At 42.2% G+C, this 287296-nt stretch overlaps 9 protein-coding genes and 2 long non-coding RNA genes across 23 annotated transcripts; 6 read left to right on the plus strand and 5 right to left on the minus strand.

Moving 5' to 3' along the window:
* Positions 1-35143: 35143 nt before the first annotated feature.
* Positions 35144-110199, minus strand: kif26ab (kinesin family member 26Ab). Of its 5 annotated transcripts, none has more exons than XM_080870431.1 (16): positions 109803-110199; positions 107698-107916; positions 76295-76765; positions 67207-67406; positions 49553-49736; positions 46272-46484; positions 45163-45256; positions 44265-44527; positions 43214-43397; positions 42322-42481; positions 41839-42001; positions 37762-41014; positions 37009-37202; positions 36143-36166; positions 35762-35912; positions 35144-35675 (listed from the first exon to the last, which is right to left on the minus strand). In XM_080870431.1, the coding sequence occupies exons 1-16, from the start codon at positions 109935-109937 to the stop codon at positions 35494-35496; spliced, it is 6090 nt and encodes a 2029-aa protein (XP_080726557.1). In that variant the 5' UTR covers positions 109938-110199; the 3' UTR covers positions 35144-35493. The 5 variants fall into 5 exon arrangements, with proteins under 5 accessions (XP_080726557.1, XP_080726558.1, XP_080726559.1 ...); XM_080870432.1 differs by lacking the exon at positions 109803-110199 and adding an exon at positions 108158-108430; XM_080870433.1 differs by lacking the exons at positions 107698-107916; positions 109803-110199 and adding an exon at positions 82460-82604.
* Positions 110200-112897: 2698 nt separating this feature from the next.
* On the minus strand, positions 112898-113605 carry LOC308389237. Its single transcript, XR_013970241.1, has 2 exons — positions 113558-113605; positions 112898-113394 (listed from the first exon to the last, which is right to left on the minus strand). It is a non-coding gene; the product is annotated as an uncharacterized lncRNA (long non-coding RNA).
* A 1285-nt stretch (positions 113606-114890) lies between these two features.
* aspg (asparaginase homolog) lies at positions 114891-132344 on the minus strand. 3 transcript variants are annotated; one of them, XM_080870895.1, is made up of 17 exons: positions 131843-132344; positions 128109-128232; positions 125293-125404; positions 125045-125170; positions 124872-124955; positions 124543-124669; positions 124336-124448; positions 122668-122853; positions 122447-122560; positions 122231-122350; positions 121987-122082; positions 120310-120473; positions 118439-118525; positions 117818-117917; positions 117663-117728; positions 117513-117563; positions 114891-115522 (listed from the first exon to the last, which is right to left on the minus strand). In XM_080870895.1, exons 1-17 carry the CDS (start codon positions 132090-132092, stop codon positions 115481-115483), a joined length of 1962 nt encoding a protein of 653 aa, XP_080727021.1. In that variant the 5' UTR covers positions 132093-132344; the 3' UTR covers positions 114891-115480. The 3 variants fall into 3 exon arrangements, with proteins under 3 accessions (XP_080727021.1, XP_080727022.1, XP_080727023.1); XM_080870896.1 differs by lacking the exon at positions 117513-117563 and having other exon boundaries at positions 131843-132343; XM_080870897.1 differs by lacking the exons at positions 117513-117563; positions 117663-117728 and having other exon boundaries at positions 131843-132343.
* A 5924-nt stretch (positions 132345-138268) lies between these two features.
* Positions 138269-140903, plus strand: arf6b (ADP-ribosylation factor 6b). Its single transcript, XM_080870898.1, has 2 exons — positions 138269-138417; positions 138668-140903. Exon 2 carries the CDS (start codon positions 139318-139320, stop codon positions 139843-139845), a length of 528 nt encoding a protein of 175 aa, XP_080727024.1. The 5' UTR covers positions 138269-138417; positions 138668-139317; the 3' UTR covers positions 139846-140903.
* A 7424-nt stretch (positions 140904-148327) lies between these two features.
* On the minus strand, positions 148328-149560 carry vcpkmt (valosin containing protein lysine (K) methyltransferase). Its single transcript, XM_080871067.1, has 5 exons — positions 149280-149560; positions 149014-149127; positions 148833-148905; positions 148602-148721; positions 148328-148514 (listed from the first exon to the last, which is right to left on the minus strand). The coding sequence occupies exons 1-5, from the start codon at positions 149534-149536 to the stop codon at positions 148410-148412; spliced, it is 669 nt and encodes a 222-aa protein (XP_080727193.1). The 5' UTR covers positions 149537-149560; the 3' UTR covers positions 148328-148409.
* Positions 149561-150245: 685 nt separating this feature from the next.
* msh4 (mutS homolog 4) lies at positions 150246-157269 on the plus strand. The gene is made up of 20 exons (XM_080871063.1): positions 150246-150616; positions 150828-150965; positions 151060-151223; positions 151306-151416; positions 151550-151665; positions 151742-151915; positions 152006-152178; positions 152266-152333; positions 152422-152496; positions 152640-152704; positions 152803-152972; positions 153070-153206; positions 153359-153462; positions 154732-154856; positions 155452-155652; positions 155752-155870; positions 155967-156095; positions 156299-156473; positions 156556-156644; positions 156930-157269. Exons 1-20 carry the CDS (start codon positions 150424-150426, stop codon positions 157119-157121), a joined length of 2718 nt encoding a protein of 905 aa, XP_080727189.1. The 5' UTR covers positions 150246-150423; the 3' UTR covers positions 157122-157269.
* A 347-nt stretch (positions 157270-157616) lies between these two features.
* Positions 157617-176763, plus strand: ktn1 (kinectin 1). 6 transcript variants are annotated; one of them, XM_080871451.1, is made up of 36 exons: positions 157617-157776; positions 163046-163755; positions 164033-164191; positions 164303-164419; positions 164506-164636; positions 164777-164881; positions 165031-165171; positions 165364-165470; positions 165697-165841; positions 166390-166486; positions 166588-166772; positions 166913-166960; positions 167121-167158; positions 167282-167372; positions 167676-167744; positions 167875-167912; positions 167998-168088; positions 168595-168663; positions 168759-168796; positions 169092-169182; positions 169305-169417; positions 169503-169587; positions 169782-169822; positions 169947-170037; positions 170792-170878; positions 172306-172395; positions 172501-172587; positions 172667-172756; positions 172912-173004; positions 173112-173180; positions 173282-173365; positions 174103-174186; positions 175149-175232; positions 175328-175423; positions 175532-175642; positions 175756-176763. In XM_080871451.1, exons 2-36 carry the CDS (start codon positions 163047-163049, stop codon positions 175783-175785), a joined length of 3804 nt encoding a protein of 1267 aa, XP_080727577.1. In that variant the 5' UTR covers positions 157617-157776; position 163046; the 3' UTR covers positions 175786-176763. The 6 variants fall into 6 exon arrangements, with proteins under 6 accessions (XP_080727577.1, XP_080727579.1, XP_080727580.1 ...); XM_080871453.1 differs by having other exon boundaries at positions 165373-165470; XM_080871454.1 differs by having other exon boundaries at positions 164327-164419.
* A 3127-nt stretch (positions 176764-179890) lies between these two features.
* peli2 (pellino E3 ubiquitin protein ligase family member 2) lies at positions 179891-193558 on the plus strand. Its single transcript, XM_080871457.1, has 6 exons — positions 179891-180211; positions 185973-186102; positions 188274-188375; positions 189590-189787; positions 190026-190214; positions 190612-193558. The coding sequence occupies exons 1-6, from the start codon at positions 180135-180137 to the stop codon at positions 191188-191190; spliced, it is 1275 nt and encodes a 424-aa protein (XP_080727583.1). The 5' UTR covers positions 179891-180134; the 3' UTR covers positions 191191-193558.
* Positions 193559-200329: 6771 nt separating this feature from the next.
* On the plus strand, positions 200330-223522 carry tmem260 (transmembrane protein 260). Of its 2 annotated transcripts, none has more exons than XM_080871632.1 (16): positions 200330-200869; positions 204086-204117; positions 206131-206282; positions 214180-214357; positions 214453-214566; positions 214986-215165; positions 215244-215284; positions 216580-216666; positions 217724-217832; positions 218118-218290; positions 219563-219734; positions 220213-220352; positions 220927-221103; positions 222058-222111; positions 222382-222466; positions 222580-223522. In XM_080871632.1, exons 1-16 carry the CDS (start codon positions 200761-200763, stop codon positions 222838-222840), a joined length of 2064 nt encoding a protein of 687 aa, XP_080727758.1. In that variant the 5' UTR covers positions 200330-200760; the 3' UTR covers positions 222841-223522. The 2 variants fall into 2 exon arrangements, with proteins under 2 accessions (XP_080727758.1, XP_080727759.1); XM_080871633.1 differs by having other exon boundaries at positions 200330-200586.
* A 21640-nt stretch (positions 223523-245162) lies between these two features.
* otx2b (orthodenticle homeobox 2b) lies at positions 245163-250364 on the minus strand. Its single transcript, XM_080870489.1, has 4 exons — positions 250036-250364; positions 247766-247973; positions 247052-247203; positions 245163-246551 (listed from the first exon to the last, which is right to left on the minus strand). The coding sequence occupies exons 2-4, from the start codon at positions 247860-247862 to the stop codon at positions 245928-245930; spliced, it is 873 nt and encodes a 290-aa protein (XP_080726615.1). The 5' UTR covers positions 247863-247973; positions 250036-250364; the 3' UTR covers positions 245163-245927.
* A 120-nt stretch (positions 250365-250484) lies between these two features.
* LOC308389250 lies at positions 250485-255164 on the plus strand. The gene is made up of 3 exons (XR_013970242.1): positions 250485-251401; positions 252077-252192; positions 254518-255164. It is a non-coding gene; the product is annotated as an uncharacterized lncRNA (long non-coding RNA).
* The last annotated feature ends 32132 nt before the right edge of the window (positions 255165-287296 follow it).

A 287296-nucleotide genomic window follows, 5' to 3' on the forward strand; every position in this document is an offset into this window, starting at 1 on the left:
CAAGGCTAAAGAGAACCAGTATGGTTTTGAAAGGTTGAAATCTTCTGTTTAAAACTGACTGGGACTGTGTGTGGTCTGAGACTCGGGTGGATTGCAGGATTTATCCAAAGATCTGCTTACAAACTGCTCCACACTAAACCTGATGTCTGTTTGTAAATGCTGACATGTAAATTGTGTTAAAGAACACAAAACAGTATTTGCCATCAGATCCTGAGCGTTGCACATGTTAACGATAATACCGTTACAGTGCCGGGTGACGTAAATACGCACATATCTCTGGGGTTTTATGCAGGGTCTGTGAATTTGCAGGTACTCCTTAAAATCAATGCTACCTACTGTACTATTCACATTTTAAACTAATGTTACAGCTGCATAGCCCTCTCACACAAATAAATGAACACTTCTAGCAGCAACTATCACACAGGCACAAAATGAGACATGCTTTTCAGGGTTAAATTTATCAAACCTTGCAGCAAATTGCTTGCCACAAACTTTATTAACTCACATCAGTCTGATTCATTATATTGTATCATCACTTAGACTGAGACTCTGACTGATTATGGCTGGTTGGTAATCTGTCTGGGTTTATAAAATAAACAGCAATTTGACAATCTGTCTGGGAGCGATTGCAGTCAACCTGCACAGACTGCGGCTTGCTCAAATTCTTAGTGAGCAGTTGGTCACCACATCTACATGCAATTAGTTGCCAACAGCCAGTCACCCGACAGCCACTAGTTTTTCCTTGTTGCAAGTCTTGTTATTTCTATTCTTATGGCCCAATTAATAAGGAGTTGTCTGAGCCACGCTATTTCCAATAAAGAAGACTTGTTACATACAATCCAGACATTTAAATCCAGCTGTTAAGTTCCATTTATCAAATGAGTTCAGTATAAAAGAGCGGCTAGGCTTACTAGTTGTTCAAATCCTGATTCATATGCATGTCATTACCATTTATATTGTTTCAGGAAATTTTATCCATAGCACCAAACCAAACACCGCGAAGATCTTTGCATAAACTAGATATTGATGGAAAAGGCAAGAAAAAAAAGGGCTTTCTGTGCTTTAAAAAATGCAGAAAGACAAAGAGAGTAGCAACACTAAAAGTCTGTGTGTGATTACATGTCATGACACTCTCAGCTGAAAACAGTGGGTGTCCTGCCAGACTGTAAATCACTGCCTGCGCTCCCTCGGGTTCTCTTGATAGGTGACAGCTCCAGCCCTCACCTCACCTACTCCACACGTCTTTCTCTATACACTGAAAGGGGACGAAAAATAAACACTCATGCATAATAAACGCAGAGGCAGGATGACAGTTACTGTAATGTCATGTCTGTCCAGGCAGCCAATTAAAACTTCCTGCATGGAATCAAGTGACGGAAGGGAAGGTGCTTCAGGTGAAACTATTAACTATTTGTAATTTGGATCTGTAGGGATACATTTAAAGTTAGACGATGAACTATATTGGTATACAGAGACAACACAACAACAAGGCTCTAAAAAAGAAACTAAAGAAAGTCTGTCTACCTGTACCGATTGCTCCTAATAAATTATACCGCTGTTTAACAGATAATTATGAAGTTTTAGAAATAAAATATTTAGCTAAATGGATTCTAAATTGGGAGCACCCCTGATTTGATCCAAATATGCAGAGCACTTAGCAAGGAGAAATCAACTGGCAGCGAACCAAATCAAAGGCTGTGGTGAAGATTTGCTATTTTTACAGAAGTAAAAAACAGATGCAACGAAACCCACGAGACAACTCAGAGTTTCTACTTCACCACAAATGTAATAATCATTTACTGCTGCAAGTGACAGGTCGGCTTTGTCACGGAAATGTATGTGTCTGTTTATTCTCCATCTGTGGTGGCATCTGTTTCATATTGTTCTCGCTGTCTGTTTGCCAGCGTTTGGCACCAGCGCATTCAAATGTTATTTTTATCTGAATACACAGGAGCAAGCACATTGCTTGTATGAGGTTGACATGGTCGTATTCAAGATGACATTTTGTTTATATGCTTTTCTTTTCTGTTTTTTTTTTCTGTCGGTGTCGGGAGCATGTGCATATATGAAACACTCTGGCTAAAAGCCAGAGCCATCACAACCCTCATCTCTTCCTTATTCCATCTTCCACCAGGTCAGGACTCTGTCAAGTTCAGTGACACTGGTCAAGAGTCAAGATTACGGTCACTGGACACAGTTTGTTTTGAAAGAATCTCCATCTGTGAGCTGGCTGCGAGGGTCATGGACAAGACACTTTGAAATGTCTTTAATACAAGTAGTTGTATTACAACCACTTGCCTTGCATTGCAATGTGGTGTTTCATGCAGTCATAAATTTCAGACCGAGATATAAAACCGTCCAACCAAGACCACACAGTTACAATGTAGGGGACCCCCCTTTTAAATGCACCATAATTATATTTTCAGTGGAGATTTTGATGAAAGAAAAACTTGTTATTTTTATGATTTACATGGTTTTTTTGGGGGGGGTTTTGGCTAAACTTCTACAACACCTCATACGCTGGCACTCTGTACTCATAATGCTGGCAGCCACCATACATTTTGTCCTTTAGTATGGTCCAGACTGAAGAGTAATGGAGCCTATGAAATCTAAAGGGGTGCTAGCCACACTAAAAGAATCAGAAGTGGGATTCACCACACACCATTTCACACATGGCCTCAGAGCAGTCAGAATGAATGTCAAGGTATGTGCTGTTCAAGAAACCTATGCATTTATACGGGCTTAACCCTCACTCAATAAATAGCGGGATGGCGCACTGTGCCAACCATGAAATTAACTACCTCAGAGACATGTCAGCTCAACGAGTGCAGCTCAACACAACTGGAAGGCTACACATTCCAGCTGCGCTAAACCACAATGAAAACATACAGTACTTGGCAATAAAAAATCAATCAATAGATTTTATACCATAGCTGCAGCACACTCTAATTTAACTGTTTGTTTGTTTGTTTTTATCCATTTTTCACCCAGAAAAAAAAGGTCTTCTACCAATACAGGAGGGTTGTTTGAACATCCTTTTCTCCTTTAACAATTTAGGATGTGCAATATAATGTCTAGACTTATTTGAATTCTAGAAGTTAAAAATGTCGACTGTAGGTTGGAAGAAAGAAGCCTCTTACTCGTGTTTCCTTCCTTTAGTTTTCATAAACAGCCCTTGATGTCCCTCAAAGCATTTTAACTTATATAATAAGTCAAATTGTCAATTGTCCTTTGATTAAATCTATGCTCTGGGTCAAAGAAAGGCCACATTACTGCAAACTCAATAAAGAGTACAGAGTTAAAGAGCCACAGAACCAATTAACTAGAAAGTTTTCCTGTAAAACAGAGGATGTGATGGGAACGAGCCGTGCTTAGTCACTCCAGCCAGGCAGGGCTGTTCACTCTCTCGTCTGTTCTCATGTAGGTGCGTGTTAGCATTGTAGCATTTAGTGGCATTATGCTGCAGAGTAAAGAGATGTGAAAGGGGCAGTTTTACTATGCAAAGCTGTAAACCCACTTTATGGTTACTTTCATAAGGCTCCTTCTATTATGTCACTTTATCCTCTTAACAGACCACAGCTTGACCACGACCTCTGATCTCACTCATTTGCTGTTTGCGAGCTCTGTCTTTGAAATCGAGTCCAGCTGGAGTCCATGAAGTTGAAAGCTCAGCCTTTGAAGCAGAGTGTGATTCACACATAATAACACATTTCTACATTTCTTTTAACTAAACCTACCCAGTTCTTCAACAGCTTAACAACTGTTGTATGGTCATATTCACACTGGTGGAGCTGATTCCATTTGACAGCTTCTTCTTTTTTTTTTTTAAACTACTCATTTATGTAGTCGTGTCCCTATGAATTTATAAAACCCTGCTGCAGTGGTGTTAGTACTTTAGAAAGGTGACTAATGAGCATGAGGTGAGAAGTGAAACTTCTCATTAGAGTGAAGAATGTGAGGAACAAGCTGAGAGGGTCAAGCCATATGTGAAAGGAGCTGGGAGGGTGATTGAAACTGTGGGGTAAAACTTGAGCTATGGGGTTGTGATTATACTGAAAGGACAGACATTATGACCTTCCTATCATTTAACACCTTGATTGCATGTCTGTCACGTCTCTGTCAGGCTGACTGCTTCATCAGAAGGCCTTTGTCTGGTATGGGTACTCCATTAAGTCTGTGCCCAGATCACAAAAAGACAGAAAATTGACAAAGTAATTGTCCAAAACGTACAACATTTTTATGAAACCATGCAGATTTATTTAAAAAACACAGCTAAATTTACAAGAGTATATCATTGATAGATACTTTGATTATAGGGCTGTAATATATAAACCCATGCAGACATTCAAATAGATATTAAATTAAATTACCTCATCCCATTACAAGGATTTCATAAACACTTGAGCACAGGGGCAATAACATTTCTGTAATACCTTTAGATACAAAGGAGCACGGTTTTATGGATACCACTGTCAGTGTTTTGGGCTGGTGTTTGGTCTAGACTGAATTATATCATTTTATATCATGTTTAAGAAGGTTTTGCTATGTAAGACAGGAACAATTAAACTGATAAATTTCGTGATCCTCCAGCTCTTGCTGTGGTGTTACCATTAGGTCAAAATTTCATTTTGTCAGAGGCTTTCTTTTGCCTTCTAATCTTTGCCATTTCTATCATCCAGATGTATTTGTGCCATTTATCAAAGGCTGGCAAGCTAAATGATGGGGGAAGATTTTAAAGTATTATGTCTGCTAAACACCAGTCAGTCACTGTCATCACAAGAGTGTTAGTGCTTCACATTAAATGTTGATATTAGCTTTTTGTGGTTTTGGTTCTATTTACACTTGAAAAGTCATATTTTTAGTCCACTAACATTTAATATCGTAGTTTCACCAAGTATTTGCTAAATATCACTACAAGATTGTTTCACATGTTGTTCCTTCATGTGATAAAACATTATGTAATTTATATTTTAGTTTTAGTTTATGAAGTAGCATTGGAACGTAAGTGTAATGGACTGCTCGGTGTGATGAGTCTCTTCTATAGATTAGCACTTTTATGCAGCTTGAGTTTTCTCCAACAGGCTTACAATATTGATACGTTTGTTCTGTTTTCTGTCTAGTTTGCAGACTGGACAAAGTGTGACCACACAAATACATTTGCATGAAATCATTTGTTTTTATTCATCTCTGGCTCTTCCTGTTAAAAGGGAGTTCTTCCCTCTCACTGTCGCCAAATGCTTGCTCACAGCGGGGTTGCAGGGTCTTTACTTTAAAATAAAAAGCACCTTGAGGCAACTATTGTTGTGATTTGGCACTATATAAATAAAATTGGAATGTATTGAACACAACTAGCATCTTAATCACTGCCTACACCCGATATCACAACAAAGCGTGTAACAGACACGCCTGTCATGCAGAAGTTGCAGTAATCTGCACTAATAACAAGGGGTATTTTATTTTATATAAAAGTATTTTATTTCCAGCCAACATGAAAATAATCATGGGAAAGCATTTAAACCGACATTATTAACACATTTACATGGATATACATATTAGCCACCTAGCTTAATCGATTCTGACAAGGACCCTGGAATAGTCTGCGTGCCTTTAGATAGATCATCGCCCCCTGCTGGTAATGCAGTTTCTGCATGCAGTAATACAACTTCTGCATGGGTATCCATTTCGCGTTTTAGAGAGGCGAAGTGTGAAATGGACACTGTAATAGACACCAGCATGTCTATTAGAATTTTTGATACTGGATTGACTTACAGTACTACCAGCCTGCCGCCATGTTTGCCTGTGTTTTGATTTTTGCTGACTATGGCAACATAATTGTGTGTGAGTATTTGCATTGTTTCTTAACAAGCAGAAAGTTAAATTTGTTGTGAAAGTCCAGAGCATCAATTGGTGCAAGAATTAGGAATATAGAGAAAATGTAGGTTTGTAGGGCTCTTGTTGTACACACCCATTTTTAAAATATTGTTTTGCTGTTATTAAATGGTTTCCTAGCAGCCTTTTTAGATTTTTAACCACTCTAAGTTAATACCACCACACGTATCAACTTATCTTCAACAGGCAGGTGCAACTGTGGTTTTCTACCAGCATTATGTGCTAAAAGAGTGCTGAAGTGAACATATAAAACATTTTTTTGGTGAACTTTTTCTATAAAATACAGATTAAATGCCATTTAGAAATTAGCTGGGGGTCAAACTATGTCCAAATTGCATCTCCTCTTGGTTCTTGTAGTAATTGTTGCAAATTGTTAAGGGGCTCTAGGGCCAGAATACTTAGGATAAGGGCTACTTCACTGGTATGAAAAAAGAATCTGATTAGATAGTAGTCACAGGAGGAAATACTCAGTCTCCCCAAATAACAGCTTGCTTGAGCATAAAAAAGACAATTTATTCTGCACACTTAGTCGCCCTCTGTATTCTTGTTAAACTCAGTGTTGATAAAGCATAGACACCCTATTCTATTCCACACCCGGGAGGTCAGCACTCCCAGTGACCCCAGTGTACTCCATTGGACTAAACAATGATGCTCGGTCACCTCCTCGTGGCCCAAGACAGATGGCTGGCTCCTCTCTGTGGTAGCCACCATGGCCAAGGTCACCTCCCCTGTGCATGGTGCAGCTGCACCCCAACACTCCCATTATCACCATCTTTATTCCCGCTGCACCATCATACAGCACAGTGCAGACACATGTTAGCAGAGGAGAAAATAGCCATTTAGATTCTGCTGGTGTATGTCACACCACACAAAATAACAGTGCAAAAACAAAACTCCTGTAGATGATCAGCTTATAGATGCGTTTCTCCAGTCTTGGCTAAAAAGCTGCTCGAGTTTCAATAATGAAGTCATGATGCAAGCTAAGCAAAAGAAAAAAGAATGGAAATTGAATGAATAAACAGCAGATGCCTCCCCAGCAATACCCACAATCAATTGGCACCTGTGTCATTCTAAGAAATGCTTCACACCAGACCACTGAAGAGGAGAAGAAGTATTGACGATGGCCTGTGATCCATGAGACAGGCTACCTGTCACAGTCACAGGGGTACCTCCCTCACCCATTCAATACAGCAAACCATCAGATCAATGTCCACAGATGCAGTCTTCCCCCCCTGCAACACTAATTATCTGAGCATTTTATACTGCCAAGTCCTCCACGCTTTGTTTATGCAGGCTACAATTAGCGAAACAGTCAATAAAAAGGATGGGGGAGTTACCCTTGATGGAAGGGAATTGCCAGGAAGTGAGAGGTGGAGTCTTATGAAACTTGACTGCATAAGAAGTAAAAGCAAGCCGGAGGCACAATGGTGGGCCAGAATTTGTAACAGCCCGAGCAGCAAATTGGGAATTTTTCATGGCACGACGATTTGAGACGTGTTGTTCCTGTGAGTTTCTCAAGTCAAGTCTGTGCGAGGTGCCAAAGTACTTTGTTCTATGGCATCAATTTCCCAGAAGTGCAACAGTGGTGGGTCTTTATATCACTTCTGCACGCACAATTAAGTTGCTGTGAATATTTATGACAGGTTTAAAAGACATCTTTCTCTGTCCCCCAGGTGTCACAAAGTGGCTGTAATCAGGATTCAGGAGAGTCTCCTGTTTTCTGTCGATAGCCGGCTTTTCACCTGAGAGCTGTAAAACCCAGAGCTTCACTCTGCTTCTGCTTAAGCATCAGAAAGCTGCAGTTATAGCAGCAACTGAAAATTCCCTTCTGCTATTACCATCATTAATTCAGCATATACATGTAAGATGTGTCTTTCCGGCTATTAAACAGATGGCGAGGATATAAAAAATGTTGATACAAAGGTATCGTTGGAATTTTGATATTTCAATCAGCAAGGCTCTAAATTATACTGCTAAATAACAGACATCAGTGGGTGTGAAACAATCAATACAAACACTAACATGGGTCTTTGCTTTGTGTGTGCGCTTTTGCGAATGTGTGTTTAATGCATTTCTGCTTGAGTGCAGCACAGCAGGAGGGAGAGTGCAAAAAGATTGAATTTAGACTTTTTTTTCTCCACTGGGATATAAGGATTGTTTCTGTTCAGTGCAGGTCTAAGGCTTACCATCTGTCAATGGAGCTATTTTGAGTCAGAAGCAGATTTAACAAAGTGGATATAGTTCTGCATAAATCTCACTCCAAATCCTCTATGTCACTGAACACCGTAATGCTGGTGAATGGTGACGCTATAACTATGTGGCACAGTCCATAGCTCTCCATGTTAACAGTAGAGCAGTCAGTGTTTAATTTTCCTCTAGAGAGCTGCCAAGCCTGAGCCACCAGCTTGTAAAGTCCTAAAGACCTACACATTGCAATCTGTGTGCAGTCATAGCTTAATTAAATTAAAACCTTGATTTCCCTCAACTGAGAGTTTATTTCCTCCTGGTATAATTATGCTGGTCTAAAGTGTGCACTTGATGCGTTTGGTCACTGGACGACAATCTAGCCTGAAAGCAGTGATCCTTGACCGTCATAGCCCAGGATAATCATTACCTTGGTTTAGATCAGCACGAGGCATCTAAGACCCTGTAATGCATAGTCACTGTGAGCTTAATATCCTAATGATGAGAAGTTAATCTATGTCTATTATTCATTTTAGAGAGTTTACAATTTACACTTCTAGGCGTTAGATTTAGTACTTGACACTAAACCGAACTAATGGCTGGTTCCTGCTGGTCTCTGTGTGAAAATATTTAACCTGGACTTGGACAGGATGACATTTAATTGATCATACTGCAAATGATCTGGATTAAATTACTCATTCTTTGAAGAAACTTGGATTTGGCATTCCTTATTTAAACCTGACATTCTGTAATAGTTCATTGTAATACGCAATTGCCCCAACTCATGTTTCAGTGAACCTTGTTTTTCTCCTTTTAAAGTTGCTGGCAGTAATTGTTATTGTTACACTTTGGTTTGGTTTGATTAATTTAAAAAAACAAACATTTTAAATAATTTACCTGTAGATGAATTGTATTACAATAGATCAAGGCAGCAAACAATATATAAGTAATTAAAAAACTGCATAATTTAAGAGATATGCACATTAAAAAATAAATAATTACGACCGAGTGAAAAGTATCATTATATTTAATGACTTACAAGTATTTAAATTATAGCTTGATTATGTAACATGTGCACTGTTAAGTAGGATTAAAACTTTTACTTTTAAGAAAAAGCCTAAATACTTTTTTCCACTTTGCAAAGGAATTAACCAAAACAAGATTGTGATTAAATTCTTTTGCATTATCATTTTTCACATACAAATGATAATGCAAAAGAATTTAATTGCGAGTCCATATCCTGGTCCCCCTCTGTGCCCCTGGTTCATGGCTGTTCAGAACCCCCCATTACAAATCCAGGCATGACTCTGATTGGCAAGGTGAACGTAAATCTGGGAAGCTGAATTAATGCATACACCAAAATCATATAGACTTTAAGATAGACTTGAAAATTCTTCCCTCCTTTCCAAACATTAACTAAGACCTTTATAAAAGCTTCCCATCACTTGCAGTAGGCACAGTAGGCTGCATGCCAATCTTCAATGCTGAGATCTATTTAACAGATTTTTGCCTATTTTAATTGTTTTGTTTTTCATGCATAGTAAACAGTGCATGGCAAGCTGAGTAAGTTCCACTGCCCTACAGGTATGCAAACAATTAGAAAAGGCACTCTGTTTGGTATTATTCCCTGCAGTCATTCTGCTGAAGGCAGGAGAGTGGTGGTGCCTTTTAATCAGCATCAATGTAGGAGGTTCCCATGTGTGACCAAAACCCCTCGAGACAATCAAATGAGTGAAGAAAAAAAATGTAACTCCCTCGCTTTTTCCCATACTCCTGTGCAATCACGTTGCTTTCCTTCTCCTGTTTTCCTCCCATTACTCTGTAGCATTTGGTTGGTGACTCTTCCCTTAGTGTTATCTACAGACAGCAGCCTTGGCAGTGACAGCCAAAGTGTGGAAAACACAAGATCCCGTCTCAAATGCAGCCGAAGAGTGGAGCCTTATCAAATGCCAGGTAGTCTCTGATGTCTCAAACAGGTTCAGAAACATCAACATCTTGCCATACAAGTGCTTTAGAGATCTGTGGACAACTGCCTTTTTAATCCATCCTTTTATCATCCATTTACAGCTTATTCCAGTGGGGCTAGAGCCTTCACTAGCATAAACTGGGCAACAGGAAGGTAGACAAGCCACACAGTTGACTAGTTTATTGGAGAGAGCAAACACTAGAAAAAATAGCATTAATAGTCAAGGGGGGTTTTGTGTGTGTGTATGTAATTTGTTTCAGAATCAAAACAAAGGGTTTCCTAACTCACACAGTTTCCTGACATCTTTGGCATAACAGAGGGAGGCATACTCCTCCCCTTATCTTAGAGGAAGGCTGCCTTTGTTCATAACGCAGTGGTGAGATTCTTTGACAACATCAAAGAGTTGCAGAGCATCTCTCCAACTGCATTGCTAACGAGAGACGACATTTCTGTATAAGTGTGATTACAGCTGCTTCATTAAGGGGTGAACTGATATTGTACACCGAGCGCTGGAACTAACGCCTTTGGGAGCGTCTCTCCTACACAACTCAAAACTCACTGAAGATCAGGTCCGTCAGTGATGAGTGACTGGGTTACAACAGTTCTCTGAAACGCTTTTGATCTCCGAAAAACAGTAATGAGTACTTTTTATTGTAAAATCTTTAGAAAATATGGCAAGCGTGTTGAAAGAGGGTGACATGTAAAATCAGTATCCCTCTGAGGCTGACACATTTTTTTTCTTTCCTCGGGGTGAAAGCATCCACTATTTTCAGCTTACTCCTGTTGTCGTTATTGCCTCGAGCACTTGAAGAAGGGAAAACAAGAAGGAAGAACTTCACATGACGTGTCACAAAAGAGGCTAGCAAAGCCAACAAATCAGCTGCAATCAAGTGAAAGAAGAGATGATGAAATGAGAACTTGACCCCGAGAAACTGAATTTAATCCCTTCACTAAGAGACACCAGTAAGAGATTATTTCCACCACAGTCTTTAGCAGCCATGCATCACAACATCTAGTCTCTGTATTTACAGCCTGGCTCCCTTGCAGTGGTATTAATATGGATTATTCTGTAAAACTGGTCTTTGTAATTTACTATGGTTTACGGTTAGATTAATTCCTTGACCTTTTTGGCCACGTGAGAGGTTCTGTGTGTGTGTAGAAGATGAAAAACTCAGTGTACCAATTTTTCAAATTGCACAGTTTCATCACAAAAGACAATAAATTTTTTAATTAAATAAATTCGAGATAATCATCACATGGCTGATCGCTCGCCAACTTATTTCACCTGCTAAGCATCTAAACATCATTTCAGCAGAATCAATTCGTCACAACAGACCTGACCCTAACATTTTATATATAAACCATCTCCTCCCCTCTTCATCCTCTAAATCAGGGTGAATGATTCAAGATATCCCCCTTCTTCTCTCTCCTCTCTTCCTATAATTATTTGAGTTGCATTAGGTCTCTAATTAAAATTAGCAATGTTATATGGTAATTCTTTTTTAGAAAAAAAAACCCTGTTGCTGAGGGAGATAATTATCTCAATTATACAGGATCTCATACCCAAGATGCAAAGGACACGGCCTCCAGTTTGCTCAGGGCCGTTCCTGCCCACAAGTGGAAATAATTGAAATGTGGCGGCGAAATGTTTAATTACTGCCATTTTAAACACTGCAGAACGTAATGTAGAGTATATCATTCAAACATTAACAAACAAGATAATCACACATTTCATTCAGGCTAAGAGTAATTGTTTCCTTAGCAATTTCCATGTTGAACTAGTGAAATGTTTCTCAAGATCGTGCTTCGGCGCACTGAGAGAACCCCTAAATTAATTCTTGCTTTGGGGTAAATGTAGTTCCTGCTCTCCCCTTCTTAAAGGCAAATTCAGGAGTGAGCAGCAACAAAAAGTATAGAAAACGTGTTAAAAAAATACACACCATCATACATGATGATGTATGTTATGTGCAATACCAAGGCAGCATGATGTATCAGTGGTCAGTTTCAAAAAGGACTTTCCAGAAGGACATCAAAGTAAACGTGCCGCCTGATATGATCTGGAATTCTCTTAATAATGAGTGCAGGCACAAGGGCACTGGTCTCAAAGGACATCATCTATTATTCATCTGAAGATCTCATGAATTAGAAATAAGGTAATAGAAACATATATGTTTTACATTAAAACTGGGAAAAACACGATTATCACCATTATTGTCCTATTTCCTCACAAGAAGATTATTCTGAATGGAAAAGGACACCGCGTGCATAATATCTGACTGAAATGAAAATAAGTAGGGGGGTTAAGCCAAATCATTTAAGACTCGTTAAACCTTTCTTCTAAAATCAAAGTTATTTGTATGAGTTGTTAAAATTGAAAGATGGAAGCCTTCCAAATTCCTGTGAGGCGCAGCCATCACCATGTTTTAATCCGATACCATAAAACTATTCCTCTGAGGCAGATTAGGCTCACGGTAACCAACAAGAATCACTTAATCCTGGAAAGCCAGAACCATCAAATAACTACCAGAAAATTCACATTTTTGACCCTTATGACAATTTCAAGCATGACAAGAAAAGAAGATATCAAATAGCATTTTTGCAAAATCTGGAATTTTTGTGCAATTTATTGCTTAAAGGTTTATTGTGCATTTATGTTGAACTGTGCATATAATACTTTCATACTTTGGTCACAACTAAAATATTCTCATCTTCATATTCATTAGCATTAAAGGACCCCATGAAGGTGTCCATCTGTCTTTGTGCGTGTGAGGGCAGATGTCTCTCACCTCATGGTCCACCTCTTACACCCTGAGCCTCCCTCCTCTGAAGCAGGTCATTTAATTAAAACATTGTACTCGTACTGTATCTTTGTGCGTAACGCTTCCCTTTCAATTAAAGAGGCAGGTTGAGCCCAGCATCAACCTGCAAGTATCCTAAGTGCCTGCCGCGAGAGAGATTTGATAAGAGTGGACATGATACAAGCAGTTCGCTGCAGGGGAAGTGAGGACATGGAGATAAGACTCGTTGTCCAGCTGTCTCAGCAAAAACAACTCGGCACAGAAAAACAAACAAGAAATTTGCAGGAGCAGAGCGATTAAAATTAAAATCATGGGATTTATTTTGAAAATATAAGTCAGCTTTATTTTTTTAACAAAGTTTTGCAGACTTTGGATCTAATCACCTGCTATCCTATGGTCGGACAAAGGAAACAACTAATCATGCTTTATGTACATTTGATACGGACTGACGACTACATGTGGAGTCGCAGCATGCCCTGCGGCTCTCTGCTCCTCCTGTAGATAGCAACATGCTTTGATCATGTATATGCTTGTTGTTATAAAGGTCATATATAGATATAAATACAATATGTCAGGGATGGTCAACATGCTGTCCCGGGGTGTCTGCCATCAGTATAACACAGTGGAGGCTCAGCCGGTGGTGTTGGGCATCAACGCAGAAAAGTACTGTCAGAGTTTGATTCACCATGCAGTATCAACTGGACAGCACATCACAATCAGACGTGACAATGACCCCAAACACACTGCCAATGCAATAAAAGCCTACCTGGATAGAAGAACACACAATGAAACTATCAGTCATGGATTGGCCTCCCCAGAGTGTGGAACTCAACGTTACTGAAGCAGTGTGGGATCATCTTGACAGGATGGAACAAAAGGCTGCCAACATCCAAAGAAGAGCTTTGAATTTCTTTAAAGAAAGAGAACTACTCCTGAAGACTTCTTCAAGAAATTACAAGACAGCTTGCATAAGAAAGTTCAAGCAGTCTATGTATAGAAACAACATGGGAACCTCCTGAAATCAAACTGCTATTTCTGTGGTCGGTGGGAAAGTCTATTAAGGGCAGAAATCACGTTCAGTCAACACAACCTCCATAATATCTGAGCAAAGTATTTTAAAGATTTAATTTTGTTCCTTAGAATTAAACTAACCTTAAGAGGTGAGAAAGATTAACAGACATTTGCATGAATTTGCTCAAATGCAAATAACTTGCACATATTTGTAGGTGTTACACTGCAAATACCTATGGGACAAGATGTGCGTGCAGGTTTTTCTCTGGGAAATGCAATTACGCACCAATTTACACCCCCTCATGTTCCGATGCTGCATTTATCTCTAGCAAAGTGCACTTGGGTTGAAATGAGGCATGGTGATGGTCCCCGTTTATGAACACTATCAAAACACGGCTGAATTGTCTGCCATATGCTCCATCATGCTCAGGTTTCCCATCAAAATGGCTTCAAATTAGAGAGAATTCATCCCTCGTGTTCCTATTTGATTTGGGCTTTCACTCCAAGCTCACTTAGTCTCAACATATTACTGCTAATTGGTGTTTTTTTTCTTTCCAGGACAGTTGCCACAAAGCTTGAGCATCTATGATGTTGCCTTGTTTGTCGTCTTGCAGGCGTTAACTGCACACACACTATGGTTAGCCTGAACAGCTCTAACAGCCATAACCTGCACTTAAACACTGCAGTTTATACAATTGCTTTCTGCTAATGCTTCTTTGGAAGAATGACTAAAGAGCAAGGGTAAATCTCCTGAAGTGGTAATAAGTCTACAAACGACATTTAACAATTCCTGATGAATATTCAGAGCTCTCTTGCCCAGACGGGGAATCCCTATTAGCCATTTTACAAAGTATGGCACCTAATTATGCCACCTCTAAAATGGAGTTCCAACACCCAGTCATGTCTGATGCCCCCCAGCTTTTAATTAACAAAATTACTGCATACTTCTCCCTCCATTGTAAAGTTCGCAGATGACACTACTGTGGTGGGGCTCATATCTGGGGGAGATGAGTCTGCCTACAGAGATGAGGTGGAGCGGCTGTCTTCATGGTGCAAGGATAACAACCTTCTCCTAAACACGAAAAAGACCAAAGAACTCATAATTGACTACAGAAGACACAAGACAGAAATCCAACCACTAATCATCAGCGACGACTGTGTGGAGAGGGTGGCAGACTTCCGCTTCTTGGGAGTCAGCATAGAGGGAAACCTATCCTGGAGTGTGAATACCTCTGAGCTACTGAAAAAGACACAACAGAGACTGTACTTTCTGAGAGTGCTTAGGAAGAACAACATCACACAGAGACTGCTGGTGTCTTTCTACAGAGCCTCCATCGAAAGCATACTAACGTACTGCATAGGCATATGGTACGCTAGCTGCACAGTGGCTCAGAGGAAAGCACTCCAGGGAGTAATCAACGCTGCCCAAAGGACAATCGGCTGCCCTCTCCTCAAACTGAAAGACCTACACAGTTCCCGCTGCCTCAAAAGAGCCCATAACATCATAAAGGACACCTCACACCCTGGACACTCCATGTTCGAACTGCTGCCTTCAGGTAAACGGTATAGAACAACATACACAAGGACTAACAGACTCAAACACAGTTTCTACCCAATTGCAATATCATGTCTCAATGCTACTAAAAGCAGATGACTTTCATTGCCCCTGTTGTCATTTGTGCCCTTGATGTTGGAATGCTTTCAGACATGTTTTGTTGGATGCGCTAACAAATTGACTGAGTGATTGATTGTTTGAGTGATATATCAACTAGGTCGTATGTTGAGTGTCTGTATGGGGCCTTAGGCCTGGATTGCTTGGGTGTATCTACGGTATGAGTATACTGTATTTTATATTTATTTCTATCTTTTATATCCTATCATTATAGTTTTTAAGTATTTAATTATAGTTTTTAAGTATTTATCTTTTGTGATGTTGCACTGACCAGAGACATCTTTCAATTTCATTGTACCTGTGACAATGACAATAAAGAATATTCATTCATTCATATTCATTCATTGATTACTGCTATGGGGATTGATTATTTACACACACACAGGCACGCGCCGCTGTTGGTGTAAAATTAGCTCTATGACAAATTTTTAAAATAGTAGGAAAGCAAAATCTTTACTATGACAAAGTGAAAGCAAAATACAGGCATTATGTTGTGTGTGAGTCTAATCAAAACGACTGACCTTATTTGACACACTCTCCTAGTGGGGGTATAAATGTGCGCGCTGAGACAGGAAACAGTTCTCTGGCTATCGCTACAGTTTTAGCCCCAGATCACAGCAGGTGAAAGCAAACTGCAGCACAACTACAGCGACAGAATATCTGTTTATAACTGCATTTACTCCACCTATGCAACTCTTTCTTGCCTCATATATGAGGAGACAAGTTGGAGTGGGTAAAACTGCATACCCAGCCCTGTGTAAAGATGAGCTTTTCAAACTAGAAACTGCAAAGTTAAAGTGGAAATGCGCAGGCATGCTCTGCCTCTCGGTGCTGAGGTAATGCGTTTTGTATGTTTGATTCAGCAGCACTTCCTGAATGTGGAATTACTGAGAAAAAAGAGAAAACTTTCTGGTTTCAGCCTCACCTTAAGGTTTTATGCAGTCTGAACCGGCAGTATTAAGAGCTGAATGACGCCCCACCCTAACGGAAAGGCAATTTTATTTAATAGCAGTTAATCAGATATTGAAACTCTGCTTCCTGTTTCAGACTCAGACATAGAGAAGAAACAAACAAATACCACCCCAAGGGAAACTGTTCTTCCAGGACAGTGCATAGGTACAAAAAGTATCTGCTGTGGATTATTGTTGCAAGCAGGGATTTACTGTACTTCCATTTACTGCATGGTTTACAAGCACTCATATCCTTATACAATATGAGACTGTGCCTCGGGGTTCCTTTGAGCACGCTGTGGGGCTTGTGCTCTCTGAATTATTGTAAGCATATAAGCACAGGGAACATGCGTGTTTGAAAGACCTGCAAATAAGTACAAACCTATAGGCTCATTTTAATACATACTGACGTGTAGGTACATAAACAGTGTTGCCCTGTAAAACTCACACTCAAAGCTATTGGCTTTGCTTTCCTCTGACATCAGAGAAGTAAACACCTGGTGACAAGCATGTGTAGAAGCTTGCCGGCCATTATTTTTATCCAAGTGAGCAAATGTTGCAGCTGTATGCATATGGCACACTTCGTGACTTCAGAATAAAAAGGAGATTCCAGTCTCCTCAACCAAATTGACATTCAACAACATTGGTTTCACTGATGATAGAATCCCCCTCTGCCCCACTACTACAGGCTTTGGCTGCAACAACCTTGCTGCCAGACAGCTAGACAGCATCTCTGTCTCTCACTCTCTCTCCCTCCCTCTCTCTTTCTCTACCCATGGGGTAGCGCTGACAACACATGATCCTCAGAGCCAAAGAGCCAGCTTGAGTGCTTCAAGAGAGCCTTCAGCTAGTGCTGACATATTCCAGAGCCCATTTCAACAGATGGAGTTTTACAGGTAGCGTTTGGAGTAAAATACTTCGCTTGAGGGTACAGCATCTGGTCCACCACAAATTGGATAGTGTATTCTACCTCCTTCCCCCCGCCTCAAATCTTCAACCCCTATCACCTCACTCTTTCTTGCCTTTCTCCTCCATTATGTAGTAGATAGATGCTGTCCATCAGAAAACACACACAACATCCTTGTGAATTAAAAAGAAAAAAACAGAGAAAAGCCCAGTGGTAGGAAAGAGAGCGCTGGTGAAGCATCACTGTGTCGATTAATTTCAGATAAAGTTTCAGTCCATTTCAACAGTATAATGCACTAAACATCTCCAGCATTACACCAACAAATAAAATTCACTTCCACTCTGATTTTTCCCCTCCTCTGCTTAGCTAAGGTCTATGAGATGACACAGTGTTAAATCTCATTTCCGCAGCAACTTGAGCCTTGTGAACCACTCCAAGCCTCCATCACTCACGCAGCGCCCAATAACCTTGGACTCATATTTCTCTGGCAGTGATTTAACGACTTGCAAAATTACACTGCGGTTGGTTGAGCCTGTGTTGATGTTGATATCTCTACTCTTAACTGTCCGGTCGCCTGTCAGCCATCTCGCGTTATTTATCACGACTTACGCCATGACGCACGAGCAACACCCGATCGGCCATTCATCTCCCTGTTAAATAATACGTGCCAGTCTGGGTACAGATCACAGGAGCAAGGTGAGCTATGAGGATTTGAAAACTGCAGCAGATGAGTTACTGCCATCATGGAGTTCTTCTAAAGTTGTGCCAGTGTCTGCGTTTGGCTCTGGGCTGTCAAAAGGAAATTTACATTAAAAGGCATTCACTGTGATTAGATTAGAGAACCACTAAATCTCTTTCTTCCATTTAATTTTTTTATGTTACAGCGATTGCTACAAAATTACAGTTTTATGTACACATTTGAATCCAGAAAGAAACCGGAGGAAATCTAGAGAGCAAACAGACTTACAGCCTGACTCCTTTGTTTCGCATGTCACAGGAAAGGCTAAATCACAGGTTCTCTGCATAAAAACACTATTGGAGTGAGAGAGAAAATCAATATTTGAAGAGACCCAGTCTGTGCATCTTAAGCAGTCTGCGAGAGAATAGGCATGCATATTCCACTAAGTCTGAATTATTAACAATTCTATGGTTTGTCTCACTATTGGAGCATAATGTCAGGACTATGAGAGGACAAAGGCAACACTGGCTGCTGGCAGTAATGTGAATTTAAATTCTCAACAAGAGGTATTTGGAGCTATTCAAATATATTTGGTTTGAAAATATAAATACATTTTAGAAACAACTTGTTTATGGACAACAATTTTATATCAGCTTATATACTAAAAAAAAACCCCATAAAATATTCAATATTCTTGCTGATCTCAGGCCAACACCCATTATACTGTAAATGTCAGCTACTGGAGGAGCATTCCTTCCAGCTGACACAATCGGTGACTATTTATTTACACACACTCTTTCAGCATAGTAATGCACACTGGTGGCAATTAATTCACTGAAAAGTGTGGTGCAGCAGCTAGAACACATGAACATATCTCTTACATATATACTGAAGATGTAAAGTGATACAAATATATATATATATATATATATACAAATATATATACAATATATATATATATATATATATATATATATATATATATATATATATATATATATATATATCTCCGATATATATATATATCGGAGATCTCTGTCCAGAAGAGCGCAGTCCTGGGAACAGCTAAGATACTGCGCAGGACCCTCAAGCTCCCAGGCCTCTGGTAGAGGACCCGAGCTTGAAGGATAAACCGCCCGCAGGGGCGTGCTGGGTGTTTTTTTTTTTTTTTTATATATATATATATATATATATATATATATATTTGTATATATATATATATATTTGTATATATATATATATATATATATATATATATATATATATATATATATATATATATATATATATATATATATATATATATATATATATATATATATATATACAAATATATATATATATATATATACACACACACTGCAGCATGCGTACTGCCGAGCCCACCTTGTTGCAGAGCTGCAAGACCTCTTCAGCAGTGAGGCGAGTATAGTGTAAAGCAGCACATTTGCCTATCATTATGACGAAGGCTTTACAAGGACATGCACCTGCGTCTTGATGCCACCATTGTTACAGAAGTCTAACTTTACAGCTAATGCATTTTGAATAATAATAATAATAATAATACATTTTGTTTAAAATAGCGCCTTTCAAAGCACCCAAGGACACTGTACAACAAATAAAAACACAAAAACTGGAAATATACACAATAATAAGAATAACAGATAAAAGTTAAGAGCATACAGAGGAATAAGATCCTGCAGAAAAATAAAAACCGAACTTGTCTCTAGTGAGCATTGCTTTTAATTAATAACTCATATGGTCTGAGTAACCCTCATCACCCAGGCCACTCACACAGACTCTACTCAGACCAACAAAGGGCTATTCTATTCTATAAATATGATATTTTGAGGTTTGTGGGTGTCCTTTTTTTCTTATTTCTGCTCAACGAAAAGTCAGATGTTTACAGTAGACAGATATAAGTTTCTCAAGTAATTTGTTCAAGTAATGAAGATACCGAGGAACTTAACTAAGTTTAACAGTAATATGTGGCATCCATATGACTAAGAAAAACCCAATGTGTTCATCTCTGCTTTGTCAAATCTCACGAAGCTACAATAGACCACACCCACTACAAGATTAACAATGATATGACAGAAAGACAATCATGGCAGACAAATGGCCACTAATTCAATCAGTGGTGCAGGACATGTCATGTCAGTCAGTCTATTGACTCTGACAGGCTGCACTGGATGCTGGGAGACTTCTATTGACCCGGCACAGACAAAGTGCTGATGCATCATTGTGTAAATGAGGATGAGTCTGGTCTCCTTCACCTTTGACCAGCATCTCATGAGAAACTAGGCAAAAAAAATTCAGAGGAACAGAGCATTCTGATTCTTAATTGCAATATTATTATATCAAAAACACCTCACCACTGACACCCAACAGCTTACATTTGTCACTGGTACAAGGGAAAAAATGGCATACATTAACAACAATTCAGCATTTAACCACTGTTGGCTGTGAAATTTATCCAAAACCTTCTAATACAACTAATATCACAGATAACAAAGCTGATATAGCCTTGTTAGAGAGGAAGTCATATTACTTAGAAATACTAAGGAGAGGGAGGAACTAAAAAAGACTATACCAGTTTATCTTTCTTTCCCGTTTGAGCGCAGATGCATACACTGCCACACCAGGCCCAGATGCCATTCATTAAATAATTAATGTCTGGCTGAGATGAACTTTGATTTAATTGGTATGGGCAAGCCTGGTGGAGAAAAATTGATGGACCATGATGCTTGCATTTGCTTTAAACTGAGAGAGAGTCACTGTATCTGAAGGATTTATTTGAGACATAACAACACAAAGCAGAATCAGGGATCTCTTACCAGCATGCCTAAAGCCACTATAAACAGTACAACAATAGCTCGTGTTTAAGTAATTACTGTTTACACTGAGAACGCATTATGTTCATCTGCCATGTGGACAAGACATGCAGATTTTCTTTACTGTATAAACGTCCTCTTGATAACTAAAAGATGTGTTGTCCACTTTTCATCTTTCTTGAGGTACTGATATGCACAGGCATCCAAAAGGGATGATCATTTGACACCAGAGTGAGGCTGAGCAAAATGGTGGGAAGGTGGGAGGGTGGAGCTCAATCATGGACGACTCTTAATCTGTTTTCTTTGTTCAGAGGCACATTCAAGAACATAATGGAAACCTACGCTATGTGTGTACCAGAGACAGACTGCACAATAACTGGGGGCACACTAGTGAAGGTGGCAATACCTTAGCTGGTATGAAGCAGGTGTTGCCAGCCCCAGGGCTTGGACCGTCTTTCATGTTACTGTACATGACATTATTCCACCACTGCATGCACAGCAACAACTGTGCACACACAAACACTGTAAACAAGTGTATACACAAAGAAGGGGGTGGGGAGAGGTGTTTGGAGGTAGAGACACAGGCAAGGCTACTGAAAGACGGCGCAGCACAAGAAAAGCTGCTGCTAGTGTAAATTGGCTGATGCTGGCTCCTCTTTGTCAGATTAGCTCCACGGGGCAAGGAAAAGAAGGAGGGAGGAAAGGAGTGCAAGTGGGGGGCTGGGTTCTGTCCTTTCATCAAACGGCCTTTCTTTCCTGCTTTTTCTCTCTCAGTGTGTGAGGGAGTGCCAACCCCAGAGTGGGCAATCCATTCTGCGACTGCATGTCAGGCAGCAAAAGCTAAATCATCTGCACAGGAAATAACACCTGACGCAAATAATGTCCTTTGCAAAAATTCTTGCTAAACATTAGGTATCAGTCACACACTTGCACAATTTATCTTAAATTTTGTGCACACAAATTCAAGCTCAGGAATTTGTATGCAAGTCAGTCCTTTGGATAAGCTTGAAGGCAGAGCACCGAGATAACAATGGGTTGTATGCACTGCACTCATGTCCCATTATTCAAATTTCAGGTCCTGCGCTGTGCGTTTGTTTGTGCCGTTTCCAGGCCCTAGGGCCAGGATATTTTAATCACTTGTGTGTGGCCTAAGGCCACGACGCCGACCCTCACCCTGGAAGACAAGTCTGCTGACACTCCTTTGCTCTCTATTGTGAGGCTGTCACATCACTCTCCCAAATCCGCAGCCCACTTCTGTCTCCTCCTCTCCCCTGAGTAGGTGTAATTACATTAAGGAGTCAATCCGTGCTCAACCTTGCTCCATGTACATCTTCACCCCACTGCATATCTTGTTGTTAGCTTTTCTATAATCCTGACCTAAGGCAATAATAATGACCTGTGTCCAAGGAGCTAGCCCACCCCATCCCTACCCCTTAACACAGAAAACAAGTCTAGTCACCTCTTCTCGTAGGTAGGGGAAGTAAATTGCAAATATTAAACAGTTCATTTGATTTCCCTGCTATGCCTTTTTCCTATATTTGGCTCTTCTTAGCAATGAGTCAAATATTTCCAAAATCTGCTCCATGCAGCTGTGTTGGAACTATCTGAAAAATCAAAATAACTTATTAGATTAATTGCAACTTAGGAGTAAGATTACATTTAAAGAAAAAAAAAGTATCAGTCGTCCTATGAAAGACAAGCCAAAGACAAATGGAGGTGCAGCACTGCTCTTTATAGATAAATTATGTCTTATTCAGTCTGAAGGGGGTTGAAGTTCACCATCGTAATCGGATCTGGGAATATTCACTCAGCTTGATAATTGCGTTAGCACCCAACCTGTAGTTGTAATTACATCACTTGGTTAAAATCAGCATTCGCCTACTGTTAATTCAATTTGCTGTGAAGTAGGTGGGCACTGCTCTAAAGTTGTCTTAATTCACTTACGGGGTATCATTTTCAGCAAATTTGTTGGGATTTCCACATCTCTAAAAGGATGATTCGCTTGTGTGGATCATCCCTGAGGAAATCACAGCTTAATCAGACATAAAACATAAGTGACAAAAGAACCAATGCATCAAAATAAAGCATTAATCACTGTTGTTTTACACCTGCTTTACTGTACAACACAATGAGCAATGCATACTTTATTAAAGTGAAGAAAGTTTGAAGGATCAATTCTATTTACTATGTCGAGTAAGCCTGCGCAACACAAGGAAAATCCACAGTGTGCGATTTTTCATCTTTGCACTAAACTATGTCCTATTATGTCCTAATAAAAAGTGATTTAAAGATTTCCTATTTCTGTTTTAAAAAGATGACATAAATCTCAAATGTGAAAATGCCTGCACCCACAGAATAAATATGCTTCAGCACAAAGTTAGGGCATCACTCCTTCTCTTCTTCTTATACATATGCTTCAAAAATATTTATCCACCGTTTGTCTTTGGAGGGTGAAAACAATGAATTTTGCATGGCTTCTCTCCAAAGACAAAAGTGCCAGGTTTCTGAAGAAGGCTGGCACTGGCACCTCCCTTCCCCCACCATCCAGTCCAGACCCCCCGCAAGGAACCTCCTCTGAAGTTTCACAGAGAAGAGAGAAGATGCCTGCCTGCCTCATCCAGGCCATGCTACTTCATATTCATGTGTGTATTTCAAATAGGGAAGGCTGAGTGAAAGAGAGCAAAAAGTTAAAGTCCAAGCACTCCTTTTTGGAAATGGGGGCTTATCAGATGTTTGCAGGGGGGGTGGGTGGCACTGTCATGGAAGAAAAGGAAAAGAACATACGAGGCATTTCCCCGTGTTCTCTTTTGTGCTGCAGAGAATCGGTCCATATAGCTGAAACTGAAATATAAACCAGAAAAGGTTTCATTCAAAAGCTGAAAGAAAAGCTCCAGAGAAGGACTTTAAAATCCAACAGTTGTGAAATAAACAAGTCAAGTGGATTTTTCCCCCTCCACTTATAACCTCAACCCATAAATGGATGATATTACACTGCAGTGTGGCAAAAGTGTGTGGCAGCCGCTTTTGATGGAAACACCTTCAGTTATTTATTTAGTTATTTTAAATCATCCCCTTGTCATTTTGAAAGTAAGCAGCTTTGTACAGAAAATGTCTGTAAAATACATATAAATCTTTTTAAGTGAAACACACACATAGACCAAAGTCAAAATGATCCCATTCAAGAACACTACAGAATCAGGTTAGTAGGTCTTAACAAGCGACTATATACACCTATACTTGAATAGCTATTAACCTCTCTCTCTTCTAGTGGTGGGCGTGGTCTTCTAGGAATCCCAGGCAGGCACACGTCGTCTACTTGCAATCAACACGGCATTTAAACTCTTCACCACTACTCCTCACCAGGTTGTTAACCTGCTCATATGATAGCTTTCCCAGACCTTTAGTTTCTGATCGGTTTGCTCGAGTTAAATCTCACCTGTGTTCTCCTCTGCTCGAGACCTTTTGAAAAGTCTGCCTGAGACTCACCTGCTTACTTAAACTGCCCTCTCTCATTCCACTTGCTGGAAATATAACCTGTTTCATCGAGCCAAGTACGGCATTTCCACTGAGAGAAAGAGAGATAATGTGAATTTTTTAAATCCTCTCATAAAGAGTCAAATTTCATTAGTATTATAGGACTCCCATAGAGTCCCATAGTAATAATCACATATTACTGCAAAATCTGACCATCATATGAAAAAAAAAAGTAGTACAGGATTGTCACAGAAGTGGTACTGAGAGCTGAAGATGTGCGCTCATTTTTCAAAGTGAAATGGAGAGCTTCAAATCAGCTGCAGCAGTGCAGGAGTGCCCCTCAACACTTCAGCCATGATATACTGTCTGTGTGTTACTGCATTCATCCATGTCACATGATATCTGAGGCCGTGCACACTACTTCACAACTGTAAAGTAATGTTGAGACAACACAAAACAAGGATGAGAAATAAAAGCAGACTGGGGGTTTTTCTCTTCGAGAATTATTTGTCTTCTTGTTACCTTCTCTAACAGAGCATTTGGAGGTTTTACGGTGATGTGATTTATATGGGCTTGTGGCACATTAATGATGCCAGGGAGCCTTGCTTGCATCCATATTCATGAACAACTGTGTTTGAGGAGCTGCGGCGATGGAAGGAGGGACCACCATACGAGCGCCAAAAGTCTCCCAAGCAAAAAGTCTGGATGGTGGAGCTTCAGAGGCTCGTATGCCAGAAGGCATAGACACACCTGTCCAAGCAGGCAAGTCACATTCCCATAGAGAAGATCAATGATTACAAATGAGCAAAAAAGCAAGATGTAGAAAATTGGAGACGTTCAGTGTCCAAATGATCTGAAATAGTACTACTTAGACAACCATCAATAAGGACGGCTAGATAAAAGGCTGAAAAACAGTTCTTAAAAAACAGTACAGCACTGTAATCCTATTTTAAGGCAGCCAAAAGCCTAGAATAAACTTTTCAAATCCTCAGATGGACTCATATAAACAAAGAATAACATCTATAAATGGTGCTCTAACTTGTCTGTGGCAGGATGTTCAGCCAATGTCTGTTTAATATTTAACGTACTGTCGATCGGGCAGTCAGTGGCACGTGCCTCCAGCTCCAGCAGCTCCACCTAATCAAAGCTGAATATGAAAACTCATGTTAACAGAGAAATGGCTCAGAGTGTTTCTTATGTCAGTTTAAATTAAGGTTAAATTATTTATTTTGCAGCTTTTTATATCTATTTATAATTAATTCAGGCTAAAAAAAACTATGGCAGGTAGACTCACAGCTTTGGTTGATTTTATTAATCTAGATATGATGTGCATACAGCAGATAATCAGGGGTAATAATTCAGACATTGTGATGAAGAATGAGCTACCTATGTGGTCATATAACACATTTTGCTATTTCTTTGCTATTGCTTTATTCTCTACGCTTATGTGTGGGGGTCGTGTTGATTTAAAACCTCCATTCATTGTCTTCTATATCAATAGAGAAGATTTCACCTTCTATTAGCGATCATGATGTAATCAATGCACTGTGCCTTAAAACAGCTGACAGCTAATCATGAGGGCAGATTTTGCCATTCAAGTAACCAGAGGTAATTAAAGAGAAGGAAGAAATATCTTCTGAAGGTTGCTCATACCACAACAGAGGCAAAGCAGAGTGAACTGCATGGTTACTCCCACATGAGGCCTAATTTGCTCCCGAGAAAAATCAATATAACCATTTCATCTCGGTTGCTATGGAACAACATATAGTAAAACACAATGAACACTACCTTGTGGAAATTGGCACCAAAAATAATCTCGCGACTGCAGTTTTGAACAATGTTCTTCGTCTGGAAGAGAAAGAGGCTGAGCACTTTCAAGGACATTATGTTTTGTTTTATCCTCAGCGGATTTTCATCCAGTTTATTTCTTTTTTCTTAGAGAACTAAAGTTAAATTACTTTCTTGTACCACATTTCGAAATAAAACTTGTTGTAAAAACAATTCGTACTATATCACTGCTAACCAAACAGAATTAGTATGTATGATAGCAACAAAACAATCGTAAAACTGCTTTCTACTCTGATTTTAATTCCTCTGGGGATCTGCGTAACTGTACTATCTTCTATCTGGGGCTCTATATAGCAACACAATCATATAAAAAATAATTAGCAAGTCTTCCTGAAGAATAAAGGGCGTCAATAGATCTTCTGATTTTGAGAGATCATTATAAGCTATTCATCACTTCATAACAATTTATTTCGCTATAACAGTCACCCACGTATATCCTTCTACAATTTCACAAATGTATGTTTTCTCCAGGGTTTCTCACAAACTATCACTGTCATTCAAAGCCTGTACCCTGTGTCTGAACACTTCTGTTTACTGCTGCAATAGTGACGGTGTACTGATAGTGTGACAAGAGTGGGCTGCATGTGTGAAACTGATAGGTCAAGGAGGTTATTTAAAAGGAAACTATATCAATATATGTATCAGTTCAGGCAGCAGTGACAGTGTTGCTGGCGTGTATTTTCCATATTTGAAGCTTTGGATAAGAGTCGATGTCAGCATATACGGAGGACTCAGCTTAAAGATGGTCTGTAGAAAGCAGAAGAAAACTAGGAAACGTAGCACTGTGAACCTTTTATAAGCTATGTGCTTAGTATTTTATAGAGTTGTATTGGATTTAAATCAGCTGCTTCTGCCAACTCGAAAAGGTCTCAGCCACAAGCAAAGCACACCAAATTTTCTGTCACTTTTCTGAAGGGTCAGCCTAAGTATTCTTGCACGCAACACCCAATGAATTGCCTTTTTTTATTGCCATACTACAATAGGAAATTACAGTTAGCACTGACAGCATGCTAACAGAGCCACATTCAAAATGTAATGTGGGGAGACAATCGACAACTGTGGAAAGTTTCAGATAGATGTGAAACCAACAAGTAAGAATAGTACACTGGAAAAATAAGCATCATACTGGAAGTTTTTGGAAATAATAATGTACTTGCATGAAAACAATTCATGTGCATGTGAATTGTTTTAGTAGACCTTTACATGAGTATATATATGTATATATATATATATATATACACACACTGAGGTGCTGTAACTGAAATCTGTCAACTCCTTTAATCTTTATTAAACATTGGACAAAATTATTTCTATTTTTACACAAACCAGACACTAGAAGGAATGATTCAGTGTGTCAGTAATTCAGAGAACACATTATTTGCCCGCCTTCTTTTGGCTGTGAATGAATATGAGCTAAAGAAAAGAGAGACCGCACCGGTCTGCCAAACAACTCCAACAGGCAAACAGCAGGACATACGCACCCTGCCAGACAAGCCGCCATCAGAGCAACTGTTGCCGCGGCGCAGAGCTGCCAGTCTATGTTTGATTAGTGTGCGCCTGGGATGTGATTGGCTACAGTATGAACGGTGTGGCAAAGAAAGGTCTTGCATTTTGTTTAATTAACCCTTTACTTGCACGTATTCCACTTTAGACACTGCAATGACTGACAGCCTCCTGTCATCAACTTGCACAATTCACACTCTAATGTGGGAGACAGAGAGGGAACACAAAGACATGTTTGGGTTGTCACCAGTATGGTGCCTCTGGAACCGTCTGACAAGACAATGCGCTCCATCTCCATGATTACAATGAATGGGCCCTCACTGCAATGGAAACACCTGAAGAAAAAAAGCCTCAGAGATATAATCATCATCTACATGTGTAAATGAAAACAGCCCACGTTAAAGGAGTGAGTGACTGCCAGGTGAAAGCATGATAAATAGAACATGGCTATGAGTGATTGAAATGAACCTGAATACTGGACCATGTCTTTTGATTACATTCTTTTAGTCAAGGCAGAATTGCAAAATGTGAATGTGATACAAAAAACTATCACACAGAGGAACACTAAAGCAAATGCCAAAAAATGACAAAGGGAGTGGGAGTACATTATACCAACATTTCTTCCTCTGAAACAAATAAAGTCCTCAGTATTTTTGTTTTTAAACTATGTTTTACTCGACATCATAAGGGTGTCGATACTGGATCCATTGCTTTTAACCTCCAAATGTCATGAAATTAGATTGTTTTTGATCTTATGAACACAACTGAGGTTACATTTGTACCTTTTGACCTCAAAAGTGCACTGTTTTTAAGGCTGGCACACAAAACCATAACTTGGTATTTGCACTTACAGCTAAGTGCACAAATCAAAGAGTATACACTGATAAGATTTTTAATTTACAATTGAAGGTTTGTAGCCAGAGAGCTTGAGTCAATGCAAGAAGAAGGCAGAAGGCATTCAGAGCTTTAAAAACAGAGGTCTTATTAAACAGCATATATAATAACTTGTGCCAGGCAGGGGCAGGAAATCCAATTTATCTTATCAGTACACTTCACAAATGCCTGAAGTATGTTTGCTTTTGCATTTTGTGAGTTACAGTTAATCTAGAACTGGATGGAGCATTTAATACACTTACAACTGAAATGTGTTGAGCTACGTAGCAAAAAGAAACAGTTCATACTGAACAAAATGTTTTGGGGTTTTTTGCAGAATGATGATGAGTATTACCTTCTGAATGTGTCTTGCTATTTCAGAACAATTTAGATGAGGAGAATTATAAATGTAAGCCCATTTATCTGTCTATTTCGTGCTAATCTTTGATTTATTAGCATGAAATAGATAAATAGATACTTAACACAGAACACAAAGATTACATTATGCCTGATCCATCTCTACAGGACTACATATCTTGGTGCGTAGATTGATGGCTTGACCCCTGATCATCACACAGAGCAGCGAGGTACTGGATTAAACTGACTAAACCTTACAGGATGAGCTTTTGCTTGCGTCCTTGGGTGATGTGGTGGCTCAGTGGAGTGAGGATCCACCCTGTAGCCCCGGTTCTGCTGTACACCAGATGGTTGCTACTGGGAGCCAGCTAAGAGCCTTCCTGGTGGCCACTCAGACTTAACACAGAGGGGGCTGTCTGTTATGAAGAAATGTCTTCAGACAGACTAATTAAAAAAGGTCTTTTTCGTCACGCCTTCCCATCTGTTAAGAGCACAACCTGATGGAATGGCTGTTTCTCTATGCAATTAACAACAATATCTCAGTGAGCTTTTTTTTTTTTAATCAAATACTTTCACCTCTTCTGTAGGAATAATGAAATGTTTTATGATCACTAATCTCCTGAGTGCAATTTGCAGGCTTATATGAGTCCTGAAACCTTAAAAAGAAAAACAGCAAACGCTTTGATAGGCATGTAAGTGATTAACCTCGCTGTAGCGTGCTGCAACATGTCCAAAAAACATTGTAATCAATGATTTTATAGTTTATTTTTTCTGCTTAACTGTGTATAACCTATTTCCCCCCAAATAATGAATATTCATTACACACTGACTCCTCACATCAGTATTCTGAAAGCATTTTAAAACAGTGTTTCCAAACAAAGCCTTTATGTAAATCACTGGTTATCTACAAGCAATCTGGACCATGAGACTACAAGACCACAGATAAAACAAGGTGAGTGCACGTGGTGGGGAGGAGTAGTTCTCCTTATCATGCTTTGACAAGGTCAGTGCATCATGTACTGCATGTACTGACCAACCATGATACGGGATAGACTGCTGAATGAATAACAAGCATGTAAAAAAGATATAATAAAAATATCTTATGCACCGTAGTCACATTTATTCACTCACTGCGCAAAGACAGAGAAAATTACCTGAGCAGGAACACATGTTTTTGCCAAAAAATATGAATTTTCCCACCCTGCTATCCCTACTTATTCCTCTCTACTTACTTTTTCAGACCGCATAATGAATAGGAAAAAAGCTGCCAGCTCACAGTCAGACCGCATCAGGTTATGTAGGTGTGACTGAGTATGCATCATCGCCGAAACACTCATTACCATTTCAGCTCACAGCCTGTTTGAACTCATTATTATCCAAACCAGGCAATTCGAATGCAGACTCAGGAAGTCCAGTGATAGTGACACAAGGTACCTTATTCACATTTCAATTTGTACCAATATGTTAAATTATTAGCCACACACTACACAACTTATAATGATGATGGCCTTTCGAGCCAGCCTAGCCCCGATGTTTGGCAAAATCACAGAGCAAATGTGTTTAACTCTGACTATAAAGTGAGAATTCATTTTCACACAACTGATTGCTTTTGTTAGATTTTCTCCCTTTAGCATCAACTAAGCTCAGTGCCAAATTACTGGATTTGTCTGGCCACCCATCCTGAAAAAATCTAGAGCATGGGGCGAAGCTTTCAGGATTCTTAAGGTTTCTGTCTCGGTGCAAAACTGCTCACACATGCAATCCATTTTAGGGATGGAGATGTCAATAGTTACGACTTCCCTGAAGCATGACCAGCGACTGTGTGTGAGGCTTACATCTTGCGCAGGCTCTGGTAATTTAAGGACGCCAGCTTGTTTTAATTACTGTGAATAAGTGGCAGCATGTGGTCAGGTTTATGGGTCTTCTTCAAAGAGCAGGCTTGGTTTAGGCAGACCAATCTGTGGAACTGCAGGGCTGTAAATCCAAAACTGAGCAACTACCCACACTAACAATGCCCTGGGCACATTCAGACAGCCTAACAGGGTTGCAGGGGGAGTGAGGGTTCAATAAGCCTGCTTTAGTAATAATCCACATTATTTCAGCAAACGTGAGGCCACCTAAAATGAAAAATACAGTTAGATTAAAATTAGAGTTTTTCCTTAATCTAAATGGAAGTGTCTTTTAAGGATTTAGGCTGACATTTAGGGGATTTAAACTTCTAAGTGTTGAAATAGCGAGAAAAAAAACCCCAATTACAAAATAGCTTCTGAAACAGTTTGACAGCAGAAACCGCTCTGAGTACTGAAGTCAAGATAACAGACCAAAGAAGACAGAAAGGAATATAAAATGGACTCAAATTTGAGTAGACTGGAATTGTGCTTGATGAAAAAATATCAAATAAAAATGTCAGTATATATTCTTCACAGGGTCAGTGCCAGGTTGGGGTGAAGGAGAGGGGGACTCTTGACTTCTCAGTGAACTCATTTTTATTCTCACACAACACCCAGCTCCCCTACTTATGATCAGAGCCCCGAGGCAAGTAGGCTGGGATATACGGGGCTGACTGTGCTCAGGGGCCATCAGACGTCTGCAGCAGCCTTGGCCAAATGTTTCCACTCAGACACACGCTTCCCAAGAGCAACAAGGTACAGAGCTGACAGGCTTTTGAGTGATTTGTCAGAAGGCTTTTACTTTCTGCCAAATCACTGCTGGCTAAAGAATAACTTGAGAATTTTTTAAAGGATACAGTTTCCTACATTTTATATGCCTCCATTGTGTGTGGCGCATTTGATGTGGTTCTTCCATACAGTGACCTTTACAAGATGTGGAAATGTGTCAAAACCTCACACATGGGTCATTCGCAGAATTTGATTATAAACACGGTGACCAGCTGCTCTTTGCCAGTCAGCTAAACCAACTCCTCGTGTGTTTGATCAAAACAGAATTAACAAGGGGGAGACAAGATGTTACTGCACAGCAGGGTCCAGTTTGGCTCTCCATCCACACAGCAACAGCATATTACTCAACAGGACTTCACACTGAGCCAAGGGTTCTCCTGATAGTAATTAATCGCTGTAGTCCTCCACGTTCTCTTTTTACCCCGCTCCATAATATTCAACATTTTGACAGTTGTATCGTGTAGCTGCTATTAATGTAGCTGCATTGAATCAGCAAGTCCATTTATGTCAATGTCTCTCATTTCACTCTTAGTTTTTCTTTTGCTCCAAACACATAAGCAAAGTGCAAACATGGAGATAAACGAGAGGAAAACTGAGCCAAATTACAAATTCATAATTTGTTTGGGAGGTAACAATAATGTCCTTGTAGAAAAAAAGAACACTGAGTTGGCTGCTGTGAGAACACACTTTGATCTGACATTAAGCATCTTGCTTCCTATTTAATTGAACCGGTTTTATGATCTGCTCAGGTACTCTCATCTCCAGGCTAATTAGACCTTTGCTGAAAATGATTTCAGTGCAGAGTCGGCTAAGTTACCTGTCAACAAAAGGGGGGAAATAATAGCGGACTGTAATCTTCAGGGAACAGTATAATGGACTTTTCCTTAATTTATAAGGATTTCATGAGAAAGAAGATGTTGAATATTATCAGGATTGCTACTTATAAATAGATGTTTCTATAAAGTCAATCTAGATTCACTGGAGCCACTTTATTGGTTACACCCCCTTCTGTCTTCAGATCTGCCTTCTGATCCTTTGTGCTACAAATTCTGTGCTTTGGTGATGTTACAATAATATCAATGCTTTCATTAGACGAGGACAATACAGTCTGTTGTGTGATTTTTTATTTTGTGGAAAAAAATCATTAGCAATGTGAATGTAAAAGTATATGGATCTATACTAGTAAATGGACTGGTTCTTATATAGTGCTTTTATACTCTGAATACGTCTGAGTAATATGAAAGCCCATTTCCGCCACTAAAATTAAAATATTTTTTTAAAAATCCGTAACTCAAAATTGAACGAGGTTATCAACCCGAAATTTTGAGAAAAGTAACTCGAAATTTCGAGTTGGCTCTGCCAATCATTAATCTATGTGACTGGCATTGTTTTCTTGTTATCCGGAAGGATATGGCTCAGAGGAATGTGCAACAAATTAGCGCTTTCGAGAGTACGTTTGCTGATAGTAACGCCATGTGATTCAGCTAATAACACAAGTCATTTGTGAAGCCAAGCTGAAAATACTCAGCAATTTGTGCCCTAATGACTGGCTGTAATACCGGTAGTTTAGCTGTAGCATTTGTACCTGAGGGCTTCAGCTTCCGGGTAACAAGGAAATGACGTCATTCACATAGATTACTGCTCGGCAGCGCTGATTTGAAATTTCGAGTTACTTTTCTCAAAATTTCGAGTTACGGATACTTTTTTTTTTGTGGCGGAAACGGGCTTCCATAGAGTAACAACTTGCTCATTCACTAAAGCACTTTTTTCTACACGCATTCATTTTAAAAGAGAAGATGCTGAATAAACAAACATAAAACAAAAGGGCAAGTGTGCCATGTCTAGTTTTGTAATCCTGTGGCAAAGGTTTCTCCTGGTTAGTTGCTGTTTTAAGCTACCACTGTAGTAAAGGTATTTATTTGGAATTTTGTGAAAATAATTGTAGAATAAATAGTATTAAACACATGAAAGGGTGAAAAAAGTCAACTCCGAATCATCGGTAGGAAGGAACATTTTATTCACAAGTACTGTAAAAGTAAAACACAAGCTGCCATATTGTACATTTATACACAGGGTCTGAAAATCCTATACAAAAAGAAAGGTATTAGAAAATATGGGTTTTGATATGAAATATGACCTTACATATAATAATTTCTTGGAAAAAAGGTCTTGGTTTGGTAATAGTTCTTTAATTCATGAGCATAACCCCACATTAGTGAACACACAGAAATTATTGTAAAAAATTAGAATGGTAAAAAATGGAGTAGAAATCATTCTTAAAAGTGATTAAAAATCTCATGCAGCATCTTCAGAGAGGGCCTGAGATAGTCCATCTTTGTAAAACAAAGAAAACAAAGTCGTATTTGTCATAGATATAGAAGTCAAACACAGCAAGATACGTCAAAGCCAGTCTGTTTTTCTCAACAATCATTTTCACCAATCATCTTTTTTGTCTCCGTGTCAGCTGTTTGATTCATAAGCACATTCTGGCAGCCATGAAGAGCTGATGCCATGATTGATTTTGCTAAATAATGCCGCAATCTTTTGCTTTTCACTGTATCGTTTCATGGAGAAATTCTGGAGTCTTCGTTTGAGACATTAGATCAACGTCAATAATTAGTAGATTAGTAGAGTAGGGACAAAAGAGAACAAACTAGGTGGTTGCCCTTACTCGGTAATGAGGTTCTTATTGTAGTTGCAGTAAATGTATTGGAATGCATAGAGCTGAGGCTTGGTAGCACTTAAAAAAGAAGTAGTGTCTAACAGACTGGCTGACTTGTGCTCATCAGTGCTCCTTTTTATTTTACAGTATATAAAAAGCCCCCAGTCAAAGCCCATTTAGAGAAATAGTGGGCTCACTGATGGGCACCGGTAGAAGTGTAACCAGTCATCATATGATCATTGTAGGTGAGTGGAGGGAAGGTTACGTTGCATGACCACATACTGAGGCACCAGAAAGAATGGCTGAATCAAGAACAATCACTTATCGTCCATCACAGTGCCCCTCTGATTGATATGTTTTGGCTTAAACTTTTATTTTAGTGAGATAAACACGGGCAAGCACAGTTTGAATAAACTCTCCTTCCCACAACAAAACTGCTGCTCTACCTAAGTGCATCCACTGAGACCCATTTTGAACAAGGCAACTGGAGGAGAAAAAGAAACATTCACTCTACCCTGCAAGCAGCTTTCACAGGACAGCTGGCAGGAGATGAGTGATGACAGCAAATACAGTCCTTGATGAAATAACATAGTCCAGTTTGAAAATTTAGAAAACTACAGAACCAGAGAGTTAACATAAGGCGCAGGAGGCTGAATGATCATGGATAAAATGCTGACTGAGGTTTGAAACGAGAGAAAAGGCAGTCTGGGAGAGCAATAACATTAGCTTATTGCTTTTTTCTTTTTACTTTATTTTTCCCCATAAAAAGGACATTTGTACACATCACATATTCATTTAATACACTATACAATGGAATATAAAATATTTTTCTTAAAAGCAATATGTTCAGGGAGTAGGTACGCTTAAGATACCTGCGCCATAGGAAAAATAACGACTCGAAACAAAACAATAAAAAAGGCACTTCCAGGTGTTGTTCATTGACTCTTGAGTAGGTGATGGCCACTGCTTTGCCATAGAGGCAACAGCGTTTGTGCTCATGTGTCATTCCTCTGCCGTGTCCTGGTAATGAGGCACTGTAGCTAGGTGGTCAAGATTTCCTCTGTTTACATGTTAAGATCCACTCTCATCTCACTTCCGTCTTTTGCTCTTCTTCCCAGGGACTTCTACACACTGACTGCTACATTTCATCGTTCTTTTTCTTCTCACTTCCATTTCCTTTCCTTTCCCGCTCCTACTTACTTTTGTCCTCAGACTTCGACTTCACGTAGCCCCTCCTGAGTGCCAGGTGTTGACATGCTGATGTCAAAGCACGTCACCATCATGACACGGGCCTTGCACAGGTTGACGCAGAACTCCAGCTCCTCTGTGGCCTGTGTCAAGGCCTCCAGATACTCTGGAGATTCTTTATCCAAATTCTGGTCCACCTCAACTGTTGGAATGAGGAAAGCAGGATTTAGTTACATTGTCTGCTACCAAAGTTTATTTGTCATCTTACTCTCAAAGGAAGTGACTTACACTCTCCTATCCACTTGCTGGGGTCCATCATCAGTCGGGCCTTCGTGTCTTCCAGCTCCTCCAATAACACTTGATGCTTTGCCCTCACTTCCTTCACTTGCTGTTGCCTTCTCTCAAGCATCTTCAGCTTACTGTTAAAATACAGCAGGCCCTGAGGGGAAAAAGACAGATTATACTGATTTAAGTAACTATCAAAAATGCAGTTAAAAAGTTCAAACGGTTGCATTACATAAAAAAGAGAAGCTATCAGTAAACTTCATTGATAAACGTGAAATAAAGTCAAACAGATAATATACTGCTTGTATGTCACATTTGGCTCGCTGGTAATACAGTCTGTGCTGCTTTTAATTAAACATCAGTTTCTCTGAAAAACGAGCTCACCTTGTCAACGTCTTGGAATGGTTGCTGAACACGGGATTGGAAAAAAACCAATAAAACAAGTTAGTGTGTTGGACAAGACAGAGTGTTATATATTAAAACATATTCTGTTTGCAATGGATTTTAACTGGAATTTTGTAATAGGTGCAAAAAACAGTAAAAGAACTAAACTGACATTGATGATGAGGAGAAAAGTAAATCAGACTACCTCCTGTCATTGATTTCATATGTATAAGTTTAAAAATATCCCCCTCCAGCTGCACTTCATGGAAACAGTTAATGACCCAGGAGGAGTCAGCAATGCAGACAGTGATGACTGCTGTCATTGAGCTGATTTGGGTCGGTGTCAGGTGTCCTCGCAATCATCGCACATTCTCTGACCAATCTTTTCACCGCAGTCTTCTTTTTCATTTTTACACCCCACCGTATCACCATCACATTCAGCAGTGAGGCGAGTAATCAGTCATACTCAGACCAATTAACCCTCATTGGTAATTGCCTACTGAACTCTTGACATTCCCAAGGAGTGCTGCCAAAATACCAAGCACTGGGAATCTGGAGACGCAGACATTTTAACTCCAGGATTTGCCACAGAGCTGGCTGAAGGTCAGACGTCTGGGACATATTATTCCTGTCCTGTTCTTTAAAAAGAAGCTGGGGAGAAGGGAGCTAAGAAATTCCCACACTGCAAGTCAGTGTGATTGTATCTTAATGTATGGCATTGATGTTGCAGATGCAAAATGCTGCTAAGGCTTAGCAAGTGGGATTTACACGGCATCAACCCAGACTTCACTTTACCCAAAACAGGGTTCAGAAAGATGAACCACTAAACCAGCAAAACAAGCCAGCTGTGACCTGTGTCTGCTCACCTCTGCGGTTTCCTCCTGACGGCGCCTTTGGAGCCGTTCCACATCGTCGATCTCATACACCTTGATCTCAAAGGGTTCCTTCAGTGGTCCAGACATAGGAGGCAAGTCCACCCACTGACCTGCTGTGCTCACCTTCTTCCCCAGAGATGCTGTGTCTGGCAGGGGTGCTGGGATTAGCCGTCTTCTTTGGAAGCCTAAAGCACCAGGCAGACAGGCACCAATTAGATTGCTAACATACAACAGCAGCATTTGCCAGGATCTATAGAAAAAAATATATAAATCCCACTCTGAGATATAAAGTGATGCAAGGCTTTACAGTGGTTGGTTGAGCTGTGGCGACTGCATACTTATAAGAGTTTCATGAGATATGTGGATTCAAAAGGTTGGTTTATCCTACATGAATTGAAACAGTTATACACGAGACAATGGCCTACATAAAAATCCCCATGTTCAACTCTTATTTGATCAATACACACATCAAAGATGCCTTGTCTGAAACATTCATTAACGTTTTTCGCATTTACTCTACGTATGAATTATGCATGCTGCTGATTCAGAAGGAAACAAAATCCGATGAAATGCCCATTTGTGGTTGTAATAACAATGGATCCACAAATTTATGGTTGATTTCCTCTGAGACAGCACATATTTATTACTCGGGTGTGTGCCACGAAATGTATATCACAATATTTGTGAATATTACCCATTTCTAGATTACTTGTAAAACCCCGAAATCCCAAATTAGTTTCTCACCGTTTGCTCTCTTCTTGGGATACTTGGAGCTCTTTGCTCTCCCTGAAGATGAGAAGCCGCTCTCGCTCATAGAGTCGTGGGCAGAGGAAGCGCTGCCTGTGGCTTCACTGTCACGGATCATGCTTTCATATCCGCTGCTGCCACCGCTGTGGTAGAACAGAGCTGTGCGTCCCATCGCCGGAGGTAGCTCCCCGCTCAACACGCTGCTGTTGTCACTGCCGTGGCCACTGCTGTAGCGCTGAGGCCGCCTGGGTGCTGTGATTTTACTGTATGGAGAAGGCAGCATGGCTACTGGGGATTTGTCATCACTCACATTCACCCCGCTGTCATTCCCACTGTCTGAGTCTGCTGAAGCTTTCACGTGTTTTCCTGATATGTTGCCTGTTGCCAGTTCACTCACACGGCTATTTGCAGCTCTAATGGCCTGCTTTGTGCCCATGATAGTGCCTCTTCCAGGCTTGCTGGTGACTGCAGCGGTGGTCCGAGGAGCCGATGTCCGTCCAGAAGGAGGGAGGTTGGCATTAGTGTTTCTGGTAGATGGGGCGGCCAAAGACTTTGTGGAGGAGCTTAAGCCCTTGGAGCTGTTGGCTGATAGTGAACGTGCCTTAGAACCATTAACAGCTCCCAATGACCTAGGATTTACAGAAGCTTTTACCTGTCCAGGTTTGCTGACATTTCCTCCACTTGGGGAGGATGGACAGGAAGCAATAGGAGCGCTGGATGAATTGGGAATACCAAATCGCGAAATGGACTTGCTTGATTTGCTACTACTGCTGCCAAGACTTGCCCCGCTGTTCTCTCTACTAAGCGCAGCTCTGGAACCTGATAAGGACAGACTTTCACACCTTTCCAGTGATATCTGACTGCCATAGTGCTGCCCAGCCTCTCCTCTAGGCCCTTTGGCCTTCAAACTGGAGGTAACTTTGGCCGTGTTGAGGCTGGAGGTTTTGAAACTGTCTACTCTGTGGCATACCTCAAGCTCATCTTCTGATACAGCCGCCCTCGCTCCATAGGTCCTTCCTGCCTCCCCATATGCTGTCTTTAAGGCACTTTGGGGCAGCAGTGTCTTCGTTTTATGGTCAAGACTGGATTTTCTCACTGGAGGAGGAGGAGGCATGGTGCAGTCGGGTTTAGCGGAATTGCTCGCTTTCTGTGAGTTGGCCTTGTTTTTCCCCAGAGAGGAAAATTTAAGGCTTGTGGCAGATGCAACAATATCTTGGCTTCCCTTGTAGTCCGTGGTGGAATGAATGACGGGCACTGTTCCCAGGGTGGTGGCACCTCGTCTCAGCTGAGGCATTTTGCTGGGTGGATTCCTGCTGGCTGATTTCTCACAGCCATCAACCACCCTTTGGGCTGAGGTAGACCCCTGCACATTGGGAGAGCGAGGTACACTGTTGGTGTTGCTGGACGTTTTGCTGGAAGGGATGCCACTGGGGGGATTTCTGAGAAATTTGCTGGTATTGCTGGAGTCAGAAAATTGAGGTTCAGAGTGGTTGTCAATGCACTTCCAAGGATCTTCCTGTTTAACCTCTTGCCTTAGTGGCTCTCTACTGCTGCTGCTGCTACTGCTGCTGCTATGAGAGATAGATGAGGTAGGTTTAATCTTCCTGGGAAGACTGGAGTGGACTATAGTTGGGCCCTGTGGGGAGGAGCTAAGCGAGTGAGCTTTAGTTATTTTAGATGTAAATTTTAGGGAGCCTTTTGCTGATTCTGGTGATGGGGGGCACTTTGTCAGTGACAGCTTGCTTGAGGCGGCGCTATCACTGTCTAGTTCAGAAAAACTAAATCCGCTGTCATTTAGGGAGTTCTTGGCATTTCTAGGCGAGGAGACACAATTAAACATATCCAGGGAGTCAAAGTAAACGGTGGCCTCTGGGCCCATGTGTTTGGCCTGTGGAAGGAAGACGTCTGTGGAATGAGCCCCTTCGCTTTCCAAGGTGCAGACACTAACCTCACTCAGCCAAGAACTGATAGATGAACCTCTGCTGTCTATACACGCCATTCCTCCCTCCTGAGGGGCTGTGACCACTGAAATGTTCACCTCTGACCCTCCAGCGGCTGATGTGTAGGCATCGAATTCATCATTGATGCTACTGATGATGCTGACAGGTCGAGAACCAGAGGCCAGGGCCTGAAGAGAGCAGTCACTGTTAAAGCTAATAATGCTCGATGGCCGGCCTTGATCTACTATACTGCCTATAGATAGCTCCTCCACCACAGTGAACACCAGCTCATCCTCTCCGTTCAGCTCCACAGGCTGCTGCAGGGTGACGGTCGCTCTAAGGATGTCCCGGTCCAGACATCTTTCCCTCAACGTCGAGCGTACCTGGCACACCTCCACCGGAGCTCTAAGTAAAGGCGAAGTGCACGGATCCCTTCTTTTCGCAGCTTGGTGGCTCATTCCAACAGGTGGCATTCTGGTGCTTGATCTTTCCTCATTGTCAGTATTTTCTCTCTGCTGTGAAGGAGGCGGGGCTGGCTTTGGCAAGGATTTCTTGCTGGAGTAAATCTTCTCTCTCACCACAGGTTCAGTAGGTGGGGCAGCGGCAGGTGCCAGTTTGTTTGCACTAACCTTGTTTTCTGAAACCAAGGCCTTCTCACCATCAGCCCTGGTCCTGCAAACATTTTGAACACTCTCTGATGGTACCCTTTCCACAGGCATGCATTGCCTCTTGGCACTGTCAACTTTAGATTTGGCACTGGGACTGCAAGATGGCTGCGGGGGGACCGATTTAGGAGATTGTTTGGGTGAGATACCCTCTTGGTTGTAAGAAATATTTGCTACAGTCTTTGGTGAAACAGAGCTTTGGCTCTCTTTAGATTTGTCCATCTTGGGGCTAGCCTGGGATCGTTTTCCCTCTCCAACGAAAGCAGTAGGTTCTTCACTGCCGTCTATGCACTCAAGCCTCTCTTGCAGTTCAGCAAATGTGTTGCATTTAAAGAAATGGTCTCTGTCCAGAGGGCCCTCTTTTGCAGACTTCTTCTTGTTCAGAGAAGGGATAATTGGAACAAAGGCAGGTGGGCCTTCATTGTCACTAAGCTCCCTGTCTGAGATTGCAGTTCCCCCAGGGCCCACATAAATAACAGTATCACAAGACTGCTCACTACTAGAGGAGTATTCTGGGTCACTGAGCAAACAGGGCAGGTCTGGGTCCAGGGCTACTGTCCGAGGGTGAAAAGGCCTGAGGTGGGGGGGCCTCCGGATCCTCCCTTCCTCACACGAGCTTTCACCTCCAGATGAACTAGATGCATACTGCAAAACCAAGTTAGAACAGAGTAGAGATCTGTAAATGATCTCACAAAATGATAAAAGGAAAATTAACATAATAGACTTTGCAATTTACAAAATCACTTTAATTCTTATAATTTAGAGCAGATTCATATCTTACTAGTTTGCAGCAAAATCCATTTCAGAGCATATTTTAATTCCTATAATATTACCGGTCAATATTTATCTAGAGGTTAAAAGTGCACATCAATAGCCCCACAGAAACTAATGTCAATAATGCAAATTGTTGTCTGCGGCCTGCATCATAATTATAATGGGGACTAAATAAATACATGCTGTCATTTCACCTAATTATCTGGAGCATATATTTCCCTAATCTAAGGGAATACATCACACACTTCCTTAGGTGGTGGTATTGATTACATGATTATGTGCTGAGGAGCTGAGAGAAACTAGCTCTGACTTACTGCACTAATAATATTTCATTTGTGGGAGCATTAACACATTCATTTGCGAAATAGCTCCAAAATTACACGAGGAAGACAAATTTAAGGACTTTAATAATGCTGTGATTTATGATGAAGGTAATTAAAGTTACGCATGCACATTAGGAATGTAATTGCTACAATAGCAACACTTAATGATGAAATAATGTTTAATAATAACGATTACTCTTCATTTATCATTTATAAACAATGAGCAACATTAAATGGAGCTTTATTAAGATTTATAAGGATTATAATAAGTTCTTAAATTATACAAATGCATCGTTAGTGGTGTCACTGGAATTTCATATTGCTTGTTCATCGGTTTATCAGTGTGTTACTGCACATGTTTACATGCCGTACCTTAGATTTCTTCTTTCTCATTCGGTGGATCCGGGATGCCAGCTGGATAGTGGTGAGCGAGTCAGCATAGTTGGCTGGGGAATCTGAGATGTGGGCAATCATAGTTGTTCTGCAGTTGATGTTGCCAAGGGACTCCCTCAGCAGCATTGTCAGTTTGCTGTCTCTACAGGGAGCATTTACATTGTTATTAGCAAACAGCCCAGTAATATTTTACTGGGGCAGGCACGTTAAATCCTCCGAGCTGAAAAACACTCCCAAATGACAAGTCATTAATCTTTTCATACTTGAGTAACTACAATATAATCTTGTGCAACCCCAGTGAAAGCTGTTGTGCAGCTAACTAAACAAACTGAACAGTCGCACAGAAAAACCTGCAAGGTTGACAACACATGCGGTGACTTGCCTGAAACAATTAACATATAGATACAGTTTCTTGGAAGCTAAAACGCAGCCGACTCTAAAACCTCATGTTGGTGTTCTCACCTGTAGGGTACATGCTTCGCTCCATTTGTTAAAGCCATTATGACGTTTCCCAGTGCATTCAGGGAAAGACACAAGCCTCCTCCTCCATCTCTGCTTTTACTCAGGACCTTTTCGCAGCTCCCCAAGTCAATAAGGTGCAGCCTGCTTCGTCCACCCGACACTGCCAACGGCAGAAGAAGAACCAGGTGAGCAAAACAGACACTCCCTATGTGGAGTAAGTTGCCTGTACAAAGTGCCCTGATGACAGGAGTGGCATAGCTGTGTTTGAGCTGTCTGGATTATTTATGAGTAAGACTGCAGCCAGACTGCTAAACCTCCACCAGATGTGTAACTCATGGCAACAAGGAGTCTCCTTTGGTGAGACACGTAAAACGAGAGAATCTACTGACAATTAGAAACACAGTCCCCCATCGAATAATTTAAAAATGCAGACAGGGCGAATGCCAGCGTCTGTCCTTGTAAATCACAGAGCTACACATTATCCTGTTGGTGATTGATGTTGTTCATAAACCAGCAGGCTTTACTTACTCTTAACCACAATGTATTACAAGCATGCAAATACATTTCTGTTTTGCAGAGACCAGAATGAATTCATCAAACGCAAAAAAGAGCCTGCGATTTTCCATTAAAAGCTAAAGTGCGATCAAATCCACTTAGCCATCTAAAGAGCTTATGTTTTTTAAAAAAACCCAACAACAATTAGTGATAACTAAATGGAGGCGCCTTTTAATCTAGATTATCTTGTATTTTAGTACTTTTTAGAGCAAGTGTGGACTTCATTCACTAATCTGGCTGCTTGCGCATGGTTCACTCTATAATTTTCTACTATAAATTTGAAGGGACAACTTTCTGGTCCTATGCTGCAGGGCAGTAGTAATGCAATAATACTAACTTCCCCCTTTTCCAGTCTTCTCCATGCGGTACTGGTAAATGTGCAGTGTGAACAGCATGTGGGAGTTCCGTCGCTCGTCCTCATCAACATTCGGTCTGCTGGTGCTCCGGGCAGCAATGGCTGCATCCAAGAAGAAGGCGGCTTTCTCAGCAGTTGGGGCACGAAGCTCACTCTGGTTTTGAAGCTGAAGGGCGGGAAAGGAAAACCAGAGAATAAGGTCAGGGTATCCGAAAAAGGACTGATGTTTAAAAGAAAGAGAGACAGAGAGAAACGAGAAAGAGAAGGTAACCAGTTAATTGGACTCTGCCACACATTTCTTGCCCATTAGATTGGGTCTCAGGGGCTATTAAAACAGCAGATATGCACACAGTGGGGGGAGGATTAGGAGAGGTAATAGTGGAGCAGGAGGCAGGGGCTCTTCACCTCAACATGATGTGATGATGGCAGTGGTGGGATACAGAAGGAAAGGAAGGAGGAGGCAGAAGAGAGAAGGCACACATAGCTGCTGAAGGAAAGCGCAAGAGGGAGATTCATAGTACTGCACACCCTTTGAAGTTAGAGTCCATGCATATCCCCCAAAAACAACATCTGACAGCAACACCTGTGAGAGCCTTCAAACATACAGTCACAACCCCCCTCTGCTATTCCCACTCCCACCACACACACACACACACACACACCCAGTAATACTTCTATGGCATTATAGAGGGCTGACACTAATACATCAGTAATAGATTCTGACGGATGCTGACAGAAGAGTCAATACAAAGGTAAGAAGAAAGCCATCAATACCACAGAAGGGTTGGGTAGAAAATATAAAGCAAGGGTTTTAAGAGCAGGTAGGGTAGGAAGTCACGGGAGATAAAAACACACACACATATATATACACACATTGCACTCGAAGAACTTTAAACATCTTTGAGGGGAAAAAAAGAGCTAGAGCCTAGACAGTAAAAGATCAATACTCAGTCAGACTAATATTTTATAACCCACAGAGAGAATGAAAGGATCAGTGAACAAAGAAAAAGTGGAGAGATGGAACACTTCTCACCTGAGTGCCACAGATGGGATCCTCTCTCAGGTGGATTCCCGGGGATTGGCCTTCCTGCAGGCTGCCGGACGACACCTCAGACAGCAAGTCCTTTAGCTCCTCATCTTTTCCAAAGATTTCCACTGCAGACACGCGGACTGAGAAGCGCGTGCCCGTCTTCTCCTTGCGCTCGTTGATGAGCTTGAAGAGCCAAGAAATGGCACAGGGCACAATGCCTAGGCTTTGAGTGGAGCTGTCTTTGCCAATCATGGTGTATGTCTTGCCTGAGGATGTAAGAAAGGAGGGGGGGGGGGATAAAAATATTGCCTTGTGTGTGGAAGCCGGCTGCACTCACTATATGTTCAAAATAAAATTGCTTCTTTTATCAACCTGTCTGAAATAGGCCTGAAGTTCACAAAGAAATAGGCACTGGCATTGGATATTTTCTGAAGGGTTATTCTGCTAAACAAATGGTGCTGAAAAAAAATTAATAATGGCAGATGTGAAGGATTTGAGGTAATATTTGGAAAGGCAAAAATAAAATAATAATAACTTTTTTCTTTTAAATCAAATGCTAATCCAGGGACCTGTTCCAGACACAGTCATTCTGCACAGAATTACAGAAACTGGAAACAGCTGCATGAGAAAAGCAGGCCCTTCAGCCTAAGAACACTGGCCAGGCCAATTACTAAGATTTTAATTACAGACTGAGCCCTGAAGCCTGAATGCAGCACTTTACCCCTCACCCCCACACCAGACTCACTATCCATTCCTTTTCCTTCAATCACCCATTCCTTGACTCACCCCAGTGCACCGCTAAGCCAATTGTGGACATCAAGTGTAGCTAACAAAGAGCAATGAGAGTTTTCTTTGGCTAACAAAGGCACTTCTCTAATCTGTTGCCAGTGGAGAAGCTTACCGAGCTTTACTTGGCCAAAGCAGAAGATGCAGCCGTCTGCACCATTCACCACAGATTGGATGACCTCAGCTACTGTCCCTGAGCACACCTCAGCCTGTGGAAAAACACAAAGAGACAGGCCCTTCACAGTCAGTTTGCAATTCGAGGAACACTGTAAAACAGGCACAGTGAGCATTTGGCATTGCTTACACCAATTCATGTTATTAGTTCCAGTATTTTTCATCACTCAAGTGCGTGTGTGTTTGTTTGTTAATGTCTGTTTCCGTGTCTTGCATGTCGAGGCAATCTGTTTCAGCAGAGGTCCTCTGGGGCAAGGCTTCAGCAGCAAAGGCCCCTTCCCATACATCACACAGCAAACAAGACCTCTAACAGCAGAACAGCTTGTTGTTACTGTTAGCCACCAGCAGTGCTGCCCCAGCAGCACAATCTAGCAGCTTGGCCTCAACTATGTAGCAGAAACATTTAGTCTTTAGCCATCAGCAGCTTACTTAATTTTAAAAAATTGCTCAAAGTAGGCAAAAAATCTGAGGTTTTTCTGGATATCCTACACAGGTGATGACATCCTACACTCTGTTGTCATAGTTATTTAGAGTTCGCTGCACCATGGCGACATGCAAACAATACTTCAGATTACCGTACCTTGGATTTTCTGTTAATTTTGTCTTTGAGCAAAAACAGATTGAGTCATTCTCTTAAAAGATTTTGGTGTTTGTCTTAATATGAGAAGAGAGCAAATCTGATCCGCTCCTAAGTCACATGTACTAAACATACTGTATATCTGACCTTTGACTTTGATCTCAGCACTTATGCCTGCTGTGTCTTCCAAATGGCTGAGGTTAGATATAGCTGTCCTATGAAAGGAGTGGTTAGATATAAGTGGAGTGGATTCAAATCATTCCGTAGAGGGCTTAAAAGCCCAGCTGTTAGGCCCATGTTGCTAAGAATGCCCCTTGACCCAAGAAAGGCATTTTTTTCTCTAAGCCTCTGGTCACACCCTGCAAGTATAAAGACGTCCCTTTGCCCTTGAGAGGCTGAATTCCCTGATAACAAATAGAAAAATAGCTCTCTTGCTCTAATACACACACACATACACAAAGACTGGCCCTTACTTGTGAAGCATCCTGGGTAAAAACAGCATCAAAGGCAAATATCTTTGGGACGGCCACAGTGGCGGATCTCCTGTGCCCTGAACTAGAGTGTGGGCTGGACGCAGGATCGTAGAGGGTCAGCTGCTTCTTCCTACTGTCTACTTTCAAGAAAGACTGAGACTCTGAGGAGTCTGCAGCCTCCAGAGACGGACAGATACGCATCATCACTTTCACCTAAAGCAACATCAAATAAGCAAAAAGAGAGAACAGCGGTGTGTTAGAAATTGAGATGGCACAAAAACACGACAAAAAGACAGACATTTTGATTATAGTGCACTAAGCGAAGAGACGGGAAAAACATATGGCAGGCATTCAATATAAAAGTTGCAAACTGAAGGTCCTTCAGCGTTTGTGCATTAAGATCACGTTCACTTTGTCAGAGCTGATGGACACTGAAAGTTACCATGGAAACTCTCCCTGGGTCAACACATTGGCTAATGGTGTTAGTAAAAGGCAGCAAGGTGAGTATTGAAAGTCACAGCTGAAAATGTTAGAAATTGGTGTGTGTGCAGCTCCCTGCTGGGGGATTATCCCACTAGAGATTGTTTTTTCTGGACCAGGAACAGCTCACCAGCGTGGGAGTGCAGGAGCATATGCCCTCCCTGCCTGTTGTTCCACCTCCTAACTCTCCTTTTTCTCTCCTTTCCCTCTATTGCCTGCAAAACGACTGGCCGTCAAGTGACCCACCCTGCTATATTCTGAGACATATTATATTTATAAAATGAGCGTAGATTCTTAACACCTTCCCCAGGTCAACATATAGTTCTTGATGCCAACATGGTATGCTAAACATGATCGCATCTTGCATCTAAAGATGTTGATTCACTAACATGCCCATTCATGCCTTGTGGTAGGACCTCTTTTACAGACAACCTATGTCTCTAATGCATAGATGCACAGTTTGTGGTTTGTGTGGGTGTGCTTATGTGTGTCAGGCTATATGACACCTCTTTAGAAATTCTGACATCTCTATATTCCTTTACAATCTGATGGTCAGATAGCGCCACTTCTATTTCTCCAAAGGCTCTCTGGAAATATATCTGTGAATGACAGGGAACAGAAATGGCTCTTTGGATATGTTTAGCAGTCTTTAGAGTCCCTGTCAACTCCCAGAGTATTTAGTGCTGCGCCTAACATTACATCAGCTGAATTGCTTCTGTCCTACAGTATACATGACAGGGAACTCAATCCAGAGTCATTTTAAAGCTTGTTAAAAAAGTACCTATAAGATAAGATAAGATAAGATAAGATAAGATAAGATAAGATAAGATAAGATAAGATAGAACTTTATTAATCCCTCGGGTGGGTTCCTCTGGGAAATTCGACTTCCAAAAAGCACAGCAACGACCGAAGTTACAGTTACAGAATTGTTATATATATATATATATATACACACACACACACACACACACACACACACACACACACACACACACACACATATAAATACAGAGACAAATATAAATAAAATATACAAAGGGGATAAATAGAATAAATAGGAATAAAAAATAAAAATGCAAGTGAATTGCACATTTCAAGTATTGAGTCTATTGCACTGTTGACTATTTACAAAAAGTATTGCACAAGGTATTGTACAGTGAGGTGAAGAGGCACTACAGCTTAGTTGTTCCCCCCTCCTCTGTCCTCCTGTTTCCCCTCCCTCTCCCCTCCAGAGAGGAGTTAAACAGTTTGATGGCGTGTGGGACAAAGGAGTGGTGCCTCTCAGGCACTGAAATAAAACCCTTAAAATACAACCAACTCTCTTCCCTTTTTGACATAGGGCTGCTTTGCTCAGCTCAGGACTCTCCACCATCTTCACGCCTACACAAAAGGACCATTCTTCCCTGACTCGTATATTAATATTGCACTCACAAACAATGTGGCTGGAAAACCCTTTCTTTCATTGAGTGAATTCATCTTGGATACCACAGGCCAAGTGCAAGCACTCTTTATACTCCACAGGGGACTCTTGTTGTGACTGACAAGTGCATATGTTGAGTGAATTAGATTTGCTATGTCATTTAAACAGGGCTTCCATATATGACAACCACATGTCTGTCCACCAGACAGAGGCTACCAAGTGAGCTAATGTCCCTGTTTTATTTACGTTGGCAGAGATCAGATAGTGGAGGCCACAGAGGATTGGCTGTAGTATTTCACACCGTGCTAATGGCCCCTGGTTCCCTGTCCCTTGATTCCCCACAAAATCCATTAGTGAGGCTTGGCATGACTCCGTCCACTCAGCTCCTTACACCTGAAAGAACTGTGTCTAGGTCAAAAGTGGAGAAGTGGAAGTGACCCACCTACACCTGATTGGAAACATTGATTGAATTCGAATGAAACAGATCCGGAGAAGCCGTGAAAGCGACTGAAAATGTTATTTCACGTGCGATTCCACAGGTGAAAGAGAGGCAGACAAACCAGGAAAGCACACAGATCTGTTTACTTTACTATAAGAAAACCTGAAAATCTGTGCAAGCAGACTTGGAACAATATCATAAAATGTCATAAATCCTGATCTCCCGTTGAAAACCAGCTGCTTAAACGGCACAGATGGATCATATACATCAGGTGTGAGCTTGAGTAGGCTTGTTAATAGCACAGGTTTTTTATGAAGTCCCCGTGTCAATGGGAGATTTACAATATGTGGCAAAATTTCAACCGTCTGGATACCTGGCAACAGAAGCGAGCACTTCCTGTCCAGGTGGGATCTAATCTTGTTAGGGGACTTCTTCTGCTTTATAAATACAGGACGCCAGCTCAGACAAACAATACCCAATAAACCACAAAGGAAGAGAGATGTGTTTATACAGCTTTGTTTAATGACTGCTCTATCGCTGGCAGCCTGACTTTCAACACTGCACACTGCACCTAAAATGGAATTAGGAGTCTTGACGCTAACGTGACCACAGATTGGTGAATTATAGTTTTTACTGTCTTTTCTGTGTTCACAGAGAGGAATGCTGGTCACACAAACTGAGTGAATTCATGACATTCCAGCAGGCTTATCTGGCTGCATCTGCATGGACTGGACCAGACAGCACGCTGCCTGCAGACCAGTCTGTCGCCACTCTGCATTCAACCCTCCAAATAGGGGTTTGTGTGTATCCATAAATGTTGGCGCACGCAGTTCTGCAGGGCAAGGGAGGAAGGGAATGGTGGCTTATGAGAGCACGTGTTGTATAGCTGTTGTGCATTAAAAGCATTCTGTCTCTGGTGCCTCTGTGTGTGTCTTTTCTCACCTTTCCCATCCCTGGATTTTCCTTCACTTTGGAAACAGCACGGAGCAGACATGGTGGGGCAGGGGGTGGCGAGACCTGCAGGATACCGCTGAAGTTGGTCGGGTAGATGGAGGGTTCTTGCGGGTTAAGCAGGGAAGGCAGGTTTTTCTTCCGCTTGGAGGAAAGATTCAGCTTCTGAGCTGCCCTGGAGGTGGGAAGGGGAAAAAAAAGCCTTGAAAGTAAAGCTATACTTAGAAAACTACCAAGCTGTAAAGTTAAGCAAATCCTTTTTCTTTCTCTCTCAGGTAATGTTTTCTTGAGGAGGTACCCTACCAAGAGGTTATTGATTTTAAATGTCTACCTTGACAAAAACCACACGCTAACACTTTAACATAAAGGTCAACAATCTGCTCTTAGTCTGCCAAAGTAAACAAAGTCAGGAGGTGAGTTACACTATGCCACCACTCCCAACCCTTCTCCACTCTAAAAATGCTTTTCCCTCAACTCCCAACTCATACTCCCATAACAAGAAGGATAATGTTTCAGCTCTCGACTTAAACTAAAAGTGGAATTCTCTTACACCTTTATGTTTTTATGCAGAACAGCTCTCTAAGACAAATGGTCACCAGGTTCTCTGCTCAAAGGGACCAGACGCAGACTGTAAAGCCACAGGAAATACATGCACGTATTTTGATCAAACACAGCAAAAAAACTGTCGTGGATGTGACAGCTGAGGACTGTTGAAACACTTCCCTCTACCGCATACTTGTGTCCTTCTCTGCTAATCATTGCAGCTAAGCAATGATGACAGCATCATTTGGGTGGCTGTGACTCAGAAGATGGAGCAGATGATCTACTAATAAGAAGTTGTGGTTCAATTGCTGGCTGCATCCCAAAGTATCCTTGGGCAAGATACTGAGCACTGAGGTTCTCCTGATGTGTAATTGTTAGCTAGAAAAGCATTAGAAAAGACCCATATTGTTTTAGTATTTAGTATTATTACCTTATTGTTAGGGTTGTTTTTGTTGTGCATCTGCACTTTATTGTTGTCAATGTCTGCGCATGGGACAGTGTGAAACGTAATTTCAATTCCTTTGTATGGCAAGAACATTTGAAGAAATTGACAAATAAAGTTTTCTATTCTATTCTATTCTATTGAGACAAACCTACAACATGCATGTATTTTGGAAGTTGTAAACAACCTCGATAATCAGATGTTAGTTTAGTGATATCTAGATAGTCACATGACAGTTCTGCTGATACCAAACAGAACCCAGTTCTGTAAGTGAATTGACCTTTTTCACAGTTTAAATTCCGCTGTCATTCTGGTCTCTTTTCAAAGTCAAGAAGATCTCCATAGAACAATCAGAAGGAGTCATTCTTTTTTGTGCAAACTTCTTCAACTTTATAGGCAACACCAATATCTCTGCCTGGCCTGCAGGGACCCCGGTCCAGGTGGTTCGAGTTTTTGCTTTGCCCTAGATCAGTTAACACACACCTCAGGCAGTAATTCAAGGTCAGTAAGGAAAGTAATACCCAAAGGTAATTCAAATGCACTCAAATGGGTTTCATTTAAGCAGTCAGATTTCAGAGAAGTACGGGGAAGACAAAGGGGCGGTTGTCAACATGAAGGGAAGTGTGGCGCGGAGAATTAAGACCTGAAGTTGAGAATAGAATGTGAAAAATCTGCAGAGCAAGGTTTTTGAGGAGAGGTAGAATACATAGAGAACATGAAAAGGAGAAAAGAGGAAATCTGGAGTACAAAAAGGAACAGATCCATGTCCTGGTGAGTAGCATTTTTCTAAAAGGCCAGCCTGAGCTCATTAGCTGTGTTCTGGGCTCCTCTGGACAGGACTAGGTGGGCTGCTGCCAAAAACAGAACCCACCTCTCGTCCCTATCTCCTTGTATCCTGGAGTGACAACCCACCCCGCTTCCTCTTCTCCACCCCCTCCCCTCTCCACTGTACACCCCCTGCAGTGACAGCCCAAGAGCACAATCAGCGAACACACTGCTTGCTGATGGAATAATTATTGCATCCAAGAAGACTACAGGAGAAGCCGCTCCCCGGGGAGCTGCCTATGTGTGATAGCATGCGAGACGGATCGTGTGACACGGAGTGAGATGGAATAGATGAATGCGAGATGGAGAGAAAGAAAGGGGAAACTATAGCAGAGTACACGTGGCGGCGAGAGTCTGCGAGTGTGTACGCGCATTTATGAGAGGCATCCGCAGCACATTCATTCAAGATAAATCTACCCTGTCCCTCTGTCTCTCTCTGCCTCTCTCCCTCTCTCACCCCTCACCTCATTCTCTCTTCTCTTTGAGTTTAGATAGAAATCAAGCAGCACCCACAGAGTAGCATAGAAAAAAAGCCACTCCACTTCATTTATAATTGTTTTGACCAGCGAGTAGCGTTCACAGCCCAAAGCTGCGATTGTAACCTTGAGCTTTAATTCATGCAACACAATGACAATCAGTGCACATGTTCATGAATGGAAGGTGAGGGATGATTATGCTAGGGCTTTGTTTTTTTCAACACAGTCACACGTACACAGGTAAACTGCTTGTCTCTCCCCACCTCTCCCTCCCACGTCCTCTCATTTCTCTCTCCTCTCCTTACACAACTATATGATCAGTCATTGGAAAAAAAGAGAGAGAGGCAGTGAAGAGAGGCTCAGATTTCTTTGCCCACAACAGCTTGTCCACCTGTTCACTCAATCTCAATGCTAATGAAGCTGTTTTCCTTCACAACTTTCTCTAAAATGCTCAAAGGAGACTCTATATGTATGAGGAAGTGAAGCCCGAAAACACTTGAACATACACTCATGCTTTATGAATTCTGTTGAATGTTAGAAAAGTGAGCCAAAGCTTCCCCCCCCCCCGACATGCACACATTGTGAGATACTTACAGCTCTTTCCAATCCATTATCTAGTTTATGCTCATAGTCAAAAAACAGGCAACTGATAGAGTTCGACTTTGCTGTCCTTGTCCGTGTTGTCACTTTTCTCCATTATTTGCACATTTGCTACGCCGGCACACTCAGCAATTACACAGCGAGGTGGGGTTGCTTGCTACTCAAGGCACAGAGGTCCTTTTCGCTACGATCATCAACGTTCCACTTAATTTCACAGAGGCTTGTGAGAAGCTCGGGGGGCAGAGGGAGAGCGACGAGTGGGAGGCGTGGGCGTCATAGTAACTGAATGGAACAAGCGGCAGGTGGGGCTGGGTGGAGGTGGGCAGGCAGGATGAGTGCCCTTCAGGAAAACCAGTAGGTGCGCAGTGAAGGTGTAATCCAGAGAGTTTCTTAAGAGAAGGTGAGGACGAGGTTAGGATGAGGATGTGCACCTCCTGTGTTCATGCACTACGAAAGCATCTCTAACTCCTTGCGTGTCTCCTTCACCTGCAAAAGTTCAGGCGCAGTTCAGAAACCGCAGAAACTTGGCTTGTCCTCCGACTCAGTTTTACTTTTTCTTCGCATCCAATTCTTCAGTCATCCCATAGGCTGCTTTTTTCCCCTCATCCAGTTAATCCACCGTACTTGTCTGCTGTGAGTGGTTACAGATCCTTATGCCTCGGTCCTTCCCAGACGCTCTACTGCTTACAGGCAGAAGGCAGGGAAAATAATCAGCGCTCCTGGCTGGGCTGCAAGATTTCCTTGAGTAGCTGAGAATGAGAAGAATTCCTGCTCCTGTTCCACCTCTTAGTCCTTCTCCTGCAATCGGAGAAATTCTGGCAGCTGTCCTGCCGTGTCTCTCTCTATTTCTCTTTCCCTGGCTCTCTCTCTCACACACACACATCCACACACACACATACATACATTCCCTCCTCTCTCCCTGCCTCCCACCTCTCCCTCTCTCTCTCCCTTTCTTTCCTCAGCCCAGCCCCTTTTCCCTCCGACTGCCAGACGAGGTGTCAGCGCTCGATTGCTGGCTGCTTGCGGCGCAATTTGCGAGTGCTCTCTTTCTCTCTCTCTCTTTCTCTACCCACACGCACACACACACTCACTGTCTCATTCAGCCTTCTGCACAAACACACATGCATGCACCCCACCACACGTCACATGAATAGTTAATGCATGCAGGAGCCCTCTCTTCTTTTAGGGTCCCACACTTCAAACAGATTTGGTTAGTATGCCTACAGTGTATGCATCCATGAGCCCGAGAGTACATGTGTGTTCCTGTGTTTTTGGGGTAGCATGTGTACACTACATATTTGTATTATTTTATTTATTTTTTGTCGTTGCTAACAGATGTAATTAGCCGGAAGAATGAGAGCGGTATTAATCATAAGGAGCGAGACAGGATAAGGAAGGATGTACTTAAGAGGAGAAAAATGGATTTCTTCAATGAATGATGCTCTGACTAAACTGGAAAGCTGAGGGAGATTAAAAAAAAAACAAAACAAAAAAAGAGGACAGACAATGAACAAATGACTTCTTAGAAAGGCAGATTTATGCTGGCCACTAAGAGAGAATGCAGTCAGTCAATGGTCAAGGGTAAAAAGGGGAATGAAAGCATGTGAGTGGGTGAGCGCTGGGGTGAGAGTACCCTGTATTCCCTGGGCTGCCAATTTACCAGTAAGCCCTCTCAGCCCCCCCAACCAGCCAGTCTTGTTTGAAAGGCTGCTACTTTGGCTGCAGAGTGCCTACTACAACATATCGGCAAACAGAGTGGGTGTGAGACTTGCCAGATGAAAGTACATGCAGCACAAAGCTCTATCGGCTCCTCTCCTTCTGACACAGTGCCCCTTATATGAACTCTGCTGGATTAAATTTGAAGGCAAACAATAAAACCAACACCACCTACATTTTTCGTACAGTAATAAAGCTGTTTGATATATCACATAACCTTTTCCTTCTTCCCTTTCTGCCCTTCCATAGCATGGTTACCTTTGCTTTTCTGCAGTGTTTGCTTTTCTGAGGTGGGCTTATTTTAAAGTGCTAGGACTGTCTCCTAACAGAGTTCTACATGCTTCACCACCATCGAATCCCTTTGAGCAATGATTGGCAACAGATGATGAGTAAAAGACAATACTAATGTCGGCATTGGTCACTCTGACAGTGCAACCGGTAATTATTCTCATCCCTACTGCTGCTACCACCAGTGTGCTTTTCACTGTTATACATCAAACTGACATAAAAATAGGGGACAGCCACAGTTGGAACTATCCTGATAGTCTTTCAGCTCCATCACTGTCTTCTTATGAACAGACCTTAGGGACAGATAATCAGAGTAATATATATAAATGAGCTGAAGCAAGACAGATGTAAAATCAAGAACCCTTTAAATGAAAAGGTCTCCCGGTGCCTTTGTTCGAGAAAGGACATGTAGATTTCATCCTTTACCTAAGGAGGGAGTGAGAGCGAGGGAGGAGCGGAGGTGGTCAATGGTGGCACGACAGAGAAAGAATGGTTAGGCTGTATTTTCTGACTAGATTCAAAGCTTCACTGTAGCCTGTCAATAATGTTCCCAGCCTTTTTTCTTTGCTTTGTCAAATTAACAAGAGAAATTCCTCTGACCCAGAGAGACATTAGTTGGTGCGCCTATTAGCTTGTTTGTACAAATTTGTCTCTGTTCTCCACGCCAGCTATACAGCTCTTTAGGTACCTCTTTTCTGTGGTTAATTACCATGTTGGCCGCATTTACTATCCTTGACACTTCCTTTCTGTGAATCTCCTTTTTTCCCCCCTCTGCAGACAAGATAAGGCTGCTCTGGCCATTCATGCGCGGATCAGATCACTCAGTCTGATATGAGACTGCTTTACCCGCGCCACCCCACCCACAGCGAGTCTCCCACTGCTGCTGATTAGCAGGCTGGCATAGCTCTTCACGAATGGGAGATGGGAGTACTGGGGCTACAGCCAGCTTCAACACCATGCAGTGATAATGACTACGGCACAATGAGTTCACTCGCTCACTGGTTGCTAGAGACACTGAGAATTTACCCCATACCAGTGACGGCATTTGTGAGACTTTCTCTTTAGTTGAAGCCGGTATAGCCATGTTGCTGTTGTATATACTGAGTATTTTGCCCTCACCATAAATGCCAAATCAGCAGATGGTCATGACTGACTGGGCTGGATGTCTGTTGATCTATATCAGAGCAGGTACTCTGTTTTTGAGTCAAAAGATAATCATTAGGAAACCTCCCCAGAGCTAAAACCAGTACAGGCTGTCTTATTGATGGGCTGCCCTTGACATGATCAAACAGCTCTCTGCCCCAAAGGTGTGGGGGTATAACATAAATCTACTGTCTGTAGGAGAAATACAGACTTAGTTCTGTTAAAGCAAGAGCACCAGACCGAAGTTTTGTGTGCAGGCAGACATCGCTGTGTGGTTTTCTCTTTGCCAAATTTTAGGTAGGATTAACGCAAATCTGCATCCCTGCACTGGCCTCGCGGTCCCAGGTCACCCACAGCCTGACCCAGCCTTCGTTAAACTTTGGCAGTGATTAAGTGACCATGACATCAGCCTGTGAACACACACACATGCATACACACACATTCATACGGTGTGCAGACGAGAGGAGGTGATGTCATCCTCTGCCAACCAGCGCTGGCAGCGAGAATGCCCACCCAGACAAGATTTACTAACAAGGTCAGGATGCCGATCATTAAATGAGACAAATGCTTCCATGCCATAAAAGCTTCCTGAGAGTTCATCTGTTGTAGCTGTATTTCAGAGGATTAGAAAAGACCCTTTGACTGCCCTGTGAAGCTGTAAGTGTCACCATCTTTCAGATGTGGAGTATAAACATACGCATTAACCTAACACTAAAAGCTCGGGTGGTCATATAAGGTAGGTTCTTAAACTAACCAGAGAAATGGTCAATGGACTTTATTTATATACCTCTAGCCTTGCTGAATACTTAAAGCATTACAAGCATCATTCATACATATAGCACTTGTGCTTTACATAAATATGTAACTAAGGGACCATTTTGGGGAATCAGTATCTTGTGCAAAGACACACCAAAGGTCGCGGGCGGAAAAGCCAATAAATGAAGCACAAGCCTCTGTTTAGTGGATAACCTGCTCCACTCCCTGAGTCACAGCTGCCCCACAGAGACATAGTTGGGTTACCTGAGACGCAGCACTGAACATATGGGGAGAACGCTTTAGAGCTGGCTGTTGAATAGATGACAGAGCCTCCTGTGTGGCACAGACGTTTAGTCTGATAATGAGCCCGTTTTCTTTCTAAAGTCTCCCTGCAATTAAAAGACCTCTGGTATAAACATTCATTTAGTTTTTCTCACTTCCTCCCTCTTATCCTAAATCACTCAAAACAACTGCCTGAGGCTACAGCAGCATGGACACTGAAATTAATGCCGAATATGGTTTTAAAAAAATGTAACTGTAGTACAAAAATATGCTATTTTATTTTACAGACGCTGCTAAAAAAAGGAAAAAAAGCTCCCACCTGGAGCTACAGGAACAGACATTCTCCTCTGTTCAGCATGGTTATCTTATCGTTCAGATTCAGATTCAGATGAGCATCTTTCCAAACCAAGATCTTTCCAGTAGTTTTGAAAAATGTGTTTCCTCACTCCTTTGGCAGCCCCAGGTACATTAAAATGGAAGAGAGAACTATCAGGCTTATCGGGCTGTCAGTTAAATCTTATCAATCCAAAGCTCTGAAGCTTTCAACTGACTGCGAGGCTGCTTTCTCCTGCTTGGCTGTTTTAATAGTATACTGAAGGTAGAGCTCCTCTGTGCTGTATTGGCTTACACAGCAGCAGTTTGCTGGAAGTGGCCAAACACCTCCAGGCTAAGATTTATAGACTTTCTATAAATCCTCAGAAATAGATAAACGAATCCCAGCAAAACCAGACAGCAATGAATGCAATGTCCAGTTAGCTGAGTGATACCCTGCACGGCACACTCCAAACCTATCGGACCAACGCTTTTCAGGAAAGCTCTTTGTTCCAACAAGGTGTTCAACAAGCCTTTTGTTCCTGCTTAGCGTCTGGCCTTGGACACAGAATATCAGATGGATCATTATTTGTGCGCTGACTGCTGACGGCCCAAGGCTGAGCATCTTCACTGCACCAATCTGCAGCCAATTAAGTAAGGCCAAAAGCATTCATGTAACATCTGTGGATACAATGCGTCATCACAGAAAAGAAAGGATTCCGCACAAAAACTGATGTCGCCTTTTTGCAATTGACTTGTCGCATTTGTATCATAATGTGGATTCAGGGAGGTTTCCTGTCAGAAGAAGAAAAAGAAGTGCAGCTTTCCGTAAATAAAATCCCAAATTCTTCCCGGAGGTTGTAAACCTGTTTTGTTGCAATCTCCTTAGAACTCTTTTCAACCGGTCTGTGGACTGAGCTGGAAAACAAGGGATTAGGGTATCCTCTGGAGAATTGCTTGAATAACAGGGGATCATTTGGAACACGGGGGAAGAAAGGGATTCTGAGTGGTAAATGGAGGGAAAAGCACTGTAGAGGTGAGGAAGGCGTTAAAAAATGAATTGGGGGGATAGTAAGTAAGAGAAAGCTGCAGAGGAAGCGTAAGGAAGGAAGGAAGAAAGACGGAGAGCGAGGGAGGGAGCAGCAGGCTGTAGAGCCAAGTCCTCTCTTCGATCAGTGGGCCTGGCTCTGTGCCAGTGAAGCGCTGTCCATGAGGAGGTAAATCATTTTCTGCCTGAGAAAGAAACAGGGGAAAAAATGATTGGTGGGGTATGCCACAGCCATCTTGGAATTACTTTATTCCCAAAGATGGGAATTCCCAGTCGGCCAAAAATAAATGGAACAGTTGGCCCAGAAAGTGAAAAAACTCATCAATATTCAAGAAAACCTGGTTTGGTGATTCAGTACATGAGGGTAAACAACACAAATTTAAGAAGTGGCTTGTATCAGCGCAGACGTAAAAAGAACTTCTTTTTACTCTGATTTTGTTGAGAAAAAGAAGAAACTATGATTTGTCTGATTTGGCTCCTGTGCTTTTGGATGTCAGATCAAGAAGAACTGGCTCATGCCAGTAGACCCTCACTATCCCACTGCGGTACAGAGAAGGCGCTCTGTGCCATTGCCAATAAGGTTAAAGAGAGGTGGGAATATTTTTGGCAGACAAACACACAGGGTTTTTGTGTTTAACACGCTGAATATTAAGTATTGTGTCTCCAGACACCCTGCACAGTCACACACCCACTAATTCACCTCAACCCCGGAGTGAAAGGCCGCAAAACTCTGTTGCCAAGCTAGGGTCTTAAGGAAGGCTTAAGATGAGCAAAGGAAGGAAAATGGTAGGGTATTGTTGCATTTACTTTCACTTTATTGTTCCTTGTAACATTGAGGATCAAGTCTTGCAAATATGGCCTTAACTAGCTTGAACACTGGGCCATGACGAGGTGAAGAAAGCACAGGCTTTAGCTCTGCAGGACATGTTTGTTAGTCATTTGGATAAATGAGCCAATTAAACTCCTTTGTGGAAATAACTGGAAATAACTGCATTGAAATTCAAAGGTCATCCAACAAAAATCTCTAACAATTGACTCTAAATTATTTACAAGAGGTTTCCAAAAATGCAGCGTCAGTAAAATGCTCCGCTAATGTGTCAAAACTGGTTCATGCAGCAAAAGTAAAAGTCTTTGGAAGAACATTCACTTTTCAGCTGATGGGTGACAGATGATAATGAAGACATGTTCATCCCTGCTCCACCGACTGCAGTCTCCCCACCTCTGGCACTGCTGACAAAGATTAACAGCTGCTTTCATCTCTTCCAGAGCATTTTCTCTCTGCTCCTCAGACAGCGCTCCAGGTATTTTGCTATGCTCCTCTCCCAGGCTGCAGAGAATCTGGAATAACTCCACATTTTCACATGTTGAACTGCGATTCACCCGTCATCCCACCCACGTCTTGCCTTCAAAACATCAGGTAGGCTGTTGCACTCAGGGCACACAAACACAACTTTTGGAACACACATGAAGTTATCACTGACTGAGTGACGTTTCCTGTCTCGGAAATCGCTTCGGTGCTTTTTTAGAAGCAGGATATTTGATAGACAAGCAACAAATGAGGCCTGTTATCAGACAATTACGAGACAATTCCTCAATCAAATATTATGCCCCTGTAGCTTAATGCTGTCAGAGGGGAAACTAACGTGAGAGCGTGATAACTTTGGGAGGGACGGGCAACGGGGGAAAAAGTACTTCTGGATCACTTCTCCACTTCATTAATCATTTGCTGCCAGAGTAAGACACCTAGCTATTATTTATTTGCACTTTCCCACACAGAGGCTATCACAACAAACAGGCCCACAGGCTGATGAGAACATTTGGGAGTGATTAATCAGTGGGCGGCCTGGCGAGACAGAAAGCAGGGGGAGGGGAGGTCTTACATGTGTTTCCTAATCTTTCATCTATATTCTGGTCAACTGGTAACCCAACTAAAACCAGAAAAGGTCCAAATCAGGTGAAATGGGCAGTACTGTCATGAAAGACCATGTAAATCAAATGAAAAGTGGAGACCAATCTGAAAATAAAAGCAGGGAAAGCAAAGAAACCGCGTGGCTGAGAAAAGCCACCAAAATGCCAGCGACTGCAGCCACATTATTCAAATTAAGCAGTTTATCCTGTATCACATACTGATAAACTGAGTCACCGAAACACACACAGCTACACTTGCTGGTTCTCATAGAGCGTATGGGGAAAAGGGGATTTTAGCACACCACAGCTGGCTCTCATGCGCTGGGTCGTGAACCGATTATAGGCTATAATCCTCTCCATTCAAGACGACGTGCATGTAGAAAACAGTGACAGAAACACAGGGGAGATCAACCGTCCTCGCAGCTTTTAATTTGATACGGTGGTTTTGCACGTCCAAGCCGCTCGCTTGTCTCATACATAAGTGGACATGAAAAGGTGGGGCACAATATCCTTTACAATTACTCTTAATCTTCATAATTCTCCACTAAGAAGTAGACTGTGGAGCAAATAAAACATAGGCGATGTACTAGAAGGACCATTAGGCATCCATCCTGTTTTAATGTAGCTCATTTTGCATTAACTGCTGCAGACTATAGTGAAGCCAGAAGTTAATACTGAAAATGTCCTGATAATAAACTGTCAGCAATATTTTTCATGTTTAATTTTTCTTACAAGCCCCGTTGTTACTTGTTTTAAATTCCCCACAGCTACCATCAACCCATGTGAACCCTTTCAACCTCCTGGAGCCAAGCTACATATAGATGGAGATTAAAATAAAAAAGACAGTGTTATCGGAATGAAATGATTCAGCTACTAGGGCTGTGGGTAATGAGGGAAACCTGTCCTAACAATGCCCTTATCCTCAGTGGTAATCCGAGCTACATCCAGGGAAAGCTAGCGCCTCACAATTGACTTATCGAAGGACGGCGGGTGCAAGGTGGTGCTGTGCATATAATATTTATGTGTTTCACAACAAAATAAAGCTCTAGCACATGGGGAAGTCAACCTACAACCAGTGTTTAGGCAGATATTAGTTATTCATGTTGAATAGAAGTCTGTGGCGTGGCTGAGCATTGTGATGCCTGAGAAACCCCACTAGGAGCCTTCCTTGTTTCCTTGGATTCTGAGGCAAAAAAAGGCACTTGTGGGAGCTCATGAGGCCACGGGCGTCACTCTACAACTGCACACAATAGGTCATAAAATTCCTCAACATATATTCCCTGCCACCAGCTATTGCAGTTTACTCTTTCTCATTCCTCCATACTCTCACTCAGTGTCTCACACCCACAATGTTAAAGAGAAAGTGGTTGTAATGACAGAGATAATAGACTCCATTTGCATGACACTTTTCACTGAGGTGCACTAAAGAGGTTTAGATGGCATCCCTCAGCCCCTACAGGCACGATGCATAATATCCATTCAACAGGCTGAGGGTGAAAGAATTTAGTCTAACGCGATAACTAAACGCTAATGCGCTGATCACGGAGCCCAGTGGGCAGTTATCAGAAACATGCCGTTAAATGGGGAATGCTGGACGTGGGCAGGCAAACAGAGACGGAAATGGATTGATGCTGGGAGCGTGACCTCACCCTGCCCACGTGAAGCAATCGCACACAATTAAACCTTATTTATTGTCTCTGTCATCATCCTGAGTGACAAAAGAAGCCCAGTGTTAAGTGAGAAGCCTGCAGGACAGAGGTCTATGCTCCACATTTATTCATGTATGTTATCAATCTGTCAGGCGAGGATGGCAGCGCTTTCCCCTCTCCCCCAGGGCTTAGGACACGTGGACCCAGGGTGAGCACACAGACTTGAGTCAGCACTTCAGCTCTTTGTTTGTCACCCCCCTCCCACTTTAACTGCCCCCCTGCAGGCTATGTGAGTGGGCCAGACAGACTTCCTGACTCAGGGATTTATTTGGCATATTGGGGAGGGAAAAGGCATCAGGCTACCACGAAGGCAGGGACAAACCCTTTGCTTTTCTTTCAGTGGAGCTGTTTGCCATTTATAATGACAGGCACAAGTGACTCTGTGTTGCCCACCACACCACAGCACATCAGTCTGCTGCTGCAGGGGGCACAGCACTATCACACCATGTTATCATATCCCAGGGAAGACACAGATGCCCAGAGAGTGAGAGGGAATCTGCAAATGCAAATCAGTACTTCTATTCATTTCTAATATCCACCGAGGCTGAACACGGTTTTCTCTATGTCAGTCTTTATATCAAAAGACAAATTTTCTGTTACCTGAGAACGATGGAGGATTATGAGTCAGAGTGGAGCGGCATTTTGCTTTTTGCGGGTGGATGAGAAGGTGGATGTGGGTAGTGAGATGTATCTACTCGACACAGATGCCCGAGGCTCCGAGGCCAGGCAGGATCTCCATCAACACCTCAGCCTTGACGGTGCCCGACAGGCCTTGGTTCACAGGTTCACACCTGGGTTTATCTACTGAGCCCCAGCCCTTTTGTGGCCTCAGCTGCCACTGGGTCCGCCGCTGCACAGAGGCAGCCATTAGTCCCATCAGCCAGATTATGGCAGGAAAATACCAGCTGGTGTTTTATCCAACAGTAAACAAAGACAAATACCAGAGAGCAGCTCAACCATCCCAGCTACCACCCACTCAATACTTCTGATGAGCCATTCGCTGCCCTGGGCATGTGTTGCTCAGATTCAACAGATTGATATGAATCAATTCTCATTTGTCAGACTCCGGAGACAGAGGTAGTATTAACATTTCAGCTCCACTGTGGCTACTTTCTCAAAATGGAGCCAAGGTTTCTACAGTATGTTACACATGCTATACATTCCACTCACACTCCTGCTCTCGTGGTGGAATCCATCTCGCTCTGGCTTGACAACAAAACCATTAGCCTCTCACCTCCAGGGATCAGACAGTCCAACTCCAACTGCACAAAACTGCACATTCCACAGAGCGGAAAAGAGCGTGTGCCACACAAAGAAAGATAAATTGAGAGGGGGAGAGTGAGAAAGAGAGAGAAAGGGGTGAGAGGGGAGGGGAAGAGAGAAAGAAAACAGGGCACCTCTTGCACACAAACACACACGAATATCAAATATCCAAGTGCGCTCAATGATGTCTGTGCACAAAATAGCTTACTTCACTCTCATGGTAGTGAATCCAATATTCTTCTCCACAGGTACAGGTCTCCTGCTCTTAGTGCTGTCAGAAAGGAGCATCAGCCCGAGCACACCGTCTGAATGACAACACTTATAAGGAGCTGCTACTGCCCCACTCTTTATCCTCCCTGCCATGTGGGCCAGATCAGCTGTGCTTGGTGCACCCCTCTGGTTCACATAATCTATCCTGCCTATTTGTCATTCACTGAGATCCCTGCTGTCGATCACAGCACAGCCAACCAAAGCCAGCAGTGAGCTGCTTTGTCTGCTCTGAGCCTCTCTATACAACTGCATCACTGTCTCTTTTACAAGCAAAACGAATAGGCCGGCTCAGTTTCTCGCACAAACTCCAGAATAAACATAACTGGACACTGGCCTTCAGCAAGTCATCTGTTATTCAGAGCAAGAACAGCTACTTGTCATCCGGCTGCGCTTCCACTGTGCAGCATGTAGGACTCATTATTGAAGAGATGCTCTTCTTCTGACTAAATTATAGTCCAGTGGAGTAGAGAGGGCTGTTTCAACTTCCTGATTTCCAATCTTCACTTTTGAAAGAAAAATCAGTTACATTTTATTCCCACAAGCTAATGACTTGTTTCTATGGTTACTCAGAGCAGCCAGGGGATGAAGGGCAGAGTGAGCGTTCCTGACACAAAGGCACAGTCTTGTGTGTGTGTGCAGGAGAGCCGAGGCTAAATGGCCCTGCTGCCACAATTACAGGAGGATCCCTTCTGCACAATCACAGTCATTAGTGCACAAACACTCACCTGGGCAGCAGCTATAGGCACCGGTGGATGACCATGAAACCACTTCCTCCTTCACATTCCAGCAAACAGCTGTCCGCCCAGCCCCTGCAAATCCCAACCTTTCAGCCTGCGTGCCACTTCTAAAGTCTGCATCCACCGACTGTCGTGTCTCTGAGGTCCTCTATACTGCTCTAGTCATTATCTCCTTGCATCTTAAGAGTGACTTCATTGTCCATCTCTGGGGTATGATAAGAGACGGTAGATGGACAAACTTAAACAGGGGCCCAACAACGTAAGATAACACTATCTCATACTGCTACACACAAAATTTGCCAGCTGATCAAAGTTGGCTGCAAACTGAGCAAGCATCCCCTCTCATCTCATGGGCCTGGTGTGTAATAAACACACTGCCACAATCAGCAGATGTTAATGGAAGAGAAAGATGGGGAGAAGGTTGTGCGAGGCAGCAGTTAGCCGCACCGTCTAGCCCCTGCTGTGAGCGTCGCCTGGTTTCATTACACAGCGGTGTGTCAATACACTAATCATATGCTCTGTCACAAGACAATCAGTGGTTAACGTGGTAGTCAGCTGAACACATGGCTCTAAATTCATTACCCCAAGTAACACACTGACGTAGCCAAACACACATAATGATATGCACACACACACACACCATCCAGTCAGAGTTTGACCCCTGACTCTTCCTGTCTCTCTGCAACTGTAAAGTCAGTCTAATTGCAAACTGGTCGTTACTGGCCCTGGGGTCATCTTTTGGTTTCAAGCTATTTCCTAAGATTACGAGAAACAGGAAGTGGGACAAAAGAACTGTTTTTGAGCTGGAATTTCACATAAGCCTGAAAGAAGCATTCATTAGATGATCAAAGACTTTTACTATTTTCTGCAAGTGGAAGAAAAAGAAGCATCAAGATAATATAAATGGCTGATGGACTTGGAATGGGAAGATTCAGAGAATAAAAGCTACACTTGGATTTTTTTTTTTGACTTGCATTTGTCTACATAACCTGGAAGGCATCTCTGTAATGCTGTTAATCAAATAAATTCATGTGAACAAATGAGTCATTTGGTCTCTTAAATTAATAGTAGTAGCTTCTTTTCCATAATCATCTGGTCTATCAAATAAATGATCTGTCCATAAATTACATTAAATACTTAAATAAGTCTTAGGGATGTGGCGAGAAGAGACTGAATTTAACATTTAAAATCCCAAAATATACTAGAAATCTGAGGCAAAGCTGCTCTTAGAACAATCTAACCATAAAAATATCAAAGTTTACTTGTTGTAAAGTTGATACTATTAGAATAAATTAAAATAATAAAACATTGAAGGCACAATTAGTCAATTCACAGGCACAAATAATTCATCTAAGGAGATGCAAATGCTGTGTTGTTATCAAACCAGTGTTTTTACCAGACATATTTAAACTAAATGCTTCTTTAACTAGTTGAATGGTTGACTTATTTTTCCGCTGCAAAATTAAACATTGTTAATCGCTTTTCTTTTCCTCTCACCAACAGCCTAGCGAGAACACCTAGACTCCGGCTAATTGCATTCTAATTAAAATTTCATCTGTGAATGGAATAGTGTTAGTGAATGTCAGACAAGTGTCCAAGGAGCTGTTTCCACACCACTGGGGTAAGAAAAAACTGCTGTTTGGTTATTCTGGTCTTACACCCTGGGCTCAAAGGATTTGCACGTGCATCTCACTAATTGTATCTACGGAGAACAAAAAAAGAATACTAATCAGATCTGAGTTTTCAATCATGTCTAAAACATGAGGGATGCTAATTTCATCTGCTTTTTTTTGCAGCTCCACTATCAGAGCAAATGGAAAATATTGTTGAATGACTCAATTTGTTTTGACTGTTTTACGTTTCAGACAACAATGATGTTTTTAAAAAATGAGCAACAACGATTTCACGATGATGTTGATGATGATCCCTGTTGCAGGGATAACAGCTGCAGAAGGTCAGGAAGTGGGTGTGCTTCAAATGGAGAACAGTGGATCTCCTCCACCCTCTTTTTTTCTATCTGCAGAACCCAATGCTGTTTGAGGTTGGCCTATCATTATCGTATTTCTGCGAGCCAAGTCAAACAAAACATTCTTGGCAGCAAATTATCTTTTGGATAAAATAAAAGGTGGTGGTGGAGCGCACTCTCTACACCCCGTGTGCTCCACCAGGCCCTGTTGCAGGGAAAAGAACAAGTCCACCTTCCTCTTTTTTCCTGTCCACACTGAATGGCTAGATGCAGCTCTTTATGCTTATCTTTTTCTTTTAGCTCAAGTCCAAAGAAAACATGAGCGTTAATAAATCAATGTCAGGAATTTAACCTGTCTAGCAGAAGGTCATGCCTCACTGTTGTTTAAACCTCGTGCTCCTGCGACAGGAAGCAAGATACACAGGAAGTTACATATTAGGTGGAGGATTTGGAACATCCCCTTAGTCAAAGGAAAGACCTCATGGTCCCACTGATATACTTGGACCCTGTAAAAGCTGGCAACACAAACTCCATTTGGGATGCTTGAAGAAAAGCTAAGCCACATACTGATCCCCCATGGGCTTCCTGTCACACTCCACAAGCCCCTTCACCAGTTTTCTCTGTCTCCTGTGGTGCAGAGCGTCAATGGTCCTATGCATCATTCTTAGCCAGCTTCCCTTTCAGAAACGCTCATTACAACACAGCACTTTTTGGAGAGATGAGGCAGGGAATGTATGCACTGGCCTGCCAGGGAATCTGTCATTGACAATATTTCCCCAACCATGCACCCGCACAGAGAGGGTGAAGTCTTCTCCAGGGCAACGACAATACCAAAGCCAAGCAATGCTTTAAAAACAGGCTTCTTCAGCCTTGGATACACAGGGACCAAAATGCTTTTACAAAAAATGCATCCTGCGCTACACCTGTGGGAGCATCCAGTAAGTCTATGGCTGGAAAATTGCAAGATCCGTTTAAATTGGCGAGGCAAAACAAAGAAAAAAATAACTAAACATAAAATACCTCAGGACAATAGCTAGCTTTAACCTAAACCCCTTTCGTGAGACACTCCTTCCTCATATCGAATTATGCAATTCTGTTTTCTATTCATGGGCACTGGTGCCTGCAACTAAAAGGTTCATTTAGTTCCATGATGTGTATCCCAAGGCATGCTATAATTCAAGCATGGCAAGAACAACATCTCCAGTGAATAAGTGCCCCACATGGAGGTTAAAACCATGAGACCACGCGAGTCTGTGCATATCTCCTCTTCAACTCACTGAAGACTGAATGCATGCGGGTGTGTATGCAAACACATTTCAATTAACCATGCAGTGACTTGACAGCATGGGGGAGGTGCTTACCTAATGAAGAAGGAGGCTGCTGCAGATGAGGAAGGAGACGCGGTGGTTGATGTACTGGTAACGGGCGCTGGGAGTCCCGCTTGACTGGAGCTCCTCAGTCTGCAGGGCGTCAGGGTGCTGCCGCTGGTGCTGGTCATGGTGGTGACAGGGGCCTCCAAGGCTGTGACATCCCTGTCTGAATTTCCCATCAACCCATGGGCCTGTGTACACACAGATACAGAGATAAGACCACAACCGCCACTTAATGGTTTTACCACTCCAGCTCACCTTCCTTCCACTTTATTTGCTCCCCCTCTGCCACAGATGGATGGGCAGCTGCTGCAGCCAGTACCAGTTAGTGGGAGTCAGCAATATCCAAAGATAGCTCCCCACAGAACAGCAAGGATGCGGGACCATTCATTGATTCTGGCAACACTTACAAGGTTCCTCTGGCTGCAGCCTACTGTAATTAAGTGGTAACCCACATTTAATTAGTAATTAAATCACTAGCGATTTACCTCACTTTGCTCCTGATTATATCTATACCTGCAAGTTTAGCACTTTACTCCTCAGGAATGAAGAACGTTTCATCCTGCAGACTCAGTAAAGCTATCTCAGAGAGTTTCACAGGGAGTAACAACAGGTGGTGTACAGGTGGCATTTGTTCCATAGCTTAAATGTTTATGAGGCATGTGAGCTGTGCTTAAATGGCACACCTTACCCTGGAAACGAAAAGGACAAAACTGAGACATGCCGCATCTCTTTCAACCCTTCGGCTTTGACAACTCATGCCAAATCTATGAATGAACTCCTTTAAGGATAGACCTGTGTGTCTTCATATTTTTTTTAATTATTTTCTGCAGCAAGACATTCTGCATTAGAACCAGTTCCACAAGTTTAAGTTGTGTCTGCAGCGTAATAAATTAACAATAGATTGAAGAAGTTTTGACGAGATTTTTGTGAAAACTGTTGCAACATAAAGCTGTGAAAAATAACATTAACTATATCTAATGGCACTGCCATTGGTTTATTGTGTATGAAAAAGGCTTCACGCAGAGTTTGAGATGCATCATGTAACAAAAATTAAATACATGCAGTATTACCTTTTAGCTCTCAGAACTCAGGTTTTAAGTTCATTTTTAAAGTTGAGGGGAATACTGCAGGATTTTTGGAAAGCTGGACCACAGAAAGGGTGAGCAAGAGCTCCATCTTCAGTGATCCACTTCTTTTGGTTACACCAAGCCATGGCGTGCAGAGAGCTAATTATGCAAGTCAAAAGCTGACTCTGAGACGACACTGGAGCTGGAGTCACCATGCAGACAAAAGGTTAATCCCCACTGAAGCCTCACGTTTATCCTAGCTGACGAGAACCCATTCTCTGAGGTTTTAGCATCAGAAATTAAAGAAAGGCTGAAGCTATTCAAAAAAACATTTATAAAACTGACACACGACACTTTGTAATCAGCACTGACCTTGAATTCAGCCCAACACAGGGCAGCAGCCTCAGTGCCATTTGACAGGAAGTGTATTATAAACACAGTTCAGGCCCTCTGCATATTTACCACATTGGGGTTTGCCCTAGACTCATGTTTGGCAACAAAAATAACACCCCTTACAATCTTTTTTATAAAGTGTGTGGCCTTCCACCATTTGCCATTTGTCTACACACACTGACAGCTGCACTATTTATATGCCAAGCCTGACATGAGAATGCCATACATCAGGATGTGAGGACATAGTTACATTCATATATGACAGGCTTGGTTCTTGCTTGGACTCCTGCTACTGTTAGCTTTACACGCAGCTTTACAGCACATTGTACACGCAGTACAATGTGCTGCTATATTAAAGCAGGGCTGCATTATCTTTTCCTGGAAACGCTCCACTGACCATTTGTCAAACAGTAGCCTTGTGGTGTTTGGTCTTCATGAATTCCCACTTTCCCTTTTCTTCCTTTTGAGCTTGTTATCAGATCTTAGAGTCATAGCCTTGCTTTAAAGGTCTACTTTTGCTCTCTTGGGGCTTCATCATAGAAGCTAAGTCAGATATCAAGCTGTGCATTCCAAAGTTTTGACTTAAAAAGCATGAAAAACCAGGCAGCACACTGAAAGCAAACCACAGTAGTAGGCCGCGCACTATGCTGGTGTTAGCTTGGTGCATACCAGCGAAGCAGACCTGCTGCACTTTGTCATGTATGACTAGGGCACTTCACGCACAGCCATACAGGAAGCAGATGTGTACAGCCTATCAAATCTGTCACTGACTGAGTAGGTGCAGTGCCGGTTTAAAAATCAAGTAGCAGACAGTTTCAGGAGCACACAAGACAGCTGGTCACAGGTGGGGTTTCAGCGTGTCCTTGAAATGGACATGTACATTCATACACACACACTCAAGCTTAGCACAGTGCCTTTCAAATAGTATTCCCCTCAGTATTAAAACTGAGGACTTAAGCGCCACAGCCAAGCTGCTCTCTGTAGCCTTGGACCTGCACTTTCCCTGATTCTGGCTGAAAAGTACAATCTATCCCCTGGTCAAGTAATTAGGCTGTGTCACTGGAGCCATGTGTGTTCAGCCGTTTGCACCCAAAGTCAGTAATGAGCTGGCCTTACACCCTTTAACCCCTAGCCCTCCCTGATCCTTTTGCCTTGGAAAGAAAAGGAAGAAAAAGGAGGGGGGGAAACGAGACAAAGCAAGTAACCATAATGGAAAAAAGTGAATCACATAAGTGAAAAGGGTTTGGGAGAATGCTTCCTATGAAATGTGAAGTGAGCAGAGTAGGACAGCTCTTTTTCCACCCTAGACTACCAGGACTCCTCTGTGACCTTTGATCCCAGGAGTCAACAGACGATTACTGCTGAGGCGAAATAGGCCTTGCGTTAATCTGGCTTTCGTGCCTGGCTGGCTTCTGTAACCACCAGAAACCAACTGAGGCGAAAGCTGAGTTCCTACCATGTAGGACTAACATACCTTCTCATTTAGTGCCGGTATAATTAAAAGTTCTCTAGTGTCTTTCAGAAAATATAGTGTAACAGCACAGCATTCAAATTCTTTCCTAATCTGTGAAGAGTGGGGATTTCCTTCCCCTTCATTTCTGCATCATTTTCTTCTCTTGTCATTCTCTCATTCTGTGGCGCATTGCCATCAGAGCCCAGCTGCACCGAAGCAGCCGAAGCCAAGATCATCTGCTGGGCTTCAAATTGGTGGCAACGGAGCACACCGTGGCAGCAGGCAACCACCGGGCCAACAACGGAAACCCTCATGAGTCAAGAACACTTGGTTTTTGCAGATTAGTGTACATGTGGTTGTGGATTTAAATGAGCAAAGGGAAGAAATGCAGATTTGGATCAATCAATTTTTGCTGTTAGCAGCAGCAGCATCACACTCCTAGTAATGTGATTTCACGGATTACCTTAACTACTTAAAGATCTTTATTCAAACTGCCAATAACAGCAGGGATTACATGAGCAACTGTGAAGCTGGAGCATGTCAACTTTGGTTTTTGCATCCGACTCTTAGACTTGCAATAGACTGTTTCAGAAAATGCACATGTTTCTCATTCGCCCAATTCGAGGCAGCTACATTCAGTGGAACCGCTGCCAGCCAATTATAAAGATGGAGCCACATAGTTTTCAATTCAATAGACAACCACAAACATAGCTTCAGATGTTAACCAGAGCCTTTTCCCAAATGGGAGTGTCAAGGTGCTCTATAATGGTCTGTGTGTGGGAGTGCCTCAGGCTTGACACTTTCTGAAGAATTTCTGTCTAACACACACAGTCCATCTCTGCTTCTTGCACGCTTTCCTCACAAAGAAACTAAGAAGAAATCATGAATTAAAGCTTGTGCCTTTCGGCACTGTGTAACCTCCAATCCTCGAGAGTGTGTGTGGGTTTTTGTCATTCTAAAGGATCTGGTTTTAATGAAAGAACCCACCATTTCTTCTGTGTTTGTAACTTAATGTCCTGAAGGGACATTTCTCTCTGTCCAGGGAAGGCTTCAGCCACAGCTACAGAAACCGAGCAACTCATCCTGGCTCCAAGGGCCGCTAATTGCTTTTAGACACATAGATGGAGAACACAAGTCTGCCTCTCCCTTCAGTGCCAGGCTGTTTGATTTGCCCTAGATTGCGTACATGCAGTTAAAAGCTTTTGATGGCCTCCCATAAACCATCTCTACAGGCACTTGTTGACATTAAGGGGAGGATTGAAAATCTGTCTTTAATTTTTCAAGCAGGAAGAAGGAATAACACTGCCAAGACCTGCAGTAGACTGCAGTTATCAGCGCAGCTAAAACAGAAATGGCACGATTTACAGCTTATGAAGCAGATGGAAAATATTAAAGTACAAGGACGAGATCAACCCTGGGCACGCATGCCACAGTTGGCACGAAGGGTTAACTGATGGCATGACCATAGCTGGACTGGCCACCGATGATTTTTTTATTTTTATTTTTAGTAATGGTATAAACAATGAAAGTTGGTGGATTGGCCAGATGCTGGCAGATGTGTAAAAATAACTGTTTGGTGGTGGCTGCCACAAGAGGCCAGGTGGATGAGGGAAAGGTGAGGCAGGAGGAGCAGAGACCTGAGGCGGCCGCTGGTCCGAGTGTCAGGTGAACTGAACTTCAGGTAAGAAGTTCAGGGGTGGCTGTAGCTTAGGTGGCAGAGCAGGTCAGCCACAAATCAGAAGGTCGGTGGTTCGATCCCAGGCTGCCTCCTGGCTGCATGTCAAATATCCTTGGGCAAGATACTAACCCCATGTTTGCCTACTGGTGGTGGTCAGAGGGCCCGGTGGCGCCTGTGTCCGGCAGCCTCGCCTCTGTCAGTGGGCCCCAGGGCAGCTGTGGCTACAATGTAGCTGCCATCACCAGTGTGTGAATGCGTGTGTGAATGGGTGAATGACTGAATGTAGTGTGAAGCGCTTTGGGGTCCTTAGGGACTAGAAAAGCGCTATACAAATGCAGGCCATTTACCAAGTTATGACCTGCAGTCTCTCTGGGTCAGATATGAACCAAGTTTAGGTGGAGTTTATTTTCGTTGTGCTGACTTTTTACAGTCAGTTACAATAACTCTGCGTACTAGCTAGCATGACGGAGTTTCTATACAGCTGGGTGGGTGCTTTGATGTTACTGATAGTGAACTTTATTTTATTCATAAGGTTCGTTAGTCGAGTTGCCAACCGTGCCGTAAAAAACAGAATCATCCCGCATTCAGAGAAAACATCACGTGTTTGGTATTGAGCTGAAAAGGAACACAGTTTGTCCTGGACTTCAGCTACAATGAAAAAGACACAAAGCTGGAGTTATTCTGCATCTTTACGCTGTCAGCTGCCTCTTCTTCTCTCATTCAATCATGAAACTGATCAATGATCAGCTGATCGGTATTTCTGAGCAAGTCCCGTCTCTCCTTTGTTTATCGCCCACTTTGCGCCAGAAAGAGGAAACCAGCGGATGTCGCGCTAAACAACAGCAGCGCGTTTAAGCTTGATCATTAGAATTTATTTAATATTAATTTCTAGTATCAGCTGATGTTTGCTGGAGCCACAGCTGTAAAAGCTGCTGGTCATGATATCGGTTTGTATCAAGGGCATAGATTTGGCATGGACGGAAGGGACATGTCCCCACCAATATCCAGCGATTATTGAATTGTCCCCACCAATAATTTGATCTCTTTGAGTAAAGAAAAACAAACCCGACAGAAAGAAAAAAACGATCTGTCAACGTCTCATTCGCCTAGCTGTGAAGAAAGAGTTAAATTACGTTCCATACTGGAGTCCTACATCATGTGACAAATATGGCCAATGTGATTGGTTGTGCCTTTCAAGGAGCTCTGTTTAGTTTTAGCAGCGGCCGGCAAGCCTGCGCCGCTAGGACCTGCAAGGAGGAGAGGAGGATGACAGCAAAAAGGAAGAACCTGGATATAAGAAAGTATTTTTCAAAGAAACCTGTAAGTCACTTAAAGTCAAGCTCACTCATAAAATGTGTCCGTCACAATAACGTTACAGGCTATGCTAGGCTTTGGCCCACATCAGTCTAAAACTGTATGTAACCACGAATAACGTGTTTTGGAAACTAACTGCACAACATGCAGCACTATTAGTTCTCTCAGTCTCAGAGCAGCATTTCTAATTTTGATTGAAAGTGTCAGAGAAAACAGCAGCCTCAAGTAAGCCAGGATATTAGTTTACAGAGGCTGTTAAAATTATATGTCTAAAGTTAAAATGTTGGTGACACAATAATTTCATCCTAATGGTCCTGACATATTCATAGGGTTAATTTTTTAGACAAAATATCATGAGATAGTCAGGATTTTGCAAATATTCCACCCTGTAGTGCAGTTTGCACAAATTGTTTTAAAAACTCACTCACCCTACAAACATTACTGATGAGTCAAGATCTGCACAAAGTGACAGAAACACTGAAGCAGCTCCACATTTTATTCTTATTGTCATGTATGTCCTATTTGTCAGGTGATAGAAAGTAATGGTGACACAAGATCACAGGTGAAATTGGATGATGACTTGTTGGTTCATTAGTGTATTTGAAGCACATGTGTGACTGCATGTATGTGGAATGTCTCACTGTTATTGATCAGGTGACAGAGGCAGCTCTGCCATGTTGTAGCTCAGAGGTGAAGAGGCGAGGTCACAGGTGACTGACTGATGAGTTGGTGCTATAGATTAACTAGTATTTATTATCATGACAACTGTTAGGCTGCTGATGTAAATTGATTCATTAGTGTATATTTGACAAAGAATCTGAATTGACATGTCTCACTTTTTATATGGCACGAATCAATTTTATCAGGTGGCAATATGTCCTAGTGCAGTCAGAGGGGAAGAGCCAGGGCCAAAGGTGAGGCACATCACGCACTTAATAATAATTTTAATCTGAGGATAAAACGCAGGTACTGAGGCTGAAAGAAGCTTCAGTGCTCTCAGAAGACTAAAAACATGGCTACGGTCAACAGTGACTCAAATGAGATTAAACAATGCTGCTGTGTGTCCACCAGGAGACACTGGACAGTATAGATGTAAAACAAATATGCCAGCAGTTTATCTCAGTTAACGAGAGGAGCAGGCCTGTGTTTGGCTCCTTCACATAGTCCACATTGAGTTGTTGTGTGGGACATGTCTGTTGTTCGTGTCTGTTGCTGTAACAGTAGTTCATGTTTAGAATAAAACATCCCAGCTCACTGATTTGATCGGGGCAATAGTGCCTAAAATGTTGCATAATTTTGCTGAGAGATCTTGTACTTTGTGGTAATCTTAGATGAGTAGTTTTATGGACAAAAACCAGCAGGTCATTCAGTGTTCCCTTAGTGCTAATGTATCAGAGATGTTGGTGCACTATAACTGAACTAATGTTGTTAAGTCCTTAAAGTCATATTCTTTTATTGTCATGACTGTATTTGAAGCTATTTTTATGTTTGTATGATACCTGATTTATATGAAATATGCCTGAAGTGAACTAAACTCTAAAATACTTAGTCAGTCATTTGTTTAATAGTAATTTAACATTATATAATTCACATATAAAACTATGAATTGTGATTTTAAATGGTTTAAAAGCATGCAGAATAGGATATGTAGGCAAGTATATTTCTCCTTTTTTATCAAGAAGCAAAGACAAAAAGGAAACAAAAAAGAAACAGGGCAGGGTTCGATGGTTGAATCATCTGTCCCCACCAATGCCAAAACCAAATCTACGCCCTTGGTTTGGATATGTGGTGAGAGGGAAACATGAAGATGAAACCAGGAGATGTCCTTACTGAATCATCAGAGTTGTGATGGAGAAACAGGTTTACCTTTTAGGTGACATGAATGAGTTGAAGGGAAGTTATGATCTGTTTCTGAGAGACAAATAACACCAGGATCCTTTTCTATGTAGCTGACAGCTGGTAACTGTGCAGGGGCGGATCTAGCAAAGTTTTGCCAGGGGGCCAGGTAGGGCATTAACAGGGAGAGGGGGGCACAAAGAAATACTTTCTTATTCTCATTTAAAATAATAATCTGAATCTTACAACCAAAGTTTTTACCTGATGTAAAACGTATAGAAATCGTATATATACCAACAAGACTGTACATCACTGTCACAACAGCGTTTGTTTTCATTCAAAGGCTTTATGGATTTTCCTGTAATACCTGGTGGGCCGGTCTCTAATCAAAATGCCCGGGCCGATTTTTTGTCCCAGTCCAGCCCTGTGCACGACACGCAGTAAATTAATCTGAGAAGGTGCATTAAAAAATAAATGGCCGGGCCAGCGGTGCGCATCGCAAATTAGCTCGCATAGACACATTAGTTGTACTGGTTCTTAATGACGGTATCTTAGCTAACAACCCCAACTACCAGATTCAACTTGTAATTGGCTAAAAATCACTTAGCCTACTGGTGAGAGGGACGTTGCTAGCTCTCAGTTTTTTCAAGCGATGTTGAAATTTCCACATTCCGACACTTCAAATGCTTCAGGAGCTCTCCGCTCAGCGCAGTAACTGTTAATATAGAGCATTATTAAATTTATTGCTAATGCAATTATATGGCACATTGACTTCTGAGGAAATTTTAGATAGCACTTGTCATCAAAAAGGTTGCCTACCCCTGGACTAGATGATGTTAGCACATGCTGTATGCTTTGTACACTGAACCCGCCTGGTGTAGAATGTCACAGAGGTTTGTCACTTAGGTTGTCATCACAGAAAGATGCCCTCGTATTGCTTACCACAAAATACCTGGCAACGTGCACATAGAAACCTCAGCATTTACCTTTTAAGGTAAAGCTCCTGAAACTGTTTTGTTTGCTGCATGTCTTCCATGCATAAACAAAACAGATTAAAGCGCTGATTAGCTAAAACGAGAGAGGAGCTATGGTGACGCTGTGTTGTGATAATTTAAAATGCCCTTGAGGAAGAGGTCAGGAGTTTAGTGTTCAGATGACCTCTGACATTAGATCGCTCAGGCTCTGTGACTTCTGAGAAATAAGAGGTCAGCGCTCCAGTTCTACGACACAAATTTCCCACAGGGCTTCATCTCTTCTAACGGTATGTACTATTTCTAAAGTTGCTTTTAAATGCTAGTTGCATGAGGAAGAAAAAAGGTCAAAGTGAACACATACCAACTTGGGTTGAGGGAGAAAGTTGTTGACCCTGGATATGCTCCACATGCCCTCGAGGTACTGCTGGGCTTGGATTGTGACGGTGCTCAGAGATCCAGGGAGCTGCCCTCCTGCCACTGTCACCTGGACACTGGTCTTTGGCCCTGAAGTGCTAGCTGCGTTCTGGGACCAGCTTGGTACCCCATGGCGCTCCCCTACTGGCAGGACAGAGTGGGGAGAGGGCTGACTTTTCGAGACTTGTTTTGTTTGGATGCTGGAGGACGACACAGTGAATCTAGAAGGCTGTGGTATAAAAGATGTTTTGGGCAAGGCAGCCATGTTGGAGCTGAAGGCCAAGACAGGAGCATGGAGTGTCTGCAAGGCCTCCTGCCTCAGTTGGTGGAGAGGTGTAGAGCAAACTTGGCAGCATCCAGGTTCATGATTCCCAGGAGTTTGGAGCTGCTCGAACAGGAAGGTTGCATACCCGGGGTCCTGCAGAGAAAAACAAGAAATGCACTTTAGCTCAAAGCACAGCATTCGGAACAGAAACACTTTGAAGGAAACATGTTTTTTCCAAAGCATAACCACATTACAATTTTTTGTATATATGTATTTACTGTGGTGTCAGTGGTCTGCTAGCAATGTGGTCCCTGACTGCCCTCTGAGACCCTTACTGAGCTTTTGCCGACTCCCTCTCTTGGATGATTGTTTGTTCTGAGTGGCCTCAGTGCAGAGGGCTACGGTAGAGGTGTGTTTTCAGTACCATTTGTTTGTTTCTCTGTCAGCGAGATTAGGGCTACACAAATACTACCAGGCTGAATTTCCTGAGACTTGATGAACAGACACAGCATGGGGAAAGGAAGAACCCATTAAATTGTGCTGCTTATCCAAATCACATTTAAAACTGCAAGATAAGGCATCAACCTTTGGTGGAGGATTACACCCTCTGCAAGTTCCCTTCTAGTTTAGATGCGCAGCCTGCATGCAACTTAAAACTGCTGATCCCCCCCCCCCAAAATAAATCAGACATAAAGTAGAGTTTGCAGAAATTAGTGCTAAACTGAGAAATTAGTTAACATTTTCTACTTGTTAAAGACTTGTTAGATGCATGAAATAATGCATCAGCTCTACGCACTTTCACATTCTTGATTCTCAACATGAATTCAAAGTCAAATATTTGAATTCTGAAGTTTATACTTGTCCCAGAGAAAGTATTTGTTAACACGTTGGCCTGAAAAATAAAGACATTATCCCTGCAGCACTCTACAATGCTCAGAGGGATTAGCCGAGCATCCCACAGAGACATTCCTCGCATTAAAAAAGCACAAGTGAAATGTGGCTGCTATTTACTTTTTGCAGTTTTAAAAGAGAACACCACACAGACTTCAGCTTATTACTGCTTTTAGCGATGGTGTCCAGTAGAGCTTTGTCCTCTCACTTCCTCTCTAAGAAGGCTTCCTAGGGTTTCCATCGCTGTTTGCAAGAACTAACAAAAGTATAAAACAGCCTTGGGGACTCTGCGCCTAAAGCTATAAAATTTACATATAATAAGTGTCCCATTGTGAAAACATATGACAACCTACTCTCTGGGAAGCTGGAAGCATACAGACCTATCATAAGTAAAGGCATAGGAGGGGAAAGAATATAACTTTCTGTCTGTTTTAGTGAAACTAACCTTCACAGAAATATACACACACACCTACACACACAGAACTAGAGAGAGTCTCTTAAGAGGCATAAAGAGGCACTATAGGATTCTGCCCAGAGGAGTAGTGGCCTAAGACAGAAGCTCACAGCCCCTACATAAATGTTTATGAGACCTTTGCTCCTTAGAACCTCCGAGGTGATCAGGAGGAGTGAAGCTGCGGGGAAACAACAATCCGCTGCTCTAATGCAGTGCCACTTAATACAGCTAACCCAAGATGGGCCCAGAGACCAAAGAGGCAGGCAGAGGGACTCTAAATCTCCTCCCTATGAAAGCCACTCAATACACAGACTTTTAGATTACCTTTCCCTGCAAACAGCATTAATAGTATGATCACGCAACGTTCCAAGGCAACCTTCTGCAGCCTTACAAATAAAAACAGACTCTTTTCTGCCATATATTTCCTCTCATCTCATAAAGACACAAAAAGCAATATAGTTTAAGTCATGCTCAATCTATTCTTTGCTTTATTCTTTACCTAAAGCACAATCATGCAAGAGAACCATTCTGGTTAATGATCTGCTATATTGGCTGCTTACTTTGCACATGGACAAATGTGGGCAGGACACAAGCACAACTAAGAAATGCAGTCAGAATGTAGAAAATCCCATAAATCCGACTCTAAATGAGAACTCTGGGGTGACAACTGTCTATGGTTGATCAGCTGTCTATCAAATGGCTGTTGTACATCCCAATGAGAAAAGGATTTAAATGTGAGAAGCTTAAGATATATGAAATAGGATAGAGCTTTAAAAATGGTATCTAATGCTCTTTGATCCTGACACGTGAACAATCCCGGCTGTTATGCTCAGACAGGATATTTATGCACAAGACAGGACAGTTCTGCTGAAATAAGATCAAACGGTCTACGACAAATTGGAGTGAAATATGAAAGCACCGCTGGCTGCCGTTTCCACAGTCTAGTCTGGGTTCATGTATACGCTTCTTAGACAGGAAATTGAACCAAAGTCATAACAAACCAACTCCACCCCTTAACCCTTTTACCTTTCGACCACTCCTTACCCACCTCAGGGTGCTGGTACATCGAAGAAATCAACACCACCCCCTACCCATCTCTCTCTCTCTCTCTCAGCGTGCATTGTTAGGTGTTGATTTAGGGGAGCTAATAAAAGGACACACAAAGCTGAGCACATCTGCTATTCAGTTAGGATTCTGGAGGTTAGAGAGCAGGCTTCTCCTGTAAAGCTGTCTGTAAGCTTTACGTATGCTCGTTGGAGTGAATAAAGGGTCAGGGCCAGAAGGCTTATGAGGTTGATGATGATGGGTATATGGAAGAGAATGATGTGGGTAGGTGGAAACACAAGGACAAATCCATATTTATGTGGTACATATTTCACACACAGATCAGAATTCAGGTTTGGATGTAAAAATATCTCAAGTCAGCTGAAAAGTGGCCATAGTTAGGCATCGAAATATTTCACCTACAGGTTTGTACCTTCACATTTAAGCAGTGTGAGAGCTTGTGGATAAGGATATCAGAGAAAACATGAAATGTATGATACATGAGCGCACCCACCCCCAAAGCCATATTGTTTCTTTTATTATCCATTTGATCTATTACTGACGGGTGCAACTGGCAGCGAGGAGTAGCGCTGCTGCAGAGAAGTCTGCAACGCTCTGCATCAACACAACTCAAACGCTCAAATCATTCTGGTTGGAGAAGAGGCATGGAAGCTACTTTGGGGCTGTTACCTCTTGGCCATTGTTACTGTGGGAGACGGTTTTGGTTTTTCAACCCAAGGCCTGTCCACTGAAAAATTAAGCAGCACAAGCAAGGATAAAAAGACAGTGAGGAGTGGGAGGAGGTAGGCCAGGGTTGCGGCCCTTGCCCGGAGGCTTGTGGGTGGCTGTGTTGGTTTACTGCCTGACAGCATGGATCTTTATTAAACTCTGGGGACAGATGCTGCAGCCTTATTATGGAAAGGAGCTGTGGTGAGCACACTAGAGAGAAGCCCTGCTTGTGGATTCAACCTTTCACAGCCCTTAGAGACATAAGTTTGTCTTTGTCCCTCACACTAACTGTGATGAAAAGCAGGGTAGCAGCAGCAGGAGCGATGAGCCACCCGGCTGACTAGCTCTCTGGGTTGATGGAGAGTGTCATCACAGACATCCCATGCCCAGAGGCTGATGGAAACAAGCTCAGCCGTAACCACTTATGGATGAGGCGACAGGGAGAAAGATGTGCATGATTTCACTCCTGTGTGTCCTCAGGGTAGAAGCAGAACTGGTCAAAGTCACACATAGGTTTTTCCTCAAATCACACCTCATTTACCTTGCCTTGTCAGAGCGCCTTCACTCTAACCAGACAAAGGAAAACTGCCATCTAACAGTTTCCGCATTCGGTCTCTGATGTGCTTCTCATGTGGAGCGCTGAGGCCAGATATTGCAGGCTGACTCAAATCAAGGGAAGGTCACAGTGATTTGAAATGCATGAGGCCCCTCGCTAGCCGAGACACTTTTAGGCACGCTCCATTGAAAGTAAAATACTCTGGGAAACTATATTTTCTATTCCAGTTGAGCTCAACAGATATTTCCCAGACATAAAAGCGCCCCGTGACCCTCTGCAGCTCCAGCAGAATAAAAACAAAGCAAAATTGTACCAACATGTATCGATGACGGAAAAAATAAAGTGGAAAGTTCTGACATTCGACAGCCAGCTGCCGGTCAGCTCATATCTGAACAGTTTTAGAGCTGCCAGCACTCGGTGGCATTCTGCTGTCGGTGATTTGCTTTAATACTCGTAACATCTGTGAAGTCATTCACTACTCCTAAGTCCTTTGTGTGCTCACCTCAAGCATCCATTAAACTGAAAGACCTGCCAGGTTAACTCTTAAATTCAGTTTAAGATTTCTACCTTGTTCTTTCAGGTTTTTATTTTATTATCCTGTGAACACTGGAAGCATTCCTAAATACGAGTCAGTACAATGTCGTGCTGCTTTATATCTGTCCTCTCACCGGCACCAGTCCTATTTACACATCACAATTCTTAAGTACTTCCTACTGACTTTCTTGTAAAATCAAGACCACACAGCAGCTGCCAAATCTAATGCCCTTTCAACTCCTGGCTTTCCCTTCCTCTCCTGCTCTGTAAGGATGTGACAGAGCCACGTCTGTTTACCCAGCCTGAGATAGTGTTGACCTAAACCACACATGGCCTCCTGAAACAGATTGCCCCCCCAATAAACCGCAGGAGCCCACTTCAGATCCCAGGTTGAGGACGAGAGCTTCCACCAAGCCCACTTTCCCACAGGTAGCACGGCTAAATCTGACAGCCATGTCGGAGAAAAACGAGCACAGCTGCTGGCCTTGCCCCGAGTGAGCACTGGGCATTAAGGCAGATTACATTCCCAGGATAAAAGCAACCACAGTGGTGTAATCCCTTTCTCGCCCTCCCCTCCGCTCCTTCTCAACTATCCCCACCACCTCCACTTCTACGACTCTACTCACATCCCCTGAAGGAGCGGAGACCCGGAAGGCCAGCGACTCTGATTAGATATCAGGTAGAGCTTTTAGTGCCACAGCATATCTAGGATACAGACCATTAAATTTAACCACTGCCTGCTCGGAGGCAGAGAAGACAATGACTCAGGATGTCACACTAGCATGCTATTTAACTCTGTGGGAACGCCTTTGGTAGAACACAAAATGGGACGGTTCAACAAATCACATCAAACAGATGCTTGTCCCCGTCTGCTGACTCGACAAGATTAAACAAACCTGTAATAAGGCTTTTCCCCCAAACAAGGCAACAGTATCTCCAGCAACAAAAGTACACTGTCATTACCTACCTGATAATACCACCTCAGACACACACACACACACAAAAAGCATACACCAATACAGTAATGAAGTCATTCATCCTCTGTGGCTGTGTGAAAAACTCTGAATGCTTCATTTTTCAGCCGCTCTTCTGGGATTTTATTGGAGCACAATAGGATTCCATGAAATGATGATGAAATATCTCTGGTGGATCTCCAGCATTTCTCATGCAAAATCTGGCTTTTGTCTAAGCGCGGCTACATTTAGGCACATATCTCATTATCTGAGTTTAAGCTTTTTGTGAGAGATGCGGTTACAAAATCGATTCTGCTCTTGCCTTTCCGAAGCCGGGGTCTCACTGCTCCTCTTTCTCTTTGCCTCCTACTCTCGTGGGATTATCCCATATTTTAAGCTGAATAACTTCTATAAATCACAAGAACGCCTTGTGGTTTTATTAATGTAAAATGCCAAAGGAATGAATACCAATTAAGATATCTTGTAAGTCCGGGATTATTCATGTTCTAAATTACGATCTTTTAAACGTGATGTTGCAAAAAGTCATTTCATTCTTGTATTCTACTGAGAAAAAAAAGATAGCTTTACATAATTCTCCAGCTATCGTGATGAAAAACTGCTTATAACAATGCCAAAAACAAAATTACAATGAACAAATGTCTCCCTATTGATATAAAACAGATTACCTTGTTTTGAAAAGTGCATCCAATTTTTGATCTTCAGTGCAGCCAAAATTTCCTGTATTGCACATCTGTTCAAGAAGAGCTTATGTGAGGAAGAGGCTGATGTCAGTCTGCCTGCCCTGTGTGATTTAATCCTTTCCTGCCTTGAACCGTCAGTGCACTGCTAACAGAAAATGCAAATAGGCTTTCCCCCTTAGTGACACTTTCAGCACCACCTGTCCACAATATCACAGAGATAGACTCTTTGATGAACGGACCCAAGATGGCAAATAATCTGCCACTGGAACGAGCACACAAGATAGCCTATAAAATGCAGTTTTTTGAGATCGTGGAGGTCTGGGTGGATTTCTTCCTTTGCTTGGGGATTACTCGGAGCACGTTACAGCTCATTGTACACTAGATCGCATCCGACAGATTCTCTGTCATCCAGAAAACCAGATGTCGCTGTCAATCAGTAATAAAAAGGACCACACATTGATCCAGAGGTTAAAAACAGATAGAGTGAGATGTAATCATTCATGACTGTGTGTTCCAAACCACCCTGTAACCATTAATGACGCCATATAATGATATGTCACTCCTCCATATGTTCGTCCCATTTATAGACGTGTAATATCATAAAAGGTTCACTAACCCCGTCTTTACATATGAAGGAGAAATGGGTGAAAACCGTCCGTTGATGTGTGTGTGTGTGTGTCTATATTTGCTGCCCCTTGTGTGTCTCTTTACACCACACCCATCCATCACTCCAGCCTTTCGCCACTTGGCCAGTTAATTACCTTTTCCTGTTCACTCACGCACATAAAGAAAACAAGCCCCTTTCAGACTGTTTGGACAGACTTCATTCTCCCTCGCCGCCCCCTTTCCAACATCTTTTTCTTCCTCTCTCCTCTGTGGACACAGGGCAGCCTTCACTGTCCAAGATCCGTCAAGCTTTCATCAGCTTTGGCCAGGGTCAGAGTGCCGGGGAGGGTCAAACTGAATTCAGCAGCGCTGCAGTGAGAGACTTTAACAGGTCTCCATAAGACATCCGGTAGTGAACGATCACTGCTTAAACTCAGCGGCAACTGATTTGAGTGCTGAGTGCACAGACAGAACAACATCGACCTCTGAAGGTTTCACATTCGTGGAAAAAGTATTTTTCAATTTAGCAGGATAAAACATTATATTTCTCACTCCCCTGCCCAGTGCTACAGCAGAGGCTGTCTGGCGGCGGCGGCGGCGGCGGCAGCAGGGCTGCTTGCTATGCTGTCCTCGCCAGAGACGCAGTGAATTGTGTTTACGTATACCTGCACAAGCCATTGTGCACTTCTAATTAAAATGGCTGATTTTTTTGGCTCAGAGATGCTCTCAAGGTAGTTCCTCTTTTCCCCCAACCAGACTTGCCAAAATGAGTGTGTAATGAAAAATTCAACAGGCAAGCTGTAAAGGCAGAAGCCAGGTGTTGCTGTAAACTGCAGGTGAAAGCAAGGACAGAAGGGAGGAAGGTGAGATTAGAGGGAGAGGAAGAGGGTTAAAATAGTCTGGCAGCTACACAGAGTGCAGGGATAATGAAAAGTATATAAAAGTATATAAAAAAGGAAAATGCATAGGAAGGAATATCCCACTGCCTCCAATAGCAAATCTTTGTTTTATATACTGAATACACTTATACACTGTATAATCGATGCTTATCTGCTTTATATTTAATTCTTGTAACTAAGATGTTGAGAAAAATGCTAAAAGGCCCACATTATCCAGTAGCTTACAGCATGAGGCATATAACTCTTATACATTTAAAAAAGAGTGGAAATCTGAATTTATTCCATGCATTTGTAAAGTCCTCAACAGTGTGCAGGTCTGAACTTGTAATCAGTATTCCTAACGGTCCACTAAAGCTCGTTGTAAGATCTATTTTTGTCCAAGTACCTACTCTAAACTCTCACCACAGAGCACATGATCCTGATACAATAGTTCTCTCCAACAGTCCAAACCGCTACTTCACTTGTACTTCACTTCAAAATGCTTTTTTTTCTAAACATTTTTTCAGTCTAAACGCAGCGATGACAGCCACCTGCTTCTCCTCTGTCTGAACTGTCACACCAAGAGAGCTGCAGTCGCTGCAGTTATGTTGTACGGGGGGAACATTTTCATTTCGACTGGAAAACGAGCACTCCCAGGACCCCGCAGTTTATTTAGAGAGAAAAACAAACCTCTGCTAAAAGCTCACGGCAACTAATCTCCATCAGAGGGGTAAAGTGTGACAGCAGTGAACAGCCAGACGCGTGGAGTGCGCATATGAGTAGTTAATTATCAAAGAAAAAATGCAAAGGGAGTTGCTCATGCTCAAACAGAAGTAATTGCACACAGCATTTGATCAACATCCTCCAGATCGCATAATGGAAAAACTCTGGGACTAAACATCAACAACATAATTAAAATTAATCATTTTCAGATCAACATTTAAGTAGTTTTTTCATGCCAAGCAGCCCATTTAGAATGCATGAGGTATAACATATGGATCTCTGCACCTCATCTTATGTCCTCATTGCAATAGTTCGTCCCTCCTCTTTGGAGAAAATCAAAGCTATACATACTCCTAGTGATATAAAAAGAAAGTGACGGGGAGTGATGACAAGGTGAAATGTTGAGCATCCTCCAACAATAATTCTGCCCACTTTCCCCTTAGAACGGACTGTACAGTAATTATGCTGGCAAGCTGCCATGTGGATAATTATTATTCATTTTTCCGTTCCTGAGTGTTTGTGAGTTTCGGTCTCCCTCCCCCTCTCTGTCTCCTCATAGACGGACTCTGTATCTTTGTATTGAGCCACAGTAACTGGTTACTGATGAGCGTGGCACTTTTGCGTTTGGCAGATATCTAAATTCTCAGCCAGTGCAGGATTATGTGAGCAACAGGCTAACCGATTAACATCACAAATGTGCAGGGAGTATAAAAAGAGCTAAAGGTGAGGCCGACATTTTTGCCTCGCTGAAGAACAAATCCCGAGCCAAGGTGAGCAGTGCTGAGCATTCCTGTCCCATCCGCTCCCAGTCTGCAGAGCATTATCTCAGAGAGTGACACGCTTTGTGTTTTCACGAAACTGCTGTGTGTCGGCAGAACAATGGAGCAGCAGAGATGCGAGAGGCGGAATCAGTCTGGCGCAACAGCCTCGTGTAGGTATGGCACAGAGAGAGGGGGGGGGGGAATACTAATTTATCATGAAAGATGTCATTACCATGCCAATGACTTCTCAGAGAGCACAATCATCGCTAATAATAGAAATTTAAACATCAGCGCAGGGCTTTCAGACAGGAAGTGGTGTGTTAATGGGAAACTGATGTGTGTTTATGAGAACTAGACACCAAACTAGACATTGGTGAGAGCACTGATAGAAGAAAACACAAAGATAAGCACTAACCAGTATCTGTTTTGTTTTGTTGTTTGTTTGTTTTTTGGGGGGGGGGGGGGGTTCTTGCTAATTGAGATGTCTAGACACATTCAGTTGAATCGCAGCAAGATAAGGAGGTAGGCGGAACTATCTCGGAGGAGCGTAGCACATACTAATCCACTTATTGAGTCTGAAGGATTTTCATTCACAAGCCTCGAAAATGCTTAGCTTATCAAAATTCTTTCACATGCACATTTTGCCACTTTGTTTTTCAGGAACAATAGCATCCTGCAAATGGCCTTATGGCCTACAACACTAAGCTACTCCGGCAGCTTCACTTAATATTAAAATGAGACGGTGAGGACGAGTTGAAGTGAAAGGCAATTTTAAACTATTTTTCAACCTTTTTGTCAATTTTATAGCATCCGTTTGAGTCAAAACACAGATTTAACATTACCGTATTTCCCGGACTACAAAACGCACCTAAATATTAGCCGCACAAGCTAAAATCAGGGGAAAATCCTGTTTTGTACATACATTAGCCGCACCTGACCAAAAGCCGCAGGTGTTTCAATGTTGACTTATCATATGTAAGAGAATATGCACAAAGGGAATTGTCAGGAAAGAGATGGCTGTTTGGAGACATCACTTTTATTAATATTTTGAAAAACAAGTTATGGGTACATATTTGCACATGTAGTACATAACAATAACCTACAGCACACCAGAACAATAGATTCGGCCTACCTTTTAGGCTCAGGTGCAGTGACACAGCTTTAACAAGAAGAAAAGTCAGTCATTCACCACCATCTTTCTCTTCTTCCTACGCACTAAAACCACCAAAGTCCTCTTCTCCAATGTCGGATACAAACAGGCTCAGGATGGCTTCGTCATCCACTCTTCTTCTCTCCTTCGTTGTCACTTTCAAAACCAAAGAAATCCTCATTGTCAGTGTCAGAGTCGAACACCCTCAGAAGGGCCGTGGCGGTGTCCTCCTCTCCATCATGCAGCAGTCCAGCCCTTCAAAATCCGTTGGTGATCGTGGATGTTTTCACACTTTTCCACGCTGTCAGAATCCACCGGTGGAGTTGGGCATAACTTGCTTTTTGGGCATAACTTGCAAGTTTATCGCCGCTCATCATCCACGACTCCCGCTGAACGCGTAGCGCTACTTTGAAGTTTGTTTTTCGCGCTACTTCGTACGGCACTACGTTGCCTGGCGGACGGACATGTGACTAACATACCACTCTTGAACCCCGATCCTTCCGCCAGGCAACTTAGTGCCGTACAACAGCGGAACACACAAAACAAATCGTCTTACGATATGACAAAAATCACGGAAAATCCATAGAAAAGCCGCACCTGACTAAAAGCCGCAGGGTTCAAAGCTTGTGCAAAAAGTAGCGGCTTATAGCCCGATATTTACGGTATGTTAAGATGAACTCTGTAATCCTTTGAGATGCAATGAAGTTAAATTGAAACAAGACTTGTAGATGCAGGAAATAGTGAAGCTATTTGAAAGTATTACACAAGCTATTTTCACACATGTGTTGCAGCCTAATTTACTAAACATTGGAAGTGAATGTAAATGTCTTAGGACACCATAACACAAGATTGTGCCCACGCATGAACAGTGCAGGTAAATTTCCCGAGAATTCACAGCAATAAGAGGGCATCGTGTGTCCTGCCTCCTGCATCATCTACACAGGTGTCACCCCTTACCTAAACCAAATGCAGTAATTCAAGTTAGTAGGACCACATCAAACACAGAGAATCTTTTGCTGTGTGGTATGTTTGAAGTTCACATAATGCCAAAATGATTCTCCTGAAATTGTCTGGACTGAATGGCTTAGCTTGGTGCCAATCTAGCCTTTTGTCTGCATAACCAGGGACAAAACAAGTTACAAAACTGTCCTTATCATCATGTCTGGGATGTCAGCATGGGCGGACAAGGATATCGCTGCTGTCACTTCACATAATGAAATCAGTGGATAAACTTTTGAGTTGCTGGGGACTTTGTTGAATTCTCACTATGTCTCTAAAATTGTGCTCTTCACATTTTTAGGGGTGTTTTTTGTATGTAATGTCACAACACTGCAAATCTCAGTAAAAGCTTTGGAATTCAGCTAGAGTGAGACACTCACGATTCTTAAAGAAACAGTGGGAGAGTCGGCACAGTCTGCGTATTTTTGGCTCAAGGGCACAATGGCATAGATCTGAGTCCGTCTGTTTCCAAAGACACTAAGCGAGGTGAGAGGTGTTATACTGTCTATGGCAGAATGAATGTATCTGACCCTTTTTCATCCGCTTCCATTGAAAAATGAAAATATTTATGAATCGAGGAGAATGCAAAAGAGTCAATACACTCATGGTGCAAATTCATGCAAGTTTATTTTCATTTTGTGAAGTACACTGAAACAGTGGGACTTGGCAATTACATCATTTAAGACTGAATCAGATGTTACGTCAGTGTGTGCTTGAGCTACAAACACACAGAAACACACGCTCCCACATAAGTGGGTCTGGGGATGCAGAAGCATGCCCGGTCCATGCTCGGGGTTTGATTGCAGGGCTGAGGGGTCAAAGGGTAACTAATTGCGCGACTCATGGAGGTCAGCATTGGTGTGGCCTCCTGCCAAAGCACTGGAACACCACCTGAAGGTCTGTCAAGAAAGACAAATGAACTCCGACCCCCACTGCTGATGACATCGACCCCAGCCAGCGAGCGCACGCCACATCTTAATCTGGGTCTCGGAGACAGGGGCAGACGGCTGCCGCTGATCCAGATGTGACGTGACAAGGGCGCTACTGATGTTTTGTGTGTCTTTTTTTCAATAAGGAAGCACTCCTAGTGGGTCAATCCTTCATGTATAACTTAAAGAATTATTGTGGTTAGACTGGACACAAATTGAAAAACCCACTCGGTGTAACAATAGGATTCCTGTGCATGGAGCTGTTTCGCTTTTAGCAATGCCATAAAGAGCTAAACTTAGCCCTGCCATCAATTCCTGGAATGCCACAACGGCAACTCTCAGTTTTACATAGTGACTCATCAAAGTAGAGAGAGATGATTATCATTTTTCACCAGTCAGTAATTAGCTCACTCCCTAATCAGGTGTTTGTGCAGTACGCCTGTCCATACCTTCTTATTAAGCAATATCGATGCATGCACTGGAGCTTTTACCTGCCGTGCAATCAGCAGTAAGCCGCAGCCTGAACCACAGTGAATCTGCTGGAATGCACCCATTGTTGCTGTGTGTGTGCGTGCACGCGTGTGTGTGCCATCCTTTTGTAAAGAATTAACAAATAAGTGTGACGGATGGATAAATCACTTGACGAGCCCTGCCTGATGAAAAAGCCATTGTGATTGAGGTCTAGGGATCATCCAAAACAAAAAAAACAAAAAAAGAGCATCTCGCTTTCATGATTAACAGAATGTCGAAAAGGATTTCCCTTCTTAAACAGACATTACAATCATGTGAGGCTAATAGCCAAAAGGACACAACCAGATGGGACGTCTCCCTCTCTCCTGTGCTGCACTGTTTGAGAGACAAAAATGACCCAGACCTGTGTCAACAGCTGGGAAAAGCATCCCTGCTTTACGAAAGTGATAAAAATAACACTGAAGTACCCCACTGTGGGTTACGCCCAGAACAGGTCTGTTTTTCCTGGCCGGGAGGGTCACTGTCAGACAGAGCTGGACCTCCAGCCAACACACATCAAGGCGGCACTTTCCAAGCCTCCATTTTCGCCCCTCTCTTTTCCTGTTTTGACAGGAAACAGGAGATGATAACATAGTCGCACAAACAAGCAGAGATTGCCTCCGACCTGCTGCCGTGCTGTCCTCGTGTGGCAGCGAATGTCTGTTTTCTTTAGAGGGCCTCGTGTCCGAACATAGGAAAACATGCACTCGCTGTCTGGCGCGAGCGTGAGCATGAGCATGAGGCCGCCGTGACGCACGGGCTTTCACGCGGGCACACCTGACACACACATCAAATTCACACCTGTCTTTACATCAAGCCTGAGTAACCTTTCCATAGCCTGGCACGGTGTCTTTTGTGCGCTGAGCACTTCCTCACAGGATCCCAGCGGCGTGCCAGCACAGCGTCACACAAAGAGCTGCAATAAAACAGACCACCAAAGTCACGGACACAAGACTGAAAGAGGAAAGATGAAAGCTGCGGTGGTCGCCACGGGGAACCAAACATACACGGAGGACGTGAGCAGAGGAGCAATGTCAATATCTGGCAGGGGGGGAAAGGGTAGGGAGGGGAGTGGCACTGGCGTTAGCAGGGTAGCTTTGAAGGCAAAGGGAGGTGAAGATGAGTAGCGTGAAGATGAGTAGCGTCTCCTGTCCGAGGCTCTTTTTGGAATGTGTGCCTTTTATGTTGTCAGGAAGCACACTGTGGTGAGACACAACAAGTGGAGTGATGGGGCCATTAGAGAAGGCTTTGTTGATGGTGTGAGAAGCTCAAAGGCACGGGACACTTTGATTGCCCTTTCTGATTCCCCTGTAGCCTTTGTTTACGAGCTAATTAAGCATTGTTCAACTGCTATAGCACCATGATGACTTTGAATGGTTACTGTAGGGCTTTTACAGCACCCCTAATAAGATAACCACTAACGTATAAAACACTTTCTGCTGCAATCTAGTGTGGGAACCAAACTCTATAGGCATACGTTGTGTGCCTGAATGCCTGGCAATAGCTGAAAAAGAGAAAATGCATAAAAGAGAGGAAAACAGACACATCACGTGTAGTCCCACAGGTCAAATTCAGTTCAAATGTTACTGCTTCTTTGGGAGTTCAAGTGTACCCCAATTTCACCTCTCTCCTGGACATCACGACCCAAACAGATCCTCTCGCACAAAAGGGATGAAGACATAAACGCCCAGCGTGGGACAGTGAGGTTAAGGGTTCAGTGGCTGGACAGAAAAAGCAGGAGGAGGGCACCGTCTCGCTACATAGATGTGGTAATGACCGTGTGGCAGCAATGGAGTTTGTGGAAGATTGCTCACAGTAAATAAAGAGTAGAGGAGTGGATTTTGTGTAGGAAGGAATGCATTCACGTGGTGGTGAACAGGTACAGAGAGGTCAGAAAAAGCACAGGAAAAAGAAAAAATGGAGAGAGAAGTTCAAACTATCATTCCTAGCTAAATTAAATTTGTAAAAAGAGATGCGTTTGAGGTCAGGTCAGCATAGCTTAAACAGGATTGCTTAAATGTGAAACTAAAGATGGCAAAAACTGTAAATAAACAATAAAATGTAGTGTTTAACACCATCTAGCAGGCCCTCTGGCTGACTTTGAATGATATTAAAGCATGATCCTGCACTGTGAGTTCTGGCGTTTATGATCTCCTTGTTGCATCTCCTGAAAGACACAGGGGAGGGTTGAGCTGAACAGAGCAAAGGATCAGAGCGCGAAACACAACTACAGCATCCACTCCTGCTTCGAACAGTAAAACTTGGCAGGAATTTGCCAAGGCTACAAGTGCAGGTGCTCTCCCCAGGAGCTTCCCCCCTTTTCATCTGAGGAGGGACAGCATTTCCGCGTTGCACAGACATGTTCAAAGGTATTCCAGCAATGTTTTTTTTGTTTGATGCATAAATTTAGAGCGGTAAACAAAAAGCTGCCATCTATCATGTTGATTTAGAGGTGCCTGATAGAGGCACCGGGAGTGAACACTGCCAAAACAGCCACTGGCAAAGCGAATACAGCTGAGTACCTAAAAGACGGCACGTTAATGATGACAATTTCAGGCAACAAAACAACAGCATGTAGGAACAAAATATAAACTGAAAGCATCTCTGAATGAAAGTGATTTCAGAGCAGTAATCAGGGGTAGAAGCCGCTGTCAACTGAGAATGTGGCAAAGACACAATGCTATCGGTAAATCTACACACATATACAAACACTCACTTGATGACAAGTCCCTCCATAGGTTTTTGCCCATCATCAGCATGTTAGCTGGGCACTTACCTTTGAGTCTGCACTGTGAGGCCTCCCCGGCAAGTTCCCCGAAAAGCTAGGACGGCTCTGCTTTTATAGGTGGTACTGAACTGATACTGAGCAGCAAACGCAGAGGATGGAGAGGCAGTTTGGGACTCGTAAACAGAGAGGTTTAAATTTAAGTGCTCGACACACACGAAGGAGATAAAACAGCCCAGAGCTCTTCAGCAAAGAGAGTGACATCATAAAATAGAGCGGCCGTAACAAGAGGGGAAGCATAAAGGACGGATCTATTAATGGGAGAGATGGTTCATAGGAGAAAGGCAGGGGAAGGTTTACTCCACGAGCATCTGCTGCTTGGGAGTAATGACAAGCTCGAGGTGGCACAGTTTATCAAGACAGTACATATCTGCTGATCTGAATATAAATCTAATTACCCTTCATTTTCTTTTTGTTTTTCCAACCAGTGACCTCTAAAGTGATTGTTATCGTGATACACTGTAGCTTATACATTAGCTCTTACTCTTTTCACTTTGCAGCCTGTTCAAAACACACTGCTACAGATTTCAAGCACTTTTTTCTTTATCTTTTTTATGATTTTTTCGTGGCTCATCGAGAAGAGATTAAAAAAAAGGTCTGCAATCACACTTTTGTGAGTTTGTCTAGCAGCAAAACATCATTGTCTTATATTAATGTCGATTTTACAAAACAAAATCAATAAAACTTTTTTTTTTCACATTTTCCCAAAGTATAAAAGTCTAAGGAAAAGGACTTCAGCTGCCAATCACAGACAAACAACGCAGCTATTTTATGACTTTTTCAGTTGAAAATCCATTATGAAAATCCATACGGCTGCGATTGACCTTTTCGTTGTTCCGCCTGTTGAAAAATTCAGCGACAATTTTCCATTGGAATAAAAGCAACTTTGATGCCATTTGTCGAACGCAGGGCTATGCCATTTCCTTTCAAATGTCAGCAGACAAATTGCCAAGTCAGGTCATTTGATAATGAGAGAAAAGTCCAAATTGAAACACATTTCTTCTTTACTTTAGCTTCCTCTCACTACAGAAGGTTTACCTGCTTTGATGCTAAGCTGACATTATTGATATTCATATACATAATAATACTTAGATGCTTAATGGCATTTTAGACCCTGATATATAAGCTAGTGATAAAACACAAGGGGTAAAGAAAGCTCATCATAACTAACCCCAGCAAGTACTAGAGTAATGCTACTAGATGGTTACCTTCTCCATGACCACCACCAGGCCAGTGAAGATAAAACGCCGACAGTAATAAAGCAATCATAAATTGGTAGTAGTTAAGATCAGAAAGACGGATGCATTCAGCAGCAAACTGGAAAGGATGGAGGGACTCTGACTGTGCTTCATCTCTATCTTTTTTTCCTCTGGTACTTTCACGCACATTCACACATCATCAATACCCACGCTCATCCTCACACATGGGGCGGGACACTCAAGCGTGAAATGAACATGAGCAGCGTGAACTTTGACTGGTATCTTTTTTTTATATACCGCGCCAGGATTTATGGAGCACTATATACGTATCTGAATGAGCTCCTGACAATAAAGAATAGCCTAAAGCATAGCTGGGGAGTCCGGTGGAGATGAGTTAACACAAGCCATCTACAAGTCACACCACAACTCATCGCTATCCATCTGCTATTACACAAACACAAATAGAATCAGAGAGAGATGCATGCACACTATTGCTCTGACACATATGGGGAAATATGACATGACAGCAGACTGGTGCACTTACGGAGCAGCTGCAAACCGCAGCCACAGTTTACTACTCTTGGCCACTCAGGGGCTCCTCTGGGAATAAAAAGAAAGAAATATTACATTGCCCAAACAACAAACATGATTGCAGGCATGTTGCAGAGAGTAATTACTTTGCTTGGAGGTGCAGAAGAGTCTTTTAGGATTCCTTTAAATTCTCTAAACAAGCCAATTGTGGATAAAAATTACCCGTTTTTAAAAAAAAAATGTAATATGTAAAGTGACACGTCCTGATTAGTGATCTCTAAGCTTCTTATTCACTTGCTTCTGTAGCATCTAACTCTTCAAGTGGCTAAATATTCCCAAAGAGGCCACACACTGGCAACTTCATGAACTGGAAGGTGAGAAGTAGATGCTCCATTAACATCTTGCAAAGAGGAAAACAAACAAGGCAATGTCAAGTCTAACTCAGGCAGCATACTCAACTGATCCACTGTTTGCTGTCAGCAAGAGAGCCACGCCCAAAACAGCCCTGAGTTTGCTGTCTGCACATCCATCTTGGCAAGGATACACAGTGCTGGCATTCTCTTTCAGCACATTGCTATAAGCCAGGCGATTTGTCTGCTACCACAAGGCCTTCTGTCAATTGAGTGCGTTTTATGGAGCCAGCAGGAGATTACCTCCAACTCAGTGCTCCTCAGTGTCTGTGTACCATGTTGAAAATTTATCTCAACAACTATGTTTTTTCTGCCTCCCAATACTCTGAATCAGACTCAATAATGGAGTGCAGTCTGCCCGGATTGTGTACATCTCACTTCAACATGACATATGGATCCAAGCGCCAGGAGTACCAAGAGTGCGTGAAACAAACACACACGTGCAATTTTCTTTTTCACGCTCATATTTACGCACGCGCACCTCACCCTAAATGAACAAGTCAAACTGATTAATTCCCACTGGTTAGACTTCTTGTTGCATTCGTGTTCGTTGTTCACTGACATTTCTGCCTTTGTTGTTCTGTTCTCATGCTCTGCAGACCTGTGCCGTGCCGTAACACATTGGCCTGTCAGCCTAGACTGCAAATCCATTGTTTCATTTCAGTCTGGCTCATTGTAACACATGATCCTTCACCAAATAGCAGCAAACCCATTCAGACACATGTTATTATGTATGGCAATTATTTTTCAAACCCACTAAGAATAAGAAGCCGACATGGGATATAGGTGTTGTCACAGTCGGAGCATTACAGGGTGCTTTGATTCAGCTTAATCCTGTAAAGATGACTGATCATAAAATAAATGGGATACTAGCGTAGTAAAGTAAACATGTATCTGTGAACAACTGTTGACAGACATTTTAAATATTACTGCACTTAATTAACATCCAATCAAAAACTCAGAGAAGTACAAAGTATTTAGATTCCAGGGGACATATGTTTATTCACATTTTTTGGGATATAAAGACCATCTCTGTTTCCCTCTCATTAATTTCAATTACCGTAAATGTCGGGCTATAAGCCGCTACTTTTTGCACAAGCTTTGAACCCTGCGGCTTTTAGTCAGGTGCGGCTTTTCTATGGATTGTCCGTGATTTTTGTCATATCGTAAGACGATTTGTTTTGTGTGTTCCGCTGTTGTACGGCACTAAGTTGCCTGGCGGAAGGATCGGGGTTCAAGAGTGGTATGTTAGTCACATGTCCGTCCGCCAGGCAACGTAGTGCCGTACGAAGTAGCGCGAAAAACAAACTTCTTTTTTTTTTTTTTTTTTTTTTTTTCTAAATGACATCAGAAACAGCAGTATGCGACATTACGTGATGGCAGAGCTTCAGTTCATCCTTTGTCATTTTTTTTTTTTTTTTTTTTTTTTTTTTTTTAAATAAATAGGACAGGGGGAATGAATGAGAGAGAGAGGGGGAGAGAAAGAAAGAAAACCAAAGGGGAGAAGAGACGGTGAGAAGGGGGGGGAAGAGAGAGAAAAAAAAAAAAAAAAAAAAACTCCTGGGTCACCTGTATGGAGAAAAAACAAACAAACAAACAAACAAACAAAAACAAACAGAGGAGACAGCAAACAACAAAGAGCAACATAATAATAGAGAAAACAAAGCACCATCACAATAAACTAGCTAGTCATAGATATCAGTATTTACTAAGTAATAAACGATATTGTGCAGCACGCAAGATAGACAGCGCACAGTGTGCTTTGAGGCAGCAGCCAAGAAAGCTTTAGTCCGCGTCTGTGAATACCCATGTGTGCATACCTGTGTGGATCAGCATGCTTGCATTCCAAAGGTTTCTCCATGTAATGATCTGCTAGGGAGTGTGGGGGGGCCACAGCCCCGTCCTCCAGGGTGTGAAGCGGGTATGGAGGAGATCAAAACTCCAGACATCCAGAGGCCCCCAGAACACAAGAGACCATGGAAGACCAACAGAGGGGCAGCCGCGCCACTGTCCCAGTAAGAGCTGAGGAGAGTCCCAGATGAGGGCTCGCCCAGCAGCCGCGGAGCAGAAGTCAGGGGGAGTTGCAGTGACGCGCCCGTGAGCTCCGCCGGCCCCCAGCTGCGCCTGAGTGACCGAGCCCTAGGCCGAGAGGCCGGGGGCACCCCACCTCCAAAGGGGCCCGAGCGAGCCCCAGGCCCCAGGCCCCGACAAGCGGCCGCCAAGGAGTGAGCCGGTGTGTACCCAGACGCCCACCCCCAGACACAAAGAACCACCAACACACCGACACCTGAGGGAGTCCGCCACCGGCAGGGGAAGTGGTGGTGGGTGGAGATAGGCCTCCAAACCTTGGAGGGCCTAAGGTGTCCCCAGAGAGGTGGCATCTGATACCCAACCTGACATATAGACACAGACATACAGGCACACACAGACACAAACATCCATTCCCACCCTCATGCTCTCATATGCACTCACTCCACACTCAACCAACGTGGAGACAGACATAAAGAGACGCTGTACACACAATCACACTCCCCAAGCGTACTCTACAAACCGGGTCTAGGTACCCTTGCCCCTGGAGGGGGGAATTGCACCCAGACCCAGGTGGTGTTACCCTTTTCCCTGCGGTGGGGAGAGGCAGACCACCCCGACTCCGCAGCAGCAGGGAGGCCCCACACCCCAGACCGCAGTCGGACGGCCAACTCCTCCTACTAGCCCTCCCGCTCCAGCAGGCCGCAGAGAATGGGGGTGGGAGAAGACTCCAAACCTCCCTCCACCCGCTCATTGTAGTGTTGATGCATATGTGTTCTAAGGTGCAATTAAAACCCAGGAGGGCATGGAGCTACCTGCCAAGGAGCAGCAGGTAAGCGCATAGTCCCTCCTGCTAACCCTCAATGACTAAGTGTATTTAAAATTGAGAGGTGGGCAACGACGTCAGGGGTGAGGTATACACCCTGATGGTGATTTGGACACCGTGATTGTGCCCACCCCCAAGATCCTATATGTATGTGTGATGAGAGTGTGAATAATGTGAATGTCTAAGTTGTGGGATAAAATTGAGGCAGAGGCAGCCAGAAGGGGACAGGGGGGGGGGGGGGGGGGGTAGCCTCCTCTGCACCCTGGTGACATACCCCCACTCCAAGGCCCTGCATGTGTGGGTGGTTGTGGAGGAGCGGGAAGAGGGAGGCAGCTGGAGATGGGGAGGGAAGGAAGGGAGGGGCAGGTAACCCCTCCCTGGGGCCAGCTCCCCCGCTGACCCCAGTAGGCACTCCCACCCTCCGCGACCCGCCAGGGAAGGGGGGCCCAGTCCCATCAGACCGGGGCCCAGTGCAGTAGCGCCCCCCGGCTCCACAGAGCCCTGGACAGTCCACCCAACCCCACCACAGAGAAAACTGCACCCACCCCACCAACCACACATCTTCCAGACTACATAAGACGGTAAACGCCCAGGCTGAGATCTTCCTCCACCTCTCCTGTATCTCCCCCTCCTGCAGAGGCAGCTCCTGAGAGAAGAAAGCTCCTGCAAGATGTGACCATCCCCCCCCACCAGTTGAAGAGCCCCCCAGGCGGCTCGATGCACCGGCGGCACCCTGCTCCAGGGCCGGGCCCCCATGCACCCACCCGCCCACAACCCCGGCAACACACCAACCAGGACCCGAGCCCCCGAGGCCCGGCCCGGGCCCCAGCCCAGAGACGGAGCGCCCCCAAAACCTCACGCCCATCCCGGACCCACCCAGGGGCAGCCAGGTTGCCAGGTCAGTAACCCACGTCCGTCAGCACAGACCCTCCCCTAGCCCCGCTGCACGCAGCCGCGAGGAAACAGTCACCTGAGAGCCAACAGAGCCCTCAACCGGACGTGACCGCTACCCCGGGTTGAGCCCCCCAAGGAAGATGCCTCCGGGGAACCCCCCGACGCCCTAAGCCTGTCCCTACCCCCTCACCAATCACAACAGTGAAGGCGGGACCAAACTATGACCCCCCCACCCCCACTAGGTGATGGAGCTGATAAAAGGGGCCCAGAGCAATTGATCTAATGTGGTGGCAGAGGCTGTGTCAAGACTAATGTAATCTAATAGATAATTTCTATATTGGTTAGAATTAAGATTATTTTTATTTTTCCAGTTCATGAGGACTGTTTTCTTGGCTATGCATAGGGCAGTGAAGATCATATGGGCTATATTCTTTTCTGAAGTGACATTATCTAAGCTGCCCAACAAACACACTAAGGGGGAGGTTGGAATGTTACATTTCAGACATTTTGATAAGTCTTCACATATCTCGCGCCAAAACTTTTGCACTGGTGGACAGAACCAAAGAGCGTGGATGTAATTGTCTGGTGTATTGCCTTGACAGTGTGAGCAGTTGTTGGAAGATGTAAAGCCCATCTTGAACATCCGATGACCTGTATAGTGCACTCTATGAAGTATTTTGTATTGTATTAATTGCAGACTGGGATTTTTAATTAATTTAAAAGTTTTTAAGCAAATCTGAGACCAGAAGTTTTGGTCTAGGTTGACTGATAAATCTGCTTCCCACTTTGCAGTAGGAAGGGATATTGATTCATCTAATTTAGAAAGTGTTCTGTATATTTTAGATAATAATTTGGGGGATTTAAGAGTAAGAAAATGTGCCGCACTTAGTGGTGTTTGTAATTCAACTTGACTGAGGTTAAATTTCTTTTTTACTATGGATTTAATTTGTTGATATTCTAAAAACCTTGTCTTGTTGATCCCATATTGTTCAACTAGTCTGTCAAATGGAATAAATTCTGTTCCCTCTAATATATGTTCTAAGTATTTAATTCCTTTACAACTCCATTCTGGGAAATTAATCATATTATTGTTTTGTAATATGTCAGGGTTATTCCAGATAGGTGTACGTTTGCATGGGATTAATGAAGACTCCGTTATTTTTAGAAACTCCCACCATGCTGTTAGAGAAAAGCTGATGTTGATACTTTTAAAGCATTCATGTCTTTTGATGTTTGAGCTAATAAATGGTAGGTCTGAAATCTCTAGATCCTTGCATAGTGCCTGTTCAACATCTAGCCAGGGCTCAACTAAGAAGGTATGTTTTGACCATTCTGAGATGAACTGAAGCCTGTTGGCTAAGAAGTATTGGTGAAAATTAGGCAGATCTAATCCTCCTCTATCCTTGGTTCTTTGTAGCGTTTTTAAGCTAATACGCGGGGGTTTATCTTTCCAAAGGAATTTGGAAATATATGAATCCAGAGATCTGAACCAATCTTGTGATGGTTTGTTAGGGATCATCAAAAATAAGTAATTTATTTTTGGCAAGATCATCATTTTTATAGTGGCGACCCTTCCCATGAGTGATATGGGTAAAGATTTCCATCTAGTCAGATCGCCTTCTACTTTCTTTAGAAGTGGGATGTGGTTTAGTTTAGTTAAGTCTGAAAGCTTAGGAGAGATATTAATACCTAAATATTTAATATTTCCGGATTGCAGTGGGGCAGAGGAAGAATTATGGAAGGAGCAGTTAATGGGGAGAACTGTAGATTTTGGCCAGTTAATTGAATAATCTGAAACTCTTGAAAACCAGTTTATTAAAGTAATTACCTCAGAGAGGTTGGTTTGTGTGTTTTGCAGAAAAAGCAACACATCATCCGCATAGAGACTGATTTTATGTTCTATGTTCTTACATTTTATGCCCTTAATTGTTGTAGCCTGTCTAAATGCTGCTGCTAGAGGTTCGATAAAAATTGCAAAAAGTGAGGGGGAGAGTGGGCATCCCTGTCTGGTGCCCCTCAGGAGACAGAAGCTGGAGGATGTCTGGTCATTTGTTCTGATACGAGCCGTTGGGGAATTGTATAATATTCTTATCCAGTTTATGAAAGAGTTTCCAAAACCAAATTTGTGTAAAGTTGCGAATAAAAATTTCCAATTAACTCTGTCAAATGCTTTTTCTGCATCTAGAGATAATATTATGGCTTCGATGTTTTTATCGTATGAGTAGTCTATTAAATTAAGTAATCTACGAGTGTTTGTTGAGGAGTGCCGACCTTTTATGAAACCAGTTTGGTCAGGATGAATTAAGAGGGGGGTCATTTTCTCTAATCTCTTTGAGAGAGCTTTGCAGATTATTTTAAGGTCTACATTTAAAAGAGAAATTGGACGATAGCTTGAGGGAAATAAAGGGTCTTTGCCTGGTTTTAGCAGGAGACTAATGTTGGCAGAATTCATATTTGGTGGTAGTCTGCCCTTTTCCTCGATTTCCTGCAACATGCTGTGGAATACTGGTGCCAAAATTGTCCAGAATTCTTTGTAGAATTCTGCAGGGAAGCCGTCTGGACCTGGAGCCTTATTATTAGGCATACTTATCAGGGCTTCCTGGAGTTCACCTGGTGTCAGTGGCGAATCCAGTTCCATTGCTTGACTGTCTAGTAATTTTGGAAGAGTTACGTTGTCAAGAAACAGATCAATTTCATTTTTAGATGGGTTTATTTGTGGTGAGTATAAAGTTTCATAGAAATCCCTAAAAATGTTGTTTATTTTTCCAGGATCATATATTGTGTTCCCCGATAAATCTTTAGCAGCACATATAGTTGTTTTTTCTTTATTTATTTTTAGCTGGTTAGCTAGAAATCGACCTGATTTGTTACTGTGTTCAAAATTCTGCAAGCGAAGTCTTTGTATAAGGAATTGTGTTTTTTTATTAATAGTTTCATTTAATTCTAGTTTTGTTTTGCATATTTTGTTCAATGTTTCCTGATCTTGGTGGGACGCGTAGGCTTCTTCTAGTGATTTGATGTTTTTTTCTAATTCCTGAATATTTTTGTTTTCTTCTTTCTTTTTGTGTGATGAGAAAGAAATTATTTTACCTCTCATCACAGCTTTCCCTGCTTCCCATAGAACAGAAGCAGATATTCCGGGAGTGTCATTAAAGTCTAAATATGAAGTCCATTCCTTTTTAAAGTATTTAATAAAGTCTTCATCTTTAAGTAGTGATATATTAAATCTCCAGTTTTTACTTGGCGTAGTATTATTCTTGTGCATTAGTGTTAAAGATACAGGAGCATGATCGCTGACAGCTATAGGATGAATCTCAGTGTCTGAAATGTCACACAGCAGTGAGCTGCTGACCAAAAAATAATCCAGACGAGAGTAAGAGTGATGAACATGCGAGAAAAAAGTATATTCCTTACTGGAAAACAAACTTCAAAGTAGCGCTACGCGTTCAGCGGGAGGCGTGGATGATGAGCGGCGATAAACTTGCAAGTTATGCCCAAAAAGCAAGTTATGCCCAACTCCACCGGTGGATTCTGACAGCGTGGAAAAGTGTGAAAACATCCACGATCACCAACGGATTTTGAAGGGCTGGACTGCTGCATGATGGAGAGGAGGACACCGCCACGGCCCTTCTGAGGGTGTTCGACTCTGACACTGACAATGAGGATTTCTTTGGTTTTGAAAGTGACAACGAAGGAGAGAAGAAGAGTGGATGACGAAGCCATCCTGAGCCTGTTCGTTTCCGACACTGGAGGAGAGGACTTTGGTTGTTTTAGTGCGTAGGAAGAAGAGAAAGATGGTGGTGAATGACTGACTTTTCTTCTTGTTAAAGCTGTGTCACTGCACCTGAGCCTAAAAGGTAGGCCGAATCTATTGTTCTGGTGTGCTGTAGGTTATTGTTATGTACTACATGTGCAAATATGTACCCATAACTTGTTTTTCAAAATATTAATAAAAGTGATGTCTCCAAACAGCCATCTCTTTCCTGACAATTCCCTTTGTGCATATTCTCTTACATATGATAAGTCAACATTGAAACACCTGCGGCTTTTGGTCAGGTGCGGCTAATGTATGTACAAAACAGGATTTTCCCCTGATTTTAGCTTGTGCGGCTAATATTTAGGTGCGCTTTGTAGTCCGGGAAATACGGTACTCATGCCACTACAGACAGGTTAGCTTGGCAAAGCGACTGGAGCAGGTGGAAACAGCTATTATTCTATCCAGTTTTTAAAAATTGTTACTCCTGTCAAACATTGCCTTGTCATTTTTTTACACTTTTCCTTTCTTGTAGATAAAATAAATGAGATGCATGTTCATTTGTCACCTGCTATTTTCAGGTGATGTGTTATGCCAAGATGCAAACGGTTTGCAGCTTTATATCTAACATGTCAGTCATAAGAAGGGCACATTCACCTTTAACTCCTTGCAAGATAATAAATTAAGAAGTGTCAGGAAAAGTGAGGTTTCCTGCTTTTTATTAAAAAAGAGAATTTGTATTTAGTCAGCATATTAGCCCATGATTAAGGACACAAGATTCATGTTAGGACAATAAAGTGACTATCTGGTGAGGCCAGGACCAAAGGTCAAAACTGATGGTGCTGCGATTCTTGGTTTCCAGGTATGCCACAGCCAGAGAAAGCTCTTTTTGAGTCATTTAAGGTGATCTTTTATAAATAGTGACAAAACTATGACCAGCCAAAACCTTCAAACATGACAGCTGAAATGCCGTTAATAGAGGCGTGCAATGATTTTTAAATTAACTCTCGTTACTGTTAATAACGCATATTCCCCTGCCGATAATGAAATGATTTTACAGCTGCAGAAGCCTGGTAGTTGCTTTTACTCATACAGAAGATGGGTTAGAAACAAAAAGATTCAGATAATGTATTAAACACTGACATAAAATTTTAGTTCCAAGATTTATTCTTGCCTGCTTAATTTGACCTAATACCTTGACAGCAATGACTTCAGTTTAGATACAGTGATCTGCTACTTGTGAGACAGAGCTGCTCTTGTCTACATTTCTATCTCTTTCTAAATGCAAAGCTCACTTATTGGGAGTGTATATTTACAGTGAAGATTAAGATGGAAAGAGATAACTGGAAGCAGCAGGGTAAATCCCCACATCTAAACAGCTCTAAAAAGCTTTGCTCACCTTGACAGGTAACTGTGGGAACATCTGCACGGCTCTCTGTAGACACTGCAATGGCATGCAGTAGCAGCAGAAAGGGCCAGATGGCCGAAGGAGGACACATTCAAGCAATATATATATATATAAATATGTGTGTGTGCCTGCTTGTGTGCGTACATTATGCGTGTATGTGTGTTAGTGGGCATCTGCTGGGGAGCCTCAGTCAGCTCCTGTTTCATCTTGCTCCCCTGAGCAAGGAGTGACATGCAGACTTGAGGAATGGAAGTTCCAGGTGGAGAATTCCGCAACCTCCTCCAACAGATTCCTGCGGTCTCCTCCTGATGAAAGGTGATGAGCATCAGCCTCACTGCAGCTCACTTTCCATCCAGACCCTTCAGACGTTGAATCTGTGCACCTTGAACCCATTTTCTGCTCTCTGCCTCATACCAATTTACCCTTGCAATTGTGATAAGTGGCAGACTGGCCAGCGACAATTGGGGTCAATTCACTTTCAGCTCACTAAATTAAAGATGTAAAATGAAACTGCAGCAGACACAGTGAAGATGTGGCCTTCATTCCAGAGTTGCCTGGAGGTTAAAAAATAAGGTTTGTGGCCAGTAAAAGTGCTCTGAAAGCAGGACCAGCTGTGAAAATCTGGAAGCAAGAAAGTGAATGAGAAATTCTTTACACTCCTTTAACTACTGACAGAGTTGTTCCACTGTTCAAATTTAAAGGGCTCTGGGAGCACTGGGCAGTTCAGAAGTATAGATGAAGATGAATAACAGGCTGAAAAATAATGGAGATGAAGGTTTTTGGAGGAGGTTTTTTCAAGGCAATTAAATTCCTGCAGCGCTCACAGTACTAACTTTGTGCTTTGTTCCACTGAGAAAAGAAAAAGGCGCCTGTCAATTCGGGGTGTCTCAGACAAATTTCGGTCTATACTGAAAAAGTATTGCCATTCCCGCAACACCCAGCACTGGATAAATGAAGCTGTGGGGATTGGGTAAAACGGCAGTACACAACTGCATGCTGCTGAGGCTCCCATATATAGTACAGCATGGTACCAGCATGACTGATGTCTATGGTCTCTGCACCACTTGACACCAGATTATTGCCCTACAGTTTAATACAGCCACATGCCATAAAGCAGAAGTCACACCGCATGCAGGGATAAAGCAAGAGCACAGCTCAGCTCAGAGTCTCTTCTATTCTCCTGCCTCGTCTCTCATCTCCTCCCAGGCCCGTTGCAGTGCTCGCACTGCTGAACAGCCGCACAGGCACACACATACACGTATCAGCGAGGGCCTCGGGGGCTCAGGTGCTTAGAGGTGAATAGAATAATATGGCCATGCTCTGTTTTAAGTCTACGTCAGTTTGGGTTTTCGTTCTGTCCTCTGTCGTCTGCCCTCCTACAGCGAAGCTGCAGTGTGCTCTTGTTCCTGCACAGATCAGCTCCTTGAAACCTTAACCCACCATAAAAGCTGAGAGAAGTGACAGAAATGTCAGAGGGCAGTCAACAAAGGAGAGGTAACGGGAACCAGGCCTGCAGAGCTGCAGTCATTTACCCATTTCTCGCCTATATGTTTTGGACACTTTTAAACACACGCTCGCTTGTGCAAAATAGCAAAATATCATTCCTGAATCCTTAGCTGTGTATTCTGCCTCACCTATCTCTGGTCATCATAAATCAAAGACAAACATGCTCAGAACATGCTATGCCAGTGACTGTTTGGCCTGGAAACATTTGTTGGATGACATAAGGTTGATTAATTTCCTTTCTGTAGTGTTTCGGGAAATAAAACCTGATCCGAGACAGTTATATGGATTCACTAACGAGGCTGCATTTTAAATGGATCGAGGGTCAAATAAGGAGCAAAGCAGGAACAAATCAAACATGAATCCCAGTGAGTCATTTGTGAAAATTACCGTTCCTGTAATTTATGAATTCATCATGAAAAACCTGGCAAAAAGGCCTCGTGGTTCAAATTAATTTGTGCAGCCACATTCATAGTCACATTCACTCACCCTATCCATAATAGGCTGGAACACATTGTGCATATATCAGCAGTGCATTGTATTCTTGATTAGCTTGTGGTTTGCTCTCTATCAGCAAGATTTAACTTGATTCACTTGCTCATTATACTTTGATCTGTATGGTGGCCGGGGCAGAGGTCAGTGTCTCACTTCCCTCATGGCAGAGGTGAGGCCTGGCTGCAATAAAAAACACCAACAGTTCAGCTTAATTCCAAATCTTTAAACCCTCACAGGCCCGCAGGACATTCTCTGTTAAGCAGTCAGCACACTCGTGCACTCCACAAGGTCCAAGGCTGGTTTTTACATTCATAGGCATCTTTATTTATGATTTTCTGTCAGCACTGACCTGCAGTGAAACCTCAGTGCAATGGTTTGGAAAATGGAAATATTTAAAATACGTCCACAACTCAAAATTTATATTATCAGTAAAAGTACAAAAGTCATAGACATCATTTGCAAATAACAGTTTTCATATTTGATCTTAAAAATAGTTTAATGGTTTTGCAGATGCACTTAGTCCCTTTCTTACTGAAAGCTAGGTGGAAATTGATACCTCACCTCTCCATATGGTGCTAAGCTTTAGCCGAAAGCTGGCTAATTTAGCTTGCAGTAAGAAATTAACAGGTTTCTTTGAAACTGAGATTCAAGCAATCGTTTTACTTTGTGGCATACCTCACCTAACTGCTGTGTCCAGCCACAATAAGCATGCTAGAATTAGGAAATCCAGACTCTCTGCTGTTCTCTAGTCAAGGCATTCATTATTGTAGGTTTTAATTATGCAAATTAAGCAATTGAAGTGCCTTGATTAAATAGAGTCTGGTGGTTGTCAGTGTCTCTTCTTTTTTTTTACCTGTCCTTTCAGGAAAGGGCACTTTTCCACGAGACTTTTCATTATCTTCTCTCTGAATAACATAAAATGTGTCAAGGCAGTTAAAATGTAGGGGTAGTAGCTCGAGGACCCAATTTCAGAAAAGTTAATTTAGGCTTGACCCCCTTAGCGTGATGTCATAAAATGGTTATAATCAGAAATTCATTGTAAATGTTATGCAAAAATCGTTGCTGCTGCTGCTTTGTTGAACATTCAAAGCAAGTGGACTGTGCACAAAAACATCACTGCATTGCTGCAATTGTCCACTTACACCACTGGGCTCCACAGAGCCACAATAAACAACAGCGTGGAGGGGAGAAGGGCTTTACTTCCCTGAGTTTCTTGTTCCTTTAGACCCAAACAGGAAAATGCAAAAGCTGTCTGGACTTCAATGTGTGTTAAAAGTCAGCTTTCCCTCCAGTCGCTTCATGTCTGAAAGCACATTCACTTGACCCAAACACTTTTCCTTGAATTTTTATCTACTCACTACTACTACTGTATTCAAACAATAAGTCTACAGCAGAGAAGGGGGGGGGGGGAGGGATGCCTGGGGACCAAGCTGACTTCCTCCTCTCAAAAACGGGACGGCGGGCGGATGGGGAGGGAGGGGAAGTGTGACCTCAGTAAACAGTCTCCGCACTCATTTTTCCCATGACGGCCGCAGACACAACACTGGCTGAACTCTAGCAGGTATCCCAGCAGGCCACCTGAATAACCGTGTTGACCTTCTTCCCTCCATGGAGGAAGTAATTTGGAAGCGATCATCCATAACTGCATCCATCCTATGAGGCCCAACAGGTGAGCAGCTCAAACTCACAAAGACAATGGTTTTATTATCCTTCACCTAGGGGAAACCTATACCATAACGCTGGTACAATAACAGCACCCTGCCATCACTGTTTGCCACCCCGGAATTAAGGCGCAATTTAGCCATCAACAAGAGCAAAATACGGGGCAGAGGGGAAGTCTTCGTCTCTTTCTTCAGCCCAGAGCACCTGTTGAAGGCCACAAAGTACTGCTGGAGGGTCCCACACTAAAAAAGGGGAGGTCAGTTCCCAGGGCAGATAATAATAGTTAGGGTTTGGCTAATGTGTGGACTTAACCTGAAACCTGACTATAGATCTGATACACTCAAAACCACCTTTAAAGATTAGACCACACATACAGGTGATTCAAACCGGAGCACAGGTGCTGTCCAAATGTTTCCTTCTCCCTTATGTATTCTGTTCCTGTATGAACATCAGGTGCAGGCGTATTCAGGGTGAACCTTGTAGAGCAGTAATCCAATCTAACTTTGAGACTTTCCCTCTAAAATGGTACAACAAAGGAGAACCGACCCTCGGGCAAAAACCAGCGCGCCACAACAACAGTGGTCTCAGGGCCTATATTTAACAGCGGTGGGAATTGAGGGAGCAGCAACACAGGAACACTTTCAATGCACAGCGAAGGTCGACTGGGACTTAACTTCCTCCTCAGTCTCCAACGTGAGCGGGGCCTGCTTGTTTCGGCCCCTTCGACCCCCCCACACCCAACAGCAAAATAAAAAGATAAGCATTGTTTAGCCAAACAATAGGCCACTTTCAAAGTCTCAAAAGCTTCCATTTTCACTTCCAGAGCCAGCATTTTGAAGTCAAGTATAGCAATAAACAACTTTGCAAGTGGACTGTGAGAGCTTTCTTGGTGAAACATTAGCTGGATCTAATTTCACTGTTCATGTTTCAATGCGAAGAGCAGGTGCAGGTGGACACAAGCATCACTACAGAGCTCCTATCACTATTCTGTGGTAATAGTTACTATAATTTGCTTGCTTGATGGCTTTTTATGAAAATTTTACCATGAATTACTGTAAAGCAGAAGTGCAACTTGGGTGATCACAGTACTTTTCAATGCAAACAAAAAAAGTTAAAATGTGAGCGACAGAATGTGCTAAAAGATTTCAAAGATTACAAATTATAACACCAACCTTCAGTGAATTCTGGTCAGCCAGAGCTAGCGCTTGTTTCTTCAGCTCTGAGACTTTCTTCTGGCAACTTTGGCAAAAGCCTCCCTTCTCCTCCGACTCGGAGATGGGAGCCGACCCGGCGCCCTCAGGAGGAGGTCGGCTGCTCCATTGCGCTTCCTCCGCGGAGTGAAGTCTTTTCCTGGGGGTCGCGGGAGAGTCTCCACCCGGACATCCCTCCACCTTCGGAACAAGCAAAGGTTTGGTTAACTTTTGAGGTTTCAAAAAAGAGTAGTTTGCACTTAAAAAGCGTCCAACTGTGACGGTGAAACTGTTTTGCCTGTACCTTGACAACCCGTTTGAATACAGAGCACCTGAAGTGCGCACCTCACAAAAGCTGATGTAAATAAAAACAATGCAAACTGTATTTAAGAATAAGCAAATTAGTTTTTTTACACGTAATCCTGTGCAGGGAGACACTTACAGTGAACACGCGGTTGTCATGGTCTCCACCATCAAAAGCTGAACTGCCCCAAGAGGAGCTCATTCTCCCAACTCAAGGTTGCACCTTCAGGAGAACGTCTTGAAACTCACGGATACTGTGGCTGAAAAATGTGAGACCGAGCCATAGGCTGCACCGAAGACCGGACTGAAGGTTATCAGTCATCTGTCACATCGCACCGGACCGGTGGCGACTGGGCGAAGGCAACTTGTGAGTGCGCCCCATGAAGCTCCAAAGTTGTGGAGGAGTTTTGGTACAGGAGGGCACTCAGCCGTGCGCAGGAGGCGGTGTTACTCTCCGAATGGGAGGGATAAAGAAACTTCCCTGCTCATGCGGCAATCGAGTTGTCTGTGAAGTGAACCATTATCGAATATTATACTAATTTAACTGCATAAAAACGTTTCCACTATTTCTTTATTAAAAATCTCAGTAGTTTCTCTCTCAGCTTGCTCTCTTCAGTTTATCACACGCGGATTTAAATAGCCATAGTCTAGAGTACAGTTTTAACGTTTTACAACTGTATTAAATGTAAAAATATCTTAAGAGATATAAAGAGATAAAAAATATATATATATATATTATATATGAAAAATATAATACTAGATGCCTTAATCACTTTAAGGTACCCAGTCTGTTATTTGGTAGGTAGGGCTATATAAAACCCTAAATTGGAGCTTAATTAAACTAATGTCAAAGACAACATCTTACATGAATGATAATGATAATATGAATCTTCTTGTAGGGTTTTTTTTTTTTGTGCTTTATTCGCTTTCAGGGTGCACCGTCAACTGTTGCCTCTCAGGGAGCAGAGATGTTTGTCGCTGATGTTACTCTGGCGCCATCCTCCGTCAGAAATAAAGAACACCATCTCTCAAATTGAAGAGGGTGGGCTCTCCACGGTTAAATATTTAATTGGTAAACTTTGAATATTTCATGCGGGTGATGTAAGCGACAGTCGCCACATGCCCTGCTGTCCTGCACATAAGAAACGGTTTCTCTTTTTTCTCTCCCCATAAAAAGATTTTAATTTATTTCACTTTTTTCTCGTCCAATTCTTTTGCACAAGTCATATCAGCCAATGGTGACGTTTTAAACGTAAATATAACCTCCAATATATGTTTTTATCGTCGGCTGCAACATTTCTCGGGGCTGAAAGGGGCTTGTCAAAAGACACTGGAAGATTTATTATTAGGAAATTAAGACTTAAATTAAACAACGCACCTTGTAATAAACATTTTTCCACACCAGCTTATAAGTCATATTTAAATATGTTGGTAAGTTGTCATTGAATTGTCTACAAAGCCTTATAGGTGTATTTTTCCTCGTTTACTTTAACAGCAGTTAAAGAGAATTTAAGTTAAGGCACTTTTATTTGCTTCAAAATGCTGAAGAAAGTATTGATACGCAAAACTGGAGATTCTTGAAATCAGTGAATGAAGCTGGAGGTTAACAGGGATCGCAGATGCTACGAGGTGCTGCTCACGGTCCTGAATAGCGGACAGGACCCGTCAAGCGCGCATCATTTATCTGGCTCGTCACTGTTTCCCACTTGTGCAAACAGCGCTCCAGCAAGAACATGCTCTCTGAGATAGCTTTTGTTTCAAACATCCCTTGAGAAAACTCTTACCTTTGTTTTTCTCTTCAGCAGGTGACTTGTAAACCCAAATATAATGTCCGAGTCGACGAAGAATGTCCCCAGGTCTATGACGCTGGGGTTGGGCTTCCCAGCTTCGGGAGACCCCGGTGAGTTTGGTAAAGCCATGTGGGCTGCAAGTGTACCCTAGAAAATATTCCACTCCCTGGGAAACCTATTTGATTCTTACAGCCATCTATTTTATATGTCTCGTACCCCCTAAAAAGATCCAAAGGGGTTTTTAATCCGGACATTCAGTCATTCAAGCTGAGCGCTCGCACGTGTGCGTAAAATAGCCACGACTTCCAGCAGCCCAATAAGAGGGAGGGAAACAAGCACTGCAATCCATCCGGTGCGCAAAAAGGTGTTTATATCCACTGAAATACTTTTTTATTATCCATGATCTTTGAGTGCTGTTGCAGGTCTGAGAGAGAAGGAGCACCTTGTGCATCTGCTGCACTCTCATCTCATCTCCTCTCCTCTCCCCCTCCCTCCCTTCCTCTCTCCCCCTCACTCAGCCTCCCTCTCTCTCCATCTCTCTCGCTCTCTGTTCCCTCAGATAGAGATGACCTGCTCTCATAGCCGATTTGCTGGTGCGTCGTTGTCATCCCCCTGGACGAACACGTAAAATACAATGACAATCCGGCTATAACCCCTAACGGCAGACCCCCTGTAATATTCCTGTATTATTCATGTAGGGGCTTGCAGTAACGACCCAATCAAAGCTTCTATGTTATATGTTTGTCTTATATACATATATAATGTTCCTATAATCTTCCTGCAGCAGAATGTACTGCAGCTCTGTGGTTAAAGTGTTGCTGTAGAAGCCAGTCTGGGATATAATCAAATATGAGGCACTTGATTTGTTTACCGTGATGACGGTTATCTGCAGTGATAGCCAATTTTGTTTGGATTGAAACAGATCAGCTTTTGATTGATTTTACTTTATTACAGTCTGTATCGAAATCAGATCAGCTCAAATTTCCTGTGAGATGTCCAAGGCGGAAAAATCTCCCGAGTGCTGAAATTCCTGATAATTTAAGGTGTTTGCTGCTTAAAAATGGAACTAACAGTTATAACTGAGTAAGATCGCATGGTTGCCAATCACTATGCAGCGAATAGCCTCAACTCTTCGAGCAAGATGCGGCTAAGATAGTGAGATTAAGAACGAGGCCAGTGGGTGGTTTCCCTGTGATCCAGCGGATCTATTATAAAAGTAATGAGTTGTCTTTAAAAAAAAAAACAATTTAGAGACGATTAGTTTTTAGAATGAAAATAGGCGTTAAACAGAATAATCAGAGTGTTGTCCTGCCCGGGTTTAATTTACGAATATAAACCAGTTTTTCTTCTCAGACTGGACTGCACGGAAACAAACTGTAGTGATGATGTCATGCACATGGAGCCGCTCCTCGGTGAGCTACGTGTCACTGTGAAACGCGGCACCCGTGGTGGTTTCACCGAAACACTGGCTCGCATTTCTTGAAAACTGAATTCAAATTGACAAAGTATGCTTTTTTTAATGTTACAGCTGTAAGAATCCGCATTATTTCTTTTGGATTAAATTGATATAATGGGGTTAAGTGTCACCACCAAAGCCCATAAGAGCAGAAACAAATATTTGATAGGCTATATGTTGCACCTGAGAGTGCAGTTTAAATTAAGAAACACCACAGGCTGGTGTGGTATGTGGTATATTGGGCTCCGTGGTATAAGACTATGACATGATTAGCTTTATTTAGCTCTGAGTTTTAAAAGGTGCCTTCAAAGCCCCTGGAAACAGCAGTACACCTGTTGGCTGAGGTTGAAATCTGTGGATGGTTCCTTTAACTTAACAAATGAACTAGCTGAGCGGAAATCATATCTTGGGTGAAATTTATCTTTAACTTCAATCGTTTTATTAGTTTAGCTCATTAGTATCAGAGCCCAAATACAGTCAACTTTTATTCACAGTGGCGGTAAGTGTAAGTGTGACGTATCTGATCTGACTGCTGGAAAGTTGTAAGGTCACCGGGAGAGAGCGGCGGCTGCATGGAGCAAAGTTTTTCTTTGTCTTTCAGGAGGGCAGAGAAGATCAAGAGTGACTCTGGTGCAACAATTATGACTTGACAGCTAAGCAGAGGGGGGTTAATCATTTGTTTTATCCCCAGAACAACGCAACTCATCACACCCGCTGTTGCGCATGCACGCGTGCATGCACGCAAACACAGACACCTTCTTTTGTGTGATGGAGAGACAGGGGTTGTGAGAAGAGCAATAACTGCAATTCATAGTAAAGATGATTTACCATGTCCGTCACCCAGCCCTCCCCTCTGGAGGAGGTCTGGGTTGAGTCTCCTCTGGCCGCTGATGAAATTCCAAAGACGGGATCCCCTGGGACTTCGTGTGCTGCTACATCTGCTGCCCTTGCGCACGTACAGGGAAATCGCTCTGGGCATCTCATTAAGTCCTCTCCTATGTCTTATCCTCTGACTGTGAGACCTCGATCTGCAGCTTCTCCCGGTGCACGGACAGGCTTTGTGAGAAACGTTTAGCAAATATTGATAGTTCTTGGCGCATGGAGGAGATCAAAAGAAAAAAAGGAAGGGGGCTGTCTAAAAAGGGGAGGGGGAATAAATGGTGCACACTGCTTTCATGAATGATTTATGCAATGTAGAGTAGCCTTTCCCTTCCCTGGGAAAAAGCATTTGGATTTACTTGTGTCAGATTGTGAGTCCTTAGTTTTGGTTTTCTCATCAAACCTTTAAGCAGATAAGAGACCTGAATGCAAACCTGTGGCTTTAATTAAGTCTATCTCAGTTTAGAGGCTTTTTAAACTAATTTAGACTAATAAATGATTTAATCAATATAATACAGACGGGAAAACAACAGCCCAGGAAAAATGATATTAAACCAAGTTAAATGGGGAAATAGCTGCTCCACGCTTAACTATTTGTTGATTAAAATGTCTTACCAGCAATTATTTTTCTCTGTTTTGTCAAATTAGATAGCAGCAGATGTGATTTTTCCATATTTACCACAGTTGCAATTTTCAGTACTTTGGACAGCGACCATCCCTGCAGACGTAAAGTACACAATCCCACGCATACCCATTAGTGACAAATGGTTCTTTATTGACTTCTGAACAGCAGCAACAGTAAAGCAGTGAAAAGGACGGGTGTTACAGCAGCAGGAGCAGCAGAGCTGTTAAAAAATTTGTATGTGCGCCAGCAGAATGAAATTACTGAACCCTGAAGATTTTTACAGCTCCCCGCAGCTCCTGGATTGCAGGTGTGATTGCAACACAAGGGGGCACAATGAGAGTAGGAGACAAAGGCGTGCATTAAGGAAGAAGAAAAGCAGAGCAATTCACTCTGTCGTTTAAAAAAAATTAATTTAAAAAAAGGCAAACGTTAGACCTTTCTGGTATAGAGTCACTCGAGAACAGTGTAGCTTCTTCTCCAAAGGTGGGAGCATTTGTCGTACTGGTCAAGTGGTCCTAAACATTTCACAATTTTGTTAAAGAACTGTTGAACTGTTGAGAACCACTTAATCAGAGAGACTACGCACGTCTTCATAGCAAGGTCCGTCCTCTAAACTGCTGATCTCACTAGTGAAAGAAACAACAACAGACAGAATTAAGTTCTGTTAATCTGTCGGTTAAGGCACAAGTCAAACACATCACGACAGCAGATTTCACACTGGGCCTGATGGAGAGCAAATACGCAAAAACTAACAAGGGGTTTCAGCCAACGTGCGCTGAGAAGACTTACCTAGAGATAGTTCTTTCCTCGCGGTGGTGTTTCTTTGTGTCATCCCAGCCCAGACTGACTAACTGCAGGGTTAAGAGCTCTTTATATAGCGTTTTGGGGTTGGTTCGTACAAGCCTCACATTCAGGCAGGAATGAGGCCCGTGCAGGTCCAACCGGATGAGCTGGGTTCCACCAGTAGGAGCACGACTGGGCAGCCACGCTCAAGACAAAGATAGCAACTGCTATCACATGAACATGAGGAATTTCACGTTATCTTTGTCTTTGTAGTTTGTTTAATTTCTGATGAAACTATCAATTGTCTCACAAAGTCTTACATTGTGTGAGCTGAAGGGCTGTGTTTGGGTTTCATGTCATGTAACACCTATTTTAAGCAGATACTCTGGCTACCTGTCAGTGTTAAGATTGTATTACTAGCTTTTAAATCACTGAATGGCCTGCACGAGATAAATTATAGATGGGAGTTTCATAGACACGGCATTTCAGTGGTCTCAGAGGGACTCCGTTTCACTTGACTTTTCTTTAAAAAAAAATAAATAGGGGGAAAACCCCACTATGTTTTTAGATTAGCCTTTAACTAAACCACGCCTTTGAAAACGACTATTTCCAGCCTTTTTAAAAAAAAAAGTTTTCCAATTTCATTTTTAAGTTTTTAAAACATTTTATTGTATGTAAAAGTGATAACTGGTCAAGAATCAGGCATGGAGCAGTCCATGTGTTTTTTATTTTTTTTTGTGCAACATGGGAGCGATCACAGGAGACATTTCTCTGAAAGAAGAAATTTATTTCTGCCTCTTTTTTTCATCCACAGAACAAACTAAATCTCCCAGAGTTCCTGATTTGCAGCAGCAGAGGCAACAGCAGCAATGGAAACAACAGGATACATTTAAAATAACTAAGATGTATATGCACACACATGTAATCACAAAACATTTACGTGAATGACTCTTGCCCAGATTGGTATTAACGTTACTGAAAACCAAACAGGAGTAGCAATGTTTAACATTTCCTCATGTTTAACTAAAGTAACGAATAAGTAAATGTCATTCATTTGTGATTACAAATGTAAAGAATGCGAAAAGACATTTAAAACACATTAAGGAAAACAGAAACCGTGACACTTTAAAGCATTTATGTCTCACACAATACTCTGGATTTCCCCTTTCCATCTTAAAGAAAGAGATATGTGACACTTCAGGCTCAACAATCAGAACAAGAAACACGCTAGATGAGTTGCAAAGGTTTAAACTGCAGGTTTCTTATATACCTGTTGTAGCAGGAGGAAATGAAAAGCTCTGGGAACAGAGATATACTTTGGCTCAAAATGCATGGGTAGTTTGGACACCATCCAAAATAAAAATAAAATAAAATTTAAAAAAAAAAAATCCTAGAATCATTTGAACTGAGATTTTGCAGCATGTCACTATAAAAGAAACAGCATAGAAATCTGTGAATGTACCCTGTACGTCCAGATATTATGCTATGACACATATATTGCTACACAAGGAGAAAATATTACTTTATATTGTAATGTTCATGTGTATATATATATAGGTTCTGCTCAAATGGCATAATTCCCTAATTGGACATCACATTTACTACATACATAGAAATAAAACATTTGATTAAAACAGTCAGCACTGTAACCAGTTTCCTTATACACAGAAAAGTCTGCAACAACTTCATGTACATACATCCACTTATTTTCTCTGGGCACCATGCCCTCAGCAGTTACACAGTCTTTTGTGTTATTAATATTTTTGGAGAGGAAGACTGCAGCAGCGATGGCTTTGAAGGACACATGCAATCAGATGACATCCAAGAAGAGAGCAATTTTGTGAAAAGTAGCCGGACGTTGTGCAGAGAACACCTCAGCAGTTAAATGGATGCCAGCAGAGGACAATTGTTGGTTCAGGTAGCGTCAGCTCAAAGTGCCGGTGGGGTAGCCTTGAATTGGATCACTCCGCTCTGCCACGGGGACAAACAGAGACAGGATTAATATGCAAGGGTGGCTGGTGTTTCAGCAGAATTCAATAAAACGCTTCATCTCCAACCACAATTACACACACAGATGTTATCAGATGTTATCTGATGTATCTCTGGTGATAAACGGGGTCTGACACACGTTTGGCTCAAATTCATGCAATAGTTGTTTTGCAAAGTGAGCAGGTTACAAATTAAGCTGGCAATTAGCTCATTTTAATCAATGATTAAGTTATTATTTAGTAAAGCTGTCAGTTCAAGTTTCTCAGAGCCAGAGGGAAACATCTACACAGTAAGGAAGCAGCTTATCCTCATGAATATTTTTCTTGATTACTTCTATTAACGATTAAATGATTTTCCATATATATATATATATATATATACATACACATATATATATATATATATATATAGCTGCTGGATAGCGTAGTGGTTAGACTACACGCCTTTGGAACAGAGGATCGCAAGTTCGATTCCTGCCTGGGGCGTCTGTATCCAGTAAGGGTCCTAAGGCTAGACCCCCTATGCTAAGCAAGCCTACCGCAGACATGAGCGAGACAGATAAATATGAAGGCATGCCGGCTCGGACGTCGCCCGGATCAACAAGGTCCGCGTCAGGTGTTGAGGAACCAGGGCACCCTGACGAAAAGTGGGCTACTGGAACAAGAAGGCATCGGTGGGCAAGGGACGAAAACAGGGTGTTGTTGGAATGCTACTACGCAAGTAACCCCGGCGGAAGGGGCTACATGAATAGGATGAGGGACCTATGGATTCTTCGATACCCAACATCCACAATGACAAGGGCTCAGAGAAGAGCTCGAGAGGATGTGGAGGGTGAAGGTAACGGTGGTCCCCGTGGTAATCGGAGCACTAGGTGCGGTGACTCCCAAGCTAGGCGAGTGGCTCCAGCAGATCCCGGGAACAACATCGGAGATCTCTGTCCAGAAGAGCGCAGTCCTGGGAACAGCTAAGATACTGCGCAGGACCCTCAAGCTCTCAGGCCTCTGGTAGAGTACCCGAGCTTTAAGGATAAACCGCCCGTAGGGGCGTGCTGGGTGTTATATATATATATATATATACACACATACATATATACATATATACACACACTGCTTTTCTAGTCTAAGTGAGCACTCAAAGCGCTTTCTTACTACAAGCCATATGCACTTAATCACATTCACACAGTGCTTTTCTCTATACCTAAACACTAACACTCTCATGGATGAATCAAAACTCAGGGCTCATTTTTGCCCAAGGTTAAGCTGACATGCAGACTGGATCTAACTACCAACCTTCCAGTTGGCAGATGACCTACTCTATGTCCTGAGCCACAGTCGACCCGGTTATAATATAATATATTGTTGGCACTAGGAGCTTTTCCGATTTCCTTTTGCAGTCTGCTTGTGTGTCAGTTCAACCAGTGGGATCTGAGCAGGTGTGGGTACATGCAGGTGAACAAGGTGTGTGAAGACCCAAAGAGTGAGTGCATTGACCAAAATGCTATGTGGACATAGTCACCTATCACCTGACATAAATTTAGGGTTTTAATTTGATTTTCAAAAGGAATCTATTTGTAAACTACAACTGAACAGGAAGTATGGAATTATTAAAATATACTTCTATTGGATGTCCTGGTTACACCAGAAACCCAGACCCCAAAAAAAGCCCGCTTCCCCCAGGTTTTCAATCAGCATGCTAGCTAATGGCTTTCCAGATCAGAGCCATTTCTCTGTAGATTTGGCACGTTATTCCCACCCAATTTGGTGACCATTCCAAGTGTATGCAATTCCTCTTTAGCACTTTGCGCTGAGACACACAACCCAGTGACAACAGGTCATGATGGATAATAAGCAAAAGGTATTGTAGACAAAGAAAAAAGGGAGCCAATGCAGTCATGCACAGGGTTTGATCTCATGCTGAGTATGGGGAATGTAGACACAGGGAAACACACACACTTGGGCTACATCTTTTTTACCTCTTCCTCATCATCATCATCATCATCATCATTAAATTCACCCAATACTTTCTGGAATTAAACAAAGTAATTGAGAGAAAATTATAGACAGAGAAACCAAGCTTGCCCTGCAGAAGAGTAAAGCTGAAAAATGGAGAAAACAGAGCATACCTTTGATTTTTTGCTCTCGAGTCGGAGCAAAAATGCTACCACATCCTTTTTGCCGACAGCTTGTGCCTGTGACAGGCGATGATGGAGAAGTTTTTTTTAACTTTGTGAACTGCTAAGTGTTAATAAAATAGAAATATGCCTTCCTACAAACCCACCAATTGAATTGCAGTCTGCCCATCATAGCCTGGTTGATTTAAGTCTGCTCCAGCAAGGCTCCAGATTTCCAGACCATCCAGGTCACCATTGGCTGCCAGGCTGATGCACACAAAGTAAAAGCATTATTACAGCAACAGGATTCATTTCTCCAAAATCAGTATTAATATAATATTATACACTGGGCAAAGAACAACTTGTGTAAAGGAAATTTGTGGAAAGACTGCAAAAGCATATCAATGGAACATTCAGTATTACTGAGCCACATGAGCCACAGGAGCTTGAGGTTTATCTTCATAGTGACACATGCAATGCTTATCATATGAAAGGTGTGTTCCTGAAACTGGAAATTGGAACGGTCTTAACAAAACCTGTTTAGTGTCTCGGGCAGATTAAAAAAAAAAAAAGAAAGAAAGAAAGGGAAAAAAACAACACGTACTCACTGACACTACAGATAGAGAACAGATCTGAAGCTATGCTGTTAGGGAGCATTCCTACAGTTTGTGTAAGAGTGGGACAACTGGTTGCACCTGTGTCAGCTATGTAGGATGGGTCATTAGTGACGGTGGAGCAACGAAGTGGCTGTGTACAATTGTTACAATACTTCCTTTTTTGTGTCTGACCTGCACATTTCAGTTCCTGCTTCCTCCAACTCATGTCTGGAGAAATGAGCTCCGGTCTTTCTCAGCAGCTTCACAACTTCCTTGTGTCTAAGTTAGAGAGCATGTAATCACAGAGTTATTGTTACTGTATATCACCATTCACACATGCACTCTTTTCTATTAATAAAAGGGCATCGCAACTGATCACTTTTCTGTAACTCTTGCAAACCTTAAGACAGGGCTAGTAACATATTCCACATGGTACAAGTTTCAAGGAATGTAATAACACAACACAACATTGTGACTATAAATCTCTCTCTAATTGCAGTTGTATTAGGACATTAGATTATGGTGCATTTTTGCTATTCTCAATTCAAAAGTCAGGTCTTCCCCTCTCGGTGCCTGTGTCCAATCGAGAGCAGCTGTTGCAGCACACACACATAGACCCTGCTATTAATGATGGGCCCAAATACTCAGAAGTTTGGCTAGACTTCAAGAGAAGTGATGATGACAATCTCAGTTACAACAAGTGTGACGAGTCCTTTGCACGTGAACCAAATAATGCTCGTGCACTCCATCTCCGTCTCTTAGCGAGATGCCAGAGAGCCTATATCTCATTAATAAAAGGGCTTATGTTTAATAAGCATATTCGTTTGAATCAGAAGAAACAGACATAACTACCTATTAAGTGTAATTAGATATAATGCTAATTTTAAACAACATTTTCATTCACACTGTAATTTAGACTTGGAGCGAAAGAGTCTGTGTGGCAGTAATCATCGTTTGGCAAGTACGAACAAGTTTGTTGTCCCCCGCAAAGAGCCGCCCACGCAGGAGTCACATGCAGTGATTTTCACGGTGACAAGAAATGTGCATTAAAAGCAAAGGCTGAAAAGTTTCCACAACTGACCCGCAGACTTTCTGAATAAGACCTGTGTGACAAAGCGACAGGGTAAGCTAGTAAGAGCTCAATTTTGTGCCTAATTGTTTAGCTGTATGGAGAGCAACAGCCAGAGAACCTATTAGGGACTTCCTGCGGAGCATAAGCCAGTAACTCTCATCAATGAACCGGGGAGCAAGCTGGTAGGACTGGTTCAGAGGGCACTCCCCACATTTCTTTCAGGTTTCTCTCTCTGTCCTCTCTGCCTCTCCTTATATGGGCATTAGGCTCTTAATACAGTATGAAATGTGGCTCACAATGTGCTCGCGCATCCCTGACAGCAACTTAAAACTCCACTTTTATTACTTTTGTTATTTCAGTGAAAATATTAAGAAGGGGAATAGCTGCTCAAGCTGTGCAGCACATTACAGGAAGTGTAACAACAGGTGTCTGCGCTCCAGTGCATCCCTCTGCCATCACAAAGGCAACAAGTCCACACTTGCAGCACCAACCGTTGAAAGAGATGAGCCATTTGTCGCAGCTCTGACACACACAACGTTTTCACCCTGAGGCTCAACATAGCCCTGAAATGTTATGCCTGGCTATTCCCTGACAGACGTTTAGAGCAACCTCAGTGAATGACACAAAATTAAAAATACAGCTTTGGTAAAAATAAACACTGCCTAAATTGTCAGATGACAATTAGCCTAATTAGCTTATAATTATTGCCCGGCCTCTAAACTCCATTACGAGCCCCTTCCTGGTTTCACCCTCCCCCCAGCCGCTGCTGCTTTCTTGCCATTTGCGCAAAACCTATCAGCAGCTCATGTAATGAAGTCCTCTCTGTAGCAGCTATTAAACATATTTGCAGGAGATCCTCAGATGTCTAATTGCCAAGAGGGGGGGATTTAAATTGTTGTGTTTGCAAATTCATAAATGACAATATTACTTTAACAGCAAGATACAGGCAGACACACTGGCCCTTACTGTTTCGAAACAAGACAAGTCTTACCTGAAACGCACAGCATTGCATAGGGGTGTGTCGCCATAGCGATCTTTAGTGTGGACCGAAGCTCCATGACTCAGTAGGTACTGCACCATTTTGAGGTGGCCCTCACAGGCAGCAACATGAAGGGGTGTGCGTCCATCGTAGTCCACCAGACATAAGTTACTGCCCTGTGGAAAGGGAAAATCCTCAGTGTGTGTGCTGGTGGTTTAAAGGTTAGTGTGGTGAGATGATGTATTGATTTTATTTCTAATCTATATTTGTTCTTTTTGTTTATTTGTTTTTATTTAATCTTTATTTATACGGGTAATCCCAGTGAGACTCAATGCTCAATCACAAGAGAAACCTGTTTCAGACAGCGTAACAAAATTACAAAAATAATAATAAAAAATCTCCTGAAAAAGACTAAAACTTGAGTGTACAACTAGAATGATCGAAAAGCCTTACACCACTGCTAGATTTGGGCGATGCCAAACCTGTGGCTGATTTTTTTTCCACTCATCTGAGGATCTAAAGTGCCAAACTGTTTGAGTAGCAGTCTTCAAGAATACTTCTCCAGGCTTCCTGAAGGACATTCAAAGCTCTTCTCTGGATGTTTGCTGCTTTTTGTTCCATTCTTTGTGAGGATGATTCCACACTGCTTCAGTAATGTTGAGGTCTGGGCTCTGAGGGCCAACCCATGCCTGGTAGTGTCCCACTGTTTTTTTGTTTGTCTTTATCCATGTATGCTTTTAGTTTGACAGTGTGTTTGGGATCACCGTCATGCTGAAAAAATGAAGCCGTTGCCAATCTGATGCTTTCCAATTAGCATTACATCGGATCAAAATTTGACAGCACATTTCTGTGTTTATAATTGCATCAATTTTGACAACGTCACCATCCACCGTGCTTGTATTCACTCACTGTTGTAGCTCTCTCTCGATCTCCTCTGTAGATACTGACAATGATTTGAACCAAAATTTTCAATTTGATCACTTCTTAAGACCTGCTGCTACCGATTTTAACTAAATTTCTTGTCTAATGTGGTATATCTCAGCCCTTTCTCCCTGCTTACTTTCCTTAAGAGTGGCTGCTTGACAGCCGCCCTTCTACCATTTCTGCAGAGGCTTCAGTGAACATTAGAGGGATCATCAACTGGAAGGTTTTTGCTGGATTTTCTTTACTATTTCTTAAGGACATGACTTTCAAATACTGTTCATCTGCTGCTTTTTTATGCTTGAATGATTCATGGGTCAGTGTTAAGTGGCTTAACAAATATACAAAAAATAAAAATAAACAAGGTCTGGACCAAAAATGAGTGAAAAGCAGCCAATGCCCTTACGTGAGGGCAGAATATATTTTTGAAAACTTCAAGGTAATCTAGGCAGCAGCTGCATACCAGTCAATCCACATACAGACATGTACATGCGACTGTGGAGACAACTCTAGGCTTGCCTTACCAGTCTGTCCTCTAGTTCTGCTTGTCTGAGTGCCTGCGTGTTGACTACACCGCTCTAATACAAAATGGAAGTGTGACCCTGAAAATGTTTTGAAAATCTACCAGTGGGAAAAGTTTTCCAAAGTTCAATGACCTTACAGCCAAACATGACCAGGAAAGAAATGGGTAAAATGTGTTTGGAGACTCAAAAACAGGAAATAATGATTAACTTTACAGCATGTGGTGAAGGTCGTGGGATTGCTTACCATTTCTTTTAGGGCTTTTAAGGCCTCAATGTCACCGATCTTAGCAGCGGCGCATGCCAGCGTGGGAGTCAGAGCATCTCGGATGGCTTCCAGCTCCTTTTGAAACCAGATTCCAAGAATTTTAAAACCCGCAATTTCTCTGAATATGAAAACAAGTCATCAAGTATGGCAAAATGACAAGCTCCTAATAACCTAAAGTTAGCCCCAGAGCTGAAAGTCTGCGGAAATGCACTGCTACCCTTACCTCTTTGCAGCTGACGCTTAGAGACTTGGCAATGACTTGGATGAAACGGCTGTCACTCAGGCACAGTTTGGCTCCTGCCAAGTCAGCGATCATTTCACCTCGCAGGTTCTCTGCCATCATCTGGACAGAGTCACAAAAAAATAATAATCTTTTAGCACTTTGTTACTTTAAAAGCTTCCACATAATGGAAAAGAAAGTGTTGAAAGTGCCACCAGCCTTTTTCTTCGCCTCCAGAGCAAGCTCCTTCTTGGCCAATACGTAGGACAGTTTTGACAGCGCAGCCTCTGGAGTCATGTCGCCTCCTGCTATCAGGCCGGCTTCTATCAAGACCTGTAGTATCAATCACAGGAATAAGTGACCTGATTGATTCATTCTCTCTCCAACTCAACTGAACATATTAACAAGACTGTGATTAATTACCAAGCGTCATGAACTACCTTGCCAGTGGCGTAGGATGTAGACACCGACCCCCTCAGACACTGCGTGCAGTTGATGATGATGACACCGGCATCAGTGGCTTTCTTTAACTGTTCCAGGAGATCAGGGCGGTTATCGGGGGCATTTCCGCTGCCGTAGGTTTCCAGGACCACTCCTTCCATGGGTGGCTGCAGGAAAGCCTTTACCTGGACAAAGATGAGCGCAGTTTCAGGTTATAAACACCCAAAATTTATGGCCATCTTAACTGGCTACTCAACTGTGCAGAATCAAGATGAGAAATTAGTATTCCATGTTATTTTTCCTGCAGCCCCTTTAACTCCATGCAACCCATTCACTCTCCTAAAAGCCCATCTGGTGCCATCTCTGCAACCAGAGTATCTCAGTCACTGGTTGGCTGGTTGGCACTGGGAAGCCCTACACCACATCATTAGCCATGGCATATGACTAGAATGGCAGATGACTCAAATGGCAGAAAGGAGAGCAATTAATCTGAAGGTGTTAGCAAGCATAAAGTCACTTGGCAAGTTTGTGCCAGTTACCATAAAATGCGAGAAGAAGGTGACATTAAAAGTTCCAGGTTCACTCAGTATTTTTTGATGCGATAAGCAGTTTGACAAGAAAGGTGTGACACAGATTACCAATGAAGCTCCCGTACTGCAGAGTGCGGACACACGAGAGCCAAGTGCCTAATCAAAACGGTGCCTCATAAAAGCAGTTAAAGGCTGTAAGAAAGCCTTGATAGCAGAGTTGGGCAGTGGGAGCAGATTGAGACAGTAAAGTCGCTCCCCCAGCAGACGCTGCAGGGGGAGGTGCAGCTAAATGTTACAGTATCTGTAGCAACCCTCCCTCTTTACAGGGGGATTGGACATGGCCCATAACTCCGTCTCATCTTTCTCTGGCTTGAGCTTTGATGGCAGCTTACATGACTGGGAAAGTAACAGAAGAAGGCTAATAGCGCAATTACATTGAAGTTGACTATATTTTATTGCAGACAAAACAACAGTCTGTTACCTTTGAAGAACAGGTGATCTAGTACATCAGAAAAAAAGGAGGCAATTACAACTTTCTCGGCTTAAAGATTTGCACCATGCCGGCAATTTTAACATACTCATTTCAGCACTTGACTGCATGTCATTTGGTTTTAATTGGAAACAGCGTAAGTAAGCTGGAACCTCTGAGGCTTAGAAATGAAGCCAAGGCTCAAGTCCAAATACTGCAGTTCCTCAAGCAGCCAAATGAGGCTGTCTCAAAATGTGAGAAAACAGACTCCCATGTTTAAAAGGACAACATTGGAGAAGACAATACGACTGCTGAGTTACATGAAGCTGGCTGTTTGTTTATGGTGCTAGTGAGTGTTTTAATCTTTTTTGTGACCTTAGCTGTAAGGTTGTACAGGGTTGCATTTAAGACTTAAAGTTATACACAACTGTCAGGGCGGCCGCTCTGAGTGATTAGTGAGGCACTCTAAGGAGCAAGCTGTTTAGTTTTTATCATTTTCATTCTTCTATCCAAATAATGACAAGCGGTAGCTTCAGAACATCTGGTAAATATTCCAAAATTACATCCATGGTCCACTTCACAGGCTACACCAGTAGCATTAAACAAAAAACGACATTTTATACCACTTTAATAAAAAGTTAAATAAAATACATTTCCCTGAAACTTACAGTAGACGCAGTGATTCCTGGGAATAGCCTAAGCAGGCCTACGTTGCGGTTCAGCTCAGTCTTGACTTGAAACTTTGCTGTGGTGTTTGCCCTCCACACTGTATCCCAGTTGACTGGCGGAAAGTTGAAGAAACTCCATTAAAAAAATAATCCTTTAAAAACAAAAAGTGATTTATTTTCTACGTAAGCAGTTTATTGGTTCCTTACTTGTAATATCCACTTCAGCAGTGGCCAAGGGGGCCAAGTTAGGAGATGAGAATGCATTGAAGCTCCCAGCATCCACTTTGGTCACACGATTCCCTCTGTAGAGTTTGTTGTAGAAATACAGGCACACCTAACAAATGCATGTTCATAAGATGAACTTAATAATTTATTTCTTGATTGATTAAATCACTAACATATAACAGAGCTAAGAGAAAACAAAGCAACAACTGGCTATCAGGGTATTACATTCAGTCAGTTTCTCTCTCACAATCCAACATTTCTAATAAGGTTTGCAGTCAATTAGCAGCTATAAACCATCTTCTTTATCTCACCTCAGGAATGACAAATTGTCCAGCAATTAGTAATGCCCCAAGTAGATTGTCTCTGCCATCATTCCTCATCTCATAGATGGGTACCTAAAGACAGAAAGTGTCTCATTTTAACAAAGCAGTAAACCCTGGTTTATTTGCTGGTTAGTTAGTGACTTGAGGATAGCAGCTCTTACCTGTGAGCCCGTGAGAATGATCGGTTTGCCCAAATGCTCACACATAAAGGACAGGGCAGAGGCTGTGTAAGCCATAGTGTCTGTGCCATGAAGAATCACAAAACCATCGTAGCTTTCATAGTTTCTCTGGGGTGAAATAAGAAAATAATTATCATAATGGAGATAATTTCACATGGCCAGATAGATTTTAAAAGCAGGATTTAAGTAATATAAAGGCACAACAACAAATTAAAAAGAGTAGCAAGTACCTCAATGTCCTTTCCAAATCTACCCCAGTCATCTGTGGTCATATTGGAAGAGTCCAATAAAGGATTGTACTCCAAGATAGTGTAGACTATCCTCTTATTTTGTTTACTCAGTCTGGAAGAGAAAACAGTCCAGTTTATCTATGAGCTGCATTCTCTATAGGAACATTTACACAAAGCCAAACAGTGACAGATTATACAGCCAATAATAAAGCAGCGGTGTTGGTCGTTCCAAGTACAAATATTCAACTTCAAAAGTTCACGCAGTCAACAAGCAATTAAAGTCTTTACTGGGATAAATTATTACGTATTATGTATTGTGGTGAACATTTAATAAAAGCTGGATCAGGTTCTGGTTAAAGGGGAGATGTGAGCTTAAAGAAGCGTAAGGGAATGTTAAAAACGCTGACTTCAAAATCCGTTTAGCTGGGCCTTCTGTCTGAGCAACAGGGCGCCAAAACCTGTTTCAGGTTTACGCACACAAAGAATTTTCAAAGGGTAAAAGGGAGGGGCAAAGTCACACAAGTTAGACAGTGCAGCACTTTAAAAGTTAAGCATTTTTGTTTAGCACAGTAGAGTCCCAATTTCCTGCACAGCTACATGACTGAACACTTACATTTATGGACACAAGATAGCTTATCCGATATATTTTGAAGGTTCTTTGGTGACTCGTATCATGTTGGAGCAAAAGCCTGTATTTCTTTTTCATTGCAAATAATAGGGAGGGAGTCTTTCATACATACATATTTATGCTGCCTGTAAGTGCAGTTTAATGCAGGCGTCCCACAGCCCCACCTGCCACGCTCCATGTAAGGCAGCGTGACTGACTGAAAAGCCATGAAGCGATTTTCTTTTTAATCTCCCTTTTAAAGAAACACCGTAGAACACCCCCCACATTACCATAGGGCAGCCTTATAGCATAGAGATAGGAGGTGAATGGAACAGCAGGGGGAAGAGCGGGTGAGCCCCAGTCCATCCAAGCAGGGGTCCTATAGACACTCTACTAATTAGCCTCAAGTCGACACATGACCCAAGAACATATGCTGTCGATCTTCTAGAAGAAAAGTGCCTAAAAAAAACACTATTCAAATCACCAATTATTCACATATCTGGCAGTGTGTCCTAAGGTTTAGCAAAGCTACACATTACCATACTCATGCTAAGACACTTCATATGCTCAGAATAATAAACGCATGGAAGGACGCTGGAGGTGGAAGCAAACAGCCCTGTGGCATTGCCTCTCAACATCACATGAATAAAGCTTTGCAGTTAATCAATAAACCAATTCCCCTCTGAAATAATAGACGTAGGATCAGCTCTTGAATAAGATCAACGGTATGCCTATTAAATTTGCATGTGAGTTTAATTCAGTTGATATGAACACTGCAAACTCAAGGATGAGCAAGTGTTAAGACGTGCTGAACACCTAAAAACATTCAATCAGTAGAATATTAATGAAAAACATAAGAAGATGGCATATATATATCTCACAGATAATAAAATAACGAAGTTCTAACAACCTATCTTTAGAAAATACTTACCATTTCAAGGGCCATAGATACCTTGATATCTTTACTATAATACAGGACTAAACCCACTTTCATAATAGCAGTCAACATGAGGCCAGAGAGGAAATTAGTGTCTCTGGAAAAGGCTACTTCTACTGACGATGAAGACCCTAAAGGGCTTGTCAATCGGCTCCGAGCCCAATTCACTCAACTGCACACAAGCATGACAAAACAAGACAAAATAAAGTTAAACATGCAACACTGCAATCTATCTTTTGCTTATATCAGGAACGAGACGCTGTACAGCTGCCTTGTTAGTTACAGAGTTCAAAATTAGCCGGAGTAAGAGACACAGAATTACTTCAAGCAACAAGCAACTTTTTCCAACTGCCGAAAGACACGTAGGCATGCACTTCCCAACAGGGAAGCACACCCAAGCAAGTGGTGTTAAGTACAGCAGAGACATCAAACCAATCTCAAGCAGGGAGAAGTCAAACACAATGCAACCAGTACTACAACACCCGTGAAAGTGCAGGTCGGGATGGGGCGCTGGCTTCCTGTTAAAGTGACAAAAGCAGTTAAGGGTAATAAAAATAAGTGCATCTCTTAACAGGAATGTAACTTGTTTTATTTTCAGCCTCTGCTTTTCCAGATAGGAAACATATCTTGCACTGTGTGCAGTTACCATCTTGGGCAGATCCAAGATATAGGGCGATTTAGCCTGTATAATGAATGCTCTTGCAAAAACACCTGAAATACATTATATCTCACTGTCCTGAGGACGGTCTGCACATACTATAAACACAAAGTTTGGATCTATAAAGATCCAAATAGCTGTCAGGTTTAGCCATTCAGGAAAAGCACTGCACATTAGATGAAGTGCAACATTTTTTCACTGTGAAGTGAGACGGTCTCAAGTTAAATAAATGACATAATTAATGTAATAAATTAGGTATAAAGGAAATAAAAACACACAGGATTTCAAACTTTTAGTTCAAAATAAGCAACATTACAAATTTACATGCGATCCTTTTCTTTGTTGTTGACCTACTCTTGCTCTGTCAGTAACACAGGCCTCACAAGATGCTAATAATGAAGACAAATTATGAGCTAATGCCTCATGGCTGTGACAACAGAAAATACTGTTAATTTTCTGTTTTCAAATAAGGATAAGGAAACATGTTTAAAATATTACAAACACAGTTATGTAGTCTTCCTCTGATACATATGGCAACCAATAGTACAGCATGTGGTTTCTTTTTGTTAAATACAGATATATATATCTACATGTTGACTAATGGGTGCACTTACGGCAGGACCAAGGTGTCAGATCCATAGTATTCATGCATGCGGGTCTGGTGAGCATATGTCTCATCATGGAGGATGGGCAGCTTACGCAGGCTCTTCACAAAAGCATTGGCTTGTGGGGCAAGAACTGTAGGTTAAAGAGCAGAAAAACAACAGAGATATTTAATGTTTAACAGTTTGCTTTTAGTAGGATTACTATTAATAGAAAGCGAGCACAGTGGATATGCTGTCATCTCAACACCACAACAACACTCTCATACTGAACCCTAGTGGTTATTGTAAAAAATAACATTATGGCTGGAAATACACTTGAAGCACACTTTTAAAAACACATGATCTTCTTGAGTATAACATAAAAGGACAACATTAAATGTACTATTAGAAACAATAACACAAAGGTTAGGAGACAGAATATAATATGGACATGCAATCTTAACTGTCAAGCAAAATAAACATACATTGAACTCACACAAATAATACAGCTTTAAACTGGCAATCTGAATAACTGATGATTATCATATTTCAGTTAACAATCATTTTTGTCCGGCACATGGCCTCACATTTGATTTTAGTATAGTTTAGTATAAAGAGGAGTTCCTGATCGTCCCAGTGAGTGAAAGGTTGCCTACGTACTGTGACTGGAAAACAAACCCAAATCATCACCCCTCCACCACCGTGCTTGACGGTTGGTAAGGTGTTTGGGTTGATATGCTTTGTTTGGTTTTCACCAAATGTGGCGCTCTGGATTTAGTTTAGTTTGGTTTGTCCAAAGGACATCGTTCCAGAAGTCGTGTGGTTTGACAAACCTAGGCTATACTGCCATGTTCTTTTTCTGGAAACCCTTCCAAAAACGCCATATTTGTTCAGCCTTTTTATACTGTACAAACAAACTTAACATTGAACACACTAACCAAGACCTGTAGCATCTGAGAGGTAGCTCTTGAGTTTTTTGCAATTTCTCTCTTGCACAGTCTGACTTTGGATTGAATTTGCTGGGGATCCAGGCATCTGTCTTGAATGTTTTCCACTTGTGAATAATCTTTCTTACTATAGAATGATGGACCGATGGAATGATGGGCAGCAACAATTCCTTCTCTAAGATCATTCATATTGTGTTAACACAAACTTAATCCTCCACAACAGCACTTCATGATGATCAATTAATCAAGTGCAATTTGTCAGCAGTGGCTGGCTCGTAGTTTCCCTCTAAATTGTACGGAAGCAACAAGGGTGTAGTTACATTATCACAGGGCTGTAAAGAAGTCGTGTGAAAACTATTTTTCATATGACTGTATATTAAGGGAGCTGACCTACAGTTAAGTCCGTGCATTTTTTGTTATTTGAGCCTTTTATCAAAACATATTCAAGTTACAATTGCAACCAATATGGGCTTAAAATATGACTAAAGTAATACTTTCAGCTTTAATTTGAGGCTGTTTACATCCAAACTGTAGGAAGAGTATAGTAATTACAGCTCTAACGGCATAATGTATTTGGAAGCAGTTGCTATAAAACCCTCAATATGTAATCAAAGAAGCTCTCGATTCAAAAACCAGACCATCTTTAGGCTCCAAAAAAAACCCATCATAGAGACAATGGGGATATTATAAGTGGCCAAATCAAAAGTGTGGGACATCCTAAGAAAAAAGGATACACTGGTCAGCTCTGTAAATAATAAAAAGGCCTGGACCCCCCACAGATCACCATAGCTGTGAATGGTCACAGCATCTTTTCCATGACAAAGAAGAAACCACTTCAGAAAATCCATGTAAATGAAAAAGACTCTCCAGAAGGCAGGAATATCATTATCCAAGTCAGCCATTAAGAAAAGACCTCGGAAGACCTTCATCACAAGCTCCAAACTATTCACTGCGTTCAAAACAGAAAGGCTAGAATTAGAGTGATGGAGAAGGCTTGGAAGCATGAGTCGAGCAAAACAACACAACGAAGGCAGTGTGTTGGCACTGAAAAGATTTCAGTCATTTACTAAGCTACAATGAAGGATAGTTACAGTGTTTGATGTAAGTATAACAGTGTCATATCAAATCTATAAAATCATTTTATTCTTAATTTAATGTCTAAAGAGTGTATTTAATTTAACTTTTGTTTATCTGTTGAAAAACAGACCATAAAGAACATACCTTGGCATAAAACTGAGGAAAAACTGGTTTTGGGTGTTAGTGACATGAATATTGATGAAGCCTGAGCTGGGAGAACGCCAGGGTGTGGGGAGAGATTAGATGAGGAAAAGATCTTTCTGCTGTGGTATAAATCCTGTGATCACTTGTCAATATCTCAGTTGGTCAACAAACCACCTTGATCTACTGTACATTGCGACTGATCTAGCACTGTGTTTTATGAGTTCACTCTGATTGTTGGGCTCTATTTAGCTATAAGTATAATATACGTATAATACAAGTGTGGATGATGACCCTCGCCTAAATGGCTTTCCGGCTGCTTTTTTTCTTTTCTTTGCTACCAGAACATGGATGGTATATATTAGCATATTATCTTATGCTATGTTATACCCCTAATTAAAGATTGTGAAATTATTATGTAGTTTTAGTTTGTATTATTCTCCTGAATTAGAAGAAGGTATTAACTATTACAGTTATTAAACTGATTTGTATTGCATTAGACTGCTGATTCTGTGTGAATGAATGATATTGTTTTATGATGCATTATACTGCTGAGTTATAAGAAACACTGTTTTCAGAGAGTCAGGACCTTGCTTTTTCTGATAGTAGAGGAGACAGACAAGGCCATAAGTCAGGCTCGCTTGGAGTTAGAAAGAATGTGAATGTTTAGGTTTTTACAACTAGCTGGGGGCCACTAGAGGCTATAAGAGTTTGAGTAATCCTCCACCAGTTTGAGATTTTGCTGTGACCCTCTTCATGCATGTCTCCCCATCCGGATGGTTTGTGCTCATAAAGTGTTGAATTGTATGTAATAAAGTAATTGTTGATTGAGCATTTATCCACAGAGTATTGTCCTTCCTTCAGCCCAAAGGTCAAAAGAATTGGGAGGATTTAACAATGGCCTTGTAACATTCTCATATCTACTCTATTGTGTACAAAGTAATGAAAGGTATTTGTCCAAATATAGTTAAGGCAAGTTCAGCTTATTTAGAAAATCCATAACATATAAGAATATTTAGTTGTATTGCAAATGTCAAAGCAATGAATAAACCACAAACATGAGTAGGTCGCTTATTATGGATTGAAAAATAGGGACAGGTGGTTTTTAAAAGTCCGAATACCGCAGATGTTGCACAGTAACTAATGTCAACATTCAGTTATTCATTGAGAGAACCTGTTTTCACTGTAGTACGTTTGGCGTTGGCTGCTCTCCTGTTTCGAAACTTAAGTCTGTTGTAAAACCCTGAATCATGCGCAGAGTAAATACATCTGATCTCAACTTTCGTCTTTGCATTTCTGTTCACTAAAACCAAGCTTCATTTAGCATCTTCATTTCCATGTTCATTCACAAGACCAAGACAGTCTGCTCATGTGTACACCGGTGTAGTTTATTTGGACGGTCGCCAGTCGCACATGGCATCAGCTGTGTATGTAAGCTGTTTACCCCAAGTCTATTTTCGGATGCACGTGCAGATTGTTGTCACGCCTCGTGTTCAGACCCACATGCAAACATGCAATAAGAGGAAGCCACCGGCTATGCTAGCTAACTGCTACAGAGGAGAACAACGAATAATTGATGACAATGATTGCCATAGCTACCGTCTTCGTGAAGAGTCATGCCGATAGTTCCTCCAGTATTGATAACGAGGACCCGCGCCTCCGCGGCGCAAGGTGAGGTTACCAGGTCGGCGTTCTCAATCGAGTTGCAACTGGACAACTTTCTCCTTCGTCCTGGATGAAGCTGAAGACTTCGTGGAGGGGAAACATCATTAACTTCTATCAGATCCAGAGATGGTTGTGACAAAGCCCGCGCGAGAGATGTGAGGCCATTGGTGCTGGAGTCCGCCATGATGCTTTTCGAAAGCCCCGGCGCTGTCTCTTTAAATGCGGTAGCTAAGAAAAGTGTTCAAAACCCGGGTTTCTTTATTGTTAGCAGGGTTACATGAGGATCGTCTGCCTTTATACACGGAGAGCGGCTTTCGTCGTAGTTAAAACGGCTTAGTAAACAGAGGAGGGACTCATTGTTACCGTTATGTTTTAATTTCCCCACCCACTTAAGCTCTTCAACTTCTCGGACTCCTCAGAGCGCACTCTGACGTCAGTGACGTGGGCGTGTTCTGCACGAGTCTCTCAGTAATAAAGTTTTGGTCTTGGTTCAAGGAATTTTTATTTAGGCTGATCTACAAATTCTACGCAGTGAAGAATTCTGTAGAAAAGCTAAAGAATGACCTAGATGTAAACTCTTTATGCGGACAGTCTCCTGCTACCGTGTGCCCATCATGTTCACGTTTTCATATCTTTATATGGAAATATTTTATTTGGCTGATATGGTTATGATTATATTATGAATTATAACCACAGCAACCAATATTGAGAGTACAATGACACTCTCACCCCCTTTTCCTGTTCCTGCTGTTACAACATGTATCATGCTGGCGATTTAACTTACGTTGTTACTTAACGGTTTGCAATAAAGTTGTTGAAATATACTGTGTCTCTTGAGTGTAGAGTACATTTGTGAGGGTGACTTTTGCAATACTTAAATAATAGTTACATAAAATATGGTATGTAACCTTATAGCCTTGTAGTTATGTGTATACAACATAAATCCCTCGCGCCACACTAAAAATCTTCTGGGTCAAAACCAGCACCAAACGGATCTTTTTCTGTTATAAAGCTGCAGATGCACATTTTATATCACTATCAAAGTAGTTACTGGAGTAAAGCACTTTGTGTGGTACTATTTTAGTAGTCTTAGAGTGTGTTACCTTCAAAAAGGTTAATGTTTGTACTACCAGGAAAAGATTTTGTGTTTCTGTGTATGGGGGTGTGTTTGGGTGTGTGGAGGTCAAGCAGTGTCCAAATGCAAAGCAGTTCAAAACTTTTCTGTCTTCCCTAAATGACTGCTGCTTGCATGCTCAAACTAATGGAATAAAACAAAACAAACACAGTTTTAGGGAGGAACTATAAAAGATCAAACCTAATCGATCCTTTTGACGTACACTGACCTGTCTTCTGTTTGTCATCCCTTTCATTTCGGCTCCATGAGGGCCCCAAGGGCAAATAGCAGCTAAACTGTGTTTTCCTATTTGCACAGTGGGTCTATAAACCTGTGTGAGATAAGATTTTCAGAACAAGGCTGATGATAACTGCTGTCGCTCTTCTCACCTTGATAAGAAGCAGTTTACATAATAAATGTATATATTTTCATACAATTCATTTGGATCTCCTGAACAATTATTTCCACGTGTAGAAAAACTGTTCTGATAATAACTTCCAGAACAATTCGACCTTTACCATTAAAAGCAATTCTTACAGGTAGTAGCTGTATATTGGAAGGAAATCTTACCATTACAATTATTGTGTATTGTAATGTATTGTAATCCTTTTTGAAATGTTATCCATCCATCCACCCACAGTTTCTTTTACCTGTTTATTTAATTTGGGTACTCTGTACTCAAAACAGTGCAGTAAAATGCACCCAAACAGCATGAGAACTAATTATTATGCCATTTTTATTTAGTTGTCTCTTTTATTTAGTTTGTTTTTTCACTGTGCTCAAGGGGCCTGAGTTAGTGAGCACAGAGAATGCAGGCAGGTAACTTCCTTGTAAAGCTCCTCGCAGGCACATGGGGGGAGAAACACCCTCTGGCATGTGTGTATTTCAGAGAAATGTCTGTGTGCACCTTTCTCACAATGTGGGCTCATAAATGCGGAAAGGTGCCTTTGCCGCCTGTTAACCTGTATGGGAAGCTTTGTTTTGGGTACAATATAGAAAAGAAGGAAGACATTAGCTTGACATTTTCACTGCATATTTTATTTGGTTATTTCAGCATGCACTATCTGACACAGACAAATCGGGCCCTTTTAAGTTGAAACTGTGAGTGTGATGACGCACATGATTAATAGAGGGTCAACTTCCTACGGGTCAACCACAAGGATGCCTGGCACGCTCCACTTTTTGGTTTGAGAGCTAAAGAAAATACATTTGGAGTTCATTTAAAAAACGTTTACTGTTTTATAGTTTCTGACTCTTATGCATGAAGGTAGATTCCTATGATCATTAGGAGGACACTGTGTTGTCAAGGAGTCCGGACAACTCAGTTTCCTGCCTTCTGGATAATTTTGTGCAATTGTTCCAATTTGTGCAATTTCTGTTTTTTGTTTGGGGCAATAAATATACATGCATCATGAAATTTATGCATATTTTTAGTATTTTTTTTTTAAATTAACATTTAAAACTCGGTTGTAAAAGAAGTGTGGGCTTACTGAAATTTAATGTGCATTTATTATAAATTTGTGATGATGCATAGCAGTGTCTGTTATCTTGATGTTTTAACAAAATACCCTAGTATCAGGCCTTTGACATAAAATCAGTTTATATGTTTTAAGAGCAAAGTCTGTGTTAAAATAAATAAATAAATAATAAAATGACAGACTGGAAAAAAAGGGAAGGCTATAAAAACACAGATTAAAAGCTTTGGGATAATCTATGACACACAAAATAATGCCACGGTGAACTGCAGTTTCTTTCAGCTCAGCACAATCTTCAGAATAAAATCTTTATTTTTAGAACCCATCTGAAAAGAATCATGGATACTTCTGTTGCATCTACTCCTGTAATGCACTGTATACTGAGCTATTCAGTCATCTCTTGCTCGTCTACAATTAGACCAAAATCCTGCAGCCAGATTACTGACTGGGACACAAAAGAGAGTTCAGATTACTCCAGCCTACAGTGGCTCTATGTGCATTAGAGAGTGTGGTATAAATTGGTGCTGTTTGAAATCAAAACAGTAAAGTGTCTTGTGTGTGCCTTTGCCGAGACTGTGGAATGATCCTGCAAGTAACCTCAGACAAGCATCAACATGACTATCTTGAAATCTGAGCTGAAAACAGACCTGTATGTCAAGCTTCTGGAAGCAGCTGATCTCTGGAAACGTGGATGGAGGAAAAGTTGTTGTTGTGTTACTTAATGTAAATACCTTGTTTCTTCTATTGTAAAGATTTTTGGTTTTAAATGTGTTATATAAATAAAATCGATTAACTTACTAGTAAACATGAAGCTGCTTCATAAAGTATTCAGAAAGGTTACTGAAGAGAATTAGAATTAATTAGAGAATTATTTTTAAAAAATTAATTAATAATAATAATAATAATAAATTGCACAATACATTTTTAAGTAGTAAAATGCTGGATGTAGCAAATATGATCCAGAGAAGATTCAATAAACACTCCATTTAAAAAATAATAATCATTTTCTGGGAATTATTTCCTGGTTCAGGCATTACAGGGTTAAGTGTTTTAGCTGAAGGCAACTGGACTGGATATTTAACCTAAGTGGGGATTTTACCTTGAAGGTGGTGCTGCAGGTGGTTGACCCAACCTGTCATCATTGAGTCATTAAGGTCGCAAGGGTCAAGGTGTGAGTGGGAGCTGAATTGCCTAAGAAGAGGCACCAGATAGCCGACATCTCATAGACGGCTGATAGTTAGTATGACAGACCACAACCCATGTTCAGTGCTGGCCACTCACAGTGGACATAGACGGCCATCTTTACTCATCTCTCTCAAACCAACTGTCTTCTCCGTCTAAAATGTGAACATTTAGTAACCTCTAAGGATATTTCCTGTCCTTTAAGTGCTACTGAGTCCTATCCTGAGGTCCTGGCTCTGCTATGTCGTGCATGTGTCTGTGGTTATTCTGTTGTTTCCTGGGCGAGTCTGAGCACTCGTCACTGCATTGCACTTCTTACACAACATTGTTCAGCTTGTGTTTAGGTCCACCCAATTTGTCCTGGGTTGAACCAGTTTTTGTCTGAAGGTTTGCTGAGTACACCAGGATCTTATGGGTGGAGAAGATAAATACTTCATTTCACATTGTAATTCATGGTTAATTCACACAGTTACTGGTTATTAATTAAGTATTTTTGCGTGACCTCATCTAAAGTGAGGACTATTTTTGCCTTATAAAGCTTTTATAAATGAAAATGAAAGTACCTTAAGACTCGAACAAGTCTTGGCTGTACTCACAACAGAAAATGATTCAGAAAACCCACAAAGAGATATAGAACGTAGAAATAATTAGTGCCAGACTCAAACATAACCCACCTGAGGTTTACAGAATACTGAAGTGTAGGTCGGACCAGAGTCTAACTAGTAACAGGAGTTTAAGAGCGAAAGATACACCAACCAGTTAGAGCCACGGGGTAATTTAACTTAAATATACTTAAGCTGCTTTATTTAAAATAAAAGATGAATATAGTTTTTCACAGAGCTTCACAAACAAGTGTAAACGCCATAAACAAAGCGTCCCTCACATTAAACTGATAATACAGGAAAATATCTCTGATGTTGGAATTTCTTTAGTTTGTTCCTGAAGTTCAACTTTCCTCTGCTTTGTATTCTGTTAGCCAGCTTTAGTCAGCTAAGTCCAGTCACGTTCATTTCCAAAGTGCTTTCACATTAGGTGAACTCAACTGAAATGAAAGAAGCAGTGGATGATCGCCTCCTCCTTCCCATTCAATGAAAACTCAGAGCACCTCCTTGGGGTAAGGAGGTGATCAGGTTAAGAAGTGGTTCTCCTTCATCATGGAGAATCCCAAATCAATGGGCATGTTCCATGGAATCTTAAAATCCCTAGCCTGTAAAACAAGGATGCTACCGAATTAAATCAATAAATAGCAATATTTAATGGCCATAATGTAAATAAAATAAGGATTCCCAAAATACTGCTACATTATTTTTGGCACCGCAGTTGTTGTATTCTAGTATTCCATCTTTTAATATTCATCATGACTTTATTTTATTTTTTTGTTTCTTTTTTATAGGGTTATTGTTTTAAATGGACATGCATAAAAATATAAACATTTTTATCTGTATTTATAAATTTCATACTAGGGAGGAGTAATGCCTTATAAATGATAAATTGGAGCCTTACTAATGCCTTAATAGTTAATGGTGTGATATTTTTATAAAGTGTCACTCCTTCATTTTTCCTTGAATGCTACTCCCACTGAGTTTCATCCATAGAATGGCAGTGATTTTTGTACTGCAGGCAAAGTATTTGGAGTTTTGCTTAAAGAGTTGATTTTTAACCAGACATTCCTTCTTGTTTGCTAAACCCCAAGCAAGCTTTCATGTGACCTTTACTAAAAAAAACATTATTCTGTCTAAGGCCTGTTTCACACGACTATGAGATTCTTGAATCACCTGCCTGACCATGGGTCTGATTACTTACACAGTCTGGGCAAATGATCAAATCTCCAGAGTTACTGTGGTTTTAAACACTGTTCATTTTACAATTAAAAAAGGACCATTGTTCTCCTAGACTATTTTATAGACAATTTAAAGTGTACAAGTTGATGATTTTAACATCTAATAAAATCACTGTGCTTTCATAAACTATTTCATTAAAGGTTTAAGTACATTTGTCAGTGCAGACAGATATCAGTGGTGCACTGTGGATGCATGCTGGTTCACTAGTGTTTGCATATAAATCCAGTAAATGCAAGACCTTTTTTTCTCTACATGGTTATATATAGCGGCAGCAACGAACGCAGCAAAGGTTAGTAAAACACCTGTCCTGCTGCATCCCATACAACAGAGGACAGACAAAGAGAACTGCACAAAATGATTGCCAATCACAACTTTAAACAGCCACAAGGGGGCGGTGTTACTTTACTTTAATTAACATTACTACAGCGTCAGTAGACTTATCAGATAGAAACATTGGGAACTGAACATGTTAGGCATGGAGTGTATTTCCATTTATGTGTGTTAACAAAGAACATTTTCATATATAACGTGATACTAATATCGTTATTGGAAACAGTTTGGAATAAGGAATCACGTTGCGGCGTTACCTTAATTGTTATTAGCTAATTTACTGTTAACTTACGGCGTAAAAGAAAGCAGTGTCCGATTACGTTTTATTTTTATTTCAGAAGTGAAATTTGATTGTAAACGGCGTTTTAATACTGTCTATAGTTTATCCTCATGACCCAGACAGTCAGTGCTGTACTAGGCGGCAGTAGCTGAATGAAGCAGACGGGAGGAAGTGGCTGTTAATGCAGCTCCACACCTTTCCGGTGTAGCAGCACTGCGACCAGCTCCACTCAAAGGAGAAAGGCGAGAGCTGGGTGTATTTCTGGAGAAAGGAGGGATAGATAAGAGGTAGGTAACTTATATTGGAATTAACAGTTTAACCGATAAAGATATGTCCCAGTCATTTTGTCATTGACGTGTGTATTATTCGTCCAGATAAGATTAGTTTTCTTAAGCTAACTACCGTTAGCTAGTTAGCCCGCGGCTAGCTAGCTAGGCAACAAGCTAGCTAATGTTAGCCTACTACCTGTGTGAAACAGCCACGAGCGATAGCTAGCTAATTTTTCATGTCTGACCCTCCCACCGAATCTCATTTCAGGGGGGACAGGAGTTACGCGAGTGGGTACATGTGCTGCTGAGTCACAGAGGTTATTCTCGAAGTCGTCCCTTCCTGCACAGCAAAGTTTCCCCGCACAGCGCTTGATGGAGTAGCCACAGAAAGCAGCTTTTCTCCTTTGGTAGAGAACAAGGGCGCACCCGGTGAAGAGGACCGCCAGACACCGACACCACAAGGAATTCACAAGTACCGCGGCTTTTTGAGGGGAGGCCTTATATACTCACAGCGTCTACTACCCATCACTTTTTAAATCGACTGTGCCCAAATTTCACACACCGCTTTGTGTTGTTTTACACAATACAATGAACGCACAGCAGCCGCTGGTGTCAAGTTCTTAACCTCACCGTGCCATGTTGTGTATAGGCCCCGAAACCCGTGTGATTTACTGAAGGTAAATGTCCCCGCTCTCAACAGGATCCTGACAGACTTTAACGAGAAGTCCCGAAGTCCTGATAAGGTTTGACATGCTTAAGGACTTTTGACTATCTAACCTTCAGTCGCTCTTCAGAGACATGTTTTCACCAGTAAATATATTATAAAAACTGAAGTTGTAATCTTAAGTGAGTAATTACCAAAACGGTATCTGAAACTTTTCTCAGTAGGCGCAGAATATATATGCACAAGAGTTCAAAATGGGGAAAATGCTCTCAAAAATATTTGGCAACAAGGAGATGAGAATATTGATGCTTGGACTTGATGCTGCTGGAAAGACAACAATCCTTTACAAACTGAAACTCGGACAGTCTGTGACCACAATCCCTACAGTCGGCTTCAATGTGGAAACTGTGACCTACAAAAATGTCAAGTTCAACGTATGGGATGTTGGAGGCCAGGATAAGATTCGCCCCCTGTGGCGACACTACTACACGGGCACCCAAGGGTTAATTTTTGTGGTGGATTGCGCGGACAGGGATCGCATCGACGAAGCAAGGCAGGAACTTCACCGCATCATTAATGACCGGGAGATGAGGGATGCCATCATCTTGATATTCGCCAATAAGCAAGACCTTCCGGATGCCATGAAGCCACACGAAATCCAAGAGAAGCTCGGATTGACCCGCATCAGAGATAGGAATTGGTATGTTCAGCCCTCCTGTGCGACCACAGGTGATGGACTATATGAGGGCTTGACATGGCTAACCTCAAATTACAAATCTTAATGATTGAGTTGCTGACTGTTTTAGGTCAAAACTATAATAAAGTTGCAAGTAACAAATAACTTCTCAAAATGAGTATGGTTAAGAAAAGTTGATTATTTCCCATTTATTTTTTATTACTATGTTTACCCCATGACTAATTTATCTCTAACTGGGTTTGCCGGCTTAAAATTCGCTTGTACTCTGTAGCAGGCCTATATCACATTCATTATTTCTGGGGCTTGCTTGATGAATATTGAGTTAATTGGTCCTAAGGTTGAAGCCACAGAAATCACCGCCTTTGCCTATTCTTTCTCCTGTTTTGTATAATTTTTCTAATGAAGCTGAAGTTTTTATCTTAATTCTTGGACTAAAGCTTGTTTCAAGGTTCTTCGGTCTCTGTTGCATTGAACTTGGATTTTTTTTCTTCTTCTTCTAAGGTGAGCTCTTTAATGTTATGTAGCCTACATGGAGGACTTTGACATTTGTTTTAAGACAGTACTGTGATGAAAAGTATTCATTCTCAATGGTATTGAGAAAAAAAAATTTCACCAATGCTTACATTTCATTCTCACCAGTTGGGGCATCAGAGGAGGGAAAATAATGACTTTGGACATGTTTTGTTACCCCTCTCGGTACCCTTATGTGGGCTATATATTTAACTGATTGACCTTTTTGTGTCATGTCTTGATACCTAATTGTGCTGAATATTCAACAAATAGGCCTCCAGTAACTTTTAAACATGCTTGTCGGGATGCATTTTTGATTTTTGGGTAATGCGTAGTCTGTCGACTCAATCTTTCCAAAGGAATGTCATTCAGTTCTGAGCTCTCAATCTGATACCACAGTTGATTAGCCTCAGCAATGGGACATTATATGATAGCCTATATCTGTAGCATGAGTACGAAAGTACATTAACCCTACATCAGAATCCATCTGTCACGCAGTCAGAGGGAGCTGTTTACTGGTGAAATGTTGAATGACACTTTGTGGTGCAGCTCTTACTCCTATTTTGACTGGGGGGTACCATGTACAGAACAATGTCATTGTAATGTCTTATTAAAAAAGTGATTTTAAATCTTCTATGTCTCTGTTTTTTCAAGAGTAAATGTAGTTGGTGGTTGACGCAACATTTTCAGGTTTTGGTAAACTTTTAAAAGCAGAAAAATGTAATAGGAAGTTTGTTTCAATGTGTGAGAAACTCAAGCTTACAATTCAAGTGTTAAAAATTCTCCCTCTGCTCAGTGGTATTCTCCATAAATGTTTATATGTTCACCCCTTAGACTAAGTTGCTGGCCTCAGTTCCCTTGCCAGTAAATGGGGGGGGGGGGGGGGATGTACAAAACAGGAAGTCCCGACTGCTGTTCTTTTTGGAACAACAACAGAGCCACATGGTAGTTTGCATGGCATTTGGAAGGGCAGCGGAGATGTACAGCTGAATTGCGAATTCTTTTTGAATGTTGCATGTTGCTTGTGAGCCATAGTTAAGTTGATGCTGAGCTGTCAGTTGTAACTTCCTGAGTCTGCCTTTGCTTGGGACCAGCAGTTTTAAAAAAAAGTAAAAAAGTCTTGGTTGCTTTTATTCAAGCTGCCCAATAGAAGCCCTGCTGTTCAGAAATGAAAACTCTGTCTGAGTAATGCTCTGTGATTAAGTGAAAATATAGTTTGCCTGTTGGATATAGCGGAGAAACTGCTGATGGGAACAGATGTCCTACTTTTTAAGGAGCCTCTCATGACCACGTTAAAATCATTTCTACATCCTTTGAAAATGCCAAAAGCTGTATAACAAGGGAAGTACCATGAATAATCAGTGTGTACTCTTACAAGATAAACACAAACATAAGTACCAACTAGCAGACTAGGAATAGTTTTGCAGTCTGTTCAATTCATACTTCTAAAACATGGACTTTCTTGCTGCTTGTATGCACTACTTCCTAGTTTAAGCAGACATAGTTGTACACTACATTGTCACTGAAATGTTTAGGGGTTAGTATTCCTCATAGAATATATTTTTGCAAAGTATGTCTTGTAAATATTTTAATTTGTCAGTTAGGACATGGAAAACAAATGTTTCCATTGAAATGTTTTTTTTTTTTTGCCAAAGACAGCACTGCTGGTGTTCACCAATCATCTAGCTGCTGTGTTTAGAGCAACAAAAGGTTAGCTAGCATTATTCTACAGATGTCCTAGAGTTTTTTGGCTCAGCATGCTTAATGACCTTGTGTCTTTTCCATTGAAACTGACACTATGAAAGCTAGTCATAAAGTGCATGTTTGCATTTACTGCAAGGTGATGCATTCTGTTTCATATGTATTATCTTTTTTCTTTCTTTTTTTTATCGTGGCAGCATTTGTTTTGTGGAAAATTTGGTGTTTAGTGCGTTGCTGCAGGGGCCTCAGGATGTTTGCTTTAGCACAACGGAGGTTTCCGTCAGACAGGTCAGGTGACATCAATATGACTCTGCTTCTACTGATGTTTCACGCAACCCACATACGTAAAGCAGCAGTGATTTATGATCAGCTACAAACACTCAAAGTATTCGAAGGGTACATGTAAATAGTTGCTTTCAGTAAGAGCTAGGTCTAGGGCCTCCATTAGACACTGATGGCAGCTTAATTGGGCTGTAATGGCCACTTTGGTTCCCACCACTTCATTACAACCATATGATCCTTACAGCTTTATTGGCAACACTTGGGCCCCGGGGCAAGGACAGAGAGTGTAAGCAGGTTTTATGACCTCTTCTCTGTAAAGATGAGACCTCCCGGCCCTTCTGTCAACTCCTTCTGCGCTCAGCAAAAATTCCTTACATTTCCTGTGAGGATAGCTTAGAAATGGGTGTTAGGTCACAGAAATCATGAATAATGAAGCTTGTTCTTCTTTTTTATGAAGCATTAGGGTTGTCAGGTTTTGCAAAAAAAAAAAAAAAATGTAGCAAATTTGACTGTTTTTACAGCAGCAAAGAAACAGGTTCTGTCAGGACCACACCAGCAAATGAGGATAATCAGCACTTGTTTCTCATGAGTCACCAGTGTCATAATTTGCAGAATAAGTAGGGCTTAAACTTCCACTGATCTGTGCAAGAATGTGTATGACAGATTTGTCTTAGCCGGCCAAAACGCGTGTTTGTTGGTGTGGTTCCCAGGACAACGGCCTGATGGGACCTCTGCCAGTGTGGCCTGGTGTTTTTGGTATCACACTGGTGGCTGGCTGCTGCACGTTTCCAATGAGTTCCTCTACTCTTTATGGAAAGAGGAAGAGTGGGGAGAAATCGAAAGATAACCTAATCTTTGCAAGTCAAGTTCTGCAATATTGGAATACCTTTTATTTTTTAAACTGAATAACGGCTTGTCCTTCATTAGTCAACTTCAAAAGTTTTTAAACTACTCAGGAGAATCTGTTGTGGGTAGTATTGTAGCTGTACTCCTCCCATGCTTAGAATTGAATTGTGCTTGTGGTTTTCAGGGGTGTGGTTTGTCTTCCTCACTTGTCTTCGCTTCCTCTAAACTCCAGCTGCAGATAACATTTGTGAAGGTAGGTGCTACCTTCACAATGCTCATTTTTCTGACTGCAGGCCCTGAATATAGTCATCGCCACTTTAATGTTGGCCTGCAGGACGACAGCCACACCCTTCTAGCTAATCACTCAAGGATTTGAGATGCATGCACAACACTAAACACCATTATTATTTATCTGCCAAATGGTAGGAGGGAACACCTACTTTAAGCCATGGTTTGCAGAGCTTAGTTCAGTGGCTTATTCTCAGGGACAATAAAACAGCCTCTTTGGTTATGAAACTACCCTCTATCACTTGCTCTCTGTCCTCTGGTTAAATCCCGTGCCCCTTCTTTGAGTGCGTTGTTAATAATGAACTGCACAGAGCTCAGTTTAAAACGGGTCCGGAAGTGGCTGAAAGTCGTTTTAGGTTTCCTGTTGAGGTTAACACTGTAGAATGCCATTGTAAATGCTGCATTTCTCTTTCGGTACCGTAGCTGGGGCTGGAATTTGTTTTGATTGCAGGTGTTTTGGAGTAGGTTTTGCTCATAAATGAGGTTTCCTACAAGCATGTTGTGGTTTTGATAGTGAGTAATGCTGTGCAGTGCAGGCCAGTTACATGAGGTTGAAAATATGAGGCTGTGATATCCAAGGTGCACTCTGGGCATAAGTCCAAAACGCATTCCATTCATATCTGAAGTGAGGGTTGCTTACTGTGGTGAAACTGCAAATTCAGAGAACCAGAAAATAACTGTTAAGTGTTGGAAGTCCACCTGACACATCCAATTTGTTTGTTATTGCACAGACAAAGTGCTCATACAGGCATTAACTAATTTAGGTCACAAAGAAAACCGTTTCGCTGGCTGACATCCAATCTGTTCAGTTTTTGTTTTTGTTTTTTTTTAAACCTCAGAGCTGCTATTTATTTTCCGTTACACATAAATGTGTCCAGAGAGTACTCTTGAAAAGTGATAAAATGTTTATGTGTGCACCAGTTGAACTGTGGAACAATGTACTGTGCTTTTTGAACAGCACCACAAATAGAGTAAAGAGTGTTAACCATCGTTGCTTTCAGGTGTCAGAAGTGCTACAGACTGGGAGGAGGGGGGGCAGGCATAAATGGTGCTGCAGTTTGAGGCCTCTCGAGCGTCTTGCTTGCAAGGAACAGAAATTTAAGTCTGTTTCTGAAGTAAAATGAAATCAGTTTGATTGTTTTTTTAGATTACTTGCTTATTTAATGCATTGGCCTAAGGCCTATTCATACAGTACACAGAACACTGACCTCCACAGTGTTAAAGGATGAGCCACTAAGCAGTGATTATAACACTGCACTGTGTACTACTATAGACAGAAGTCATTCACCCAGGAGCAGTATCCACCAACCGCATGGAGTCACCCACAGCCTTCACACACTCGCTGACAGGATGATGAAGATCCATGCAAAGTGAACTCAGAGACTTTTCTCAGGAGCTCGCCGCCACACTGTCACACTCCATGACTGACTACATCTGTGTATGTGACAAGATCGCTGTAATTACAGCAGAGTCAGTGTTTCGCGTGACAGTGCATCTGGATTAAACAACAGTTTGGGTTTGGAAGGAAGTCTCAGATCTGTGGCGAGCCAGGCGATGCGACACACACTCACTCACACACGCAGTCCGGATTCAGACTGTTATGAGGTAATGACTCAGGGAAACTTTACACAAAAGCACACAGCTACACTGTTTCCCTGCTCTAAAATTCTTCCTTCTGTCCTGGACCACCACACATCTTTAAAATGACAAATTCATCACTGCTCTAGTATGCCGTAGAGACAGCAGTCACAGGAAGTGAAGTCACAGGACCTTTGGTATTTCAACCAAGGGATCAATAAACTACTACTACATTTTTTGCTGACATCAGTAAATGACCATGACTGTGCCACATACACTGCACATATGTATATATACATGTGCGTGCATATTATGCATATTATTTTAAAACCTAATATTGCCTACAAAGACAATCAAATGACCTTTGATTAACAAATGTCATTACAGGCATAGCGCTGACATTAGTGCACTAACAGGGATGAAAGGAGAGTAAAGTGTGTGCAGTATTCTCACAGTGCTCCCCTCTCAACTGCAGCACAGCTGTCTTAACAGCACCCCCGCCCTCCCCCTGTTCCCCTGCAGGGGTGTGTTTGGGGGGGGGGGGGAGCATTGTGTTTCTATAAGCTAGTTGTCCCATTGGGCTTTGCTTCCCTGGCACGGTACCACCTCTTGCTCTCAGATCCAATGAACAATGAGTGCTGCAGATTATTAGCATTGTTGTGTCCCATCTTTCCAGATGAGGATAAAGAGATAGCTGAAAGAAAACAAATACAGTGCTTGGTAAGCGAGGTCTGGCCTGCTCCCTCTTGGTGCACCGTAAAGTTCAGTCGGGCTCAGATTGCTATGTAAAATGGAGAGGGGGGGGGGGTGTGTGTCTATGTCTGTGGATACACCTTTGCGGAATCAGAGGAGTCACTCTTTCATGCAGGCCTTCTTCTATTTTTAATTAGCCCAGTTTGGTGTCTATTCTTGAGCCACTCCCTTAAAGTTTGTGAGAAAATGAGTCTTCCTTTCTGGAGCAGTGTCTCTTGGCTCCAGGCAGCGTGATGATGGTGACACAAAGGATCCTCTGTGTCACTTGGCTGTGATGCAGCAGAGTTGAGCACACCACACGGACTGCTGGAGTCAGACTCTCCTCCACCCATCTGGTATTGGGGGGAGTGCTGCACTGCTGCCTCATGTTAAATTGTTTTACAAGAATGCTGATTATGGAATCCATTGCAGGTGTTCACTAGCCCAAGACAATAATTAAACTTAAAAAAAAAAAAAAAAAAAATCCCAGTATGCATTAGATACTATGGACTTGTGTTCCAAATACAGGTTTTCCACACCATTAAGAGTTATTCCTACTTATAGCACCATCTGTTGGCAGAAAATGCCCCCATTCTGTCTTGATGGTTACCAGAATTCACAGTCATGTGCATGTGTGTCTGATATATATGATAACAGATTACTGAGACACTGCTGCTGCTTCACTGTGGGCTGTCCTCATTTACAGTGGGCCTTCCTATTCCCCTGTTGTGTGAGCCTAATTAGTCATCTACAGGAACAGCACAACTACACCGTTTTAATTATTTTTGGTTAACATTTAAGGAAAACACCAGGGATGGGGAAATATATTTTGAGTTACTTAAGTGGAAGACCTATGGATGGGGTGGGGGAGAAAGTGTTGACACAGAATAATGGAGCTCCCCTTTACCCCTCTAATCTCCTCAGTAACCCCTCTGGGTCCTGTCCCCACCACACTGGGGGGCATGGACTTATTCCCAGCTGTGAGTCAAATTAATTAGGCAAACGTGTCCCAGCCAAACCAAAGCAGACCTTAACCGCAAGTTAATTCTGACTGTAACGGTCCAGCTGCACAATGTGCAAGTGAGAGTGGCACAGGAGGGCCACAGGGAATGATTATCTTACATGATCCGCTGTAGTTATTTATAGTAACTGTAAATAAAAATTAAAAAGCAATTAAACTCACTTGCTCCTTTCTTCATAGGCATTCTCATCGACCAACATCTGTAATCTGATTCGATCCCACCACACCTCTGCCTCTCTTGATCAAATGCTGGTTAACTGGTTTGTTAGCTGGAACAGAAAGGTATACACATACAATTTTCTTCATGTTTTCAGATTGCTTGATTTCATGTTGACTCTATACACAAAGCTAAAGCACCTGCACATGTAGTATTATTAGCCACTGCTCTGCTCTACTAATAACGCCAACTCTTAAATTCAGGGAAATTTATATACAGTGGGCTTTTCTGCCTATTAAAATAGGTAAGTGTTGCATTCATCCAGTGATCATGTTGGACCATTGTAATCAAATGTGTAATGTGTAATCAAACTTGGATCTATCGTACTATTTCTTTCATAAATCAATTTGAGTATTTAGGGGGATCTCATCCTGTCAACTTCAGTATTAACATTTTACTTGGCCTGAGTGTTTGAGGACAACGTGCTCATTACCCTACAGCTCTACTGTGTAAACAGACAGCAGCATGAAAGGCTGTGAGGGGGCCCCTGCATGCCTGTGGGAGTATGGGGCGTACTTCATGGTTTTATGCTTGAAAAGGAACCATAATCTTCCACCTAATCTGGGGCTTTGAGTGGAATTCCCCTCACATGGACGGCAAAAGCTGGCATTGCAGATCTCTGTTGTCCTCCATTTTTAAAGATTGGGGACCCCACATAAAGATATAGATTGAAATTTTTAGTTATACATTAGATTTGTTACCCTAACCTCACTTCATATGAAAAGTTAACAAAACTGTCTTCACATCTTAATATTTAATTGTTGAGCGAGCAGCCTGGCTCTTTAATTAATCAGTGCACACAATTAAATCCTTTCCTAAGTTTCAGATTTTAAGCAACTACTTCTTACAAGTGTCTGAATTTACATAATTCACAAGATGAAAATCACAAAGAAAACCACTCTAAACACCACTTATCACTGTCATCAGGTGCTTATTTCTGCATGAGGTTATCTATATTTTTATGTAAACATGTAATTGTACATATTATCCAATTATTTAATTATCACTTGCTAAATATTCCAAGTTTAATGACATACAATGGGAAAATATGTCTGTGCTCAAGAGCAGAAGTCCAATAGGTTTCATGTTTGCAGCTTTTTGCAGATGCCTAGGGCGTAAAGGCTTCACTTTCACATCTGCTTAACTGTATTTTGTATAAACAAGACGAACTGCAAAGACCCAGGGGGATGATGCCTCTTGCTCAAACAATGCACTTGTTTCTCCGAGCTGTCCTTCACATGTCTGCCATCTAGCTTCACAGCAACAGAACTACATGGACTGAAAGGGAACTCTACTGTTTTAAAGAGCAGGAAAAAATAGTGTCTGTGTGTTGATTTAATCATGTGTGCTCCAGTCAAATAACACACACAGTAATTTAACAGCATGCTCCCCTTTAAAAAGTTAAAAAATTTAATATCTTAAACAAGCTCAGTACACTGTTGCAAGTTTCAATGTCACAATCGGAGTCCGATAATCAGGCTTTTCTTCGAATGTGCAGAATGTGGATGTCTGGACTGCTAAATTCTGGGTCTTGTTTCTCTGAAGGAATCTCCTCACAGCAGAAGTTCTGTTGCAGCAACTTAAAAAGAAATGAGAGCAGGTCAGACGATAGCTATGACAAATATCTCCACTTAGTTTGTGGGGGGGAAAAAAAACATAATTTAACCTCAAAAAACTGCCTTTCCACTTCTGGGTTGACACCCTCAGTGCGCTGCTCATAGCAGCAAACAATGCAGGTCTCTGGTCCACAAAGCAGCTTCAAGCTCTCCACCAGTGGAACAATTGACTGTATGGAAATAAGATGACTCACAATGAGACATACAACACTTTTTCAGAATGATTGTAATGTTGCAATCTTGTAGGGGATCATAATGGATTGAAAACTACAGGAAAGTACCTGCTCATAATAGATGCAATCTGCCATAAGGACATAATCTGGGTGAGGCAAGAATTCAGACACATCTTCACCCCTGTAATATTGAAAATAAAATATTAAGCATATGCTGAATGTCCCGCTGAAGTATTACTGTGAAATTTATATTAGGAGCATAAGACAAATAGGAAATGTAAGTACAAACCATTTCAGTACCTTGGCAGTTATGGATCCACTGCTAATAAGCGCCTGGTTTTCTTGGATGTTCATCTTCAACAGGGTCTGTAAATCTTCTAGGTCTGTTACTATTACCTGTGCTCTGCAGGAATTTTGTTTTAAAAAATATTAATAAATCACCAATACTGACTTTTCCCATATGATTACTAAAACATAGTAGTAGTGCAAGGAATGACGTTTAAATATTTTGATATTTAAACACAACACTAAGATCACATATAAAAAACAACTCACCCTAGCGTTGCTACCATAAGACCAACTACTCCCGTACCAGCTCCCAACTCTAGCACAGTCCTACCAGACCAAACGTTCACACCTGAAGACGGATCGTAAAACTGCTTTGTCTCTAAATACTTTGCGAGAACAATAGCTGCATCCCACACAACGCAGCCAACATCTCCCAAGAAGCACTGCTTAACTTTTAGGGCACAACCGTCGTTTCTGTCTATTTCTCTGACAAAATATTCATTCTCGTCCGCCTTAGCCGCCATGTTGGCCAAAACAGAAACAGAAATAGAACTTCCGGTCTGATATATTTTTCTAAATAAAAGACTTACCTCGCCCAACATTAGGACTGGTGCACAGAGTTGTGCTTGATGCTTTAAAAAGTTATGTATTTCTAATATTTCTATTTTATTATTTTAAAAATACAATCATAAACAATGAAAACTCTATGGCATCACAAGATACGACAAGAAATACTTATCTTAATATTTATTAAAAAAAATAATACAATTAAAATGACATTTTAATAGCAAAAAATCAAACAGAATTTAAACAGAAGTTGCAAAAAAATTTAAAAATAAAATACAGTTAAGTTAAATTAAATTAAAGACATGAACGTGAGCGATGATTAGCGGGTCCTTCCACCGTAGCACATTTTAAAATTATTTAAAATTATTTGAAGCGTACCAAGAACCATGGTTTCTGTTAGAGAGTGAAGGCTTATAGGGATTTCTTCTTTTTTTCTTATTTTCTTTTGACCTCATAATAATAACAACAACAATAAAAATAATAATAATAAAAATTGTTTTGTGTCTTCCCGACTTGAAGTGAATTTTTTTGAACATTTATTTGTTTATTTATTTGTAGTTATTTTTTTGTAATTCACAATAACTGTTATTAATGACCGAAAAAAGAAAATAATATTAAAAAATAGATACATTAATATTACTACAATTAACTTGACGTGCCGGAAGCCGTGACGTGTTCGCGCGCCACTGCAATTGGTGTGGCGGCGGTAATTATGCTTGCTAGCTGAGAGAACTAGCAGCTGAGAAGCAACTTCATACTGTTTGTCGAAGTGTAGTAACTGAATATTACCGATGTACATCTGAGTCTGTGTTTGTTAGTTGTCCTGCCTCTGCATAGGTTTAAAATGTTTGCCAGCAGCACAGAGGAGGTAACTGATGGTTACGCCTCAGCATGTGAACAGTCGTGGGGTACTGTACCTAAGGACAAAAGTGGACTGAACGAAACCTCCTCTTGTGTCACAGCAGCTTCATCAAAGCAAAGTTTAAATGAGGGCAGTACGAGCTCCCGCCACGGCCCATCATCTGGAACGGCCTCAGGTGATGTGCTAACATTAGCAAGTTTTATTTTGGGGGGGAGAGTGAGATTATATAACAAAAAACTTGCTAACATTGACATTTCTGTTATGAAATGATCAATTTTTTTTTAATTGAGAGCAGTTGGGGCACCCGGCAAAATTTGGCTCTGGGCATGACACAGCAGTAATAAAACTGTACTACACCTCTTTTCTTATGTTTCCTATTGCTATAGGTCAATTACCGAGCAGCTGTAGAATAGGCAAGCCAGCTTCATTGCTCCTTTCATCTTGTTCAGAGAGCTCATCTTTCCACAGCCGTGGAGGAACGTCGAGACATAGAAGGACCCCAGGGTCTGCTGGGGCACCTACTGGTACATATCCTGCACAGAGTTATTGATTACTCTGGTATTAATTAAGCATATTTTAAAATAAGATATTACTATTAACAAAGAACTTTTTATGCAGGAACAAGTTGCTCATCTGGATCCACAAACGCTGGTGCTTCTGTGGTTGTGGTAGTAGTTGAAGGACGCGGCTTAGCCAGAGGAGAGATTGGCATGGCTAGTCTCGATTTGAAATGCCCAGAGCTTGTTCTCTCTCAGTTTGCAGATACAGGAACATATGCCAAGGTAAAAAACCCATGTCCTACTGTCATTTAGCACTTAAAGACACATGGAATTGATATTTCAGTCATGTGTTATTCATCTGAAGGTCACAACCAAGATTCACATCTTGGTCCCAGTGGAAATACTGATGCCAGACACAGCCAGTGAGAAGGGGAAAGGAACAAAGCTGTTCAATCTCATCACTGAGAATTTTCCGGTACAAATGCAACAATAACACACAATTCTTTTAAACAAATTTCCACTTAAAGTAGAGAGTAGCCAACTTGTGCTTAAGTATTCACTGAGTTGCTGTGGTGCAAACTAAATTTTATTGGGTGTTTTTTCTTTAGGGTGTAACTTTCACTCCAGTGCAAAGGAAGTATTTTAATGAGAAGAAAGGGCTGGAGTACATTCAGCAGCTGTGTGCCCCAGAATTCAGCACTGTTGTTATGGAAGTTCAAGCTAAGTATGCTATAGATAGATAGAGAGATACTGTAGCCTAATAATTTTGTCATTACCCAATGTAATAACTTTTTTTTTAGGTACTATTGCCTAGCAGCTGCAGCTGCTTTGCTGAAGTACTTAGAGTTCCTCCAGAACTCTGTCTACGTTGCCAAGTCCCTTAAAGTGAGCTTTAAAGGGAGTGAGCAGACAGCCATGATTGACTCAGCATCTGCCTCTAACTTGGAATTGGTGGTTAATAATAGAAACTACAGGTGAGATGGAAAGCGATGATAAGAACAACATCTTTTTATGTAGCTCCTCTGTCATGCAGTCTGACTGTGCCTTTTCTTTTTTCGTTCTAGGAGTGACCATACTCTTTTCGGGGTACTCAACCACACAAAAACACCTGGTGGTGCCAGAAGGTTGCGCTCCAACATTTTGGAGCCTCTAGTTGATGTGGAAACAATCAACACTCGCCTGGACACCATACAAGAGCTGCTGGAAGATGAGGAGCTTTTCTTTGGCTTAAAGAATGGTTGGAAGCAGGCACAAAAAGTTTGAGGTTGCATACTGAAAATTGGAGCATATCTGCATTGACTGTTTGTTCTTCTGGCCCTTTTAGCCATAAGTCATTTCGTTGACATTGATCAGCTGCTCTCAGTTCTCGTCCAAATCCCAAAGAAGGAAACAGTGCGTGCAGTACTTTCAGTGCTTGTGACAATATTCTGTTTGTTTACTTCTGTGCATTTGTCACTACTGTTACTTTTTTCTTCGACAGTTTCAAGTCGCTGAAGCAAAGATTGCACATATCATTCAGCTGAAATACACACTGGACCTGGTGCCGAGGTTAAGGGTCTGTGCCGCTAACATCCTCAAACAAAATCGCCCAGTAGCCATGGACAGAATAAGAAAACAATTAATTCATTAAAAGCTAATTGTGACTTAGTTATAATGCAAATACTGAGTCTTTGTTAAAGTGTTATACCATTTAAACAGATGTTGCTGAAGAACGGGAACACAGCTCTGCTCAAGGCATATAGTACAACACTTGAGGATAACAGGTTGTAAATTTTGTGCTTATGTACGATGAACTGAATTTGCTAGTTACAATCTCCTGTCTACAGACTCATTCCACTGTGTACATTTATGTCTGCCTCAGGTTTGACATGATACTGGAGCAGATCAAGACTGTGATCAATTATGACACAACTTACATCAAAGATAGCTTTAAAATGCGCACCCAGAAGTGTTACGCTGTGCGCCCGAACATCAACAAGTTTCTTGACATTGCCCGGAAAGCTTACACTGAGATAGTGGACGACATTGCAGGTGTTAATGTTTAGTGTTTACCAGATAACTTTGTCTTGCGATGTTTAGGTAATCTGTTCTTACCTTTAGCCATGCTTCATGTCATTGTGCTGCACAGAGCTTGTGAACCAGCTGGGGGAAAAATACGGCTTGCCAATGCGTACTAGCTTCAGCACAGCTCGAGGTTTTTTCATCCAGCTGAAGCTTGAAGGACTAACCTTACCAGAAGGGAAACTCCCCTCAGAGTTCATCAAAGTAAGGTCCACTGAAGGAAGCCAGACTTTTAGCAAAAAATCGAACTCAGCATTAGTTGTTAATAAAGGAAGCTAAATTGCCGCCGGTGGGACAATAAGGTTGACAATGAATGAAGAGGGACAAACCTGCATTTCAACATCTTTTCACCTCAGGTAACTAAGCACAAGAACAACTGTGGCTTCACCACTGCAGACCTGATGAAGAAGAACAGCCGGTGTGAGGAGGCCCTGAGGGAAATCTTTCACATATCTTATGTGTGAGTTGATCATTATCTCGTGACTTACAAACATGAACAGAAAATTGAGGTAAAGGAATATAGCTTTGTGGCATGACTGTTCTTAGCAGTTTTACAGTTTTGTACAGTGTTGTGCAAAAGTCTTGAGTTGCCCCTCATTTCTTTGTTTTGCTAGAAAACTAAAAGTTAGAGCCAAAACTTTTAAATTTGGGTTAAACTCTCCATAAGAGCTGTCGCCACCAATTTTCAGTGCAATCCTGTGATATTCAAGCATACCTCGTTCTTTTCCTCCCTGTTTTCTTTCATGGCTCCTTAACAGCTACTGAAATCATTTCTGATGAGGCGTCATTGAACAGTAGAGGGATCAACTAAAGGTCCAGGTGCATCTCTGAGGTCCTGTGTGGGGTCTTTGCTGAATTTTTCCCAATTTCTTAATGACTCAACTTTCAGATACTGTTCATCTGCTGTAGATAGTCTTTTAGGCCATTTGGTTTGTTTTCACTTGTTCATTATCAAATTTCATATCAAGTTCATTATCAAAGACACACTGCACACCATGCTGAGATGTGCCAAGTTTTAGCCTTTTGAGAATCACCTTGTTGCTGCAAAAGTATTTTACGTTGTAAAACTTTATTATTTTTGGCAATTTTATAGATTCACCTAAAGACATTGGAATAAAATATGTCTTTTGTGATAGGCTGTCAGTAACAAAGTTTCTAAATATACAATTTAAAATGGGTTCTTTGCTAAGCGTTAGATCCTTTTTAATGCTTAAATGATTCATAGATCAGCCATAAGTCGCTTAACAAGCAAAACAATATTCGTGGGAAAATGGTCAAGTACAAAATTTGTGAAAAATCAGCCAGTGTCCAAAGAAAAACTTTGAAAGACCTTCAGAAAGCCTGGAGAGCTATTACTCAAGACAAATAAAAGAAAAATTACAGAAAGTTTTGGCTCTTTGGAAGCAAAATATGAAGAAATAAGGGTTGAGTCAAGACTTTTGCACAGTATTGTAATTGCAGAACTTTGATCTGATTTACTGATCTTTACCAGTTGATGTTATTTAAGGGGTTACTTAACTCCTTTAAAACCAATTATTCAACTCATGCAATAAACTGGGGAATGTAGATTTTTCTCTGTGGCCAAGTTCTGTTTTTAATTATGCTTTTAAGGACATATCTATTAAACGTTATTATACTCTCTGTCCACTAGGGGGCACTGTTTATTAGCCATAGTTTCTGTTCAGTTCAGTTTTTATTTCCCTGAATCATGTAACCTGTCTCCATACAGGGTGATATGCCAGCTGCTGAGAACTATCCATGAGCACATTCACTGCCTTTATAAGCTCTCTGATGCTCTATCCATGTTGGACATGTTGCTGTCCCTGGCAAATGCATGCACCATCTCAGACTACGGTAAGCATGAATCACTGTTGATTCCAGCTCTCAAGTCAGTCAGACTGTCATATTAACCATGACAAAGCCTGAACTGTTGTCTAAAGGTGTGCTGTGTGCTGCACAAGGCAGCACCCAGCCATCATCACACATGACAGCCAGAAGCGCCTCTATTGAGCTGGCAGCTCTGCTGGCCCTAGTTCTTTTCTGTGTCTGTCGTGGGCAGCACCAACCCAATCAGCCATGTGGGTGGTGAGTGCTGGCCCTCAGCTGTCTGAAAGTGTCTCGTTATAGACACGTGCTGACTGCCTGCCCCCTTTCTATCCCAGCCAGCTTGTACTCAGATTACCCGTCTTACATAACTGCGCACTGATGTGCTGTACATACCGAGGCAAATCTACCCAGCAGAGGAGCTAACTGCCTTACCTCTAGCAGAAATCGGTGTGTTACTATGTTATGACACCTTTAAGTGAACGAGTAATAAATGGTGTATATAAATATAATTTTATAGATGGCACGTGTGTGTGTGTTTTTTTTCACGAAACATTAGAAATGAATGTAAGGCTCAGTATGTAAACAGAGTTATTGTTTTGTGTTTTTCTGTTCTGCCCGCCAGTGCGTCCAGAGTTTACAGACACATTGGCCATCAAACAGGGCCGTCACCCAATTCTGGAGCGAATTGGCAGACAGCAGCCCGTATCGAACAATAGCTACATCTCTGAGGGCAGCAACTTTGTCATCATAACAGGACCCAACATGAGTGGCAAATCCACTTACCTCAAACAGGTGGCGCTATGTCAGATCATGGCTCAGATAGGTCAGCAGGAAGTTATAAACCCACCTTCCCCATGTGAATTTTAAATGTAGGCCTGGTCATTTCTGTGCATTAATTCAACACTGTGTGTTTTTATTTCAGGCTCGTTCATCCCTGCTGAGTATGCTTGTTTTCGTGTTGCTGATCAGATTTTCACCAGAATTGGTGTAGATGATGACTTTGAAACCAACTCTTCCACCTTCATGTTAGAAATGAAGGAGGTACACATTCCTAAGTTATATTTGAGCAAACAAAACAAAAAACATCAATCAAAAAGATCATTAATATGTAATTAACTGAGTGTGTCTGTCCAAAAGATCTCTTACATAATCCACAATGCAAGTGACAAGTCCCTGATTATTATAGACGAGTTGGGGCGTGGTACCAGTGCTGAGGAAGGGATTGGTATTTGTCACTCAGTCTGCGAGTTCCTCCTTGGCCTGAAGGTAGAGTATGCCCTAATACAGCCCTGCATCACCACTCCTTTCTCTAAACTGAAAACCAGATGGTTCCGGTTCTTATGCACCATATTAGCTACTTAATTTATTATAACTTATTGTTACACCTGTTAGATCAACAGTGGAACGGTAGAACCAACAAAGAGATTGGGCATTCTCCTAATTTTCAAGGTGTGTCCTCTTTCTTGCAGGCGTTCACTCTGTTTGCTACACACTTCCTTGAGCTGTGCCAGCTGGAGTCTCTGTACCCGAACGTGGAAAACCAGCACATGCAGATTCAGCATACACGCAGTGGTGACACTGGTGCAGAGAGCGTGGTATACACATATTTGCTGAATCGAGGGTCTTCTGAAGAAAGACACTATGGTACAGAGTCAGTGAAATCCAACAACAGCCCTGTTGGCAATTTTCATGGAATCAGTCACAGAGCTTGTTTTTGTTTTCCTAGGACTGAGAGCAGCAGAAATGACAGCCCTTCCTTCAAGCGTAATTCAAGAGGCAAAGACAATTGCTTCAAAAGTTAGCCAGCAGTTTTTGGTATGGTTTAGAAAGTTCAGTTATTGACTTTTTGTCCTAACATCTTTGGGTCATCAACGTCTTCTCTGTGCCTTTAAAATTAACAGTTCATTTTTACCTGTGCTTATATGGAAGGTCCCATTTATGTGCCACAGTATTACAAATTATAATCAACAGAAAGCCAGCGTTAGACACTGAGAGACAAATGCTGTATCATGGCTAAATATGTATTTCATTGATAATAACCAGAGAATTCAGAGAATTGCTGGATAAAAAGAGAAGACCTAACATGTTTTATTCTTTCAGGCTAGACATCACACTGATCCAGAAACTCAGAGGCAGCGAGCTGTGTACCACCTCTCCACACGCCTGCTTCAGACTGCTAGAAACTCAAGACTAGACCCCGATAGCCTGCGGATGTATCTGAAAGGGCTAAAGAAGCAGTATGAGGCAGAGCTTCAGACTGCAGGACAAGCAGTGGCTGCAGAGGAGCAGTGACTTGACTCTAAGCCTTTCAGCATGGAGGAGCTTTTATACACTTTCTTTTTTGTCTGTGATCTCGACATGACACCCTGAGTTTAAAGATGACCTTATCTGACATAAACAGATATACAAATGTTTTTATAAACTATGTCATAATAAATAGTTTCTGTGTAAATTTGTTGTGATTGTGATTTTTAATGCAAAGTAAAACATAACAGAATGCGCATTAAGTTAATAACATCTCACTCTCTTAGTTTACAATTACATAAATATTGCCGTAAGCCATAATGGTAAGCAAAGATCTGCTGGAACTTGTCATACAATTATAGTACTCTGGTCTGTAGACTTTGGGGAAGTGCGCTGGACCACTCCTCTTTCAGTATCGTAAGATTTACGAGCCAAGAATGTTTCGAAAGGGCGGTACTTTTTACTTATTATTTGTAATGTGATGACATGTGGCCTTCGGTGTGCCACGAGTCTCAAAATGAACGCTCCTTAGCAGGCTGACTGTGACCCGCCCCCGCGAACCAGAAACAGCAGATTCTCTGTGACGGATAGCGCAGAAGAAAGCCGGGTTGGAGCTGCCCTGGGAAGGCAGGAGTGTGCTGGTGTCAACGCAGAGCAACGCCATTTCACTACTAGCTAAGGGAACAGCAAACTGAAGCTACAGGTATTTCTAGCGGCTGTTTCTGGAAATCTTCTATTCGTTTCTTGTGAAAAAAGCTGCTCATCCCGTACTTAGCACAGCTTAGCTCTTCACGTAGGCCTGGGAACGGCCCTCAGGACTTTAACGGAAGGATGGGGACGGGTCAGAGATTTCAAGAGACACGGAGGCTAGGATCTGAGGAGGAATGAGGCCCGTGTGGGCAAATGTCCACCCCTCCAGAGAGTGTGAAAGAGAGTCAAAGTATTTCGGCTAACATTTGTGTGGTCAGTTCTGTCGCCTCTGTACTAATTGGATTGGGCAGCTAAGGCTAGTGCCTTGCTGTCGTTAGTTTGCTAGTTAGCTAGCCCATTCATAGTGTTGAGCTATAGCCACCTAGTCGAACTTAAAAAGTGGTGACGGCTCTTTTCGCTCATGGATTTATACACAGTAGCAACTGTTTATGACCGTGGCCGGAACACAGTTAATGTCCAGCAGTTGGACATTATTGCTCGTCATTCTGGGAAGTCATCTTTGTGACATGTGTTGTCTTTTCTTTCGTTTTCAAGGTTTATTTGAGTATGACGTGTGATAAATGACCTAGCTGGGCTAGCTTAGGCCACTTCTGCTTTTTCTGTGATTACATGCTGCGATCATTGACAGTGTTCCTCTAAGTGTAAGAATAGCTGCCATTGCTGACTAGTCAGCACAAGGCCCACGATGCTACGTGTGGCATGACCTAGCATGCTGGGACATTTAGGGCTCAGCTGGTAAATGTTGAGGTGACTCGGGGCTATATCACCAAGTTTAGGTGCTGGCAAGCACAATAAAAAGGGATTATAATGGGGTTAGCGACCAAACACGTTACTGTTGAAAAGTGAGACTTTGTTAAACTGACTTTTACTCACTAAGTAAACACAAAACTAAAGTACGTCTCTGAAGGAGCTTGAGATTTCTTCCAAGACCTCACTGCCCCTATTTTAAAAAGCCTTTAGGGTTATGCCTCAGCTCCCTCTCTCTTTTGATGAAAGCATTGTTAGCTTTGCTTTACAACAGTGCTCGTTTTAGTTTCTTTGAGGTCTGTCTGTAGATGGGTTCTAATCTGAAGTGTTTTACTGTTGACATACTTTCCTGGATAAAGCCTGACAGGCAGGATCATATCCTTGCAGATAACCTTTTTGTTAATGTTTTCTAATAAAACCAAAACCTACTACAGAAAGTACCAAAGTACACAGTGACTGTCACTGTGTACTTTGGTACTTTCTGTAGTTTATTGCCAGAAGATTGATAAAGATGAATGTCAGTATTCAGAGAGAGCCAACTTCCATTTGACTTAACAATAAATCTAAGGTAGATTATTTTAATTGCCTGACTATCAGACTCTTTGTGAGTAAAAGGTGTTGTTGGTGAATATGATATTTCTTAAATTTTAAGAATAAAACAACATATTACAACAGTCTAGCTAATCTATGCAATTATTATAAATCAGAATACAGACACAAAACATGTAAATAAAATACAAATGACATGTAGGGATGAGGTTGATATAATGGCATCTCATTTGAAGGGCAAAAAACCCCCCCCACGCTCAAGAGTTTACTTTATTAGACAATGGTGGAGGAAGTAGAAAAAACAGTGGTCCATTTTTAACCCCCCATTTGTTTGTGGTTTGTGCTCCTCTTTTCTGTCTTCTTACCCATTTACTCTCCAAATGGTAGGGCCTGTAAATTGCCCCTTCCTGACCCTAGTACTGCCAGATGTCACTTCCTGTTGAAAAGCAGGTCTTCTTTCCCACTGTCGCCAAGTGCTTACTCAGGGAAGACCATCTAATCATTGGAATTTCCCCTCTAATAATAAAGTCTTTGTCTTGAAGTGACTGTTGCTGTAACCCTGTACTAAACTTGAATTGAAAATGGCGCACTCTAAAGAAGCAATTTTCTTTTCATTACAAAGATGTTCTTCATCATTTCAAAGTAATTATAACATTAAAACATAAAGGTAAAGTGACTGCTAGTGCACCTCCTACAGTTTGTCGTGAACATTGACTTGCTGCTAGAAATAAAAAATCCTGCAGATACAGTCGTTACAGTCATAACGATTATATGAATTTATTATGTTATTACCACTTAATTACATTTTGTAACACATTTTCATTTGGCCGTCTCCCCACCATTCTACTGTAGGTTTGATCCAGAAAAATAGTTTTCATTTTTCATAGTGTTTATTAAACTTACATTGGCTATATAATGTATTGTAGAGAAACTGCACACTTGCTAAAAAAGCTCAATTTTTCTGTAGTGTCCTGGACTATAGATGTGTTTTAAAATGACTTGTTGCCTATTATACATTTATTATGTATGCATGGCCTGATTTTCAATTACTCTCTGTATTGCTTTTTGGATCTGATAGTTATCAGGAGTTGTCTCTGTGTCCATGTCTGCCAAAATCAAGAGGGCTGGCCAGCCAAGTGGTTAGATTCCGGGGAGCCAATAACCCGGGAGGGCTTTGTCCTGCGGGCTCATTTTGATGCTGGAACAAGCCTCAGGCCGTACAAAAAAAATCTCATGCACCTTCCAGTCTGAGGCTAGGGACTCAAAGCAACCAAGCCTCATACCTTCATACTGCTTACCCCACCCACACTTTAAATACCAGGAAGAAACGCGGAGTTATTTTGGCACATAATGTACTCTGGCATGGGAGTGTCCTCTAATATGCAATCAGCAATTTCCTGATCTAGCAGCAACTGAAAGTTAATGATTTTATTTACACTAGAAACTTGTGTTTGTAGTACATAGTTTAAAAGGGCTTCTTTATGTTTTGACCTTTTTTTAATATATAAAACCTGCAGTGTGTTCCAGGTAGTTAATGCTTGGGGCAGTCTCATCCAGAACTGTGAAATATATTTTTGGTTTTTAAGTGTTTCTTATTGGTTCAAGTGTAAAGCTTTAACGCTGAATGAATGGCACATTTTCTAATGAGGTCACAGATAAGATACCTGTACAAAAGACCAGCACAGAGTAAAATCTCTTATAAAGACCACATCTTGGTGCATGCTTTCACAGATATGTCTTTGCACACCGTTTATGTTTTCTGTGAGTGTGAAGGAATTCAGTCCTTGGGTTGGTTGAATAAGACAGCCATTTTCAATCAATTATTAAGATGAGACAATCTGATGTATTTGAGTCAAAGTAAAAGTAAAAATGTTATATAATAAAAACTGGACCCAAAAAAAAATGTTTCAAAGATGTTACATAATGGGGAGCTCGTAGTTTGTTCACAGGAAAGGCGTGCTGTTTCAAAGACAAACAATTTTTCAAAATTGGATCAAATAGTAGTCATAATGAGCCTGATGTGTTTTTATGTGCTGCGTGTAATGGGAAGGGTTGGGCGAGGCAGGGAGGGGAGAAGGGAGTGAAACAGTATCAACATTATACTAAGCCTGCCAGTCCACAGGAAGCCCTGCAGTGGAAAGTTATTCTTAAATGTATTATCATGGGTAATCTGCTTATTCCAAATTACTAAAGACGTCTGCTCTACAACAGTGACTCCTACGCTGTATTGCTGCCACAAATCTTGAGTATAGTGGGATTGTGTCGCACTTCAGGTCACTCACTGTCGCTGCCACTCTGCATTGTTAGACACAATACTGCTGCCATCACCCAGGGCTTAACTTACCCCCACTGTCAAAACACGGTGGTTTAATTTTTGTGATAAGTCGCCGTTTTGCACGTGGTGTCATTGTGTGTTGATTTGCAAGAGGTACTTTGCAGCAATGTTGTAAAACGGTTCGTTATTTATTTATTTTTAGTAAAGTTGCTGCCATTGCTGGAAATTTGCAAAGGATGTGACAAAAACATCTTATCGGGGCGATTAAAGCGAAAAAGATATGAACTAGGGAGGAAAAACTGGAGCCTAAAGGGGAAATTTAGGGGGGAAAATGCCAGTTTGTGCTAGTTTATTCTTGCTGCATAGCCTTGAGGAGTCAGCTCAAACTCACCACATAGTTCCTAGAAATATCTTTGGCAGATGCAAAGCTGATGATGTCTTAGGACCACTTGACTCTGTAAACTCTGCTTGGGGTGGAAGAACATCATCTTCTTTTGGCTTTATGCAGGCGGGGGCCGAACTGCAGCTGCAGCAGATCTCATCCTGTGACACTTGGACGTAGGTGTATTTTTGCCCCTTGCAAATCCGGTCCGATATGAGTTTAGAATAACCACCGTGTCATTCTTGTGGGGGCTGAAAGAGGGAGGTGACTATTTAAGACACCGTGAGCCATTTTCTTTTTAGCCTAGTTGCCTTTCTAATGATCTTGACCTATTTGGTCCCCTTTTAAACCAGGGCAAACAAAGTTGAGTCTCACAGTCAGTGTTTTAGGCACAGGCGTGTCTCTCTGTACACAAGTTACACATGTGTACATACGTTAAGCTGTGTGGCTGGGGGACTGTCTTCTAATTGGATCATATTGCTAAGAGGGGGCAGGGTGTGAAGAAGAAGAATCTCCTCTCCTACCTTCTCAGCATTACTGGTGTGCTTACACTCCGGCCCCTATGTACACCTATCATAATCAATTTCCACTCATGAACTCTGCCTAGAGAATCAGGTCTGAACACTGTTCTGAGGTCTATAACCAAAGAGTTTGTGTAAAGATGCATGCAGTTTCAGGGTCTGAATAGTGAATTCAGTGTCCAAGTGAATTAAACCGGGATTCTTTTCTGTTTTCAAAAAGATGTCAGTTTGCAAGGAGATCTATGCTCTGTCCTTCACTCTCCTGTCTGTGAGCTCAGTAAGCAGTTTCCTGTTGAGTCTGTTTTTGCAGTTGCAAGTTTCAAATCTTTGTGAATGCAGCATGTTGTTCATTCTGCGTATTCTAGTCCCCATTAAAATCAAAAGGCAGATAAACTGGGATATTTTTTTACAGTGTGACTGAAAAAGCGCTAGCCTGTGAGAATGCAATTTCTTAGCCTTTGTGAGGGATCCACCCTTCACTTGTCACATTCAGCCATCACTCTGGCTCCTGTGACTGAAACTTAATATGCTCGCTGAGAGACCAGCCAGACTTGTTAGATGGAAAGCAGCAGCAAGCTGACTGAGTGTATAAATCCTATAAATCTCATTATATCAGTTTCAATGTTTGAGCAGTTTATCCCCTCAGGATCTGCTATTTAGCTGTCTTTATCAGTCTATTAGACTTTATCTATTAAAATTTCAAACCAATATTAAGTGTAAATTGAACAAGATAAGTTTCCTAAACTAAGCTTGGTTTTGTTTTTCTTGGGTTATTGTCCACTTTCAGAATGGCGGTGGATATCTACGACTCTCAGTACCTGCTCATCCTGGCCCCTTCACTGGTCATCGCCCTCATGTTCCTCTTCTTCTGGCTTTTCATGAAAGAAACCTCCTACGATGAGGTGCTTGCTAAGCAGAAGCGTGACCTCAAGTTGCCACCAAGCAAGCCAGACCCCCGTAAAAAGAATGAAAAGAAGAAGAGCAAGAAGAAGGAGAGCTCCAGTGGGGGAAGCGGCGGAGGAACCGGAGGTGGGGGGGAGTCAGAGGAGGATTTGCGGGATTTCGATGTGGCTGAAGGTGCCAACAGCTCCACTGTGGAGGTAGAGGAGGAACCTGTGTCAGCTGCTACCCCTGATCCTGCTCTACCTACACCCACTCCCTACGTGCCTGTTTCGGTGTCACCAGAGGCTCCTACTGGTCTGAGAGAGAGAAAGAAGAAGGAGAAGAAGGCTGCCAAAGCTGCTGCTGCCGCCGCCGCCGCTGCTGCTTCCGCCGCCACCACAGTTTCTCCCTCTGAGGAGCCAGAAGTGAACGGCTCCAAGCCAGTCAGCTGCAAGACAGAGGCACCATTGGCTGCAAGCAAACAGTCCAGCACACCCTCACCGAAACGTGAGGTTCAGGTCCAGATCCAAGCTGTTCAGGCTCCCGTTCAAGCTCAGACACCTCCCCAGATTTCTGGGAAAAAGAAGGAAAAGAAGAAACAAAAAGTGGAGTCTGGTTAGTAACCAAGGGTAATGTTTAAAATGGTTGCAGTTTTGTTTTTTGGGGTTTTTTTTTGAAAAAACATGAGAACTGCAAGTAGCAGTTTCATTTGGTTAGTATTTGTTTGAAATTACAGCAGTTGTGGTGAAATTGAGAAGATATATTGCTGTAGTTGCTACTTTCTCAAGTTCGGATATTTGTGCCAGTAACTTTAATGATAATCGAGCATTCTTATTTAATCAATCAAGGCAACCTGAGAAGGTTTTCTGAACTTGCCGTCCTGTCTTTCCAGCAGATGAGCAGCATACAGAGGTTAAAGTGGAGCAGGCCCCAGCTACTGTCAAGAAAGAAGCTCCCATTGTGGCTGAAACCAAAGTTTTAGATGGTGCAACTCAAAGCGTGACCAGTGGCAAAAAGAAGAATTCTGCCAAGAAGCAGAAAACTGATCATGGTAATGATGATAAAATATTGCATTATTAATTAATAACATTAAATTTGAAGAATTTGGCTCTATTAAGACTCTAAAGACAAAATCTAATAAAGAGTATTTTCTGAAATCCAGTTGATGAAGCCCATATTTTGCCAGACTCAGCAGCTTCTGCTAACCACCAGACAGCCCATAACGATGACGCACCATCCAAAGGGTCTGGCAAGAAGCAGAAAAACGAGACTGATAAGGGTAAGAGGTGAAAGCGTGGGTTTTTAATCCCAAAATATTTGTAAGCCCTTTTAAACTCAGTTTCTCGTTTTTGCTGGCCTTAACAGAGAACACAGAGGTGAAACTGAAGGAGCTGCTCTCCGGTCTGTCCAGCCTGGCTCTGTCAGATGCAGAGGCCGTCAGTGTGATGGCTCTACTGCGAGAGAAGAGCCCTAATGCCGTGGACGCCTGGCACAAGGTGAGAGATTAATAAGAGATAAGCTGAATTGGGTGCTGTCACAAACAACATTCCACACTGTTTGCATTTGGCAGGCCACCCAGTGTTTGTAGTTGGACTTTCTATGCCTTCTTTTAAAATGTGTTCTCTTTTGCTGACAGTCCTCAACTAGGCCTGACCCGACTGCCCAGGAAAGGGAAAAGCTTCTGACAACTCTGCAGGAGGAGGCCTCCATTGCCAAAGACAAAGTGAAACAGCTCAGTCAGGTCTAGAGTCCAATCTTTTTCTTTCTTTTTTTTTGTTCCCCCTAATGATTGTGACATGACTGATTTCCTTCCAACTTAATCTCTGTAATGCTGGAATAATTCCGCTTGGTTCAGTAAAATGCTTAATTTATCTTCATACTTTGCTTCAGGAGCTGCAAGTTGAGAAGCAGAAGACAAACAGGGTGGAATCAATGATGAGGGAGCAACGCGCAGCGATGGAGAAAGAACTGGGCAGTATGCAGGTCAAAGCACAGGGCACCTACCAAGAGCTCCAGACAATGCAAATAAAGGTGAAGCCTTACATTTCAACTATTTTCAGTACAGCAAGTACTGGCTTGTATTATACTTGATAACACTTGGGTAACTGCTAGTGTTGTTTAAGAAATGAGGAATTTCAAAAATGTGAAGAAAAAAACTTCTGGCAGCTTCTTTGGCACTCCAGAGAGAGTTGGTGAAGACTCAGTACTGTTAATTGTGTGTAGTTTCAGCAGGTGAGGGAGCAGCTGGAAGGCCAGATCAGTCGATTGCAGCAAGAGAACAGCATCCTGAGGGACGCAGTCAGCTCCGCCACCAACCAGATGGAGAGCAAGTCAGTGTTACACAGCTGTTCACGCTCCCTAGAGTTCCATACATCTCTCATGCTCAGCGTAGTGAAGCATAGTGATTCCAGCTATCTCTCTTAGTCACCTCATTGTCTTTTTACCTTATCTTTCGTTACACAATAGTCTAAGCTATTTGTAGAATGCTTCTGCTGCAATTTCCCATACATATCCCTTAACAAACGCATTTTCGTGTCATGTACGTGTGCTTGATAGGAATTCGGCCGAACTAAACAAGTTGCGTTCTGAGTATGCCGGCCTGATGAAAGAGCTATCAGACAGCAACAGCAAGCTGCAGCAGGAGGAGCACCAGAGGAAGTCACTGGAGGTCAGCTACAAGCAGAACGTGTCCCAGCTGGAGGTACGCTAATCCAGATGCACGGCGTGTTTATTTAGCCTGTGCTTCAGTTTCCCCAGCTGAGACAAAAATGAACCGAGTTGTGCAAAACCTGGTCATGCTTCAAATCTGGTTAGCGGGTGTGGCAGCATTACTCGGGAAATGGGAGGAGGTTGTAGTGGAAGTCCCGGTGAGGGTTATGGGAAACAGAACCTGAGCTGGAAGGATTTTTGTTGCCTTTGGAAGCAGGAATGTTTGAGGCTTTGTGCTGTGTATAAACAACACTTTTCTTGCTAGACACTCAGATGAGCCTTTCCCGGCTTGTCGCAGACCACGATCATAAGATGGAGATTTAAATTGCTGGCTCGACACAAACAAGTCTTGGCAAAGAGCCTTAGTGCGAGAATTACACTGTGTAGAAAAAAATCAGAGAAAGAATCTGCACATAAGCCTCTAGATATTCTGATGGATTTCATAAAGTTTTAATTTCCTCTGCAAAATTTATACGATCGCGCAATTCCAATGAAAATGTATGGAAGGAAGGTGTTCACAGAGTTTGTATCTGTCTCCAGGCACAGCTGCAGGATGCTAAGCGCCGCTGGGAGGAGCTGCAAAACTTTATCCACAGTGTCAATGCCGAAAGAGAGAAAATTCAGACCTCCAAACAAGGTGATAAAACATAACATTGCACCAAACAAAAGTTTTAATTCTTGTGAACCCTAAAAAAAAAAAATGATGGTGGCTCAGTGACGGCTGTCGTGTGGTTGCAGAGCTCCACAATCAGCTGCTGGCAGTTGAGGCTGAGATGAGCAACAAGAACAAGGAGATCCAGACTCTACACAGCAGCCTGACTGAAGCTGTGGTCTCCAAGGACCGGCTGGAACAGAAAGTGAGGGAGCTGATGGAAATGTCCAAGCACAGTATGCAGGACGACTCGCTCCAGGCCCGAGTTCAGGTGTGCTCACAACTCGCAGTGCCAAACCTGCAGCAAGAAAAATGAAACTGTTATTGTAGTTACATGGAATGATATCAAAATGGATGTGAATGATCTTATAGTCCTCAACCTAATGCTCACTAATGACTTGTGTTTAACAGGAACTTATGAATGAGAACAAAAGTCTTCAGGTCCAGATCTCTACGCAGGTAAATGGGTCAACTTCACACACTTATCATTTAAAGTCAATATGGGATGAGTACCTAGATGGCTGTGTGTGTGTGTGTGTGTGTGTGTGTGTGTGTGTGTGTGTGTGTGAGAGAGAGAGAGAGAGAATGTAGGCTAATGACATTTCTGTTTGATATCTAGGCCACTCATGTCTCCCACATTGAGGAGCTGCAAAAGCTGTAAGAAAGATTTCATCTTCTCAGATATTGTGGATCACATTCCAGGCTGTATCACTGAGCTATATTTCATCTTTCCCTGTGTTGTTGTTGTTGTTGTTGTTGTTGTTTTTCTTTTTTGCCTAGTCTGGCTGAAAAAGAGCTGCAGCGAAAAAGTCTGGAGGATTCTCTAAATGCTGAGAGGAGCAGTGGGGCTAGTAGAGAAACTAACATGCAGGTATTTTCAGAAGAGCACTTCACTACAGCTTCTCTTACTAACATTGTACCAGTTCATTAGTTTGCAGGAATGTGTTGCTGTGTTGAGTGGAAATGTAGTTTTGAAATCCTCTTCCCCACGGGAAGAGGGCATGCTCAGATTTGCAGATATTTTGGGTTCAGATGACAAATTGATTTAATGCACTTCCTGGTATTGTAAACCTAAGACAGAATTAGGAATTCTTTATAATTTCCAAGTGATTGCACAGTATGTCAGATCCTCCCCTGTCTTGGCATAATAAGTGTCGCCTGCATTCATCTGCAGGCCTTGCACAATGAGAACATGTCACTGAAGGCAGAGATTCAGAATCTGCAGGCACAGATTTCTGATCAGGTTAGTTGTGTTGCTTTGCTTTACTGTTTAAGAAAAAAAATCCACTATATGTTGGTGTGGGTTTTTTGTTTGTTTGTTTGAGAGGTTGTTTTTCATTTAAAACAATCTACTTTTGGATGTCCTCTTGCAGACTGCATCCCAGCTGGCTTTGGACCAGTTCCAGAAGAGGTGGGTATGAGAACTGGAACACATTTTAAATACACCAGCGTCTTAATCTGTCTATGAAATAAATGATCCATAATTCTTTGAACAGTGTCCGGGAGAAGGAGGAAAACATGAAAACTGTAGAGGGCCTGTTGGAGAAAGGGTTGATTGAGGTGGCCAACAAAGAGGAGGAGCTTAAGGTATCTGTTTTCTCTAAAAGACACAATCAAAACATGCTGGCTCATATAAACATATTTATCTGACCACAGCTTCCCCTAAGTAAAAAAAAAAAAAAGGTAAAATGGCCTGTATTTATATAGCGCTTTACTAGTCCCTAAGGACCCCAAAGCGCTTTACATATCCAGTCATCCACCCATTCACACACACATTCACACACTGGTGATGGCAGCTACATTGTAGCCACAGCCACCCTGGGGCGCACTGACAGAGGCGAGGCTGCCGGACACTGGCGCCACCGGGCCCTCTGACCACCACCAGTAGGCAACGGGTGAAGTGTCTTGCCCAAGGACACAACGACCAAGACTGTCCAAGCCGGGGCTCGAACCGGCAACCTTCCGATTACAAGGCGAACGCCCAACTCTTGAGCCACGATCGCCCTAAGTGACTCTGCATAATACTGTTGGCCTGCTAACCACAATCTTTAATTGATATGAAGTCTTAAACTAATTTGTTTCCCCTAATATAGACTGCAAGGAAAGAGAATGAGTCACTTCAACAAGAAATTGAGGACCTTAAGAAAAAGATGGATAAACAGGTGGGTTCTAAAATGATTATTAAGAAGTATTTCCTGAATTTTTGATTCCTATTCTGTATATATATTTTTTCCTTTTTTCTTCCCTCTAACTAAAGGTGTCTTCAGAGCTGATGGTGGAAGAACTCCAGAGCAAGTAAGATCAATAAAGTTTATTTTGATTATTTAGTACAAAGGTTTAGTTCCAACCATATCCTATTCATGAAAACAAAGGCTACTACTGACTCTGTAAGCATATAAAAAAACGACTTCCCCCTGGCAGTCCAGGACACTCCTAAGACACACCCCTCATAGTAGCTCTTTCAACATCCATTCCCATTGGAACAAGAGGCTTTCTATTGTTGAATGTCCTCTCATTGTTGATATTGTGAAGATAAGCAGATTTCACAGGCTTTACAATATATTGACCCTTATTTTATTGTGCTTCAAAGGATCCAAGAAAAGGAAACAAAGCTGAAAATGGTGGAGGAAAGTCTACAGGCAGCACAAGACAGCAGCTCGGCCAGAGAGAAGACAGTTGAGGTGCAGCCCTTTCCTTGTATCAGTATAAACAGTTTGGCAGATTTCAAAAGACCCTTTCTTCACATTGTTCTTCAGTGTTGTCCTTGTTTGGGCTCTTGTCTGAATCAGTTTTTGTCTCACAGGCTCTGGAGCAGCAGTTGGCTGCCTTGCAGGCAGAGATGGAGCAGCTGAGACAGAAGGAGACAGCAGAAGCGCTGACCAGCTCTGCTACTCAGCTCCAAGAACTCCAGGCTCAGTGAGTTAAATCAGCACCTCAGTGTAAGCTCCCTACGCACACGCCTTTCAAATCCGACTTTTGATGACCAACATTTGACCAACAGGCTGGTGGGAAAGGACCAGAAGATCCAGACACTACAGAGTGAGCTGGAGGCAAGGACGAAGGAGCTAAGCGAGAAGATTCAGCAGGTACAGCAACAGTGCTCATGTTACACATTTTCTGGCTAAAATCATCCAGATGTCATTTGAGGAGGGGGGGGGCTCTCTTTACTATGTTAAAGGTTGTCGTCATGCTATAGCTTCTTTATTTGGCTGTTCCTATTTTAGTGTCATGAGATATTCAGTGCTGGTTTTCATTGTCTGTTTCTCTCCCGCACATATAGCAGTCCCACACGGTAGTGCCAAGCCCTGAGCTCCTTACAGCGTGAGTAGTATTGCATGGCATATCAAAACAATACCAACGCTGTTTTATTTTTTAGGCCTGTTTACTGTATTGTACCGGAAGTGTGATCAGTTTTGTAATGTGTGGTTCTGCTGTTTTCTGTCAGGTTGTCAGAGAAGGAGAAACAGGTCTCCATTCTGCAGGCTGAGCTGGCTGAGCTGAGGAACACCGTAAACCTTCAAAGGAAGAAGAATGATGTAGGTTTCACATAGCAATGACCTGAACTGTGGAATGGCACAGGTCAAACCCTATGAGCAATCAGCCCTGCCCATTGTGTTTCACAAAGCACTCCCCCCACAGTGTTGCACACTGCATATATTCATTCTGCCTATTGTTGTCTGCCACTCGCTTTTTGTTCATTTTAAATAGTGCTTTTTTTCCTTGTTTTGTTTGTTTTAAACCAAATACACATTTTTCTTCAGCTCAGGTTGTGTATGTAACACGATTACACACACATCAGTTCAGTGTCTGTTTTGGATTGCTTAAGCTGAGCATTGCATAAGAGGGCTTCCAGCCTACTCTTGTTGTGCTCGCCGCTGGCCATGACTGTTTCAGCAAGCCTGTTTGTGCTTGTGGGTGATTCAGAGCATTAGAAACTCGTCTCTCTTATTTTTGAGAGAGGTTTATTTAATCTGAGAAGCATATAAACATATTTGTATTATTATATGCACACTATAGTTGAAGACACTTATTTTAATTAGAAATAAAACGAATATTTTTTTACTAAATATACCTGTGCAGGCTGTGCATGTTGTTTTAAACCACACATGGTGTCAGAGTAGGACTATCAAGACTTTTTGTTTTTTACATATTTTTAGCTAGTGGAGCATGGATGAGAAATGCCTTTGGTTCGTTTTGTTACTCTACCAGTCTTTATTTGAGGGTCACTGAATGCATTCCCCCCCCGAGGCTGAACTGAAAGTAGTATCTCTCTGGAACTGACCAAAACAGGAGCTTCGGGAGAAAAACTGGAGTGCAATGGAAGCTCTGTCAGCCACCGAGTCCATGCTTCAAGGGAAACTCAGCAAAGCTGTCAAGGTTCGACACCTCACCTCAGTCTACTTCACTCTAGTTCCAATCTGATGCATCCCCCTCCGAAACGCTGTGTTTTGCCATAATCGACCCAGTGAAATTTCTTTTCTGCCATCATCCATAACAACGCTGCATACTCATTTACCTTCACTCCTCCCGCTCTGTTGTTTGGCCTCAACTTTTTAATTGGCTGTTTTTGAGCTGTTGAACTACAGTAATCTGCTCCCCCTCGGGCATCTCCGACTTTATTTAACAAATATTGGCCTCTTAAGTGTGTATACATAACTTTCCTTGACGCTTTTAAGTGTAAGAGGTTTATTTTTTCCTTTCCTTACCCAAAGCTTAGGTCGATGCTTGGAAATGAGTGTGCAGTGACTTAGAAATTCACTAGATGTCATTAGATTGAGATTCATTGTAATCATTTGCAGCTTCCTGTCGTCTCTCTGTCATGTGGCATGCTTTGTGACATTGTACTGTTAAGATCACCAGTTAATCAAAGAAAATCTGTTTAATTCAAATCTAGTCCTTTTTTCCCTTTTTGTATAAGAGAAGTGTTAACATTCAAAGCTTGTAATGAATATGCAGCAGTCCTCTAATGTTTCTCAATGCTCTGTTCTCACAACTGAAACATCTTTGTTCTCTATCAGGGTGAACAAAGTGCAACTAAATCAGCTGTTCTTTTCATGCATTTCTACTTCATGTAGAGTTTGCTCCCAGATAGCTGTGCTATTAAGAGTTACAGTAACGTTTATTTCAGTCATCCTCCTACATTAGGTGAGGGTACATGCCGAACTATCTGCACAGCAGCTGCTCTCCTGCCATTTGAGTACAGTAGAAAGCACCTTCTCGCGCCTGAGCCAGGGAGTTCCTTGGCAGCTGTTGTGTGCTATCGGTGCATGCTGGTTGGTTGTATTCAGCTCCACACTCTGTGTCAAAGCTGTCTTGTGACAGCGTGTTAATGCAAACAGTGGTTAGACAGCCAGCTGGCTCGTGTATGGCATGCGTTCCCCCTTTCAGACCTCAGAGTTGATGGTGTGTTATTAGAGGACTGATCAGTACTTTTTGTTTGTTGGCGAGTATCAAGGTAAATTTGTGAACACAAATGAGAGATGCTCTGAATCTGATGTGACACATGGCCTAGCTGTGGTCCATTGATGCTTATGGTTTCTCAGAGTAAATGGAACTGGGAGTGAGATTTTTGTTTTTTTGTCCTTTGATAACGAGCTGGCATTATAAAATTTGTGGGATTTTGATTGAAGCAGTCTGATCACTGGTTTGAAACAGATTGATGGGGGTTAAGAGAAAGTTGGTGGTTATATTTGCTTGGATGACCACTGGACCTTGTCATCGAAAATATCTTAAGTATTTAAACAGTCATTTGTTAATCTCCTCTTCTCTTTTTATTCCTTTACAATTTGCTCCCTACCTTCTAGGAGAACCAGACAGCGCTGGCTGTATGTCAGGCTGAGTGCCGAGATGTTCTGCACAGACTTCTGCCACATGTGCCTCTGCCTTCTGAACAGGTATGAGAGGAAACATTTACCTCTATGCTAAATGCATTTTTACACTACAGCTACATGTTTTGTGGTTGATGTTTACTTCATTTTTCCACCTTAATTGTCCTGTAGAACCATCAAGAATGGCTCCAAAGATTTGAAAGGGCAGCAGGTGAAAACTCAGCTCCACAATCCAGCCCTGGATCAGGAGACTCGGAGGTAAATTTGGAAAAAATGCAAAGTTGAACATCATTCCTTTTTCAAATGAGTCCATCAGTAAGTACGATCCACTTTCTAGGAACTGGCTGAGAAACTGAAAGAAGCTGAGGAAACTCAAAGGGTTCTACAGAAAGACTGTGAGACGTACAAGAAGGTTTTGGCAGAGACAGTAAGAGTTATTTTTATTTTGCTTTTGGGTTTGTTTGTTTGGGGGGGTTCTATTTTTTTTTTTTTAGGGGGGTGAGGGAGTTGCCATCAGTTGCCATTATGGCAGCACAGTGATCTCCCTTCCAAATGGAGCTGTCATTTCTGTTGTGTCCACAGGAGGGCATCCTGCAGCGCCTCCAGAACAGTGTGGAGCAGGAGGAGTCTCGCTGGAGGGTGAAGCTGGAGCTATCGCAAGCAGAACAAAGAGAGGTATGGATTCAGGTTTAGCAAGAGATAAAACTCCAAAATGCACAGTCACTGAAGTGAAATATTGAGAGTTCTCTCTCACTGGATCGTTCTTCTTTCTTTGATCTCAGATGAGCCAGAAAGTCGCAGCTTTGGAGCAAGAGGTCGAGAGACTAACTGATGAAGCAGAGTTGGAAAATGTCAGTAAACCAAACACACAAAAAGTCTACAATGTACACTCGCAAATGTCCTGTTAGAGCGGCTGTCATTTGTATCTCTGCTCATCTGTTGTGCTCTGTAGCTGAGAGGAGAAAAACAGCACTTGGAGTCTGAGTTGGAGAGGGCAGAGCGCGAGAGTGCCACTTATGTGACAGAAGTCAGAGAGGTGAGCAGAAACTGGACTCCTTCAGTCATGTTTAACCTCTTGAGGTGAACGTGCGACCTCTGTGTAACAGTTGAGCTGTTTTCACACATGCACCTTTACCCTGAACATTTGCAGAGAGCACCCAACAGAGGTTGCGTTGAGACTGCAAATGTTATATGCAGTCTGATTGGACATTAGACTACAGAGATGGCAGTTTAAGTCTTTGTAATGTCGGATCGCACTGATGTGTGGTTAGCACAGGTAACATCCTGGTGCATTCACCACTAGCTAGTGAATGTCATGTGCAAGGCTCTACCCACACAGCCCCCTCACTTTAAAAAGACTTAAGTATTTCCATGAGTGCAAATGTGTCCAATTTAGGCTATTTCAGCATTTTCTGCTCTGTGCTACATCTGAGAAACGGATAACTGTGAGAAATATCCCAAATTAAGTCTTGAAATTGTCCAAAGTTCATGTGTGAAAACTGCTCCATGTGTGGTGTTTTGTGGCATCCCACCGTTTGTTTATTCTGGGAATATAAAGTTCACACAGCACAGGTTTTTGTTTTGTGTGAATTTAATCACTTATGAATCTGGTTATCTGCAGTCATGCACAACTGGTTCCCTCTGCTTCATTTATGACCTTTTTTTTTTAGTTGTGGATGCCTTATGACTGCATAAACTGTGTGCTGGTAGTGCTGACCTGGTTCACCTATGACAGACCCACATTAAACAAAACCCTGTCAAACTCAATTTCAGCTCAAAGATCTGTTGACTGAATTGCAGACCAGACTTGATGGCTCATATACAGAGGCTATCAGACAGAATGAGGAGCTGACTTTGGTAAGCGTTGCTCACCCTCTAGCTAGAGCTCCTTTAAATCTTAGCCTTTATTGCACTCAGCAGTGGCGCGACACTGACTGCAACAGAACGGGGTTCTCTATCTACTGCAAAACTGTGGGTCATCATTCACAAACTCTGTAGATTTGGACTTGTATGGTGGAGTCATGAATAAGATTTGGGGGGGGGGGGGGGGGGCGGGGTTTCCAGCTTCTGAGTGATGACTCACCTTTGAGTTATAATACTAACTCTTCTTTTTCTGCACCTGCACTCTACTTGTGTCTAACAAATGGCTTGCTAATTAAAAATCTTTCTCTGCCAGGCCAAAAGTATGCCTCCTCTTTGTCTATCACTTATAATTTAACTTCTCTGATGCCTTCAGGCAAGCCTTGCGTCTGTTTTGTCTGATAGTCACTGAATGTCTTCGGTGGTCATGAATCTTTAGTAGTTTTAAGCAATATTTTGGCTGTGTTCACTTCAACAATAGCACTATAAGAATGACGATCACGTTGCTATGTGGTTCATACCAATTGGTGTGCATTCCTTCTGTTCTTGTGTTAAGTGATTGACATAATGACTGGATTTATCTTACAGTTGTGGAAAAACTGAGACAAATGTGCAAAGTCTGGAAAGTTATCAGTGATACAGTCATTTCTTCTGAAGTACACACGAAGTATTGCGATGTCTGATAAAATTTAGGGAATTACTTTATTACTTAAACAGGACTTCCTGGATTATGATTCATCCTCTCAGCTTGTACCAAAAAGCCCACATGAGCTTAGTGCTATTTTTGGTTTGAACATTGTCTAAGCAGGCCCAGGGAAAAAATGAAATCTGTGCAAATGTTGAACTGTTTAATGTAGTTATGTTGGCAGGAGGATTTGTATATGTTCTGAAAAACTAGAAGCGGGACTCAAAGGCCAGGTCAACAGTGCAAAATATCTAAATGTCTGGTTTCTTTCCAGCTGAAAACCCAGCTCACTGAGACGCTGTCGAAGCTGGAGGCAGAAGAAAACGAGAGGCAAAAAGTGGCTGGTGACCTGTATAAGGTAACGGGAACGATCTGGATTTCATTACACTTCTGATAAAGGTCAAACTGCCAACCACAATGCTAACAAGTGGAAATTGCTGTCCCTTCATGCAGGCCCAACAGTCTGTTGATCTGATCCAAGGGGAGCTCTCAAAAGTGACAGACAATGCTGATGACTTGATCGAGAACAGCAGTCTGTCATCACAAAGAGTAAGGGCAGTTTGAGTGTTGTAACACTGTTGTGACACCAAATGTTTATGTAGTGACATCTGATCCTTTTAATGTCATGTTAAGACCAAAAAATTGTGTTTGTGACAGGAGGAGATTGACAGAAACGAGAAAATGACTGCAGGATTGGGTCAGACAGTCACCGAACTGCAGCAGCTGCTACAAACTGTCAGCCGGCAACTCACTAAGAGACAGGAGGGGGTGAGGCCTTTTGATCGTGCGCTTTGTTATTCACAATTGGGTATCATACTCCTGTCTTTCCTCTTGCCAATGAAGATTAAACTTTGCAATTGAATGTTTGTGCTTTCCCTCAGGAGGCTGATAAAGATCTGCCCAAGGTATAGTGAGACCCCCACGCAGCCACCCTGACTGTATTACAGAGACCACCTTTGACTTTCGGTCTCATCCTGACCACATCACAGCATACTGTCACACCCAGCCACTTCCTCCGTTTCAACCTCTATCACTGCACTTGTACTGTAGGCAGCCTCAAACTGACTCTGGCCAAAACGCTGGCAAACCACTCCCAGACTCACTGCTGGCCACAGAGGAGCAGGCAGAGGTTACAGTTAACTCCAGGCACTATACCAAAATACACACTATTCCACTCCCACCACATTCCTCTTCTTTTAGCAACAATGCCAGTTAATTTTTATTCTAAACTTAATGACATCCAGCATAATTTAAACTATGTGGAAACCATTCCTCTGTTTTAAATTGCTTGTATTTTTCACTGAAATCCTTTTGAGTACTGCAGTAGTTTTGTTGTTATTTGTGTTAAGAGAGGGCAGTGATACGAATTTCCAACTCGACTAAACAAACTTTGGTTTTTCAGTCCTTTTCTTCTTAACTTAAAGATATGTAGTGTTTAAATGTATCAGTTAGGACCTGCTGAAATACACTGTTGTTGATCTGTTTTCCTCCTGATCAGAAAACTATCCAACTGTGCATCCATTATGCATTTATTCATTCATAGCTCCATGTTATACCTTGGCTCAGTACTGGGTGGGAGAAGGGAGATCAGAAGAGGTCTCAGCATATCTGAAGGGTCACTACGTGACTGTAACTATGGAGATGCATGGACAAATTGTACTCAAGTCTGTACTGTAGCTCCAAACAGAAGGGAGTGTGTGTGACCCTGGCTGTGTACGGCCAGGTCAACAGTGTAGGGGTTTTTAATCCTACTGCAACTACTCTAGGAATAAGCGTCCCATATCATCTGTAATCAGCACTCGCTATATTGTTGCTAAGATCATTAACACTGAAGATTTTGTTCTTTTTGTAACGGGTGATGTTAATAAAAGGGATGCTTGATAAATCTGTTCAGCCTCCTGTGCTGCTTCCCCCCCCCCTTCTACCAATGCACTTCCCTCTTCTCGCCACAGTGGGGCAGCATATAACCTAAGTTGGAACTTGAATTGATTTTGTTTATAGCCTTAACAATCCTGAACATGGGGAAAGGAAAAGTCAAAGCTTCTGTTAATGGTGCGATTGCTAGCAGGTAAATTCAGCATGACAATGCAGAATAAACATGTCCATCATGCAGAGGCGTTATTCTGGGTAAGTGTTTTTGTATAATAGTAAAAAAGCTTGATATTGCGTGCCCTCAATAATGGAACATTTGGGGTGTGACCAGGTTCCTGTGATAGTAACATGCTGTATAATCCCTCACTATGGGACACTTTTTCTGCTTTGTGTGAGGCTTACAAATTCTATCAGCGGTACAACTCTTATGAAAGAACTAATAGCTAAAATCTAGAACCTACCAAGGATGACACCTGTAATGCTGGAAAGTACCACTCTACTGTGATCATTTGAAAGTGAAATTTTACTATTCTACTTGAGCCCTTATAAAGGCACAAAGGCCTGGGTGTATTCTTTCTAAATTTTCCATATTTTCTTTGCCACCTCCGGCTTTTTATTTTTGACAAAAGGATAAATCTGCATGCGACTAGACATGACTTGACTGTGACTTCTCTTCGCAGAAAGCTCTTGCTCTCATCTTTTGCATGTTAAAAGGCCTTTAAAACAACAGGACTGTTGTGCTGCCTGGAGGAGGGGTGCGGGTCAGATCAGGAACACAGGCAACATGGAATCAGCACATTCCTCACATTCTCCCACACTGTCATGCTCCAGTCAGCTGACTGGAGGTCTAGCTGTTGCCTTCATGGAAACCTCGCGAACAAATATGCTTCACAGCATCTTTGATATGCTTGTTAAACTGGATCGCGCAGGAAGCACCTTTCACAGCCTGTTGTTGCAGACTGCTTAACCATGTGTGCACAACTGACTGCAAAGTGGGTATTTCCTACTATACAGTCATTTGCTTACACGCCTAAAAATGTACACGTTTGATAGTATATCTAAAATGAGGGATATTTTCTACAGTTCCGCCATTGTAATCAATATGATGTCCTTTGTGTGGAAATTGCAGAGATTTTAAAATGTCATAAATCTGAGGTTTCACTTTGTCAGACACATGCTCATTGTTTTCAAAGTCAAAAGTCAAAGTCAACTTTATTGTCAATTCTGCCACATGTACAGGACATACAGAGAATAGAAACTACGTTACTCTCAATCCCTAGATAAAATAGCAAATCACCTCTTGCATAGAGATGCTATCACGTAAAGCCTGCCAAAGAGCAGTGAGGAAGTTGACAGGGGCCTTGTGTTTCCTTTGCTAACACTCATACCCTCAATTGTGCAATTTAGTTTGTTGCAGTACGCCTCTGCTCTGCATGCTTCTTGCTTGCTAACGCTTGACTCCTCCCCCTAAACACAGATTTACACTCATACTACACCAGCACAGCTCCAGAAAAGCAGCCCACTCCCTGCATCTGCTCCCTATCAGTGTGGTATGTGGTAGAAAGCTTTTGATCCCCCCCCTGAAAAAAAAATCTGTATGTATTTCTGTGGGTATGCATGTGGGAACGTGAATCAGACAGACACAGAAACGACCATAGAGCTCTATTACAAAGACAATGGCGGATGAAAGCAAAGAGAAAGGAGACAGTGACACAAAAAAGGAGTAAACATTCATTATACCCACAGCATTAAGATCAGTCCCTGGCCCTTGTAGTTCCAGGCCAAATGCAGCTTGATCCCTATGCACAAATGCCGAAGAAGCTGATGTTAATCCGTGCTATCAGTGGCACCATTAAAGGGATTCAACAAATGCCAACTATTTGACTTGTAATGCTTACAAATGCACAATACTCTGTCTTATTGTGGTGAAGTTTAAATTTGTTGTTCGTGAGGGTGGGGAGGCTTTTTCCCCCCTTCCGGCTCCTGTATTCCCTGACTACCTTTTGTTTTCTGTAGGTGTTATTGCACTTTGAAACTGGACACCAGTTCAAATAGAAGGCCATTACTGCAGAGGCAACAGGGCTGAAGCAGTAATAGCACCTCCAGCCATTCAGATTCCTGTTAAACAAGACAGAGCCATTAAAGCGTGGAGGAGACTGCTAGACAAAAGTGGCACTTTCACCAGAAAAGCATGAGGGGGAAAAAAAAGTGAATGTGTGATGTACTAAAAGAGGTGTTACTAGAGGCTGAGAGGTTCTTAGTAGCGTCACGTGTGGACATTTGGATAAATTAGATTTCTGAGTCAGTCTCAGAAAAGCAATTAGCCAAATTACTAGGCCTTGGTGTTATTATTTGACAAATGCGCATCAGCCAGTTGACTGACATTACAGAATGAAATAAGCATGCACTCACGGACCGGAAGCCAACAAAAGGCTTCATGCTGAAAACAGAGACAAAAATGAGCAATGGTGTGGTGAAAATAAAACCTCGAGGCATGCACATCCGTAGTGATGTCATTAAGTTGCACAATCAATCACATGCATTAGCCAGCTGCAATAAAGTCATAATCAAATAACACAAGATCCTAAGGGGTTACCAGCAAAATTACAAAATCCGATTTCACAATTTATTTTTTTTCACACACTCGCTGAAAATGTACCAGGAGGATTCTGAATAGTTTTTTTTAAAAAACCATGTCTTTTCCCACTTTTGATATCCCGTCCTCGGTAGGCATAACTACTGCACTCATAAATCATGTGATCCTTGGCACATTTTGCTGAAACAGTAAATAATAGAAATGTAAATACAATGACAAAACGTTTAAACCTTTATTTCCGTCAAATATAGGAAACTGCAATCACGTCAGAATTCCCAGATTTTACTCTTTGTTTACATAACAGAAGGTGCGATCCATAAACCAAGACGGGTGGTTTCAAAAATGATTATTACAATGTAGATTCAACTGCTTTGTCTACACGAGAATTAATTAAAGATGAAGCATTCTCATGTTCTATTATCTATGTGTTTAATGAATAGATACAATAAAATTTGACCAGGCATACCATTTTAACCAAGGCGTAGGTAGAGAGCCCCCCCTATACAAAGTAAAGTAGAAGTGAATGGTACGTTCCGGCCCTGGTCCTCGCTGTTTTTGTATCTGCTTTAGAGCGCATTCAACCGCCAAGTAAGTTACGTTTTGCTATGTCACGCCGAAGAAGTTTCAGACCAGTTTATTTTTAGCAAACTTGATTCGTGAGGACACTGAAACACATGCTGCCGTGTACGCGATCTGAAGCGAGTCTGCGTCGCGCTTTTTAAGGAGGAATTTTAGGTAATTTGTGAACCGTTATTACTGTAAAGCTAACCGTGAAGTGAAGCCAGGAGCCTCATGTTTTCGTTAAGCCAAGAGGAGCACTGCGCCCCATCCATAGACCTAGTGAAATACGGAGAGCTGGTGGTTCTGGGGTAAGTTGAATCGTTGTTGTATTTGCTTCTGAGTAAGTGTGGACATGAAACTGAAAACGAGTGTTTGTTTTTAAGTTTCACAAACGGCCACTCACACTGCTACCTAAGCTACATGACTGTAAGTTTTTGAAAATAGCATGGAGTTAGCAGTGATGCGTTGTGTATTTTTGTTTTTTAAATTCAAGATCAACTTCCAACACAGGCGACATTATATAACATCAAAGAGGCGCTGTGATGATTTTCAGGGAGCACGTCAAGCTCTGTTTAGAAATTTACAAGCTCACGTTATCCCACAAATCAGACACGTGCGCAATTACAAATGTGGACGTTTTAAATATCCCATTCCCTGTCAACCCTGATAACTACAAACTGCCTGCATGTGTCTACATATCTGTGTCCGTGAAATAGGACAGATTTGGGACAACTTTGGGAACCCCAGTGAAATTTATTCAGCAACTCTGACCGGACGCTCCTTCTTACCTTAAAGTTGGATTCATGGGGTTTTAGGAATTCGGAAGTAGTGATGGTCCCCTCCCCCAGCCCCAGGGTGCTTCCTTTAACACAACTTCTGCAGTCACGCACGCACGTACTGCCGGCTGTTCTCCGAGTTTAAAATCACACTCCTTGACCTGCAAAAAGTTACCTTATATTCCTTATTTAACAGACAAGGGGAGCTTAAATGTCGGATAACAGCGAGAGCCTTATGAAGTACTCTGTAATGATATATGTAATTCGATAAAATGATATTGGGATATGCTACCTGATGTGGGGAACATTCAAATGTTATTTATACAGTAAAACATTTTTTCTGTTCATAGAGAAAATCAGCCAAAGTATGTGCTGAATTATACTGTATAGTAAGTAGTAAGGAGTCGGTTACTGATTTCCATACCTTATACAGTATCTGCCATTACCCACAATGCTCCAGTGCAAGTCAGAGAAACAAGGGAAAGCAGTGGACAAGTTTATCTAATCTCACAGGATATATTCTTAAATTGCTTTATACTAGCAGAGTCTAAGCTGCCTATGGGAACAGCATCAAAGGCTGCTCAGTCAAGCTACCTTTCTGCTGTTTTTTTCCATCTTTGTATTTGTTTATATCTCAGTATGGAGTAATTTTTGTTGGGCAGGCACAGAACCACCATATTTTCACAGAGTGTTGAAAACAAGCCGAGCTGTAGTTCTTTAGTTATTTATTTATGTGTTTTTTATTATTCATCTGCTTTAAATCATCTTATGTGGCTTCTTAAAAGCCTTACTGGCATCTTTACATTTCTTGCCCAACCAGTAGATGATCAGTAATCAGTTCCTTATTGTCAAGCCTCCATACTCATTTGCCTTTAAGTTTATCGCTTACTTATTTCAAGGTATTTACAAGGCTCTTCTGACAGTTTCACATTGCAGAACAATTACGTCAAACCTGCAGCAGTGGAAATTTTGCCTTGGTGTCAAGAACCTGTGTAGACGTGCATTTTTTTTCTATATAGTAAACTGGTCAGGAGTCTCTACAGAAACTGATAAGAGCCTCACCATTAACTGTATTGTTGTCAATAAAATATCAGTAATTTACCCAATGAAAAAAAAAAAAGAAGTCAGTCTCATACATTTACTGATATAATTTCAGGTAAATATAAAACATGGGAAAGAAACTGCCAAGGAATTATGACTTAAAGCATTATTTATCAAAAAAGATGGTAATATTCTGTCCGTCTGTTATTTTGCCCATCAGATGTATTGATAGCTGGCATGCGCTGGTCATTTTCAAGCTATTTGTTGAAGTAATCTTTGTTTTTCACATCACTCTTTACATTTAAAAGCCTTTTGTAGAAGAGCACACCTACTCCTGTTAAGTATTTGAATTATTTGGCATTCATTCTGTAACTATCCAGTTGCCACTTGTACTGGATAATATCAGAAAGTACACAGACAGTCTGTTAATGTAAAAAGGCAAACAAAATAAGCAGTTACTCACATCTGTGTTGTCACCGAATAAAGCCAGTGTAACTTTTACCTTTATTATATCATAACTGCTTTGTCCTCTTTTTGTTTTTGTTTTGTTTTTTCATTTTGTTTTGTGTGTTTTTGTTTGGTTGTTTAGAATTCATTTAGGACAAATTGCCACAAGCTATCCTTCTAAACAGTCACCTTCTCGTCCTGTCTGTATTGTCTTGGCCAACAGATGATGGAAAACATGAGTGACTGAACTTTGGCCAATGGCCAGTCCTGAGGCGCTTATAAAAGTTATAAAATTTTTATAGTTCAGATTTACTGGTGTCCATGCGGCTGTGTGACTTTCATCTTTACAGTATTTGAAATAAGGTGCTGAAATGATGGCTTACACAGAGAGCAGACTACACTGTGTTTTTGTACACTGCCCTCCACCCATACACTCGCAGTCATAGTGCTTATTGTAAGGGATAAAAAGTGCTGAGTGCTTATTACCCCAGGCTCGGTATGTGGCATGTTTGAAGCTGGTACTTTTGTTCCCTCTCCTGACATAAAGACACATATGTGAATCAGATGTGACGGGTGTATAATCACTGTCATGACATCACATCCCATTGATAAAACTGATGGTAGACAAGATAGCTGACAGCATGGAACAAAGCTTGTTTGAGCAGCAGTTCCCTCAGCGGTTTGTTGCCATGACCGTGGTGGCTCTTATTACTTGCATGGCTGCCCCTCCATCTCTGCCGCCGCAGATTGGCTTGGTGCTGGTCAGTGAAAGGAGGCAGGATGAGGAGGGGGTGCTGCATGGGTATCCTGCAAATGAAAGGATGGATTGATCAGGACTCAGCCTTTGCCTCTCTTCAGCTTCCTCTGTCCATTGTGGCAGGGAGACTAGGCCTATTGATTGAACTTTCTACATTTTGCCTTAGAGAACCACTCATTAAAGGAAAGTGTACAAATCAACTTGGGAGCATCTTTGGTACAGACTGACATAGATCGTGCCTTTTTATTAATATTATGTAATTTAAATGGTATAAAGAGAAGAGACATCTCTTTCTGGGGTTTTTTGTCAGTACTACAATAGAAGCATTTAAAGATTTCAGGTGTAACTGGTTTAATCTAGAGTGGTGCAGTGGTTAGCATGATCACCACTCAACAAGTATTCAAACCTCTTGGTGGATTGAGGCGTTTCTGTGTGCAGTTTGCATGTACGTCCTGTGCCTGCGTAGGTTTTTTTTTTTTCCTTTTTTTCCAGTTGCAGCAGGATCCTCCCACAGTCCAAACACACTCATGTTAAGGTAATTCAGAGGTTCAGAAACTGCAGGGCATGAACAACTAGGCAAAAGAGAGACTTTTGTTTATTACCAAACAAGATTTGGCTAATGCTATTGTGCTTACTTGTATATAAAGTAAAGTGGGGTATGCCAGAAGAGGTTTGAGAGCCACTGGGATTTTTGTTGATTGTGAATTGGCTGTAAATATGCATTGGAGAGTATGTGGTAGTCTGTCTTTCTGGGTCAGCCCTGTGATTGACTGGCAGCCTGGCCAAGATGTGCCCAGCCTCTCACCCCGTGACGCCTGGGCTAGGCTCCAGCACCCCTGCTGCCCTAAGTTGGATAAATGGATAAGAAAATGGATGGATGATGCTCATTTAGTTGACTCATACTGTCTTTGCTCATCATGCCATCTGGTTGTCTGTTAATGATGTATTATTTATGTATTTTTACAGCTTAGATTGATTTAGATGAAGTCCTAGTGACCTAGAAACCATCTTGTGTGACCCTGTAAGCCTAACCTAACTTTCTGTATTTCTAATGAGTGTTACAGCTATTCAGCATATCTTCTCCTCATTCTGTGAACACTAGCCTTTCATGTTAGCATAGGAAGTAGGAGGTGCTGTTGGCTCCTTACCGCAACCCTGGAGGATAGGTGATATGCCAGAGTCTTCTAATCCCTGCTGCTAAGTATTGGAAGGTAAATCCGCTGTCTGTCTGGCACGGGTCAAAAGGGAAAGCGATCACAATTAGTTGGAACGCAGCTTTAAAGAGCCTGTCCTAGCTAATGTGACGGTGGCAGTTCCTGCATGACAGAATATTGTTCCTCGGTATAATGCTGAATAATTGAAAGCATATGCTGCGTTTCTTGCAGAGCTAGGGTTATATTCTCCAGTCAGAATTCATCATGGCAAAAACACTAAGCTGGATAGCATTTGATTGTGTGCTTTGTATGAGACACACAGGGGCAGGTAGCCAGCCAGTAGACCCCCCTAAACTGAAAAGACATCTTTATGTAGGGCTGGCTGGTCTTTATTTAGGTGGGGTGTTTTTAGAGCAGGTCAAATAAAAGTGGAGTACAGAGAACAAACCATGTGAAATTAGCTTAGGAATGTGTGCATCAATAAAGGGGCTTTATTTGTTTTCTCTTACAGATTACTTGTAAATGAAAGCAACACAATTACTATATAAATGGGGGGAAAGTGGGCATTATTTTATTTTTCTTTAGATTTAATGTAACTTATGTCTTGTACACTTGTACTTTATTTTGAAAGCAGCATGAGAAGGCCAGCTCAGGCTTTTGGAGCCCAAGATTTCACAACTGTGTAAGGGTCTGCATTTAAAGTGTGCACTGGTCTAATGACATGGAAATAGAATCCCTGAAATGGCCTTGAAAGGAGTACGATCAGACAGTAATCACCACTAAAAGTAAAAGCTGAACACTTTAGGAGAGAAGGTAAGCAGGTCTGCTGTCATTTGACACTTTCCTCCTGTCTTTCTGTCTTTGTATTTGTTGCATTTAGTCCATAGAATCTTCCAGGGCCTCTCTAGCTCTCTGTGGGTGGCTTGTCCTACAGGCCAGCTTTGTGCACTGTGCTGACTAGGACCATGTGTTTCTTTGCCTGGCCAGCCGTGTGGAGACATGGGACAGGTGGACTAGCCTGGGAGGGAGGTGGGAAGGAGCAGAAGGAGGTTCTGTTGCTATTGTTCAGAAACAGAAAGGAAAAATGTCAGATTACATTTGGCTCGTAGACTCTGTTCCCCTCCGATACATTGGTGTGCAAACTTGAGGCATATAATATAAATGTGTATCTTGTGCAAAGTGTCTGTTCAGCACATTTGTGGTTTATGTGAGTGTGTGACAGAAGGTCTGTGTGTTGGATGATAGTCGAGCATGGGGTGTCCCAGCTGTAGGAACCAGCTGGTGGATAGAAAGAAGACCAGTTGTACCGGAAGGGGCTTCTTCATTCACAAAGAGCAGCTTAGGCTAGGTGCCTCTCAGCACACTAAAGGGCAAAACTGGAGTCTGTTATTAAGTGATTTTGGAAACTGAACAGATAGCTTTGTAAGCTGTATCCGTGTATAAAATTCATCTTTGAAAGAATGTGTCTGAGTCATCCACCCAGACCGTGCATTCCCAAAATGATAGCAAACCTGACATGCATCTTAAAACGTGCTCCTGCCTGGGACACAGAGCAAAAGAACAGCTGCAGTTTACACAGTGCACACACACTGAAATCACCAGCACCAGAGTGCATTATGTAATAAGAGCCGTTATCCAAGGTAACGCTTAGATTACTAATAGGGTGTATTAGATTGTCAGTGATGTAATGCGTGGCAAATCTCCTTTTCAGAACACACGACTGTTTCTAATTCTCTGTGTTTACTTCTTATATGATTACAAGACTTTTGCCTGTAAATCTCATTAGACACATCTTTTTGCAGCTATGGAAGCTGTTAGCATTTTCACACAGATGAAATAAATAAATAACTGTCAATTTGCTGTCCTTCTCTCCACCCTGTCCCGTCTCTGACAGGTACAATGGCTCCCTGCCCAACGGAGATCGCGGTAGACGGAAAAGCAGATTTGCTCTATACAAGAGAATCAAACCCAATGGTGTATCACCAAGCACTGTGCACGTCCTCAACACACCCCAGGCCACCAAGGTACAGAAGGATGATTTAAAGTGATTTAATGAACAGGCTCTCAGTGGGATTGAACATCTGTCTGCCTTTCTTCTTCAGACAAAATGTATGAAAGTGTGCAAAAACGTAACAGAAGAAGGAGGTGATATTTCTTTTCTTTTTTTTAGGTAATAGTTTGGGGGGTTTGTTTTTTTTTTTTGTTTTTTTTTTGGTTTTGGTTTTGCATATATACATAAGAAGATTTGGCTGTATATGAAGTTGAAAGCATAATTTCTATAAATGAACCCCCTTTGTTTTTTTGGGGTTTTTTTTTTTTTTTTTTTTCCCACAGCAGCTGAATGGCCTTTTAGTGATTGTGGTAGCTAGTAAATTGTGCTGTGAAAAGCACTTTACATTATTGTTGGCAGACCTTAATGTTGACATTTCCACTACAATGACTAGTTCCTAGCTGGGCTTCAGAGTTTCTCTTCACGGCAGACTGCCTGCAGGGAAGTGCCACATCCAGTAAAACGTGTTTGCCTTCCTGCATTCCTACCTTCGGTTCCTAGGCGAAACTGCTAAACATCAGACAAGACCCACTTACCTCTGCACCACTTGGAGACCAGTGTTTGACATTTTTAGCTAAAAGGCTGTCTGGTTCAGGTTACTGTCAGGTTGCGGAATCCAGAAATCTGCTCTGGGACGATTCAGTGACAGAGGCCTTTTCATGGCAGAGATTGCGCTTTATTTTGTTTGAGTTTGAGCTGCAGTGTGCTGTGAAATATGGCTGAAGTGTTCTGCTGCTCCACATCATAAATTACGTCTCAGATAGTTTGCTATCTGCATTAGATGTGGCTGTTTTTACTGTGCATTACATTAGTTACTGGCTGTTTCACTGACCACTTCGACCCTGGCACCGTGTTATGGGACTTGAAGGATGAGCTCAGGGGTTGTTGCTTTATGCTGACCTGGCTCATCCAGGTGTATAAACGGTCAAAAAAGGGCCATTCTGTAAGAGACGAGCTGGGTGGTCAGCTTATTTTAAGGAGAAGGGGGTATTAAAGAGGTGAATCACTAAAATGAAGCCCACCCCCTGTAACCCATTCTTGCTCCCTTCCAGTGCAGCATACGAATGAGCTGAGGAGTCTCTGCGGCTGAGAGGGAGAGCTCACGTGTCGGTGCACACTCTAGTGTTCATGGCAGATAATGAGGAGCTCCCATGATGCCACTGCCAGCCTCGTATTCAAAACATTATGATTCCAACTCCTACCACTCGGGAAGGTTGGGGGAGGATATTTTGGGGGCGTAGCGTTTATAAAAAATACATATTTGTGTGTGCACTGCTCCTTTTTTAGTTCTTTAACAGGTGGAGCACCATTTGTTTGTAGCAGCGCAGTCAAGACAAGACTGCATGCGATGATGACATTTGTCCCCGTGTGCATCTGATGTTACAGCAGACCGTGGCAGCTCTGATGACCCACTTTCCCTCTCCCGCTTTCCCTCCTGCACGTGACGAAGAGGAGGGGGATGTTTAGGAAATGGAATTTTGCAGATTAGAGCAGAGATGGCATGTGGTACAGTGTTGATGGAAGCTGGGGCCGGGCTTTAACCAAGCCTTCCTCGCTACACTGACATGAAGCAGTTCAGTTGCCTGGCGAGCTTGTGTTAACCGAGGCCAGCAGGGAGTTTATGGTCACTGTTTTGCGAGTGTGACTTTACACAGTCTTTTTTTTTTTTTTTGTTCCGCTTCCCAAAAAATTCTTGTAATAGGTTTTAGGATTTTGGTAACATCATGACAAAATTACACAATAAGCCTGTAGAGCTTTGGCTTAATTGTGAGCTGTAAAAAACCGCACATGCACGCTAATAATCCATAGAAATGTTCCAAGTTGTCAATAACAAAACAAAAATAAGGACAATAACATGTTTTCTTCCAGGAGCACCTCGTAGTTGTTGATTCTAAGGAAGTGAATCATCACTTAAGTGCCATGTGTTTTAATAGTGGGTTTGACTTTTGCTCTGGTCTTTAATTTAACCTCACCAACGAGGAAAGGATTGTGCAAGGAAGGTTTTACTGTAGTTCTGCTGTGCTGTTTGGCACTCTCAGATCCGGTGATAAAGCCACAGATTGGATGATGATTTATTATACTGTTGCACTGTGTACTTTGTTATGAACAAGTTGGGTTTTTTGTTTGTTTGTTTTCACATTTCAGGCTGTGAGCTGTAAAGGTCAGCACAGTATCTCCTACACGCTATCGAGGAACCACACCGTAGTGGTAGAGTACAGCCATGATAAAGACACAGATATGTTTCAGGTAAAAGTCCGTTCACTTTTACTTTGGCACACAACTGCATTCAGATACATTCACACCCCGTACATTAGTTTCTCAGCGATTACAGTACTTCTTTATAGTCAGAAAACATAGAACAAAAAGGCTTTTGTTCTGCTTTTTTTTTAATGTACTTCTATACCTAACATTACCAGTTTCGATCTAGTAAAGCCAGGAGGAGTATTTCCTCTCTGACAGCCAAAAATGGTCAGAGCCTGTTCCCCATTCCCATGGCAGGATGTGGCTGTATTTTTAACAGCAGGAGAGCTGCTAGTTCTGTGGCTAAGACATGTTGTTTGAATTTGATGCTACTTAACCTGTTTTGTTTTTTTAAGGACTGACAGTTGTTGCAAAGATTTTATTGCCCTTTTATTGTTTGTGTTCTGTTATATTGCCTACAGGGGCTTCAAAGGCTGTCAGAACAGTAATTGCTATATCTTTAGATTGTCATTTCAAATGGCTCTTTATGAATGGGATAAATGAAAATATGGATGTAAGCTTTAATTTGACTGATTGACAAGGTGTCTTTGGGCTCTTTTAGCCACTTTGGTTATACACAACCACCTGATTAGACTGCAAAGTTAAACATTTATGTATAAAATGCTTTTCACAGAGTAAAATAAGTAAAGTAAGAAAATTAAGTGTTGTAATAGCAGAAAAGCAAGTTAAGACACACAAAAAGTATAAATGTTCAAAAACACGTCCAATCATATAAATAAAAATCATCTGTGCCCGGTTTACACTGCTCCAGTATTAATCTGAACGTACAGCAAGGCAGTGATGAGCCAAGGGATGTTAATGTTACAGACACATGCTTCATATTCAGCACCCTATCTTCCCCATGTGACTAAACAATACTGAACGCACCAGAGAGAAGAGGAAGCCACTCAAAATGTTGGACTTCAGGACAGTGTAAGGGGAAAAAGAGGAAATGAAAGGAGGAAAGCCTATTTTTGCCTCTGTTTATTCAGCTTGAACTGTTTCCAAGTGCTGAAAATTATGCCCATTAAAATATATATGGATACTCTGTGTGTGTTTGCTTGTGCACGTACATAAGCTAGCAGGATGCAGAACAGTTGCTGTGTCTGGTATGAATTAAAAAGAACCTTTCTTCATTGATTGCACTGTTTTGAGATTCTTTCGAAACTGTTGTGCAGTACAGCATAATATTAATTATTATTTTTGTGTTGTTTTTGCAGATTGGGCGTTCTACTGAGAGTCCCATAGACTTTGTGGTGACTGATACAATAGCAGGGGGTCAGGAGGGTGAAGAGACTCTTATCACGCAGAGTACCATCTCTCGTTTTGCCTGCCGAATTGTCTGCGAACGCACCCCGCCCTACACCGCTCGCATCTATGCAGCCGGATTTGATACGTCCAAAAACATCTTCCTTGGGGTAATTACAACTCGGTGTACCATTGTGATTATGCACCATCTCTATCTATGCTACTTTTTTTAGCCTGTAAGGTTACATGGCTGCCTTTTTTTTTTTTTTTTTTTTTTAGTGCTTCTAATCCTTGAAGCTTGTAACCAGATAAAGAAAACCACTGTTTCATATGCACTGTTACGTAAAAAGTGAAATGCCACACATCATGTCAGTTTGTGTCATCATCCATTTTCTGTCTTGCCTGTAGGAAAAAGCTGCAAAATGGAAAAACCCTGATGGTCACATGGACGGCTTAACAACCAATGGTGTGCTGGTAATGCACCCTAAGGGGGGATTCACTGAGGAGTCCAAGCCCGGCGTGTGGAGAGAGATCTCTGTTTGTGGTGATGTTTACACGTTGAGAGAGACCCGCTCAGCACAGACCCCAGGCAAACTGGTGAGTAGTTGAAAAGTTAAAATGTATCAGTGTATGTATGCAGTGACACTGTGATGTTAGAGAAATACTTTAGAATATTAAAGTGGTCCTGTTATGTTTATTATTTTAATTCTTCCACAGCCACTTTTAGAGTAGCTTTGAATGAGTCCCAAATCAGAATAAGTAATTATCTTGATCCAAAGTCTGAAATAATCCATGTTTGCTGAGTCGCCTATTGTACACAAAAGGTTTAAATGGCATTTGGGTGGGACTTATGTCTGAAACTCAGCAGTAACAGGAGCTAAAGGTTGTCAGTCTGTAGTACAATGTAGTAATAAGAAATATCAGCATGTCATAGGCAGTGGATTTTTTTCCCATGTAGAAGGTAAATGTGTGCGCACTTCACTATCCTCCGCAGGTGGAGAATGAGAGCAATATTCTACAGGACGGCTCCCTGGTGGATCTGTGTGGAGCAACGTTGCTGTGGCGCACTGCTGAAGGCCTCTTCCACACTCCCACGCAAAAGCACCTGGAGGCACTCAGGCAGGAGATCAATGCAGCGCGCCCCCAGTGCCCTGTGGGTCTCAATACCCTCGCCTTCCCCAGCATGCACCGGAGTCGTGCCCTTTCATCTCTGGAAGACAAGCAGCCTTGGGTGTACTTGGCGTGCGGTCACGTGCACGGTTACCACAACTGGGGCCACCGTTCGGAGCAGGAGGCCAACACTGAGCGAGAGTGTCCCATGTGCCGGGTGGTGGGGCCCTACGTGCCACTGTGGCTGGGCTGCGAGCCGGCCTTCTACGTGGACACAGGTGCACCCACATACGCTTTCGTGCCATGCGGACATGTGTGTTCAGAGAAGTCGGTCAAGTACTGGTCAGAGATCCCTCTGCCCCACGGCACTCACGCCTTCCACGCAGCCTGCCCCTTTTGCGCCACCCAACTTGGCCCAACTCAGGGCTATTCCAAGCTAATCTTCCAGGGTCCGGTGGACTGAGTTTAAGGGGTCTTGCTCTGGCAGAGGAGATTAAACAGGAATGCTGACATGCAGTGAAAGATTATTTTGTGCTTTCTTTCATTTATGTAAGCCAGCTCTGGAACGAAGCGAGCCTTTTTCAGGTTCTGGTCATGTACTGTGGATTGACAATAGAGAGCCATTACAGATTGTTCGGGGCCTTTTGTGGCTGTTTGGATGGCCACTGCAGGATACAGAGATGTGAAGCACACTGGACCACAGACGCACGGCTCCTCCAGAATTAAATACTGTTTTAGCTGTCCTGCCAACAAACCTCTTTAAACAAAGTTCCAGTGCTGGGCTGTAAACTACAATGCCTGCTGGTTTTCCATCAGAGGGCTGTAACACTAAGGTTGTAGAAGGAATGAGTTGAATTTACTCATGAATCAGACTGAACCAAATTATAGCAAGCAGGTGTAGTTGAGTCTTCTGGGAAATATGTGGGCTGGGGTGGGGGAGGGTATATAATTCAGTTCCTGGTGGGCCTGAAACCAAGATTTTACAGAGCCAGACAGCTGGACTGTTGGCTGAGAGAAAAGCCAGGTGAAGATGGAAGTTTTAATAGTTAACTTGTTAAATGGTCCACACTGATATCCTGGTCCTTAACCCGTAACGGCATCAACATCTTGTAGCTCTCCGGAGGCGGTTTCTAACTGCCGAACAAACTTTGAGGGAGAGTTGGGGGGAAGACTTTTTATGTACAGAGATATAATCCAGTGCCTCAAATCCCATCAAACTATGGGAATATTTTTCATAGTTGACAAAAAGATATTTTGTTGAAGGTAAAGAGAGAGATGGTTTTGCAGAAGGTGTAAGAAAAATAACGACCCACACAGATTCTAACACCAGAGGTATTTTATTACACTGAGGCCCTTGTACTGTTTTTTAATGCAAATGTTAATATATTTTTCTCCAGCATATATAATGTATGTGAGAATGCTTGAGCGTATGTGTGCGTGCATGTTTGTGTGATTGTGTGCATGTGGATTGGACTGCGTGGGTGCCCTCGGGCCGTTAAAATCACCCTGCATCGCTTCACCCCGATCCCCAAAACGCTACCAGAGAGAACACAGGATTTAACACAAGGTCGCAGGGGCTTGACAATGAATGTACTGAAATGCATTGACCCTTCTCGCTGGTGGTGCTTTGATTATACAACTTGCTTTCAAGGTGTGATCGAAGCCTGCTTTCAGTTAAATAAATCGCCGGAGCCGTACAACCATATGAATCAAGCGTACCTGCTTGCTTGCTAGCTGTCACTGCCCCACACAAACACACACAGACACACTGTATTCAATCTGCACTGTTGTTAGCTTTATCCCCACGCTGGGTTTGATCCAATGATTTGTACGCTGTCGAACCTGGGCACAGTCTCAGCAGCATCCAGAGATTATACCAAATATAAGGAGGAGCTGTTTTCTCTCCGCATGCAAGATGCGACGGCCACTTTTTCCTCCAATCCAAAGTGTTTCTGTAAACAATGCTACCCCCAAACTGCTGCTGCTGCTGCTGCTGTGGTGGAATGTTGACAGCTCTGGATTACAGTCAAGGCTGTTCAGTCGCTTCATGGGGAACAATGATAGTATCACACTCTGTGCCAAATTTGGTAAGTTCTATTGTGTGTGGATGAGTCAAGTTGTCCAAAACAAAAGTAGCAGATGAATTGAAAACTGAAGAATCTGGGACAAATCTGTCCGTGATGTTAGCTTTCCAGACTGTGCCCAAACGAGTGTCGTTTCCAACATTAGATTATGAAATACAATAGTGAGCATTAAAACAATGAGATGTTAAGGGCGATGTTCTATTATATAGCATTAGGTTTTCCCAGACTTTATTATGATAATTAAAAAATTCAGAGGTATATCTGAGGCGGAGGAAATCTGCCTTTGTCCTGGACATGGTATTTTTAATTTATTTTGTTTTTTCTTTCCGCTTCCCTCTGAAGAGAAACATATTTGGCATTGTTAAGAATGTCAGCAGCATTACACTTTTCCTCTAACCACAGAGCATTTCAGACTCGCTTGATTTCTGCTGATGTTATTTAACTGCCATGCTGGGTCAAGCACTAGGCCACATACTGTACGGTAGCATTCCCTTCTAACCTCACGTGCGTTCGGCTCAAACACTGTGTCCATTGCTTAAGACTGTGTTCTGTAACAGCTGCAAGAGTAGCTGCCTCAAACATTCCTCCTCGGTAAACATGGGTGGGGCCCACAGTTCACCCAAGGGCTTGTTCTATGATTATTATTATTATTTTTGTGTCTCTAGCAGGAACTCTGTACACAAGCCATAGAACGCACTGATGCTCCTAATGTCTCCTTTGCAAAGAATAAAATATTTTTTAAAAACACTCTGCACCAAGTTGGATTTCTCTCTCACTCTGACTGACAGTTTCTATTTCATACTTGTGGGTAATGTTCAGGGACTCCTTTTAAAGTGATCCACCGATTTTTAAAGGGCTGCGTGCAGCTGATGGGGATTTGTTGGTTTTTATTTAGTGGCTGCCTTTGAACACTCCAGATGTCTCAGCTGTGTTCGCACAACCAACATAGCAGCAATGTTTAATCACAGTTACATATGTGTTTCATCATTCCTCTGTATGAGCATTTCTCCTATCTTGGTTGCCAAAATGGCTCTGAATTGTGATTGCTCTATCAGTATTTTTTTTCCAGATAAGGCAGAGAATTTTCTTCAAGTCTGTTTTATTCACATTTCTTGTTCTATCTTATCAGCTTCATCTTAATATTTATTAGAGAATGACTGCATGAGTGTAGCCCCTTGTTTTCAGTAGTTTTTTTTAAGTATGCAGTTTCCCTATGAAACCACAGGAGGGCACTGTTTCCTCAACAATAGCGCCTTTGGCATTATGCCTCTCAAGCTACTGAGCCTGCGGGATCCAATAGCTTGAAAACACAGCAAATAAATAAAAGTTTGATGTTGGTTATGAAAAACACTAAATATAAATGCATCAAAAATACATATGAAACATCAGAAATTGAATTATTTAAATTGGCATGCCAGTGAGGACTAAAATCCTCCAATTAGGCTATCAGAACAGTCTAATCAGTTCAAACTAAATATATAATCTATTACATACCATATGTTTTTGCTTATGCAGTCAAATTAATTATAATAGTCTTTTATCCCCATCTAAATCCTGGCGTGATGTATAAGGAGTGCATAGTTGTGTGCAATATTTAGCTTTTAGGATATATTTTTTTTTTTTTTTTAGTGTACATGCAAAAATATTGTACCATGATGATATTTTCCATCATTCGCATGTGACTTCATCCTCTCTATAATAAGGACGCATGAAAAGGATTTAAATGCATAACATGTCATTCTGGCACAGGGAGGGGAACGGAGCTGTGGGATGCCGTGCTTCCTAATTAACATTTCTGCAGTAGATGTGAAATAGGTTCATATGTCTGCACACTTGCCTGTTTTTCTTAATGACAGAAGAGACACTGAAGGTGACAGCATGCTAATTTTGAGATCACTTGGTGGGTCCCCCTGCCCCTAAGCAGGGCTGGGTTATGCAAATAAAGCAGGATGATACTTCTTTTTCCCTTCTCTCAGTTTCATGAGTAAGAAATGAGGTGCATGTCCTGCACTAATGCTGAGAATTTACACAAACGATGATCCTCCTATCATCCCCCCACCCCCCCTTTTTTTTTTTAACTTTTATGGGACCATTTTGCAGTTCAGTGGGAGTCGTTGTATTATAATTGTACTAAAAAGTTCCTTTTGTTTGGTTGACTGAGCAATCAGAGAGCACAAAGCTGTCATATTTGCCTAAAACAAGATGGTGTATTGACAATGATAGCTTGCAAGTTTGCTCCTGTTAAGTGAGTTTTCCAAACAGGAAAATTAGGATGTTTTAGAAGAAACTTTATTATCCAGTGCTGTAATGATATATTGGTGGCGTCTTTAAGAATATTAACAGCATAAGAGGAAACCATTACCTGTATCCAGACAGAGCATTTAGAGTTTTTGGGTGGGCAATGGCAAAAAGAAATTCACTCTTACTAAATAAAGTATTTAAGCATTCCAGTAGTTTTAATTTGATAGCTGAGAGAAGTGAGCTGCAAACTATATAGGTATAGGGTTAATGCAATTATTTCTCAGAGATCAGTGAAAAAGTATATGCTGTACATCTCCACACTCCTCTGGGTAGGCCCCTGCACATAGTGATAGTAATGAAATCCAAACAGTTTTCAAGGCCTGGCTTCAAAATGTGGCTGGTGGGGCGGGGGGGCAATCAGTTGTAAGTGCATGCAGCCTTGGAAAAAAAACCCAAAAAACACTGAAACTTTTAAGCAGTGATCGTGCCACTTCCTCAGATATTTAGATGAGATTTTTTCCCCCTCTAACAACAGCCAGCAATATATAGGTTATTGGATTAAAGTCAACAACAGTTGTCAATCATCCAGCTGTTACACATCTGAAGGTTGTATTCAGAGTTGTGCCTTAGTTGCCTTACATGTTTTCTTTTTCTTTTTGTCTGTCTGCCCTGTGATTTCACCCAACATGTGAAATGCCACAGGTGGCTGCGGGCTGTACGCCAAGCTATCAGCGGGATACCTCAGCTGGCAAGTTGAATGCTGTGATATTTACCTCAATTACCCAGCGTGCAACTGAGGCAAATTATATGCAGATCATCATCTGTAAATAAGAGATAGTGCTCTTCCCCTCGTGTAAATTAAGTAACAGCACATACAACCCTCAGAAGCTAACACAAGACACATTTGTCTCCCTGGTTTTTTAATAGTAAACTTGGCAGGTCTTTTTTTTTTTTTTTTTTTTAAATCTTCTTGCAAATTGGACTGCCACAGCACAGTGCCACATATTGGACTTTGCTGCTAATTCCTCGCTATTTCTGTCTCGAGTGATTAGTCACTAATTGTTGCTTCAATCAAACACCTGCATGTCTTACTTTAAGTCAGGTCCAGCCTTTGTTATCCAGGCCCAAGGTCAAACACCTCACACAGGACTCTCCTCTCACTTCTGAGTCATGCAATTTGAGTTGTCAAACAAAACCATCCCACTTTTTGTATGTGTGTGCGTGCATTTGTCTCCTTTAGCTTGCAGCCAGCTCTGTAGCACTACACAATTCAAAGCTGTATGCAGTGCAGTTTGAAGAGGATTATGATTATATCAGGCCTATTTACTATTTCATGTGGCTCTTGATGATACTTTGTACTCAGCCTACTCAGCTTATTACTTTCTCAATGAATAACAAATGAGTTGTCAAATAAAAGGCAAATAAACACAGGGCTAAAGAGAAGCCGATACAAATATTTCATTAGAACATATGTGGGGAAAAATAGGTTTGGAAAATCAAGCATTAAATTCAAATACTAAAGTGGGGGCATACTTTGCCTCTCTGAGCATCTCACGCCCCCCTTTTTTTTCCTCTCTTGTCTGCTCTTACACGGGCACATGCGGCGTCTTGCCTACTCATCCAAACAAGAGGACAAATTACTTTAATTATGGAGTAATTGCAGAGTCTTGTGTTAATTAAATCTTTATCAGTTCAAGTAAGTGGATTGCTCCCACATGGAAACCATGCAGTGACGTGCCGCCTTGCTCTCTCCCTCCTCCCCCTTCTGCTCTGTCTAAATTTTCAGTCTAAAACCATCTTTTATTCACAGCCTCACCCGACTCTAACGTCTCCTCACCCCTGCGTCTCACACTGAAATGATTGGGATTAGCATGATTTGGGGAAAGGGTGGGAGGGTGGCAGGGGTGGGGTTGTTTTACCAAGTCTGTCGGCAGCCAGCTGTTTCTTAAAAATACCACAACAAACATGATAGCACCGACACGAGGGAGTGTCCTCACGCTGGAAAATGAGATACAAGATTTATCTCAGGTTCCTGGTGTTTGACAAAATTGAATCCTCTCATTTTAATTGCTCTCGACTAGGTGTGCAGCTCCAGGCGATGAAAACAGGAGCTCTGTATGTTGTCCCTTGTTCTCCGCAGACTATTATGTTCCATTGTGCAAAATGCCGATTATGATTTGCTTTATCCTTGTCATCTATCTTATTTAGGATCATTTAAGTAGCCACATGTTACAAAGGAACAGCAGTCAGCCCTGTTATTATGTGTGTTTGAGTCCCCTGCTTGTTGTAATGAGAACTGGATCACAGAGGAGAATTAATCTCTCTGAAGACCTATTCTGTGGTTCAAGGCCTCGCTACATGTACATTTTACAGGGAATGGTTGTATTTTTTCCACTTGCAAAAGAGCACAGCGTTAATGCTTGTTGTTTCTCGCAGCTTTGTCTTTTGACTAGTATTTGGGCCAGGCTGTGTGGAGCAAAAGAGAGGCAGCTTTAAATGAAAGGACACAGTGAACGTACACAGAGAAGAATGATCTAACTTTATTAACCAAATTTTGTTAAAAACACACAAAACATGAACAAAAACATAAAATTACCTTGTTACGATTCCAAATGATATTCCCAGAGCGATGTGACCAAACATGCATTAATCTGTTTTTTTATTGGACAAAAAAGTGAGACTGTTTTTCAGGGATGTGAAAAGTAGTTTGGCACTATGTACTGTAATTACATGTTATACACTTTTATGGTGCTCACTGTACACTAATATCCATGGGCTGATATATTAACAGCATGCATCTGAATGAAGACAAATAAGTCAGAAAGAACCAGAAACAACAACAAGAGATCCACTCCCCCGGTTAATGTCTGTGGGTTCCAGGCTTCAGCCAATCGGCGCAGCATGCCAAGGATTCTTGACAACGTATTAAAAATTAGCATTTTATTTATGATTATGTTAATTTGTCCAATTGCATCTGAGACTTTGCCAAAGGGGGAGGAGGTGGTAGGGCTGTGTATAAAACTGTTCCACCCCCTCAATTAAAGCTGAGAGTGCGCACATCAAATGCATCTTGATTGTTTTATTTCATATGCATTGCAGTGGCCCACAGAGCCAATGTTATGAAAAGTACATCCTATCCAGTTATTTCTCACCCTGTCTGCATGCTGCCCATTGATTGTAAGCGAGAGAAGGTTGAGTAAACATGGCTGCTCTTTTTGCAAGTGCAAATACTGCAGAGTTTTAATCTTTCTGCGTCAACACAATGTACAATTTGGCTCGTGGACACCGCCAATGTGCAGCTGTTTAGCAGAGAGAATGTTTATGAGTCGACGAATGGGTGTAATGTGGCTGTGAAGCAGATTCAAACGGGCTTAAGTGGATTACACCTCATTTCAAGGATGCTTAAGGTAAGATTAAAACAGATATGTGGTAGGTTAAGTGAGGAAAATACAAAATCAAATAGATGGAACTGCAGTCAGCCACTTTCTCATGCATGGCTGCTCTTTTTCTGCATTGAGTTAAAAAAAAATCAGCAACAAAAATCTGAGACAAAATGCTAATTTTTCATGTAAAAAGGACTCGGCAAAGAAAGCATACGCACATTTTAAACAACAGTTTTGCTCCACTAGACCGTCACAATTCACCGTTAATGCCCTTTCTTATCTTATGCTACAAATCCCCAGAGCTGGAACATTAGAACTCTCTAATCATGCACGCTGGCACACAGTGTGGGCACTCCACACAAACACAAACACACGCATACAAAGTCACACACCTCACATACAATCTGAAAAAGATAATGAATTTAATACTGCTGCTATTACAGTCAACTAATGTTTGTTAATAGCCTGCCGCCATATGGAGCGAGGGCCTCAACCATGTGGGTAATTCCTCTCTTTGGACAAGCTGTCAATATAAAGGCCCTGCGTTTATTTTGTGAATGCATGGGATAGAACGGGGGGTGGGGGGGGGTCTTAATCCAGCTGGCTCTCTAATGATTTCTCTGTGCCCCAAATATGAGCTACATGGCTGCGAATGTGCCTACAGTTGTGTTTTATCTCAAATATCAGAGCTGAAATGTGTCCATATTGGCGCTCCAATGAGCATTTGCGCATATGTGTACAGTTTGGGTACAAGACTAGCTTTCTATGTGGTAGGGGCTAATGGAAGTGATGGTTTTAGAGAGAAGTCTTTATGACGTGCCTGATTACCCCTCACCCCCCACCATCCACCACCACAAATTCATCCCATCTCCTCCCCACATCCCTCTTGCCAGCACTGCACCCCAGTGGATAACCAAGCTTGGATTAGCAGTGACATCACACTGAAGAGATGGCTGAGCCCCAGTATGAGGAAGGGTGAGTACTTTGGTTTGTGTGTGTCAGATGGGTGTGAGTGTTATGTGTGTGTTCAAGTCTGATTAGACGGTGAGGGTGGTGGTGAAAGGGACGGGAGGATTAGAGAGCCATCTGAGAGTTGGTTAGGTGCTGACACCACTCCACCTCACCAAGGGCTCAATTTACTGAAGGATCAGAGTCATTTATGGTGGGCTGGGATTATTATCAGTTCAATAGGGCAATTTCTTTATTACAGTCACCTCTCAACCTGTGAAATATGGACACTTGTGATACATTTACAAATTCGTGTATCTTGTTTCTGGCATAATCTAGTGCTCTACTGTGCACGTAATTGTGCATTTGAAGCAGGTACTGTAACAGCTTTAATATAATAATGTTTTAATCCAGTAATAATGCCATTTTCACTGTAAGGCTTAAAACAACCCCTCCAAATGAGGGAAGGCAGGCTATGTTTGAGTTGAGATACTCAGCAGTCCCTCTCAACTAAAGCTCTTGAAATGCACTGAGAAATCATATGCATTAGAAAATGCATATTTGCATGTTGATCCTTCAAAATGGTGCCTGGCAATGAATAGTAATCACAAACAGCTGGTTTGAACCTTTAGACTTTAACACATACTTTTCATTAGCATATGTAGTTTCAGTTTACAAGTTAGCCAGATTGAGAGTTCTTTCCATTTCTGTACATTTTAGCACACAATATTATACTTGGAAGAAAACCTGAAAACTTGAGTATGTTTTTAAATTTATGAGTAAAGCGCAAAAAGGAAAGGCTTTCAATTTTTAGACTAATTTTGACAGAAAAATAAACTGTCGTGCTAGCGTAAAGATGCAGACCCAACCCCTCTCCGTTCAGCTCTGTGAATACAAGTGATGAAAGAAGACTGATGTACATTCCTGAATGACATTGAGTGAACCAGGAAGTAGTCATAACCATGTTGCTTGGCCAACACGTCCGAGATAAAACACTGGTCGTCCTCATTTGAAACGCTCGTTTTTGTTTCCCTTTACAAAGCAAGAAACAGCAATTCAATGAGTAATGCAACTTATGAGGAAAGCGTGTCCGGTAATATCGCGAGGTTAGCCAGTCGGCGTGAATGTGGCTGCTACTTTCCGCGGGCAGGAAGGACCTAACTCAGCACACTCTCCTGCAAGTGTGCTGAAGACTATGCAAAGGTTGTACTTAGAACTAAATTAAATTTACTTAATCTCTACCCAACATCGTTTTAGACGTAGATCAAAGTTTTATTTATACCCCGAAGGGTCTGGAATACATGGACGCTAACGTTAGCTCGCTAGTTAAGAGACATTTCAGTGAAAATCGTCCGTATTTCCCCTGAAAGAAACAAAATGTCCGCGGAGCACAGAGCAAGCTGGATACTGACAGGCACCGTGGTCGCTTGTGTCGCCGCTCTGTATGTGCCCTGTGTGCAGAGGACGGTCCCCGGTGGAGACTCAGGTTGGTGCTAGCAGGCTAGCTAACGCTCATTTGGTCACGTGGCTTTGTTGTGTTGCCGGGAGCCAATCATATTGCACCTTGTTGATGAAACCGCTGCAGCTTGACTGGTGCTGTCCATGGTGCTGCAAGTGCAGGTAAAGCGACGTTTGTCGACGTGACAACGTAAACAAACACATGCCAGACTTTGAGATACACATATATAAATTGAAAGAATCATTCTTTCATTCATGTTTTTAAATCGTCCGCGGTAAATACGAAAACCTCTAAATGAGACACTAATACCTTTTTTACTTCCAGTGTTTAAGGCTGATTTTGGAATCAACGCTGACTGGTAAAGACAAAAGGCATTATTTCATAATATTCAGTCACTGTAATTAACAAATAATGCAAAAATATACACGACTATCTGTATTTATTTCTTTGTTTTCTTTCTTATTCTTTTAAAATATCTTAACGTCAATTATCTTGACGTAAGTTGGTGGTGCTGTAAAGAACAATTTCCTGTCCTATTTGGGATGATGTAGTTTAATGTAGCTTATGCTTTTCTGTTCTTTAAACTCAGCTGCTTTTAGTTGTACTTGTACTTGTTTACTTGTAATTCTATAACATAACTTATTTGGATTTCGTTGAAGTCTGTAGAGGTATAACAGTTCTCCAAAGTCACAGTTTGGTTCACACCTATTTTTATTAAGAGTGAATGAAAAGGAAACATTTTAACGACTTAAATGTGATTCAGTCGTTACTATAAAAATATGCTTTGACCCAATGTTACCTGCTACACATACGTACAATGGTACTGTAATATAAAATTGCAATTAAAAAAAAAAAAAGATCAAATAATTGCATATTATGTTTTTCAGAACTGTTAACATTTTCATTTTATTTTGTGACATATTAATTAATTAATTTTTTAACAACGGATGCTCTTCCTGATACAATCCCAAAAGGTATTTGTGTCTCTCGCCAGACCGAACCAGCAACCTTTTGTTTGCTAGATGTTTTTGCAAACCATGTTTGACTCACACCTAATTGCACTTTTCCTCCACATTTTATGCATTTTTTCATTTTTCTGACTGTTGGGTAACACAGACACCATAATTGCTGACAAAGCACTGTTGACAGCCACTCACTACAAATAATTGTCCTTGTTTATTTAAATTCAATATTTTGTGTGCATGCATAAACCTAATTTACATTTAACACGGCTTACTGTGGACTTGAATGTATTCCACTCAGTACCTTCCGATGTGTTTTCCCAACATTCTTGTAATGCAGTTTATGAAGGAGTGCCTTGAACAATTACAAACAGTGTTTAGAAGTGATACCAAGGTTACAAACTTGTAAATTATGGACTTGAGGGCATGAAGGCTCTGCTTGTTAGGTTTTTACTGCTTTGGCGTGCGAGCTGCAGAAGGGAATGCATTTTTGCAGAATGAAAGCATAAGAAAAGCTCGGCCAGATATAAGCGAGGAGAGATGAAGCGAGAGCGGGCAATTGGAGTGCTGAGTAGCCCTGCTGGTTGTGCTGCTGTCTAACGAACAGGGCCTTTGAAAAAATGGCCAGCCCCTTCTCCACAGTGTTTAGGGACGGTGCAGGATGCCCGCTCTGATAGTGCCAGCTGAACACCCTTCCGAATTCTCCAGGTCTCCGTCTCTGTGTCCTAATCTCTTTAGGTGTGATGTGCCCTGGAGAGGCTTGAGCGCAGCCCCGCGGGTACGCTGTTGTCTAGGAATGTGGAGTGTGGAAATGATGGGGATTATGGGAAGACTGGTGTGGGTGCCCATGCTCCACAATCACAAAGACTCTTGGCACCCATGCTGCTACCCCGTTGAGTCAATATTTTCCCTTTTTAGTATTGGGGCTGCAGAACTGCATCTCTGTTGCACTGAGATGGATGTTTTGGCTTGGTATTAGTTTGAGTTTCAGTGTTGAATGGTGTAAAAGTGTGCCACTTCTAAGGGGGAAATGAGTGAAATTGAGAAGCCGATGAAGGATGAGAAAGTGTGATGTTAAATGATGGCAGGTAGCTGGCGGCTCGTGCCAGGTGAAATGGAGCTGTGGAAACATTTAAGCTGTGCAGGTGGAGGAGTTCTGACTTCATGGTCCATTAGACTGATAAGAGTTAGGGCTCCTCATGTGGCAGAAATTTAGGCATCGTAATTCACTGTATCAGCAAGGTTGCAAAATATGAGAGGAAACCAGTGCCATCTGAAATCCAGCCCTTCTGTTTTGTAAAGGTTGTTACTGCATCCCTGCTCATGTCCCTACTGTGCAGATGTTTGTTTGTTTGTTTGTTTTTAAATATATGTAACAGCACCAACAGCTGCTCAGATTGAAACAGCGTGTAGTGTCTTACGGATTCGACATAGCTTGTAAAAGTGATAGAGTCTGCAAGAAACAAGGCCAGCGTTTCATTGGATGTGTTTGACGGAGGAAGGGACTACCCGTCTGGTACCAGTAGAGGGGGCTGTCCTGAACCTAAACATTTATCAATGTCATTTAATCTGAACCAAATTTCAATTTTCATGAGTGGGAGATGCAAACATTGGGTGAGAAATCAGTATAATTTGAAATGCTCTGGGTGTATTCTGGCACAAATGGGTTTGTGCCCAGATACATTAAAGCTCCCTCAAAAAGCTTTTAGGGGTTTTCTTTTCACTTTGTGCTGCGCCTCACACAGAGCTTGTCAAAAAATTGTGCAGCCGGCTTTTATTTTTACAGCTTACTTCATTCTGTGACTGTCACCGGCGTAGCCTTTCTGTTTGTGCCCAACGGACTAAACGAGACATTGAGACATTAGGAGTGTGGGAGCAGGAGAGAGGCACGTAGAGCAGCAGAAGAAAGAGGAGAGGAAAGGACCCTAATGCATGAGGAGGATGGGACTGGAAGCATTATTCTCAGATCTGCATATGTGTGTCTTTGTGTGACAAGGCATTGGAGGGGGAGTCTAATGGTTTGTGTGTATGTGCGTGTGTTTATATCTGTGTGTATGTGCCGGAGAAGGGAGGGAGGCATCGGGGGAGAAGTGAAAGATGAAGAGAATGAGCGTGCCGCTTAGGAAATGTCACACTGGGAAGATTTGCAGGTTTTGATCCTGGCAAATTAATGCAAAACCCCAGTGCAAGTATTTGATTTGGGAAAACTTTGGGAGCAGACTTGTCTCTTAATAATAATTATTGGGTTTACATTAATTTCCTCCCCTATTCTCTTCCACAGGAGAGCTGATCACCACTGCTTGTGAGCTGGGGGTAAGTATTAGCTGTATTGTTTAATCAATTCACTCATTAACTCTTATAAGCATTAAGGAAGTTTAATTAAGCATGGGCAGAAAGCAGATTAATTTACTTTCAGTCCACAGGTTTTTCCCCTTCTTTTCTATACACTTATTTTACTAAGTTGCAAGTAGAGAATGCTATAATTTGCAACCCGTTTTTCAAATCCAATTAAAGTCAATGGTAAGGCGATGGCTTTTGTAGGCTTTGCCTTATGTACGGTATAAGGCTTATTATATCCACCCCTCTTTTTTGTGTGTGTGTGTAAGCCGCGAAGAATGAACTAAATCGGGTTAACAGTTATAATAAGTTTTATTATTTAATAAAGTTTATTACGCCGCTGTGATCCTTTTAGGGAGGCTGTGTCGGTGTCACTATGCCAGTAATCCTGCCGTTAGTGCTGCAGTCCGTGTGGCCTGCCTGTCTGCCTTTCAGGCCTCCCCAGGGCCTTGCAGGCCATCTCTGGGACCCAGGCTGCTGGCCCCCCTCTTCTGATCCCCAGAGCTTGAGAGTTCTCCTTCTCTTTGCTCCCTGTGGCCTTTATCGCTCAGCTGTCCTTTAGCTGCATGTCTGTACACTGCTGTCAGCCCACACAGTCCTTCCTCATGCTCTTAATCGCTCTTCATTTTGGTGACGTTACCCACCTGCGTGATGCTACCATTTAGTTCACCACTCTCGCTGCTGGAGCTTTTCTCTTTCTCTCATATTTACAGCCTCGCTTTTTGCTCATCGAGTTATTGCGACGCGCCTTTTCCATTTCCAGCTCCTCACTCAAATTTTAGCAAAGCTGTTTGCATGTCTGCAAAAAGATCCTTTGCCGTGTTCGAGGTAACTGGTGAGTCAGTCACACTCTCACCTTTCGGCTTTCTGTTCATTCGAAGAGCTGCCCCTTCTCACTGCCTGCATGCTTTGTGTTATCTGTGCCAGGGAATGAGTCTGTGTTTAATGACTGAGTCCTTATCTGGGTGGAAGAGACTTAGTGGCTAATTGCTGCGATTGCCAAGATCTCCCAGGCGAAAATGACTACGGCTCTGCGGTGGTTTGGGGGTTGAGGCTGGCGAGCACCACGTGTTATACCACGGGCTCTAGGGAGCTGCACTGTCCTTGGGAAGAGGCCCGCAGCAAAGAAGTGAGAAAAGGGGAAAAGAAAGGGAGTGTAGGGCTCTCGTATGACAGCACAGTCAGAGTAAAGCCAAGCAGGATGTTTCTGACTCCTCACAAAATTCACGTGTGCTTACCTGCTGAGGATAAAATGTTGATACAGCAATATATTAAATCCCTTTCTTGTGCGATAGAATTACAGATATGGTACACTGTTGTTAAAAATCAGAGTTTTTAAAAGTAAATTTTGTAGGGACTCTCCACACAGTCCCGATGTACCGGAGTCACTACCAGCGCTTATCACATAATTAAGGGAAAACAGAAGCTGAAGAAGAAGAAATTTAAAAGGGGAAAAGAGAGCTGAAAAACTAAACAGTTTCATTACTGAAATGGAGTAAAAGTAATTCATAGTGATGCACACTGGCACTACATTGCAGGGAATAAATACATTTTTTCTTCTATTTGTCTTCTGTTTTTTAAAGTTGCACAGTTAAGGTGCATATATCATTGATTATTGTCTCTTAATGTATAAGGTATTGTGATACAATCATCATCGTGGTAAACCTATTGTGATAGCATCACATTGTGAGCTATTTTTACACATACTGCAGCTCTTTTTCTAAACATCAGTGGTTTGCCTGCCAGATCTCTGGGATTGTGCCAGTGTGTGAATAGCAGATCACTGAATTTAACAGTAGTGAGCAGAATCACGTGTTTTTGCCCCTTACTCACTTTATCAAAGCTGCTTCCCTTCCGAAACCAAATGGAGTATTTCCTCTAGTATAGCAGTAAGAACGCATCTCCAGCTACATGCAGCATGTAAGAAAGGAGCACCTGATAAAAAGTTCACGTGTGAAATGGCCCTTGTCTTTGTTTTTGTGTCTTTAGGTGGCCCATCCTCCAGGATACCCACTCTTCACTCTACTGGCTCACATGGCTATGCGTCTGCTGCCCTCACTCTCTCCAGCCCACAGCGTTAACCTGATGAGTAGCCTCCTGGGGGCTGCAGCTTGTGGTGGCTTCTGCATTACTGTCTGCAGGTAGGCATATGAAAAATGTGTTTCCCAATTCCAGAATTTCTTGATGCATTATGTTCTGTTCTGGGATTTTAGTTATTGTATAAAAAATTACATTGGTGCACTCTGCAATCGAGTAGGTATCAGTAACTGAAGTACTAAATTCTCAAACAGAACTTTAAGGAAGGCACAAAGAGCCTCCCTCCTTCAGCAGAGGAGCCTTCTGGTGACTAACTCACATCAAGGGAAGTAACAATAATAAGAAGACATTTTTGAGTGGCGGCAGTCTTTAAACATTCCCCTACTGACTTTTTGCATCGTGAAGCTGTCTGGAACAGAAAGTGGTATTTTTGGGCCCTGACTGACAGGCAGTGGTCTCCCTGATCCTCTGTTCAGTATTCAGAAGCAGAACCCAGTCGCCGTCCTCCCTCCCAGCACCTTACCCTCCCTGTTTACCTATCAGCCACCCGTTGTGAGAATGCGTGTATGTGTATGTATATCCCAATTATTGTGCCCTCCACCCCCCCAAACCTGACATCCCTGTTCTTCTGCCCCCCCCCACTGCCCAGCATGCTCCCAATCCTGACATGGCACGATTTCTAATCTCTCCCCTTCTTGCCTCCTGGGTCTGAGAGGAACAGGATCACTCTCTGCGCTCCTCCCTCTCCCCTCTCGTCAACTACCTCTCCCCTCGCTCAGTCATAAACACAGTTTACGGTCCCCGCATTGCCATCTACCCACCCTGCAGCTTCGCCTGCTGCTGACCGTATCATGTAAGGAGTATTTTACCCCTTCCTGCTTTGTCTGTGTGTTTATCTTGCATGGTTAACCAGACTGCCTTACATCACACTTTTTGCTGATTTTAGTCATTTTCCACACTGCATTTTGGTGGCAGCTTAGTGTCAACATTTTACCTTTTTGTCCCTCTTTGTGCATACTGGGCTGTTTCCAATCATGTCATATATTTCTAAGTTACTATTTCCAGAATAGAAATTGTTGAATATGATGTAATTTCTTCTTGCTTCACACCTTGGCAGGCTGTGAGGACTCTGTGATAGCAGGAGGACAGCAAGTGAAAATGAAATTGTGTGTGTTATAAAGTGTGCAGTGCTGGGCCGGCTTCCTGTGTGCTTGGCCAGTGTGTGCGATGTGGCAGGAGGTCTGGAGAAGGTCAGGGTACAGGGTCATCCCTGCTGAAGTAGGGCAGGGACTGGAGAGGGAGAGCTACCCAGGGGACTGGCCTTAAGCCCAGACTGCATCAGTCTTAGACCCTGCCCTGTCTTACTGTCTCTGAGAGCTTTCACCAGTGTTCCCAGGACAAGGCAAAAAGGACAAAACAATAAAAAGAGGGTTAAAAAAAAAAGGGGGGGGGGGGGGGGTGTTAAAACACTGCACTTCTTCGTCATGCTTTAACTGGACATCCTTATTGCTTCCCTGGTATTCAGGCTTTTGATTGGACTCCGTTCTTGGCCAGACATTTACAGTTATTTTGAGGGCCGAAAATATCCATGCTGTCTGCTGATATTTGGCTCCTATTTTGCATGTTAACCGTAGCCCCAGTTTATAATCTCGGGGGATTTAGATCCAGTTGTGGATTATGGTCAAGTAAAAAGTCATTAAAAGGCTCTGCAACCCCCCTTACCCACAACCGCCAGCTAGGGTTGATGAGTGGTGAGGACTTCATCCAGAGCGCACAGTTACACCATATAAGCTCTTAAGTGTGAATGTATAATCTACGCTTCCAGTTTAGAGAAATAAGCATAAAAGGTTTTAGTCATTATCTGTTCAGGGCCTAGACTGGGATGAGCTATGAGGCTGTGGATCAGTTGGCACACTCAGGTTACTGAGGGGTTACTGGAGAGGGCAAAAGATGAGAGAACTGGGCGAGGGTTCCCGGATGGTCGAGACCTGCTTCTTGGTTCTGGCGTGCAGGGCATTTGTGTGATTTAACCCTGTCAACAATACTGGCATAAATGCCACGGCCATGCAGAGACCCTCTGTTCAGGCCTTTCCCTCAGATGAAATGCCAAAACTGACCAGCCGTTCATACCTGCTCTGCCCTTGTAGTGAGTGTGCTGTGTCCCAACATAATTAATTTCTTAAATGTCATTTGTTGTTTTTGTCCCTTTGTTGGCCCTCCTAAACAGTTTTTTTTGTAACTACTTCTCATTTTTTTGCTTTTCATTTGCTGGGAAATAGGCCGACCTCACCCTCCCAAACAAATTATTGCTTTGTGAAATTATGTTCAGATGGCAAAATATTTTGAAGTTAATACGGGTACTCGAAGTCAGTTTCTCTCAAATAATAAATGGTAAGACCTTGAAATTCATCTGGAATATACCCAACATTGTGAGCCTTTGATGTATCAATTTAAATTAGTCGGCCAGATTGCCGTGTTTAATGTGGGGGAATGTAAGTTGATAGGCTTGGAAGCCACTTCTCTCTCTTGCATAAGTTTAAATGTAGCAATTTAGCTTCCCTTTGATTTGTCAATTACAGTTTTCTTTGCTTGATCATATAGTTTGATGGCCGAATTGCATGTCTTGTTATGTTTTCACACCACGGCCTGACAAGCCTTTGAGGATGGTGGACGTAATGATAATTACTATCGATTGCACTTGGAGGTTCACAGAGAGAAACATTTGGCTGGTGGAATGCTAAAGGCCTCAGCTGTGAGTCTCTGGAGGAATGCGTAGCGGGATAATCCAGACAGCTCTGTATTTTGTGCTCTCTCGTTTCATAGTTTATCTGCTAAAGCTGCTCTGAATCTCTGCTACCTGAGAGGAATCTCTCTCCATTCCCCAGCTTATCCCGAGACACCGCGAGCAGACACGTTAGCGAGCTGACAGCCATCACAGCAGAAAAACCCCCCCAACTTCGCCCCGCTCAGTCATCAGCACTTTTCGGTTTGATCACATGATTACATAACAGGCCCGTTGAAGCACACCAAACGTGTCTGGCCTCCCTCTTTCCCCGGCGGCCCTCGAGAGAAAAACCGCACACCTGCGAAAGGCTCCCCTGCCAAGAGCTAGCCCATGTGGCACAGCTGACACCTCAGTGGACGGGAGGGTGGGCGTGGTGCCATCCCCTGCCGCATGCTGCATCCCCAGCTCCTTATAAGGACCTCCACCATATGGTCCCGATGGTGCTTTCTCTCCTTGCTCAGGTGGGTTGTTTTTCCAAAGGGGTGGGGTTGTGTGTGTCTTGTTGAGGTCGTGTCAGGAGCGACGTGTGGGGGAATTGTTTTTAGCAACCACTGATGTGGGTTTGTATCCAAAAAACAGCTGAACAGAGTTGTTTTATTGGGTAATGCTCTCACCTCTTCCTGTAGGTGGCAAGGATGCCCCTCCCTCTCACGTCTGCTACTCTTGGATAAAATCTTCAGCCCAAGTATCCATAGAGAATACACCCATTACTGTTATTTTTTGAAATTTATTTATGAAAATGCAGAAGACAATTTTAAGTTTGTCTGTTTAAAAGGCCTCAATCGCTGGACCTTTTGTTCCTATTCTGCAGTATCTCATCCGTCACATTGTAGTCCAACAGACCTCCTTTACTCCCACCCTCCTCAGCATGACCAATGGTTCCCCCAGGACTCATCCTCTAATACAGTTAAACAGATGTCTAATGAAGATGTTATTTCCTCATTACTGGCTACGGGATGGGGATAGAGCGGAGGAGGGAGGAGGGCTAGATAGACAGCAGAATACAGTACCAGTTTAATATTCCTTTTGCCCGTGGGCCCGAGATTGTGTCTGCTTCGGACGTCAATATTACATTCCTCACCCACCACAGGCAGTCTTAATAAGGCACCAGGCACAGAGACGGATCAGACTCGGCAATTACAATTCACCCAGAATTAGTTAATGGAATCTATACAGCAACATTTATGTATCACTGGTGTGTGCCTAATGACTTTGTTGGAAAAAAGCAGCAATAAAAAATGGCATTCAGTGAATTGCATAAACACGGGATTTTTCTAAATTGTTTTTTTTTTTTTTCACCCCCCTCTTCCTGTAATTTTTGTGTGTTGGGTGGAGATTAAGATGGCATTCTGGGAGAAATTGTCATGTCAGTGGCTGCATTGTTTGAACAGAATTGTGGTGATTAATTTTACACGCACTTGTAGCGCTGGAGCGCTTTCTTGGAGGAGGGGTGTCTGAGCGGCAGAGCCAGGACCCGTGTTTACCCTCCTTTCAGCGCAAACAGACAGCGTCTTCTTCATACACCGCACGGGGGAAGGAAAGATGGGGAAGTGCTTGGTTTGGAGACTTGATAGACTTTTTTCCCCCTCCTGAAACATACAGTGTGGACGTCAGTTAGAAATCAGATTTTCTCAGTTAGTTCTTATTGTAGTTTAAGATGAAATAATCAGGAAAAATATCATAAACAGCCGTCATTCCAGTGGTCATTCCACCAGCTAGCAAAGTTAAAATATATATGATAGGTAATTATAATCAATATTTTATCTATTAAAGGGAAGTGAAAGGGTAACTGTATGGATGTCAGTGCTGCCATATTACTAATATCAACAGTAATATCACCATATAACACGATTGTTATGTTTCTGTTTAAATAACCATATAAAATAAATATAGCATTGCATACCTAAACAATTGTGCAGCTGATAGATGGTGAATTTATAAAAATCACAACAACAATTACTCTCAAGCATGAATTAAGCTCTTGACTCTACATGTAATACTGCACATTGCATATTTTTTTTTAGATTTTAAACTCCAGTGTCGTGTTTTTTGAAGTGCATCTTTTGTTGATAACCCAGAAATTTACAAATCTTTCTGCTCTCATGTGACAAAAGAACTTAACCCATATGAACTCGAAACAGCAGAAATGTATAAAATCGTAAAACAGTTCGATCGTACTGTCATGATGTAATTCCTCTGAACGAAAATTAACATTGGGTCATTTAGTAGTACTAAATCAAAGCCAATACTTTGATTTACTGACATCCCTTAATGTTTGTGTATCAGTTGCAGATTGGCTTTGAAACTTCAAAGCAATACATCATACCCCTGTCATATAATAGCTGCTAAATAGCCTGCCTGGTGTCCCGGCCAGAGGGGAGCCCTGGGGTGTTTGCTCGGGCCAGCTGGAAACCTCAGCCTCAGCCCGAGCAAGGCCACCCCCTCTCTCTCGGGCTTTTTACCCTCTTCAGGAATGTGTGATTGTTTTCCAGCACCGCTTAACCCAAACCACCACTCGGTTAGAGAACAGTGCGTTGTTGATCCGCGATGGCACAGCTGTGGTATTGTCTGTTCCCCGGGGTGGTGTGTAACAGCGGCTCTCTTAGCCAGCTCCATTGTGAAGCTTCATTCAGTGCAGAGTGCTGGTGTAGGTTTTTTGTGTGATGCTGTTTAGCGCAGACGGCCGATGCTGGCATGTCTCTGGCCCATACTGTAGAACCGAGTGTGTAAATGAGGCAGGTTCTCATTTTGACACTTCAAAGTGATTATACTGAGCCTTTATTGTGTCCTTGAAGGGGACATTGTCTCTCGTATCATTGTCATTTTTTTTTTTATTTACCTTTAATCCTCCCTTTTCAGCCTGTGCTCCTCTTTCATATTATTCAAGTTGAATTATGGATAGTTTTTTTTACTTTATTTCCAAGTTTGTGTTTCGTTTCAGGCTTTAAGTATATTGGTCATTCCTTAATTACCCAAGTGATGACGCAGGCATTTTTTGGCAGGTTGGATCAGTTCAGGGTTGAATAGTCTCGTTGTCAGCCGTGTTATTCTCCTGCCACGTCCCAACCAGTCCATTGTCACTGAGCCACAACATTTCAGTACAGCGGCAGCATCCTGCACAGCACTGAGTCGTGATAACAGGGAACACGGCCACACTGGTGTCAAAATGTGTCCTGCTTTATCCGAGCGCCCTGGGAGCAGCCAGCCTGGAGAATGAGCTGTGGAGAGGCTGACTGGGACCCAGGTGGTCCCGCGCAGACAGACAGGTCATTTACAGGCTGCACTGTACACACATCACTGGCTTCTTACTGACTGACAAGCTCTAACAGAGAGATTTGTCAGGCACTCAGGGAGAATAAAGAAGTTCAGGAACAGAAGTGTGTGCCTGTGTGTGTGTCTTTGAATATGTGACGAGTGCTGGCTATCAGACGAGCTTCAGAAGGAGGAACAGACTTGGTGTAATAACCCCTTCTTTGGGACCCCCATGACTGCTCTGCACCCCGTGCCACCCCCAAACCAGCCCCCCGCTAGGTGCATGAGCTGTGGGTTAATTGTCATGTGAGGAGGTAAAATAATGGGTGCGGGAGGTCTCTGCACCTCAACAAAAGTCCCCATCTGCATCCCCCCACCCCCCTCTAGAAACGCCACCCTTCTTCATTTTTCCTTCAAGTTACAACTAATTCCTGGAGCGGTGCAGCGAGGAAGTCGGTGCTATCGCTTATTAAGACCCACTCCTAGACGCCACAACCCCCCAACCCCATTAAGTGCATGCGCACACACATACGTGTGCTCATTCAGCAGGCTTGCCTTACAGAGAACACAGAAAAAAATAGTGGAATTAGTCAGCAAGCTAAAGTTTTTTTTTCCACCCTTCTCTCGCTCTCCCTCTCCTTTTTTTCCTGATTTACCGCGCTTTCCTCAGAAAGCTCCATTGTTCCCCTAGCCTAAGTCTCATCAGGCCTTTTGTGGCTGACTATCACAGCGGCAGGCAGAGAGCTGGAAATGTATAAATGGTATCATGCCTTGTGATTAATGGCGGTGCTTATGAGTCAGGTCTGATAACGGGCCTGCTCTCTACTCAATTTCAGATACCGTTAATGGAATCTGTCTTCTGCGATTGTAATGTGAGAGCGCCTAATTTGCTATGGAGCTTGAAGCTGTCACCGGCAAGGGATTGTGGGGTCATAAGGGACCTGGCAGCCGTTTGGCCTGCAGCTTGTATCTGCGGTGCTGAATAGAGCAGCTCTCTGCCTGTCAGTTAGCTGATAGGCTGATGAGGACTCTAAGCCACTCCACACAATGGCGGAAAGGGCCATACTGCCTGACTTCCCTAATTGTCGAGCCTGCTCATATTTCAGAGCCAGCATGCTGGGGACTGGGTTGCCTTTTTTTCCTTTTCTCTTCTTTCCCCTCTCTCTTCTTGAACTTTTTTCTTCCTTTTTCTATATTTCATCCTACATCCCGCACACTGTCTCACCCCTTTAATGCACACTTTTCTGCACTATTTTCCTTTTCTTTCCCTTCTCCCCATCATTTGTCGCCTCACTCTCTCTCCCCCTCTGTCTCTCAGTTTAGTAAGTGGTGGGTCTTAGCGTATGACAGATTATCCCAAGTTTGCTTCAATTACCGCAGAGGAGACGGAGACAGTACAGGAGAGGAGGAAGGGGAAAACTTTTGTGCACACATTATATTTAAGAAGCTGAGGATAAAGTGCTATCTCCACCACGGTGGTTTCTGTGCCAGTCTGTTCAAGATCAACCGGCTGCTCGAGAGGGACTTCTCATGATATGTGAATTACCCCAAATCACTGAGTGTTTTTCAAGGTCTTGTCCGAGAAGCAAACTTGGGTAGAAGGAAGATTATAATGGGTCCCCAAATTAGTTATAGGGAAGTGGTGGCTTTTTTGACAACAACATTTAAAATTTGTGTGAAGCTGCTGACTTTGTTATTTTCTCTCTGTTTTTTTTTCAGTGTGTCGTTGCAGTGCAGCTTAGATAAAAAAAAAAAATTGAAAAAAGCAGTTTAAGTTCTGCAGCCTTTAGAAATACTGTTTTTGAGGTTCATTTTAATGCAGTCGTTTTAAACAACTGAAACATCCAGATGGTTAAATTAGTACAATAGTTAATTTAGTTGACCAGATTGTAATTAACTTCTTGTCATTGTCCTCCGATGCAGTCCTTTCTAAAGAGTAAAACCCTCTTCTTCTACACTTTCAGGTTGGCAGGTCCTGGTCCTGGAGCAGTGCTGGCTGGTGGGCTGTTCGCTGTGTCCAGACTCAGCTGGCAGTGGTCCATGGTGGCAGAGGTCTTCACCCTCAATAACCTTTTTATTGGCCTTCTCTTCTTCTTGACCGCCAGCTTCCGCTGTGCTGAAAATGCCACGCAGAGGAAGAAGGTAACTCAAAACACCACACAACAGATGCAACACACAGGTTATGTTTTATTCAATGTAAACGCACAATGCTGCACTGTTTTGGTTGTCCCTGTTAGATTGCACACTGGGGGGCATTATGCTGTGGCTTGGGGCTCTGTAACCAGCACACACTGGTGCTGTATGTGTTGGTCATCATTCCTTGGGTCCTTTACCGACTGTGCTCTCAAAAGGTAAGTCACAGGGTCTCTTTAAATAAAGAGAATTATAGATGGCAAAGAAGAAATAGGCTGTGTGCAGTTTTTTGACAGAAATAAAAAGACTTCAAAAACAAGATATTTTCCTCTCATATCCTCTTAAAAGCTGCTGTTTGTGAGGTGCAGCCAATCAGAGGGAAGTTGGTTTAAAGGGAGAGGAGCTAAAATGGCTTTAAGATAGATATAAATATGGATTGTTTTAAACTCTGAATTCTAAATATATGAAGCTGGAAATTAGCGCAACTTCAAAGTTACTGTTGGTCTAAGAAAAGAGGGGCTTTTAGGGCCAAACAAGGCTCTCCAGTCTTGTTGACACGCACACGTTCCATTTTACTTTCTTGCTCACGGTTTGGACAACATGAATTTAAGAACATCTTATCCTTGTATTTAAACAGGAGCTGTCTTTGCGTGGCCTTGTATCTCTGGGATTCTGTTTCCTCGCTGGCTTCCTGCCGTACATCTACCTGCCGATTTCATCCTACCTCAACACAGCCCACTGGAGCTGGGGTGACCAGACCACCCTGTCGGGTCTGTTGACCCACCTGCTGCGAGCTGAATATGGCACATTCTGTCTGGTAAGTGTTGCTTGCCTCGCTGCATTTAAACAGACCCTGACCCTGTTGGCTTAGCTTACATTGATTTTTGTTTTGCAGGCAAAGACAGAAAGCTCGGTTAACCTGACCACAATGCTGCAGTAAGTAAACAGTCTTTCTGCTGTTTGCACGTGAAACTTCCTGGTCTGAATATCGTAAACGGCACAACAAGATGGTCATTTAATGCGTATAATGACCATCAGCTAAACTCACATCATCGTTTCCCAGAACAAAGTAACATCACTGAATTTCTAGTTTTTGTGGCCAAAGCAGCACATTTAGTCCGTCTCGCAGGAAACAGTATGTTTCTCATCCATAAACTGCCCAGCATGTTTGATTTGAGTATTTCATTTCTATTTAGACAGTAGGATCTAGGATGGAGAAGGGAGGAAAGTAGGTCGATTTGATCTGAGGCACAGTGAGGGCACGTTTGGGACTAGAGATGGAAGACCCAACTGCTCTTTGCGATGGTTCTGGTGATTTACACAGGTTTAGCCACATACATTTAGCCATTATAAGGGCCCACAGTCATTTCTGCAGCCCATCTCTTCCCTTACTTTCCCCAGCAGCTTTTGTTCTTCCCATTCCACTCTCTCCCATCAAAGCAGAACTGAACCTGCTTAGAGGGCCAAATCACTGTGTTCTCTTTCTCCAGCAGTTTGAAATGATCACTCAGCTCTGGTGTTTAAGCGTGACAAGCTGTGATGACAGACATTGCAATAGAGCTTGAGAAATTGTATTTTTCCACTCTAGCACCTCCCCACCCCCTCCACCCCATTCCCTCCCTTGCTTCCCTCTGCTACCACAACCACAGTCATCCCATTCCTGGTATCTTTCTCCAGCTGACGGGATGGGGTGCGTGTGCGTCTTAAGACCCCCCACTACCAGCCCCCCCTCTGCCAAGCACCCACCCCTTTCCATCACCCCTGCTGCTTGATGGACAAGCACACCTTCAAGATGGGGAAGAGAGGCGAACATGACAGGCATGTCGCACTGGAGACGTAAACCCACTGGAATAACTGACACGCACACACACACACGAACACACGCTCATGAGCACATTCACACATAGTGTACATTGGGAGATATAGAGACTCAATAAGCTGTCAAATAGAGATGGGTATTAAGGAAGAGGCAGGAAACTATCTCTCCGCTCTGAGCAAGCGCTGTGTGACTGACAGGCGCTGTGAGGAGAGGATGGGGCTGTGGGGGGTGGATGACACAGTCATTCGTATCTGTCAATCCGATTGAAAGGAGGAGTGCACAGTCCAAGGAGTTTGTTTTGATAGGGGATGAAGGGCATTTAATAATTGGTGTCCTTGAGTTCAGTAGCAGGGAGGCTACTTGAGCTTGTCTTCGGTGTCCGTCATGTCTCTGTGTGTGTTTGTGTGTGCAGGGCTCAGTTGGACCACTCCCTGGCAGAACTTTCACTTCCTGTCTTGGTACTGGCAGGAATGGGCTTTGCGCTCTCCTCATTGGACAGGTAAGGATGAGTTGGATGCCAGCGTGCAACACACCAAACTCTGTCACGCACATCTCAGCACCCACTTCAACTACAAAAATCTAATCCCCTGGAGTAAAAGACGGGGAACAAAACCACTGACAAAATGCTGATCTTAGAAAAAAAGAATACAAAACAACACTGAGGCACCTAACTGTCAAACTGTCACGACGCTCCACATTCAGATCAAGAGGATTTGATGTGTATTTTGGATTTTCAAAATCATGTTTGTGTGTACAAGTAAATCACTGCTTGTATGCATCTATATGTGGCAGCGTGATCCTGTAATTCATTACAGGAGAGCCTTTGCTGGGATCTGTTGGGTGGAGCTGATAAAGCCCCAGTAATGCCCCAAAGCCCCGCAGGGCACAAGCTATTCCCCTTCTCCCGAGGTGCACTTCAATAAACTTGGCTACATACACAGACAGATGATGAAGAAGAGGAAGGTCGTCTAATAGATTGCCCAAAGGAAACCCGGCAAATGCTTATTTGCCCCATGTTAAAGTGTAAGGTTATAAATATGATTTCATTTGCTTTTTAGCTATGGTGCTTGTAAGTAAGGAAAATGTAAATCAAGAAAAGCTTGAGTGATTATAAGTGTCCGGCTGACGGAGATCAGCAAATCAGTTTGTTGGCAGGAAACCTGAAAGCTTGTCTCTTCAGGTTCGGACGATGGCTTATTTTTTTGCCACGAGGGGAAATTTTTTCTTTTTGGTGTATAAGAACATTTTACAGCTGTACTGTAATGAGTTTGTGATTCAGCGGTTGGCACCGGCTCATTATGACTCAGTCTGCATTAGAAAATCAATCATGCACCTCTTAGCTTGCTGGCAGATACGTTTTCTCTCAGGCTTGTGATCCCCGTCCGTGCATTAATATTCTTACAGACTTATTCAAAACAAATATATTTTTACAGAGTAAATAGACAAAGTGATACATTAGACTAAAAATATGGAAATGGCAGACTGTGCATGCAGAAAAAAAAAGGAAAGCTGGTTAAATATTTGTGCGCTGAATAACCCGAGGTGTCCCGTCCTAGGAGGTGTCGCTCAGTGTCCTGGCTGTTAACTGTCATGCTGGTGGTCTACTCGCTGTTTTTTGCATGGAGAGCCAACCTGGACATTAGCAGACCCTTACTGCTCGGAGTGGTGAGCTATAAGACTTTTATGTTCTCAGACATCTTTTCTCATATCATAGCTGAAGCATCACACCTTGTGCTCAGCATTGAATTACAAGTTTGTCTCAGTTTTCAATATTCTGAAATAAAACCAAAGTGACAGCAGCGTGCTGTATGTTGATGCTGATCCTGGTCCAACGGTAAAGCAAACCCAGAAAAAAACAAAGCAAAGCAAAAAAAACTACAGAAAACACTTATTTGCCTCTGTGTGTGTGTGTGTGTGTGTGGTATACACTTGCATGGTCACTTCCTGCAGGTTGAGCGTTTCTGGCTCCAGAGCGATGCTGCAGTGTGTGTGCTGGCAGGCCTCGGCTTGAGCTGGACTCTAGCTGGGCTGGAGAGGAGGCTGGGCTATGGGGGGTTGTGGAAGACCACAGGCTGGGTCTTCACTGCAGCTCTGCTGGCACATATGGTGCACACCAATCACAGGTGACTATTGCACACGCTAACAGTAACAAGCTTGCTGTTGTTTGGTGTGATGAAAATCTGCAGTGCTGTCGATACACAGTCAGGAATTACTGTGGTGTGCAACAGTGGTTTTCATTGCACAAGTCTAAAATGGTAGATTTCAAGCAACGAGTTTAAAATGCTGACTTTAAATTTGAAGATTTGTTGTGTTGTTGCAGTTAGACTCATTTTGGCCCCGGCCTCAGAATTGCACTGCATGTGAATGAAGACACTACCAAAGGAACGCAAAGGCAGCACTTTAAATGTATTCTCATTGTTTAATTTAAAAATCCAGCGCTCCGAACTTTAACTCCTTACAAAATCCTTACAGTTCCATTTCCACTGTTGTATATTTGCAGTAAAAGGGCTGAGTTAGGGCTTTGTAACGTCTGAATTTGGAGACAATTAGAAAACTAATTCTTAACAGCAAAGATTTTGATCACAGTGGACATAATTATTGTAGCTGCATTGTTTTTTTCTTCTACAGGCTATTAGTGATTTCAGGCTCTAATAGTGTTTTTGTGTCCGACTGCTCGAGTCTTACGGTTTCTTTTCAGATACTCTGCAATCCATGTATCTGTCAATTTAATGTTTTTACATTATTCATGTTGCAGTAACTACACTGAACCCAAATGCATATGAAGAATGAAGTTAAATACTTCTGCTTTGTAAACTTTAAATGATGTAAAAACTCCCCTCTTCTAGCTCCTTCTAAAATCCCCATGCACAGTTTTTCCTGAGTCAACCTGATTTGTTTCTCTTTTGCTTCTCTGCGCTTCATACTGCAGGTCTGAACTCCACATGTCAGGTTTTTCTCTGCTCACCCCATGGTAGGGGCTAAAGAGAGGCACGGTTAGCACATAGATTCTACTCTCAGAGCTCAGTCTGAGATGTTAGCTGTCCGAGAAGGCAGATTACACCAGCGTAGCGCTGGGGAGTGCCAGACAGCCATCACTGAGCGGCTTTGATCAAGGGGAGAGCATGGCCTGTGCTGTCAGACCCATCACACCTGTCTCCCCACGATTAGATAGGCAGCTAGAGTGAGGGGAAGGGGCGGGGGCACTGACAACTTACCCTCAGAGCACCTTGAAAGCGTACCTACAGACACTCACATATACACTGCTGCACACATCTCACACACACTTCTGAGCAGGGGTAAAGATGTGTTTAACCATTTTTAAAATGGGAGAAAATGCAACTTCTGTTTTGATGCTAGTGTAGAGTAATTGCTTGCATATGTGCTGATGATCTTAGGGAGTGTGATCAGAGTGGGAACACTGTGGTGGAGAGGTTCGGCAGGGAGCTTCTGGCCTCCTTCTCCAAAGACTCAATCATCCTGACCAGAGGAGATCTGCCTGGAAATTCTCTGCGATACCTGCACTACTGCCAGGGCGTACGGCCTGATGTACGCCTGGTTGATCAGGAGGTCAGGAGGTTTTCCCTGTTCCCTGTATTGAAAAGATTTTTCCTTCATAATATAAGACAAAACAATTTCGTCATAAATAAAATTCCTTGTCTTATTTTTCTTGTCCATTAAAACCGCACTATATTCAAAAGAGATTTAAAAAATAAAGGACAAAATGTGAATGAAGTGTGATTTCTCATGATAATATAATGTTTTACATATTTTGGCAAAATGTAAAAATCAGCTTTGTGGTAACTGAAAGAAATTCATTGAAATCATAAATTAGACCCTTAAGTCAGCAAGTAGAGGCCTTATAAATTGGTTGTGTTGTCTTATATACTTATTAGTTTGTATATGTTATCACTATGATTCATCAGTTGCTTTAAGATATAATGACACAAAAATCCCTTTAAACTAATTGCACTGATGATTGTTTAACTGATAATCGACTGGTTATAAATATTTCTCTGGGATTGGTGGTGCTCTTTGTTCTCACTAGATGATGACATATGCTTGGTATGTGGCCAAGCTGGCACAGCACCACCCTGGGATCCACTTTCCCGGCCGCTGGTGGGACCCGGTCAACCCCGAGGAGAAAGGCACCTTCAGTCTCGATCAATTTCTGTCCCGCAACACGCAGTGAGTGTCTCAGACACATGAAAAGAGCAGAGGGGGAATAAAAGGATGTTAAATGGAAAGAGAGAGAGAGAGTGAGTGAATTGGGAGGGCAACAATGAACAAGTGGGTGATCTAATGAGGCAGAGATCAGCAGAATGGTCGACACAGTGCAAGCACAAGATAAGCCCACAGAACTGTTGAGGCCATAAAAGGAGTCTGATGAACTACAAAAGTCAGCTAATCTACTTGATTTGGTTAAACGGTCTCTGGTGGACTTGCTGCTGCTCCCATGATTCACTCCTTCAGGAGGAACTGAGATCCAGAAATTGGATAGTGCCTTGTTAATACCAAGCCCACCAGGGGGCAGTGTTTGCCAGGCCAACATATATGTATCTCTGTGGGGGCAACACTGACCTGCGGGATTAACCCTCGGGGTCTGTGAGAAGCGCAGGGCTGATGGGAACCTAGAAGGTGCTGGGATGTGAGGAAATTTCTGTCTCCATGTTGTCACTGTGTGTGTAATTATAAACAGCTACCCGGAGATAAAAACTGAGGGCACGCCTCTATTTAAGAGTTTGTCTCTGTTTTTCTGCAGGAGGGATGTGTTTGCCTGCATCGGGCTTCCTGATGGAGACCTGAGCTGGGAACACAGTTATTCCCGCTGGCCCCTGGGTGTGTGTGACTACTTAGCGCCCGTTCAGAAGCAGTTTCACCCTGAAGAGTGGGCTCATCGTACACGCAATATCTATAACTGGAGTGATCCACACAACAGGTTAACAGTTAACTCTTACCTTCATGCGTATTTCAGCCTGGATTATACTATTAAAATAATTTATATTTAGATTGGTGTTGGGGATGTCATGTTATCCTCATTGCTCTGAAATTCAACCTAACCTGTTAAATGTTTTTAGAAAAGTTAGATCTCTTTGATCTTCATTTGAATTTTCATAACATTTCAGCGTCGCTGATTTTTAAATGGTTAAAAATTAGCATGGTTTAATTTTTAAGGTCTGCTGTTGGCCAAGAAAATAAACAAATCCTTTGGAGTGAAAAGAAAAAATCTCAGTGCTCACTTTTCTCTCTGTGGTCTTCAGTCGTCCCTCCACAGACTCCACAGAACGTCCCTCAGTGGGCTTGTCCTCTGTTCTCCATGCTGTGATCCAGCTCTTTGTGAATTTTACCAGAGCAAGACATTAGGCCCTTAGCCATCTGAAATGAGACTGAAGATGAAAAATAATGAGTTTCTTATTGCGTTTTGTCAATAACTGTGTCAAAAGTGGAATTAGTCAAAGCTCCATATTTTGTTGCTGTTGCCAGGAGCCCTTCATTCACTCAGATATCCACGGCTGAATACTGTGACATTATTTCCCGCACCCTCACGACAAGCGTGTCTGCCGATGCCCACAAGCCAAATATTAGCTCGGAAACCCTGCTAAAATATTCTTTTGAAGAAGAGGTCAAGTGTTTACAGTCAACAAAGTGGGGAAAAAAAGGCAGATGTGGTTTTACTCCATGTCTAATGTGCTAGCTGGTATTGTTGCTCAGTCACTTAATGTTTATGCAGCAAACATTGATGTTTAGTGTATCAAAACCTGCACAGCCAAGTGGAACAATATATTCACATAAATAATCATTTATAGTTAGTGGAACTGTGAATAAGCCAGCGCGGTGCCTGAAGGTTGTATTAGATAAAGAAATGATTTTTTTTCTCCCCATGTATGAACAGTTTCCATCCTGCATCCTGGGAGCGTGTTGCTAATGAAGAGATGTGGCAAGCCAGGTATGCTGAATGCTTTACAGCGGATGCTAGTTTTCTTGTTTGAAGTGGATGTATACTTTCGAGCATAAATAAAAAGATGTGTCACGATGCATATTGCCCCACCAGAACATCTCCATAAACCAGTCTTGTGTGGTAAAACATCTACACGTACAATGTATTTGGTGCCAGCATCTACATAAATCACTCCATTGGAGTGGTGCGTCTGAGAGTGTAGATCTGCATGGCTCATCCATCCAGCACTTAGCCCTGAGCCTGCGTGCTTTGTTTCAGGATGAAGACGGCTTTCTTTCTGTTTGACCTGGCTGAAAGGATGCAGGGAGAGGGGAAAGCTCGCCTCTTTGAGCTGTCTTACACTGTGAGTCTGACCCCCACCTGCAAACACTTTACCACAGTAGGGCAGATTAAAATGCATCAGGAAAAGCATGAATGTTTTTATGTTTATCTCTGTTTTTTTTAATTGCCGGGAAGCTATATAAGGAGATTGTTGAGGCCCACTCCGACTATCCTCCAAACTGGGACAAGAACCTGGCTCTGGCTTGCGAGAGGCTGCTCCGCTCCGGTCACAGGGGTTACAGTGCAGACAGCCTACTGACCTGCAGTGTCCAGCACTTCAGTCTTTACTTAGAGAAGGATCCCACTGATCCCCAGGCACCCGCCATCCGCTCAGCCATTACTCACCTGCTCCAAGAGAGAGACAGATTCCGACAGAGCCGGAGGCAAACCCCATAAGATCCACGGAGCTGGAACAATGGAAATTATGGCTGAGCCAATGTGCCTCTTTGTGTGGTTTTAAGGTGACGCTCTATGTGGATCAAGACTGGTGCACTGGTGTTAAGTTTGGCTAAATGTACTGTGCCAAATTGGACTTGTATGTCAGAATTTGAAATGAAGGGAAATGCTGGTGGATAAGTTCTTGTTTGAAGTTACCAAACAGAGCTAACACTGTGCTACGTCTCATTTGATGAATGTTTACAGTTGACCAGCGGCAGGGCATGACTTTAGGAAGCCCTGCCTGACCTCAATCAAGCTCTGCACGCTTCTCTTAAAGTCACCCATTCAATTGCTTTATCGTTACATCTCGTTCTCCCCCCCCCCTTTTTTTTTTTTTTCCTATTCTGCTCTCAGAGCTTTTAACGTGCTGATTATTCTGCCTCAGCCTCTGCTCTACTTCTTTTTCTCACATTAGGATGGCAAGACCGAGATTGAGGGAAACCCAATTTGGGGGCAGAAATGGGGGATTAGAGCGGCTGTTTAATCTAGGACAGACTTGTGCTGTGCCACGCAGCCTCACTCCACATCAGTGGCAGCCCTACACACCCACCTACCCCTCTATCCTTCCATCAGTCTATCTTAGATGGTCCTTTAAATGTTTAAAACTAATGGATTCGAAGAGTGCTTTTTTACCCCCCCCCCCCCCCCCCCCCCCCCCTCTCTCTCTCTCTTCCTTCCTAACATGAGGGCGGTAATCCCTCTTGGATTTAAATGAAATGTGAAATGTCACAATGCCAGGGACCCTTTTAGAGGTGCGTTCGTGCGTGTGCCCATGTGGGCATCTATGTTGATTTGGGTCTGCATGTGTGTGAGAACATGCTTAAATCTCCACTCAGCCCCCTCTCCTTGCCAGAATTGCTCATAAACCTATTCGATAAACAGATCGGCACACTGAAAAGCAAAATGCTTTGATCATTAGAGAGACACAAAGTCATGGAAAGTTCACGGACAAACGCAGATACGCAAGATTTTCAATACTCGACTCACAGAAAAATGGAATCTCAGGTCTGTGAATGTCGGGAAGAGGTGCCGTCAAACTTAGTCTGACTGGACCGGGGTTGTTTGAAGAACACCCCTGAAGTACGCCCTTGTATCTGACGCATCAGTTACACACTGTTTTTAAAAATGTTAGTGTTGATGTTAATGAACCTCGTGCCATGAAATTTGTTGTGCAGAGGTCAAATCAGCATTTTGCCATAAGCTTTATAAAACGTTTCCGAAGAAGCCTGCTGTTTGAGATACCAGCGGAAAGCGAGGGACAGTGAGTGCATGTGCAGTTTTCTCCGAATGTAATCTGCCCTCTGTGTTCGCAGGCCTGGTTAGCGGCTGTCAGCTGGCTGGATGATGAGGTTCGACCTGCTGTAGCGCAGATGGTTTGGTTTCACATAAAAACAAGGGGGAAACTGTCATTCTGCTTTCTACAGATTAAAATATTTCAATAAAGATTTTTTTACGTATTTTTGTGCTCTGTTCTCAAATGTAGTATTTTTGATCAAAAATGTTATCATATTTGTTGTTTTGACATTGCAGGCAAATTAATAATGCGAGTTTAAATCGTGTTTTTTAACTTCACTTGACTGTATTGGTGTAGTTTAATGTTTACATCAGTTATCTGCTGCCACATGGCTCATCCCCTCTTATTTTTACCTTACTTTCCTTTTATCATCCCCCTCTTGTCACCCACCCTCCCCGCCTCCCACCCCCTCTCACTCTGTCTTTCCGTAACCCCTCTGTTCCTCTTCTCTCCCGTTTCTGAGAGTCACTTGCCCACCCTAAATCAGCAAGCTGCCGAGGATTGTGGGAACCCATGGAATCGCCGTGACCAGGGATGCAGGCAGGGAGCCACGGCAACGCTGGAATGTGGGGCGTCTGAGGAGATAAGAGCTGTGAGCCCAGCCAGGGAGAGGCGCGAAGTGGGGGAGGACGCAGAGGCAGAGTGAGGAGGGTGAGACAGAAACAGGGAGAGCAGCAAGTCTGTGAATGGGGAAACAGAAACACAACGCCATAAACAGCCAGAGAGCAAGACAGAGTGAGACAGAGAAAGAGGGGCGGGGGACTTAGGGGGGCACACACTGGAGATGGGAAGCCAGCCTTATTCCTCTTTGCATTTCATTTACATCCCTGGCCGTATCGACCAATCGGATTGGGAGCAAAGCCCAGGGCTTAGGAGGGGAATAAAAAGACAAAATGCCTTTGCTGCTCTCATCCCTCCCTGATAATACCCCTTCTGTTTTTCTTTTCTCCTTTTCTCTCGTCTATAAGTAGATACTGTCCGAAATGCCAGCGGAAAAGCGACACCTCCGCTTGCTGTGTATCTCAGATAGACCGAGCGGGAGCAGGGGCTGAAAAGACAGCTTTAGCAACTGGGCCTATCTCCACTCCTCTCTCTGGCTGGATGGGAGCTTGGAGTGGAAGGAGGCGGAGGGCTGGGGTGTGTTGGTTAGTGTTTGGGAAGAGAATAGAGGGTGTGAGAGGCATGATATACTGAGCTGGCCACAGATTTTGCAAAATCTTACACTCTGAAAAACTTTGCCTTCAGATCCCTTTCTTAAGCATGAGAAACCTGTGTCAAGGATGTTTACCAGGTGCCACCCATCCTTGTAAAGGTTGCCAATGCCTTTTACCAAAGTCTGCACATATTTGTTAGCTTAACATTGCTGTCCCATGCAAAAAGAAATGTTTTTTTTCCTCCTAAGACTCGTATGTTTCATTTCATACTATGATTTAGTCATGAAAGTGACTTATTCAGGTACAGTACTGTCCAAGTCCTGAGCAGTTTATTGAAACATGCAAGCGTACATGGAGATACAGTATATGAGGTAAAAACAGTTTGTACATTTCTAACAAGCTTGAAAGTCGATATTTGGTATGACCACTTTTATTCTTCAACACAGCCTGAACTCTCGTAGGCAAGCTTTCTTGTATTTTCTTTAAGTTGTCTTTAGTAATATTTCTCTGGATGCTGTCTGCCTTTTCTTCTGTCAAAATGATCCAACACTCCTTTGGTAACATTGAGGTGCAGGCTCTGGGGAGGCCAGGCTTGCATTCATCCCTCCACTACTGATTTCCAGTCCTGTTCTTGTCTAAGTTGGAATACCTCAGTTTTTTTCACCCTGCTTCCCTTCCACAAGAAGGAATTCTTAACAGCCACTGAGACCTTTTCTGATGAGCCTTTAGTTAGGCAGTAGATGGTTTTGAGGCCTGCCACTTCTTCTGTCCTCTATTCATCGAGTTTCCTCAGTTTTTTTTGTGACACATTGCACACCATGCCAAAAGACAGTACTGTATGTATCAAGTAAACATGTATGAGAAAATGTAAAAAAGCTGACTTAAAGCAGATAAACAGTTCTCACTTTTGTCTAAGTGTAAGGAGGTGCTGAGTTTGGACCCATGCAGTGCCTCTGTGTGCACTGGACTCTACCACAAAAGTCATTCTAAATCTCAAGAGTTTCACTTCCTTCATGCAAATGTATTCAAAAAACAACATTTGCCTGCAGGTTTGTCTGAAACACCAACTCCTGTGAGCAGGCACACTGTAACCTTAAACTTCTCTCAGAGGTAGCACTACTGTTATCTTAGCTAAATTAACTGCTCTCCTGAATGTGTATTGCGTAGAATTAGGCCCATTAACATCAGTCTGTGTTGACATCATGATTGACTTTTCTCAGGTTTCCGTTTGCCATCACTCTTGATTTGTGTTTCCACAGTGTGTGGCGGCCAGTGTTTGCATGTCAGGTGCAGCATGTGTGCAAGTTTATTTGTACAGGTGTTTGTAGTGCCCTGCATTGTGTTACTGTTTGTATGTTGTATTTGCAAGTTTCTTTACTGTGTTTAAAAAAAACTGACATTGTCTTCCTGCTCATGTCTTTGTGTGGTTGCACCTATACCGTTGTACTGCAGCTGGATCCTGCACTGCCAATGCTGCCTACGTATAATAATAATAATAATAATAATGGATACTTTATTGATCCCCATGGGGAAATTACTTGTTTTTCTCTGCATTTGACCCATTCATAAATAGTGCTTATTGAAATTTACTGTTTGAGAGATGAGTTTATCTCACTTGGGGTTTGTGGCACAGCTGTTAGAGAAAGAGAGGGTCCGTTACCTGCCTGCACCAAAAACCTGTGAGTGATCAGGTCACATTAGGACCCTGTGTGGACCCCCCTGCAGCTTCACAGCATCCTGGTCCTCTTTAGCCCACACAGCCTCCTCCCAATAGTAAATCAAACCAAACAATAGAGGAAGATATCCGAGGGATTAGAGGTCAGAGGGTTGGGGAATACAACATCTCTATTTCCAGGATCAATTTTCAACCGCTTGGTAATCTCTGCCCCCAGGCTCCATATACCTCCAGTGGTCTCTCTGGCGGGGAGGTGGCATTGCCAGGCTGTTGGAGTTGGTACTCCAGCTGGGTGTGCGTGGTTGATAGGATAGCGGGAGATGAGGTTGTAGGTTGATGGTGTAGATGGACAGGAGAGCAGAGGGATGAGTAACAATAGGTCCCTCCCCTGTATCCAAACCGTACCTTAATCCTCACGGATAAAAGTGTAAATGTACGGTGTGTACGATCATACGCTCGTGACATTTTAGCAGATGAAAAACATTCGGCGTGTGTCTGTGTGCTTCCTGTGTGTGCACATGTCCACAAAGTTTGTTTTAATCTGCAAATTTGTAAATGTGAAATAACTTTGAGTTCTTTCGAGCAGGCTGAATATTATCCCCAAGTTCCCGTTGTTATCTTGTGTACACACATTTGTTTATTTGATACAGCCCCGCTCCACTACAGCACTTCTGTATATCAAAGACAGCAGTGCGGAGCGTAATTGAAAATGGCTACCGTGGAGAAAGGTCTCTCTGCTTTGACTGAGAAGAGGCAGGAAAAAGCCTCATTCTCCGCTCCCTTCTTAGATCTATTTAAATAATTGAGGAGTAAACTGACAAATTAGGCACCTTTATGGACGCCCCTGGGCTCTCTCTGGGGTCCTTCACTTTTCCCAGTACAAGAGAGCGCCACTAGGCACTGGATAATATCTCAGTGTGCTTTGAGAAGAAGGGGGGTAGTGGGCCAGGAGGGGTTTCGCCAATCAAGCGGGCCACACTTCCTCCCCCAGGTTCTAATTTTGTGCCACATTAAAGAGCTCGGCCTCCATTTAGGACACAGAGAGGCATTTTCATAATTTGCCGGGTCTCTCGACTAGCTCGGGGTGCCTTTTTTCCTCTCTCTTGCCTCTCTTTCCCTCACTCTGTATCTGAATGGAAGGCCCGGGGAGGAAGAGGGGTAATTCATTCGTTTCCTTTCAACCAACCAGCTTCAGTTCTGCATAATGTTGCTGCTAGGTGTGTACGGAAGCTAATATTTATCTCTTTAATAATTCCCCATTAGACCTGAATATTATTTGCCACATAAAGCCTACACTGCTTATTGTGGGGTGTACATTGAAACGGTGGCATTTGTGCATTGCAGCTGTGACCATTAATTAAATATGTGTACTGTACACCCAACACGTAATCTAGGTTAAAGTTGTTTTAATTCTTCTTGCTGACACCATCCATTCATGCAGCTGCAGCATGTGTAAGCATTGATTCATATGTGATTGGTCACATAATTCACAGTCTCAGGGGGCATTTCATCGCTGACAGACAAGCTAATCTGAAATCCCCCGATTTACAAATGAAAATCCCACCATCCAATTGAGCTAATAGAGGGACTTGAATGGGATAATAAGATGTGGTGTAATACTGTGTAAAAAGCCTGTAATGTTGTGTTGGTGTAAGAGCCTGTGTGACTGGATGTTTGACTGTTTGCAGTGATTATAGGGGCCTCCGGGCCTGGCGACGGCTCCGTGGCTGGGACAGGGAGCTTCTCCCTGGGCAAGGAGATACGCCTGTCTGCCCCTTCTGCTGGAGCTACAGGGACCAGGATGTCATGAGGGAGAGTGCTCCCTGTGAGCTCTCTCTCTCTCTCTCTCTGTTTTGCTTTCTGTCTCTTTCTGTACCTCTCTCTCTCTCTTCCTCTCGTTCTCGGTCTGTACTATTGCAGTGCTTGCAGATGTGCACAAACAAGGGAGGATTAAAGCAAAACGAATCTAAACAGACAAATGGAATTAGAATGATGGGTGTCGGTGGGCTGGTTCACAGTGATAAACATAATGATGCTCTGTATGTATGTGTGTGTGAGTGTGTGTGTGTGCGTGTTCCTGTGTCTGGGGGATTATCAGTAGTTAGGTGTGTGGTGTGTATGGCTGGGTGACTGCTTCTGGGTGTCTTTGTGTGTTTGCCTATCCGTCTATGTTTTTGTAATTATGTGTGTGTATATTTACTCTGTCTATAGTTGTGTGTTTGATAAATTAGTTATTCCATATTGCCTCACAAAAACAAGTCTCTCCGTGCCCTCTGCATGTGTGTGGGTATGTTTCTCTGTTTTCCTTTCTGTTAGGGTCACATTTCTTTCTCGTCTTCCTCTGTGTTTCTGTTTGTGCAGCGGACACTTTTGCCTGTGTGTACTTAGTGGTCACCGAACTCAGTACTGACCTGCAACTTGAATATCATAAGGCACTATTTGCCGGAGTGGAATATGGAAGTGTAAAGCTGACCACTGCTCTGCTGTTTATGTGCAGTTGTGTTGTGTTCTTCTGTTCTGCCAGCAGTCTGTGCGTTTATGTGGTGTTGAGGTCAGGGGTGTGGAGGAACCAGCAGGGGGGCAGTGATCAACAGTCTGGGGCTCCCCTGCAGAGGGGCTCTGGGATTAGGGCTAAACCCTGTCCTGCCAGATGGGCACAACACATCCCCACATCACATACAAGCACCAGCACCTTTAGGACTGCTTTTGCCCTGCCCCCTTTCTCTGTGGAAACTGACTTAAACCCGAGGTAAAAAAGAGAGACAAAAAAGCAAACTGATATGCTTACACACTTTTAAAAAAATCCAGTCTGTGCAGTATAGATATGTATTTTTTGTTTGTTTGAGGAATACCAATTTCTCCACTGATTGAATTTTCAAATTTGGTGCATGAGGGTTTTGTTACACTGACATAGCAGGAAAAACGAGGCCGTGACATGTTGTCCATCGTTTCTTCTCAGGACCTCACAGAAACGCGGCAGAGGAGACGACTGAGATGAGGCACGCTTCAAAGTGTCAGGTAGTGGACAGTATGGCCAGTCAGCAGGTTTCAAGGGCATCAGAAATGAAACTTACAGGTTGTTTTGATGTGCTGTATTTTAGAGCCACAGGCTACACTGAAATGATAAAGTGTGTCTGTGTGTGTGGTAAGGTCTGTAAGTGTGTAGATTGGTGGCTCAGGCATCAGCAGTGGGTTGATTGCTTCCTGCTTGACTGTTATCAGGCACAACTGGCACTAAATAGCATTTATAATATTGAATGCATTCCCATAAATCTATAAAATTATTAGCTTTTTATGCATTGGCTCATCGACTTTATGAAAAATCTTGCTGTTTTCTGTTTCGTTACAATTCCTTCTTAAACTCGTAGCGACCTATGAGTCCATCAATCGCAAGTGGATAACTTGACATTTGCACGAACCTCCGGTGCTTTGTGATAACAGCCCACCTGTAACTATTATCCACTGGTTCCCCAGCATGACTTAGGAAATCATCTCTGCATTACTAGAAAGCAGATTACATGAGACAAGTGTACAAACAAATAAAAGATTACAGGCTGTGAACATGTTTCAGTCTAATTCCCTTTCAACAAGCTGTGCTCAGCACAATGCTTTTCTCTCCCCAAGCTAAATTTGGATTTCCCTGTTTATGTGAAGGCCTGCTGGCCAGCCATGTCTTCCACCAAGAGCACAACCTCTGTAATGACAATGTTCCACAAGACTGGCCTGTCTCCTCTGCTGGTATTAGTTAGGCTTTGGAGTTCAAGTGACTACAGGGTTTAAACATGGATTTTTTTTTAAAAAAAAAGAGGGGAAGAAAGACTCGCTGTTGTTCTTGAAAAGCTGTGTTTATCCAGGATTAGAGACACCAACATGTTAATAATTGTTTCTCACAGAACTGCAAAGAAGCACTTTCCTGTAATCCCCTAATCAGGCATTACACCTCTGAGCGAAGCCACAACGCAGGCGCGTGGTGTCTGTGACGCAGCACGCCTACGCTGTGTCGTACACCCACATCTTCCCCAAACCACACCCACTTTGTACAAAAGCACCTGCTCTAGTTTTCCTTTTGTAATCTACACTTCCTGCATTCACCTCATCTGCTCAACGCTGTAGATCAGTTGGGACGATAATAAATGTTTTCACTTTTATAGTTTTTTTCTTTGTTATGAAGCATCTGCTGTGGATGTATCAGAAAGTTCTGCACGTGTCTTTCATTCATTTTTAACTATAACAGTCTGGTGTTGTTTGAACATAACATTTATTAAAGCACAATACTTCTGCTCCACTAGGTTTCAGAAATATATATTCTGACTTCTACTTTGCTACATTTACAGCCAGAATTGCTGCTCACTGGTATAAGTTTAGCAATTTAGCTATTTTAATGAAAATGATAATTACACATATACATCATCCTATCTATAATAATTGGATCATATAATGATATATGATATGCCAATGCAAAAATCAGTTACTTTTGGTATTTATAGTTAAATTGTGTGCTTGAGTAAGGATCACAGTAATTATTTATGTTTATGTTTATGGTAGCGTTTGCCTGCGTACGTGTCAGTTTGTTCAGTTTTCAGTGAATTATGATTTAAACTTTCCATTAAAATTTGGCTTAAATCCACTCAGGCCTTCAAGGTCAACTCAATAATTTATTTTTAGAAAATTGACAAAAATCTTTCAAACTCAACTATGATTTTTACAAGTGTGGCGTGTATCGTCAACATATAGAAAATGCAGTATAAAGATATAACAGCTGACCTTTGACCTATTCGCCAACGTCAGTAGCTTGATTTGAAGGTCAAAATGATACTAATGCTATATAGAGCTATTCCATTGTTTGTATTGATACAGGGGCATGTATGGAGGGGATTGTAAATATCACAGTACTTTGGAGCGCTGAGCGCTTCTTCAAATAAGGTCAAACTTTAATAAAATATCTTATCTTTACAACTGTGGTTAAAATTCTGCTGCCTTTGCTTGGATGGACAACATTTATGAAATTATACTGGTATATGGAGGTTATAAATATCACATTACAGTATCATGTCACATTTGACCTCTGACCTCACTTTTGCATTTCATATCTGCTTTTCTTTGAAATTGATTGAAAACTGTGTTTTAGCTTTAAGGAAAGTGTTGTCAGGAGAAAGTGAATATACTGCCTATTTAGTTTGAACTATATGATATTTTATAATGAGCTCAAGTTATTCATGTCCAGGTACTTATAAATCAGTACCTGTTACCCATTACATACATCTGCATAATGTTTGTGTATTTAAAGTATCTGATTTTTACTGTGCTTAAAAGCCTCTTTAAAATATGCTGAAAAAGAAAAAAGAAAACAAAGTGAATATGTAAAAAATTCAGTATTATTTCCTTATTAGTAAATACTGTCCAGAGAGTGAGCTGCCTTGGGAGAGGTTGTGCTCTTTTTGTTCTGCCATTGCTCACGACATGGTAAATATCTTGATTTGTAGAAAGGCAGATAAGATTTGTTTTCTGTCTGTAATGGTGTTTGTGCCCTAAAAGTTGTATAAAGACTTGACAGCTCCCAACTTAAGCTCATTTTCTTTCGTCATTACTTCATGCTCATGTCTATTGTTTTGGGCGATCAATTATTGGTCTCTGTCACGATGAAACCTCTTTGAAAGCCAGTTTGTTATTTCTTAGGCCAGCTTGAAAGTAGTTTCTGCAACCTGAAGCTGTGACACCTTAAGGAGGTGGAATGCAGCACCTGTTGTGATGCTGCCAAGGTCACATAGTTTGATAGTCATTGGTCAGCTGTCCTCGGTTGTACAGTGGCAAAGGGTCAGACGTGAGACCACTGTACATGCTGAGACGATGACAGGGCTGAGGTTGGTGTTGATGAACTTTTCTTCAAAGCAGTCCTGGGAATGTGATGGCTGTCAACGTGGAAGCAGTAGATGAGCTTTCGTGTGCTGTTTATGAAGATTCCTCCAATATTGTGGCCTTTTAGCTTTACACATGCTTGTTGAAGTTATTGCACCCTTCCCCACACAGATGCATGTTTGTCTGCATGCTTGCTTGTTTAAATGAGACTCACCACATGTGGTTTTTCAGTCCTTTCAGTTCCTCATCCAGTTTTTTTGTGATTTTCTTCTTTTCATGCATCCATTGTTAGCGCTTAATGTTTGTTTGTTTGTTGTTCCCCCTGGTTTCTGCCCTCCTCCTGTCTCCTTGCGGGTTGGAGAGTGTGGTGAGGGGATCGGCTGGGATTAACCTGGGGAATTTAATTAGTGGACCTGTCTTCACCGCTCTTAACATTTCAATCTCCCTGGGCTGGCTGACTGGCCAGCAGCTGGGGAGTTCAGAGGCAAGACACATGTTTAACAAACAGATTAGTCAGTCATCCTGGCGTATGTATGTGATGTAGAAGCAAGAAAGATGAAGAGGAGAATAACTGAGAAAGCATAAAGGAACGCCTTTTGCAATTTTTACAACTACATATTTTGACTTTAAAATGCAGTAATAACCAGCTGTGACCATGAAGGGGGGGGACTTTTTATTATTATTATTTTTTTATACATACGCAGTACTTGCCACTGACTTTGATAGCTAAAACTGGGGATTTGTGAGGCTAAATTAAAACGTTTTTGGTTTTAAAATGACGTGTAAAGTAAAAGTGGTCGAGACGTAATTTTTCACAGGACAGTTATCATGCTCTAATATTTTAGAATAATTTTGACGGGTATGAATTAAATATCTGACCACACCCTGTCCTGTTGGTGGAGGTGTTGGGGAGCAGTGTTATTGTGTAACCACTGTGAGCTTGGGGTAATCTCTATTCAATTCAAAGCCACACTATTTCATTGTAATCCTGATGCTAAACTCCCCATTACCCCATCTGGGACCCAACAACAACGCCCCCCCTCTCCTCCCACCTACGCTGCAAACACGCACTCAAAGCAACCGTGGCTGTGTGTTAGAAGTGCTGTGTGCCCTGTGAGCGCCTGCTAGGAGGGGTCATGTCCAGCAAATTAAAAAAAGCTGCCGTAGGAATGTCGCCAAGTCTCACAGGAGCAACCGGCACCCATCCCTCTTCCAGTGCTGACCCACTGGTCACCGGTGAATCCCCTGTTTGTATTCTGCACACACACCCGGCTCCGGGGAGCGATCCCACAAGCCTCCTGTGGGACTGCTGATAATTTAAGTCAAACATTATGTCCCTGCTTGTTTGACACCCATTTAAAGCTTTTCAATCACATGTGTTTGCCACAGTCCATCGCCTAGCCCCAGAGTGCTATCCATGTCACACCTTTTGAAAGACCTAATCAATTTTGTTTGATCAAGTTCCTCGTGTCAAAACAATTGATTTTTCTTCAGAATGAGATTGGTTGACTGATAATTCTGACTAGGTTAGGTGCCCCTTTTTGATTTCTATGAAACGAGGTTTGTGGACTTTGTTCCCCTCCCCCAGCGTGCCTCCCCTCTGTACCCCTCCTAGTTTGGGGCTGACTGGTGTCACAGTGTAATTAAGGACTCTTAAAGAGCTACGGAGCATACTCATTAATGAACTGTAGCATCCTTGCTGTCCATAGACTGAAAAGAGGAGGGAGGGGCAGATTCAGCTGGAGGGCTTGCCGGCTGAATGGCTCGTAGTTCAGTTGGTGTCCAGAAGGTTGAAGAAGAGCCTAAAACTTGCACAAAAAAGGTTTTGTTGATAATTAAAAGCATGATGGGAAATTGATTATCTTTTTTCAGGGGTAATAGTCATAATTTAACAGGCAAAATCTTGTCACTTGGGTTGGAATCTATTAAGGGCGTTCACGAGTTCCTCTATCCTTTCAGCAACAACAACAATCCCCCCCCCCCCCCCCCCCCCGTTTTAGTTTTTGTGTGTTTTTTTTTTTTTTTTCATTTTCATGGAAATGCAAAACAAAACAAATGGCTGTGTTTGTCTTTATGAAAGTAGGCCAAACAACTGCTGACAAACAAGAGGGGGAGTTGTAGGTCAGGGCGCCACAAGCCATGTGTAACCGTGCCTGTTGAGAGAGCATGACACACTGTATAAGCCACAATAGACACAATAACATACAAACGCCCCTGCCAGAATGATGTAATATCGTCTAGGCTGAACAAAGACGCACACGGGGGGGGAAAAAGTGTGTTTTTGTTTTTTGGACCGGGCAAATGAACTCCATATCATAACAGACTTAAACATTTATACCAGCTCCAAGTTGTATGACCTGCTTTTGAGACTCGTACTCTGAGACCAACATGTCTTGGTATGTTTGATGTAAGGAATATAAAACCAAGACTTTTGTGAAAAAAAGTTACAACAAGCACTTGACAGAGTCAGACATTCTTGTATTTTTTTAATGGGGTCTTAAGAAGTAATTCTTTTTTTGTTTTTGTTAAACCACTTAACACTGACCTATGAATTATTCAAGCCTATAAAAAGCCACCTAACTCAAGCGATGAGCCAGTGTTGTGCCTAAATACAACAGACAACTTAACAAGCACCCAATTTAAAATGTATCTTTAGGCACTTTGTTACTAGCATCCAAGAACACCTCATTTGTTCCCATTTCTGTAAGTGAATTTATGAAAAATGATAGCTCAGTTTAAGAGGCATAAAATAGCATTTTAGCACCAAGAAGGTGGTTTCAAAGACCTATTAGCTGACAGTTTGGCATATCTCAGTGTGGTGTGCAGCGTTCATTAAAAGATTTGAGGAAACTGGACAAATGGAGGATAAAATAAAAAGTGGCAGGCCTAAAAATTATAAACCCTCTACATCTACTGCAAGAACAGTATCTGAACGTCATGTCCTTAAGAAACAGTAAAAAATCAAACAACAACCAGCAAACATGGGACCTGAGAAATGCATGTGGCCCTTCAGTTGATCCAAGAACTGGACTAAAAATCAGTGGCGACAGCTCGTATGGAGTGATGATTCCAGATATGTGTAGAGAGTAGCTCATATCAAGTACTGACTATCAGGCTGCGTAGAGCAGCAAAAACTCTGTTGTTGCCTTATACACAGTATTTTGATGAATGTTTGCAGATGTTGCAAGTGTGACTCAAGACTTTGACACTTGTGTGGCAGCATTTTAAGGCCGATTTAAGATCAAGTATAGATGTTATTACTTGAATGCTAAATTTCAACTTTGAAAATGGGGGTACGTGCTTTTGTCCATTATTGCCATTGGTGATCATGAACAGTGTCTTGATCGCAGGCAGTTTATGTCACATTTCTATCTTTTAACTTATTCCGATGAAAGCTGATTCAAGGAAAGTTATTAATGGCTGCAAATGTTAGAGCTTGAATCGCAGCAGGGGGGTCAGGATCCTCAGTTTGGATGAGCGGACTTGACCCAACCTCGCTAACCTTTATGACTTGACCCCAATACCTGCGCGACAATGTATTTTCCTGCACTGAAGTTCATTAATCACGAAGCAGTGTTCGGTTTTATGGATCTGTGCAGTGATATAGAAGTATACAGTAGTTTAGTATGCCTTTTATTTGCAGCAGAAGTTGACCTCCTATTACTACAGCAGTCTATTCAAGTGTAGACCTCTTTTAATTCTAATAGATGTGATTGTTTTTAAGTACCCTCCCTCTAACTCCCACATCATACTTCTTTGTCTAATTCCCCATCGTCTGGCATAATACTTCAGGTTAGACACACGCGTGCACACACACACACACACACACACACACACACACACACACACACACACACACACACACACACACACACACACACACACACACACAACAGATGCCCCCTAACGCTTATTCACATAAAGTCGGCACGTGATCGGCGTCCCTGGGTCCACAGGCCTGCCAGCCTCATGGCATTGTGTTCCCCTTGGGCAGGCAGCCGGTCTCCCTAAATACCCTTTTGTCTTGGGTTGGATAACAAAGCAGTGGCCAAGCCGCTGGTGTGGCACGCGCGCAGCCACTCATCCCCGTGGTTTGTGACCCAAACAGGTGGATTGGAGGGTTGGGCTGGTCATGGTGGGTAGATGAAGAGGAGGAGGGGTGGAGGGTTGGGGGCTGCATCTGTCTCCACACTCAACGACTCTCTGGGTCAGCCACTGCTCCATATGCTCTCAGGAGAGAGGGAGGCACGCATGTAGACCCAGACTAACAGGTGCAAGGGGGGGGGGGGGGGGGGGGGGGGTGAGAGGGGATTAAGAGAGGTAAAATTGATCAGAGAAGGATTTTGAAACTGTCAAATTAGCTGTATAAAGACAGAGAGAGATTTGATTATCCCCGGAAGATTTTGCTTAGAAGAGATTCTCAACCCTTAAGCCATATTAAGTCTCTGGGTTACATTATGAAGAGCAGTTTTGCCTGTTGTCAGCCATATTGGCTCTCAGGCTCTAGAGCATCACGTCTTCAAAGGGCAACTGTTGCTGTTTATGTGTTACCCAGTTGACCAAATAATCACTGGTGCTGTAAAATGTAGGCTTGTATTAAGTCAAACTGCATCTTGTATTTCACTGACATCAAGACTGAAACAAAAGCAGGTTCTTTAAGATATATTAGAAGACAAGTGAAAAATCTTTGTGCCAGTTAGTGATACAGAGTATTTGCGAGGGAAACCACAACTAATTCGAGGATTTATGGATTTATTACTTATAAAAGAAATTATTAATCTCCGTAATTTTTTCCTGTTACGAAAGGTATGCAGTGTACTTTCCATGTCACAGTCTAGGTTGGACAAAGTAAATTAACATCTGTGCTAAAGACTTTACCAAAAGCTGCTCCAGTTAAAGAAATGAGATTGGCGGCCTGGGTTTTCTTTATCTGTATATAAAGGATTATTTTGGCTGGTTTGACTGGTGTGAGCTGTGCTTTGATTACAGACGCATTACAGAGATGCTTTTCAAAGACCCGGGTGTCCTTCAATTCAAAGTTAGACAAACTACAAATTGAGAAATTTCAAGACCCTTGCCCTTGTTCCTTAGGGGTGAATTTGATATGCAGTCCTGAAAGTGCTAGAAAATGGGTAACAGAAAGCTTCCTGTGTCCACTGTAAGAAAATCACTGAGTAAAAATGTTGTAAAAAGGAAGAAGAAAAAAAACACTTCAAAAGAAACACAGTGGTATGTTTGGAGGGGGAAACACCTCATCCTAACTGTGCAGCATGGTGGAGGCATTATCATGGTTTGGGTCTCCACTGCCAATTAAAGGCCTTGATGCCTACCAAACACTTATAGAGCAATGAATTAATGTTAGGGCCCATGACCCGAAGTTTATTAACTAAGGTTCTGAAAAGGCCAAGTCTAACCTTAACAGAATTGAGATGAATTAGCACCACCAAAAGACAGCTGTTCAATCAAGACCTAACAGAAATGCTGACAGAACAGTTCTTATCAAGGTCCAAGTCGTCTTATCAGCGGTGGAAACATCTGATGTAGGTCTTGCTGTAAGATATGTTTGGTTTAGCCAGACTGATTTTGGGTGTAATTGTATAGATGAAGAATATACCACATTTCATCAGTAATAAATTCAGAAATCCTGGTAATTCTAAGATTTATCAACTGTTTTTAAGTGAACAGCTGCTCCATATATCTTCTGTTTACTGGCTTCAATCACAGTAAAGCTTTTTCTTTTAAAAACACACATGAAACCAGATGGAACCATGTTACCTATTACAGTCAAAGTTTGAAAAGTCTGCTATGAAAAGTCAAAGCATTTGCTGTCAAATGATCTTCTATCCAGATTCTCTAAGCTTTAATACTAAGATGTGCTGTGTGCATACTATAGTGGCAATAAGCCTTTGTCACATTCTGGGTCATCGTAACAGGATGTGCACAGGTATAATTAATGACATTAACGAAAGCTCAGGTTCATGCACAATACCTGCACCCTGCAGCCATCATTACTGTTTTTAATTACAACTCTGATTTTCTTGCTATTATAAGTGTGAATATTTGCCATGAAAAGGCCTATATTCACATATTTGAAGCTGTGCTTTAGTGTTGATGGCTTTGAAACTAGCAGCAATATTTTCAAGTTTACCACCAATATGTGAACGTTCTCATTTTCCAGCTCGGAAACAAGAATAAAGTATCTTAATTTCTATATACGTACTTCTAAAACCAAGTCTCTACTGTCTCAATGTGTTCGTATTTTGCTAAATTACTGGATTTCCATCCCATCTGTCTTGAGAGTGTCCCAAATATTTCATAAAAAAGAGATAAAAACCACCTTTACCATTTATTCAACCATGCAGTGGACTAAAGTGAAAAGTTAAGATTGACTCCTGCTGGAAGAAAAGCCGCGCCGTCATGTTGGCATTGATTTTTCTAGAAGTTGAAATGTGTTTTGAACTTGTGTGTCATGGAGACGGCTGCTTTCATGTATTCAAGGCACGTTGGATGAAGGCGTACACTTGCAAGGCCGTGAATTCAAAAGGCTTAGCTTTTTGTGCGATGACACCCTGAAACAGTTCATTGATGTATAACACTCAATGAAATATTGAAATAAGCAAAGAAGAAATTCTTCCTCTGGGGCTGATTTGCTTCTCCGCCATCTCTGCACTCTAACTAGCTGTTGTCCATCTGAGCTGCGGTCTCTGAGCTCTAATCTGTTGGATTCAGCTAATTAATTTTTGGTTCTTCCTATAGGCCTGTCTCACAAGAGAGGGATGTTTGCAGGAGATTAAACCACAGAGTGTTGGTTAGAAAGGTGTAAATTATCAGGGAGGTCTCATCACATGTACCTGTGTTAATTGTTATAACGACGAGTCTTGTGGGCTTAGCAGCCTGACGAGGAGGAGAGAAGTGGCTCTTTCACAGGTATCTGTTCTAGTGCGCTGCTCAGTGGTACCAGGGGAACCGAAACACTTACGTGATCTATACAGATGTTGATGAGGAAGAGGAAACCGCTGCAGCATTCTGCTGCTAGTGATGGCGAATTATTCTCTGAGGAGTAGATCGCCTTTTATGGATTAATTCATTGACACTGCTGAATTAAGAGGGCAGAGTATTAATTTGAATTATTAAAGTATATTGTTGCACAACTTCTTTTCTCTCTTTTGAGATATACTGTGCGGGTTTTTGATATTCTGCGTCGCCTGTGGTGAGAATACTGCAAGAATGGAGAGAAATTGGCTCAGTTCACCATGAAGTCATTAAATTTGTAAGCTGTTTGTGATCAAAAGGTGTGTTTGAGGCCATTAACTATTGGGTTTGATCATGGTTTTGCATGTAATGTCAAATGTCAGCTGTTCCCGCTATTTCCCCCTTCAAAACTGAGTAAGTAAAACAGAAACGAGCATTAAAAGCTTACTCGCTGTGTAAATGTTTTTAAGTGGCACAATCGAGGAGGTTTCTTGTGCTTTGCATTGTTTTGTACTTGTTTTTAGTAACACTTGATCCTCACTTTGCTGTGATTCAGCTGGATAGCATGTGGGTAACACAGTAGTTTATATCCATGAGTCATTTTGGCTGATGTTTTACATTTTATGGAGTAAACCATGCACAAATATTGTGAGCTAGAAAGTTTGAATTTGACAGCAGTGTGGGGGAAAAATTTAACTGTTTCTGGAGATTTTATGCAATATAGAGGCCTTCCTCAAAAAAATTAAAAGAAAACTGGGAATCAAAGGAAGGCTGTGAAATATTAGTTTTGGTTATTTTTTTAATGCATTTTTTATTTTTATTTTTTGCACTCGTAACAGACAGAAATATTTATTTGTTAAGGACTCAGTGCACGTTTGACGTATGATACCAAGTTTGCACCCCTCTGACAATAATGAGAATTTCGTGTATTTCACTTGAAGCCATATGTGGCTCTGTTTAATATATTACGCGTTGAAATCATATGTGTGACCTTTTGAGCCATATTAACCACCAGTTACACTTTTAATATTTCAGCACTTCTCTCCTCGTGGTTCGGCACCATTAGGATGACACGTAATCCACACTGAAAGTATTTCCATTTTGTCTGGTGGAGAGATTTTTTTTAATGTCTGGGAAACATTTAATCCAAAGAGTTTTAAAAAATGCTGAATTTCAGCTTTTTTAAAATGTAGTTACTGTTACAAAATAAATTAAAAAAACTAAAATCATTGCAGAGTATAAATGTATCATTTCTTATATATACCTTTGTGTCTAAAATTGTTTTGTTAAATAATGGATGGATGCCCAGTCTTAACTAGGTGAGCTTTATCTAACTAGGTATTAAGTTGACCCATAAGTATAGTAGTAATGTGTTTTTTAACATATGCTGAGGTCTGGTAATCTTCTTATGGGTTTGGTGGGTTTTTTCTACATTTCTGAATAGCTTAAAAAAATATGCCCCAGTAATGGATGGTTGTATCCTCATCCATCACCCTCCTCCCAGCTACTATAACTTGAAATAGGCCATCAAGTGGCTAATGAACTGATAAGCCCGCTGTGTCCTGTGGGGCTTATGAACATCATAAGCCAAATGTTTGGGCATATTTGGTGAAACAGTTTTTTTAAAGAGCACTTACCAGGGCAAAGGACCCCGTTGACCCAGTAGCCATAGAATTTTTAAAAAGTCTCTTGACATGCATTTTTTTTTTTTTTTTACCACAGAAAGCTATAAATCGGCCGTGGAGCAAATAATGCTGAGGATATTTTTGAGGTTACAGGTTCTGCGGTGCTGCTGCTGCTGCACGAACAATGTGTGGCCCTTTGCATTTTGAGACCTCCTAGTCTAGCTTCCTAGTATCATTATCAGTTTTGGATCTCTGTAAATCCACGGATTTGTGTGAGCAGTCTGAGAAATTAAAATAACATGCTTTTTACTGCGCTTACTTCAAATCTCTTTAGACTTCATTTTTTAAAACATCTAAATCTGTTATTATGTAGGCTATACAAAACCCCTTTAATTTAATCTTTGACAAGATTATCAAATTAATTGATGATGTCACAAACTTAAATAATTTCAGAAAATGTCGACTAAGCCTGGATAAGCACTTTCAAGGGGATACTGCTGGATTATCTTAAAATATTTATTTATTATTTTGTATTAGTTTTTTTTGTACATATTCGCCTGAAAGTCATCATTTTATTGATTTAAAAAGAATTATTACATTTTTAGCCATAAATATATACAAGTATACTATATGTACAAAGCATGCAGGCTTTTAGACATGTTTTAAGACTTTTTTTTGAATTACAGTTTTTTTTTCTTATTCAGAGCCATTAAATATTGTTTACACTTTTTCCAAACCTGTCCAATATTCCTAACCAGCTATTTTAATAATCTCCCTCAGTAATAAAAATTGGTGTTCTTTGCATTTAAATGAAAATTCACTGAGTTCAGCAGCTAATATTTATCTCTCTCTCTTCCTCTTCTTTGTCTTTTTTTTTTTTTTGCCTTATTTTATAAAAGGATCACTTACTCTCATCTGTCTAATTTTCACAACCCCCGATCAGACCACACACTCGGTTTGTAATCCTCCCCATTTCCTCCCGCGGGCGTTGAGGCCTCAACCGGCAAACTTTGCGCAGGCCGATGATGCAGAGGATGACTCGCAGTTGTTACAGACCGGACAGCAGACCAGGGGATGAGGGGCGCTGCGCGGCCCGCTGTTAGACAAAAACCAAGAGGGATTAATGCAGCGTCTGTTGGTCCCATATGCTCCTCAGGACTGCTTTGGTCTTGATTAAAACTCATTGTAGGCTGTGTATGAAGTATTGAAGTATTGTGAAGGCCGGACGCCTAATCCCTCTCATGACTTGTGCACTTTGAAGACACGAGACTCCGGGGTCAGAATAACAAGCGGAGAAAAGGAACCTTTCAGCTGCTATTGGTTAAATCACTCAGCATTAAATGCGAAAGTGACAAGTATGTTTACGGTGTGTGTATATATTTATATATAATTCTTCATGTCATGTGCGGACGCCTAAGTGTAATTGTGGGACTCATCATGCCTTTTCAAGAATGTACATTTATTCCGATTGAGATTGTTTCTGTCATAATGTTGTAGGTTCTTCACACTTTTTTAAGTGTCCTACACTTTTTTTGTGATGTGCTGCTGTATGATTACATTTAACAGGGTTACCAGCCTTTTGGTAGTCTCTGAAGGGAGTCATCTTCAAACCTTTGCCATGCTTCTTATTCTCCAGTCCCCTTTCTTGCACCTTGTCTCGTTCTCTTACAGTTTTTCCCTCCTTGTCTGGCATTTGAAAGTGACCCTGCAGTCTGAACCCCCTCCCTCCATCCTCAGCAGACTCTATGAAGGAGTTGTTGACGCATCTCATGAATATTCAGTCACCCACTAACCAAAGCTATTGTTTCCGAGTTCAATTGCTTCATTGTTTATGACCATAACGAAATACATGTATGTTGCTAAACCTGGCGGTGCACTGCGCGAATTTAGGCTGTAATTTACTGTTGAATAACGCTGCAATCTGCGTGTGTAATAGGCTAAATTAAAAGGAGCATCCAGCAGTGAGAACCCATAAATAATCTGCTGTTTGTGCTTCAACCTTGAATAAGTTATACGGCCTGTTATATAATTAAGTCTTTCTAAACTGCAGTTCAACCTCATAAAACAAACACACACGCACACACACCTATTTTCTGACCACGCAGGAGTGGAATCAAAGTCGCTCTTCTCTTTAACGCTTCGATTATTTCAAGCAACGCTTTTAATTAGTGTGATCCTTTAGCGGAGACTCCAATGAAAGAGAGATTATTGGCAATGTCAAGGATGCTAATTGAATGTTGGACTTCTAACAATTAGCCCGCTGCACAACCATGTCGAGTCATTACAGATCCCATACCCGCTTTGACTTTATTGTCTGTCGTCTTAAAGAGTAACGTCGGACTTGAAAGTTGGAGCAATAAAAAGTAAATAACAACAAACCCTCTTTTAAAAGCAGCTTTCTCCTCTTGAGTCCTAAAATGTATTGATTTCTTTTCCCCCTTTAGACATAACCTCTCCTCTGCACTTAATTAAACACACCGCGCATGTGGGAATAAAGTTACAGGAATATTGTGCGGAGTTTTTCTTGCCCTCTTTTTGAGCCAATTTCTTACTTTTGTACAACTGCACTGCTATAAGCACTTCTTAAACTGTAAACCCCACAACAGAGCAAACCAAAATCAAGTGTTGTATGTTTTAATTTATTTTTCGCTTATGTGTATCTCTCACTGGTCTATTTTCAGGGCAGTGAGAGCAAATTAACGTTGTTTCTTGATATATTGATGTCATATCAGCGCACTTGTGAAACACTAAATATTAGCCTTTATATTAAAGAGCTCATCCAGGGATCAGGCGTGGAAAGCCATGCCGCGCGGGCTTTGAATAGGACCACGGCTGCCCTGCGCCCCAGAGAAACCCCCGCCGGTAAAATATTGGGATTAACATCTCTTGGAGTCCGGGATTAAACACTGCTTTCTCAAACCGCACACTCTCTTTCACTGTCTGAATTGCACTACCGGAAACAATGCGGCATTAATTCGTTCTTCTTCTTTTTTTCTTTTGCGATTAAATAAAGGGAAAGGAGAGGATTAAGTTTATGTGGCGCATTACCACTATGAACACTGGATGGCTCTGAAACTCATCGAAAGACAACACATGGGCGTTAATGCGTTGGGCTGTTTTTAAGACGTGATAGAAAAACTAATTACGCGTGAGAAAACAGAGTTTGGTCGGCACGCACAAGTGTAGGCTAATTATTACTCAGACGGCCATTATTGGCTTAATTAATGCGAAAGTTCTGGTTTTCCCTCTTTGCCTCATCACGCACATATACCACCGCAGCCTCGATTGAAAAAAAAAAATAGTACCCACAAAGGTTCTGTTCCATTTTTAGGTCTTAAAGTCGTAGAAAACGAAGAACCCCCCCTTAAACAACCATGATTTTTGCGCACATTGCCAGGGTTCCACTTTAATTTCCAACACGCACACGCACACACAGATCGTCTATTGATGAAAGAGTAAGCTCACAGGACCTTTATTCATGTCTTTTCAGCGGTGAGGTCACACCATCTTTGGAGCCAGTAAAGGATCCACAATCACCGTGTGTTGAGATCAATGGAGGGGAAGCAAGTGTAGAGCTCTCAGCAGCCGAGAGTCTTTTCCAGTATGGCTAACCCTTGATTATTACTACCATCCACCATGTGCTTGGAAAGTCTCGTCTCTCTTTGTGATGCAGTAAAAATAACCATTAGCATCTTTCGTTGGTGAAAAAACCCCAAAAGAAACAAAAACGAAAGAAAACGAAAAAGTTAGAAATCTAATAAAATCACAGCAGAGAGTCCAATGCGAGGGGGAGGGGGGGCTCACAAATTGCATACAATACAACAGATCACAGTTTCGAAGGCTAGCACAGATAAAAAAAGAAAGAAAAAGAAACCACATATGTACCATTTATATAAGACGCACACTGATTGTCTCTTAGAAACTACATATTGATTCCTTATAAACACTTTTTTTTCTTAAATAAAGTAGTGCATCCATGTCCACACGCCATCCTCGTGTCACACACTCTGCCGGCAGGGCGGCAAAGTTGTTTAAGAAGCTTTAAGAAGGTCTGTCCATCCCGAGCACTTCAGCAGGACTATTAACTTGAGTTTTGTTCTTTTACTTCCGTGGCTGTGGTGTGTTTTTCTTTCTGAGTCCACTCTGTGACGTCCTCAACAGGTGGTGTTTTTTTGTTTGTTTGTCTGTTTTTTACGCACATAGGTACGCACTGACAGATAAAGAAGGGCTACAACCGGTGAATAAACGGGAGAGGGGAAATCTCTTTGCCAGTGCTAAAATACATTAACTTCTCCTCTAGGAGGACCAAAGACCATCATGCCAAAAACTAGAGGCCCCCCTGAGAGCCCTGCCTCGGTGTACCAGGCTCACGTTTTTACCCAGTCTGAAGTGTTCTGTTGAGGGATGGCAGCGCTGTGTCTCGTGTGATCGTCACTGTTTGTGCACTTTTTGATAGCTGATTGCTCGGTTCACAGGACCTGGAATTTCCACGAGGACGTTTGATCCTTATAATCCAAGCAATCGGCATTGAAGTTCAGCTTCCACGATGCCGCTTGGTCCTTATAATCCAAGCAGTCTGCTGTGGAGTTGAAGCCCAGGCCGGACGTCCCGTATCCCTGGGTGGAGAGGGACGCCGGGGACTGGTTCAGATGGCTTGTGACTGCGTTTGTGCTCATCGGACTGAGAGTTGACCCCGGGCCTGACAACTGGTGGTGCATGGGAGTGAGGTAAGAGCCGCAGTCCATACCCCCGAAGTAGGACGTCGACCCGGCGTAGCCCTGGCTGTAGCCCGAGGCCTGTGTGTAGGTCATGGGATAAGACCTCTGCATGCAAGAGGAGGAGGTAGATAAGGGATCTGAGAGGGGAGAAATGGACGCCGGACTCCATATGGACACTGGCGCGGTGCTGGTAGAGATGGCGGGGACCGTGGTGGTGCTGGTGGGGGGTGTGAACTGGCCGCTGGCCCCGCTTTCCGAGCTCACTTCTCTGGTTGGGGAACTTTTCTTTTTGGCAGGTCGCACTTTGTTCTGCCCCCCATTCTGCTGCTGCTGCTGCTGCTGGCGACACTTTGCCCGCCGGTTTTTAAACCAGACCTAAAGCAGGAACATAATTGAACACATTCATTACAATGTCCCCATAAATACTAACCAAGCTATACTAACCGTTTAAAATAGGAAAGGGGCTATATATATGTATAAAAAGGCTTTTTTGCCCCAGTAAAATTATTTAAACGTAATTGGAACAGTCCTAATAACTGAAATATTATAAAACACGGTAAATATATTGCTGTTCGGGGTGAGGTGGGGGGCGTTTTAGAGTACATATAAAGCAAAAAATAAATAAAATAAAATAAAAAATATTTTTTTTATGCTTGTGTTTCCTTTCAAATGAGTTATATATTTTCCCCAGATTAAATCAAATACAAGTACAGGTAAAATACTATTTATTTAAAATACTAAAATACTTTACAGGTTCCAGAGTGAAATGTTTCGTTTGATGCTTCTCAAATTAAAATAAAAAATAACAAAGCCACTTTTTTCATTCTACAATATATAACAATATTTTAAATATGCCTTGGCGTCAGTTGACTCACCTGTACCCGGGATTCAGGTAGATTGATTTTCAGCGCTACCTCTTCGCGCATGAATATATCAGGATACCGAGTTTTAGCAAATAACGCCTCCAAAACGTCGAGCTGTGCGCGCGTAAAAGTAGTCCGTTCTCGCCTCTGCTTCCGTGGAGTGGCTGTAAGTGCAAGAGAAACAAAAAAATCGCATAGGTTATTTATGTATACATGTACAATTTTAAAAAAGTCATCAAAGGCAAATTTGAAACTAATTACGCAGGAGTCCTGTGAGAGTAAAAAAAACAAAAAAAAAAACCCGGTGGCAAATTGTAGCACTTGACATCTTTGAGTCTAACGTGCCAAAAAATTTAATGCAAACATCAAAGTAATTTGCCAGTAATTTCCTCTGGAGCCACATCTAAAAATAAAATCACACACGGAGAGACTTGAGGATTAGTCCTCACTCCAAACTGTGTGCGCTAGAAGTTTTCTGTAGACTACTTTCCATCACCTTTTGTTTGTATTGGTCTGGTCAGTCTAATAAATGTATTTATTTTTCATATTTGTTTTCCTTTAAAAAAAAAGAAAGAATAACAATAATAATACACGCAATAATAATTCGTGAATTAAAAAGGTATATGAAGGGCTGGTTAATTGCTGTAACATAATAGCAAGGAGCCCTAAGTCATTTTCAGGCTGTGTGATCACATCTTATTTAATTTTCAAAGAGGTTAAACATACCTGGATAGCCCACTGATGGATGTAAAAGATCCATGCCGGAAGTAGTTAAGCTGAGGCCATTAACTGTGTAAGGTGGTTGCTTTAGATACGACATCATGCTAATGTTTGTCTGAGTGCTGAAGTTGGAGAAAATTTTGAAAATTGATGGAGCTCCCGAGGAGTATTCGGTGTCCTCTGTTCGCCGTGTGGTCCGTATTACACCTGGCACCTGTTTAAAAGAAGAAGAAGAAAAGAAGAGGAAGACGGATATTCTCGTGAAGTGATATTGGCTCTATTTACGTGACGCTGTGGCGAAATAAGTCCTTTCCAGAGCGCATGGCTCTCCTCAAAAAGCACGAGCCACTTCTCCAGCTGTCCTCATCTTTGCAACCCCCACACGCCCTCCCACGATTAAGAAAAAAAAAAAAACGAATAAAAAGAAAGGAGCACTGTGATTGCAACAGGTTAAAGCCACTATCTCCTTTATACAGTAAACACCATGAATTGAAGATAAATCTCTTCAAAATAAAAGCTAAAAATAAATAAAAGTTGCTGGCAAATTATCTATTTTATTAGGAACTAACTTTATTTTTATTTTTGAATATTATTTAGTTTATGTTAACATTAGATTGTATGTATGTAATAATCGATTGGATGAGAAGAAAAACAGCTGAAGTTGAACTGATTGTTACTAAAACGTCTGAGTCCGTTTAGTCTGACAAAGCACACAGTCAACGTTACATTTTTATGATGAAGATTAATATGCGCCCATATTGATGTGATTTAGAGTAAAAATTACTGAATTTTCAGGTTCGTTTAGTGAATAAATTGTGTTATTTTTATGTAAGAAGGAGATCATTTTAAAATATTGAACCAGTGAAAGAAAAATGGACACATGCTTTCTCGATACACATTTTTTTTGCAGTTCTTTTAAATAAACAAATTTGCTCCTTGGTAAAATTTGACTGCTGTCACTTCAACTTCAGTGAACCTCACGCGTTATCCCCACTGAGCCTCTTGATTAGTTGCATTTTTTTTCTTTTCAATATCCAACGGTTTTAACCCCCTCATCCCAATCTGTCACACTTAAAACACACCCGTCAACCAATTGCGCGCACACACGCTCGATAATAATTACTCTGTCCAATAATTAATTATCAGAAATGTTTTTTTTCTTCGTAATTTAACGAGGCGATCCAGGTGGCAGCTAACCGAGCTGCAGTTTGGTGTGAGTCCACAGAGCTTCCTGCAAATCAAACCCGGCTCTCTTTCTTTATATTTCTTTCCTGCAAATCCTCGTGCGTTAATTATGATTTCATCGCAAATTTGCTGATATAAAGTAGGAAAAAAGCATAAAGTATCAGCAAAAGTAAAGAAATTAAACTCTCGTAGATATTTGCTTGATTGAGCTAAACTCCTAATTGTGACCCCCCCTCCCCAAACAGGATCCATCCAAATGAAGTGTTGGTTTATTGTCTTATGAATTATTTATTTTCCGAGGCAAAGGAGAGCTAGAAGACAGAGGAGGCCCAGGAATAATTTTCAGTAGCAGGCCCGAATGTTCCTTCTTTTCTTCTTCTTTTTTTCCGGTGAACTTTTCAGCCTGGACGCCTCCACAGTTTCCCATTTTTGCTGCCCTTATCCTGTATTAATTTACGCAGAATACACGAGTGCAGTGTGTGTGTATGTGTGGGAAATTTTTGTCTGAAACTTAACTCAGTAAACATGGATAGACGCCCTTGTAGCAGTCCTGGATCAGTGAGTGAGTGTGAAATTGGTAAAATATGACCTCCAGGAATCAATTAATTATTTAAAAGCCCATTATTACATCAAGAGAACTTCAGCCCAGCGCTGAGTCTGGTCTTGTTTTCAGTATCAGAAGCTATCACAATGTAATTTTATCAGTTACTGATTTACTGATGTGATTTACAATATTTCCGTTTTTTCTTTTCTTTTCTTTTCTTTTCTTTAATATAATAAATCAGTTTGTTGTGTGCACCTATTGCACCCGTATTTGTGCACACATAAAATCAGTGACAGCCTGGGTTTGAGACGGCATATTTAATGCCAACAAATAACCTGAAACCTCCTCGCTGGGATCTCTTTTAGAGTCTTCGTGGGTTTTTATTTTAGCACCAGTTGAAACGTTTTGCTTCCTCTTCTAAAGAAAACGATTAGGCGAGGAAGTGATCAGGTGAGGAATTGCAGGTTTTAACTAAATTTCGGTAGTGTAATAATAATAATAATAATAATAATAATAATAATAATAATAATAATAAAGCTGAACTTACCTTGGCAGGGATGACTGGAAAATTCTTTGTCTACTTGGTGTCCTCCGGGAGAAATAATAAAAGTCAGTAGAAATCGACGACGTCCTGTCGCATAAAAGGAGAATATCACAAACCCGAGCAGAGCAGGAGCAGCCGTCTTCACTGGAGATAAAAGTTAAGCGTTGAGCGCCTACATGAGGTTCTGAAGCGTTGCGACAGCGGCGGAGTGAAGGAGGGAGGCTGCATGTACGCCTTTAGGATTTGTTGGTGTGTTGTGAGTGAAGTGGTTTGAGTTAGATTTTGTACAAAGTGCCAGCCAATGGGAGCCGCAGGACTGAGCTGAGGTCTGTCTCTGTCTCCGTCTCTCACACTGGTGGGGAGGGTTTTTTTTTCCTTTCTGGGAAACAAATGTCTCCAGCTACTTTTTTTTTTGACGCACAGTCTTCAGCCAATGGCAGCGAGAGGGCGACTGACAACATCCCCATCCCACCGCAGAGAGGGCACACTGATAATAAATAAACGGTACGCCGTTGGATGATGAGAGGTGGAAGGAGTTTAAAGCAAAGAAAAGTCAGTTTATTTCTCATTTTATTATATTTTTTCATGACATCAAAGGAAGCATTAAAGTAAGAGATAATTTATAAATAAAAAAGGGGGGCGAGAGGCGAAACATATCCGAAAAATAAAGACTTCTCAGAGCGTTTAATGTATGTCGAGTATTTTAGTGGGAAACTCTTTTTAAGCGTTAATAATTTCACACTCTCGTCTTTACTTTACCAGTTTAAATACAACCACCGATGTTTTATAGAATAATATCACGAAAGCTTCCAGACAACCGATCAATATTAAAAGTCGATTATAAAATGTTTTATCATCTCTGTTGAGGCACCAGATTAATCTGCAGAAGAAGACCGGGAAATATAAGTAGAATTAAATATGTAGGAAAACCCCCAAAACAACAACAAATAAACCCTAAAAAACAACAACAACAACAAAAAAAAAAATGGGGGACCAAAGCGGAGCTTCAAGGCTGCACCGTCCTCTCACATTCCAGCACGGCGTAAAAAAGGGGGATTTAGAGCGACTTATTTCCTTAAAACTGTCCTCCCATCCACTGAGCAGCCAGTCTGCTACCGTCAGCCCGCTGCAGGCCCTGCACCGAAATGTACAAACAATATTTCCAGGTGGGTTCCCACCGGGGAGACACCTGAGCACTTGGGGACTCGCAGCCACCGCACCTGCGGGGTACAGCCAGCCATGCAATTACACACACAAAAAAAGCTTCTCCGTTTGGCGACGTGCGGAACGACTTTTCACTGACTGCACTTGAAACGGTTCCTGCAGGAGGAAGATGTGCTCGAAGAGAAACAGACTTCTGAATATGAAGGTAGGCCTCTTTTAATTCTGTTTCATGTGCCGAAAGTGCATTTTAGTAGATTTAATAATAATAATAATATTAACTATTTATTTATTTATTTATTTATTTATTTATTTATTTATTTATTTATTCCCTTTGTCTTTACCTAGTAACAGCTACTTAGTGCAGGGTTGATGTTATTTCATATTTACTGGAAGACCAACAAGCTGCAAGGGACACATAAGCCTCCTCTACGTCACTTGAATTTTGAACCTGCGTGCCCATCTCAAAATAATATGCCGAGGGTTTTTGTCACGGCTTGGTAAATGTATCATCTTAAGAGGCTTTGTGTAACACCTACACACACACACACACACACACACACACACACACACACACACACACACACACACACACACACACACACACACACACACACACACACACACTGTGCGCTTGCACGGACACACCCGCTCCACTTCAAACAGATTTGAATATTGATTTAGATTTATAAACACAGACAGACCGTGGGCTTTTATGACTCGTCGCTTGCCTCTCTCCGTGGCTCGTGTGCAAGGCCGGAGTCAAAGGTGCAGTGACAGCTGCCGAGAGTACCGGTTCTCGCTCAGCCTCTGGAGCTCACACAGTCTGACGCACAGCACACCTTATCAACTTTGCAAAACTCAGTGACATCTCTGTTGACAGATTTCGATCGTGGGGAAGCGGCGGTGTGGATCACGAAGCTGGATTTCTTTTAACAGCACAGCCGAGGGGAGAAAAGTTGGGAGATGTTTGAGAAACAGGAGCTGCGACACATTCAGGTAACCTTTCTTTCTTTCTTTCTTTCTTTCTTTCTTTCTTTCTTTCTTTCTTTCTTTCTTTCTTTCTTTCTTTCTTTCTTTCTTTCTTTTGCAACTCGTGCTTATTTTTTATTTTTATTCTTGAAAGATTAAGAGGAACTGCCTCATCTATTCGAAAAGGAGTCTATTAATCACTTAACTTATCACGTAGAGGCAAATTTAAACGGGTGGAATAATTAACTGTTTGATAAGTATTTTTTTTAAAATTGTGTTGCTGTTTGCTTTATTACTAAAACATAGCAAAAATCATCATAGCGCACAAAGTATGAATGAAGTCCTGCACTTTCTTGAGGTTTCACATTATTTCACACGAGGGTGTGCTTGTGACTGTTACAATGTGCACGCCTAAATAACAAATAACAAAAAACAAAACAACCAAAAACAGTTTGACAGTAAAACCTTAATTTAAAAAAATATTTTATTAATGTTTCCTTATGTTTGGCAGCTGCATGCAGAGGGTCTCAAACTGCGTGAAAAATGATGACGCCTTGTGCTGTTATCTGCTGGATCTCACCGTTTAAATTGCTAAATAATTTATTAAACTGTAAAGCTTGGCCCTCCTCGGGGACTTTGTATCTTAAAAGGACGTTTAAAAGGAGAAGGAGTTAAACGCCTCTGGCGAGCAGCGCTCCCACTGACTCCCGGCTAATTGACGACGACTGCTTTTATCTCCGCCTCTGCTACACTCAACCTGAGGGTGAGGATTTCACCAGGCCCGCTCCAATCTGTGATTTCTACAGTTAATGCGTAGCCATGCATCTTTTCAAACGCACTGCGCAGGCCCTGGATGTTTGACCCTTGTTTGATAGGGGGGGGGGGAAAATCGCATTTTTAAGATTGGATAATTACAGGCAATACAGACCCCTATTTCACTGCTCTGTGCTTTATCCAGGCGTGGAAAAGAAATAATCAACACATTATAGAATACATGAACGCACTTAAAAAAAAAACAAAAAAAAAAAAGAGGAAAAAAGGTGCTTGTAAATTTCCTTAATTTCAAATAACATATTTGCCATCAAAACAGCTTTTCTCGCATCTCTTTCGCTTCTCTTTTCCCACCTATAGTTTCATATTCGCATGGCTGAATACGAGGAATGTGTTGGTGGATTTCATTCTCAGCTTAAAAAGAGACTTAAAATGGGAACAAAATCATGCAAAGCATTCATATAGAAATGATAATCTGTAATGTCAAGAAGAGCCTTTCCTTCTGCACATAGGATTTCAAATTTACCCCCAGGAAAGGTTGATTACACTTCAGTCAGCCTTTATCGTTCAATATTACTTCTGCTAACATGCTCTAGTTTTTTTCTCCCCTCTTTATTAAATACACAAAGTTATTATGTATAAACCAACAGAAATATTACTTTATAGAATTAAAACTATTACCATCCATCCAGATATCATTCAACTGCCAAAAAAACGAAATAAAAATAGGATTGTTATGTAAATGTAGTAATGAAGTTTTAAACTACTTTATTTCAAATTGTTTTTATCGCAGCTAAGAGTTAAGTTAATGTAATGATTGAGGTTAAACTCTATTGTTTATCAATGATGCAGGCAGTAATTACTGTAGCTAGATATTTGGTGTGTGTGTGTGTGTTTTTCTTTTTTTCCCTTTCTTTCTTTTTTTTGGTTGTGAGTGTGTGGGTGACAGAGAGAGAGGAAGAAAGAGAGAAAGATGAGCTGGAGAAGGATAATCACAAGCTGTATTTTAATTAGCCTGGCAGGTTTGATGGATACATGCAACCACTGCTGCTGCTGCAACAACTGCATAGTGAGCAAGATGCCTAAACAGAGGGCTTTCCCCGCACTCTTCCCTTATCACAAAAGAGCTAAACCTTTGTGTAATGTAACATGTAAGTGACCCCAGAGGTCATCAAAACACATCCAGTCCCCTCCCCGGGGATTAAAGGGGCAGAACCCCATTCAGTGTCTGTTTGGGAAGAGTTTGCTAACACGGAGGCACACAAGGCACGTTGATCTCCTTAAGCATGTGCAGTTTTATAAGTTGAATTTAGGCTGAAAGTTCTGTTTAAATAATTTCAGAGACGGGCACGCTGTCGAATAAGTCTGTGCTCCAGTTTTCAAGCTGGTGCTAAACTTGGGAAATTTTGGGCTTTCTTTCCCACACATTTCTCCATAAATTCAAATGCTGTGCCGCCATAATGGCACGGCTCTGTGTGTGTGTGTGTGTCTGTGTGTGTGTGTTTGCCAAGTTCGTTCTTTCCATTAATATGACATGTCTTTTAATTGCTGCCATAAATGTTTGTGTTGTGTTTCACGCAGGAGTTTGCCAACAAACAAAACAGATGCAATTAAACACACACTCGCCTTCAGATCATCTCTGAGGAGACAAAGTCGAGTCTGGTGGAAAGCCGACAAGGACAAACAAGGAGGGAGAGGACTCTGCTGCCTCAAGGTTAACTCTGACTGAATGAACTCTCGTCTTCACACTATCAGTCTCGCCACAAAGACACATCACTCATTGCTTTTTATAGCATCTGTGCTCTTTTTAGAAGTTGACACGATGCTCAGTTGATGTTTTATTTTTGTATCATTGGAGAAAAATTAAACCAATTTTATTTATCGACACGCCTCTGTTTATTTTGTGACTTGCAATTAATTCAAGGTTAATATGCAAATAAAGACATTTATGTTGCCATCACTGTAAGAGCACCACTATGCTCTCCTTTTCCCACCCTCTCCTTTCACCTAGCCCTCTTCTCTGTGTGCTGCTGAGGTGTCTGCGTGGCGTGGTAAAACCTGCCCTGCAGACCGGACCTCTCAAGTCTTCAAAGGTGGAAGAACTCAATGTGGGGGATTTGTTCAGGCTTATTTGGTAACCTAGGATTTGAATTGGATTCTGGGAAGCATTCATAACACATTTGGAAATGTTACATTGTGTGATTTTGTGTGTAATCCCCATAATAAATTTTAGAAATGGTCACAGCACTTGCACAACTGTGACTATTCATGATTTATCAAATGGTTTTCTTGTCTTGCCTCTTGGGGGTGAGGTGTGTGTGTTGCCCACGGGGAATGGGGGAGGCGATCTCAGAGCCGGCGAAGAGACAATTCTTCAGTTTTAACCTTTCTCTTAACAATTTTTTTTGTTTGTTTATTTGACCTGAATATGTGATAGGGTGAGGCACCATGCTTCCAGAGCGATTCTCTCAGACCCCCAACAGCACTCTAGTGGATTATACCTCCCTGGGAGGAGGGTTAGTGTACACACACACACACACACACACACACACACACACACACACACACACACACACACACACACACACACACACACACACACTGTAGGTACAGTTTATTAAACTTGCTGTATATTTTATAGAAGCCGCAGTCATACATTAGCACACTGGGCTGCACATTTTATTGCAGTTGAGTAGAAAACTGTGCAACTACAGCATTTTATATTTGTAGCAAGCCAGTTGTGTAATATGCAGAAATCTCTCCAAGCATGTTTTATGACATAGAAAAATATTCCTTTTTAAATTCTATAAAGGTCCTTAATGATAAGTCAAATACTGACAGGTCTCCTACTAAAGAACATCTTTGGAATTGTAAGTTACGTATCAGCTCCAGGCTACTTCTGATGCCTCCAAATTTAGCTCTTTCTCACTGCTTTTGCCCTCTCGTATAAAATGTCGATAGAGAACCTTTCCCCCCTTTCAGGAGATTAATCTGGAAAGTCACGATCAAACAGATAAAGGAAGAGAAACAATAAGCGGAGCAAAGCAGGAGCCGAGGTGGATGCTTATCATCCTTCACCATCCAAAATGAGCGATGTGTACTTGCAGAATCGATAGCTGTTGGCCAGATGCTCCAGAAGGAGCCCAAAGGGAGTGAACTTCTGTGTGAACATATATTTTGGGGGCTCTACTACTTGAATTTTGTGTCTGGTGTGTGTAACTCTCCCGCCTTGGATTGATAAGAGCGAGAGCTGTGTGTGTGTGTTTGTGAGTGTGTGTAAGTAAATGAGTATTTGTGCCCTGTCCAAACCCCACTTTGTTTTGAATGACACTTTGGCGATGCCCCCAGTCCCCCACTTCGACTTCTCAAGCGTACCCCCTGTCAGTGCCAACTCTGCCAATTCCTCTCATGTCTTTAATATCTCTCTTTGGGCTCTTGGGTTTTGCCAGTGAAGGCTCCCCAGTGACAGTTGGACATTGCCTTCACATTTGGGAGACAGCGGCGGGTGTCTGTAGCGTTCCCAGCCCTGGGCCTGTGGGGAATCTGTGATGGCTCGCCTGTCAGCCGGCCCCTCCCCTGTAATTAGGAGAGTAAACACAGCGTCTGGCTCGGCTTGGGGGAGAAGTAGGAGGGAGCGGAGGAGGGGACCGTCCGGCTCCCGTCCTACTGCTGCTTGAGCTGTCCAGGAGTAGCTTTGGATAGATAGCCTGTGATGTGCAGCCCCTTCACATCCTCGCAAAGGATGGAGATGTGGAGGAGAGTGCAGCCTGTTAACGTGCTGAGAAACATCAGTACCTTGTTGAGCATCAGTGAACCAGTGAGGAGGCTTTTCACTAAGGTGAACCTTTTGTTTAGAAGTAGAAAGAAACAGATCATTTAAGATGATCTGAGAGCTGTTCAAAAAAGTGATGAGAATGTTGATGAGGGTAAGCTGTGCACAAAAAGGTGTTCCTTGTATTTCTTTAACAGCATAATACTCATTTAGATCTCTAGGCAATAACATAGCACCACTACAAAGCCTCATCTCCTCTCTTCACCTCACTCCTGGTTGCTGGGGGGACTGGTCAGCTGCTGGAGGAATGTGTTGTGGGCTGGAGTTGTAGCTGTAGCTCGAGACCAGCTTTGGGGAACTGCCATGCTACCCTAAACCAGCCACTCCACACTGCCCAGTTAGGGAGGTGGGCTGCGGGAATGCTGAGACCAAGAGGGGAGGAATTTCACTGGTTGACCTGCCAGAGAAATGCCATGCAGAGAGCAATGAAGAGAGAAACCTAAAATGAGAGCGAGAGACAGAAAAGCATATCTCAGCCAATTGAAACGCAGCCTGTCAGTGTCATTTTGGTTTCGTAGGATGATTACTGATGATGGGCCAGTTGCTGAATGAGCTGGTTGCCACACAGACACTGTGGCACCGCATCTGACTTCGATCTTTTCAGGTTCAGCGGGCATAACCAAAGTAGCTTCAACAGTTTATAATCAGCACATTTAGAGATGTTTCCCATTATTTACCATGCAAATCATCCATCTGTCTTAGTGGACATTCATCACTTGAACGTGATTGGATGTATTCGTGTTTTTGCGTAAGTAAATTTGAAATCAGATGGTGTGCACCAGTGTGTACATGTGGCGGAGATGGAGTACAAAGGAGGAGGGGCGCTTGAAGGCCCAGTGTACTTGCCAAAGTCTTTACGGCGCCCAGAGAGCCATGCTGCAGCATCATGGTCCACAGCATGGAAAGACATGGGGCAGATGGGTGCAGTGTAGCAACTCAACCTCCCCCTTCTCCTCCCAAATGTGAGGCAGCAGTGGTGGGAATGGCACAGTGTGAGAGGGAGTCTAAGTTCAGGGCTGAAACAGAAAAGCTGTTGGAGGGGCATTTGGGGGCTGGGAGAAATTGAGGACTGAAAGCTGTTTTTTTTTTTAGAGGGGGGGGGCACCGGAGAAGCTGTTGGTGGGGCAGAGATCCTGCAATGGAGAGGGAAAGCCAATCCCCCCTGTCACATCCCTTTGAAATCCAAGTGCAGGGGCACGAGCCCAGGGAGGAGTGGCAGCGTGGCCCAGCGCCTGGGCAGACAGGCAGTCACCGCACTGGGCCGCAGTCCAGCTCGCCTGGCCTGGCCCCTTCCCACTGTAGCCCACCCCGTCTGGACCAGGCTTACGGGAGTCAGGCAGCAGACCCCCAGTGGACAGGCCGGAGCCCTGCGCTACTGAGTAGCATCTCAGATCCTCTGCTGGGTTTGAAACAGCAGAATCCCCCAGGAAGAGAGGCCCTGCGGAGCTTAGGAGGTGCCTCCACTGCCTCGCAGCTTCTCCTGCACCCAGGCCTCTGGATGGGGGCCCAGTGTAGTCTGCTGCTGATGATAACCCCCACCTCACCACCAGGCCGTTCTGCCTTCAGGGCCCTGTGCAGGTCCACACATCCCCATGGCAACAGTGGCAGGGCCGTCCACACAATGTGAGTGGGCAACAAGCCAAGTGCTGCCAAATTGGGATGAGGGAGAGACATTTTGGGAGAGTGCTCAATCCTGAATCTTTTCACCTTTATGTTGTCTCTGGGTAATCGTGTTTTTGGCTTCAGTGAGCTAATATCAGAGATTTGGCCAGAATTGTGGTCAGCGGCACCAGAGACGAGTGCACTTTTGCGAGGTTCCCCGCCTCCCGTGTTTCTTAAATTCAACTACTTCTCTTCAGGCTGGAAAACATTACTTGTCAAATATTGCTAACAGCAGCAGCAGGCATTTATAAAATTAAACCCTCGGGTGGGCTGATATATTCCGAAGCGTTCCTTGTGTGTTTAAAGAGACCTTGTCAAGGCAATATTAAGCCTGCGTAAACACAAGTAGTTCAATGACATTCGCAGCAGCCACCTAAAGTTGATTCCCCACCCCCTCCAGCCACTGGGAAGATACTAAGTGGTTGGGTGGTGTTTACTGAAAGTGGATATCTGCTGTTTGTTTTGTTGTTCTGCTTCCCGACCGTAAACACTGCATAGATTTCCTTGAGTGGTGTTTGAAACACATTTGTGTGTGCGTGCCATGTGTTATATTTGCTGATAACAGGATTTACTCAAATTGCGAATCACCAGTTGAGAAAGGTTAATTGTCAGTGCAAGTGGTAGAATGGGTACATGCAATAATTATTAGTCTAAGTTGCTTTATTATTTAATGATGCTAATTAGGCATTAGCTGTGGTCCCCTTTTTGGATCACAACTTCAAATGCATGTCAAATTGCATTAAGTTCACTTTGACATCCATTTATCAAACTAAAGGAATGCTGTTTTGTAGATGTCCTTAGTGTGTTTATTGTTGTGAAACGGATCTGTTCTTGAGGTACTGATCAGGAAATTAGCAGAGGGATTTTTAAGAAATGGCTCATTTTATTTGCCGTGAGGACAATGCACTTTATGATTGGTGCACTTTTAATGGTAGTCTTAGTAGATCGGTCATTTACGCTTTGATCAAGAAAGATATTTGATACGTGCACAAAAGCGGAAATTTGAAAGTGTCTTTTCAGCTGCACTGGATTTTACTCCACTAAGACACACAAGGTTTGGTTTGTGTGCCACCCATGTGGATTAGACTGGCATGAATCTGGCATTAAGGTTAGGTGGAAAGTGACAAGGAAAGAAAGCAAGAGATCAAGGCATGACTGCCAGTGCATGTCATTGCCCTACACTCTCATCAAATAGCCCCGTGCTGCCCAGACGCAAATTAATTTGGACGCCTGGAAAGACTGCAGAGCCTGGGACTCATCTCTGCCCTTTAAAAAAGAAAAGGCACCAGCGGAGAGCACTCTTCCAACAAGGGGGTGGGCAGGGGCCGAGAGAGAGGTTTTGATGGATTTCAGTGGAGGTCAACAGAGTGTCTGAAATAAGATGGGAGGGGACAGAGGACATGGTTGAATATGCTTGTCCTGCTATGATGACAAGATGGCTCAGCTACCACTGTGCCACTGGCCTCCCCCCTGCTTTCATGCTCGCCTCCCTCCCCCCTGGAAGCCCCCCCGTCTCCCCGCAGGACACCAGTGAGGTAGAGAGGAGAAGCAAGCGGGGGGAGAAGAGTGGGGTGCTGATGGTTAGCTGCCGTTTAATCTTCTCCTTGGCTCACTGCAGATTCTTTCACTACATGCCCCTCTCCCTCATCTCCCCAAATCTGTACCTGCTCATCCCTGGGCCCGCTTTACAGGGGGAGCTCTTGATCAGTGAGGTGATGGAGAATAGCCCTCGTCACACACTCCAAATAGGATCAGATTGCCTGGGAGCAAAAGGTGAGAGCTACATGGAGCTTGGTTAAAATAGAGGAGGAGGTGGTGTGGAGATGCTTCAGCAACCAGACACTACCAGGAAATGAGCTCAGTTTGAGATGGACTTTCTAGTTCTTTGAGATTTTTCTGAGGGGTTTTGGTGCTGGTGCAGAACGACCACAAAACTCCAGTGCATGCGTTGGCCAAGAGGGGAGGAGAGCGAGGTGGAGACCACACTCTCCACTGGCTTGTCGTTGGCATGTCGTTAACCTCCTGGGGATTGGGGGGGAAAGGGAATCAGTCCTCTGTATGCTTTAAACTCAGGGTTCGTTTGTAAGGTGCCCGGGGAGCACTGCACCCCTGCTGGAGGACAGGGTACCAAAACAGCAGCATGCTGACAAAAGGGGTGGAGTAAAGGGTTAAATAAAACCACATGCTGGGTCATAGAGCAGCCCCCCTGGGTTCAGCAATAAATAGTTAAGTTGCTCAAATGAAGTGTTTCAGTAGTCTGAAAAAGCTTTTAGTTATGTATTTATTTTTTGACCCAACTCATCACTGATCATGTCTGATTTAAGATTTAAAACTGCAGACGTATTATCAGCAAAATCTACTTTAAAAAGTACTCCTTCAGAAAGTCTGAACTTTAAATGCTGTACTTCAACGTGGTTTTAATTTTGATTGGTTCATACACAGTATTTATAAAGGTTACATACTTTGTCTTAAGATGAACGAGTAGTGTTTTAAAAATTGTAATACTTCCCTCAGAAAAGGAGTAAAGTATTAAAGATTTGGAACTGGAAACAGAGGGGAACCACAGCACATTATACACTATATTATTTGCTTAAATCATAGAAAAGCTGGTGTGTGAATGTGACAAGTTGCTTTCTCCGTGTTGGAAAAGGAAAACAATAACACAAATATTTAGTTTCGAGGTTAAAGTGTGCAAGTTGATGAGATGGAGGCCAGAGCTACAAGAGGTTGGTAACTCTTGCCCAGTCTTGTGATCAAGCACCAGTGGTTACACTACAAACTTCTATTCCTCCTTTTCACCATTGCTCTTTCCACCCCTTTTCTTTTCTACAGTAGTAATGCCTCTCACTATTTTTCTACATCTTATCCCTTTTAATTAGAAAGCAAATTCTGCAGCCTGGAGAGACCTAATCCCCTACTGCCCAACAATGCACGGAGTGGCTTTGAACAGCCGACCTGCAGCCTCAACCCCCCAACGCTTCAAATTCCCCCCACACTGCTGGACCTTCAAGGGGGGAAGGGGTCTTTTTCTTCTCAGAGCATTATTACTTAAGGATACATGTGCTGCGGTATTTGCAGAACTGCATATTTGCATTTTAGGAATGTTAACAGTAATTAACAACTAAGTGACACATGTGACAGAAATGATACAAGTGTGTGCCAACTGGCTCCGTCTCCTCTGCGAGAGATGTAGCTGCATCTGATTTGCATATATATTAATGTCCCTTATTGTATAGATTAGATCCCATTAGCCGTGGTGATTCTGGAAGAAGGTGCAGTCACTGGGATGCAAAAAAGTCCCGTTATTATGTTAAGATCATTTTAAAATTGTTGGGGGGCAAAGAAAAAGAAGGGGTTATGGCACTGATACAAGGTTAAGAGTGATTAGACTCTCTGTCCATCTTGACAATAGGCTGAGATTAGATTCTGCTAGCCCAAAAAGAGGGGCGAAATAGGCCTCCATTAGTTGTCTGTGCATTTACTCCGCTTGTATCTAAAATTACCAGCTTTCTTTTCTTAATAAGAGTATATCTCGATGGGCACACAGCTGCCAGAAATTAAATTCTGGCTTCATTCCTGGGGCTGTGCGCTTTACATCCACTCTGGCACTTATCGTAGTGGCAAAGTGATCATTTACTGAGCTGTTTGTCAGGAGAATTATGAAGCTGTCAGTGCCTGCTCTTGTGCCATCCATAGAAGAGAGGTCATCAGATAGCGGTAATGATGAGAGACAGAGGAGGAGAAAATCAGGCACAGAGAGTCTAACAGTGGCTACAGTTTAATCTACTGATTGCTGCTCTTGATTTAAAAGAAAGCTGAAACCTTGGGAAGTTTGATTAAGAGTCTTTGTGCCACGCTGCCTCCAGTGGCCAAAGTTTTGCTTCACCCATTACGCATTTTCTTTAATAGCACTGAAGCAGACAAACCTAAGACCCATTCTCCTGGGCCATCACACCATGGCAAGTATATAAGGTTCCTCTGAGCTGTTTGATACATATTGTTGTAGCTTTGCTATATTTTTTTAAATTAACTTAATGAATGGAGTCACTGTTTGTTAACTAGCTGTCAGCAGCCTACTGTGTTCCTCAGTATTTTAGTGCCCTGCATCTTCTTGCAATGTTATAATTTGGTTTCCTCTCATCCAACAAATTAGAATTGGAGAAAAGAGTGATTGTGGGGAACAATGTGCGAGATGTTACTAATGCAGAGAGGTAGGTTGAAATTTTAAGTAAATACAATATGGAGTTTTTAAATTATGATTTATATTTATTAAGGAAAAAAATGATCCAAACCTACTTGGCCCTGTGTAAAAAAGCAATTGCCCCCTAAACCTAACAACTAGTCATGCCACCCTCGGTAGCAAGAACTGCAATCAATCATCAGATTAACCCATATGGAAAAGATATATATAAATCTTATAAAGTTTGTATCTGTCTTGTATGAAACTTGTATGAAAAGCATACAAGAGTGAAAGCACATATAAGATCCCATGAAAAATTATATAATGAAACTTGTATGTTTTGTATACTTACTAAAAAAAAATATGAAAGTAATGAGAAAGTGGCCACTTTCATGAGTAAATCATATATGTTTTTACTATTTCTTTTCCATATGGGAACTGACAACGAATCTTTATCGATTGATCTAAGAAATCAGAAAGGGAGCACATTTTTCACAGCACTGTATACTGTCATTTATTTGAATGCAGCTTTCGCAAATCCCTCACAATGCACAATGGCAAGCAAAATGTGGAAATTGAAGCAAACGTTTGGTTTAAAGTCTTATTAAATTTACATATTAATATTTCATTTTTCTATTGCAATACTTGTTAAAACTGTTAGTTGACCTGCTGTTTCCGTTTTTGCATCTGTTTGGTTTCTTTTTGTATTTATTTAAGTTTTTTTTTTTCCAATTAATGTGGCCTATTTTTTGGGACACGTGATTCTATCGATGCCCAAACTGAAACAAAAGATATCTGTTAGACGTGTTCACCTGATTAGAAAAAGAAAGCACTGTTTTCAACACATTAACCAATAGCAGTGCATGTGATCTGATACAGACGGATTCAACGTTTTTCAACCAGCCAGCTCACTCGTAGAAAGTTTGCGTGATGCTATAATGTGATGATCTGAGGTAAGAGTCAGGTGAACTCACAGCTAATAAGTGGTCATCACGTGTCCTGCATCCTGCACGCTGTAGCTGGTCGGTACCCTGGGTTACACCAGAGTACTTCCAGTCACAAAAACGTCTGATGCAAACTATCTCTTGTTGCGTAAGTGAGGCCATCTTGCTCTGATTTCCAGACAAGGTTCAGCATTTTTCTATGTAAGCAGTGATTGTGTGGTAGTGCAGGTATGAGTGCAGTTTGACTGTAGAGTCACGTGGGTTCATATGCAACAGGAATATAACCGTGACTTGTTAAATTAGATGCGATTACTGTAACGGACTACACAACACAATTACAGTTTTTTTTTTTTTTTTTTAATTATTCAAAATGTTATTGTTTGTTTTGTTTAAATGTTTGCCTCAATGACTTTTCTGGATAACCTTAGTGTAGAAAATGGAAAACCTGTGGATGTAGTGGAAGATCGACTTCTCTTGTGAGAATCGATATTAGTTAGTAATGAAAATGAAGACAGGCATTTTGGTTCAAACAAACGAGATGAAAGAAAATCTCTGTCGTGAATTAATAAATTGGGCTCGCGTGTTACACTTTGTAATTTGTGGACCACGTTCGCTGCGTTTCTTCTTCATTTTCATGCTTTCAGCTCTGTCACCTCTCTCCTCTCGCTGTAACAATGTTGTCTTAAATGAATTCAAACAGTGTTTTATTGACACAATGAATGATGTTTCAAAGGAAACACAGATTACAAGAAATAACTTCATTTAGCGTCTATATTAATCATTGCTCAGCCAATTAACACTGATAGAGATGCCCTAAGCTGGGATAGTGCTCTGCGTGCTTGTGTGTGTGTGTGGAGAGGTGGGGAGTGCTGGGAGATGAGGGCATTCTCCCACTTCCATTTACTTAAAGCTCAGGGGATCTTTTTTTTTTTGCATCCTGTCGCAATTAGTTACTCACGCTGTCAGTCTGTCTGTCACATCCTGGTGTGTCACACTGAAACAACTATGGAGTGGGCTGTCTGGATGAACAAACAGCAATGTGAGTGCAAGCATTCAGCAAGAGAGCGTGGGTCACACTCTCTGCCTAAGGCCAACATATTCTTTTCCTACTCAAGGGTTCGATTTTCAGAAAGCTACTTAGGTATTATTCTAATCCCTACCCAGTTTCTTCCCCCCAAGGCCAACAACTCAGGTTACCACTTTGGACAGTTGATCAAATGCACTGCTAAAGTTTGAAGCTGTTTGTTAGAGCATAAGAAGCCAACAGTGGCAGATTCGAGGTATTCAACCTAGTCTTCTGACTCCACTGTCATGATAGGTGATTGTATCAGGAATCCAGCGTTGTAGTGCTGCTAATTAGTATGTGAATGTTCAGCAGTAGACTGAGCTGCCAGTCTTTATCTAACTGAGTAGGCGCCAACTTATTAATAAAACATCATCTCTTAATTTGCTATAACAACACATTAGCATGACAAAATCAATGGCTTTGATTTGATATTCATGTATTTCTCTGAACATATTTGCTGTTCTCCTGGGCCTGTATATGCTGTGAGGTGAGGCTTCTTGGAGCTGCTGCAGATGGGGAGGGGGCAGTGGAGGTTATGGTGAGGACTGCTGGGAGTTGTGGGGACGGCCGCCTCTGTGGGATGTTTTTCTCTTGTACAGTTTTGTTGTCTAAATGTTTTACAAACTTAATTGGCATTCCCGGGGGATGGTTGCCAGCTGTCTGCCTGATGGCAAGGGTTTCTAATTTGGTGCATGGCGAAGGTTAGCTGATGGGGTAGCTAGCGGAGCGGAGCAGGGTGTACAACACGCCGCATGCTTCACATGGCCCTGATCAAGCCCAGGGTTTGCTTGTTTTTCCCTCGTTTGTCCAACAACAGACATTGCTTCACCGGGAAAGAGAGTAACAGCTGCTATCTAACAAGCAGAGTGCAGAGAGTGCTGGTCCGTGATGTTGGAGTGAAGTTTTGGAGAGAGCTGGCTAACCAGTGGTGAAGCTGGCAACAGGCTGGGTGCATAAATGGTATCATGGATCATGGGCTGTGGTACCTTATCACCTCTAACCTGTAGATAGTGCTTTATTCTCATCCAAGAGATTTTTTCAGTCATAGTTAAAGTAGGATTTAAAAGTTATGGACAATGTTTTTGAAGGTCTTTGAACCTCCGCCTTCTCTCTATAGCATCTAAACTGCTTTTTAACTTTCATTCAGTCACTTTTGTCTCTTCCTCACAGGTGAAACTCTAAATCATCTCCTCAACTCCAGCCAACCCTTTTAAATTTGACAATCTGATGCCACTGAGGGATTTGAAAGGTCAAACGATCTATTTTAAGAAGTCAAACTAAGCTCACGTTCTGCCTTAAGTACTAATTAATATAAAAAAGCAGAATAAAGAGCTTGGGAGCATTAAAGGTTTAAGTAATGAATGGTGGATAAGAAACCGCTGACACGCTAATGGACTAAAACCAAAGATTCTTATTTACATAAAAAATGTAATTAAAAAAACACAAATGTGCTATGTAAGTTGGTTTAAATAAAAACTTAATTTCCTTTAGGAATTATTTGGTTAGAGAAGGTGGTATTTCCTTAGATGCCAGTTTTACATAATTAACCTAGATTGGGTTGCAGGTTTAGCAGGAGTGTGCTTTGTTGTGCTGCTTTGCTATGTACAGACAGCTATATTGTTAAAATTGTAATAGTTCCCCTGGATTTCTTGTGTTGCTGTGGCATTGACCTCTAAGGGCAACCATACATATTGCCTGAAGATATTTTGACACTGCAGGATCTGTAAACTAAATATCCAGAAAGCATGGTATCACCCGCTTCCTTCAAAAAACACACACAAATACATCCATGGTCACCTACAAGTTAGCCCCTTCAAACCTCATCCCAACCAGCCGTACAGGCCAGTACAGCAAGATTCATCTGTCAGCAAGCATCTTCTGCGCACATTAATATCAATGCATGGTGCTGCATAGTCACATTGGATAATTGGCATGCAGTAGTGGCACAGTGGTGGAAAATGTAAAAGTTGCTGGTTGTTCAAGGGTAAATAGAACTTGTCTCCATGACAAGGTGGTGACAGCTGAGTGATTTATAAATATGCTTTTTAAAACTCTCCCACATGAGCGCAGTAGTATTCTGAGCTCAGTATTAAGTCAGTGGAGTTGCATGCAGAGGTTCACCTGAGTTTCCTCTCATGTGTTATTCTAATTGCAGCTCTGCAGTTTTGCAGTCTGTGAACAGAAACAAATGGTAAACAGCCTGTATTTATATAGCGCTTTTACTAGTCCCTAAGGACCCCAAAGCGCTTTACACAACCTGTCATCCACCCATTCACACACACATTCACACACAGGTGATGGCAGCTACATTGTAGCCAAAGCCACCCTGGGGCGCACTGACAGAGGCGAGGCTGCCGGACACTGGTGCCACCGGGCCCTCTGACCACCACCAGTAGGCAACGGGTGAAGTGTCTTGCCCAAGGACACAACGACCGAGACTGTCCAAGCAGGGTCTCGAACCAGCAACCTTCCGATTACAAGGCAAGCTCCCAACTCTTGAGCCACGAAACAAAGATCAACCAAATGTCCTTTTATGTAAAATACTATCCTGTGAGCCAAAGTGGAGTTTTACTTGAGTGACCAATCCAAGAGATATTCCTAGAGTACCCTATCGGAAGATAGCTAACAGCTGCGACCTCTCTGCTATTGATGGGATACTTTGCAAAAATCTTGGCTCAAGGACCATCAGATTTTTTTCTCCCCAAACAAGAGGCCGGATGTGGAGAATGCAGAGGATCAAGGGATCTAAAGCTTAGTAAAAGCACTGCATTCATGATGCATGTGTCTGATGGTCGGGAACGGAGGAAAACATATGCTGAAGTCTTTATTGGCATTCTAGGGAAGATTGGAGGGACAATCAATTTGCTGTGAGTCCTCTGGGTCTCTTGGGATATACAAATGACTTAGTGGCCGTACTCACACAAAGATGCTGATTCCCTGGGCTTGACTTCATGGGCAAATGCCACTGGTTGAATACCACTCACTGATTTTCTTTACATTGCTAAAGGATGACTCATGTATCTGCAGGTGGATAAAGTGGACATGCAAAAGGTGTGTATCTGAACCTGGGTGGTATGGTCAAACCTTGTTTTAACATGGCTGCTCTTGACTTTAATTGGCCTTATAATAGTCTAATTGATAAGTGTTGTGAGTGGGACAGGGAGGGGGCAAAGGGTTGCACTACGCCCCTGGCTGTGGTGCAGACTTGAGAGGAGCATGCGGGGGCACTGCTGATTATTCAACATGTTTCTCTAATCCCAGCCCTTGTGGTAGGAACCTGTGAAAGAGCCTGGTCTTTGTGCCGGGGGGCTAATCGTGTTTTGGAAACGCCGATCGAGGCTAATCTTCTGGCCTGCTTCTAATGTGGAGCCGCTGATATCCTCTGCTGCGATAAATTAAGCTACTTATTAATCTAATTATGGTACATTCATCCCCACAAACTTTCATGTGACTTGGAAAGCCCCCCCTTCCCCCCTCGTTTCACCATTAACTCCTGCACCCCTTCATCCTCCCCCTCTGCAAACCTTGAGACTGACTCTGCTGTCTTAGACTGCATGGCCCTGGCCGGCCCAATTAGGAGCCCTCAGGATTTTGCCTCTAACGAGCCTCCAGGCTCCAGTCAGCCTTTCCACACAGACTAGGGTCAGCCTTGCTCATTCTACTTACACCCCCTCCAACTTCACCCAAAATCTCCACCTGCTCTTTTCTGCCTTTCTTTACCCATTTTCCCCCTTCATCTCACTTTGAAGGGCCAAACTAGTTTAATGTTATATTAAATTTTATTTTGCAGTTTCTTTGTATGTCTTTATGTCTCACAAAAAACAAGTTAAAAAAACACAAACTGGCTATTTTTTGCTAGTTTTGAAAGCTTCTTTTTTTTTTTTTTGCTCCATGTTTCTTCCATCAGTGAACCCTTTTGGCTCTCTTGTAGACTTGTTTTATATTTTCAAATCCAAAAGTGAAAGTGGTCTCTTTCTGGCCTTCCACAGGCTGTGCCATGCTATCATTCTCTGCTTCTCATACTTCTGCTCCCAGCTTTTGCCTGATGTTACTCCCGCTGTATTTGCTGGTCTTTCACAGGGTGCTGTGGCTCTGTTGGGTGGGGATCTTGAGAAGATGTAAGGCTAGCTATGGGGAAGTGAGAGCAGGATGACAGGCCCCTTCCCTCCATGGACAGTGACCCTGAAGGGAGATGAAAGAAGTTCCCGTCTGCACTTTAGCGGCTCAAACAGGGCTGCAATCATCCGTGAAGTCTCTCCTACCTCCCCTCCCCCGCTGTCTCTCTTGTGCACCTTACCCTTTCCATACTTTCTTTGATTTTAGGTGGGGTGGAAAAGAGTGTCACAGCACCCTGGTGTTTGGACCCCTCTTTTTCCTCAGCCCCTCCTCATGTCTTTCTCATGATTTGGCTCCTTTTTCCTGGAGTCAGTGGGCCAGTGCTAAACTAGCAAAGCTAACTTTTACCTCTTTCTCAATGGTGCATATTCTGGAATCAGCTACACATATTTTGTTTTGCCCAAAAAAGTACTGATCTTTCTTACATGGGGCTATGTGCACATTGAGTGCAAGAGTTGTCCGCCATATTGGATGTGATGCAACCATGAGTTGTTAGGGAAAACTGTTTATTTCCCAACATCCAACTTGGATGTTGCTGGCTTTCTCTGACTGAAATCAGTTGCAAACTATACACTGCACCAAGTTGTTTTTTTTAGTTGCTACCAGATTGTCACTGTTGCCTGTTTTTTTAATGTTTATATGCAAATACTTGTTATCTATTAGTCCAATGGTAGTAAAACTTGGAAAAATGTGAAGCAAACCAGAAATGGAGGAGGTTCACCTTCAAAATAAAAGTCAGACCTTTTTGGAATCTGCTGGCTGCAGTGCAGAAGCACAGCTTTTACTTTGAATGTAAACCTTCTTGATTTCCTGTTTGTGTTGCACTTTTCCAAGTTTCACTGCGACTCAGAAAGTAGCTGGAGAGCCTTTGGAGACAAGTCCATCCCTTGTGTTCAGACTAGGACTGCAGCGATATCTTAGCCACCAAAGCAATTACAAGGAGATTTTTGCCAGCCGGTCAGAGAATACTGATTTTTCTGGTGGTTTTTCTGATTTTCCTGTAGTTGACAAATGGTCATGGATCAGTCTCTTGGTATGTATGACTGGGGCCTTATTCACTTGATCTTATGTTGTCACTATGAGTGTTATACATGGAAATCAACTTGATGTCACATAATTAGTGGACACACATTTGCAAAACCTCAACTGGTTAGCTCTCAAGAAGCACCAAGGCAGAACTGGCACCAACACCCGAACCTGCTCAGTGGACCATAAGAGCTATTTCTATAGAACAGAAGGACAGATTGCTTGTAAGTTTACATTATTTTTCTCATAACACGGTCAAAAATCTTTTAATCGTTGTTCATGGAACTTCATTTAATTGCTCTTCTTACATGACCCTAGGTAACTCACCTTTTACAGGTATATTGTGAGTGGCATTAACCTTCTGCTGCTCCCTTACTCAAATGATGTTGTGGATGTGTTCTTTCTCAAAGCAAAATGGAGGGTTGAGACAACAGGGAAGCACTCTCTATCATTTGTTCTTAGAAACAAAGGTTCTTTGCTGCTATCAAACTCTCATTAGATATGGAGAATTGAGTGTGCGGTCTTCACTACGTACCAAACAGCGAGGTGATAACACAACGTAGAGGCAGGCCAGGATGCTAATTGCATGCCGAATATTTATAGTCCAGACAATTAGCTGTGCCTTTTATATGCAAAATAACAACAGCAGCAGTGGCAACAGAGAGAGGGATGCGGATGGAGGGGGGGGGGGGGGGGGGGTAAGTAATTAAGATGCTCAAAACAGGACAGGGACATGCAGTCTGTTGTGCTCTGATTTGTTGCTAACAAACACAATAATTAGCCTGTTATTGCAGGATAATGAAGTTGCCAGTGTCCTTTTCCCTCTGCCAAGCGACATCCTGTACAAGGACAATCGCTCCACTGCTCCTGTTACTGTGGACAGGGCCCTGAGGGGAAGGTTGTTGAGAAGTTCAGGGGTCACAAACCATGATCTGGTATGGGAATAGTACGGTGTATAGTGGTAGCATAAGGCTTTACGGCTGTCTTTGTGTAGTGGTGAAATGGCAACCTAATTTCCATTAGGATGTGGTGTTTTGAGCAGGTATTGCATTTGTTACCCAGTGTTAAATCAAGAAAAATCATAATCCTGAGTTTCAAAAACCTTTAACACGCATGTTCAAATGTGGTCATGAAAAAAGGATAAGTTATATGAATTTTCTTGCTATTGTGGATTAAGGTTGTTTCAATAAGAATACAGTGTTATAACATAACATATAATAAACTTTCTCCAGTGATACGAACACTGTACATGTACATTTGTGTGTCACAGTGTGTATCTGCCTCCTTTACACATTTGTTTGTGTATGTCTCTGACCGCAGGTTCACTGAATCAACAATGCTGTCTGGCGGGATTAGGTGCAGCTAGAGCTGATTTGATATTTGTGGCTGATAGTGCTTGTAAGTACGCCTTTGTTCCCTTCCATTGTGGCCAAGATTAAGGCAAACCTCCTCTTCATCATCCTCCTTCGGTGTAGTAATAACCTAGATAAAGCTAGTCTTTGATTGAATCATTTCTGTGCGTGTTCAGGACCTCCTCTCTTTCTCTTCCTGTCAGCTGTCGCTCGTGTATCAGACGCCTCATATTTACGCTTTATTTTTCTTCATAACTCTGCCACTCTGTTTATTCTCTAAGTTTCTATCTGTAATACCTGTCAGTCACTGCTAGAAACTAATGAGAACATTTGTGTATGTAGATTTCTGCTAATGATGACTTGAATATAACTGAATAATGCCTTTTGATTGCTGTAATGCACAGAGTAATACATGGATTTTCTGATATGTTAGTTTGGGTAGAAGTTGGACCATAGATACATGTAAATTGTTTATTAAGTTCTTAGTGTGCATAGAAGATTTTGGTCACACAGGCCTTTAGATCAGTTGGAGACTTCTGCCAACATCTGATTGCTAGGTAAAAATTAGTATTTCCTGACTGCTAATCAATGATTAGTGGAGGCTGTGAGCTGTTGCAAAAACGGTATGGTGTCGCACCAAATACTTCAGTCATAGGTTTGCATGGAAGACGATGACTTGTCTGCAAACACTCGCAAACTACTCACCGAGTGGTAATGAAAATCTGAAAATGGAGAACATTCACCTTTAAAGTAAAAGTTGCACCTTTTGAAGCATATTCAAGTCAAGTCAAGTCAAGTTTATTTATAAAGCACATTTAAAAACAACCAAGGCTGACCAAAGTGCTGTACAATAAAATACAAATGTAAAATACAATAAAACGCAAGTACATAAAACACTTCACTGATAAAACAATAAGTTAAAACAGTAAGTTAAACCTTGCTAAAAGCCAATGAGAAGAGGTGAGTTTTAAGAGCAGTTTTAAAAGTTCCTAGGCTTGTGGAAAATCTGATGTGAGGAGGTAAACTGTTCCACAGTCTGGGTGCAGCCACAGCAAAAGCCCTCTCTCCCCTAGTCTTTAATCTGTACCTGGGAACATCTAAAAGCATCAGGTCTGCTGACCTCAAAGATCTCCTGGGGCGGTAAATGCTAAGAAGCTCTGCCAGGTAAGGAGGTGCAGTACCGTTAAGAACCTTAAAAACCAGCAGTAAAAAAAACTTGTTTGTAGCCGTAGAAAGTATCAAAGACGTAGCTACTATGACATCGCCCATTAGTTTCTGAAGTCCTCTTTTGTTGCAAAAAGATCAGATGTGATGAAGAAGGGTGGGTCTGACTGTGAAACTGCGCTGTCATCGGTTAACAAACACCAGAAACTCAGCAGGAAAGTGCTTACAGACAGCGTGACATAACGCCATTTTCCATTAGGACCATCAGTGGTGACCTTCAGATAGGCAGAAATTTAACTTCTGCACTGGTTTCCTTTTTCCCACCTGGAAGCTACGTTCATGTTTTCTACTGTCTGCGGTAAGGCGCAACTTTTAATTTGAAGGGGAACTTTCTCCATTTTTGATTTGTGTCACACTTTTTCAAATTCCAGAAACCTAATTGAAAGGATGGGTGACTGCGGTAATCTGCTAGCAACTAAAGTAATCACAATGAAGTTTTGTTGCAGCAGCCTCTTTGGAACCGATTTCACTGAGCGACAGTCAGCAACCTCCAGCAACCACTCACCAACCAGTTGGGCAAAACACATTTTCCTAACCTACCAGAGGATCCAGCAGGTTACAGACAGGTCTTTAGATCCATGTGACCATGAGTGCTAAGGTTTAGGAGAATTTAGTTGTGTTTGGTTTCATGCGGAAGTCAAATAAGGACTTATTGATGATGATTATCGCACAGTGTGGCTATTTTAAGTGCAATATTTGTACATCCCAGCATCACAACCAACAAACACAAAAACAAATTCTGTTTTGGTGAAAACAAAATGGTACAGATTTCTTCACAACTTTCTCAGGTAGGATATGAAACCTTTGGCTTCTGGATTTACGTATAAACATTATTATGGCACTCAGTTACACGGCATTTAAATGTCCTCATGTACTTAAATAACATATAGAATTACTGTTATTGCTATTATAATATAATTCCTTTAACAAAGTAAATATTGGTCAAAATGCATTAAAATATTCTTAATGAATGTAAGTTAATCGATTATGGCAATGATATATTTGTAGCAGAAATATAATTGAAGAATAAATTAAAGAAGGTTACTTGGAGCAATTTTTTGATATCCTTTGATAAGATTCTCTTGTTTAAAATAGCCTTTTTTACTCTTGTTGATGAATAAACCTGTTTTAAATTCAGTTTATGTATGAAGGGGAAATCATTATATTCTTATATAAACATCATTAGATTATTGCTGCGCAATACTTTAAATTTTGTTATCGATCCAGTACTGAGTAATTACAGAGTCAGTCTTACAGATGTCAGTACCAATACTTTTAACCTATAAAGGCAGCTTGTGTAGGGCAGAGCAGTGTGTCATGACTTATGAGATGAATCATCATCATTTTAAATCAAATCAGTGTGCTACGTGCTGAACTTAGAGGATAGAAACAAAGTATTGATCCTCTTGCACTAGTATCAGTCCGATATGAAATAATGAATATTTGTTATTTTGGTTTTCACGTTTAAAGAATAAAGAAGGGTCACCCACAGCCAATCAGCTACTTTGATGTAGGGATGCCTACAATACACCTGACCCTAGGGCTACTGTACAGTGGACGTGCTATGGATTATCTTTGCTCTAACATTTACACCGCCGTGTTTGAGAAGTTATGACCTGCTGACACCATTTTTGTGTGTCTCTTTCTCACACAGATACACACACCATACAGTGGTGTTGCATACATGGTCACAAACATACCCCTCCTGTTTACTTACCCACCCGGGGTCGTCACATGACAAAAGACATCTGAAGTCATTTATGTGATTGTGTATCTTTCCCGGCTCTCTCTTATACACACACTAATCTCTACAGGTATTTCTCCTCGGCTGCTGTTATTAGAATGCAGCAAATGCTCTCTATTGATGCATGTCAGAGCCTCATTCTTTCATCTCCAACATTTAATTTACCATCCTGTTGTGCCACTAATCCTGTGTCGTGCCATTTCCTCCGCTCCTCAGATTGCTCTCTCAAAGCCCCCTCTCCGCCAGATAAAGAGGAAGGTAATCGCCATTGTCTGGCTACAGATACACCAGTGCTGGCTCCCCTTCTCTCTGCAGCCCCAAATTAAAGGGCCATCCTGCCCTCGCGCCCCCTTAATCACTGGCCTCGTCTCTCTGAGCGAGTGGACCCCAGGGCTGGTGCACTTTCATCCACAAATAGGCTTTCAGTGAGAACCACCCAGGGCTGGGCTCCTCGCAGGAGATCCCCACACACTCCTTCGCTCTGTCTTTCCTGCACCACTCTCACTCCCAGCCTCACACACTCGCTCTTCCTCAGGCCCTCCCTCAGTGATTGGACATGAAGAGTATTCTACTTTCACTTCTATTGCACCCTGATGAATTGAGTCTTTCTCTCTCCTCAGGAGGTCTGACCCACAAGTCTGCTAAGGAACTTCAAAGTGGTAGTGCACAGAGTCATTTCAGCTGTTTTAACTACAAGTGGAGGCAGCAACGCCTTCCACTGTGTACCTCTGGTTGCTAAAGCTATAAAATTTGCAAGCTGTCAACACAGCTAAAAATCATGCAGTTTCAAATGTGTTTCATATACAGACATTTCATGGAATTGGTAACCCAGAGTGTGTATTACTGACTGATATAAAAAGCATTTCTGTAATAGCGTGCTCTCATCCATGCAGGGTAAATTGGTGATGAGGCAAAAAGCATCTAAACTCCACAGATAATCAGCTACTTGACTGTAATTGACTGAAAGATTCTGCTTGATACTCACAATCATGAAGTTAGGCTGCACCATTGAAAATATAATTGATTGCCGACACATTGTAGGGTTGTGGAGGTCAGCCCCCTTCCCTCAAATATGCAGAACCACTCAGTAGCATTTAGCTAATTTCTGCTAATTGAGGCTGTTGCTCTCCTCTGCTGAATTGACATAACGCTGGAGGGCTCAGCCAAATCATCACCATTATGACATTAGTAAGAGCTTATCCAGCGCTAAGAGCTTGAGCTGATACTAACACTAAGGAGTTTAGGATGCTAAGATGAGGCCAAGCAATTGCAGTAGCTGTGGTAAGACTGATGGACAACAATGAAAGTTTACAATAAGGATCAAAGATCCTAGCAGGGTTAAGGGAACTATCCAATTAAGAAAACACATCATGCAACCCCCCCCCTACTAATAAAAAACTGTTTAGCTTGAGCGGCTGCTGTCATGTACAAAAGAGCGACTGGTCTTTGCTATCCAGTTAGCCTGTCTGCCCTTCTTATTAAGAATCCTGGGGGGTAAAAGATTCTCCTCTTTGCTTGGCTGTTTAATACACACTCAGAGCAAATTATTAGGGAAATAATATTGTGCTTTTCATGAAACAAGGATGGGGGGACATTGGCCAAGGGTTCTGGTGCAGTGGGGGGAAAATGATTGCTTGTAATATGTCCCAAGTTGTAATCCTTGGACAAGAGATTGTGGGCTCCTTTTTAGCCAACAGAGGGGCTCTGGCTGGGGAGAGGCGCTGGGCTTAATTAGACTTGTCTGGGGAAGAGTTGGGCTTTAGGTATAGCTAATTAAGATCATAGCTGTGGCTGAAATGGTTTAAACTGCACTGTAATGCCAGTCAGATCCCAAAGAAACAGACAAATGTATGTGAGATGCTATTTTCTGTTGTCCAAAAGTGGACATCTAGGTAATCTGGGCAAAGGCAGAATGGATGGTTCCCTGTATGGTCTTTATGTTGATGGAAACATGAAGGACTACTACTACAATTTTGCCGGTGTGATGAGACTTCATTTAACCTTAGTTTTATGATGTTTTTCAGTGATTTCCAACCATGCGATGCGACAAAGTGAAAACCTTCAAAAGCGAAGGGTTTTGGAGGTGGTGGTGGCCACAGACCATTGCTCTCTCCTTATTTCATCCTAACAGATCTTTCTGTAGTTTTGCTTTTTGCTGCTCACTGTTACCTGCTCCTTTGTGCAAAGAGAAACAGGAGCAGCAGTAACACAGCCCCACAGCATGACCTCCAGTGTTGTAAGAAAGAGATTCCATGAGTGTGAAGTGAGATCCTGACCTTCTTTAGTGGGACCTGTGCTCACAGCTCAGTGCTGTGCAGCTTGAATGGCATTCATCTAAGAACACCAGAATTGGCCACTGTCGCCTCATTCTTTTCACAGATGAAAGCAGGTTCACATGGAGCACTTGTAAGAGATTTTTGCTAAAATCATAGATACATTAAAATTGTGTGAGTTATCGAGATAAACCATAGATTTTAGAGATTTAAATGAACACATTAAACAACTATTTGAATGTGAGAGGTGGTGTTGATAATAATCTTGATCACCTTTGGTCTCTCTGATAGTGGGACTGATGCATACTGAGGTGCAAAAAGTGACCTATCAAATCATAATTGAATCAAATATAACTTATTAGATTCAAGTAACATAAGGATAAAAGCTATTCAAATATAACAGAGTGCAGTGCAGTCTACATTAGGTCAATCGCCAAATCTCTGTTAGTCCGTCTGCTAGTTCCTGGGCCTGTTTGCGCCAGAGACACTTGATAATAAGAGTGGAACTGAATCAAACTGGAGCCCTCTTGTGTCTTCTGGCGGGCAAAATGGTTGGAGGCCAAACAGCCGTTCCTATAATCCTCGCTATTGACAGGGCCTGCTCTGTTCTCCGCCTGATCTGTTTGGTCTGTCAAGTTAAGGGAGCCCCTCTAGTGCTTGTGGGAACCAAATCTATAAACAAACCCTCAAATGATCTCAGAGCCTTCCTTATGTATTGTCCTTGGCCTACCATCAACCCTGCTGCTTCAATCGGAATTATTATTTAATTGGCCCCTACAACAAAACAGCAATTTTTTGTTCCTATATTGGAAGGGGGGGGTGATTATATTTCAGCTCACACACGTTTGAGGTTTGGCGGTAGCTTGGTAATAAAGTTGGAGGCTCGCTTCATATTGAGAGAATATGCCTCACACCAGAATAAAGGCGTGAATGAATAGAGCAGTGGAGAAATACATTAGATATTTCCCTGGAGCTTTTGAGCCCTTTCATCATTTCATTCATCTTTGTTCGGACCAGACCTTTCTTGCTGTGACTTTGTTAAATTTCAGTATTTCATCTCTTGTTCGTTTCGGCTAAGGGTGAAGAGGGGAGGGAGCTTTCTAAATGTTGTCGCATAGCTGTGATAACCAGGCTCTCTCTCTCTCCGTCCCCTCTGACCAGCCGTCACCTTTAAATCTGCCTTTTCATATTCTTCTCAAAGCGTCTTGTCCATAGAAAAGGCGCCTGCCAAACCGGATCTCTGGACAAACAAGAGAGTGTGGAGAAAGTGAGAGATTGGAGACCTATTGGAGGCAAATTATTTAACCACTGGTGAAGAATAAAAATGCCTCCTCTTACTTCTGCCTCGCTCTCCTGTTTTCCATATTGTTACTGGTTGTAATAGAAAAAAAAATTCCATGATTGCCTGTGGACTTCAGGAGCCTTTTACTATAATCAACAACTACTTCTTCTTAAAGACTCTTGAGCTGTACGGCATCCTCATACCTGGACTTGTTCTTGCTAAAAGGCCCCTGATTTGTATTAAACAGTCAGTCTTGATGCTTCATGCTTCTATAGGGTGTGAGTGACAAATCTGGACAGCAGTGTGAGTAAAGAGTACATCTACCTGGGTGGTTGTCCGGTGACAGGTTGCCAGAGAGCGCAGGCCGACTTGACCGACAGGCCTGCGATGGGCGACGACAGCATGGCCTCCTCGCCCGTGAATAGCTGGAGGCCCAGTAGCACCTTCAACTACATCTGCCAGCGCTTCAGAAAAAGGAAAATATTCAAATGGTAATCGGAAGCCTGTGAATCATAAGCCCAAGGTAAGCTATGTAATGCTGGTAAGACAGTGAGTAGTGCTTTATTTGTGAAGAGGGAAATCCTTTTTGCCATTCAGGGGAAGAATTGCAACTGTAATACCATTAACTTGCACCCTGAATCGCCAAATGCCATTTAATTGCCAATAGCAGCCCATTGTTTGGAGTGGGTGAATTTAGCCTTCAGCGCGGCTGTGTTTATACGTGTGAGGGCAAGAGGGGATAAAAATGGAAGGGTTTATGTTGCAGGGGGGTTTGTAGGGTGTCATAGTGTAAGATGTCTGAAGAATGATGGCCCCTCACACATGCACAATCACACACAAGCAACCGACGTCTAACTAAAGCTCCGAAGTAACTAGCTTAACTAAAGTCTTTAGGGAAAGTAAATTCGGACAAACTCCTTTCTCCTTAATACCTGATTTGTTCAACAACATGATTTGGGGCGCGTCTATTCAAGGCCCTTTTGGGCCTAAAAAGGCTCAAGGCTTGTACCTCGCGGTTATTGTTGGCTGTTTAGGGTTTGTCTCAAATCTCCTTGTGCGGTTGTGTGGACGCTCCTAATGCTGGCTAATGGGCTTCGGCAGAGTAGCAGTCTCACAACTCCCATTGAGGACCCCATGGAAAGCAGCATAAGCTCCATCGAATAAAGGCTCTGGCCAGACCTTTCTTTTGGAGTTTTTTATTATTGGGAAGAGGCCACCCTCCATCACCCCTATTTTCACCCCAAATCTCCTGTCCATTCTCCTTTGGATCCTCTGTCCTCATCGACCTCCCTCCAACCTGATCAACACCAGCACCCCTTCTCCGGACTACAAGCCCAAACCCATCAGCATTGTCATTACGCCCCCTCCTCCTCTCAAAACCTGCCACAGTCCAAGACGTTGGCCTCCACCCCCAGCCTTGTCTCATACCGTCGATGCTGACCCTGACAGCCATGTCCCGGGGCGGGCTAAATTGAATGTGAAATGCATGGTGGGTCCTCGCAGACTCCATTGTGCAAAGGAGGAGTCTGGGAGGCAAGCAGCGTCACTGCTCCTCAGTGCTGATCGAGTTTGACAGCACAACGGGAGGAGGCAAGAAAAACGTTCTCCTGCTCTCTTTCAGAACTGAAAGAGGGCCTTTTTCAGTCACCCCCACCACCCTCACCCCCACCAACCACCTTACTCACCAACCAGCTCTGCCTTCCCTCTATCACCCTGTTCTCTTCTTTTCACCATGCACTGAAATGGGCTGCAGCTTTCTTTTGACCACTTGCTCCCCTGAGATCACACTATATTTCATTGAGCTCATCCTTGAAATGACAACAGAGGAGCTCCATTTCAACGCAATGCCATCTCTCCTTGCTTTCTACTGTTTTTCATCTGCAACTGAACAAACTCCACCCCCTTCCACTGATTTCCGGGGTGCTTTGTGGATCTTAAAAACACTTCCCCTCTTCAAATTTAGCTTAGAATCCACTGATGTCATTAAGTTTAACCTAAACTGTTCAGACTATGTAACCAGCGTTTTCATATAAGTAGGTTTAATCTATGCCTGTGCATGAGAGCTAATGTCTGTGAGCGTACTATTGAAAATGCCATTTGTTTTGTTCTGCTTGGCCTCAGGCAGCCCCTCTCCCTTGGATGCTGCAAACCCCTCATTTAATGCAAATGACAGTCATCAGCAATCCAATGCATCTTTCATCGCTGCACATTGCCTAATCAATGTGAAGTGCTGTGTAAAAAAATACATTGCCTCCCTGTAATAGTTGTTTTTGACCGAGTCAAGTGCAGCTCCTAGAATTAATCCCAACCTGAGATTCAATTATGGGCGCCTGGCTAAGCAGGAGAGGGATAGCACCGTAAGCAGGAGTGAGGGGACTATGATTGTGTGGTGGGGTTGGGCTCTATGTATCTGTGTGTTGTGTGAAGTGTATGTATGTGTGAACATTCCTAGCTGTGGACATGCAGGTGAAGTAAATTACAAGTTCAAATTTAGTGTTTTTCTTTGACCTTGCTGTCTTGAATCAGGGGCAAAAGGCCCTCCAGTCTCTTCCTGCAGGAGACTCATCATCATTCAGAGGCAGCCCACGTCAGTCTCCCTGGCCCTTTTGCACTCTGCGTTGCAAAGGGAGATGTGGAAAATTGGCTGGTGGAAATTCAGAGCTGTGAAAGCTCATTGTCACCTTTTTCTAATGAGTTCCCTGATCATCAGATCAGTTCTCAGTTCTGACACTGTTTGAAGAAAAGGAAAAAGAAGGAAGCGTAGCCTGGCTGCGGGAGACAAATGGGAGCTACATCGTAGCTTCATCAATGTGCATGGAAGTCAGGCTTCCGGAAATTCATTTCTGCAGCCCGTGCCAGATAAGCATGTTTCAGGTTAGCATTTGTGCAATGTGTTTTTGAGGAGACGCCATGTTCATTATAAGGTGTTAGAGTGGCTCTTGTAATTTTCTTTCGCATTTACATACTGTTGTTCTTGGGATCCATCAACACCTCAATTGTGTATAACGACCAATTTGAAGATATTAGATTAGCCCACCCAGCGCGCACCTCCACTGGGTAGATGGGTGGGAATTTAATTCAGAACCAAAAAGTAAGATCAGGGTTTTTGAAAGTATTGGCATAAAAGTGAGCCTACAGCGTCTGACTGCAGCAGATGTACACATCTGAGTGAACGTATGCATCAAAAATTAGCATACTTCCCAGCTACACACACACACAGATTACACATGAATATTTGCTGTATATACGCTATTTAGTATACACTAAAAGTTGATCTTCTACCAGCCCAAGGACACTGCTGCTGTCTTCCATCCTCCCCCTCCTCTACCCTTCCCAACAGTGGGCCAATGACAACATAAACACAGAAAAGGCAATTTAGCTCCCTCTTTTAGAACTACTTTGAAAATAAAGGAATTTTAATTATGGACACAATGAAAAAGAAAAAAGGACTAAAAAGGGAGAAAACATTCACGCACAGTAAACAAAGCTGAAACAATTATCTTCTGGTGACCAGTCGGTGTTTTTAGAACAGTCATTTTTAATCTTTTATTTACTGCAAAGAGAGAGAGGGGGAGTGAGAGAGCGAGAGAGAGAGAGAGGACAAGAGGGAGTGAGAGAGAGAGGGATGGCGATGAGATGGGTGAGGGGGGTGAGAGAGGCTAGGGTGAAAGAGAGAAAGATAATATGCATATATTTTAAATATCCCCACCCTCACAATCAAAAGATGCGGTTTTTTTTTATTAGGGAAACAATTTTGCTACACACCCGGGTGGAGGAGGGGGTAGTTTGTCATTTGTTGTTGGAAATTGCTCGCCGTCAACCCCCCAAAGACAACATTGCATTTTCCCATTCATCAGTGAAAGAGAATGGAGTGACACTGTGAGTTTCCTGCGGTACGATAAAGCAAACCACAACAACAGCAACACAATACATTGTGATGACGGTGGAATGATTTTAGAGTTAGCATAATTGAACCTAGAAGGAGGCCTTTTGTTGCTATGTGGTGGTTATAATAGGCAGGTGATTGACATTCAGACAGTTTGTGTGTTGACCTCATATTCATAATACACACCATTACGTTTAATGGTCAATTTCAGATGTGAAACACCTTCTCTCCCCCGTGCAGACAATTGCATTCGCACACTGCTTTGTGAAATGGTGAGTAACAAATCAGGCCTGTTCAGCATCTTGGACATGGTGACTGTTGCCTGGGTCTTGTTATTTGCAAAGGAGCTGTGCTTTGGGACGCCAGAGTAAGTGAAATATAATTAATCTATCACATCTATTCCAAATGAGCCATTGACACCTTGCCTTTGAAGCTGTGCTGCTGCGTGGATGTAGATGTGTATCAGCTGTGTCTGGCCCCTGGGTGCCTCAGATATAAACATTCACGCCACCGGATGCTGTTATCCTCTATTGAGTGACACTGATGCGTTATGTGGGATTGGCTAAGATAGCAAGGCAAAAGCTACAAATCTCCATTTGCAATGAGGAGAAAATTCCATAGGATTAATTTTCTGTATAAGACCCCTGCCTGGGCCCCCGCCCCCGCCTCGTCCACAACTTCAGCTGTGCAGCCTGGTGTTAAAAGACCCAGAGGAATACTGTCTTTGTCATCCTGCCGTTTGGGGCTGAAGAATAAGAGAAGTTTTAATCCCCATTGTCCACGAGTCTGCTGGTTGGTGGTGGGGGGGTCGGCGGCTGTAAGATGATCCAACTGGCCACACTAATCCCTCCATACCACTTTCGCCTTCACATCAAAAACACCCCCACCCTCCCACAAAGCAGCGGTCTTGTGCGTTGGACCCCAATGTGCAAATTCTAAAGAGGAAAATGGAGCAAAGAAAAAGTTGCAACAACAGAGCAGAATAGACTTAAAGACAGTTGCACAGAAGACAGGGCGAGATCTGGGGTGACGGTGGGGGAATCACGGGCTCCTTCCAGCCTGCTAGAACACACGCTCCCTCTGCCGCCGCTCTCCCCCTCAGGTCGGGCCATGATGCTGCTGCAGTTGCTCTTTTATAAGGTCTCCCTGGCAACTGGAATATTTCCCAAATCCTGTGTATTTTTTTTTTTCATTTTCTAGAAGGACTACAAGCCAGGGGAAAGGGGACAGGTGCCACTCAGCCGAATGCACATGGGCTTACCGTTGTACACAAATACCAACTGTGATACACCATATTGTTTTTTTCTTTCTTAAATCCCACTGGATAAGCCAGCATAACAAAAAGACAGCCAAATGTTAAAAAGTGGGTATTGTGTTTCTATTTTTGCTGGTGGATCAAACGTGACTTTTAAGATGTATTTAAGGAAATAAGTAGTTCTTCATAATATTTACTTACATACTGTTTACTTGCATGGAGAAACTGGTCATTTTTATGTGGTTTTTACCAAAGCTGCGTGCCTTTTGTGCAGTCTTTAGAAATAAGACCACACCAGAAATGACCAAAAAAGACTTTGAGGGATCTATTCTGTAAGCATTTGATAACATTATAACAGCCACATCCTTACGACTGTGATGGTAAATATTAAATGTGACACCTTGGTGAAGTGGGGTTCCTTTTATTATGAGGGTCAGAGCATCCACAGCGACAGGACCAGGGAAGTATATGAGAGATTAGGGCAAAGCTCAAGGCCACTGAAGTCATCAGGACGATCCTTGTTGTGGCCTCTGGGGGCACACACACACACGCACACCGGAGATGCACTGATGAAGTTCACTGTAACCGAGAGTGTGTGAGGAGTCAGGGTGGGGGCAGGGAGCAAAGACACAGGGGGGAGGGGGGGGGGGGGGGGGGTGTCTGTGTGTCTGTGTGAGGGAGCCAGGAGACAGCCGTTTAAAATTCTGTTTCCTGCAAGTGAGGAGGCTAATCCTGCCCCCATAATTCCCTGCAGCCAAAAGCACCCCTCCTTCCTCAACATCACCACTCCCTTTTTCTCTATCTAGCTCTCCCTCTATCTCGCTCATTCTCGCTCTCTTAGTGCACACTCCATGAGTGACAGCACAATGCCCAGGCCCTCGCACGCTTATCTAACTCTAGCAGATGGTCGACTTGGATCAATGCACACACGCCACGATCAATGGCTGCGATAAAGAGCGGCGGGGATGGTACCCTCTCCCTAGCTCCCTCTTTCCTTCTATCTGCCTCCCCTCATGCCCAGCCTGCTGCCCCCTGCCCAATTGTTTCTCTTTGACGCCTGTTCATCTGCATCTGCACTGGCACCTACCCGGCGGCAGGCCCTCTGCTGGTACTGAGGCCCCGCTGATGGCAGGGGTGGCGGATGCGCTGTCCCCGGCATCCATCCATCTCGCTCGACCTGCTCCCTGGGAGAACTTTGAGCCCTCTTTCTATCACGCTTATCATGAGATCACTGCTTCATCTCCTCCTCGCCCACCCTCCTCAACTTATCTCACTCTCTCTTTCTCTCCTGCATCGGCTCTGGCTGTATCTCACATGTTAATCTCCCACAGCTGTACACATTCTCTTCAGCCATACAGCGCACCTTCTGCCTCTGAACTTCTTTGCTCTCCTTGAATGCACCGTTTATTATGTAGTTACCATCATCTGATGATGCAACATTGCGCTCATCTGTTAACAGCTGTATGGGATGTTTGCACAAAAAACATTTCCTCTTTCTTATACGCTACAGGCACTTTGATTCAATATCAGCCAAAGGTCAAAAGTGGCTGTCTAATTGGATACTGACATAAATGAAGTGAATCAAAGTGGGTCATAGACAGAACTGTGAAGAGAAAGTGGAGCAGAAGTCTGACTGAGTGAATCCCCAACAGGAACTATGGGTGGAAGTGGGCCAGGGTGCACGCTGGTAAACAAATTTAAACACCATAAGCAAGGATTGTATTCAGAAACACACAGGGGAGTCTGACAGACACGAGAAAAAAACCCCCACAATTTCCACAAAATACATCAGTTGTATTTATTTAAGCGCAGTTATGTCACTGTAACTTTATGATCGGACTCCCTTTGACATGAAAGTCACATTTTCTCTTTCAAGTACAGTTAAAATGAGCAGAGGCAAAGATTTTCTGATTTTGTTCTTTAGAAAGTGTTACAATAACACAGCATTCATTGCGTTTTCATTGAAACACTACTTCTATAAATGCACCTAATATTCTCCTTTATAAATCTGACAGTTCAGGCCACTTAACCCTAATGTTAAATTTGTAGTGTTGAAGAATTACATATGGAAACTGAACATTTCCTGAATAATCCACAGACCACAGTGTCAGTAGATTTCAGAAGTGGAAAATTATTTCTCATGTGTCATCCATGAGAACAACAATGAAATTCTACTCGACTTCATTGTAATTGTGTGGATTTAATTTGATTTCAATTTAAAGTGACTCTTCAAAGTAAAACTGCTCTGCTTTCTGGTCAGTTATTAAATGCCTCTGTTGATGCATTTAATAACTGACCAGAGTCGTATTTAATTCATGGTGCAGTGTTTCAGCGTGTTATTTTGGTGCTAGCAGAAAATCGAACCAAATGAAACAACTTTTGTCCTTCCAGGAAACAATATTGTATTGTACAGCTCTTACTTGGTACCCATAGGACTAATGCCTTAACATGAGGCCACGTGACATGTCAGCTACCTAAACTTTGCCTAAAGAGCAGCTTCTCCCTTTCCTTCTTCCATAAGGAATTTGTAATTGGCCGTTGGTGATGTAATGCGGTTCATAATAAGCCCATTAAAGCCTTTCTCTGTGCTGATGGAAAACGCAGTGGCAATATGGACACCTCCGCTATTTATACCTCTCAAATCCTCATGCATATTCACACAGTGCAGAGACAGGGAAAGAGCAGGCAGACACCCTGACAAATAAGTGCCTGGATCTCATTTCTTTTGGAGTCTAAGCTATTTCAGCTCACTGGGGCCTCCTTCCCTCCTCAAATTGTGGCCACAGCCACTCTCATACTCTGCCTGCCTTCATTTGGCCTTGGTCATCATGAGCAAGAAATGTGTGTAAATGTTTGTATTCGTGTGTATGACAGAGCAAGAGTGAGTTGAAGAAGGAGAAGAAAGGTGATAACTAGGCTGCGCTAAAGAGTCTAATCCATCGGTTGAGGCCCCAGGTTCTGTAACTCATTTTATACTGCATCTGCATCCGGCAACAATATCAACATGACTCATTGGAATTCTCTTTATGATAATCTGGAACTGAGAACATTTCGATACACAGACCATAATGTTCTAGACTTAGAAAAGGATATAGACCCGGAAAATAATTTCTTCTACAACATCAGCTGTAACTGCTGCTACTTCACTGATGAACAGTTTAAGCACACCATCAACACGGAAAATAAATTATCAATAATCCATTTTAATAGCAGAAGTCTGTATGCCAACTTCAACAATATAAAGGAATATCTAAATGAGTTGACAAATCCATTTGGAATTATTGCCATTTCTGAAACATGGATCAATGCGGAGAAAGGAATGGACTTTGGACTGGAGGGATATGAAGTGAATTTTGTAAATAGAAGGAACAAGAGTGGAGGGGGAGTAGCTGTGTATGTGGATAAAAACCTAAACTACAAGGTGGTAGAAAGTATGACAACTGTAATTGATAATTTACTAGAATGTATAACAATTGAAATTTATAAGGAAAAAGAAAAAAATGTAATAATTAGCTGTATATATAGAACACCTGGCTCTAGTATTCAAGTATTTAATGACTTCATAGAGGAAATATTCTCTAAAACAAATCAAAAAGTTATGTTTATCTGTGGTGATTTTAATATTGACCTGTTGAATCCAAAAAAGCATAAAATGACCGACGAATTCCTAAACACTATGTACAGTTTGAGTTTACATCCTAAAATAACCAGGCCTAGCAGAATTACACCACATTGTGCCACCTTACTTGACAATATTTTCACTAACAATATGGAAAACAACATTGTGAGCGGATTATTAATTAATGACATCAGTGATCACCTACCAGTTTTTGCAGTTTATGACACTAATTATAAGAAAAATCAGCATGAAGAACAACTGAGATACAGACGTGTAAGGACAGAAGAAACTATGACTGCATTTAAGAACGATCTATTAAATCAGGACTGGGACAAGGTGTACAAAGAAGCTGATATTGATATTGCATATGGCATATTTTTAAGAATATTCATGGAGTTGTACGATAAAAACTGTCCAACAATAAAATACAACAGAAAGCACAAATATTCAGATAGACCATGGCTCACTAAGGGTTTACAAAATGCATGTAAAAAGAAAAATACACTCTATAGGGAATACCTAAAACAAAGAACAAAAGAAGCTGAAAATAAATATAAAAAATACAAAAATAAGTTGACCAATATTATACGTGTATGTAGAAAGGAGTATTATAGTAAAATATTGAACAACAATAAACATAATATGAAAGGAATATGGGATGTTTTAAACGGTATCATTAAAAATAATTCTGGACAACAAAGTTATCCACAATACTTTATCGATAATGGCAATCTTATGGAAAACACTGCTGATAAGGTCAACAGCTTTAATCATTATTTTGTAAATATTGGACCAAAACTGGCAGAACAAATTCCTGAGTCACTGCCATCAGTAGAATGTAGTGAAAACCTGATTGATAGGAACCCTAACTCAATGTTCCTCACATCAGTGGAGGAAAA

Source organism: Rhamphochromis sp. 'chilingali' (assembly GCF_963969265.1).
Source record: "Rhamphochromis sp. 'chilingali' genome assembly, chromosome: 21".
NCBI classification, from domain to species: Eukaryota; Metazoa; Chordata; class Actinopteri; order Cichliformes; family Cichlidae; genus Rhamphochromis; species Rhamphochromis sp. 'chilingali'.

Bases quoted from the DNA above. Each gene is read 5' to 3' on its own strand.
- msh4 (XM_080871063.1), top strand. From the start codon at position 150,424: ATGTTTGCCAGCAGCACAGAGGAGGTAACTGATGGTTACGCCTCAGCA. The intron at 155,871-155,966 runs GTACACATTCCT...TCTGTCCAAAAG, and splicing joins TCATGTTAGAAATGAAGGAG to ATCTCTTACATAATCCACAA. The intron at 156,474-156,555 runs GTACAGAGTCAG...TTGTTTTCCTAG, and splicing joins TTCTGAAGAAAGACACTATG to GACTGAGAGCAGCAGAAATG.
- tmem260 (XM_080871632.1), top strand. From the start codon at position 200,761: ATGTCCGCGGAGCACAGAGCAAGCTGGATACTGACAGGCACCGTGGTC. The intron at 216,667-217,723 runs GTAAGGATGAGT...GTCCCGTCCTAG, and splicing joins GCGCTCTCCTCATTGGACAG to GAGGTGTCGCTCAGTGTCCT. The intron at 222,112-222,381 runs GTATGCTGAATG...GCTTTGTTTCAG, and splicing joins GAAGAGATGTGGCAAGCCAG to GATGAAGACGGCTTTCTTTC.
- otx2b (XM_080870489.1), bottom strand. From the start codon at position 247,862: ATGATGTCGTATCTAAAGCAACCACCTTACACAGTTAATGGCCTCAGC. The intron at 247,204-247,765 runs GTATGTTTAACC...TTGCACTTACAG, and splicing joins TCCATCAGTGGGCTATCCAG to CCACTCCACGGAAGCAGAGG. The intron at 246,552-247,051 runs GTGAGTCAACTG...TTCCTGCTTTAG, and splicing joins TACCTGAATCCCGGGTACAG to GTCTGGTTTAAAAACCGGCG.
- peli2 (XM_080871457.1), top strand. From the start codon at position 180,135: ATGTTTTCGTTAAGCCAAGAGGAGCACTGCGCCCCATCCATAGACCTA. The intron at 189,788-190,025 runs GTAATTACAACT...TCTTGCCTGTAG, and splicing joins CCAAAAACATCTTCCTTGGG to GAAAAAGCTGCAAAATGGAA. The intron at 190,215-190,611 runs GTGAGTAGTTGA...TATCCTCCGCAG, and splicing joins CACAGACCCCAGGCAAACTG to GTGGAGAATGAGAGCAATAT.
- aspg (XM_080870895.1), bottom strand. From the start codon at position 132,092: ATGGCGGACTCCAGCACCAATGGCCTCACATCTCTCGCGCGGGCTTTG. The intron at 122,561-122,667 runs GTAGTTCATGAC...TTGATACTACAG, and splicing joins CATCCTACGCCACTGGCAAG to GTCTTGATAGAAGCCGGCCT. The intron at 122,083-122,230 runs GTAAGGGTAGCA...TGGTTTCAAAAG, and splicing joins TAAGCGTCAGCTGCAAAGAG to GAGCTGGAAGCCATCCGAGA.
- ktn1 (XM_080871451.1), top strand. From the start codon at position 163,047: ATGGCGGTGGATATCTACGACTCTCAGTACCTGCTCATCCTGGCCCCT. The intron at 164,637-164,776 runs GTGAGAGATTAA...TTTTGCTGACAG, and splicing joins CCGTGGACGCCTGGCACAAG to TCCTCAACTAGGCCTGACCC. The intron at 169,183-169,304 runs GTGCAGCCCTTT...TTTGTCTCACAG, and splicing joins CCAGAGAGAAGACAGTTGAG to GCTCTGGAGCAGCAGTTGGC.
- vcpkmt (XM_080871067.1), bottom strand. From the start codon at position 149,536: ATGGCGGCTAAGGCGGACGAGAATGAATATTTTGTCAGAGAAATAGAC. The intron at 149,128-149,279 runs GTGAGTTGTTTT...AAATTCCTGCAG, and splicing joins CTTATGGTAGCAACGCTAGG to AGCACAGGTAATAGTAACAG. The intron at 148,906-149,013 runs GTTTGTACTTAC...TCAATATTACAG, and splicing joins ACTGCCAAGGTACTGAAATG to GGGTGAAGATGTGTCTGAAT.
- kif26ab (XM_080870431.1), bottom strand. From the start codon at position 109,937: ATGGCTTTACCAAACTCACCGGGGTCTCCCGAAGCTGGGAAGCCCAAC. The intron at 107,917-109,802 runs GTAAGAGTTTTC...CTTGTTCCGAAG, and splicing joins TGCTGAAGAGAAAAACAAAG to GTGGAGGGATGTCCGGGTGG. The intron at 43,398-44,264 runs GTGAGAAGTGTT...CCCGCCCTTCAG, and splicing joins ATCCCATCTGTGGCACTCAG to CTTCAAAACCAGAGTGAGCT.
- arf6b (XM_080870898.1), top strand. From the start codon at position 139,318: ATGGGGAAAATGCTCTCAAAAATATTTGGCAACAAGGAGATGAGAATA.